Here is a 275,000-nt window from a genome sequence, read left to right as displayed (position 1 = left end):
CAGGCTGCGGACGGATACTTCAACTATACGCGCCAGCAAGCTGAAGAAAGAGAGAAATATTACAAAGTAACAAGTGGGGTAACGTCACAAACGCTCCGACAGATATTAAATATCACTTCAATCAATATAGCGACTACACAAATGCCTCGATGTTGAATACGTCGCGAAGAGTTTAGCGGCGCCGTGAACAGCACTCCTACACGGAGCGGTAGTTCGGCAATACCCGCAACAAAGACCAGCAGACGAGCGCAACCTCCGTCTCCTCGGCGGGCTCCATTTTAACTTCTTGCCCAGCCTGTACCTCACGTGTCCTGGACTGTCTTTCTCACATGACCCGTGTGTTTGTCCCCGTGATCAGCACTTCCATCTCCGTATTTCAGTGTCGCTGAATATCACGTTTTTAAATCTTTACCTTCATGGATATGCTTGAACAGAGCTTGGACACTCCGACGAGGTGAGAATGCGTCACTTGCTCGTCGCCCTAGTTAATGGCTCCCGGGCCCAGACACCATCTTATAGCGGAGCATTTACTATCATTTAACATGCAAGTTTAATTTACAACTATTATCAAGTTTGCTGCACGCCTTACTTAAGTGCAACGGATGGTGGATGTTTTTAATTATTAGCGTAGCACCTAGCTGTTGCGCTTAATACTGCAGGTTGCGGTTAAAGTCGATGCATTTATCTTGATTTTCGCTAGCTGGCTAACGCTAACTAGTTAATTTTGTCCCCTGCCCTGCCCTCGCTTGCATCAGAAAAGCTCCTTGGGCTTGCTGGCTATTCCGGAGATTGTGGTTTGTTCTGCTAATTTTTGCTGTGCTGCTCCATAAAGCGTTTACAAGCACATTTTATCGTTGTTCGTCGTGGATGTGTTTTATAGGCTTACGAACCTTAAAGCTCAGTTAATCAGCTAAAATGAGTACAGTTGGTAGCTTCTTTAGGTGCTAGCTGACTAAGGTTTGGATGAATGTGTTTCAGTCCATTTAGGAAGTGTCTTGAAGCTGCTCAGGCAGGTGCTAGTCAAATAAAAAAAATAAAATAAAATATATATATATATATATATATATATATATAAATATAAATTTTTTATTATTATTATTTTCATTTCTCGGTTAACGCGGGTCTGGTTTGTGTGTGTGTGTTTGCAGGAGGGAGGGTTACTGTTCTAATGCAGATACTGAAATGCCTTCCTATATGGGGATTTTACAGATGAAAGTCACACAAAACTCTCGAAGAAGGCAAGGGGTTAAGATATATTGGGGGGGGGGGGTATTTTGCAATATTTGTTTAATTTGCAAACGGCAGTATTTTACATTTTCCTTTGAAAAACATGCTATGCCAGTTAACCTGTTACTGAAGGGAATGTTTGAGATGGGTAGAAATGCTTTTAAATATGTATTTCACATTATTTTGACACTTGTAACAAGAACTACACTAAAAATATTCTGACAGCCGAGAACACTTGGAAATGACCATCTGGTAATATTCAGTCGTTAATGACCGATCAGAGTTGTGTTGCCTGGTCTCATATGTCCAGTTGTGTCAGAAGAACCGTGCTAAACTGAGATGTAGATTGAGATCGCTCTATTCAAAGGTAAAAACTGTCCTTGAACTATAATCATGAACATCAGTGATAGTATTAGGTATGCAAAGTTGCTTCTGTCTAATTTTAGATGTTAGACTGCATGTTATTATATTGCACAGCTCTGATGTCATTTTTCTGACAGTTCTTTAATCTTTAGCAGTTTAATGTTTAATCTGTACCTGTTCTTTAATCTTTAATCTCTCTCTTGCATATTCTGATCCAGTCACGACAAACAGGAAACTGAGGAAGTTGTTCAGTTGCAGGAAGGTAAGTTTTATTTTGTCCTTTTGCAGGAATTACATTTTGTTTTTGTTTTGTTGGGTTTTTTTATTTTAAAAAATGTCTGTGTGTGTTTGTGAGACTGGAAGAAAGAAAAAGGAAGAAGAGAGTGTGTGTTCACATGTTGGGTATGCAAATCTAAAGTCTGTTTAGCTGCGTACAGAATATGGTGCTACACAGGCAGTTGTCAGATTAATGCAGTGGTTACAAATAGGTGTTTCAGTTCCTTTACACAGCAGGATTAAAAACACACATTCATCTGGCCTGTTTGAATCATCATGTATTTTTCCCCCTCATTTACACAGTCGTATTGATGACTGCTGTAGAGACTGGTCTCATGTTTGTTTAACTACAGAACTGTATGTCTGTCTGAATGTGTGCTCGTTCCTTAGGAGAGAGAGTGGGGGCAGAGGAGCAGGCTGCTGTTACCATTGCAAGTGCCCAGCAGGCCGCAGTGTTCACTGACCACAATGTCCAGTACCAGTTCCGCACAGAGAACAGCGGTGGGCAGGTCAGCGCAGTGTGTGGACATTGTCCACTTCTCTAAAGCTCCTGTCTGGATGTTGTAGAAACTGAATCTGTTTAAAGATGTGTCTGGTTTGTTTGGTCTTGGCTTCAGATTTTTATTTCCCACAGTGTACCTGTTTTATTGGCGTATGGATGAGATTATTTGACTGATCAGTTTACATCTAAAGTAGTAAAAAAAGACCTACAAGATCTTTAATTACATGTTCGGTAGTGATACTCAAAGATCTAATCTCAAAGGCCCAGGGCTGTTTATTTTTTAATGAAGGACTGATTCAAGAAGTGATATGGAAATATGCACAGCTTTGCTTTTTTTGTCTGACATATACTGTTGCACAACTCATAAAAAGATAATGTAATGGCCAAAAGAGAAAGAACCAATTACTGGAGTTTACTGAGATTGCATACTTCTCTGGTTGAAACATATTTGCAGAATTTATGAAAAAAACGTATTCCCTAAAGCACTGAAAATAAACATTGTGTCTGACATAAGACCATGTAAGTTTGTGATGTGCTGCACATATTTTATATTTTAATTTTTTTGTGTTTTAAATGATAAATGCTTATTTATTTATTTATTTGTTTGTTTATTTAAATAATTCAGGTGACATATCGTGTTGTCCAAGTGACAGAAGACCAGTTGGAGGCAGCAGGAGATGGAGGAGCTGCAGTCAGTGTAGTGTCCACAGCTGCCTTCACGGGGGCCCCACAGGTTGTGTGTGTGTGTGTGTGTGTGTGTGTGTGTGTGTGTGTGTGGGTATGTATGTATGTATGTGTGTGTAGTGTCCGCTGGTGCCCCACAGGGGTGTGTGTGTGTGTGTGTGTGTGTGTGTGTGTGTGTGTGTGTGTGTGTGTGCTATTCTGTGATTTTACCCTTATGCATAATACTTTGCTTGTTGTTCTATGTAACCAGTGATTTATTCTCTCTCTCTCTCTTTTTTTTTTGGTTTAGGCTGTTATTCAGAACCCTTTCAGTAATGGCGGCAGTCCCGCAGGGGAGACGGTGGGTGGAGAGACACGCTTCGCTTACTTCCCTGCTGCTACTGTCAGTGACGGCACGGCCACCGCTGTTTCAGTGCAGGCAGCTGCCGACACCACGCTCACGCCAGCTGCAGGTCTTTTTCTGTGCCGCCATCAGTTATGCACCAGTTACACACCAGTTAGCTTCTCAGTTAGGCTAACACTGCTTTCAGTAAATCAGCAACCACAATAGTGTAAAATAATACTGTACTGGTGTGATGGGTGTGGCTGCCTGTTATCTAAACCCTTTCCCTAGTCATTTAAATCCTTATCCAATGGTCATTCATTGAGCTGTGCTTCTTCTGTAGGACAACTATTTCTGCCTATGAAAGAAAAAAAGATAAGAACAGATATATAGAAAATTACTTTCACTGTACTGTGTTCAGTGGGAGAGTATGTTGTAGTTTCTTGTATCATACAATGTTAACCATTGTTTAGAATATTAATAAATGCAGTTGGGATGATCATGGTCACAATCGCATGTTTTTCAATCGCACACTTGAAATAAAAATTCTCGCATCTATATTGTTGAAGGTTTTGAAGCATTATCTGGTTGCTTTAGTGTCAAACCAGAAAGGATGTATTATGGGCCTTCATGTCAGTAAATATCTGTCCTGGTGGAAATGGTATTGATGCAATTGATGCATTTATTTGAAAATCTGCCATGCTAAGTCAGTCCCCACTGCAACACGTGTCTGGCTTGTATCTAATACAGTCCTCTTTTTCTGTCTGTACCCAGGTCAGTTTTATGTAATGATGAGTCCCCCGGACGTGTTGCAGACTGGCACGCCTCGCACTATTGCCCCACGCACACACACTTACTCCACGTAAGTATGAGCCATGGGTTTACACGCACCTCTCCCCTCTAACATGTCTACTTCTTGCGTCCGTCCGTCCCCTTACTGGACACCTAAGTAGTTCGTTCCATGTCTCACACTACCAAAGTGAATAGAATTACAACCGCATAAACATTCACGTGTGGAATTTTAACAAAGATTATAGTGACAACTGGCATATAGAGTTTTATTTCTGACATTCTGCCCATCAAATTGAGTGCTAAAAATATTTACAAACCTTACAAAAAATAGAGGGGAAAAAATGTGTCCTACTTACCTACCTGCCGTTCCCAGAGACTTTGGCGAAAACAAGATGCTTCAACATGGCAGTTCGAACTGGTGAGGAACACCTCCTGCTTCCCCTCCCCCATCCCCCACAACCCCCCCCCCCCCCCAAAAAAAAGTAGTTACCGAGCCTTAACTTCTACTGCACTAGCCTGTAGCTGCTGCTTCGGGCCTTTTGATCGTAACCCGTCGACCATGTCGATGTTAACACTTGGGTCTTTTTTTCCTAGGGTGGCTGGTACTTGTGTTTGGTTTCAGGTTGACCAGTGTGCAGAGTGCAGGGTTGATTTTTTTTTTTTTTAATCCAGCTTGAATAAACAGTCAAAGATAAGTCTTTGATTTAATGTTTGAGTGAATGTTAAACCCAAAACGCCCTGTCTTACTAAAATTGGATCTGCAACCTTTGTAGAATGATAGATTTAGTGTGTGTTTTGTAACAAGACTTTGTAGAACTATAGATTGTTTAGTATGTAGGTTTTGTTACAAGACTTTAGCAGGCAAGGTTCTGCATTCGTGTTCAATTTTAGCATTATGACTAACAGCACCTGCTCACCATTTCCTGTATATCTTGGCTTCAACAGGAAGGTGGACGGCCCGAGAGCACCACGTGATGAGCGAAGAAGAGCACAACACAACGAAGGTAAAACTGCAATGATGAAAGTAAACTCACCCTATAGAATACACTTCAAACTTTTGTTTACCTAGTATACATTACTAATAGATACAATATTAATACTACAGATGCATTTTCAGATGAGTAGGCTGCCAAGATTTTATTTATCTTAAATAAGATAAATAACAAAATATAATTACGTACGGAACATGACAGCTAAAGTTGTCAAATTTTCCTAGAATTTGGCAGCAGCTGAAATCTTGTTCAGTTTTTGCCCTTAGATGTCAGTATTGTATACCTAATATAGCTATATAATCATCTTGCACTGCTCTTTGATAATCTGAATTCATAATATTGTTGAAAAGTGGACTTTTTACATAGTCTGGTTTTTCTGTGCAGTGGAAAGAAGAAGAAGAGACAAGATCAATAACTGGATCGTCACACTGTCCAAAATCATCCCAGACTGCAACATGGACAACACCAAAACTGGAGCGGTGTGTACACACACATACTATTTCTTCTGGATGATTGTTAACAGAACATATTCTAGGCCACAAAACATGGTATTTTCCATATGTTTAGTCAAATGTAATTATTTACATATATTACATATATTTTCTCTGTGTCTCCTCATTACATGTGTATACACACACACACACACACACACACACACACACAGAGCAAAGGGGGAATACTTTCTAAGGCGTGTGACTACATTAGAGAACTCAGACAGAGTAACCAAAGGCTGCAAGAGAGTTTCAAAGAGGTGGAGAGAGTGCAGGTGGACAACGAGCTCCTAAGACAACAGGTACCCATCACCCTTCATCACAGGAGGCCTTTGTCCTAGCCGAATTCCTGCATGGCATTGTGGGGACATGCTAAAGTTAGATCTGCATGTCACTTTGCTCCAGATTGAGGACCTTAAGAATGACAACGCACTGCTCCGAGCCCAACTCCAGCAGCACGGCCTTGAAATCAGCGGAGAAACTACGACACAGTGATAGATGTAATGGAACAGTCTGGCAACACGACCTGTCAGTAAGACAGCCTCATCGGACTTCAGATGTTTGGTAACTTGGGTAGAATAAGAATGCTTGTTTGATATTAACACACGTCACCAGAGAGAGACTGGACAAAAACTCAGTATAAAAAAAAAAGAAAAGAAGGAAAGATAAAAAGCACACCTCTGTCTTCATCTCATCTTCCTTTTGGCTTGCGAGAGCTCGACCAGCCGGACTTGGCAGCATTCTGTGTGTCTCCCCTCTACCAGAACATGCCTGCCTGGATGTTTATGTAATTTGAGTTTTCAAATTATGAACCATGTAATGGGTGAACAATTCCTAATGATCATCTTTTGTTTGAACCAGTGGGGTTCACTTTTTGGTTTGTTTTGTTTAATTTCCTTGTAAATGTTACTACTGTCTCCATCGTAATGGATATTTTTTTCTGAATTATTTATTAGTTTGCAGGAAAAAATAGAAGGAAAACACCAGGAATGAAAAACTTTGGTTGTGAGGCTTGAATGTCACAAGTTTGATTGCCTTTCTCCTCAAAAATACTTTAAAATCAAATTAGGGTAAATGTTTTTTTGTTCCTGAGCATAGTAGACATGTACTTTTAGCAATTTTTCTTTTTAAATAACAACTCTCAGCTCGGGATTGTAGCATTTGGTGTTTATATGTTTGCAGAATGACCATGGTTATAATGTAACCAAATTACTTCTTAGTTGGATATACAGTATATAGGATCTAGATAGCAAAAAAAACAGTACCTTTTAAAAGCTACAAGTCTAAATTTGGTTCAGGTCTACTTATAGTTCAGAATATAATGAAATTAAGTAAAGAATATGTAAATAGCTCAGGGTCTGGAAAGGCAAAGAAGTAAAGTGGTATGTTGAATCTGTTGCCACCACTTATTTTTAACCCATATGTCTTTTCATATTACTTTATTTTTTTAGTTACAAGGCTGTCCCTTTTTTGCTGATTTTTTCCAAATAAGTCTTCCTCCATGTATTCACACATCAAGACGAAACTTCACAGGGAGACCGGCTCTTGGAGTGCACGTGGCATGAGCAAATTTGGGAATTCGGTCTGTGCCAGTGACGGGTCCTGGATTACGTCCAAATCCCCAGGCCAAATATCGTACTAATTACATTAGCGTGTTAGAGGCTGCCATAGACCGCACAGAAATGCTTTCTGATGACCCTACTCTCCCCCTCTCTCCACCTGCCTTAAACAAGAATGCAAAATTACTTTGGCATGGTAACAAAAGAATACATTTGCTAGAAACCTTAAATGACATCGGGATGCAACTGAATGTGTTTTCAAACACTGACCGTTCATGTTCTCGATACCCACATTTTATGTCTCATCTCTGTACTAAAGGCATTTTTCTCATGCTCTTCATGTTTACAGGAGTAGGCTTGAAATATTGGCTAAATTTCTCGAATATAACAAGTTTGCATATTATATTTGGAATTAGTATGGAAAAACCCATATGAAGGCCTGTGCCTCAAAACAAGTCTGACTGCCAGAGTTCATCAATCTAACATAAACTAACAAACTTTGCAAACAGGAATGAAAAATGACACTCAACTAAATCGCAGAGGTTCATGTTTTAAAAATGTTCAAAATACCTTTAAGTGTCAAAACAATCAAACCAAAAATGACAACAAAACTAATCTTTAATTCATGCATAAAAGAAAAAAACATGGGTGCCAACAGTTGAAAAGTTATGATTTTTCTTGTTCTCTGTCTGTTGTATTTCAGTTTTATAAAGCATCATAAGGATCGTGCTGTTTCCAGTGTAATTGCACAAACGTAACCCAGTTGCATAAAACACTTGCAAATCATTTTCTAAAAAATTTCAATTTACTAAAATTATTTTTTATTTTAAACTTGGTGTCCAAAGTGTGTTCTGTGGGATCTTTGGACAATGAATCTAATGAAAGCAGTCCTCATAGATGATGTTGGGTTATTTTTTTTTCTAATTTTCTGTCTGTTTTTATATTCATTACATTATCTTTCCCTGCTCTGAAATATCTCTTCTCTAAAAAAAAAAAAAAAGGACCGAACACAGATGACCTAGAAAAATAATCCATACGTTGGCGGTCAGGGCTTTGTCCATCTTCAGTCCTGGGATGCTTTGTGATATTCTTTGCATTGTGTTTTTCCATATTCAACACACCCAATTCGACCTACAAATGGATAATTACGAAATTAGTTTTTATAGTGAGAAGTGACTTAGCCGTCCGGATCAGTAAAACATTTTACTTTTTTTTAAAAATGAGAGGATAAGCAAGCTTATGAAAAGTGTCATGTGAGTTATCACAAATACAACAGACAAGTAATAGCCTCTCCTACAATTCATTCACTTCAAAATTGTATATAAACTTTGCTCAAAAGACTTGTGGTCTTCCTAGAAGGGTAAATTCTCATGTAAGGAAGATCTTCAGCAAGAGGGCTGTTAAGCCAACTAAGAGGTTAACTCAGAGGTTATGGCCATTTCATTAGCATGTTTTCTACCAATTGTACAATAAAATTGTTATATTTATACTGTACAGAGGGTGCATTACTTTTTTAGCACATGACTGAAATAGTAATGTGCAGTTTGTGTTTACTTAATTTTTAACAATGGATTATGCAAACAGTGTAAGGACAAGTCTACGTAGAAATGTTTCAGAGACCTAACTAGTTTTCAAATGTAGGGTTGCATATTAACAAGTGTTGGTCCTTAACTTGTTAAATCATGTACACTCACTGCATTCTAAAACATTTTTTGACTTTCTTTAAGGCCTTCAGCATTACTGAACACAACTATCTTGATAAATCTCAAATTATTTGGTTTATGTGATTTTTTGTTAATACAGTTGATATGTTTTATAAAGGAATCAACAGCTGTTATTGTTAACTTTCCAAAGATTTGATGCATGATTTGGTGGTAGCCAGGGTTGCCCGGTCTCCCTGTATTGTATTCATATTAATCACTAAATTATTGTCATTAAGCATTATAAATGATAAGTTGGAAGAGATTTTGGTTTTTGGTAGAACATTTAAAATATCTCAATTGGCAGATGCCAAGTATATTTTTAAAAGACAATTACTGAATGCTGCAAATTGAGTCAAGCAGTTTTCTTGTGCTTTAAAATGAAACCAGAGGTGAGATAATACTTCAATAGGCACATCAGAAATGTGATTTGGCCTCTCTCTCTCTCTCTCTCTCTCTTTCTCTCTCACCCCCCCCCCCCCAGAAATCTATCTAGTGTAATAATTGTCATCTGAAATATTTTCATACTTCAGTGAGACAAGAAACCAACGACTTCTGTGAATTACACAACATATAATTACATGCATCACATTTTCTCATCTCGTGCTCAGAGTTCTTAGGAATTGATACTCAAGAAAGAGAAGAAAGTGAAACTTGGAAATAAGTGTAGTGTGTGTTTGGTTTATTGAAACAAAAATATAAGCATTGCTAAAGTTTTGCAGTATACGTCACTGAATACATCACTATATAGCAGAGCTATATAAGGTGAACCAAATGAAAGACTTCCCTAGACAGTTTCTGTTCTTAAACCTGGTAAGTGCTTGTTAAAATATCCTGTTTACTGTTTCTTTGTTGTTTTTTGTTTTATTATTATTATTATTATTAACAATGACAGATTTATGCACATGGACTGGCTATTTTCATGTTGTTGCCATAGTCTTTTCATAGTGTGTAATTAGATGTATTCTTGGCTCTGATATGACTTAATTTGATTAAGTCTTGCTGGAATGTCAGCACTGAGTTCTTTTCTTACTTGGATCTTTTTGGTTGATTGTTTTATTCATAGAAACGGTTAAGGATGTGGGGGAAGTTATTAAATGCAGTTATCACCAAACATCTCCTTAAAGCAGTTTTCTCAACCCCAAAGACTAGGACAGAGTCATAGTCCGGGCAAGTCCCGGTTCTATAACCACCTGTTAGAATTTCTGCATTGTAGATCAGTCAAATATGTTGAAAGAAAAGGATCAGCACCATGACAAAAAGATGTCTGCGTCAATAAACAAGTTTATAAATGCGTAAATGTTATAAATAAAGGCTACTCATTTAACATGTACCTGGCTAAACTAAATATGTAATTCATTAGTTATTTCACTGGTTTCTGCCCTCTTAAATATGTTTTTATTTAAACAGCCTAAAAAGTAGCCTAAAGTAAATTTAGTCTTTAAAAAAGAATACAATATTGAGTTTCACAATATTAATTGATGTATATGAAAATAAAATTACAGATAAAATACAGCAAGTACTTAAAATACAGAAAGGCTGATTCACAGGTTTGACTAATTGTTCCTCTGGGTCACTATCAGAACAATCCCACCGCATCAGAGCTTTGAATGACATTTGTCACTGGGTAATACTAACTTTAATACAAGCTCCAATACACTATGTGCTTTGCAATAGTGAAACAAACTCCAACGCTTTAACTCTACTGTCCCATCATCTGCAATGAGACAGTGCTCTACTGAAAAGAATGAATGTAAATGTAAATTTCAAACTCTTGACATTGAGCCTTTGGTTTTGATAAATAATGAAGCAATTTGTTCACTTCTGTTTTTTAATTATATTTAATTTAATTATGTAAGGTTATGTATGGTGTTACTAATTGTGGTCAATGGAACAGCTGGTTAAAGGTTATATACAGGAATAGACACAATAATGTTTGAGATCTGACAAAGATCCCATCAAAATGTTATCTTTTATGTCTTATAAAGCACAGTGTATGAGCATATATTTGACCTACATTATAAAAATCTGATCTCTGTCTTTTTTTGAACAGAAAGCACGACAAGAAATGAATGAGTCTACATCGCCACAAGAAAATGATGCTGACCTTATGGTATTTTCACACAGCTTACATTAGTTTTAACATATACCACTAGTGTATTGCATTTGTAAATCCACTTTTTTCTTGTAAATTATGTAAATAATGTCAAAGTGCATTCTGAAAGTGGTCAGGCTTGTTCCACACTTTACTGTGTTGTGGAACTTTGAATGGATGCGATTACCACAAGGGGTGTAGCAGGAGTGCAGTCATTTTCCAGTTATCATTTGTGTAAAATGATGTTTTTTACTGCTTGTGACAGTTGACTAAAGTAATTGAGAGAGATTTTATGCAGTTATGATATGTATGAAAAAAATATGTACATACAAAGCATGCAGAAGCTTTTAGTACTGTAACCACCCCAAAGGTAGTGACTTGCTGATTTTGCAAAAGAGTAACACTTTTAATAACTTAAAAAGTAGTGGTAGTACTATTCACTTTTAATAACTTAGTAAATGTGCTTGTTGAATGATCATTAGCATTTATATGTAGTGCAGTTGGAGTGCATGGAGAGTATATTTTTAAACAAATTGCAAGTATAAAAGTTGAATTTATAGCTACTAACAAGAGTTATGCTATTTTATGTTTATTTAAATACTGATAGAAATTATAACTGACATATATGTACATATGTATATACATTTTATGGTGTTACATCCATGAAACCTATGCAGGCTGGTCCCAGTGGGCCAGTTCTAGGTCAGTGGTTAATGTACTTGGCTAGTAATCAAAAGGTTGCCAGTTCAAACCCCACTGTTGCCAATTTTACCACTATCGGGCACCTTAACAAGGCCCCTAACCCTCAGTTGCTCGAATTGTACTCAGTCAAAATTATAAGTCACCTGCTAAATGCCATAAATATAAATGATCCAAGTACATACAACTAAAAGAATTTTAGTTAACCAGTGAACCTGGTTATGTTTGTGTAGTGTCCTCTACCTCTTAAATACTGCCTTGTAGGTAAGGTGAGTTTGTTTTCCTCTGCACAACTATTTATAACAATTATGAAGGCTAGGCGCTCCTGTCTACTCGAGATAATGTGGTTCTACAATAGTCCACTAGTGATTAGGCCTACTATCTTATTATTATCTTGTTTTCCTCACACTCCAAACTTTAGTAATGAAACATTAATGAAAACATTAAACAGACATCCAGCAAGCTGTCCCACCTCATGAAATCAAAAGAGAAATGGATTAGTACTTTTTTCACCAATGAACCTATTTACTGCTTTTACTGTATAAAAGCATTCATTAGAACTCAAATTTCAACAAAGGAAAAAGGAAAGAAAAAATCAGCCCTAGGCACACACATTCACCGAGTGCATCTCACAAAATTAGATAAACATTCAAATCATATATGTCTATATGTCTACATTATATTTCCACATTATAGCTGCAAACTTTGTCTACCTGCTCTCCTTTTTTGTCTCCTCTCCTTTCCTTTGTTTCTTTCCATTTCTTTTTTTTCTTCCTGCCCCAATCCCCTGATTGGTTCATCCTACCATTCAGTGACAAAGTAACAGACCAATCAATAATGCTCATAAATCAAGTATACAAATGAAAAACTGTAAACAATTTCACCTTCAATTTCTCCTTCAAACAACAAGAAGAAAGGAAAGAAAGATATATATATACTTACACATATATCATATACACATTCCTTTCCCCACAGGGCTACATTTGGATGAATCTTGCTATGTTTGTGTTATGTACATAAATCCTACTTGTTGTTGAGTTTTAGCTTCTCAACATAGGTGCAGGCTCAACAGTCATTTAAATATTCCACAAATAGATGGGTCTTCAGTCTGCATTTGTAGACTGCAAAAAGTAGAAGTTTGTTCCACCATCTAGGAGCCAGGACAGAGAATAGTCTCCATGCTTGTCTTCCATGAGACCCGAAGCATGGTATTTCAAACTGAGCCGTACTTGAGGTTTGGATCAGGTTTTGACCATTGACATCATGTATGGAGGTGCTGGTCCAGTTTTGGCTTTGTAGGCAAGCATCAAGGTTTTAAATCTGATGCAGCAGCTACTGGAAACCAATGAAGGGAGCGCAGCAGCAGAGTGACATGTGAACTTTGGAAGATTGAAGAAAATTCAGGACCATCCTGCATTCGGGATGAGTTTTTGAGGTCCGAAGACCAGCAGGTAGCGAGTTGCAGTAGTCTAGTTTTAAGATGAGTCTAGTTTTGAGAGACTGTACAAGCACTTGGTTAGCTTCCCATGAGAGAAAGGGCCAAATCCTTCTTATGTTACAAAGGAGAAATCTGCAAGACTGGGTCAGGTTTGAAACATGAGTTAAGAATGACAACTGGTTGTCCAAAGTTATGTTAGGCTGTGAGCAGCTTGAGACAGCAATACCAGGGAGTTCTCAAAAGAAACTGTGAGGTCATGGTGAGGATTGGCAGTTCCTGGGATGTACAGAAGCTTGGTTTTGCTGGAGTTGAGCTTCAAGTGGTGGGCTGTCATCCATGATGCAATGTCACTCAAGCAAGCTGAGATTCGGCTGGAAACCAGAAGGTGGGAATGAAAAATATTTATTGGGTTTCAAAATTAAAAATTATTGGAGCAGCAGTAGAACAAGCCATGAGAAGATATTACATCACCAAGAGAGTTAGTATACAAAGAGAAAAGTAGAAAGCCTAGCTCTGGGCCCTGGGGAGACACCGGTGTACTGGAGTTTCCCCAGGTGTACGATTTATTTGAATATGCTGTTTAATTAATATGCACAAGAGATGTTTATGTAACACCGGGAAGGTCAAGGAGGAACACGTGCGAAGTACCATCGCCTCGGAAGTGAGAGCAAGCAGAATTCAAAGGAGGGAAGCCATAAAGAAAATGATAGACAAATCAGTGTTAATGAATGACAAATTTAATAATGGAAACACCAGGAGAATACAACCCAGGAACTAACAAAATGATGATAGGCTAACTAGGGTGAGGATGAGCACTAGATAAATAAGAGAACTAAATATTAGGGGAAAACATATGGGAACACAATGAAGCATGAAACAAGTATAAACAGGACAGGAAAACAAGGAAAGGGAGTACAAAGACTACTTAACTAGGTAAACAATCACCAAGACTAAAATACAGGTAACAGATTTAAAAGGAAAACCAAACAACACTTGCATGACTAAACAAGGGGATAGGAACCTAAAAGGGAGCGAAATGAGGAAAAAGATGACTAAAACTGGTGATTACGGATCAGGAAAACAATGTAGATGAGAGCACCGAGATGATATACAGCGGACAGGAGAACAGAAAAAAACTTAATGAATATGAACTGGGAAGGCAATACAGACAGAGAGGGCAACATAAACTGGAGTACCAATAGAAAGCATGTAGGAACTAAACGAGATATAACTAAACAAAGCAAGTGTTAGAAACTGGTTCAAAGTGACCAGTCCTTCAGGTTCGATCTCCTCTAAGTTACTCTTTGCCCTCCATCCTCTGTAGCCGGATCAATCCGGGCAAGTCAAGAAACACTGACACCAAGGTAGTGAATTAAGAGAGTCCCACTTTATTGAGGAAAGCACAGAGTATATATGTGTCCTATATCTACTATCTAAATCTACAGGATGACAGGGAAAAGTGAGGCATGTTCTAAGGGTCTACGTAGAAAGGAAAGAGAAAAGCTAGTAAAGATTAGATGTTCTCTGCAACGAGCCACTAGCTGTTCCCATGCCCACCATGAGCCACTTCTGTGCTTAGAGAGAGAGAGACAGAGAGAGAGAGAAAGAGAAAGGGAGGGGTAAAGGAGACAAGAAGAGGGAGTGGATGACCTCGGGTCACCAGCTCGCAGTCAAGCTGCCAAGTCATAGCTGATAAGCAGGGACCTTGTGTTGGGTACCTGAAGACAGAGAGGCTCCAGTGTCTAACAGCAGGTAACTTAACTTAGGATATAGAGAACAAGAACAGCATAATGAGAAGCGAGCGAGGCAGAGGCAGAGTCAGAAAATGGCATAGACATCGACATATACAATGACCAGCGAACATGAAACATAAGAACAAGGTTTAAATAGGACCACAATTACGGACAAACTAGGAACATTTTGAGATAAAGGGGATGAGACAGGGAACCATGGAAACAGAAGAAAGCAGACAGATCAGAAACAAGAGCTAAACACCAGATGCAATGAGGAGCAGACACCAGAACAGAAGACCCAACAGAAGCAGACAAGGGAACAGACACAGAAATCAGGGCAACAGGAGCAGACAGAGAAGTTGAGACAGGTCTGGGGGTAGGCTTGGGGCTAGACTGCTGACAGGCACAGGGGCAGAATGCAGGACCGAAGCACGACAGGGAAAAGGAGTGGGACTGGAAACATGGTTGGGACAGCAGACGGGCACAGAGACAAGACAGGAAAGGAGAGGAGAAGTGTCAGTCTCGGGCATAGCTAATACGGAAGGGGCAGAAGCAAAGACAGAGGAGATTATACTAACTACAACCAACACAGACACAGGAACAAAATGCACAACAAGCAGGGTACAGAGGCAGGGACGGGCAGGGTAACAGAGGCAGGGACAGGCAGGGTAACAGAGGCAGGGACAGGCAGGGTAACAGAGGCAGGGACGGGCAGGGTAACAGAGGCAGGGACAGGCAGGGTAACAGAGGCAGGGACGGGCAGGGTAATAGAGGCACGGACGGGCAGGGTAACAGAGGCATGGACGGGCAGGGTAACAGAGGCAGGGACGGGCAGGGTAACAGAGGCAGGGACGGGCAGGGTAACAGAGGCAGGGACAGGCAGGGTAACAGAGGCTGGGACAGGCAGGGTAACAGAGGCAGGGACAGGCAGGGTAGCAGGTTGTACGGAGTTCACATATACTGGCACGGACACTTGGACAGGTACAAGGACAAAAGCAGGAAAAGGAGCTGGCAAAGCAGGAGCTGAGGACACTGATGAAGCAGTCATTGGGGCAGAGGAGTCACATGAGACCGAGAGGTTGTAAGAGTCACTGGCAGACTGCAAGGTGTGGCCAAAGGAGTCCTAAGCGTCTCAGGGAGCACATCTGTAGCAGCTTTCTTGGGCACGAGAGAGTCATAAGGAGCAACCCCAGGTATAGGTCTGGCACAAAGCACAGGAACAGGCCTGGCTACTTACACTCCAGGAACAAGCTGTGAGGTGTCCTTAGCACCAGGTTCAGGACCTGGCTGCTCTGGGGGCATGGCTGTGGTGTTCAGTGGCGGGTCCAGAGGCATGGCGATGATGGTCAGCAGTGGGTCCAGGAGGTCTCGAGGCGTGGTCGTGCCAGTCAGCAGAGGGTCTGGGAGATCCGTTGGCACAGCTACAGGAACAGGCCGGATACAGGAAACAGGAACAGGTTGAGTGATATCTTGGGCAACGAGAACAGGCCGAGGAGCCTCCACTAGGCCGGGAAAAGGAGCAGGTGTGGGATGGGTGGCATCTCCCACACTAGGAACAGGAACCGGATCCGGCAGAGCAGCATCTCCCATGTTGGGAACAAGAACTGGACCAGGCTGGGGGTCTCCACACTGGAGACAGGGACTGGCTGGGGAGTTGTGATGATGGGTAATAGTGTACTGAGCTTGTCAGTGCTGACAGGGGATTTTCGGGGTCTTGAGCCTGATAACCTAGCCCTTAACAGTCAAAAAAATCCCTCTAAAGTACCCATTTCCTCAGTTATCTGAGTGATAACAAGGTCTGCCCATTGTAAAGCTTCTCCTTCTAAAAACTGCAACAAAAAACAAACCTTCAGACTGTCAGGAGGATCAGGACAGAGGAGATACTGGAAGTACAGCCAGCTCTGTAGTATAAACCCCTCTACGAAACCCTCCCTGTTGACCTCACAAGGGAGACATCTTGCAGAGGGGAGAGACCAGGGCTTACTAGTTTTAAGATGGTCTAATAAGTCCAGAAAATAATGCCCTAGGATCCATAGCCCCTATGGCCCCATCAATGCCAAAAACTTGAATAATGCCAGAGACATCTGCAGGACACGCGTTACCAAGCCCTTCTCAGTCCTGCCCTACAAGTTGCGCATCCCTGACAATTGCATCGTGATGCGTAGGGTGTGGGCACTTACCAGGAGTCTTGACTACCTTGGTCTTCTTAGACTTGTGTCAAGAACTCCTTGTCTCCACAGTGCCAGAGGAGTTAGTCTGCCCGGTGTGGTCTTGCTCACTGTGTTCTTAGTTGGCTGGTCATTCTGTAATGCGGGGAAGGTTGAGGGCGAACACACATGTGTAGTACCACTGCCTCGAACATGAGAGCAAGCAGAATCCAAAGCAGGGGAAGCCATAAAGAAGACGATAGACAGGACAGTGTAAATGAATGACAAGTTTAATAATGGAAACACCAGGAGAATATAACCCAGGAACTAACAAAAAGATAATAGGCTAACTAGGGTAAGGATGAGCACTAGATAAATAAGAGAACTAAATATTAAGGGAAAACATATGGGAACACAACGAAGCATGAACAGAGTATAAACAGAGCAGAAAAACAAGGAAAGGGAGTACAAAGAACTGGGCTACTTAACTAGGTAAACAATCACTAAGACTAAAATACAGATTTAAAAGGAAAACCAAACAACACTTGTATGACTGAACAAGGGGATAGCAACCTAAAAGGGAGCGAAATGAGGAAAAAGATGACTAAAACTGGTGATTACGGATCAGGAAAATAATGTAGACGAGAGCACCAAGGAAATGTATGGAGGACAGGAGAACAGAAAACTTAATGAACATGAACTGGGAAGGCAATACAGACAGAGAGGGCAATGTAAACTGGAGTACCAATAGAAAGCGTGAGATATAACTATACCACAGGAGAATGGCAAGAGTAAACAGAGCAAGTAACTTAACTTGGGACATAGAGAACAAGAACAGCATAACCAGACGCAAGTGAGGCAGAGGCAGAATCAGAAAATGACATCGACATAAACAATGACCAGCAAACATGAAACACAGGAATAAGGTTTAAATCACAATTAGGAACAAACTAGGAATATTTGGAGATAAAGGGGGGGAGACAGGGAACTATGGAAACAGACAAAAGTGATCAGGAAGCCAGGGAAATGGGAGATGCTCCGGTCTGTGAGCATGACAGTTCATGTCTACTTCTAGTTTTTGTTAGTACACAAACAGCTTAAATATTTAATAAGCTCAACATAGAAGCTGTGTTAGCTACCATATCTAAATGGGCATTTAACTATATTCCACTGAGGGTGTACCTGCTTGAGTCCGTCGACCTTTGGAATGACTTTTAATAAAAAATTACCCAAACTAGAGCCATCTCCATAAAGCTGACAACAGAAAAAACTTAAAAACTAGCTTTTGCTATGTTCATAGAGTTTACAAGAACCTACCTATTATGTTTGCAATAGGTAGCTATTTTCCATACCATTGTATAATTATGCATCAGTTAAAGGAACCAAAATGAGTGATGCGTTGTTTAGTTGATAGTGTCTTTGTTCCTCTGTGGATCCATTTAACTAGAAAAGTGCATTTACTGAAAAACATGCAGTGAGTATGCAGCTTATGCAATTTCCATGTAGTTTTAGGTGGTTACTATTGTATCCAAGGTGCTTGCTAGGAAGTTAGCAAGTCATTGCTATGGAGTCTCTGGTGCTTGCTAGGGTGTTACCAAGTGGTTGCTATGGTACCTCAATTGGTTGCTATGGCCTTGCTAAGTGGTTAAGTGGAATGTGTGTAAGCAGTTACTGTGTAACCAGTTAGAGTGGGCATGGCTGTGTGTGAGTGGGTGTGGCTGTGTCATTTTGAGCATTCCTCCAACAAAAATGGTTGCTGCACATAAACTGGTAAAGTGCACGTTTTGGGTTTCTGTCTGTGTTGATATGAAGTGTCTATAAAGAAAAAAACCTTTGAGAAAAATTGTGTGAAAGCATGAAAAATAGTTTTGTAGGATTATGAACTTGACACAAAAAAAGTCAAAGGCCTATTTTTATCCTGTCATTCAATTAATCATCCTGCATTTACATCAATATTTGTGGTTTTTGAAGTTACATGTATGGTTGACCTAAGAAACAAAACACAACAACCCATGACCATAAATAATAAAATACAAAGCATAAATTAAATTTAATGAAATGATACAAGTAATCCATGCATTAATGATATTTTGACCATATCATCATATCTATGCATATTTTCCAACTCCAAGCTATATAAACGTGAATGCTTATTGGATTTAAGCATCAGATTATGTGTATTTGTGTACTGAGTGAGGGTGTGGCCTATGGACATCAACACCCTATATCAATGTTTGCATAATTATTAGGCAGCTTCTTTTCCTCAGGCCAAATGGGCCAAAAAAGAGATTTAACTGACTGTGAAAAGTCATAAATTGTAAAAAGTCTTTCAAAGGGATGCAGCACTCTTAAAATTGCTAAAATATCGGGACGTGATCACAGAACCATCAAAGGTTTTGTTGCAAATAGTCAACAGGGTCACAAGAAACGTGTTGAGAAAAAAGATGCAAATTAAGTGCCAAAGATTTGAAAATAATCAAAACACTATTCTTTGGTAGGATTCACAATCCAAGAGAATCCTGGATACTCAGAACCCCACAGCTGATGGCAAGAGTGGCAAAAATCCCATTCATGATAACTCCTACAGCACAACAAAAGGTGTGATAAATCTCTTCTGTGTAATCGTTTTCAGCATTATTATAATATATTCTCAACACTAATCCTTTCTTAAATAGGTACTATGAGCATTAGAAGGCTTATTTGAATTCCATGTTGAAGGGAACATAAAGACATTTACGTAATTGCATTACTATCTTGTAGTCATACTGAAATGTAGTCTAAGTGGGCTTATATGTGAGCCAAAAACATGCAAATATGATGTTATATGCACTGTCATACACTGAATCTAATTTTTAAAAATTTGTTTTTACTAGGTCAAATGCAATCAAGTATGAAAAAGGTGTGCCATCACCCAGAAGATGAAGACCAATAAAAGCAATTGCCTTCCCAAGATATAAAGGACACCCTAAAGTCAACCAAGAGAGGTTTGTCATGTCAGATAGAGTTCCTGTTGTCCAATCACAGCTTGCTGCTTCCATCACCAAGGAAAGTCTGAGAACTTTCTTCTCATCAACTGTGTGTTCTCCACAGTATAACATTGGTGTATGGGGACAACATTGCTTCTTTCTTGCTTTGAAACATAATCATACGGTCCTAAATTTCCATTTGAGAGCTTTCAATGGTGGTAAGCTGAAACTGGGTTTGACTGAATTCCATTTTCTGTGAGAATATGCGTTTCATTCGCCAAAACTGCGAGGAGTCTGAGACTTGTCTTACTTTTCAAAACACTGCAAAGATTTTTTTATTTGCCGAGATTAGACTATATGACAGCCTCCACATATGCTTCCGCCTTGCTTTTTCTGTCTTCCTTTTCATTAGCAAATCTGAAGAACTCTGTTCAATCAAATCATATGTAGGAAAAAAGGCCACTCAAGATGTTTTTTATTCTCCACACCAACTCCTCTATGGTCTTGCAGCAGTGCTGGTCAGAAAGAAGACCACCACAAGTTCACCTCCATGAGGGAGAAGGAATGTATCACAGTAAGTTCCGTGTCTAGTTTTCAGCAAGTGAAACCATGTTCACTGTGATGTGTGGTTCCAAGCCTTCAGGATCCTCATAGCACTCTAACTTTCAAGTCTCTCTTTCTCTGACAATCAGTCTACAGGTTGAAGTAGCAGAAGCTCACCTCAGCACATACAATAGCCGTTTCCTAAAATTATACGAATATAACTTGCACTTTTAATAGCCTTGAACCTTTTTGGATAATAGGGATGACATTTTTTTGGAATCAGGACAGAGTACTTCAACAATGAGGATTATGATTATGGTCGTAACACTGAATGAACAGAGGTAGGACACAAATGATGAGCAGAGTGGCTTTTTTCATGAGCAAATCCAGAATCAGAGTTCAAGCTGTGGTCGAGGGTCAAAAACCATCATGGCCCGACACAGAAACAAAACCAGATACCATAATATCAGAGGACAGAGAATAGAAATAAACACAGAAACAGATAATGGAGCATGAAGGATACAACCAACAAGAGAACTGTTACTTCAACAAATGGTCAACTACAAGACAGGGATGACAGGAGGTTTAACCACCAGGGTAATGGCAAAAAAACTAGTTACACTAGACAACAACAAAAGGAGAAACAATGAGCAAAATCAAAACAAGGAAGCATGAGGAAGCTGTCACCATGGGAACAGAAAAAGCAAGAACAACAGGCACAGGGACAGAGAGTTCAACATGGACCAAGTCAGAACCATAAATGGGTGGAAGGAACAACATAGGAGAGGACAGGAAGACAGACAAAGGAGTCACAAGAGGGTTAAAGGCCAAGAGGATGGCCACAGGAGCTCTTCAGTGCATCGCCCCCTAACTGCATTCTTCATACTACCCTCATACCAGTACATCTCCCTCTTACTGCGTCCTTCATACCAGTCACATACCAGCATGTCGCCCTCTCACTGCATCTTTCGTTAAATGGTCATTATTTATTGCTGAATGAGCAGAGACAGGACACAAGCACTGAGCAAAGTGACTTTTACTGAGTGCAAATCTGGAATCAGTCATAGGACCATTCAGGTTCAAAAAACCAAAAGAACTGGTATAAACACAGAACTGGATAATGAATTAGAAGGAATACCGAATAAAAACAGCAGCAAGGAAACATGACAAGAGGACTAGTACATAAAACAATGACCAATGACAAGACAGGGAAAACACAGGATTTAAACACATGATTGAGTGTCAAGATGAGGAACTCCTGAAAACAATAAAGAGCAGAACAAGGAACCAAAGTGAAACAAGGGCCAGAACCAGGAGCCATAATCCCTGTGGAGTGAACCGAGACTCCCTGTGCACATGTTTAATCCCATCCAGGACCTAATCCAATGAATCAGGTCACAAAGGCTTCTCAGACTACAGAAACAGAATGACAGTCTGATCACCACCAAAGATAAAAAGAACTTTACTTTAGCAATAAAGCCATGATTGTTACATTGAAACCTACTGGATGTGAAACTTAAATGGTCATGGATAATCTTAAGGGCAGAGTGATTGATACTCTTTTCTTCTATATCATGTCTTCTACATTTATTTCTTAACCTGGTTCAGTGACTGTGTTCGTTCTGGTCTCTTGTCGAATTTGAACAGTATGCATTTTCTTCACTTTTTCTTGAAATATGACTCCATTGTTTGGTTTGTGAGTACTGGATTGATTACACACTTTCCATCAAAAAAGTATCATTGTCAGTATGTGTTGTCAGTGCTGCTCAGAACTCTGCGTCGCCCTCTAGTGATAGGAGCCTTCAAGTGAGTTTTACTGCCATTACTGTCGAAAGTACTGTAGACAGGAGGTCATCATCTAGTATGATTATATTCCTGTTCGAGAATAATGCATCATTTGTTTGCAAAGAAGCATTTTCTAATGAAATAAAGTTACATCTTTCATCTTTAAGGATATTGTTTTGCTTATTATAAGAAATTGCAATTGTTAGAAAATAATATTTAAATTGTTAGAAAAAAGTGATTTCTTGAAGCAGAATTTAAAATATTTTTGTTGCATCTTTATTACACTGAGTTAAGATATTACACATAAAATGCATAAAAGAAATAGGATACCACTTTATATGAAGTGACTTTAATATGCTGTGGTTATATTTAAACAATAAATATCGCTATATCTAAACTACTAAGTAGGTATTGAATGCTATCATTGGATTACAGCAGTACACTGTATGCAAATACATATAGTTTTCTTTGAAATTATTGGAACAGCAAGAACACTTCTTTTTATTTTTCCATACACTGAAGACATATGGGTTTGAGATCATAAAATGAGTATGGGATAATATATCACAATTCCAGCTTTCATTAACTGATATTTACATGTAGATGTGTAAAATGATATAGAACATGACACTTGAGGAGACAGACCACCCAATGGTGATGTGAGTAAAATGATAGGAACAGATAATATTCTGTTAATACAACTAAAAATAATGCAACTAACATTTGCTTGCAGTAACTGCATCAAAGCAGTGATGCACTGATATCACCAATCTGTTGTATTAGTTTTATTGCTTTTCAAGGTTTTTACCACAATTTCTTTCACCCCTTATTTGTTCTGGGGGCTTGCATGGTTTGGTTGTGTAATGGTAGCTCAGTGGTTTAGGTGCTTGACTTATAACCAGAAGGTTGCCAGTTCAAGCCCCCACTAAGTTGTCATTATTGGTCTACTGAGCAAGACCCATAACTCTCAATTGTTTTTTGTATTTAGTCAGCATTGTAAGTTGCTTTGGATAGTGTCAGCTAAATGCTGTAAATGGTTACAGCATTACACTTTTCCCCTTGGTAAAGTAATTTGTTGTGTTATGTAATTGACATTGTTGTGTTTTGGGTAATTGACATTGGGATGTTGAAGTTTCTCATGATTACTCTGGATGCATTTGTGTGTAAATTAGCAGACAGAATGTTTCTGAAGACTTCTGAGTTCATTCATTTTCTGAAGACTTCTGTGTTCATCATGAGTTAATTCATAAACAAAGATTAGTGAACCCATTCCAGAAGCAACCATGCAAGCCGAAGCCATGTAGCTACCTGCGTTGTGTCTGACATATGAACTCATATTTTGACATTTGAACTCATATTTGGACATTTGAACTCATATGTTAGATCATGAGCAGACCTCTTTTCTCCACACCTTGATGGAGCTTAATATGGATCTCATCAGTCCATAAAAAGTGTTCTATAATGTCTGTGGTCTGTCTTTTTTTGTAAATTCAAATCTGGCATTTCAGTTCTTATTGTTGATAAATGATTTGTAATTTGTGGTATGGCCTCTATATTTCTGCCCCTAAAGTTTTCTTTTAGCTGTAAAATTCTGATCTTTCATCTCCTATTTTGTGAAATTTCAATCTATATTGTTATATTTATCTTTTGGTCTCAAACCCAATGTCTTCAATCTGACATGTCATATTTGTATGACCTGACTTTATGACAAAGGTACAAGAAATTTAAGATGATACAAAAATGTTTTTTTCATGATACCCACTGTATTAGAAATGCTTGATATAAAGTGTGACCAAAAAGGTAACAAACAATACATGGTAAACTGCAAATTATAAGTACTCTTTTTTTTTAAATAAGGTGTAAAACATTCAGATTAATTCTAACATTACAAATCAACTTGTTCCTATTTGTAAATATAAATCCTGTGTTAATTGACCACATATAGGTGCAAATTCCAGTACAGCATGTGGACCTGGGAGACAGTAATCTTCTTCAGCCCTGTCAGAACAGAGCAGAAAACCAGGTAAATAGAAAATACATTTTTAAAGGACAGATAATGTATATTATTGTTATCATTATTATTTTAAAATACATGGCCAAGGAGGTTTGTAGATTGTACATTTAACTTTACAGCTCTTATTATGTTTATTGCTCCTTTGGGGAAGGGTAAAGTTTACCTAATAAGTCAAATATTCTGCAGTGACGACCATGACCGTTGAGACCCAAATGGTGTGCAGAAAATTGTTGGAGATGAAGAACCTGTATTATTCGAGGTGAGAAGGAAAAAATATGGCACACAAATTGATAAAAGGTATCGAATAAAATTGTTGTATATTTATGTCTATCTATGGGTCATATCTTTTATTTGTTGGTCCACAGACCGGTCTAGAGAAGAATGGAAATAAAGAAGTATATATATCATTCAGTGACTCTAATTTGAAGCAGAGGAATTTTTGGTGTCCTGACCCAAAAGACACTTTCAAAGTTTCAACAAAATCGGTCTGTCTCTGTCTTGATACCGTGAATGACAAAACTGAAGTGCACACTTCATGGGAGAATGACCAGGCCATTACAGAAATCAAACAAATTGCTGCTCCTGGGCACTCTGAATGTGCTACAAAAACTGTAATTCTATCTTTGGACTTATGTTTAGCCCTTAAAAATGGAGATTTTCAGCAGTATGCTCAAAATATACTTTTCCTTATAAGAAAAAAGTCAGCATATACAAATGAAAAAAAAGATGACATTTTTTTAGAAATAGGAAATTATGTCCTGAAATTACAATGTAATGATCTCTATGTTGTCCCCCAGTACAAATGCCCAGATGGGCATTATAAATTCATAAATATTAAGGTAAAGGGTTTGTGTTACGTTAAATTAAGTACAACCAAAAAATTCAATAAAATATATTGTGAAACACTGTATAATTACTTAATAAGGAACCATGACAAAGTTCGCTCCTCTGTACAGTCCCCGGAGGACGCCATTGCAGTTGGTGCTGTTCTGTTCTCAGAGGTCATCAGATACCCTGAGATGTTTTTTCACAACATTTTCTTGATTCACTTCCTCAAATCGTGGGATGAATTCTATAACTATCATCTCATGGTTACAGGTGGATCCTGGAAAGACCAAAACATACCTAAAAAGGTTGTGGAGAAACAAAAACAAAACCTTAGGAAATTCAGCCAGAAAATCCACAGTTCACCAAATGCTTTTATTTATGTTTCTGGTTGATTGATGTGTGCCAGCATCTGATATTTTTAATGTTTTAAATCTGTTTTTATGTATTTATTATTTTGGTTGTATTTATTTATGTATTAAGATTATTGTTTCCAACAAATTCTGTATTAGGAATGGAAAATATTGTTTAACATTATGCTATTTATATTGTTTTTGTATTATTAAATAAGTGTTGTATGTATTATTGTGTTAAACATTTTTATTGTGTTAGTAACATTGTCACTGGCCCGAGTGCCGGTGGGCGTGGAACAGGATGCACAGACTCCCTCAAAGTGAAACATTTATTAACATAAAACATGTAGAACAATGGCACTCACACACAACACTAACGACAGACATGATGTTTTAACTAAACACAGACTACACTCACATCTAACAAATGACTATATACATACTAACATACATCAGCAAACAAACAATGACCAACGGTGAGGCACACACTGACGGGGGTTTGAATAGACAAACACACATTAACACGTAACACCCCATACAGGCGCGTGCCTTCACGGGGGTGTGGCTACAAACATGGGTGAACCCCCCTGCACGCGGCAGGCCGTACCACGTGACTTGGGGGGGGGGGGTAGCATCTTGTGACAGTGTTTATATCAGTGATTGTCATCATCGGGGTCCCTGAAGAGTTGTGTGTGAATTGATAAAATAGCTCAGTGGTTAATTTACTTGACTAGTAATCAGAAGGTTGCCTGTTCCAATCCCATTGCTTTGAGCCCCTAGACAAGACAATTATGCCTCAAGTTGTACTCAGACATAATTTTAAGTTGCTTTGGATAAAACTGAAAATGTCACTGAAGATTTTAAGCCAAATCACAAGAAAAGCAAAATCCAATATAGAGGCAAAGGCCAAATCAGAGTAACCAAAATGGATGGTCTGATCAGAGGAAAAGGGAAAAGAAACATGCGACAGGCTAGAGTAAACATGACCAGCAAACCATTAGAACGGGCTTAGAAATGCACTTAAATACACAAATGAGAATTTGCAAAGAGTGATGATGGCAACAGGTTTTAAATATGCAGGCCAGTATGCAGAACAGGTGATGTTAATAAGCGGGAGAACTGGAGGGTATGACAGGGTTGGTTTGCCATGGTTTGCAGCATGGTCTCAGTGGTCTGGGTGACCAGGCCTGATTTAGGTATATTTTGTTTTCTTTCTTTTTAAGTAATTTATTATTTATAATTTTAGTTATTTATTTTGGCCTTGTCCTTAACCTAAAGGATGGAAGTTTTTGCCATTCTGAAATCTAAATTAAACTGTAGCTTCATCAACTTTACATCCATGTCATATTCAATAGCTGTTCATGGATTGCTTTTTTAACCAATTTAGGGAGTGTGAACACATAGCTATCTTGTTTTAATAATCATTGAAATCCTTTTATTTGTTGTGCAATAATTTGTTAGAAAACATATAAAACATTTACCTTTACGGACATAAAAACTAATTAACAAAAATACACATGCATTTATACATGTTAAAGTGAGTCAACTATATACAAGTCCGACTGCATTATGAAAGACCTAAATGAATCTCCAAAGAGCTTCAGTGACCATTGCAAGACTTTTTTAATTCATACTGTGAAAGAATTGTTTTTTAGGGCATAATAAATGGGTTCTAAACCTTTTGGTTGTGCCAACAGGATGGCAGATCCTCAGACTCCCTTTGTAGGGAATGACAAGGACAGTGAATGACCACGACAGTTGAATGATCAGGACAATGAATGACCAGGACAGTGGGGAATAGCACTGGGTTTCTCTACCTCATGCCCCACCCTTATAACTTTACTGACTGAGGCCACCAAACAAAACAACTATACAAAAAGTTCAATCTGATTTAATTCAACTTTTATTTAAATAGTACATACCATATATTTTTTAACCCTACAATTTTCCAATGAAAATATATCCATTGCTGCAACATTTTAAAATGTATACGTCGGCTTTCAATTTTAATGTACTATTCAAAATTTACATTTACGGCATTTAGCAGACACTCTTATCCAGAGCGGCTTACAAATGTGCTTTGTCATTGTCACGGGATGCCCCCACCCCACCCCCCCCAACAAGTCACGTGATACGGCCTGCCGCATGCAGGGGGGTTCACCGTCATTTGTAGCCACGCCCTCTGTGATTGCACTTACCTGCACGGGGTTACCACCGTGTGTCTATTTAACCTTCTGCTAGTGTGTGCATCGTGTTGGTCATTGTTTGCTGAAGTCTGTTAAAACGTTTTTGTAGCTATTGTAAAATGTTGTGTAGCCTGTGTCCAGTTAAATGTATAGTCATGTCTGTCGTTAATGTTGTGTGTGAGTGCCATTGTTATAGTATGTGTTCTATGTTAATAAATGTATGTCACTGTCGAGGGAGTCTGTGCGTCCTGCTCTACCTTCATCGGCACTTGGGCCAGCAGCAACGTGACAGTCATTTCCTGATAGAATACATCCTAGCCAGTACAGCAGGTTAGAGTCCAATATACCAATGATCTAGAATACTGTAGAAATACAGGGATCACTGCTGATGACTAGAAGTAGTCTATCTTAAACAATAAGTGCAATAAACAATAAGTACTAGAGTTTGTTAGACAACATCAGTGTAATAAACAATACCCTACAATAAATATTAGTTTAGTCAGTCAATATAGGAGCAGGGTCAGTTGTCATTTAAATATTCCATGAATAGATGGGTCTTCAGTCTGTGCTTGAAGACTGCAAGGGTCCCTGCTGAAGTTGGAAAGGAGAGATTGGTATGAGCTGAGGTCTGGATCTAGGTGAGATTTCCTCCACTACCTCTCTGCAGTCCTTAGTTCTCTCCTGTGGCAGCGAAGTGTTTCTGTTAGCCAGGGGACAGGTGGGGAGGACTTAGCAGGTCTAGAGGAGAGAGGGCACAGAAGATTCATTGATGAGGTGTGTAGAAATGAAAGTATTTGTAACTGTATCCAAAGAGAGAGAGGATAGAGAGTCAGGGTGAGGAAGGGTGGACAAAATAGTAGAAGGGAAGAGGGAGTTATGGAGTACGGATTGTGATGGAAGGAGGAGGAACACATTGGGGAGGACTGGATAGAAAGAAAAGGAAGGGAGAGAGAGAAGGATAGAAAGTGATAGTCCGAGAGGTGGAGGGGGGTGATTGCGATGTCCACTGTTGTGGTGGTACAGGTGAAGATCAGGTCCAGAACATTGCCAGCTTTATGAGTCGGAGGAGAGTGGTTGAGGGTGAGGTTAAATGCTGTCAACAGCAGAAGGATGTAGAAGGAATGCAGCTTGTTTGATGGAAGGTTGATGTCACCAAGGATAATCAGTGGATTTCCTTCAATGGGGAAATGACTCAGGAGGATGTCGAGCTCATCAGTGAAGTGATCTAGGGAACCTGGAGGGAGGTAGATGACAATGATAAGAAGTTTGGTGGGGAAAGACACTGTAATGGCATGAAATTCAAAAGAGGAGATGGAAAGTGTAGAGAAGGAAAGAGGAGTGAAACGCCAACTCAAGACAATAGTAAACCTATGCCACCTCCCCGGCTGAGAGGCCTCAGAGAATGTATGAATGAAAAGGCAGAGTCGCCGAGTTCTCAGGGGTGATCCATGTTTCTGTTAGAGCCAGGAAGTGTAGGAAGTGGAGGGATGCTAATGCTGAGATGAAGTCAGCCTTCTGCACAGCAGATTGGCAGTTCCAGAGCCCTCCTGCCACCACGATATGTGATGGTGTGAAGCGTTGTGAATCAGTGAGGTTGCTGAGATTGCGACGTCTGATGATATGATGATAGTGTTGAGGAGTTATTGATGATGCCCAGTTATTGATAACTATCTACTATTTCAATGTCAGTGTTCCTTGCTATGTGAACAAGCAATAAACCACCTTCTGAAATCAGTTAGCATGCCTTTTGTTTTGTAATTGCAAAAAAAGGTCCTCATCAACAGGGCCATACACTTCCTCCTCATTCAGTAAGAGACACACAATAACAGTCATCTGCAAATTTAATCAGATGTATATATTTCTGATGACTAATGCAATCATTCCTATTCATAATACAGAGGAGAGGAGACAGCCCTACAAGGAGAAACTGTACAGAAAGAAAGGTACATGCTACAGCCTGTCCAGGTTCATATGCAGTCTACAATTTGTATCTAAACTTGGAGAGTAATTTCTCAGCAAGCAAATGAATGAACGTGAGTCTTTGGACTTTTAAGGTACTAGTACTGGATTTATTATAGTTAAAACCATATTGTCTACACCCTAGTCTGTTCTGCATGCAAACTGATACTTATGCACATATTCATTCATAGAAATCATGAATAGAAATGTTTTAAGTAATACAGTAATACAAAAGAGTGTTTCAAAAACAAAAACACATCTCTGTTTGTTTCTGTTCTTTTATAGCTAGATAGACAATTAAAGCAAATTTAATCTTTACAGATTTGGTATTAAATAAAGTATACTACTGCATAGTACTATCTTTCATCTTTGCGCTTCTAAATTGCATCTATTAAAATTGTGATTATTTATGAACATGGCACATGAGAATTGAAGAAACAATCCTTTAACAGGATGGCACACATACTGACAAATCTCAACAGCAGAGTACAGAAACCATCATTATTTAGTGGAGCAATTACCACTATAAACATTGTACGGGGTTATGAATTATCAAGTGTGGGAGATAGACCATGCCTAATCTTTTCTCCTCCCTGTTTATACTGCCTGACTTTGCTCTGCATAACAAATCTGACACTTGTCCTCCTCCCTGTCTTCTGCCTACTAACCCCCCCCCCCCCACAACCTCCCACCCGCTGAATTCGGTAATCACAACCATCTCAACCATTATTGAAGGCATGGTCTACGCACAATAAATATCATATAATTTAATGATAATCAAACTGAAACAATTTGAAATGTTTTTATCAGTTCCATTTCAATGAACCTTAATTTCAAAATAATATTACAGGAAGCATCACTTTCTGATAGGATATTTGGTAGAACACAATAATAATAATAATAATAATAATAATAATAATAATAATAATAATAATAGTTTCTGCCTTCACTTCTCTGCTGTGGATAGAGGGGCATGTTATTTGGCTAATGTTATGCAAGGTTGTATAATTTCTCTACATTTGCTTTTCTGATATCCCAGGCCAGTCATAAGGAACAAGGAACAGGTCTGAGGTCACACAACAGCTGAAGGTTTCTGTCCAAATATAAACATCTTGGACAGGTCCAGAATATTATCTCACACTGTGTGGAAAGCATAGAGCAGACTGTTTGATAATAACAAAATATGTCCCACAAAAGAAACTTAACATAGTTTTGTGGTGGGTGTTAGATGTATGTTAGATCAGCACTTACATTATTGTTTAGGCCGAGCCAAATCTTGAACTGTTCCTTACAGAAGCCTTCAGTCAGGTAAACAAGCATACAGTACCATGGGTCTTCCAGTTAAATCATCCACAACTAATCATACATATCAAATGTATACAAATTCCAGCGATGCTAAGTGCATCTTAAGTTGTCAGGTGGATATGTTTCTCTGTATTTCTCAGTAGTGGGGACCAGAAAGGTGCAACACTGAAACTTCTTGCATCTTAAGACGTGAACTTTCTCCCTGACTCCTTTTATAAAACCACTGATCGTGCTCCTTACTGCTGCTGAGGAGAAGTAGAAAATTATGGGGTCCAGACAAGTGTTTAGGGTGCTGGAGATCAAAGCCAGCTCACGCCAGTCCTCGTCCTCCTTAAGGACAAAACCGACTGCGTGGGAGACATTGTATGGTCCAAAGCATACAGCAAACACTACTAGCGTCCCCATGGCAAGTCCGATAGCCCTCAGCTTGCGACGTCGGCCAATATGCGGTAACCTCGACAGGATCCGAATGAAGTTGATGTAGCAGAAACAGCAGATGAGGAATGGGACGCAGAAGAGCACCAGGAAGAGCTCCAGGCGGACCGGGAGCAGAATGTCCAACTGCTCCATGGTGAAGTTGCTGTAGCACTTTTGTCCCGAGGGCTGATGCACGGTGTCGTTTGTTTCAAGGCTGCGGTCATCCCCGCTGCTCGAAGGGATCAACGGGACGATATAGACAATGCTCAGGTTCATGGTGCCCACAAGCCAGAAGAACATGCTAGCTATCACAGCATAGCGTGGCCGGCGGTTCAACGAGTATCGGAACGGGAAAGCAACTCCCAGGTAGCGCTCCACGCTTACTGCCGTCAGAAAAAAGGTGCTGGTATATATTGTAGAGAAGAACATGAAACTGCTGAGGGGACACAAGAAGTCGGGTAAAGTCCATATCATGTTGTCAAAAGCCTCCTTCATCTTGAAAGGTAAGAAGGCGAGGAAGATGAGGTCGGAGATCGTAAGGTTGAGCAGAAGGATGTCGATGGGAGCAGGTTTACGGCGGACCTTGCGACAGAAAGTGCAGAAGGCGAGGACGTTGGCAGGAAGTCCGAGGAGGAATGTAAAGATGTAGACGAGCAGGAGCAGCTGGCTGACCAACATGGTGATGCGTCTGTCTTTCACATAGCATTTGGGGATGGCATTAAATCCATGAAAAAGAAGAATGAACTTGTTTGGAAAGGATGGAAAATATCCCTTAAGGACAAACTGCAACATATCAAAGAGTTAATTGATTTTAGTGGAGGACAATCAATTATGTTTGCATTTACATTTACAATATTTAGCAGATACTTTTGTTCAGAGTGACTTAAACAACCAAACTAACCAACTAACTAGTAAACTAATTTAATATCTTATACTATAGTATAGATTATTTATTAACTTATGTAGAGGTGTAAAGTGATTTGTTGTTGCCTTTGAAACTTATAAGTAGGAAAGAGTTTAAAGATATCTGCAAACTAAAAAATAGTCAATGCAGGAAAATAAAATTAAAATAACATCATATTAATAACAAAAATGTCATCATAAAATAGTAACAATAAAAATAGCATCAAAGCCCATCAGACTCCCATGACGTTGTACTGTACTTCAAGTATGCTTTGTTGAGTGAATTTATGAAAGGAAAAGCAAATAAATTATGCATTTTGAACAATTTGGTTAAAACTCACCCTGTAAAATAATCAGCAATATCATATTGTAGATGTCCCACCAGAGCTGTATATGTGAGCGATGTACCTTTGTCTTGTACAATCTACTTTATTATTACCTTATTATAACATGAAGGGGTGCAGCATCTCTCCCTGTGGAAATTTAATTAGCTCCTGACACAATCTACATGCCTGAAGCTCACCAAACATTGTTGCATAGCAACACCCTAAAACAGTCTGTTCGAGGAACACAGGAAGATGACATAACCATTGTTAATGTAAGATGCATCCGTTAACAGAAAATATATCTCTAAGATTACAGGTGTGTGATTGTTCTTTGGTGTGTGAACTTCTGTGTGTGGTGGGGGGGTTAGAGAGAGTTAATTAAATGAGTTTGTGATATTAGTGTATACAAACTCTGGGGTTAATCAGTAGTGATATCAGGATGGCTATTTTGGACAAAGGCAACACATTTGTATACAGAGCAAATTTTAGCAATTTAAATATTTTTGTTTTAGTTTCATAAACATATTTGCAGATGCTTTTGATTATCATAATCAAAATGAGATAAAACTTGGAAGTGACCCAGTTAACTTTAGTCACCCAAAAAATAGCCCACTGTTGTTTCTGTTAGTAACTTTACATTACAAAGACCTGTCATTACATTGTGTTAGAAGACTGTATTACAAAGACTGTTCTGGGAACAGTTCCAGTGTGAATTGACATTACAATGGGAAAATTGAGTGATCTCAATGACTTTGAATAAGGCATGGTGAACGGAGTTAGACTAGCCATGTTATGGTCATTGGTGTCAGATTAGCCAGGGCCATAATTTCAAAAACTGCCAATTTCCTGGGGTTTTCTTGTGCAACGGTGTCAAGAGTATAACAAGAGCAGTGTGATCAAGGAAAAACATCCCGCGAAAGGGGATCCTGTGGACATAAACAACTCACTGATGAAAGGGGTCCGAGAAGGATATCAAGAATCATTTTGAGGAATAGGCGGTGTACAGTCAAGCACATAGCAGACGAATGCAATGCTGATGTTCCCACTTGTGTGTCCAAACACACAAGCTGATGTTCCTTAGCACAGATCGGCTACCAAAAAACAGTTTCAGTGATGTTGCTGTCTAAGGGGAACAAAAAAACAAGACTTCAGTGGATAAAAGAGCATAAAAACTGGATCAGTGAGCAATGGAGAAACATCACCTGGTCAGATGAATGCAGATTTTTGTCAAACCATTCTGATGGAAAGGTCAGAATTTGGCACCAGCAACATGAATCGATTAGCCTTTCCCATCAGGTGTCAACAGTTCAGGTTGGTGGAGGTGGAGTAATGGTGTGGGAATATTTTCTTGGCACACACTGGGTCCTCGGATACCTGTAGATGGTTGTTTGGACAGTAGGGTGTGCCTAAGCAAAGTGGCAGAATGAGTTTATCCTTTCATGGCAGCTGGACAGAAAGAAAGACACTTTCAGCAGAACTGTGCAAAGTCCACAGGGGTTGTATAGTCATGGATATAGTCCTCGCTTCCCTAGCCTTCAATGATGTAATTTCACAGTACTTCCACAGTACCTGTATCTAATTTGTGGCAACTGTGGATGTTCTGTCCTCATGGACCAAGATTCCTGTAGAACAAAATCAGGAGTCTACACCATGACAAAGTTTTGCAGTTCTGAAGGTCTAAGGAGATGCAATGTGCTACTCTGAGTGTCTCTAATAAAGTGTGTGTGTGTGTGTGTGTGTGTGTGTGTGTGTGTGTGTGTGTGTGTGTGTGTGTGTGTGTGTGTGTGTGTGTGTGTGTAGAGTACCAGTATACTGGTACTATATATATATATATATATATATATATATATGCCGGACTTAGGTGATTATGAATCTGGTTACCAAGAACATGCAAACATGCAAATTTGTTTAAACAATAACAATGTGTTTAACAGAGCATAGTTTTTATACCTTTACTCTTTTGTAAAATGTAGAAAACTGTGAGAATATACAAAGAGTAGGTTTGTCTGAACTTTTGACTGGTGTGTGTATGTATACACACACACACACACACACACACATATACAGCATCAAAAACTTAATAAGCATGTGCTTAATATATTTGCTTGGAAATCCCCTAGAATAGCTTTATAACCTCTGTCAATGTCACACTGAACAGGTTCACTAAAGTTTTAGTAAATAACAGATGTGTGCTTTTCCTGTTTTGTTAGAGTGAATTTTAATGTGTGTGTTTGTGTGTGCTTGTGTGTGTGTGTGTGTGTGTGTGTGTGTGTGTGTGTGTGTGTGTGTGTGTGTGTGTGTGTGTGTGTGTGTGTGTGTGTGTGTACATGTCAATAACCAGATTTTCTTATCATATTGGCAAATATTGACCATCTTAATGGACAGTGTCTAGCATATAGAGATGCTATCAACTGAGCTGAAATTATGGTTGTAGAGTCTGGTTTGTGTCAGAGGATTCCTTTTCACCCAGTTCAGGCAATAAATAAAGCTATGTGTGACTGCACTGTTTGTATGACACTGAATGTATGATCAAGTCAGTATTGTATTTTGCAAGAGAAGTTTCACTATTTTCAAACTGATGACAGAGACTTTTTTGTTTGTTTGTTTTTGTTTTTTGGTTACAAACCTGCAAAAGGAGAAAATATGAGTCTTCATCAATTAAATCAATTAAATTTTAATCAACACAGTTATTTATCATCTTAAAGAAAGTGTTTACCTCAGTATCAGCTGACATACTTCAGACAGAAAACACCTCTTTTTTTGTAACTGTCACGGGTGGCTGGCCTCCCAACAAGAGGACCATGCCCACTCGCTGGGAGGACCACAGCACACACCTACCCCACTCCCAATCACCAGCCTACTAACCATGTGCACCTGTCCCTTGTTTCTCCCTTCCACTATTTCAACCCGCATGTCAGCAGGAACGCTGCTGCGCATTAGTGTATTATCTGTTGGGGAACCGACATGGAAAGCTATGACAAGCTCAGTTACCTTTTGTTTCATTTTGTTGCTATATGCTTGTGTCTTTAGTTATGGACAATAAAGAGCACCTTCTAGCAACCACGCCTCTTGCGCCCTCTGTGCCGCCAGCATCACAGTAACTCACTAAAAACTCACAAAAACTCTTTTAACTAATTACTGATCCAGGTCAAATCTACCATTCATAGGGAAAATCATTGAGAAAATTATCTTCAAGCAAATTCTGGTTTTCTACTCTTAAATTGCTGTCTAGACAGGATTTCAAGATTTCATCCAACTCATAGTACAGAGAGTGCTCCAATTAAAGTAACTAATGACATTTCTGATTGGTTACCTTGCCCACTCTGTTCTGACAAGTCAACTGCCAGACTTAAACACTGCTTGACATCTAGTGATAAAAAAAACATTTCCATATTTCCATATTTCACAACTTTAGATAAAAGTGCACCTGTAGCTGATTAGCAAAACCATTTTATCTAGCACACTGGCTATGCCTGAAATGGTTTACTTCTTTACTCATTCACTAATCCCCACATAGACAATTATACATAGAACTCTACATAAGCTGCCCATCAAAGAGAAAACAGACACAGTTCAGAAAACATTGGATTGCACTGGAAATATATCATGACTTTTCGTCACATAAACTATCTGGAACATCACCTAATAGACTAGCCATACTACCACAACAAACTAAGAAATAAACTGACCACTGAGTCTAAGTTCAGTGTAGGTTATCCTAACAAAGTTGTCTGTGGTCACCATAACTTTCCCTTATAAACAATATGTACCATCTCATTTGACTGACGGTAGGTTGCATGGTAATTCTCAATTTGATCTGTTACAGTTTTAGGTGAATTTTAAGGTAACATTCTAATACTTTTTTGATGGAAAAAAAGCATAGTGCCATGGTACGCCAGGCAGCCAGCTCGAGGGACACACCCACACACAGATACACACTAACACTCATACACACGCCATGCACCTTCCCTACTCCCAATCTTCCAATTATTTGGATGGCTGCTTTTTAATAAAGTAGAAATAGATAGATTACCTCATTTGTATTTTGCAGCCTCCTCCCATCAACCTTATCTAGGATATGTGGAAGATGTTGCCTAGAGTTACTTTTGAAATAAACCGTTTAGAGTTTTTACATTTACAGCATTTATCTGACACTTTTATCTAAAGCAACTTACAATTCTGACCAAACACAGCTTGAGGGTTAAGGGTCTTGCTCAAGGGCCCAAAAGTGACAACATGTCAATGGTGGGACTTGAACTGGTAACCTTCTGTTTAGTAGTTAAGTACCTTAACCACTGAGACACCACTGCAAGGATGCTGACATGATTTGTTTCCAAGTCCCAACTGCTGTATTATTATTATTATTATTATTATTATTATTATTATTATTATTATTATTATTATTATTATTATTATTATTATTATTATTATTATTATTATTAGTAGTAGTAGTAGTAGTAGTAGTAGTAGTAGTAGTAGTAGTAGTAGTTGTTGTTGTTGTTGTTGTTGTTGTTGTTACATGTATATAGCGCCTTTCACACACTCACGCTCTCACAATGTTTGATGGTCACCTTGTCCATACATCATTGGCTGTAACCCTGTAACCAATACTAGACCCATCAGCCTTCCACCTTACTGCACATCACCAGCTAAAAAAGAAATAATTGAGGACAAAATACGAAAGATACTTAAAATGGAAATTATAGAGCTGGACTACTGCCCTGGTTGTCACTGTGAAAAAGTTTGTTCTGAACTATGGTTCTGTGTGGACTACAGAGGACTGAAATGGCTCACTGACTGAACTAGTTCAAAGATTCCTACCTTTTCAAGAGGGTCAATGAGTCACTTGATTTCTTAGCCAGAGAAAACTTTCTCTCCACTGTTGACCTTGCATATGGACCTTGCATACTTGCAAGCTCACAGCCCAAACAACCATCATCTCATACTGTAGCCTGTACCAGTTCAGGGTGCTTCCCTTTGGTTTGAAGAATGCACTGGCAACTTTTCAGAGGCTTATGAACATACTCCTCACTGGTCCTGGCTTTTCTTACTACAAAAATTGTATCGTGAAGGCATTGTTATTGCTTTCCTCAACCTTCAAATGGCATTTGAGAAACCTCAGCAAAGTCCTTGCTCCAGTGTGCTGGATTGTCCTTAAAACTGAGCAAATGTCAGTTTTGCCTGGTTATCTGGCTTGGCTTCCACATCAGACCTGATGGCATCCTGCTGGACCCATCGAGTGCGGGATGTGACAGAATTAATAATGCCAGGGAATGTGAAGGAGGTCAGACAGTTCTTAGGCTTCACCAGTTACTGCCATATCCCAGGCTATGCTCAACATGCCAACCATTGTTTGTGTTCATGAGGTGTTCTGTGCCTTTCACTTGGGACAGCAGCTGCCAGCCTGCCATGGATGTGCTGAGGAGCTATACAACATCTGTGCCAGTCTGCCATTTTCCTGAATTCAGTCTGTTATTTTACAACCACAGAAGTGCTTGTGATGGGCACTGGAGCATTGCAGACCACACATATAGGGCCTCCAGTGATGATTTTTACCAACTGCAGTAACCTGAGGTGGTTAATTTCTGATCCTAACCCCTCTGGCTGACTTGAGAGACAGTCAACTTTGATTTGATCACTGTCCATAAGAATGGATTTCGCAATAAGATTATATTGGAGTGAGGAACAGGTGCTTCAGGGTAACCACAATGCACGGATTTAGCATGGAGTGACACAGATGCCGGTGTGGATACTCTGAAGGGCTCATTTATTCTCTACCCTGACCACACCAAGCCAGATCACATGACTACCTGACCACATGACTACTATCGTACTACATAAATGGAACAGTATAAGGAATCATACAGCATTCCCAAAAAAGTAATACAGAGAAAGTTAGCAGAAGGGTAATGGTTTTCCTACAAATTCTTGCCACTCTTCTCAACTGAATTCAAGTCAAACTAGCTATCTCTTAAAGGCACAGCATAACTGTGTCTGTTGCAATGAGCAACCAATAAAATACATCAAAATATTTACAGGGAGTTACACTAATCCCCCAACTCTATGCTCTGAACACAAACTGTTCCTAGCTTGTATTATAAAACCAATATATCAAACATATTGGTACACACACACACACACACACACACACACACACACACACACATATATATATATATATATATATATATATATATATATATATATATATATATATATATATATAATTTACCAGTATGTCTCGATGTGCTCCCCTTCCCACTGATCATGTAGTACATCCCACTGCGTGATGTGGGAGTTCATTGTCTTGCTTAAAGCCACGCCCATGTTTGCACACACTTGCACATAGTTTAGCGTGACTTTGTATATTTAAACCGCTGTGGGAGTGTACATGTTTGTCAGTCATTGCCTTTTGTTCATGGTCTTGTTCACATTGTTCATGTTGGCTGTGTTTATATTCATGTTCACTGTTTATTTTATATGTGAGTGCCATTGTCTCTTTCATGTCTGTCTCCCTCGAGGGAGTCTGTATGTCCTGCTCCTTGCCCAGCAGCAACCAGGCCGCTACAGAATGACCGACCACCACAAGACACCTACACCCTCTATATTAAACGGACTTCCCATGGGGATGCTCTCAGGGACATCCCAAGCTGCTGCCTGGATCCCTGGATGTTGGGGAGAGGACTGCAACTGGTGTTTGTGGTCACACTGGAGGAGGAGGAGAGGAACACCCCCTGGAATTTCTTGGGGAGGGCCTAGGGATACCGAGCCCAGACCATGGAAGGTCAAAGGGCTCCACGGGGACCGCAGTGTGGGTGGTCTGGTGTAGCCGACTAGGTCCCTGTCTAGTGTGGATGTAGCCTGTGTTCTCCCCCTTCCTCATACAGGCTTTGATTACTGGCCTGGTCCACCCAAAGCCCTGGGGGAGGACTGCCTCAGGGTCTCAGGGCGGATGTGCCCCTCTGCATGTCCTGTAGGGCTAAGGACACACCTTCAGCACCTACACTTCCAGCGGGCACTGCGTCTATGCACCTTCTGTATGTGTCTACAGGTGCCTATATTTGTTGTGTGTACCTGCACCTTCAGTGTGTCTACAGGTGCATCTAATCATTGTTGTGTGCACCCATGATGCAGGTGGGTGCGATATGTTGTATGTCCAGGCTGGGTCCCTTTGAGGAAGTTGTCACCACTGAATGATATAGCTGCGCCTCTAGTCCTGCCACTGAATGTTGTGCCCATACCTTCAGAACTGGTGGACCTGCCACAGAGCACAAGCAGACTACCCTGCAGGACTGGACTGCCCTGTTATAGGCAGTACAGGACTGCCCTGTTATAGGCACGGACTTTGCCTTTCCACCACATATACTGAGAGTCCTGCATGCTGTGGGAGTTCGTTGTTGTTTGCACACACCTGTACATGGTTTATTGTGTAATATCTTTGTGTATTTAAACCGCTGTGGGAGTGTACATGTTTGTCAGTCTTTGCCTTTGTTCATGGTCTTGTTCACATTGTTCATATTGGCCACATTTGTATTCATGTTCACCATTTATTTTATGTGCCATTGTCTTTTTCGTGTATTAATAAATGTCTGTCTCCATCGAGGAAGTCTGTATGTCCTGCTCCTTGCCCTGCGGCATTCAAGCTGTTACACCATTTTTTTTCTTTTGATTTATTAGTTTTATGATACAACCTAGGAACAGTTTGTGTGTGTGTGTGTGTGTAAAAAAAACCATTCAATCAAACTAAAGAGAAATCCCCCAAATAAATCATGGAACCAGCTATTTTCCTGTGCGTCATCCTTACTCGCTCACTGTCATGTTCACGGTCACTTTACCCCACTCAGCTGTGCATGGCTGAGAACAGTCTTTGTCTCTCCAGAGTTGAACATATGGCCATAGCAAATAAACAAGCCATTTTGGGAAATGGGAACATACCAGACACAGCAGCGTCTGTGGGCTGCCCTTGTGCCCCACCTCACACCAGTGTCTGTGGGCTGCCCGTGTGCCCCACCTCACACCACACACACACTGAGCCCTTCATCACAGGTACTGAGCACTTCTGTTTGGAATATGTATAGTGTCTCATATTCACTCTGTTTGGAACAGGAAGCACCTTAAAAAGACTACTGTCCATGCAACATGGTGGATTTACTCTTTTGAAGGGACCCACTATATGGGAGGTATTGAATGGCAAGAGGCAAACAGCAAACACCAGCAGGGTGTCCAGAACATGTCAGCAAACACCAGCAGGCTGCCCAGAACACCTCAGCAAACACCAGCAGGGTGCCCAGGACGAGTCGGATGGCCCTCAGTCTGCAACGGCGACACCAAATCCAGAGGAAGTTGAAGTAGCAGAAGGAGCAGAAGAGGAATCGGATGGAGAAAAGCACCACTACAGTATTCACACCATAAGATCTCTGGAAGATCTCACACTTTTTAGTGATGTCATTGTTGCATTTCTGAGGCCCCATCACCAGAGGGAGCTGGTTCATCGTGTTGCATTTTTTATGAGAGATAAGGTAGCTAGGTGGCAGTAACAACTGCAGCTGCAGTAATAGCAGTAATAATAGCAGTAATAGCAGTAAATTACATTACACCAAAATTATAGTCACACTGCTAAAGCCACCACAAATTTTACTCCACAGAATTCACACATATAATGTCTTTATTTACAGAAAAAAAATATTGGGTCATTTTGATAAATTCAGGTTCTAAATACAGCTTCAAAGGGTATTTTAATAAATACTGGATCATTATGTTTTAAAAAAAATAGAGAACTGAATTACATAACATACCTTAATTTATGTATTTTATGCACAGTTTCTAAGTGTTAATTAACTGATAAGGTGAAATCAGGTTTGAGCAGGAAAGTCACCAGACTGCACTGGATTCTTGTAGTTGTGTACCCCTCCTCTTTCAAAGATGGCTTACACTGTATATTCCAAATGTCTGCTCTGATCAGGGAAGTCAGTTGTCTGGTTGGTTCAGACTGAGTGTAACCTTCCCCCATAAAATCATCATCCAACAAGTTACCATTATCGGAGTAGTTTACTTTATTCTGGAGGCAAATATTCTTGACTGTGTGTGTGTTATTTGTTAATCATGTATGTGTGTTATGTTAGACATGTCTGTGTGTCACATGTTAGACATGTATGTGTGTTATGTTAGACATGTATGTTATGTTAGACGTATTTGTGTTACATTTGTGGACATTGCATCACCCTTACCACAAAAGAAGTGGGCAATACATCACCCTTACCACAAGGGAAGTGGACATTACATTACCCTCACCACAAAAGAAGTGGACATTACATCACCTTTACTACAAAAAAGTGGACATTACATCGCCATTACCACAAAAGAAGTGGGCATTACATCACCCTTACCACAAGGGAAGTGGACATTACATTACCCTCACCACAAAGGAAGTTGACATTACATCACCCTTACTACAAAAGAAGTGGACATTACATCACCCTTACCACAAAAAAAGTGGACATTACATCGCCATTACCACAAAAGAAGTGGGCATTACATCACCATTATCACAAAGGAAGTGGACATTACATCACCCTTACCACAAGGGAAGTGGAGATTACATCACCCTTAACACAAGGGAAGAAGGTATGTGTGCAGTAGCCTCGGCTGTGAATTGTAACGGTGCGCTCCCCTTCCCACTTATCACGCGGTTCACTTGACTGCCTTCGTGTTTCTAACTACGCCCTCTTGTTGTCGCTTCAATCCAGCGCACCTGCCCCTTGTTACACGTATCGTTTGTGTATGTATTTAATAAACCCCTGTGTCACGGTAGTTAGTTGTCGGCCATTGTTCATGTTCGTGCTGGAGTTCAGTTCTGTACCCGTGCACCGTATGTACCGTATGTAGTTCACAGCTTTGTTATGTGTGTCGTCGTTGTTGTTTATCGTTTGTGTCTCGTGTTAAATAAATGTCTAACATCGTCGAGAGACGTCTGTGCGTCTTGATTTATAAAAATGCCACACAGTGGCACTCATTATCTAGTCTAACTACATACTTCCCGATATTAAGTGCACCTTTCACACAATGTGTACAAGGTGTCACAATTTCTCTGACCCTACAGGAAAATCTTTTTTTTTAAGCATTAATTTGTCATAACAAAATAACAAAAAAAAAACAGAGAAGTAGACATTTTAAAATTTAGCAATATATGATCCATGAGCAAAAGGAAAATACATTTGTCAGGAAGGAAATCTATATAATTTATTACTTTGATGTTGTATAACTAATATATATATATATATATATATATATATATATATATATATATATATATATATATATATATATATATGTTTACAGATATATTGTATGAAGACAAACAAAAATGTATGTTATGCATGTTTCTTAGGTTCTCCACTGTTTTCGTACTCCCAAACATTTATAATATATCCCTAGACTTTCTTTTCACATCTGTCTGTGCAGCGTCTCTGTGATCTGTCTCTCATGAACTGGCAGGTCTCCTGCGATGTTGCACACCTGCCATTTGCCACCAGTTTTACCTTAACTCCCATTCGTTCTTTGAGTCATCCGTGGGTCCACTCAGATGTTTCTATCTTATTAAGTCTCTCTCGCTGACGAGGCTTCTGTATTTTTGTCGGCTTTGCCAGACTGACAGCCCATCTGCGGGTCCTTTGCAGATACTACGGCCGTGCGCCGGTGCTGCGGTGCTCGCTTCCTACACAGCCATCCCACCAGACCCCCGGTCACCGGCGGCGACAGCATCAGCGTCATGATGGGATCCAGGAAGACGTTGCAGGAGCTGGGGATGAGAGCCACGCGCTTCCACTCCACGTTGCCGTTCTGTACGAAGCCCGCTACGTGCGAGGCGTTATACGGCGCGTAGCACACCACGAACGCTGCGAGCGCCAAGAGCTCGGCGGCCAGCACGCGCCGCTTGCCGCCGGCTGGCAGGCGCGAGCGCCGCACAAGCGCCAGGCAGCGCAGCGTGCACATTGCCGACAGCAGCAGTGGCACCGCGAACAGCAGCAGTGCCATCTCTAGTCGGAGTGGCACCAGCACGTCCAACTGCTCCTGCGTGAAGTTCTCGTAGCACCTGGATGTGTTGCGCTGGTCCAGACACACAACATAGCCGCCTTTCTCTGCCATGAAGGTGAAGCTCTGATGCAAGAGCACGATGGTCCACAAGAGGGCGCAAACAAGGCAGGAGGCACGAGCCCGGCGGTAAAGTTTGTAGGTGATGGGGAAGGCAATGCTCAGGTAGCGTCCGACTGCCACGGCGGTGAGCAGGAGCCCCCCGCCATAGAGCGAGGCGAACAGAAAAAAGTTGTAGATAGGGCAGAGCAATTCTGGAAGCATCCAGCTCTGGAGAAGCATCTCAACAACCTTTACAGGCATCCAGGCAACCAAAACCAGGTTGGATAAGCACAAGTTGATCCCATAGACGACATTTGGAGTGCCGCCACGTCTGTTAGCCTTGTGAATGTACATGAAGAAAACCAGGAGGTTGGCAGGGAGTCCGAGCAAGAAGGTGAAAGAGCACACAGTCAAGGAGATGCAGTCAAAAACAGAAAATAAGCCCATCCTTTCTGTTGTTGCAGAGCATAAGAAAATCTTGTAAAAGGCCTTATTCTAAAGACACTTCTGTTATGTGTTTTAGTGGACTGAAATCCTCAGGTGAATAACAGATTTTTTCGAAGTAATCCAATGTAACGTTGAAAGTGAGAGAGCCAAAAACATCCAGAGATAAGGTGAAAACAGCGTGATGATGTCCATCTAGTGTAGCTAAGGGTGTGCGCCACATGTCTGGTTTTAAAGGTGTCTGGTTAGTGCATTTGGAGGGATTGGCTTGATGTGGACAGAGTGAGTACCCAGGCGTCATTAATGGAGCAGGATAGGTCCCGATTTAATTGCCTTCAGTGCAAACGACAGAAGGGAAGGCTGTATCTGACCCCTTTAGTGAAATGGTTCAGAATAATTGAGCTTTTCAGGAAGCTGTGCCCATCCAGGTCCAGCTTAATCTCCTTAAATGAAATGAGGTTTAAATCATAAAACCATAAAAGCAGTTGGTTGATGGTAATGCCTGGGGCTGACTCAAAAAAGCAGGTGATGGGACGATACTGGTTTACTGGGTAAACTTTATGCCTTTATAGATGGGGAAGAATTTAATGTATTCAGTCTGCAGGTTTTTAAAATCTGTTTATGCCTGCATGTGGTGTGTAAAGCGTGTGAGCGTATGTGAGCGTGTATGTGTGGGTGATATGAGCACACAAGAAAATCTGCACTCATCGCTTTTGCTGGTCTATAGCCAGATCTGATATGCAAAGGACTATGTGCAGAGTGGTTTGTACATATTACAGGTAACAGCAAGTTAGCAGTGGTAGTGGTCATGTTTCCTGGTTTGAATATGGAATGAAACCACAAATAAATTGCATGCTGTACTTGATGGAGAGGTGCATAACCCAAATGTTTGACCAGTCACTAACAGAAAAATCTCTTCAATGACTCTTCAAAAGCTCTGTGGTGTACAAATTTTGCCTGCATTTTCTGATGAGCCATTTCTCCGTACCGTATAACCATGATTTTGTTTTGTGTTCCACAATGCACTGTTCACTACATAATTATAAATAATGAGAGCTGTATCAACCACTTGAACAGTTTGTGCAGTAAGTTAGGATGTTACAGGAACTTCCTCTTGTCTATCTGACCCACCCAGGTTCTTGATACTGGTGCTGGGAAGATAGGAGATCCTTTTTCTCACTGCTTTAGATGAACAGTATAAAGGTGGTCTGAGAAAGTGGGGCAGTCGCCCTCTCCCTTACAGACGCCCTTTCCCTTGCTTATGAGTCAATTCATTGCACAGCAATTGCTGCAATCATTATATTGTTTCTCCAGCCTGTGCAGGAAGATTTCCATCACACTGTGTTTCTATCCTGTAACAAGAGATCACATATAAAAAGATGGAACTGATATATCATTTTGTGTTTGGACACTCATTTCTGTTCATTACTGCACACAGATTGCTTAGGCATGAATGGATGGAAGATGGAAGTTCTTATCACATTTGTTGCTGGTGAAAGGCAAAACTTTAGTAGCAACCAAAAGCCATGGTATTGATGCTACATCACATGGTCATTGCTCAGAACCTTACAGGCATTATACACAATGATAACTACTTAGCGTACACAATCAATGTACAGTGCATAAAACAGGTATTCTTTCTGCACTGACACCCCCTCCCCCCCCCAAAAAAAACCAAACAAAAACCCAAACACTGTTTGTCAATATACATAACAGGTAACACATGACCTTATATTGTAAGGATTTCAGAATACAGCTCAGCAGTGCTCAGAATGCGACTACAGTGAACAGAACAGAAATAATTGCATTTAGCTGCTCTGCTAACTCCACACCAGAGTGCCACAGGACTCAACTTATCTGTCTTATTTCCTGAAGCCTCATTGTAGATGTAACACATTGTCCTGCCAAGACAGACTGTGGCATTTGCATTCTTTATGTTCCGTTTGTAACACCCTGTTTAGAGTTTACTGAGGAGGGGTAGACAGCTACTCACTTAACACCCCTCCCAACTCCAAAAGGAAAATCACAGATTTTATTGGTCAGGTTTACAGTCATCTTGATAATATATTTACATTACAGAGCCCTTCAAATATCATCAGCTTGGGCATGTGCATAGCAGTGGATCCCTGAAGCCACACTAATCAGCAGTTTTGATTGGCTAGTATCTCACTTTTCTACTGTTGGTCAGACTATAGTCTTGTACCAACCAAGAATAAACAAAATAGACTATTTGGTCAATGTACTTTATTTTAATTTATGAAACTTTTGATTACATGTTTATCCATCATTTTTACCCCTTCTCTGATTGAACGCTAGTATAACACATTATGTTATTTAAAAACTAATAAAAGTCCAGAGAAGTTTAGTTCATTCATTTCATCACATTATTTAGGTTTAATAGTGAACATCATACAATATCCATGTGCCACATCACAGAAACACACAAATCACTTATGAATAAAGGAAAATCCTTATACAGGTTCAGAGTTAGAAAGAAATTGTTACCAGTGTTCAGCATTTGAAACTGTACTAGAACTATTCATTTACATAAAATTGTTATGCAATTACATAATACAGTACAGTGTTTCTTGAAGGTTTGTGAACCCATATATATATATATATATATATATATATATATATATATATATATATATACACACACACACACACACACACACACACACACACACACACTGCGAATTGTTGCTATGGCAGCAATGACATTAGGAGAAAATTTTTTATATATATATAGTTAATCTGGTAATTTGTTTTCCAACTAAAAAGTCTTCTACATAACACTAAGAAGAATACAGATAGACCTGAAACAAAACCACATCAATATATGTAAAACATGTAAAATTCCTGCAAGACAAATCTTTTATTCTGTGTTATAAGGGTAAGACTAGGAAGACTTGTTTTGAAATATAATAAGCCTAGTTTAGGAAAATACATGTGCTACCCAGTGCACTTGATTGATACTTCATGATGCATGGAAAGGTTAGACTGTCAGGCCAGGACATGGGGTTGAGTGAGTAGATTACACCAGGACATGGGGCTGACTGGGTAGTTTTAAACAGGAGATGGGGCTGAGTGCGTCGGTTATGCCAGCTCTAGTTTGTGCCTGTTGCTGGAGTTGGTGAGGGGCACCACCGCTGAGACTGAGGTGTCAGTTTGATTAGCAAAGGTCAGGCGCTGACGGGTCTGGGTGCTACGTTGCTCCAGGGATATGGCCTCCTGTTTACGAGAGAGATCCTCCAGCATCCAAGCTTCATGTTGACGCAGGGACTGCAAGGAATCCCTAGCAAAAAGACACAGAAACCAGACACTTGATTTCTGAATCAATTCCAATCTTAAAGACTATTTTAAGACTCATATGTTCAAAGCTGGGAAGCAGCCTTTTATATAGACAAATTAGCAATTAACTTTCTTTAGATATATGCAGTCAAATTTGCAGTTTTTCACTTAGTAGGCAATGATAATCATAATATAATTACTGCATTATACATATTGTGTTAATTCAAATAAGATTTTTATTTTTACATCTTGATTCCTCTACTTCAACACAACTTAATACATTGACAATAATGCAGCACCCACATTCATACACTACTTTAACTTTTGTACTGAGGATGGTTTGCCACTAAAGTAACATCCAGTCAGCAGTGATCATGTAGTCAAAAACTGACCAGTGATTAATGGGGTAAAGAGAGACTGACACACTCACCTACTGGTTAGGTAGTAATTAACCTAATTATCCAAACTAAGCTAATTACCTAATTAAGTTGGCAGTGAATGTAAGTGCAAAGTAGATATTTCTATTAGTGTGTGGTTAGTGTATGTTGTTCATCCCCAAAATGTTGACTTAATGGACCTAGAAAGCAGTGTGATGTCTTGAATGTAGTTTAAAAGAAATGGCTTTAAATAAGTATTGTAGATTATTGTTATGCAATATTACTTCTTAAAGTATTAGTTTGAACTGAATAATCAACGCGTAAGCATTACCGAAGACAAACTGGGAAAGAAAGATGAAAACAGGATTGACTCACTGAGCCTTAGCCAGTTTCTGTTTCAGAGCCAAAATGGTCGAATCCAGCTGTTTGACCTCCTCGACCAGCCCATACTGTACCTGAGTAGAGGGCATGAGAGCCAATCAGAACACTTCACACATTAAGAAATAAAGCAAATCAGGATTATACTTGAAACTTTGCAAAGGATTTGCTGAAAGAAGAGATTAACTACTTGGGTTTTGAGGCTTACATGGTCTCTGCACAGATCCATGCCTGGCCTTTTGGTTCTGTTCTCCAAGCGCGTGTGCACCAGCTTCAAAGGAGCCATTTTAGCTTGCAAGTCCTTCTCCAGTCCATGGACATCTTCCTCCAGCTCACTAATCTCATCCTGTGTCTGACAAAATTCAGGATGCAAACAAATCGAAAAAGAATATACTTCCCAACCTTCCCTACCAATCTACTTTGAGGAAGATTATTTTTTTTAAAGTTTACAGTTTTTAGCTGCCACAGGAGTTCCTGGTGAGCCTGTTCCACATGATGAGTGCGCTTACGTAATGCAAACTCTGTAGCTATGCGTTGAGCATCCAATTCATTTTGCACCTGAAGTAGAAGAAATACGTGTTTTAATACAGTAATTTCTCTCACACACTTTCAATGTGTGTGTGTCTATTTATCTGTTTATCTATATGAAATTAAAATAGACATAGACTGATTTTAGATTTAGCAAGAGATGAGGTAAACATTCTCAGAGGTAAACAACCAAACACCCATGTACACATCGCCTCTCTCACCTGAGCTTTACCGAGGCTGATATTCTCTCTCAGCTGCAGAGAATTCTGCATCTCCGCTTTGGCTCGAGATATATTGTAGTGGCTGAACTGCTCCCACTGCTGGGGAGTTGTGGAACTACAACCGCAATTTCAGGCAGAATGTAAGAAATACGCCAGAAGCACTTTACTGCGACACCCTCGTTGCCAGCTTTAATGGCTTAACACCGTCCCTTCCTGTATGGGATTAGTGGATTACGCCTATAGCATTAATTGAGATCAGAATATTAAAAACAGTTTTCATCCAGAATATGAAAAGCTAGCACACTAACTGGCTACCTTACCCAGTTGGAACTCTAGTGGGATCGTGTTTCAGTGAGATCTCGGGTGAGGCTACATTGAGCGACAGGCAGGACATGTCTACATCCAACGCTTCCATCTTGTGCTGAAGGTCGTGGGTCAGTTGGTGACGGGCTTCCTGTAGCAAACTAAACACGTCTGTCACCATTAGAGACTATAAGGCGGGGCATATATGCGTGGATTATGTGAAGTTGGTCATGATTTGTGCGTCTCACCACAGCTGTTCGAAGGCCTGCCCAATTCCCTGCTGCAGGACACGCTGCGCCCCGTCAATCACCTCCACCTCCTTCTTCAGCTCGGCCTCCACCGAGTCGATCACCAGTTCGTTTCCCCGCCGACCGTCCCTCAAAGTCAAGCACTCAGCAGTGACCTCTAGTGGCAGCGCCGTCGCTACAAGAGCACGCTCGAGTTCTTCCTTTGCCTTAAGAGAGACATCTGTTTCAGTCAAAATTTGCACACGATTCAAAGGTTTCTTGTTGGGCTATTTAGCTAATAGACTCATGCTTAGCTAGTTGACACTTTTTAAGATGTTACTATTTCTACGGCTTCATCTAAACATTCATAATTACGAGTGACTAACGATGTCAATGTGTCTATATTTCTGTGTAGAGATTATTATTATTATTATTATTATTTACATGGATATAGTGCCTTTCTCAGACTCAAGGACACTATACAGACAGATATCAGCTTTTTTTGTAGTTGTTACAATCACACACAGTTCTGTGTTACAGACTCACTAGAGTGAGAGCATCCATTTCCACGTCCACTTTCTGCGCATAGTCCTCCAGGATCTTCTTCCAGCGCACGACGTCAGAAATCCTGTCACTCAGCCGACAGCTGTTATCATACTCATCCCAGATCGTCTGAAGGTGAAAGAGTGAACTCAGAAGCTTTGTAGTGTTGTTCAGGTTTTCTTATGTTCATCTATCTAGCTTTCATCTGTAACATTTTTGGTATGCTCAAGTTTAGTCTCTGTGGTAAACCTTCTTGGTGTCACAACTGAGATCCAGCTCCATCCCTAGTGGATTTCCTAGTGGATTTGTTACCTTATTGGTCGTTTCATCCCGCAGAGCTCTCCCCTCCTGTCGTATCTCATGAGATGTGTGTCTCATGTGCTCAGCAGTGTGTGAGATCTGTTTGTTGCTGTTCTCCCAGTCCGAGACGCCACAGCGGAGACCTGGCTTCATGCTTAGGGTGGCCATGTGTGGTGGTCTGTGTCAAGGATAACTGTGGATAACGAATAAATGTGTTTGAATTACTGGTCATAGGAGTAGCCTCTCTTATTTAAGTAGGCTTTGAAGAGTGTTTACGCAAGAATATTTTCTCCTTTTCACTGTGTATAGGTACTATAAAAATTATAATTAATTTCATAACACAGAGTAGGCAACAATAACAGCAACAAAAAAGCGCGACTGCGAATGTAATTCCCAAACCTGTTAACTTACCCGAAGTGCTGGAATTTGCGGGTGCGCCTTTTGTGTGCGCGTCTAACAGCAAAGCGTTTACAAGCGTCCTGTCTCCTGGCAACAGGCAGACGCAACCGCTTCTTAACCGAAATCCCGTAGCAACGGTAAACAGATCGCCGTTTGGACGACAGTATTATTAGTAGATATCAAATTATTGAAATAAAAATCAAATTAAAGATATGCAGATATAATTGTCTACTATAACGAAAAGGACATTAACGTGCAAATAAGAGAAGATCCCAATGCTACTGAATTTTTAAATGTTTTAAGTTGATCTTTCTCTAGGGATCTCCTGAATAAGGTTCTAAAAACACCTCTTATGAAAGATCATAAATCTTCCTAAACGACAACAACAAACAACCCAATTTATAATTCAACAACAGGGATGACTTAAAACCTTCTTAGACGATTCAAAACCTGATTCTCAACAACCCAAACAATAGATTTCAGCAAAAGCTGAAACTTGAGCATAGCCTCATGACATGGTCTCTGGCAGACCTTAACTAATTATCTCTACAATATTAGAAAAATAAGCTACCCTGTCTAAGAACATTAGGATATTTAATATAAGCAGGTTTCAAAATGTAGAAGACTTCAAAATTAAACAACTGTGTGAGATATTTCTTATCCAGCCAGTACCTGGACAGAATCAACCATACCACCCCCCCCCCCCCCCCCCCCACACACACACACACCCCAAAAAAACCCCAACAAAAAAACAAAACAAAATAAAAAAACTTCCAACTTGATCAGGACTCAAAAAGGAGTCTGGACCTTTGGGAATACTTTACCTTCTACTATGAATACATTATCCAAACTGAGCAGTTGGGTCAGGAGGAAACTCACAGAGAAAGCCAGGGCCACAAGGAATTCCAGATGTCAATCACAGAAGACATGTGCATCAGCCAATTTCCAAAAATAAAAAAGCTGTTAGCCTCTACATCATACATTATACCCCCAGGTTTAATCACCCAAGGTCAGTTTCCCCACTTCTACACTTTTTTCCTATGATTTAATGTCCCTTGCCACTGATATCAGATACTTTGTTTTTGTCATATACACCATGTTACCCACATCCGTAGTTTGCAAAGTCTTCCATGTTGTTTTGCAGTTCAGAACTTGCTGCCTGTCTTACAAACTGCTGTCTGTAAGCACTACCTGAGGAACTTGTACACTAAATCAGTGCAATGCTGTTATTTCTTTGCTTGTACTAATGCTTATCCTACTGTTTAACAGTACACGGTGTACACACACGTCACAGAGGAAACCATTTACTCATGAGACTTTTTCCCTTTCAGAAAAGTAGTGTCTGCCAACTATTTCTCAGTAATTGCACATTAATATATCAGGTACACAAGATCTCTTTACTTAGATAGAAGACCAGTTACCTAAAAAGGAGAAACATCTCAAAGTGAACCAGGGCCAACATATATTTCAAGTTCATTTACATCTATTATTTTAAAATTATTTACAACTGTGTGAAATGGTGTCACGTTTTAAAATAATAAAATTTCATTATCTGGCCAGGTGTTTCATTTAATTAAAATACCATCAGAACTAAGGCAAATTATTAAATAACAAAATCAATGTAGTAATGCCTTGCTCACTATAGTCTGTGGATGTCACAAAGTCAGTTTGCAAGCCTTTTCAATCATATTCCATTTGCAAAAGTAGCAGGTAGAGTTGAATCCTTGATGGGACCATTTAAGTCTACTCTACAAATAGTCCATCTCAGATGTCTCTAGGTGCTTTGTGATGTAGTCCAGTATGACTTTCTCATTTGCTGCATCTTTCAGATAGAAATGTGATCCACAAAGCATCTGCACAGTGAAATCACCAGTTGTCATACACTTCCATGCTGTAAAATAAGACATAGATATGTTATAAGGATCATATATTAATTGTTCAGACAAGAGCTAGACTTGAACCCAGATGTTTTAACTAATGCAATATTACGATAAAACTTTTAGGTGTATGTGGTATATAATGAACTTCTGACACTTTAGATAGCAAAAGACTTGATAACATGGTTAAATATGCAATATACAGAGGTTTGAGTCCTAAAGTACAAGTGAAAACCCAAAACTGCATGAAACTATTCTAAAGTTTGCTCATAATTTTCCAAAGTGTCTATGTGCATTGTTAACGGACATCTCCACACTGTGGTGATAAAGTGGATACCAATGTAGCAAACCGTCCTTGGTGACGGACCACCATGAAAGGCTCTGATGCTTACCTTGCAGGTCATGTGGCACGTCCTCCTTGCCATCAAAGCACGAGACTGGGCAAGACAGGAAAGAATGCGTTGGCCTGCTGCACCTGCGTCACACACACACATACACATACACACATACACACACATGTATACACACAGCTTCTGGGTACAGTGTCCAAACCAGTGATGGGTACCTTCAAAAATTAACACCACCCACCTGTAGTTCTCAACTACACTAAGGTCGGCTTTCAAAGCAGGCAGGAATAGCTTCAGCACTTCGTTATTGGCCAAAATTTCAGGAGGCGTTCCTCCAATAGAGGTCATCCACTGGAGGAATTCTTCATCAGACAGCTGGCTCCTTCGTGGGGCCTGTAGTCTAGTTTCAGACTGGGAGAGATGGTGATTAAACTGTAATAGCCAAAGTGTTACATTGTGGAGCACAATCCTAAAGTGATGTACCAGAAGATAATTTTATGCTACTTTTAAAGGGAAAGCTCAACCAAACTATCTAACAGTAGCCATCTTTTGGTTGCTTGTTGACCCTTCCCTTCAAGACATATAATGCCTGGTACTGGACTTGAATATGTGCCACTTTTAAATTATACGATGCTCCCTCCTTCCTTTGAAATCACCACCATACTGCAAAATCATTTGCCAAGAACACTTACATAAGGTGCAGATGTTCCGGAGAGAAATACATGCACTGGTTCAAGGTTGTGAACTTTCTTCACATACTCAGCAAAGGCATAAGTAGTAATAGCCCCAAAACTGATGACAAAGAGCCACAGTGAGTAGACAGACAGACTACTTGGTCATTACAAATAAGGGCCAACATTCTGATAAATCTTCAGATAATCTGCCTGAACTAAACTTCTGCATCACCCACTCAACACATTGACTTAATTGTGTGCAATATACACACACACACACACACAATATACAATATATACACAATATATACAATAAGTATCAGCTCCCATTAAGCCCTTTCTGTTAACAGCTACACTTGCACTTTTCAACATCTACTTATGAATTAATATGCACACCTTTTAGATCCTACATTGTCCATTTCTCTTTCTGTTTTTAAAAGACTACACAATATTATTCTAATTTCGTTTATTCGATGCGCATTTGACACTATGAGATTTCAAATTTCATTGTGTCTGTATAATGACAAAGTATGGTGACACAACTATAGAATCTGTGTCAAGGCAATGCAGAAAAACAGGTAAAAAAGATAAAGCTCTGAAAATCTAGATGAAAATGCTGCCAACAAACATTCTAGACTGTGTCTGGAAAGAGGTTTCTTATTCATTTTACTTCACCTATTTACCTCATTAAAACGATGTCTTCATCTGCATCTACATAATAGTACCTAACCTGTGTCCAAACAGGGCGAATGGTTTCTCCTTGAGTTCTGGCAGCAGCACGTCGATGACCTCATCAAGAATCTCCTGCATGTGCTGAAAGAAGGGCTCTTTGGTTCGTCCTTCCCTACCCCGTAGTCGGACCGAGTACACTGCAGTCGGGACACGAAGCAACAGGGCCGGGCATTAAGATGCAGCAACGAGGCAAAGTCTTTAATACAAATATAGGCAACACCAAACGGTCTTTAATATATCAGGAAATTAAAGGAATTAGTCTTCTAATTCATCTCCGAGGGGTGGTGCAGCAACACATCAACAGTACAACACAGTATACATGGAAAAAATGAGAATCTATAATTCAAAATATGAACTTGATAAAGCAAATATACTACCTTCTACAGAGCTGTTAAGAAGCTGACCCCAGCGCGCATAGTGCGTCGACCCTCCACCGGCCCAAGGGAAGCAGATCAGCCTGACTACAGCGTCTGGACGCTTGCTGAAGCAATTAATTACTTTATCCATTCCTTTAAAAAGGATGAAATGACATTAAGTTTTAATATTACACCGTCATGGAAGCAGAAGACCGAGAGTAATTAACAACATTCACTTGCCAGATAGAGACTGTTAAGCGCTCGAGACTGTTAGGCGCTCGCAAGACACTTGGAACAGTGTGAGTGAAAAAAGTCCCAGGAGCCTGTGGTACCGTAGAAAATGTGGAAGTATTTCTAAACAGCGTGTTGTTAAAACAAACAAACAAAAAATACTTTGGTATATAAACCATAAATATTGGGGATTTAGATGTGTAAAATAAACATTTACATTACTTTCGTTTTTACATAATAGAATGTCTGTAACAACGTACCCTAAACAGCGGCAGAATTACAGAAGTTTATAAATACGCGACTTGCTAAGGATGCTGAAGGAGGCCTGGTTTATCTTCTTCTTCGGTAAACACGGTTAAGAAAATATGCAATGTCGCCATCTCCAGACCATAAGCTATAATCAAGTAATATGGTCTGTACGAAAACGTGTAATATTGCGGACACTGTTAAACACCAAGTTGAGCATATCTAATTTCGCCTATGACTTATTGTGACTGAAACCACTTTTTTGAGTTACTGTAGACGTCTTTTTCTTGAGTTACCTCCACATCTACACTAGCCTATTATAATCCCCAGAAGATATATATTATATCTGAAAGGAAAAGGCCTACTGATTTCAGTGAGAAGTTAGGCGTATATGTTCATTTCTCGGTTATATTTCCTAATGCTGATCATGATTTAACCATCAAAACCAGATCAAAGGTATGATACCATTCTCGGAAGTGACGTTGTTTCCTGCCGTTGGTATTTCCTGTAGGGTCCCCGACTGTAGTGAGATGGTGAACCGGTAACAGCACCGAAAGGGAGTTAGAGAGTAACCGGCAAAGAAGGACGAATAGCTTTACCGTCTGTCCAGCAACATACGTTTTGTAGTCATAGAAAAAATTATAGTAATTTAGGTATAAAATGCCGCTTTGACTGTGATATTGTGAACGATTCTAGGTGCACTTGAGTCGTACAAAAACTCCGTGGTAGTAGCTAAAAAAAATCTGACTCTTGGACTCTCTTTTTTTCCCAATTTTTCCAAGAGTTTGGTTACTTTTCATCTGGGAGCTATTACAGAGGTCCGCCAAACGTCAAAGGACAACCGAATGAAGCGCAGTGCAAGCTGACCCTAACTGGCCTACGTTATCAGCCCAAGTAGGAGAGGGCGAGGAGCAGACTGGAGCCGGCTAGATCCGGGCAGAGACCTCATGAATGGAAATCGGCACTTCAGGTGCGTGTTGTGTCCAGATACAATAATACATATATCATTTGTTTTGCTTATGAGCTACGAAGTATGGACTGGCTAGTACTTTGTTAGTATGTACTGCAGTGCCAGTACTTTCACGGTCGACCATATGTTTACTGTAGTTGTGCAAAAAAAAATAAAAAATGAATGGAATCCACATACACACAGCCCAGATTAGTCTTGTTTTAAAGTATCGGGATTCTAAGGACTTTGAACTAATAGATGTTTTGTGCTAGTCCATCTAATTTGTGTGGCGGCGATGACTTTTGGTTTCGCCGGGTTGTCATCACCATGTGTGGAGTATCCTGACGCACTTGTTCTTCCGACGTCACTGCATTGTGGCTCGGTTGTCGATCTCAGGTGGTGTCACTCAGGTGCGGCCACTGGTCGAGCTACCGGTATGGCCACCCTGGAGAAAGGGGGAGCCTTCTAAGCGGTTGTTGTCATAGCGACTGATTTGCCGACTGCTGTGTCAATCAACTACCACCCATACAAATGAAGTTTTAAATATTTAAATGTTAAAATACTGATTAAATCCATGTTTTTAAGAGAGGAGTTATTAAAATGAACATAAGAATAATTTATTAATAAGTATTAACCTAACAATACTACTACTATTCCTGCTGCTGCTACAAATTGTGTACAGATGCATTGTTATATCCCATTGTAAGACACTCTGCTAAACCCAAGTTCTCACATGTAAACCTCTTCTGCCGACCCCATACTGTATCTGAGCATGAGCTATAATTAGAGTCTCCTTTCAGGAATTACAGGCAAAATTTAAAAATGTATTAACTTGACCATGTGTAGGTGGGTGTGTATGTATATGTACGGGGATTTGGGGGGGGGGGGGGGTTACGCATTTTAACCTACTTAGATATGATATCAGCTGTGTGTATAGAGTGTCTGCATTTGCATGAGTTTGTGACTTGGTGTATGAGTGAATATATGTGGAAGCACCTGTTTTCCACTTATTGCTTGTTAGTGGGGGGTGTTGGTTGCCATGGATAGTGGGCGTCACATGGGTGTGGTCGGCATGGAGATGGCACACTGGGAGCTATAAGTCAGACGGAGCGGCAGAGTTCCTTTTGGTTCTCAGTCCCTTACCATCTCGGCCCTTACTGTGGAAATCAGTAAATCACCCTCTCTTATCCTGTTACCTTAGTCAGTCCTTCAGCGCGTGCTGGGTTTGTCCTGGGTCATTTATGACTTGCATGTTATCAGTTTTTAGAATCTTAAGATGAAGTCGGTGTGGCTTATGTTTGTCCAGACTTCTGCGTCTCAGTACATTATGAGGACACCACGCGCAATCAAGGTTTCAACTGAACCCTTAAAGTGACTTTCTAATGGTCTGCAGTATATGCTATACAGCCGACATATAAAGCTATTTTGGTGATTAGAGTCCTTCTTTAAGAGGGAAAGATGTGCATTTTTAAAGGGGGAAGACTAAAAAAAACAGATGACTTAAACCTTTGACATCACTGTGTCTCAATTTTGGTTCAAGGATATTTTGCTGCCCAAACTTTTAGCGGAATATTTTGGGTTTTACTTTCACACGCTGATGGGGACGTGTGACAGTAAGGTGTGGGTTGCAGGTGTCTGGTTAGTCTTTGATGTCAGTCACCCTGGTGTTTCCATTGAGTAGGCTTTTGGAGGAAATGATTGAGGTCAGGTACCCGTCTTTGTTAAATAAACGTTTGGTTTCTTAGCACGTCGGTCTCACTTGTGCAAGTTTTCACCTTGATTCCTCCTGCATCAGTGGTCGAAGTTGATTGCTAATTGTTACTGCTGTTGTGCTGGTCAACATTTTTATGGTGACAGGGTTGCGTAAATATCACCCATTCATCTTCTACATAATGTATGTGTATAAATAGTATATGCATACCAAAAATGATTTATGATTAGATTTAAATTTGCTTAGTCATTTTCTCTTGGTAAAGTATTATATGTATAAATATCTTGTGGGTGGTTAGATTATAAACTTCAGATTGGCACTGTGTCCTGATTGAGAGTAGTTTTAAGCAGTTAAACTGATTATGGTGATTATTAGAAGAATTACTAATATCCTGCTTCTGCTAGTTCAGAGGTGAGCCACACAGATTTAGCCCTGGTCCTGTACTGTCCTAAACCTTTCAATCAAATCTTTCAAATAAAATAATTCTTTCACCTTTTGTAGGGGAATGTGTATAACAGTGTTTGATGTAGAATTAGCAACGAACAGGTTGAAGCAGATTTTTTTTTAATGTTATTTAGACCAAAGTGTCTGGCATTTATAAATCATATTATTAATAGTCTAAAATTAGTTTGATTTAGATAACAGTAAGATATTTTTACTTTGTTTTTTACTTTTAAGTATTAGCACTTTATACTTAACTCATGAAGGGTGTTTTTTCTAAAGCAATTTCGATGAGCCTCTCCATGGTTTATTTTCCTCATGTAAATGCGTGCAGGAGCCGTTGGGGCTGTGCCCCTCTTCCCTGTGCCCCGGAGACCTGGCTGCGGCACCATGGGGAAACCTATCAAACTGCTGGCCAACTGCTTCCAAGTGGACATCCCCAAGATGGACGTCTACCTGTACGAAGTGGACATCAGGCCTGAGCGATGCCCACGCCGCGTCAACAGGTGCCAAATATGCACACTTCAGATATTTTGCTCTTGTTGAGCACTGTCAGGCACTCTGTGTAGCGCAAAACACACCACTGTTGGCGTTTGAGGAAAAGCCGGTGACCCCTGAGATCTGGAACCTAAGTCAGCAAACAGTTGAATTGGTTTTTGTCTTTATATGCAAATACATGTCAGAATATGTCAGCTTTAACTAGAAGGGTCTTAGATCATATCAGAATTATAAAGTGTGCCTTAAAATGGTCATCTGATGACCAGACTCGCCCAAAACACTTCCCTAACCCGCCCGTGGGTTTTGCCTTGTCTGTCTCACTGGCCCCTGCAGGGAGGTTGTGGACTCCATGGTACAGCATTTTAAGGTGACCATCTTTGGGGACATAAAACCGGTGTATGATGGCAAAAGAAGTCTCTACACTGCACACCCTCTCCCAGTGGCTGCAGGAGGGGTAAAGCAGGCACACACACACACACACAAATACAAAAATAATAAAACAGCAAAATAAACAATAGTGATGTACACAGAGTTTCCAGTTCGTGTTGTAAACATACTCTAAAGTTGTACCAATATGTGAATTTTTTTTTTGGTCATTTGCGTGAACGCAGTAGTTAGCTGACTTGTCTTGTTCCCTGTGCAGCTGTGCCACGTTTCTAGAGGCATCTTTACTGAATTATGTTTTTTTTTTTTTTTTTTTTAAGGTCAGGTGATGTCTGGATATTACACTGTATTCATATGTGTTTGCATAAATAGTATTTAGAAATTCATTTACAGTAAACATGAATGTTAGAAGCATCTAACAAACATCTGCCATTTGGTCAAAACCAAACCAAGGTCACTCATGAAACTCAGTTTCAGTGTGGAAGAGTAATGGCAGGAGTGCTTAGAATGGTAAAATGTATGGTAGCCCATGAGGTTCAGATTTAGATTAGCCGTATATAAAAAGTGATCACTCGGTGCACATTCATTCAGTGCTGCTGTAGTAGGGAACTGTACTACATATATCCTGCAAACCTAGAGCCACACCCAGTGCCCTTTTGCTTTAGGTGGACCTCGATGTGACGTTACCTGGCGAGGGCGGCAAAGACCGACCCTTCAAAGTCTCTATCAAGTTTGTGTCACCGGTCAGCTGGCACATGTTACACGAGGTGCTCACAGGCCGGAGTGTGCCTGAGCCCATGGAGCTAGATAAGCCCATCAGTACCAACCCTGTCCACGCTGTGGACGTGGTCCTGAGGCACCTCCCTTCCATGAGGTAAGCGTCATCTTGTTTTTGCAGGTCAGCGAGAACTTGTGAAGCTATGGGGTAAAATTATCCTCAGTTAGCCATCTTTACATCTCTGACATATGATGGGGACTAAGTCACAATGGTGGGCTTCCTCTCAAATGATTTAGACGTAGTGCTTTAAACAGATTAGTATAATTTGTTGATTGCCAGATTTGATTTGTGTTTAGACAGCGTTTGCCAAAATGACTGCATCCCGGTCGGCGGTGCTTCCAGTTGTTAGGTTTTGCTCCCTGCATCTTTTGTCAGGTACACCCCTGTAGGACGATCCTTCTTCTCCTCCCCAGAGGGCTATGACCACCCACTCGGTGGGGGCAGGGAGGTGTGGTTCGGTTTCCACCAGTCAGTGCGACCAGCTATGTGGAAAATGATCCTCAATATAGACGGTTAGTGCTGTATTGCTAAAAACCAAGGTAGAGGACATTGAGCAGTTTTACAACCGTCAAATGGCTGAAAAGTTGTAGGTATTCAGAATAGGACATGAACAAAACCAGAAAATTGGGTGGTCATCAGCAAATTATTATAGTAAATTATGCAAATTATGGTGCTCCATCTTATGCTCTGTAAGGTAACCCCTCTGTTTCCATTTGGGTCGGTTGCTGTAGTGTCCGCTACGGCGTTCTACAAAGCCCAGCCTGTAATTCAGTTCATGTGTGAGGTTCTGGACATCCACAACATCGACGAACAGCCGCGCCCTCTCACGGACTCCCACCGAGTCAAATTCACCAAAGAAATCAAAGGTGCGTTATGGCCGTTCAGCACCACCCCGCAGCACCCTTGATCAGCTAGAGCCCAGTTTTCAAGATGTACAGTGAAGGCCACATTACTGACACCAACGTTCTAATAACACTTGTACTAATATCTTTAACCGGTTGTGTAAGAATTGTAACATTTGTACAGAAAACAATTGTACAGAAATACAAGACCATATGAAAATTCTTCACATGTGAGCAGAAGTTTTTGAGGTGGCTACCTTGCAGTGGCCTTTCCAGCTGGTGCACTGGGATTTTCTTCACAGCTCGGCGTCTCATCACAAAACATTCAATCTTATCACCAATTACAGTTGAAATGACACCTATAGACCTGCTCCTGGAACCTATTCAATTGTTCACTTTCTGCAGTTCTTTGTGACGTCTTCAGACGATGGCAGATTAAGAAAGAGAGCTCAAGACGATAACGGCATTTGTTGTAGTTTCGTGTTGTCCTGGCTAGCAAAATGCACTTTAGAATGTCTGCTCCATCCCACAGGTCTGAAAGTGGAGGTGACCCACTGTGGTACCATGAGGAGGAAATACAGGGTCTGTAACGTCACCCGCCGGCCTGCCAGCCACCAGACGTAAGAACGGTGGATTTAATTTTAGCTGTTCTTTTTTTTTTTTTTTTTTTTGGTATTTTGATGTTTAAACTAAAGCAACTCAGAATTTGACAATTTTAATTCAGTGGCATATATAAATCTCCATATGTAACTGTTCTGTTTTGTTTCATGCATTCATTAAGTTCGTCTTTCAAAGTAAACTGTTGCTGGATCCGATGATATCTGAAAAGAGCTCCAGGGCGACCCCTCTCTCTTAGCAGATTTTCACTGCCTGTGTTAACCCCCAGGTTCCCACTGCAATTGGAAAATGGCCAGACCGTGGAGAGGACGGTGGCACAATACTTCCGAGAGAAATACAACCTTCAGCTCAAATATCCCCATCTGCCATGCCTGCAGGTGGGCCAAGAGCAGAAGCACACTTACCTTCCCTTGGAGGTGAGTGACTCTCGCGCAGTCCCATTAATCTTTAACAGCTGAGGCGGATCACTCTGCGTCCCAGTGGGAAAAGACAGCGCCCGGCTTAATGTCCTCTCAAGCTCTTTAAAGATGCCTGTTTAGGTGCAGATCTTGTCACACTGAACTGCTTTAGTCTTAGAGGGACAGCAACGGGGACGGGGACAGTCATACTAACAGAGCCCCCATTGGCTGAAGTGGGACGGGGACAGTCATCCTAACAGAGCCCCCATTAGCTGAAGTGGGACGGGGACAGTCAGCCTATTTGAGTCCTTCACAGACTGAAGCGAGACTGGGACAGTGGCTTTGGGGAGCCCCCCATAGACTGAAAGGGGAACGGGGAGACTGAAGGGGATAGGGACATGCTGATGACCTTATATATATTATAAGCGCTTTGTAATGACTCATAATTAATTTGTTTAGATCTCTAATTACATTAGTCTGAATTAGAATTGTCTTCTTACAGGTGTGTAATGTTGTAGCTGGTCAACGTTGCATTAAGAAGCTGACCGACAACCAGACGTCCACCATGATCAAAGCCACAGCTCGCTCGGCACCGGACAGGCAGGAAGAGATCAGCAGATTGGTGAGCATCCCGTCGCCCCCTAGTGGACGGAAGAGGTAGCCCCGTCCGCGAAAACTAAAAAAAAGAAACGTTAAAAAAAAAAAGTCTCCAGTACTGTGCATTCACACTGTGAAGCGTCAAAGCGACATCCAACCCGTTGATTTCTTATACGAGTAGGCGATTTGGCGACAGGACTGCAATTGACTAATCAAAGTGGGACTTTCTCAGCTGTATGCAAAGTAGGTATTTGCAGTCGCACTCACGTGAACTCCTTCAAACAATCGTATGACACGCGTACCTCGAGGCCTACACAGATCTCACTCGGATTCCTGTTGTACTGCTTCTCAAAATCTTTCATTTTATCCGGTATAATGTGCTGGATCTATATTTACATCTGCGGGAATACGTACCCTGAAAGTAACAGCCAGTTAGTGGCGCTGATGAATGTAGGAAGGCAATTTCATAGCTAGTGGGTTGGATTACCAGCTAAATTGATAACTTGCCGAGCCTAATTGCTTTTATTAGGTTGAGAAGTTTAATTAATGCATTTAAAACTCGCCAAATGTTGAGATTTTAACGGGAGAGTGTAGGCCAGGCCGTCTTTTCGCCAACTAATGTGAACGTACAGTGCAAAGGAAGCACTATATTATCCGAACGTCCCTTCAACCCTAGTTTGAACTCAACCCTGACGATCACACTCTCTCTCTTTGTCTCGTCTCTCTTTTTTCTCACCTGGACTGCTCCGTAATAATAGGTGCGCGGCGCGAGCTACGAGGCAGATCCGTTCGTGCAGGAGTTCCAGTTCCGCGTGCGAGATGAAATGGCCGAGGTGACGGGCCGCGTGCTGCCCGCGCCCATGCTGCAGTACGGCGGCAGGGTGAGCTCTGAAAACTTCCTGGTACCTTCCTCCCATTTAAATCACATCTGTGTTTTTGCTTCTGGGTGCATTCGAAAAGGCATGGGGATGTGTATTGTTGAGTTTAGGGCTTTCCTACGCATTTTAAAATTTTGACTGCAACTCTTCGTTAGTGTGCGTGTAACTGGATGCTATCGAAAGGTTTGTCCCGTGCCCTGATTTTTCTTCTTTCTTTGGCCACTCCCGCTCTCACCTGCACGGTTTGCAGATTATTTGGTTCTGGGAATTTTAAAGATGGTTCAGGAATTTAGACATTTTGACTTACGTGGAACTTACGTTTTATAATAAATTAAAATGTGCACTTTTCTGGTCATTTATAATGTCATGTCTTCTGAGGTGGTGACCACCCTCATGTCTTGGTGAAGTTCAACGGCTGTAGATACAGGGTGCCCTCATTAGAAACTGTCCATTTTTCATACATTGTTTTTGTAGTGTAGTATGTGTTCCTCCGATGCTATTCCTCAGCTTTTCCATTATATCACCTGTATTTTATTTTGCTAAATACAGTCTCATAATTACCTGAAAGTTTTATGTTGTACAGGAACTGGTGGTTAAAGCAAGAGAGTGTTTGTAATGCAGACTACATTTCTTTTGTGTGGCTGTGCATTTTGCGTGTGCGGGCACACGCTCATGTGTAGAATCGTACAGTAGCAACTCCAAGCCATGGCGTCTGGGACATGAGAGGGAAGCAATTCCACACTGGCATCGAGATCAAAATGTGGGCCATCGCCTGCTTTGCAACCCAGAGACAGTGTCGAGAGGAGATCCTCAAGTACGCATCCTCTCCTCTCGTGTAGTAGTTTTGATATTTTATAAGCAGGATTTAATACTTAATTTTTTTTACCATGTACTGAATCTTTGGCAATGTGTTCAGCTAATCTCATTTGTCGCGGCTGGACAGGATTTTTCACATTTGTTTGGTTTTTGCCGGAGCTTACCTGTTTCCCATCTTGTCGCATGCAGGAGCTTCACTGACCAGCTGAGGAAGATCTCGAAGGATGCGGGCATGCCCATCCAGGGCCAGCCATGCTTCTGCAAGTACGCACAGGGAGCCGACAGTGTGGAGCCCATGTTCCGACACCTGAAGAACACCTACGCTGGCCTGCAGCTTGTCATCGTCATCCTGCCTGGGAAAACACCCGTCTATGGTAGAGATATATACACATATGCACTTGCATTCTCCCATGCTCACGCACAAGGATGTTTTTGCCCCCCACTCATTCGGTCCGTCATGTAGTATTTTGATTCGTGCATAAAATAGATGAAATAAGAAAAGTCAGCAGTGTTTAGGTCTGTGTTTACACAGCGGAGGTGAAGCGTGTAGGAGACACCCTCCTGGGGATGGCCACGCAGTGTGTGCAGGTGAAGAACGTGGTGAAGACCTCGCCGCAGACCCTCTCCAACCTCTGCCTCAAAATCAACGTCAAACTGGGCGGTATCAACAATGTCCTTGTCCCTCACCAACGGTATGGCTGGCTCAGCCTTTCCCCTTCGCAGCTTGTGTGCGGCGGACAGGTTCCAGCAACGCGACTCATTTTGTATTTCTGCCTTTCCAGTCCATCTGTTTTCCAGCAGCCAGTCATCTTCCTGGGAGCTGATGTCACTCACCCTCCTGCTGGAGATGGCAAGAAGCCTTCGATAGCTGCAGTGAGTGTCTGTCTCGCTCTATCCCTCCAAGTGGTCTTTTTTCTAGGATCTTAGCTGTTCCCAGGACTGCACTCTTCTGGATGGAAATCTTTGTTGTTCCTTGGATCTGTTGGAGCCATTCTCCCAGTTTGGTGATCACAGCCCCTAGTACTCCAATTATCACGAGAACCACAGTTGCCTTCACCTTTCACATCTTTTCTAGCTCTTCTCTCAGCCCTTGGTATTTCTCACGCTGTTTTCCTTATGTTGGTATCAAACAGGATAAATACGGCCCTCTTCTGCTGTTTGTCCATCGCTACTATTTACTGGTTAGCCATTACCATTGTTTGTCTGTATCTTGAAGTCCCACAAGATCTTATCACGGTCATTCTCCACCAACTTTGGGCCATTTACCACACTTTAAGTGTATGTATCCATACACTATGCCTATGCTCTACCTACTAGCATCTTGCATCTCGCTGTTATGTGCTGGATTGTCTCAGGGGTATCTTTGAATAGCCTGCATCTGGGGTCCTGCCTGTACATTGTGAGGAGTTTCCTTGTCTTGATGTAGGTGGTGATTATGCCAGCGGGGTATGATGACTGGTAGGTGATGATAGCTCAGATCTTGTTTCTCCCATTCAGCTGACTTCTCAGGACTTGTCTCAGTCTTTGAAGTTATTTAGTTGTGGATGCTTTTCATGAATCCTATTTGCCTGTGGGATTCCAAGGTACTTGTAGCTGCCCTCAACATCTGTTATGGTGCACTCTGGTAGTGTGATCTCATGTGTTCTAGCCACCTTCCCTCTCCTTGTAACATTTACATTTATGGCATTTAACTGATGCTTTTACCCAAAGCAACGTACAATTAAGAGTACAACTTGAGCAATTGAGGGTTAAGGGTCTTGTTCGGGGGCCCAACAGTGGCAACTTGGCAGTGGTGGGACTTGAACTGGTAACCTTCTGTTTTCTAGTCAAATACCTTAGCCACTGAGACACCACTGCAAGGATGATTACATGATTTGTTTCCAAGTCCCAATTACATCTCTCAACAACAGGGTTAAGGAAGCCTCCTGGAGCAAAAAGTGAAGCTGCTCAGACTATTGGAAGACCTTAGTGAACTGTTTGATGGTCACTGAATAAAGTATGATGTCATCTATGTTCAGGAGATGGCAGATGGTTCTGTAATCAGTATCTGTAGCCACTTGGTGATCTCCTTGTTGGGGGTTGGGACTGTGCAGAACAGCAGTAGGGACAGGGCATCTCCCTGGTAAATCCCACACTTGATGGTGATTCTTGCTTGAACTTGGCCTCTAGGGTTGATGGATGTTGAGGTTTGAAGCATCCATACTACCCACATCCTCTGTATATGCCCTCTCACACTGGCGTTGTTTGTGTAGTAGCATTTAATTACTTGTATGTGTGTTTGTCTAGGTTGTAGGCAGTATGGATGGCCACCCGAGTCGGTACTGTGCTACGGTGCGGGTTCAGAGGCCCAGACAGGAGATCATCCAGGACCTGGCTTCCATGGTTCGAGAGCTACTCATCCAGTTCTACAAGTCCACCCGCTACAAACCCACCCGCCTCATCTTCTACAGGGACGGTGTCTCCGAGGGACAGTTCCGCCAGGTCAGACCTGCCCGTGTGTGTCCCAGTAGGACACGGACAGCATTTGCTGAGTTGGATCAAAATGACCTGTAGATATTTAGTTTTTTCTCAAGAGCTGGAAAATGACAAAGCCAAATTAGAGAGCACTAAAGGCAAAATGAGCCCACGGCTTGCATTGTATGAAGTCTAGTATGGACCTGCTGTAAAGTTAATTGGACTCCACACGTTGTTGCATCTTTAGTGTTTTGGGCGAACAGCTCCCTGACACTGTATATGGTGTCCCTCTAGGTGCTGTACTATGAGCTGCTGGCAATCCGTGAGGCATGTATTAGTCTGGAGAGAGAGTACCAGCCTGGAATCACCTTCATCGTTGTCCAGAAACGCCACCACACGCGCCTCTTCTGTGCCGACCGCAATGAGAGGGTGAGGGTTCGCCTCGGTTGTCTGCCCCCACCGAGGAGTGTCACCAGGCTTAAATGTACCTTACTGTGCTGTACTGCACTCTGTCTTTGTGCCTTGCTTTTGAAACTTTCAGTTTCAGACTTTCTGACCCCGTATGTTGTCAGGTTGGACGGAGCGGTAACATTCCTGCTGGTACCACTGTGGACACCGACATCACCCATCCCTATGAGTTTGACTTTTACCTCTGCAGCCATGCTGGAATTCAGGTACATTAGTGCATACAAAGGTGTGTGTGTGTGTGTGTGCGCACATTTTTCCACCTCATACTGTATAACCTCATTGTCTACAAGTAATATATACAGTCATCTGCCATATCATTTACTAACCTATTGCAGTTGGGAAATAATTTGTAATTTTAAATAGTTAATGGTGAATATGGAATAATAGCAAAATAATTCATTTGCCTCAGCCTCAAGATTACACCAAGGTCTTTATTTTAGGAGACACGGGTTTTGACCGTTGTCATAACAGCAAGCAGCGTCATTTACATTCGTGAAGACACCAATGAGAGTTCAGACATGGAAGAATCATTCTGTTTGTATTGTCTTGAAGTTCATCTCATCACTAAAATGGAGAACACGTGCATGAATTTGGCCTGTTACCTGGTAACCTGTCTGTGAGGCTGCACTGAACTGAGCTCTCCCCGTGATGCTGTCCTCGCAGGGTACGAGCCGGCCGTCCCACTACCACGTGCTGTGGGACGACAACTGCTTCACGGCAGACGAGTTCCAGCTTCTCACCTACCAGCTGTGCCACACATACGTGCGCTGCACCCGCTCCGTCTCCATCCCAGCGCCCGCCTACTACGCCCACCTGGTGGCCTTCCGCGCCCGCTACCACCTGGTGGACAAGGAGCACGATAGGTGGGAGCATTCGCCGCCACCTTTTGATACAGTGCTTGTTTGTTTTTGTTTTTCCCAGCCCAATATGTTGTTTGCTAGTGGGGTTTTTTTTTCTTCTTGGGGGCGGGGTAGTTTGCCTATCAAATCAGAGCCACAAAAGGAAGCAACTGGGGGGAAAAAACAAACTGAGTTGATCTCAGTTTTTGGTACAGTCTTTGGTAAACAGTGTGCACGAGAGACAAGTGGTCTGGGTAAAGGGTAGAATTTCTCCTGAGAGGGCAGACCTGAACAGCTTGAGTCTTCAGAATTTGTGTTTGTATGCAGATCCCAATGAATCCCAATTAATTCCCAATTCAGCAAATGAAGTACCTTAAACCATACTTTATAAACAAAGGCCTTTAGTGCTGGTATTGTTAATGTGGAATATATGTAAATTTACATTTATGGCATTTAGCTCATGCCTTTATCCAAAAAAACTTATAATTATGACTGAGTACAACTTGAGTAATTTAAGGGTTAAGGGCCTTGCTCAGGGGCCAAACAGTGGCAACTTGGCAGTGGTGGGGCTTGAACCAGCAGCCTTCCCATTACAAATCAAGTACCTTAACCACTGAGTTACCATTGCCCATAAATCCATGTAACAATAGTAGTGTAGTCGCAGAATGTGCAGTAGTTCATTAGAGGTTCAGTGGATGTACAGTAGCTGTTTAGTGGTTCAGAAGAAGTGCAGTGGTATAGATGTTCAGTGGTTGAATATGTAATAGTATTTATTGTAAAGCCTTTCCAATCTTCCTTTTCCTTATTTGCAGAGTTTGGGGAAATGAGTTTTAAGTAATTAGCTGCCCTGCTATTACACATTTTGTTGTCTTACTCCCCCCTTCTTATCTCTCTCGCTCCCCCCCCCCCCTCCTCCTCCAGTGCTGAGGGAAGTCATGTGTCTGGGCAGAGCAATGGCAGGGACCCACAGGCTCTGGCCAAAGCCGTGCAGATTCACCACGACACCATGAGGACCATGTACTTCGCCTGATCCCTCCCCTGCTGTCACTCTCACGCACTGAGCTGGGGAAGACTCCTCCCAATCACACTGGCAAACTGCCCTGCTGCTAAAACCAACCAAAAGTAACTAAATACCATGGGAGGGACAGGATTAATATCGTTATGCAGTTTAGAAGAAAAAGGCAGTCTTTAAATATCCCACTCCTTCCCCTTTCAGCTGGTTCTTGTTTTGATGAGTGAATCCTTAGAAAGCAGTTATGTACTGTTACTTATTAGCACTGAGTTTGTTTCGGTCTGTCTCTTTAACGTCATGGAGCCTGTCTTAATGCTAAGTAAGATGAAACTAGGTAATTAAAGTAATTAGTCTGCCCAAGGATGAATGCTATAATTTAAGGTTATGTGGTTTCAGAGTAGTTGGCTTGTCAAGCTCACTGGAAGAACACCACTAGAGGGCAGTATTGCACATTGGCGCACGACCTGTACCTGCTTACAAACATAGCCCTTTTAGATAACGCTGGTCTCAGTAATGATGATGTGATTTAAACTCAGATTGCTCGGTTTTTGCCAAAGGATATCACTGCACTTTGCTGTGGCCAACGAGAAACATCATGCTGGCCTTTTGACATGCAGTATGTCTTGTTCTCTGACCCCGTTTGGCACTGCACAGTGGGATTGTTTTTAACATCAGGCATCGTGGGGACCCGATCCTTGATCTTTGAGCCTGTGCTCTGAGACACCTGATATGGGTAATGCTTAGAGACTTTGTGTCTCAGCGTTTCTACCCACACACATCATGAAATTAGGCCTGGAGGTCACCCTGACACCCTGTGTCGGGGTGTATGTGCACGTGTGGGTGGTGCCTGGAGAATATTTTTGTTGCCATTTTGTTTTGTTTTTTCCTTCTTTCTCCCTCCATTTTTGAGCATGCAGAGAGTTACACATTAGCTAAGAACTGCAGACTCACCTAATGAACAACCTGAGAACATCCGTTAAACTCAACCCAAGGTCAGTGAAAGATTTTTCACGTGTGTGCGCGTGCATGTGTGTTGACCATGTCACTGTCCTGCACCTCTCTGTGTCAGTGTGTGGTCGGGTCTGCCATTTGGTACTGAATAACTGAACTGACACACAATTATTGAATTGACCATTGAATGGTCTACATCTTTGCATACTCATTTTACACCAAGAGTATATTTAATGCACATGTTAATGCACATGTCCCTTTTTATTGTGTTTATGGCAAATATAGATACTCTATAAATTATCCAAATTAACTTGTTTTCTCACTTTTTTTTTTGCTTTACTCTCAACATAAAATAACTTAGTTCAAAAATGTTTTGAGTGCAGTAAGCCAACCGTCGTTGGCTGTGGTATATTGTCCTTTGCCACTGTACTCTCTTGCTTCTGCTGTGAGATTTTAGCAGAAAGCGCTGCAATGTGGTGTTTTAGAAAATGGAGGAATTTATTGGGAAGGCCAGCTTATGGAGACTGGAGTGTTGTATTTCCTTGTTAAGAATGGGTAAAGAAGCTTCTTTTTGGGGTATGACTTATGTGAGGGTGTTAGTCACGCGTTGTGGGGGTTTTGAGACAAAGTGCCTGGAAACACCTTCTAAAGAAATCCACGCCCGTATGGAGGGGTTTACGTTTCCGTGCCATTTAACCTTATACTGCATTTGTTGGACCGAATTTATTCTTTAAAGCACCAAGCTAAGTTGATCCTTCTGGCATCTATGGTGAAAGAGCCCTGTGCTCTTATGAACTGGCCTTCACTTTTTAGTTGACCTGGGAAACCAAATGCATTTTTTGTCTTTTTTTTCTCTCTCGGTCCTTATTTCTCTGTCTTGCACTTTTGTTTTTCTTTTGCAGTGACAGTGGGTGGAAGCAAATGCTGACAAGTGCACTAATGTTCTTCAGATGCACCTTTTACGTACATTACAGTTGGACCAAAAATGTTAACACAAATTCATGAAAGTTAGCAGCCACCAGTTAACATTATGCAAATTATATCTTGCTGTGTGGTAGCCTTTATCCATTATACCATGTCTTTTGTCGGTCTTGGTTGAAGTACACCTCTCCTGACTACTTTTCAAAAATAAAATTAGGCATTTTCATTCTGTATTAAAACGCCACCAGCAAACAAAGTGGGCGTAAGGAATATTACACTAAAATTACATATTTGTTCTCGTTGAGCTTTGGAAGACTACAAGCTTTCGACCCGCAAGCTCTTTCGAAAGGCCTCATTATAAGCAAGGCCATGAGCAGGTTCTCCTGCTGCCTACGCAAATTAAACCAACGTGCCTGAGTGGCTGAGGCTGACCATATGCCTTAGCTCCAAGCCACAGTCCCACCAGGCCAGAGAGAGCCCTGTTCGCAGAGAGACTGATATTACTGCACTTAATCAATGTGAACCACTGTAAGGTCTAAGTGTGGGCTCGACGCCCAAGGTGCTAACAGGTGTGGTGCTCTACTTTAAGGGTTTGGTGTGTCTAAACCACCGTACCCTGTTTTGTCCACAGTGTATCATTTCCCCTTGTTCTGGGTTTCCCATCAGGACAGTAAATGGGTGGAGTTCTTGGGTGCAGAGCTACAGCTTTAAATCCCAAAGTGTGGAACTGTTGGGATATTGTATCAAGAAAGGGTACAACATGGTATCTTGTTAAATATGATTATATTACCTGTTAAAAGAATGGTTTGAAGAAAAATATAGGCTATATAGAATATACAGTTTTCACTTTACCCTGAATTCAGTTGATGAACCAAGACATTTCGATTATGAATTTATTTATTTATTTATCCCCCCCCCCCCCCCCCCCTTTTAGTTTTGCACTGGAGCCGTGAGGCTAATGTACTTAACAAATAATGAAACTCTTACTAACAAGCTTTTTCATAAATGCCCAAATCTTCATACACCTGCCTAAAACTGTTATGGTTGTCTCTTTTTGAAATATTCAGTTTTGTATTGTAAAATATCAGGAATAGTGTGTATTACATGGAATTGTGTATCATCTGTAAGGTCCAGTAGGGCTCCAGCTTCAGATTTTGGAAGACTGGGATGAAGTATATATTTGTTAAGGAAAAGGTGAATCTCATTGCCCAAGATAGCAATGATCTTTTGACTATGTTGTGAAGTTTTGTTAATTTTTATAGAATACTGTAAGTCAGTTTTGTTCTAAACCACAGATAGTTTGAGGCACGAATTGCATAGAAGAGATTTCTGCAGCCAGTTTTTCCAGACCCAGATTAAGCCTAAACTGACACAAAACAGAAATATCTAATGATTTAATTTACATTGCATTGCTAAGATTGGACTTAAACCAAGTCTGGATAGCTACCTCCTGGTAAGAAAGACTAGCATTACTTGTTTGTTAGCTTCAGTTCAAAACTAAAGGAATTATGAAATGTTATTTTTGTGTGAACAATTGTTGTATTCAAAGGGCCAGGTGCTCAAAACCATTTAATGTAAATTAGAATCCTAGATAAAAATATCTTAGTTTACTTGACTGTAATCGTAACAGAGAAATCACTAAATCAGATTTAGTTAGTCACATTTGGCAGGGATTAGAAACGTATTAGAAGCTATTGGGTAAATTCTTACCTCAACTAACTGTATAGCCTGGCTGGGTATCAGATATCAGTATAGCCTGGCTAGCAATTGCAGAATAAAAATAAAGTGTAAAACTCATCACACCTTACTAGTCAGTTACAGCAAGCCATGTAGCAATTCACGTGATTGATCCCAAGTAAATGCAAACTATTCTACAATACAGTGAAATAACCTTTGTCCATGTAGGGTTTATTAAATCCAAGTGGCTTAAGTTAGAAAAATATCAAAGTCAAAATAACATGTCTGTCAGAGTACTTTCTATGCTCAGACCCTGATGGTACGACTTTTGAACAGCTGGGCCCCTTGCACACAATAATTGGAATTTCCTGCAGGTGTGTAATTGTGATTCAATCCTTCACTACACTCAACCTGCAGCATTCCTCATTTATCACTACTCATTCTGGTGTGGCACAGAATTGCACGGCCCCAGATGATCCGATATTTCACCAGAATATAACAGTGGCTCAAAACAGTAGAATTCTGATGTAAACCACAGTGTGAAAGGGCCCTGACTCCACGGGAAAGGGGTGGGGGTGGGGCAAATATCAATTCAGTCTTTAAGCACTTCTGCAACTGCAGTTTGTGAAGAGCCTGTATGACTGATGGTGAAAAGCACTGTGAGATCTGATGTTTCTGTGCATTTGAGCATAACTGCTACTTCTCTAGGACTACCAGCGTTTAATTTTACTTGAAAAATGTGACTCAGGGCATGCGCCCATGCGTGTATGACAGGAGTCTTGGGGGGGGTTTTTTTGTTCGTAATTGATCGAGCATTCTGTACTACAGAGATTCTGTCTTCTCAAGTTGCCACGGAAATAGTTGCTAGAGCCCCATGAATCGGGCGTTATACATCAGGCTGGAGTAGTAATTATTGTCAGGGTGGAGCAGAAACTGATGAAACGCACTCCTCCCTTCTGCTAAAAGTTGGACTAACAAATGTCTTGGCTCAAAGCATTTTTAATTCAGAGAAGAAGTATATTTGTATATTTAAAGAAAGGCTCTGTATAATGCACACCACTTATATTTTGTTAACAAAGCCTATGAGAGATGCACAATGATAATATAACATTAATATTAATAATGAAAGTGTCTAATAATAATTGGGATAACTTGCAATAGACTGACAATGTAGATTTATTTTGTCTTGTTTGTAAAATGAAATATTGTTTGAGGGTAACCACATTTCTGTGGTATTGGAATTGTTTTATGGAGCAGAACCTTCAGTTCGTCCCCCTCTTTGTCCCTTGTACTTCTTTCTTGAACATAACAGGCATCACTTTTTAATTTTTTATTATTTTTTTGAAACATAAACACAACTGCCCTACCACTCTTTAAAATCAATATTTAAATTTATTTTTATTTTTTTTACATTTATATGGTAAGGTTTTGTAAACAATATAACACCCCTCCAACACACACGATTTGTTTTGTTTTTTGTTGTTTTCCATCAGAAATAATGGAGGGAAAGGTGCACCCTAAGGGGATATATGTTAGTAGAACGTGCCTTTTATGATGGTGCTGATCACAAACTACTAAATAAAGGACAAAAAAAAACTTTTACAATGTTCAAAGGGCACAACAAATCTCTGTCCACATTGAAAAGAAGTATATATCGATACATGATCTACTGTAATGTGTGTATGTGTTGTAATGTGTGTAGATGTACTTCTGTTTGCCAAGGAATATGAATGTCTATACTAGGTTTGCCAGTTACGTCATGTCAGGACCAAACTTCACAAAAGTGTCTGTGGTTTGAGCATAGGGTACTTGGCGTGTCATGAGCAATTGTTTGGGCACTGACTAACCTGGCTGTGCCATGAGATGCACAGGCTTCCTCTCGTTTCTCTTCACCGTTTCAGTTTGCCTTGTCAATGTCCTATTATTGCATTTATTTAGTCTTGCACACAATAGCAATAACCAAAGTGGTTTTTCTGCAGAATTAAAGTTTTCAACACATGTTTGAAAGGCAAATTGTTTTAAGCACAAGCTGATTGTACATAGTCATTGTAACACCAGTTTTCTTTCTTTTCTTTTTTTTTGCATTTATTTAAACTCATTCGAAAGGGTCTCAGTCTTTAGGTCTTACATTGGCTTTACCCTGTGCTAACCCCAAGTTTAATTAATTAAAAGTAATATTGGGATCAAAGTCATGACTTTGATCCAGTTACTTCAGGATTTGTGTGTGTCTTCCCCCCCCCCCCAATCATGAATTTGGCCTTCGGACATGTTTGGAGGAGCCTTTTATTTATTTAAACTTTGGTCTGGATTAGATATTGGCAAAGCTTTATGGGTCAGTGCTCAAGCTCTGCAGTGCCATGCCAGTTCCCTTGTATCCTGAAGGGATTTTGTGGAATGATCAGAAACTAGCACCCCTGCAGTATGGTGCACTCTTCATATTGACAAACCCATTTCATATTGACAAACCCAACGTTCTTGCGCTTGTCTTGTTGTTTTGAAATACGACTGATTTTGTCTTAACATGTATCTGATTTTGTTTTGTCAATTAAATATTCAATAAATTCTTTTTTATTTATATATATTTATATATATATATATAGAGAGAGAGAGAGAGAGAGAGAACGAGAGAGAACCCACAAATATTTTCATGAACAAAAAAAAAACAGTGTTTTGTTTCTTATTTTAATTTTGGCTCATAACACATTCAATACAACATTTATTACCAAGACTGTCTGGTTAAGTTGTTAGTCACCATTTGTTTGCATGACCTAAAAATTATTATCAAAATGTGGAAAGTCACAGGGTTCTTAGTCAACGTGTAATTAGCATATTCAAAGGTTATGTTTAGGCACAAAGGTGCAATTTTTTTATTATGGCTAAAAAAATAAATAAATTAACAGTTTACTTCAACCACTGTTAACCAACCAGACACAGCTGACAAAGAACTTAAGGCACTTTGTTCATTATGCAGTAACACACAAACCACATGGGTGGTTTAATAATATCAGAAATAATACACCACCTTTTGCTCTGGCAGCAGAGTCCATCATAATTCATCTTTCACTGCATTAGACTTTATTTGCAGTGTTTCATCACAGATCCCAGTGAAATAAACTAAATTAAAATCAAGTATTATGCAAGAATTCTAACAAAGTGAAAGTGCTATTAAAAGAAAAATGATTATAAAGTTTAAATTAAAAACATGCACTGTGAAATGCCTATATTTTGGTAACACTTTATAATGACAATCATCATCTATTAATAAATGCTGCAATTTGAATAACTGATTAGTAAATCAAGAGGCTTGGAGTCAAGCTCATAATGAAAATAGAAAGATAAAAGTCTAGAGCATAGATTTCTTAAAATGTTGACATCTAAACTACAACTAAAGACAGAATGCTAGGATTACTTGTAAGGAAAAACTACAGTAGTTTCCCCCCTAATTCTCTGTGTATTTAAATCTGTCTGTCTTGGATTATCTTTGGCAAGTCTTGCTCAGCGTTTGTATAGCATTTCCGAACCATTGTTCTTTGTACTTACCTCTGTCTTTTGGAACTGCCAGGTTACTCTGTTTTTGCCCTTTCATCTCCCTTGTTGATTTAGTCTGCCTGATGGTTTGTCTGTACTTGTGTTGAACTTTGCCTGTTTATTGACTGTTTGTTTGTTTTTGGGGGTTTTTTTTTTATTGTGATCCGATTGATTAAACCCGTTTCATTCATCCTGTGTTCGCCTCCACTTCTGCCCAACAAACCTGACAGAAGATGTCGCCACCTTAGGGAGTCGATGGGATCTAGTTCAGTACCAGACACCCTTGTAGCCCAGGGCCAGTTACTGGGTCAACACCACCTGTGCCTCGGTTCATTGTAAAATTGAGGTTGAGAAACTGTCAAGGCAAACCATTCAAGCGGTGGCTTGTATGATGCTGCTTTAGTTGCATATCAGCAGGGCTCAAGTTGTCCTGAATTGTTTACCGAACTCACTTGTTGAGATCATTCTCATACTTTGGAAAAGCTCATGTCACACTCTATTTGTTTGGACCACCTCCTTCAAGAGAGGAAGGGGATGACACTGTTCCACAATTGTTCCAACAATGATTGACTCTGAAACTGCGGGCAACTTCATTACGCCATTTCTTTTCTTTTGAAGAGCATCAACATCTCCATGGTCCCCATGTTACCAGTTCTCCATCAGGTCACCCTTCTTACCTCTCCATAATTTCAGATGCAGTGCCACGCGTGTGGAGAACTTCCTTGTTTTTAGTCACCAGAATTTAATTGTTTTATGGTCACCATGGCTCATCACCCCATAGTTTTAGGCTGCCCATGGTTACAGGAACATGGCCCCCAAATCTCCTATGACAAACCAGATATTTTACTCTAGTCCAGTTTCTGCTTGAAAAGTTGTTATTGTGGTTCCTGCTTAGTTCAGCCTCCATTTCTTCTGTGAAAAAGCCCAGAATCTGCAGACAGCTTTACAATACCTGAAGATTATATGGACTAAGGTTTGGCTGAGGTTTTTAGCAAGGTGAAGATCGCAGTACTACCGCCCCTCTGTCCCTATGACTGTGCTATTGTCCTGGTGGAGGGTGCTGTGCCTCTGAGGACATGCTCTTACCCCCTCTCTATCACTTAAAACAAGGCTAAGGAGGACTGTGTGGCTTAGCTCGAAGTTATGTCAGGGTTATTACAGGGTTATGGCAGGCATTTCAAGTGCCCTGCTGCTGGTGGTTTCCATTTTATCACCAAGAACGATGGTGGGCTCTGCATGGTTAAAGAAGGGGGATGAGTGGAATATTGCTTGTATTACTGTGTCTGCACACTATTATTAACCAGGTTATGCCATCTGGCCTGCCAACCCCCACTCCTCCCACACCTTCCGTTTTCCAGGCCATTATAATCGACATCCTTCAGGACATGGGGAGGTTTGCTGTGGCCTACATGGATGACATTCTGATTTATTCTCCCACTCCCGGTTACGTGTTGTCTGAGCACGCAAGTCATGTGAGCGCCATTCTACAAAGGGTTCCGCAGAAGACATGTATGTAAAAGCGGAGAAATGTGCATACTTTTTAGGATATGTCATCAGCTCCATGGATGTCACTGTGGAGAATAAAATGGTTGATGCAGTGCTTACTTGTCCAGTGCCACAACTCCCGAGGACCTACAGAGGATTCTGGAATTTGCAAACTTTTGCTAGTGCTTCAGTGCTATTGCTGCTCCATTCAGTGAGACTTTTATGAGGAACTAAAGAGAGAGCTACATAATGCAGATTCCTGCCTCCTGTCCCAAGGGCAGATTGTACGTGCTGGCGACCGTTCATGACAGACGTTACCTGGGCATAATCCACGCTCTCCTAACGTCACACAGGTAAAGTCAAATCTTGCCAATGGTGGGAGTCTGTGGTAAAGGACATGTATACTTTTGTAGCTTCCTTCTTAGACTATGCTCAGTCAAGACTCCTCACACACTGCCAGCCAGTAAACATGTTCTCCTACCAATACCAGAAAGACCCTGGTCCCACATCAGCTTTTGAAACTGTGGTGGTCTTATTCAAACAGTTTTTCAGGTTTTAAGGCATACCTGAAGACATCCTGTCCGAGAGAGGACCTCAGGTTACTTCCCAAGTATTGGAGTCCTTCATGGAGAGATTGGGTGTGAACATTAGCCTGACCTTTAGGTTACCATCCCCAGAGTCAGTTTGAGTGGGCAAACCCCACTTGGGCTGAAATGGCACAAAATTCCCTAGTGCACGCTGACACTGGCCTAACTCCTTTCCAGTGGGTGAAGTTTCCAGCCACCCTTTGTTCCATGCAATCCCATGGCTACCTCCACTCTGGCTGTGGATTCATGGATGAAGATGAGCAAGCACGTTTGGGTGAACCAGCATCTGGGGATGGCCATCAGCTGACTGAAGCTGTATGCTAGTCGTAGGCATGGTTGTGGTCCCACTGCCCAGGGGATCAGTTTTGGCTGTGCACTTGGGACCCTCACCTCAGGGGGAGTGGTAAGATGAAGCCTCATTACCTAGACCTCTTCCTGGTAGAGAAACATACCAATGACAGCATTTACAGGTCAAAGCTGCCAGATACATGCCATGCCTCTCCTTCCTTCCATATGTCTCTCCTTAAGATGAATGTTGCAGGTTCACTGTGCAATCTGGGTGCTAAGGAGGCTCCCCTGGTGACTGACAGCTCCCCATCTTAAACTGTACACAAGATACTGGACTCTAGGCATCCTGGTGGTGAGATCAGTACCATATGCATAGGGAAGGTTACGGTACAGAGGAGTGGTCAGGTCTGAAGCCTGCAGACTGCCTTCAATGGACTACATTGCCCATAGTCCCCCTGTTCGTTCCCAATCCACTGTTTATTAAGTTAATCTGTGTCTAGTTTTCCCTAATGTCTGTGTATTTAAACCCACCTGTTTTAGACTATCTTTGGGAAGTCTCGCTCTCCATTTGTCTAACGTTTCCAAGCCATTGTTCTTTGTATTTACCTCTTTGTCTTTTGGATCTATGCCAGGTTAGTTCATCTGTCACTTTTCGGTTAAGCCTACCTAGTCATTTGTCTCTACTGGTACTGAACTTTGCCTGTTTATTGACTTTGGTTTTGGATTACCCTGCAATTGGTTTCATTAAACCTTTTTCAATCAACCTGAGTTCACCTCCACTTCTGCCCAATGAACCTGATGATTTGAGCATCTGAGTGGCACCAATAGCCCACCAAAAAGTATTGGACTCATCTTCTATGCAGGCTACTGAAAGATAAAGTAATAATGTATAAGTAAATTATTCAAATTTCAGCATTTATTGATGTGTCCAAAATGTTTATATAATTATGAACAGCCATTAACAAACTAAGTTAATGATTAAAATCCTGTTTATTGTGTTATGTTAATATAATGTTTTATCAATATTTTTTATAGTGTGTTCAAGTAAAAGGACTTTGGTGTGGGCATGATTTTTCACTTACATGTAGATCTGATATCGCCATGCACAAATGAAATATATATTTAGTACAGGGTAACTAACTATAGGCATATGATCTGCAGCTGAATCTACAGCAGACACTATGGAAAAATACAGTATCATGAAAAATAACATTTTCAACATTTGCTGGATTGTTGAAGGATTGTTTTAGGGATTTAGAGGTTCACAGTAAAATGTGCAGCAGCAACCTGTAGCTATCCCAGCAAAACTGCAGGAGTGCTCAGGGTAACGTGACTGTCAGGGTAATATGACTGCAGTAGTGCTCAAGATAATGTGAATGTCAGGGTAACATTGCTGTTTATAGTGCTTAGGGTAACTTGACTGTCATTATGAATTATTCTCTGGCCTGCTATAACTGTGATAAAGTGCTATTAAAAATAATTTCACGAGATGGTAAAAAAAAACAATAAAAAAAAAAAAACCTGAAAATTTAAACTTCCATGGTAATATTTTATATGCTTAAAAGGCAGTTATGAATCTCTGAACTAGCAAACCTGATCAGATGCTTTGGTAGTTAATGGTATATAATAAAGCTTCAGTACTATGAGAGTATGTTGAAAGCATGGATGCTACATGTGCGTACCATCCCTTTGGGACGGTTGCTGAGGAGACTCTTCGGATGACTCCTCAGTGGCAGGAGCATCAGCCATCAGAAAGGAGTCTGTGGAGCGGTCACTGATCCTCAAGGGTGCTAAGCGATGGAGATTTCTGGGGCTCCAGGGGAGGTACCTTTGCGCTCCCTGGGACGGCGCCACGCTTGTATCAGCCTCTGCTTCTGTTACCCAGGGAGGAGGAGGGGTGTCCATTTCTGGCATGAATGCTGGGTTCTCTACACCTGCTACAGAGAGGGTAAGCTTGAATCTCCTTGGTCCTCAGAAATAGATGATGACAATTTCACATGCAAGGTTCCCCTTAGAAGCGTGTATACCCTGTACTAAAATAAAAGTGACATCGTTGAAGTACTGGTCCTATTCACTTATAATTTGATGCTCACCTCCCATTGTATACGTGCCTCTCCTTTGAGAACTGCCACCTGTAGCCCCACCATCACCACTGTATGCACTGTCTGCTTCTGAAAACTCAAAATCTGCACAAGAGATTCAACAATAAAGATAGTTAATGTCACATAGTTATAATGGTTATAATAGTTATAATGTCACATAATGTCACATAGTTAATGTCGCACTCAACATGTAAAGAATAGCAATCAAAGATGCTACCTTCATCTCCATATGGATGCTTTTTGCTTTTATCTGTTGTCTTGCCATTAGACATCTGGAAACAAGCAAAATTGTTAAGTTTGGCCTCTCTAACAATTCAGACATGATGTTCTTACAGAAGGATTATGCAATCTCTTCATTTCTGAAAGAATTCTTACTTTATGGTTTGGGTCTTTCTTTGGATGCTTTGTGATTTTCTTGGCAGGGGTAACACCCATCTTGGCTGATTTGAAAGACTCCAGCCGGCTCCTCATGGTCCTCTGGAAGATCTCCTGCACCTCGTCCTCGCTCTGGTTGATGCTGAAGTTACTTCGGCTGTACTTGTGACGGTGCTGTGGAGAGAGACCAGCTTAATGCTTTATGGAATTGTGATTTCTAGGGACCCAAACTTTTTTCAGTTGATAGATTGAACCTTGCATGTGTGAGCAAAAGAGAGTTCATACATTTTTCCTGCTCCTATAAAGATGTTGCTGCAGTAGGTGGTGAGCATTGAAGTCTTCATTCATTCTCTTCATCTCATGTTCATGAATGTTCAGAGACACTGAAGGAACAGTGTCCTGTCTGTATGAACAAAAAACAAAATATAAAAAAACAAACACTTTCATCACCTTCAGGGTCATTAACAGTTTGACCTCGTGAAGACAACAGTGATAATTATATAGCGGTGTGTCTCTCATAAACATTCTATATTTATTCTCCCTTCTGAGCTCACTTTCATAATTGTATCTAAAGAACACAATGGTGTATGTTTACACTCTGTGCAGTACACATCAGGTCCAAAACTTTAATGTCAGAGATGTTGGATTTTTCTCCTAATGTCATACAAGAGTAAGTAAAAACCCAGCACATATATTCCCATGTAAAATGCAATTCTGTTGTTTCAACTACATCATGCATTGTTGATGTGATTAATACTTACATGACAGAGGTTGGCTGAACATTGTTGTTGCCAAAGTCTAGCTCAGACATGATGTCAGGCATCACTCCAGAAAATCTCAGTTTCTTCTCAAAATTGACAATAGTGCCATCGGTCTGATTCAGGAATGCCAGAGATCCACGTTTTTCTGCCTGATTTAAGAGACCAATGAAATTTCTGAATTTTTGGCATAAAGCTGTAGAGTGTAGTATCATATCCAGAATATTCAAAAAGGCAAAAGAGCACTTCTGAAGCATGTTGTCATAGCATTTACCTCAGTAACATAATTAATGGCATCCTCTAAGTTCAGTTTGTGGAAGATGCTGAAAAGGTAGTCTCTGTTCTTTCTGGCTTCTGGCTTCATCAAAAACCAGGTGATGTATGTGTCTTCAAAGCGCTTCCAGCTGAAACAGATGGACAGTAAACAGAAGTAAGAAACTAATTGACTTTCCAGAAAGGGTAAAGGTCAAAATGGAATTCAGATCTCCTGTGCCCACCCTCTGGTCCACCAGTTGTCCCCTATTCGTCCTGAAATGTCTTCCATTGCTGCCAAAATGTGCTCAAATGCCTGTAGCACAAATACATACAATCGAATTCATGCATTGTGGTCCTCTCAGTTCCAAAACTGTTTCTTTGTAGTCAGTCTCTATTTCATAAAATAAATCATTTAATTATAGTTTACCCTGTTATTCACTTTCTCAATCAGTTTCAGTTCAGTTGGAGATACCCTTTTCACTTTTAGCCATTTGACAAGGGGCTTCATTGTGAGACCCTGGGGAAGGGAAAAATGCTATGACGTTAAATCAAAAGGACAGGGACTTCATATTTTATCTCTTTGTTATCTGTTGTTCTTAGTTTTGAGTACCTGGAAAATTACCATAAAGTAGACCACAATGAGACAATAGTACCTGGAGTATGACTGTAAAGTACACCACAATGAGCGTGGTGGTGATCATCAGGTTCTTCTCCTTGATCCTGGTCTCATCTAATGAGGCTGCCAGACCATACGCCACCGCCCCTCGCAAACCACCAAAACTCATCACTATCTGATCAATGAGCTCGATAGGAACCAGTCTGTACCGGTTCAGGATCCAAGTAAGGAAAAAGACCCCTGTAGGTCCAACAAACAAATGCATGCACAGATGGAGACAGACATATTAGATGCAGAAGAAAAAGCACAATTAACAAAGAGGTATTGATAACATTCAGAGTTTGAACTGAGGGAACTTGGAAATCCTTTGAGCTAGATGCTAATGTTATCCACAGGAATTTCTCCACAAATGAACCCATTACTAAAATTTCATGACACACAACCATGCAAACGTCAACAAACTCACCCATGAACCTGTAGACTAGAACAAACAGTAGTGTGAGCAGTATGAAGCCAGTATTCCACACCCAGATGTCAGTATCAATGGCTGTGACACCCAGGAAGACAAAGATCATGGTCTCTGAGCCATTCGCAAACACCTTCATAGCATAGCGCACAGCAGTGACGGATTTTTCATCCATGTTTGCATTCACATATTTCTGACAGCAGACACCGCAGAAAGTGACTCTGTTTCAGAAAAAAAAAGATTGTCAAAGGCTTTGAGACAGTACAGATATGAGTCTGTCATGAATTTAAGCTTGCAATGGCATGCAGCAATAAATACAATGCCAGCTCATAGAAACCATTGCTCTAATTTTGATGTTGAAACTCTCTCACAACTGCCTAAAATATCACGCCACATTAGGGATGGGATGGAATGAAAATGTCTGTCATGATATCAATGACCAAAGTTACAGTATTATGACTGTTAAATAACTGTTTATAAGGCATTATCACAGATGGAAATAATTTCACCACATTTTTAAAAATTATATCTACTTGACCTTTTCAGATTCAGTTTATCAGTAATGTGAACACAGCCATCTCACTAAACAGTCATAAGTTGTTTGTAATAAGCATACAAATTGTATCAGGTGTAAAGCTTAAATTGTTGATTCTTTTAAAAGTGTTGAGCAGGTTCTTACGAAAGGATGGCAGAGAGAGAAAGCATCTCGGCAGTGAGGTAGGACAGATAGCCCAGTACGAAGATGAAACCCGCCTCAATGATTTGCACTTTCCCTGTGTACTTGGTCAACAGCGAGATCAGGATGGCAAACACAACACCTATCAATGAACCTCCAAATGCAACTACAAAAAATGAGACTGAGGAGATGCAAACCAAAAAAGAAAGAGATGAAGAAAGGGTTAAATGGTTGTATGAATGAAGGGAAATATATAAAGTACTGTACATATGACAAATGTTTACATTAAAGGCATTTAGCTGACTCTTTTGTCCATAGCAATTTACAATTATGACTGAGTACAAGTTGAGCGATTAAGTGTTAAGGGCTTTGCTCAGGGGCCCAACAGTGGCAGGGTTTGAATTAACAACCTTCAAATTACAAGTCAAGTACCTTAACCACTGAGCTACCACTACTATAAATATTACTATACTATAACCTTTGATACATATTACTATACTATAACCTATGATACATATGACCACAACATTCAAGCGTAATGAAAACATTTTCAGATTTTCTAACAGTAAAATCATTTCATGTCTGAAGACTCTTACCTATGCCTTTTATGATTTCTCCTGCATTGATTTTTTCCCCTCCTAAAGACACGAAGGCATCAAAAACGTTGTAGAGTACCTGTGTGAGAAAAACTGTCTTGAATTAATAGCAAAAAAATCATAAAGATTATTCCTCTAGACTGCTGCCTATTAAGCCACTGTAACTTGGGCACGTGGCACAAATGAGACTAACCACCGTGACTCCATCGTTGAGCAGCGACTCTCCAAACACCCAGATGAAGAGTACTTCATTCACGTGCACCTCCTCAAACACAGCAATCACAGCCACGGGGTCTACGGCTGCAAGCAGGCTGCCAAACAGCAGGAACTGCAGCAGCCCTATCTGCAGGTTACCTGCCGGGCACATGCATACTGTCCAAGCCATTCGTACCCAGAGCTACTGAATAAATGAATGGGGGTGTAGGAAACTGCTCAGACATACCCATCGCTCCTCCTAAATAGCAGCCCCAAAGCGAAATGCCCACTGCGGCTGCGTTCCAGCACGTCCCAATCACAGCATGCACCAGGATGGCGCCCAGGTTGCTGAAGAAAAGCTTGTTTGGCATAAAGTAGCCTGTGTCCAGGATGATCTGCGGAAGCAGGAAGTAGAAGAAATTCCTCGGCACAAGCTTGAACGTCTGCGCCTTATCCGCACCCCAGACGATCCCTCCCAGTATAAAACCACTTATTATGAGGAGGGCGCTCTCAGGGAAGAAGCTCTTGAGCTTGGAATTCAGCTGGGCCACTGCAAACAGACACAGGTTCACTTTTGTTAACAAGTGGAAACATTTTATGTAAATAACTTTTTCTGTCCATGTGTATTTCTATGTGCAGAATTTCCTGTTGCAAGGACATCACAACATTTACAAGTAACAGACAATAGCCAGCTATTTTGACAGAGCAGGCCAAAAAAGTGCCATTTTTCACTGGCCGAGTGATCAGCTGAGTCCCACTGAAGTGCTGCATCTTTGTGTCACAAGTATGCCCTCTGAATATGAGCAAAAATATCAAATATTTTGCTGCACATATTCAGTTGCCATTTGCACCTTTATCTTGATAAATTCTTTATAAATCCATTATAAAATCTTCTATGAAATAAATAATAGTACAGAAATTGTATTATTTTTATTTCACATTTAAGTTCTGTTTTGGAATCTTGGACATTTGCCACCACAGTGTGGTTTTGCCATGACATTCTGCCTGTTAGGCCTAACAGACTGTGTGAATGATATGAACTAATTCAATTACTGAAAATAATATTACCCTTCTTGAACCAACTGGGTAGCTCAGTAGCTCACTTTATTTCAAAGCCACATACCAGACATTTTTGCCACTCCAGCCACAAGGATCCACAGTGCTACAAGGTAAGACGTCTCAACATGATGCCATTTTACTGTTACTACAGGAACATGTGTTACGTTTATCTCTGCAGGACGGCTTTGGCTTGCATTTGCACCCCCTCCAGCGGCCAGTGGCAAGGTCACACACACGAGAAGCGACGCCCCCAAAAAACAAGGGCAGGTAGGTAATAATCGCATTGTGGAGGCTGGAACGAGTCGGTTAATTCTGGCACTTCCACCCCTGCGTGCACGGTTCTTGGTGGCTAACCGACTGTCTGTAGTCCATATGATCAAGGAATCAGCCTGTTGTGGTTTCTCCACCTTTCCAGGTTAATGAGAATGGTGTTGTTCTTCAGCTTGTTGCATCCTTAATGTCCTGGACACTTTTTACCTACATGGCTCAGTTTGTTGTTTGCAGAACTGTTCTTTCTTTCTTTCTCTCTCTCTCTCTCTCTCTCTCTCTCTCTCTCTCTCTCTCTCTCTCTCTCTCTCTCTCTCTCAGTCCTTAAATGTCTTTGTCCCTGGTCAGTGAAGGGGCACTGTTGCGTGATGAGGGTAGAGTTTTGCCGAAACACTCAGCCTTTTAAGCTATCTACATTGTAGCAGAGGGGGGGCTAAGAACCTCCTTCTTGCACACAAAGTTAGTGTGTCACGTTTAGCAAAGAAAGATTTTAAGTGCATGAGTGTCTTACAACACTTTTTTACTTAGGTAAATTTGTAATATTTTAGGAATAAGCAAGTAAATGTCTTTTTGTTTTAGAATCTAACATTAAGAATGGAAACTATATTTTGTGAGTAAATGTGGAGGTGGGCCATTTGGGCACCTGGCAGAGTATTTATCAATCTGGCAACAAGACCAACAAAAACCCCACAAAAGCTGCCTGAAAAAGAGCATCACAAACATTCTGACATACAGTGATTAACATCCTCCAGTGACTCTATCATCCAGTGACTCTAACAGCATCCAGTGATTCTAACATTGTCCAGTGACTCTAACAGCATCCAGTGACTCAGTGACAATCACATCCTTAAGCATTGATTAGGTTTTGAGCACTACTTAGTGTTTTATAAACTAAAGAGGGTTTATAGTTTGCTTGTCAGTTCAACGGTTCATTTCATCTAAATACCACAATGTGAAAGGAGACTATAAGATAATCAATTTATGCCTGGATTAATAACATTTTCCCATAAATAAAGGTTGAACATCTTGTACAGACTGTACTGAAAGGTTGCTACATTGAAGTTGGTATTTTAGCATGTCATTTTGTGTTGCCATTTCTCTTAATGGATACATCGCTGACTCTAGGGTTCCCTTCTTGTCAAATGCAACAGGGTTTGTTTTTCCATAAAAAAAACACATGAACAGATGACATTGGCCTTTTCTTTAAGACTGATGCCTTTATACGCTGTGTTTCATTCCATGTACATATCGTATGATACAAATGCAAACCCACATGGCACGAAAGGTCACTGCTCTCCGGTGTCAAGGATGACCTTGGGCGGGATAACGATGTGACCTGGCCAAAATGACTCAACCAACTTTCAATGAAAGCTTAACTCTCTCTTTCTCTGCAGTATGTTCATTTTAATGATTGACGTGATCCTTCCCCAATGTCTGTTAGTTATCTTTCCGGTGCAAAAAGGATCACAGATTGTGGAACGACACATTTATGGTATGTCCTTTCATTTAGGGATGTGTTCACATAAGGTTGGGTTTCCAAACATTGATTTTAAGCCGAGAACTATACTGCAAAAGATTCAAAATGTCAGTCCCTGCTGATGTGAAACTTGCTGGGTCTAATCTGGGTCTGCAGGACTATTCTGCTACACAGCATTCTGCTTCTGTATCCTCATTCAAGCTCTCTTTCTCTCTCCAAAGATGAAAGAGCATTGACCAGCCATTCACAGCTTACACAATATGAAGTTTTTTCACTTTTTTTTTTTTAACAATGAAAATACATGGCATCACATCCTTATAAATGTTTGTGTGGGTTCACATATTTTAACAAAGGTATATTTCTCTTAAAAACATCAGCTAGCAAGTTTGATTAATGCAACAATAATCATACCTTTTACAGTGTGCTGTACAAATGAATTTTCTTTCTTTCCTATATCTTTATGTATGACTGTGTTTGACTCACTCCCTGCCAGTGAAACCACACAAATATATGAACAAAAGATACTGGGGGCAGAGCTACTGAAGCCAACTTAATGTCACATTTGGTGCTTCAAGGACAGGCAAGTCTCACAAATGAGACTTTAATGTCATCTAACATTAACTCAGGAGATTTCCATAATCTGGCATACTTCCTGGTGGCAAGAAGCTTCTAACAGCTCCATTGGTGACCTCACTCCCATATGGAGTGATGTTTCCTGAACAGTTCAGTGAGCTTTGGGAACGCTGAGTTTTTAAACATACAAAGGACATCCAGAACGTTGGAAGGGGAAAAAAAATGCACGCAGAGCCTTTAAGTCTGTGGATGTAACCTGCACAAGTGTCACAGTCACACAGAATCTGCAGAACTTGTTATCAGCGCAAACACACTCTCACCATACTTTAATTAAATGATCAGTCACAACCCCTAGGTCATTCAAATGACATGTACAGATTTTAACTTTTGTTTTTATCTAATTCACAAAGATGACCATCAGTGTCCCAATGATCATTACTTCACTAATCATTCGTTCCTGATGCAAGGTCCTGCTTGCTGAGTTCCTGTGGTCTGGAATGCCACACTGCCGTATCAGTATCTGCCCTAACATTGGCTGCCCTAAAGGTGAAATTCTATCAAAGTCTGGCCAAGTAAAAGTGAAGTAATGAGGAACATGACTCCACATCTTAAATTATGCATTGTGAGGCCTCCTTAGTGCTAAAGTGCATAACATTGACTTCAGAAACTCAAGCTTCTTCAAACTGCAATACATGAAAGTGGCCTGCAGGTGGCACAAGTAGTTGTGGGGCTGAACAGGAAACATCTGCCCTACAATTGGTATTTATCTTATGTCAGATGACTTGTTTAGATGATCATGTGGATTCTTCTTCAAGAGTTTTGAAATTTACTTTTTTTCTGAGATAAAGATACAGTCCCATGCATCCTTGGCTCTGGCCTTTTCTGAAAGATCTTGAAATCTGATTCCAATATAATAAACGCCAGGGAACTTCCTGGAGAACTGCAGCCGTGCAGAATTGCTTTGTTGTCTACAAAAGCTGTAACTGATCTGGATTTGATGTATTTAATGCATGTTGACATTATCAAGTTGAAAAGTCTCATTACAATCCCCACAATGCTTCTCATTGTCTTCTGATAATGAAAAGCGTTTCAGGTTTTTTCTTCTGGAAACATTAATTGCAGTTGACACGGTAGATTTTTCTGGCAGGGTGTAATGATTGTGTGCAAATCTGGAATGGTTTGCTGTTTCACAGACACACCCCATCTGACATCATTGGGAATAATGCATCACTGGAAAAGTGCATTACTCTGTAGAATTTTGTTGGATGTATTTTTACATTTTAAATGGCATTTATCTGACACTTTTATCCAAAGCAACGTACAGTTCTGACTGAAAACAACTTAATTAATTGAGGGCTAAGGATCTTGTACAGGGACCACAACATTGGTACCTTGGTGGTAGTGGTGGAGCTTGAACTAACAACCATCTGATTACCAGTCCATTTTAGTTCAGTTCATTTTATGGCATAAGTCAAATGATATGTGCCTCTTTGAAAATAAGTTTCTAATAATAATAATATTATAGAAGTAATAATATAGAATAATAATAATAATAATATAGAAGATTTTCTAATAATAATAGTCAGTAACATTATAGTAATTTGTAGTAATCCCAACAGACCTCATCACTGTTCATATAAATTACAATTTGAGGGTATTTTCCAAGATTTACTGTTTTTTTTATTATTATTATTATTACTACATTTACTACAAATTACATTTACTTTTTAAAAATTCTATGTACACACTCTCCTTTTATGTCAGATATATTTATATATTATATTCATATTTTATTCATATAAATGACAAAATTATGATAATTAGAACACAAAAATAAAATTACATTAAAATAATACCTAAGTCAAAACTAAATAATACCTAAGTCTAAGTAATAAAATCTATATTTTCACTAGTTGATCAGTGTGGATGTAGTGTGTCAGTTCTGTCACATTACTCACTGAAACAGACTCGTCACTACCAGTGACTTACTCAGTTTACAAAGCCAGCAGACCAGGATCCATAAGGCCACCAGGTATGGCGTTTCCACATGATGCCACTTCCAAGTGACGATGGGTACCGTCGTGATGGACGCAGAAGAGTTGCTGGTGCTCTCACCAGTCGATCCTGTGTTGCTGGAGGCTGACTGTCTTTCACTGCTGCTCTGAATCTGTACTTTGCTGGTCACGCATAATGCCCCAAAGATCAACAGTACGGTGAGGAGAAAGCTGAGCTGGGAGTAAGGCGCCATGTGTGGAAGGTTAAAGGCTTGTTTTAATTGTTGTAGTCTCCTTGGTCCTCCGTCCCGTCTCTTACTTTCTGTCACTTGTGTCCTACCACCATTTGCTTGTCCTGTATGACCTAGTAAGTCTCTCTCACCCAGGCAAACTTCAGATTACTCTCACCCTACCATTTCTTTTTAATTACACCCTCTCTCTTTCTATGTCACTCTCTCACACACACCTTTTCTCAGTGTGTGGCATGTATATACCACCTGTGTCCATGCCTTCTCTATCTATAGCTCCTCCTCTTTATCTATAGGCTCCTCCTCTTTATCTGTAGCTCCTCTTCTTGCCCAGTAGAGATTGTCTAAGGATGAGGTTCCCCTCCCTCCTGACTCTCACTTGCAGCATTACAGGTGCAACACCAGTTTGTCTCATTAGAGGAACCACAAAACCAGATCCTGTACATTTCTGGACATCTTGAATAAAGATCGAGTTGTGCTCTGATCAAGAGTCATTAGATGAGCCCTTTAAGATTATCATGTTCTTGTTTGTTTAGACTACTCTGTGCTTGTTTATTTAAATTATCCTGTGCTTGTTTATGTTTCACAGCTCAGTTCTAGTGTGAAAAAAATCATCTTTCTTTTGTTATTCAACTTATATTGACACACTGTGTTTTTTCTCATATTGGTCATATCAAAATCATTAATATTCCTCAACATAGATTTCCAATTTGCCAATCAAAGATTCTAATTAGACATGTCTAATGATTCTACTAGTTGATCTGTGTGGATGTAGTGTGTCAGTTCTGTCACATTACTCACTGAAACAGACTCGTCACTACCAGTGGCTTACTCAGTTTACAAGTGTGCCCAGTGTGTTAGATATTTTCTAGCCCTTTATAAATTGTCATGGTGGTCCACTCTTATTTCAGCACTGACACATGTAAAGAACCCAACAACACTGTTACTAGGTCTGCTCCCTTGATAAGAGACTTCAATCAGGATGTACAACACTTTTTCATTTTAGTATTATAAAGACAAAATGAACATGTGTTTGTGTTTTTTTTCTGATGTTATTTGTTTCTTTAATGCTCTTTAATGGGGGCTGACAAACAGACAGGTTATAATCTGAAATAGCGTGCTTACAAAATGCATGTTTATTTATTAGAATTATTTTATATATAATAATACAGTGGTCAGCAAGTGAAGTTATAAGCTAAGTGTTATTAATAAAGTGACTATTGAGAATGTATTTACATATATGAAGTCTTGTCATGCATGGTGTCACGCTGCCCCCAACCCTGATGCGCAGGACTCAACTCCCCACAAGGCACGTAGAACCTACCAGAGAGCAGCATCTGCAGAGTGCAAATCAATTTCACCTGTGTCTAGTTCACCACTGTGTATACAAGTATGTTCAGACCACCTCCTCTTTACGAGGTATTGTCTATGAGCTTCACACATTCTGAGCATAATCTCAAAACTTCTTTCCCTGTGATTTTTTTGGATTTTGCCTTGTTGGTTTTGCCACTGTGTTACATTGAACATTTCCGGCCTATCTGTCTGTCCCTGTTTACTCCTTGAAACATCCTGTGTGACTTTGTTCACTGTGTACTGGTTTTGATCATTGCCTGTCTACTTTTTACGTTTTTGTATCTGTTCTTACATCCGTAAACCCATATCGCTAAACTTTATCCAAGAGCATCTATGTATTTCTGTCACATTACAAAAGATTAAATTACATTTAGAAATTACCTTGTTAATTTTGTGTAGTTTTTAATATCACTACTCCTACTAATAATAACTATTATTATTGTTGTTGTTGTTGTTGCTGTTGCTGTAGTTGTTATAAACAATTGTTATATTTGTTATAAAAATTTGTTCATTCATAACATCGTTTAAGATTTCTCCTTTACATTTATAAAAAGTGCCTGGTCATGCGTTACCTGACACACACGACAATGTTCCAAAATGTTCTTTACTCCAGCTGAAAAAATTAAAACCTGCAATTACTGTTTAAAAGGAAGACTTTGACTGAATTCTATGGATTAAGATCCGTATATCAAGTAACAGTCAGAGCAAACATGGCTGATTCTCTTCAGGTGCTTCTGTCAGATACACCCTGGCCGCACATGAGAACATGAATATTTATTTATAATTTATTCACAGTCCTTAAAACTTACACTTCAAAAGGTATCATGTCGAGAAGTCTGTAGGACAAGGAGGTAAGCTAATGAGCATAATTTAATACAGATAGAGATGCCTCTTTTTTCATATGAGCATGTGGAGACAACTGGGTTATGCTGGGATTTTTTGGCAGGCTTGGTATGTGCTTAAACTGCTGTCCTCTGCTTATCAATACTGATAAAAGAAACCTGTATCACAAAACAGCACACTTGGTATCAACTGAGCTCCTATCAATGTTTTATGCAAGAATTTACAATTGGCATGAAGGATGTTATAAAAGAGTTCAGCAGGACTTTGAGTCGCATTTTATTTGGATTTCAACCACAAGAAAAAAGGATTCTGGGTTTTTGAAACAAAATGGAGACTGTGATAAACTGTGGTTCAGATCTTTTTGATATCGTGTTCTTTAATAATACTATATGTGTGAGTCTTTGTGTGACAAAAGACAACTAATTCGCAAAACTGGGCATAAAAAAATGTCTTCATCAGAAAAAGTCATTACAAAACTTATTTTTAAAAACTTCCTTAATTGCTTTAAACTTGCTCAATTTAACCCTTAAATTAAGAGAGAAGTTTTGGATTATGCAAGGTAACTGCCAGAAATGCATGGACCAACTTTCCAGGTAACATTAATACCTTAACACATAGCACAATGGCAGGTGAATCACTGTTACCTTTATGAGGGAAGGAGGGTGTGTTTTAAACAACCTGGTTGTTTCCTTCGAGTGGTTCAAGTAACCACAGACATGAGGAAACTGAATTTAATGCCTTCTTCTTTCGCACGTGCACACAATGCACATACAATGCGCATGCATCATATTAGACTTGCTGTAGTTCCACAGGGAATTACACTCCAGACGTCATTGCAGAACACATAATTGCTGGACTTGTCAATAGGGGAGGTGAAGAACTAAAGCTTGTGCTATAAGCAAGCTCTGCTCCAAGTTAGATCTACTCAAGTTAGATTTTGTTTTCATTAACACATTTACCATTTTCTGGTGGAAAAAAAACACTCACAACTTTCACCTAATAAAACATACTTAGCAAAAAATTGAAAAAAAAATTTTTGTGAATTAATAAGGTTAGTATTTCTGATTGCTTAACTTGGTGTCAAGCCATCTTATAACATAACACTGCATTTAATACTTCAGATGTTAGATTAGCTTTCATTCTCCAGCACAGATTAGCTGTGTCATTCGTATCATTTTATGTTGAAAGGGAAGACTAATGGTGAAGATTGTCATGGTTAAATGGGACATAGTTATTCTAGTTATTCACCAGTGTGTTGACTGAATTTAAAAGCTGTGTGTTGATTGTAAAGTTTCCTTGGGCTCTGAGAAAGGAACTATATAAATGTCCCCTCATCAGTCATCGTAGTCTTTGTACAATTCCAGTAAAACTGTCATGACATTACAGCAAGGCACTGGTAGAAAAAATAATTGAATGAGTAATAAAAACAAATATGAATCCAGTTACAGCTGTCGTCTACATCAAGAGCAAAGCTTCATTCATACAGAGCTCTTAATAACTTAGACTTTTTAAAAGAAATATATCTCTTAGGCCTAAGCTGTAAAAAAAAAAAAAAAAAAAAACCCAACACATTTCCAGACTTTTCAAAATATATCCAATAAGTGCAGTTCACTGAGTGCAGAGACTGACAGTGGAGAGCAAAGTTCATTATCATGAAGGTATAGTCTTCATCTATGTATTTTAATAGTAAAACATGTTGTAATTTCCCTTTTGAAACTGCAGGCAACAAAATGATGTTTAATCATACCACTCCCATATCATACTTGTTATATGAACTTTATACTCGCTTTAAAATTTTGGTATGCATTTGTTTATGAGAATCTTTATTCCTTTTTTCATATGTATAATCAAAGGTGTAGACCTCCGCCCTTCACTAAAAACAGAAAATAGGGTAAAGGAGAATAGACCTTATGGGAACCATGATACATTGGCAGGAATTCTTTTGAAGTCACAGAAGAGATAAAATGCTTTAGAAAAAGTATAGCTGCATTGGTATAGCATCTTTGCTCATAAGTCAAAATATGAATGTGACATTGCAAAATCCTGCTCTATGTATCTCATCTAAAATTAGGAATTAACTCTAAGAATCAGTGTTTAACATGTACAAGATAATTTGCACGACAAAATCATATTATTCTTATTATTCTAGAGGCAAGTTACAATGTTATGTGAGCCTTCTGCATTTTGCTTCTATTTCAAATTGCACAAAAATATCAACAAGTGAACACAGACATTTCAGAGAGAAAACAGGTAAATAGCATCAGAGTAATGTGAAAAGAATTAACTTTAAACAACACTTATAATCTGCACTTTCTAGAATAGTCCATTCAGTTTAGAGATTTACACAGTAGACATAACTGTACTGAGTTATGTTATAAAATGCCTATAAAAGAACATTGAAAATGTATTCCTTTTATCTCACATCCCATTTCACCTTCTCATGTGATTAATCCATTTCAGAGTCGCAGTGGCAATAGGATGAACAAAAAATTTATGAAATGAATGACTGGATAAAAAATTCATGTTGTAGAGGTGTGTCAGACAAGACAACCACCAACAAAAAGGGTCTTCAACAATTCGGGGTGAAGACCACCTCAGTGCCTTGCCAGTGTGGACCTTTCCAGTTGCCTTAGAGATTTCAGCTAGGGAAATATGACCCCCCAGTAGTCTACTGTCCTCCTCCTGAATGGGAGACAGACAAAGTCTTCTGCCAGTCTTTGCCAGCAGACCCCCACTACACATTGTCTGTTTGGCGGTTTTCTGGCCATCTGATCCAACTCACCACCAGACAGCTAAGTGCTGAGCTCTTCAACTATATGCCCAAAATGTATGACCTCAAGTAAGATAGCACAACTGCAAAGTCAATCAAAGTCAACCACCTTTGTCAAAAGGTGTTCTGATATGCTTATGAGCAACCTTTTCTTCGAACATAGTGTTCATTGTTGTGAAACCATGGCTAGCACACATGTCCAATAAGATTCCATCACCCAGGTTCAAATCAGGCATGTGATTCTCCTCACACCTCCCTAGCGGGTTGTCCTCTGGGGTTCTCCTGACTAGAAGATCATCCTTTCTCACCAGCAACAGCACCTTCCCCTTATGTTCCATATATTAAGTGCCAGTTCCCACTGCCAAGCTCTGTAACACCAAGGTCCCTTCTGCCCATCCTCTTTGCTTGATAAGCATTGCACTGCAACCTTTCTGGATAGTGGTCCTCTTCAGGATGAACCCAACTGGGTTACATGGTCTGTCTGACCACCAGGTACTCCCTAAAGAATTCTATCAGACCTAACTCCAAGGGTAGGTCCCAGTAACCATCATCCATGCAAGTATCCAGAGTTTTGCTCCTCTTCTTCATAAGGGTGTTTTTATAAACCATGTTTGTTCGGATTTACCTGGGGGTGTACTATAAAGTGAGATTATTGGGTTAGTGAGCTAAGGTAGTGCTAACTTGGTGTTCAAATTCAGACTTATTAACGTCACAATGCTGACTAAGCTGCAAGTGAGTTGTATCACCATAGTGGTATATCCCCTGAAGCTAACCTGTTCAGATTTCAAATCAAGAGATTAAATATAATCCTGCCTCCAAACCAATCCTATCTTTCCAAGAAATGCCATTTCCCTTCTTAGATGGCCCCCATGTATACTGGTCTTGCAGTAGATAATGAGGGCATTATCTTTTTGTTGAAGCTTCTTGAGCTTTCTGTAAGCAGTTCCACCCTCTACAGCTGTGAGCCACATGCAGTTTGTATAGAGCTGGGGAATTTTGCCACTGGCTTGTATACTGAGCACCTCAGCAACAACGCTGTATGTTGGGCTATATGGAGGGTTTACTTTGGACTAATAGAGCTAATAGTTTAGAGCTTGCAGGATACCTTCCAGGGCAAAATATAAATAATGGCTTTTTATCAGATTGCAAGTAGTTATTCCTGCTAGTGCTTATCTTCATTTAATAGTCTTCCAGTAGCTGTAGATAATATTTGGGCCAATTTTTCTAGGATTCCCCTAAAAAAAAACAACGCCATTGATTGCACCAACACCCAATTATGACAGTCTTGAGAGACTATGAGGTTGATTATTTAAACAGAAAGTTTTAGATAATAAACTTTCCAGAGCATCACTGTACCGGTGCAAATCATAAACTATCAATGAAGTTAGCAATGAAACAACATGGGTTTAGAAGACTGACTCCAATACATTATTGAAAGCCATAACAGTATTCTTGTCCATATCGATATGTGATGTTTTGAACACATCTGCTATTTCAGATGACTTGTGATCATCAGTACTGATAACAGCAATTGGTGCTCAATGGGTTGGTTCAATACATGACTCTCAGATCCTCAAGGAGTCCACATTGTACCAATTATGTAAAACACTCATTTTCATGCTTACAGTTAAACAACTGTGATGCGTATCACATTCTCACATTATTTTGCTGCACATCTGCATTACAGTGGTTTGCTGGTTGGGACTCACATCCTAGCCCAGAAACCCACTTTAATGTGGCATCACGGATAGAACAGAGATGAGTTTTGGTATCCTGAGGTCACCACTCTGCTGTCTTCATGGGCTCAGATGTGTCCTAAATAGAGTATGTGATATCACTATTGCTTGTGTAGTGCTGAATAAAATAGCCATACTAAGGAAAGTGAGAGCACCTTCCATGGAATCACCTCTCCCTGACATTGTAGATCCCATCACCACAAATCACAATGATGGAAGTGTGGTGAGATAGCTCATTAGAGTTTTTTAATTAATTATTTTTTTCTTATGTTCTGAATACATTTGCACACTATACTCCTCGATTTTTCATTCTTGTTGGTTTTATTTGATTACAATAAAACAAACCAGTGACATACAAAAACAGTGTCATGTGTTTATTGGTTTCTTGTATGAAGAGATAAGATATGACAATAATGAGTATTATGTGGACAAAGTGAAGTGCGGTATAGTGCACTACTATATTCTTCTTGTATTGGAGTTCCTCTATCTCCATCTTTACTTTTTTATTTGCCATGTCTTTGACTCAATGTCAAGTTCAAGCATTTTTTTTTTTTTTTTTGCAAAGTCTTCAGATGATGTCTGCTGAGGGCAATCACACTTACAGGGGTTAATTTAGGCACATACAGGGCAACACATGGTTCAAGACTTCTGGGGACAGAACAACAGATTGGCCTTGATGGAGATGCTACAGGCTCAGAGGGTGGGAGCAGAGAAATGGTGTCCTTCAATCACTTATAGATGACAAACACACTGCTGTGAAGAAACAGTAAATACCTCAACTGATATTAAAAGGCTCCAAATATAGTTGAAATGTAAGTATAGCCCCTTTACGTCAGTAAGACAAAGGAGCTGATCGTGGATTGCAGCAAGAAGCAGGAGCAGCACTACCAACCAGTGAGGATCAGTGGAACCACAGTGGAGAGAGTAGATAGTTTCAAGTACCTTGGTGTTCACATCTCGCAGGACCTGTCCTGGTCCCGCCATACCAACTCCCTGGCAAAGAAGGCTCGTCAGCGTCTTTACCACCTCAGACGCCTAAGAGACTTCAGACTGCCCTCCAAGGTACTGCGGAACCTCTACACCTGCACTATCGAGAGCATCCTCACGGGGAACATCACAGTCTGGTTTGGGAATAGCACCAAGCAGGACAGACAAGCACTCCAAAGGGTAGTGCGTTCAGCAGAGCGCATCACTCATACAGAACTTCCTGACCTGCAGACCATCTACTACAAGCGGTACCAGACCAAGGCCAGGAGGATTGTGAAGGACCCCACCCATCCCAACAATAGGCCCTTCTCTCTGTTGAGGTCAGGGAAGTGCTTTCACTCCCTGAAGACCAAGACAGAGAGACTGAAGAGGAGCTTCTTCCCACAGGCCATTCGGGCCCTGAATCAGGGAAACTGATAAACTGTGGGGACCACCACTACCATGTAGCATAACTGTATATATATATATAGATATTCTATTACCACCATGTAACATAAAAACTGTAAATATGCCATTTTACAAAATGGATCTGTACATTGTGTACATATATATACACACAACCATATACATTGTACATTGTGTATATAAACATAATATACATATATTGTACTTACATTGTTAATATATTTTTGTACATATATAGAACATATATTTCTCTATGCACCCGTTTTCTTTTTCCTCAGTTTGAACAGAGCACTCTCAACCATTTCACTGTGAGTTATACTGTGTATGACTATGTATGTGACAAATAAACCAAACTTGAACTTGAACTTGAACTTTATGCATACTAATGAAATATGCAAGCATCCATTAAAAAAACTGTCAATTTATTTTAGCTGCTTAACGCTCCACCTATTGAAGTAGGTTGGTCCCTCAACGTCAGGAAATCATTTCATACTGTAACAATAAAGGCTATATCACTACAGAACAAGCTATATACTCAGATTTTGTTCCTACATTTAACAAAAATGGGTCCCATCTCTGCTGTTCCCAGGGTTATAAGAGCTGCCCCACTCCCACAATACCATCTAGCCCCCCCCCCCCCCCTTCTTTTGTCTTGTGTTTTTTTTTTGTGGTTGGATAATAGAAGTGTGAACAACCTTTAATAAAAGCCATGAAGTTGCTCTTCTTTAACATAATGCATAAGGCAAAAGAACACAGACAATCAAACGTGAGCAGTTACACTTTGATGTTCTTATATTTTACTTTAACCTGTTGCCAAGACTGCTTTGGGTCATCCAGATTGCCCTATAAGTACAGAATGATTAGGAGGTTTTACATAATACCTTGCTCAAACGTTTGGTCTTCCTGAGGTGAAGTAAGAGACTCTACTCTTCTCCAATATGCTGAGCGTTCAAGAGATTGAACTCACCACAGCTTCTTATATTGTTTACCCACCCACTTAAGTGGATTGCAAAAACATGACTTTACTTAGCTTCATGGATTACACTGAAAACCATCTTTGTGATGACAATGAACCCTAATTGGCATTGTTTGGCATTCTTCAGCAAATACTGAGCATTCTTGATACGTAGTTTACCCCTCCCCCCTACCACCACCACAATTACAAGACACCAGTCCAGGAAGGAATATATTCCTATACATTTCTTAGAATAGATCTCTGAATTTTGCATGGTCACTCGAGTGCTATTCTTCAAAACAATTTGTCTGGACTATGAATAAATGTGGCTGTGATTCACCCATCTAGATGTAAACATCCTCAAATGAAATCTGACATACTTTAACCCTGTACTTATTGTTAATGTATCATTTTAAATCTAACACAGAGAAGTACACTGCCAAAACAATGAATGTTGTTTAGATTTATAATTTATTATGCTGTGCATTGTCTCTCTCAATTATAATATGTCCTATGTGATGAGATTACTTAATTTGCTTGCATATAACAATATTACAGCCTCTGGCTGTAATGGAATAGAGAAAGCAATGCATTTATTTTCCAAAGAGCCATTTGCATTTGGAAGCATAAAGGAAACTATTAACAGATGACAATAAACCCATGCATATAACAAAATCAAGCAAGTAACATTATTAAACATTTTTATGAATATTGATGACTGTATTGTCTGAATAACAGTACTATAAACCATCCTAAACCATGCTAAACAGGTTCTGTACAGGTGAGAATTTTCACTTTTCAACCCATCTAGCCGAGAAACACTACATTATTTAATGTACATATATTATTGTCAAGACTTAAATGTAAAATGTATACTTACATAACACAATTTAGCAAAACCACAAAATAGTAGTTGAACAACTTTATTGTTTGCATTTATTATTCCTGGGAAGTATCTGCCATGATACCAGACAAGAAACACATTTTGTTAACTGTAACGTTTAGTAGGGAAGGTCTCTATAAACAAGTCAAGAATTTCACAATGTTGCATCAGACAAAGGCATCGCAGTGGTTGAAATTCAAGAAGACACTAAGTCCTGGAGTAAGACTGCACTGTACACTGCATTTCTCCTGCTGTAACATGTACAGTTTTAAAGTTGCCACGGATTTGTTACTTAGCTGATGAAATGAGTAAGATATGGTAGAACAAGTGAAAAGACACAAGAAGAAACGTAATAAAAGAGTAATCCAAGGTCAAGAAATGCACTAGAATAAAGATTCTGTTGTCGTCTGACATTTTCAAAAGGCCTGTTTATTGTTGCCAGATCCAGGATCGGCCTTCATTTAGTGACACGTGGGAGTTTTGTGAAAGTGACATAAATAAGGTTGCAAGGAGTCTGTGCTACTGACAGCTCAGTGGTGAAGACGACTATGTCTGACTCAACGAGACTACGTGACTCGGATTACAGTTTGGTCTGAAAGATCTGGGCACACCTGCTATGGGGTGTGTTCGGTTCAGACAAATGCAGATCTAAGTGGATCAATAAAAATAGCCACAAAACCCAAATACACACGTTTTTTATACTACCCGTAGAAATTGCATTTAACCTGACATTCTACAGTGCATTGGCAATGCTTAAGCAAATAAAAAAAATCTTTGCCAATATAATTTTAGTCTAAGTATCAACACCCGTCTGGTTATGCCTCATATTTATACACGTAACAGCCACTTTATTAGCACCTCTACACTCATTATATAATTATCCAATTATGCTGCAGAATCATTATTCATAATATCATACAGTTGACATGCAGTTAATGTTGACAAAACATCGGAATCTGGAAAAAGGTGACTCGAGTGACCCTGGACACGGTAGAGCACCGTAGTCAGTCAAGCATTGTTTGAATGCCGCAGCCTTAGTGCAGTTGCTGATCACGTTATAGCTTTATGACAATTTACAGATCTTACAATGGCTTCTTCAAACATGATAACCCATCGTGTGACAAAGGACAGCTCATCTTAAATCGGTTCAATGACCAGACTTGTGACAGAGCACCATGTGGCTGTGGGAGAACAGTGCCGTGAATTTAGCTACAAAGTAGAAATACCAAATGGCAGTGTATATTCCACAATTCATTTGTGTGAGCAGTTGACATGAACGACAGACATCATTAACAGAAAACATTCATCTTAAAACATATTCTGAAAATACATTCGGTATTTTCTTCTCGAGGTAAACAACGGAAGAACTTCATACAAATAACGCAAGAGGACGTTAAGCGGCTTGCGTGTTTACTCTTGTAGTGAGGCATGGCTTGCTGTGCGTAACGTTAGAAAATCAGCAAATGACTTCTTTTAAACATCAAATGATAAAATATACACTGTATATCAAAACAATATAGAGAACTTTATGGATAAGCTATCTAGGAAAACAATTTTGGCAGTTCGACCAAATTTAGTTAAAGTTCACTAACTAGCTAACATTAATTTCATTTTGTAAAACAGAGAAATAACCAGCCATGAGAATTGTTAAGTGCCAATTCATTCACAACCTTTGTTTTTAGTCTATACCTTCCCCCTCAAACTAAAATCCTGGGGTTTAAAGAAACAGTTACAAACCATATCAGCAAATCTTTGATGGTGAACCCATGATTCACGAGGACTTACAGGACGTAGCCTTACTAGTGAGGCTACACACGCACGCACATACTCACACAGCAGATGCGCACACACCAACACATGAAATTATTTGAAAGTGGTCATTTTATAAACATAAAAATTCATCACAAAACATAAAACGATACTAAAACCATAGGGTATATTATTACGACTAATTGACATAATTTATATAGGCAATAAACTACATTCAGTTTTAAATATGGTTGTTATTTTCTTATACAGTGGTTATTTTTAATGAACATTGTCATTTTTACAAAATTATTAAAATGATTGTAATTGCAATATTTATAGCTAGTCATCAGTGATTGGTATGCATCAGTTGTTCTAAGTACAGCATGTACACATCATGGATATGTATAGATAAACATAGGATCTGACCATAGGATCTAATCATAGGATCTGATCAGGAGGCACCAGGATCATAGGATCAGATCATTGGATCTGATCAGGAGTTAGCCTGCTGAATAGGGGCAGTGGTAGTTCAGTTGTTAAGGTACTTTCCATGTAATTGGGTGGTTACTAGTTCAAGCCCCACCACTGCCAAGAGCAAGACTCTTAACCCTCATTTGCTTAACTTGTGCTCAGTTATAATTGTAAATTGCATTGGGTTAAAGTGTCAGGTAAATGTAACTTGCTGTCTTGGAAGGTTAGCTCTATGTAGGATGGGAAAGATATTAGCTTTTTTTGTGACTTTGGTTAAATTTATGGTGAATACTTTGTGATACATATTGCCATGCCTGGAGGGATCAGGTGCAGTAAGTGGACTAAGGTTAAACGAAGAAGGCAATCTACGTCACAAAAATCTCTCGTGAGAGAAAAGGAGGGATCCCCAATGATGTTAACAAAGTTGTTGTAATCACTTACCAATGCTAAGTCCAAAGGCAATTATTTCTTCTTATGGTCCTTTGTACAAGGTATTCGTCACCGTTTGCTTTGGGGTTACATTGAGCGCTGCCTTCTTCTAGAGTCAACAAACCCACCTAGAGATTGGGAGTAAAATAAAAAACTAAAATTATGTCTGTATCCAAAAGTCAATTCAGTGGAGGTTTAGTGCATTCTGCTAATGGAGATACTTACTGAGCATGTGTGTGATAGCGTGTGAGAGTTCTTCAGTGTGGCCTGACTCATCAATGGGAGTTGGTTTAGAAGCTCAAAGGCAAATAAGACTAAGGTGATACCTGCTAGTCACCTTCTTTGTGCATACACCTCACTTCAACAAAGTCCAATGATTTCAAAATATGACAAGTTAGGAACAGAATGAGACATAAATCTAGGTTCCTTTGAATGATGAGATTATGAGCTTAATGATATTACAGGCATTTCAAAACATGGCTGTTTTGAGTTATCATTAACTGACTGGACAGGATTGTATTTGGCTTCATATTTGTATTTGGTCTCTTCTTTATGGACATTTGTATTATTCTGAAATATGTATTATTCGGTATCTACCTCTGAGAACAGAACAGTGAGACAGACAGAGGACGGACAATCAAGGAAAGAAAGCCCACATCTAAAGTTACATTCAAATTTTACATCCTGCCCACATCTGCAACAAGAATGTTGCCACAACATGCAATATTGTGTAAACAGTTCTAGGAATGCTAGTTTTGCCAGGAGCTACAAGTATCATTATTGGCTGAACAAAAATAAACGATGTCACAGACAACCTTGTGACGAAGACGATGGCTGTGTGTGGGTGAATACATCCATATCTGTATGTGTGTAGATAAAGTACAATAACGGGATTTTGGTATGTAGTGGTTTTGCAGAAATGAAAGTCATGACTGCAAATGGGTCCATTTAAAATTTGTAACATTTATAACTGGAAATGATAGCATGATTAATTAATAGATATATTACCTGTGATGCACTGAAAAGTAGGTAGGTAAGTAAGCAGATTTTAAATGAATATGAAGAGATTTGATTTATTAATACATTTCTATGCAATTTATAGTAACTTTCATTGGAGCACTGCAAATGTAGAGTAAGTGGGCATACCTGTTCTGTCAAATTTATAGAATATGAATCCATGAACACAATATTATACATCTATCTTTATGCAAAGAAACAAGATGAGAAAAAGGGAGATCAGGGAAATGCTCTGTGTGTGTGTGTGTGTGTGTGTGTGTGTGTGTGTGTGTGTGTGTGTGTGTGTGTGTGTATGTGCGCGTGGATGTGTGTGTGCGTGTGTGTGTGCATGTGTGTGTGTGTCTGTTTCTGTGTGTGTATAAATACCGGTATGAACATATATTCAGTCATGCCCAATTATCTTCTCCACTTAGCTGTAAAACATGTTTTTGTCAAGCAAAGAGCAGTAGTGTTTTCCCTCAATTATTACTGTAAATATCAAGTCATTGAATGGATCATTTCTGGGTTTCTGTGAAGGCAAAACACTAAGTGCATGAATCCACCTTGAACAGACCAGCTAACATGACATTAGGTCATATGAAAGAAGAAAAGTTAATGAGAAGACAAGCTGAGGAAGGAAAGGTGGACACTTTACCAAGCTTGGAAGAATTTGTAACTGAAAATCAACTTGGCTGGGATGTTACAAAGAAGGAAATTCTATAACCTCTAATAGTTTTCTTTTTATTTTAGGAAGTACTTTCCTGTGCATCAAATATAGAACCAGTACATCTGGGTTCATAATCCCTTCATCACCAGTGCAGGGTGCTAATACCTTCATCACCAGTGCAGGGTTCGTAATATCTTCTTCACCAGTGCAGGGTGCTTATCCATTCATCACCAGTGCAGGGTGCTAACGTTAACTATTTTCTAACAAGCAAGATGCTCTTCTGGACCTTTCAAGTGACCAATCATTGAAGACAGTCTTTGATTCCACCCCACGTTTAATGTTGCAATCTGATTTTCTGGACTCACCTTTATAAAACGCAAGCACCACTCATACTTATTCATAGTGGAAGATGAATTATGACTAGCTATGTCTGGTACTGGCCAAATAATTCCTATGATGTGCTCACAGAAACTGGCTAATCTGTTGCACTGAATAAGGTAGACCTATGTTGTCTATATTAGTCAAATTAAATCTACTGACTTACACTTGTGTATAACTTGCACAAAAATACCTTGCTCTTTGATCTTTTCAGTTGTAATATTTTCATGCACAATGATTTTTTTTTTGAGGGGGGGGGGCAGGAGTTGGCTTGGGCTCTAACTAAATGAACAGGGGAGCTATTCATTGAGTACTTGAGTCAAACAGTTGGATTGCTGCAGTCCTGTTTTGCTCCCCCAGACTGTGACTTATCTAACAACAGAGAGCATACCTTAAATATCTTTAATTGAGTTATAAGCAACACCCTGGTTGGGCTGCTAGTCCATTTTAGATCTGTTCCATGATTCTATGGTCTAGTCACTGATTCTATGATCTATTCACTGACTCTATGGTCTAGATTATTAGGCATGTCCAGGTATGAGGGTGTGAAAATTGGAGAACTATAATGTGTAGTGATGGACTCCTGTGGTAGATTTTCTTTTTCTTAGTACTAGTACAGAGCCTGCACCTTTTGATCTAAGCAGACATGGTGGATCGTCATGTTCTCTAAGGTTCTGTGGGGCAAGACCATTCAGTGCTTTATAGGTTATTAGAAATATTTTATAATCAATATGAAATTTTACTGGGAGCCAATGTAAAGTAGGTAAGATAGGAGTGATGTGATCAAATTTTCTAGTTCTAGTAAGAATTCTGGCTGCTGCATTTTGAACTAGCTGGAGCTTGTTTAGGCACTTAATTGTACATCCAGGTAGTAAGGCATTACAGTAGTTCAATCTTGAAGTAATAAATACATGGATTATCTTTTCTGCATCATGTGAGGAGAGCATGTTCCTAATCTTTGAAATGTTCCTGAGTTGGAGAAAGGCGGTTCTAGAAATATTATTTACATGAGCTTTAAACGAGAGACTGGGATCCATAATAACTCCAAGATCTTTAACTGTTAGAGAAGATGTGATTGCGAGACCACTGAGGTTCATTGAGTAATTAGATAGCAAGGACCTAAATGTCTCTGAGCCTAACAGATTAAGTGAGACAACGTTCCTCAACATCCAGTGTCTGACATCCTTTATCTATTCATCAATAATACTATGCTGATATAAGTTCTGTGGTTTGGCTGAGACATATAGCTGAGTATCATCAGGGTATCAGTGGAGGGCGCATATATAAAGAAAAAAGCAAAGGTGCTAGAACAGACCCTTGTGGGACACCATAGCTAACCTTGTTGTATGCTGAGAAGTCTCCATTTATGTGGTAATGGCCAGTGGGAGCTCAGTGGTTAAGGTACTTTATTTGTATGTGGATGGTTGCTGGGTCAAGCCCCACCACTTTGAAGTTGCCACTTTTGGGCCCCTGAGCAAGACCCTTAACACTCAATTACTCAAGTCTGACTCAGTCATAATTGTAAGTGTCAGCTGAATGCCATAAATGTTAACAAACTGGTAGTAACCTGCTAAATAAGATTTAAACCAGGAAAGGGCTAATCCCAACAACATTTTATCTAGTAAAATGTTGTGATCTATATTGTCAAATTCTGCACTCAGATCAAGCAATATAAGCAAAGAGACATAATCCTAGTCAGAAGCCAACAACAGGTCATTAACTATTTTAATTAGTGCTGTTTCCATACTGTGATTAGGCCTAAACCCTGACTGAAAGGATTCATGTATCTGTTTCTGATTCAGATATGAGCTTAGCTGCTGAGCTACAGCTTTTTCTAGGATCTTGGAAATAAATTGAAGGTTTGAGATCAGCCTGTAGTTTGACAGCTGACATGGGTTGAGGTTAGATTTTTTGATAGATTTTGAAGATTCATTGTAAAGTTGAAGAAATTCTCTGCCACACCTAGAAGGATGTATACTTCCATCCATCCAGCTCAGACAAGATAAATTTTCTGTCATGGCTTCACTGAAGCTGTAATTGCTGTTGCTTACTTGAAACTTGGTCACAGTGAGGTAGGCTCCTTTTGTGGTAAAGCAAGGCTTGATCTAGTGTAGATATCACCATTCCCATGATTGCAACACATGTCCTAGAGTGACTGTTATGGTTGGATAAATGAAACAGACATCCTGAACAAGAGCAACTGAGGCCAAACTCACAGTTAATCATAGTGTCCAGACACAGGTGTACAGTTATATAGGTGTACAGGTGTACAGGTTTACACAGATAAGTTTAGACACCTAAGAAGAGGCCAGCTAGTAAACAGCTGTCCATTCATCAACACAAATGGGCTTCTCAGGATTGGAAGGCAACTGACAAAAGCTGGATCCAATCGGATGAAGCATCAGATGAGCAGTTGAGCTGTGTTCATTCCTGGCAAACACCACCGTGTTGCTGATCAGACACTTCTATGAAAGGTGTGTGTGCCATCAAGGTAGGCCCTTTACGGAGCGAGTGGATAGGGACTCTGGATCATGGATTATTGAGGGAAAAAGATCATTCAGCAGAGCTGGCTTCTTTGTGGCTTGTGCTTTGGGCATGCAGGAAGTTGTTCTTGTCTTTCCTGGCTTCTCTTTGGAAGACAGCATCGAGACACATCGCCTCGTCCTGCCTGCCTTTAGCCTTAGCCTCACTTCTCTTATCAGCGATATGGAGGGTGGCTGCAGTTAAATCACGGCTGACTGCACACTCATCCTCCCTTTACATATGTGGAACTGGACATTTTTTGCACTTGCTACAAAAACCTTTCTCAGCAAAGATGAGAAGGTTAAAAAGGCTGAAGTAAAAATTATCAAGAAAGGTGATCAAAGGCTCTTTCTATGACCTGGGACTGAGAACATCCTTCTGGTTTACAAGGACACTTCTCAAATGTACTGGCACACCTACCTCACATGGTCACTTAATACTAACATTTTATTGTGTTTGTTTTATTCTACAGAAGTGTAGTTAATATCTTTTCAGTGTCAGGCGAGAAGAATTCTGGCCTCAGTTGTCATATAAAACACTGCCCCCTTGTGGTAAAAATAAATACATTTACGTGGTAAAGTGGTCATTCTGGGTTTTGTTTTTACTGGAAGGTGCTGAAGTATATCCACAGCCAGCCTTTGTGTTTATACCCTTGATTCCAAATAATTTATAAGCATTGTACTTTGTGGGATTTTAATTATATTTGAAAGTATTAAGCTTTTTTTCATAAGTGTATTACTTGCCACAAAGCTTAGATGTGAACCTAGTTCTAAACTGAATTACATTGCTACACCTTTGTCTTACATTTACATGATTTATCTGACACTTTTATCCAAAGCAACTTACAATAATGGCTGAGTACAACTTTGAGCAATTGAGGGTTAAGGGTCTTGTTCAGGGACCCAACAGTGGTAAATTGGCAGTGGTGTGACTTGAACCGGCAACCATCTGATCACTAGGGCAGTGGTAGCTTAGTGGTTAAGGTACTTGCCTTCTAATTGGATTGTTGCTGGTTCAAGCCCATTTTTTTTACTGAAGAGAGTAAACAACAATAGGAGAAGGGTGCATTAATGGGGGAAAACGGGGAAAGTTTAAGTGAAGCACCGACACATCACCAGGACTGTAAGTATCTAAACATGCTAATCTAACAAAGTGAGATGATTAGACTAAACAGACACATACAAAACAGATCAACAATTAAACATTAAATATAAATACGTTTAGCAGAGAGGCACACACTGGGTCCTCACCCCCACCCCAGACATATTTCCTGAGATCTGTGAGCATGTACCACTAACCACTGGTGCCCATTTTTCAGCAGTGAGCGCCCACTACTCTGTTCAATCACCTGGCTGATCAGTCTTCTGTTTACAGGGTCAACAGGGGGCAACAACAGTCTAACACCCATCTGGACCCAATATACTAGCTTGCCTAAACACTGGGCATCGCCCCTATCTGCCTTGTGGGATCTTTAGCCATACTCACATCCCTGCCAGCATGAGTGTGTGGTAGAAATGTGTATTTTTTAGCTCTGTGTATAACCAAATATGCAGTATGAACTACTGAAACCAAGAACAAATTATTTGTATGTGCATACTTGGCAAATAAAGGAATAAACCTGTAGACTCCTGCTTAGACCAGGGCTGAGTGCCATTCCTAGTACCTATGGTGCTGAGCGGACATGATGACTAGCTGACTGGTGAGCATCTGGTTGAAACATTTTGAGGCCGTCACTCTGCAGGGTGGAGCAGTATCTTAAATATTTTCACTCTGCCAGCATGGACCAGGACCATATACATTTACACCATTTAGCTGACACTTTTATCGAAAGCGACTTACAATTATTAGTACAACGTCAGCAATAGAGGGTTAAGGGCCTTGCTCAGGGGCCCAACAGTGGCAACTTGGCACCATTGGGGCTAGAACCAGCAACCGTTCAATTACAAGTCAAGTACCTTCACCACTGAGAAAGGGGCCCATAACGTCTACAGTGTCCCTCTACATTGGTACCTCATAGTAGAGGAATTGGCTCTGGGTGTATGTGTGCTGTGACAGTCCTTTTTAGCCTTGTACCCAATGCAGAAATGAACAGATAGCTCCACTTCCACCAGGAGAACCTTTCTTAAGCATCTTTTTACACTGAAGTGCCCCCACGCCAGCTTGGCAATGCTCTGCACCCAGCTCGGTCCTCCTTGGACCATGAGCAGCTAACACCTGCTACACACACTACTCAGGCACCAGTCCACCATACAAATGGGTCATGTGGTTGAATGTATATATGTATCTCAGCACCTCAGTACTTTGTCTTGTCTGTACTTATCTCACACTACACATACTTTACATGCTGTTGTTTGTACACTTGTCTTTATGTTTATTGGCTGTAAACCTACAGTCCACTGTTGGAGGCCTAACATCAGTGATTTGGGATAAGAAAAAATACTGAAACCACAAGATAAGATCAACCTGGAGACATGATATAATAGAGAGCATATGGAAGTAATTGATTTCATGTATTTTTTGGTCAGTGGAAGAAAAACTGTGGAAAAGGATAACTACAGTAGTATAAATGCAGGAAAAAAAAAAAACCCTGAAAAAGTCTTCACACAAATTTGCTAAAGCAGACAGTTTGGAAGTTGCAAGCTGGAGAAGCTTTTTTGCAAAGGACACTGGGTTTATTTCTCCCTTCTTGTGTGATGTTAGGCAGACAGGCTAACATGATGGAGTTAGACAATAATTTATTATTTCTTTATTATTTTTTATTAATTTTTAACATTCATGCAGTTTATACACTTTGTATCAATATTGAATAATCTTTGTTTTAGGTTTTTCTATATCTGAACATTTGTTTCTGCAGTTATTTCTTATTGTTACACCCCATTTTACAACACCACATGTGTTATGAATGTCAGACATGCTCATGGTTTCTCCTAAATTGCCCACGAACCCTTCATGAGCCCATGGAAATGTACCAGTTCTTGATCTCATTATGAAACTTAAATTGTAATGAGAAGTACACCACTGTAACCTCACCAACATCCTTCAGTCTATATATGTCAGTGTAATTTTTCTCGTTGCGCAATCATGTTGGGGAAAACAACAAAAAAGACGAGTCGACTGAACTAAATGTACCAATGTTGGAAACAATATTGTTAAACAAGTGATTTGCCTGTTTTAATTAGAGGAACGCACTGCCAAGTGGAGTAAATGGTAGGTGTTTTCAAAGTAACCGTTGGAATACTGGAATTAGCCAACTTGGTACCCAGCTAGCACATACAGCCAAAGTTGGCTCATATATATCAAGAAGTAGCTCGGATATAGGCAGTTGCCTCAGATATAGCCAGATTTAGCTGGGCAATATGCCAACATCTTATCAGGTCACGACTCTTGATAAATTGTCGCTGTTTGGTAGCAATAGCTAACGGTAGGTAGCTAGCTGGTGAAGTTCATTTTCATCGATATCTAATTGGTAGCTAACTGGGCTACTTTCCGAATGAGAAATTATTACCTAAACCAACTGGTGTTCTATACCTAGTCAGTTAATATAACCACTAGCTAACGTATCTTAGCTGGCTAAGAACACTGGCAAGCTACCAATTTCGCGCATTGCATCTAGCTAGAAGTCTGTGCACTTGTTTGCTTGTATAAGCTTGCCTAACACTAACTATCCCACTACAGCGGGTAGAAGTCAGTCAATGTCTCATTGGATCCTAATAAACCAATGTTAAACCGAAGAATAACTTGTATGGTTGTGGCAACTATTGTGCATAATTTGTATTGGGAATATTAGTTTTGCACATTCGATGAGTTACTGTGATAGGAGTACAGGACATATTTACAAATATTTTACAGTTCTGTTCCTCTCAATTATTGTGCTCACATAGTGGTAGTTTTCTTAATAGACAGATCATTGTGGTTTACCAGTTACACTTGTAATTAGCCATTATTTTCAATTAAGACCAGTGATTGTTCTCAGTTTTCCTTACAAATGTAGGTCATATTGCAAGAGGAGAATACATGCCAGTCAGCCACAACATTAAATCCACTGACAAATTAAGATAATAATTAATGTTATCTTGTTACAGTTGCACCTGTCAAGGAGTGGGATATTTTAGGCAGCAAGTGGTTAGTCAGTTCATGAATTTGATGTGTTGGAAGCAAGAAAAATGAGCAAGTGTAAGGATCTGACTCACTTTGATGAGGGCCAAATTGTGATGGCTAGACGACTGGGTCAGAGCATCTCCAAAACTGCAGGTCTTGTGGGGTGTTCCTGATTTGCAGTGATTAGTACCTACCAAAAGTGGTCCAAGGAAGGACAACCAGTGAACAGGCGACAGGGTCATGGACACCTAAGGCTCATCGATGCAGGTAGCGAGCGAAAGTTAACCAGTCTGGTCCAGTCCCACAGAAGCGCTACTGTAGCAAAAATTGCTGAAAAAGTTAAGGCTGACTATAATAGAAAGCTGTCAGAACACACAGTCCATCGCAGCTTTCTGTGTATGGGACTGCGAAGACGCAGAATGGTCAAGACAGCCTCTCAGACTGGACCCAGGTGAGAGTGGTCAGCCTGGAAAGATTCCTGCTATAGCCCAAAACCCTGCTGGGGAGTCAAGAAGGACCTGGAATCAGGTGGGCCAACATTTTTTTTTTTTTTTTTGAAGAATTAAATTGAAAGACCTGGATTCCTAAAAAGCTGATTTTATTGTTGTTAAAAGTGCTGTATAAATAAAAATGAATTTACATGTAAAATCTATTCGAGATTCTTTCTACTCTGACCAATTGAGACTGCTATTATAGTTGCCTGTAATACTTGTGAATGTTGTTGTGCTATATGCTTAGTTGAGAACAGATTCCCTGAAGCCAAAATGCCCAATCTACTCTTCTGAAGAAGATGAGATGCACCCTGAATTGTCAGACCTAGAGTTGTGAAAGCTCATGTACATTTGCATTTTTAAAGACAAGGGTTCTACATGCACCCCAGGACCAAGAGAAGAACTAGATAGCTTTCTGATGCTTAGAATTTTGACTTCCAAAACCTGGAGATAATGCGTGAACTGCAAAAGACCATAGCATGTGACAGAGGATTGTCTGTTAGTGGGACTGTTCTGTGCGGCTCATGGAGCCAAATGGAGAATTGGTCTATTTGTCTAGCCAAACTGGTCACAATGGTCACTTCAAGTTGAGTCAGGAGGCTATACTGGGAAGCTAAATGACATAACACAATGTACGAATACAGTATTTATTAAATCCAGTAGAAGGAGACTTTGAAAGGGTACAAATGTGTGTGAGATTCAGTGTTATGTTAATTCAGTATTCGGATACTGTGTGTGTTGATAGATGTGAGGGAGTGTCAGGTCAGTTTCTGGGAGTTGAGGAGACTGAGGGCTTTGGGGTAGAAAGTGTTGCATATTCTGGCCATGGTACTACAGGACTACAGGACCCTCCGGACTGATGAGTGCGGATGAGTCTCTGGCGAACGAGCTGAACACATTCTTCGCTCGCTTCGAGGCTATATCTAGTAGCGCTAATGCTAGCAGCGCTAATGCTAACAGCGCTAGTGCTAATGGTACTATCGGCGCAGCCAATGCGCAGAGCCCACCATAGAACAGCGCCCTCTCATCATCACGGAGAGTGACGTGAGGAGAGTGTTTAAAAGGGTGAATACCAGGAAGGCGGCGGGACCAGACGGTATTTGCGGGACCAGACGGTATCTGCGGGAGAGTCCTCAAAGCCTGCGCAGATCAGCTAGCACCGGTATTCACCGACATCTTCAATCTCTACCTGACGCTCGGTATCGTCCGTCCAGCTTCAAGCGGTCCACCATCGTCCCCGTCCCGAAGAAACCTCGACCCTCCGGCCTCAATGACTACCGCCCTGTTGCCCTCACATCAGTCGTGATGAAGTGCTTTGAAAAGCTAGTCAGAGATTTCGTCACATCTTCACTGCCAGCCTCCATGGACCCACTGCAGTTTGCATACCGCCACAACTGCTCCACTGATGATGCAATTGTCCCTCTGCTCCACACCACACTGACCCACCTGGACAAAGGGAGGGGTAATTATGTTAAAATGCTGTTTGTTGACTACAGTTCAGCATTTAACACTATCATCCCCTCCCTACTCACTACTAAGTTGGAGGATCTAGGACTGCATACATCCCTGTGCAACTGGATCTCCAACTTCCTAACTACCTGCACTATCGAGAGCATCCTCACGGGGAACATCACAGTCTGGTTTGGGAACAGCACCAAGCAGGACAGACAAGCACTCCAAAGGGTGGTGCGGTCAGCAGAGTGCATCACTCATACGGAACGTCCTGACCTGCAGGACCTGCCAGACCAAGGCCAGGAGGATTGTGAAGGACCCCACCCATCCCAACAATAGGCTCTTCTCTCTGTTGAGGTCAGGGAAGTGCTTTCACTCCCTGAAGACCAAGACAGAGAGACTGAAGAGGAGCTTCTTCCCACAGGCCATTCGGGCCCTGAATCAGGGAAACTGATAAACTGTGGGGACCACCACCACCATGTAACATGTATCTGTAAATATGTTCAACTGCAAGATGGAACTGTACATTGTGTACATACATATATACATATCCAAATATACATTGTACATTGTGTATATAAACATAATATACATATATTGTTAATATATTTTGTGTATGTGGATAGATAGATAGATAGATAGATAGATAGATAGATAGATAGATAGATAGATAGATAGATAGATAGATAGATAGATTGATTGATTGATTGATTGATTGATTGATTGATTGATTGATTGATTGATTTCTCTATGCACCCCTGGTGTTTTTTTCCTCAGTTTGGACAGAGCACTCCCAAGCCATTTCACAGCAAGTTATACTATGTATGACTATGTATATGACAAATAAACCTAACTTCAAACCTGAAACTTGGTACCTTTTCACATACAGCAGGAGAGAGAAGAGTTTGTGGGTGGGATCAGCCACATTTCTGGTGGCTTTACGGATGCAGCGTGTAGAGTAAATCTCTGTGATGAAAGGGAGAGAGACCCTGATGATGCCGGATGTCCTCTCTATTCGCTGCAGGGTCTTGTGGTCTGAGAAGGAGCAAGTCCCAAACCAGGAAGTGATGTAGCTGTTCAGGACGCTCTCTACTGCCACGTATAGAACATGAGGATGCACTCTACTTCCTCCTGTAGAACATGGTGAAGATAGTGGTGGGGGGTGAGCTTTCTTCAGCCTCTTCTGAAAGTTGTGTAGAATCACTGCTTGACTTTCTTGGCTATGGAGCTGGTGTTGAGGGTCCAGGTGAGGTTCTCCACTAGGTGAATACTAATGAACTTGGTGCTCATGATCTCCACAGAGCACCATGTTCTTTGGTGTTAACTTTGATGCCACCCCAAAACCAATGGTCAGTCGTTATTCAAGACTGTAAATCAGTGTCATACCAGATGTAACTTCCTGTGGCCTGTCCTATGGTGTGAAAACAGTATGTGGTAACCTTTGATTGGTCAGTGGACTCAGGAGTTAGGTTTGATGAAATCTCTCTCTGGGGCATGCTCTCTCTTTCTCTTCCCCCCTCTCTCCCTCATACTCTGTATACACTGTATAATTTATAAGTGTCCCGTATTTGTAGGGTAGAACAGAGCTATAGTCTATTGGTCTATTAGGTACCATTTAGGTCATATTTTCTATGCTGTATTTCTGTTTTTTAAAGTATGTTCTCATTACAGTATCTAACACATTGTAATGTGTATCTAATTGACTTATATTACGCTAATAAATCCTATTTTACCTTGACCTTGTGTGAAGCACATCTTTATATAGGATTATATCATTTAAATGCTTAACCTTTCACTAACTAGACTGAAGAGATCCAGCCATAGATTTATATTGCTAACACCAATTTTCCTGTCAATTATCCAACCTAGCCGCATAGTAAACCTTTGACAAAGGAGGCTGTTCGGCTGTTTTGAGACATATTCTCAAAACTTACACTGGGCTATGCAATCGAATTATGATTTGATGTTAGATATATTTAGGTTCTAACAGTGGCTAATGCATGCAACATTTACCCCTCCTGTAGAAGTGTGCCCGCTAAATTGTGTGACATTACATTTTTGTTTGGATTCCAAAAGGTAGCTACTAAGTCCTCAAAACAAAGTTGGTGTGTATGCTGTAGGCAATTGTTAGCCTGGCATATTTCTCACAGTTTGTCTTAAATGATGTACTTCCATTTTGTCTTAAATGTATTGATGGAGTTTGCCAACATCACTGAATTATTATATGAATTTTCATTGAAGTGTAGCCTTCAGAGGTTTTTCAGTTGGGTATTCCACAATATCTGTCTCACTTGTAGTTGTATTTGAGGTTGGCTGACTAGGGTAGCATATACAGAAACATTTTACTAATAATGCTGTAGTCCCCTTTTCAGAACGCTGAGAATGTACAGGCATTTATAGGCCAGCCCCTGTAGTGAAAATCATGAAATTCTTTGGTCATTTCTTTCATATTATCTTGCTAATACACTTATTTTACAGAATCCTTCAACATATCCCCAGATGCACATATGGTCCATTCAGCTTCACATGCATAGGTTCATGGTTTTTCTTTTTTTTAATTTATGAAATATATTTATGATTTTCTGCATTCACTTTTGCCATCCCTTCTTGGAAGGGTTAGGAGTTGACTGCATGCTTAGCCTTTATAACACATTAAACCTTCACCTGCACCTATTTCCAACATTGGTTATAGTCAGTTGGTAAATTGGTAAGGAAATGCATTGGCAGACACCTACAAACAATTCTACAGCATAAGTAAGGTAAGTAGCTGGAGGTTTCAGACATCCTCGCAGAACACCCCCACCCAGCAGTAACTGGAAATTACACAGCTGAGGACGCCTCTATGACTGAAAGCAGTCATAGAGGCCTGGCCCATGTCTGCCACTAAACTGGAATTTGCGAAGGAAATGATTGAAAAGGATAAAGAGCAAAACATTGTGCAACAACCAGGAGTGACTAAGAAGTGGACCATAAGAATGGAATAAATAAAAGGTATGTCTGCAATGTATGTGTCACGGTTAGTCCCTCCCAGCTTCCATAATCCATGTTTTCCCTGTTTTTCTAGCTTGTTATAGCCTGCTTCCCTTGTTTGCCTTATTGTGTTTGTTTGTTTATCATGTATCCCCGTACTCTCCATGTTGGCTCTATGACCCTGGACTACCCTAACAACTATGACTCTGGATCTGCCCCAATAAATCTCTCTCTTCTCTGCACATGCGTCTGCCTCCTTACTGCTCACTGTTACAGTATGAAAGGACCAGTCCATTCAGAACATTAAAAACAAATAAAATCTTGTGCTGAGGTCAATGAAGAGTGTCAGAGCCAGAGTGATATTATTTACATTTATATAGTGCCTTTCTCATACTCAAGGATGCTTTACAGACAAATATCATCTTTTACATCACTTACACAGCTATGATCCCTCCACCAACCAACAGTCGAGGTGCAGCATTGTGAACTAGCAGCAAGCAAGCATGATATGACTGGCTGATCCCAAAAAATAATAAAAATCCCAAAATAATTACAATAATCCAGATGGGGTGTAATAAAAACATGAATTACTGCACAGCTCAAAAAATTAAAGCAGAGTATTGGAAATGGTGTGCTAAACAGTATCCACCAAAGAGGATAAATCCTCAGATATAATCACTTCTTCAGTGTTTTCTGTGATTTCCCATGAACTATTGTATACAGCCCCACCTATTTTGACACCCATTTTAACCTTTTTGTCATACTTGTTTACATTGACAGATTTTAAAAACAAAATTGGTCAGTGTCAGCATTCAGTATTTAAATATTCAAGATTTTTAGTCATTCATCAGCACACAAGTGTACAGTAATTACTCAGTAATGAAGATATATGAATACTGGAATTAATATGTACAAATTTAAATAGGTATAAAAGTAAAAATATATATAAATATAGGTTTAAAAGGAATTTTAAATCTAAGTAAATAAAAGTAAAGTCAAAGGAAAGCCAGAGTCTGCATAACAGTGGTCATTAGTTAAACATAAAATAGCAGTTTGTGTACTGTAATGTGATAGAAAGTCTAACCGAAAAGCCCCAAAACGTTGATTAACATAGTATTTGTAATTGGAAAGCTATTTCCTCCAGAAGGTAGGGGTGATAGTAATTACTTAGGTTACTTAGGTTGTTAAGAGTCTAGAATGGGTTTTTTAAGACTTGTGATAATGGCAGTTTTTGGAGGAAGATTAACCTAACAAGAAGAAAGTAAACAGTTATCTATATGGGAGATAGAAGGAACAGAAAGCAGAAGGACAGAAAGTAGTTCTGAGATATGATGTAAGTGTTGGATAGAGAGCAATCGGTGATATTTGATTTCATGATGAATTTATATGTGTATTGTGGGTCAATGGAAGGAAAACGAACAGGATAACTTCAGTAGTATAAATACAGCTGGGTGGAGTATTGGGAAAAGAATAGGAAGTTTTCACAGATGCTTGCAAAATTAATTTTTGAAAAAAATTGGGTTTATTTCTCCCTTCTTGTGTGATGTCAGACAGGCAGGCAGGCCTGATGGCGTTAGACAATTATTTACTTAATGTGATCCATATAGGCAAGAGGGTAAACTGTAGGTACATTTTCTTATACAAATAACAAACAACTCTCATGGCCCTGAGCTCAGGGCTGTAGAGATAAACAGCTGGAGGAAACAACTATCTGCAGGTCAAGTTATAACATTATTAGTTTCAAGTTTCAAGTTTGGTTTATTTGTCACATACATAGTCATACACAGTATAACTCACAGTGAAATGGTTTATTATGCCTCATAACAGCATATTTGACAAAATAATTAACATTCATGCAGCTTATACACTTTTGAACGAATATAACAAATACTTAATAGTTATGTTTTATGCAGTCATTTGTTGTTATTACAATATTATACTCATATGTTACTCACATGCGTTATAAATGTATTGTCAGACATGCTAATACTGTTTGTTAAATTGCACATGAGCCCATGGAATGTAGTCTGTGGTAGTATACATATACTAAATTAACGCTACATTCTTTGTTAAGAAATTTATGAACGCATTTTGCAACTTAGAGTTAATGAGGCGTGAAAAGGTTTTAATCTATATTCACACTCCCTCATATTGTCTATAAACCTGACGAACAACTCCAGCCTTTAGATGGCAGTACAGTGTCTTCATTTTAACGAATACGGCAAAGTGGAACGACTAAGAGAGGCCGACCATGTTAAAAAAACACAACAAAAGAGACGACTTTGTTGAAGTAAACATACCAGTTTTGCAAACAGTATTGTTAAACAAGTGATTTACCTGCTATATTTAGAAGAATACATCGAGTGGAGCAAAGGGTACGTGTTTTCAAAATAATCGTTGGAATAATGGAGTATTATGTGCCATCTTATCTGTTACCCCAGACAACTTGGAACCCAGCTAGCAGATAGCTAGTTACCTCAGATACAGCTCGAACTCGCCAACATGTCAACGGCTTGATAAAATGTCGAGGTTTGATAGCTAGTTGGCTAGCTAGTAAAGTTAACATTCTCCATTGTCTAATTGTCTGGTAACTTCGTTTCCAAATTTGAAAATAACTATTACCTAAAACAGCTAGCATTTTATAGCTTCCTTGTCAGTTAACAGGATCACTTTTTTATTTCCATTTGTGAAAATCGGAAGCTAGCTGGCTACCGTAGCTAAGAATGCTAGCTAGCACAACTAGCTAGATAGCAGTTTCGCTCATTGCGTGAAGCTTGAGAGCTGGCTAATGTTTGGCGCTCTCGTTTAGGTGTATTAGCTTGGCTAACGCTAGCTAAGATACTACAGCAGGTAGAAGTCAGTTAGCGTTAGCTAATGTCTAATTGGACTCAAAATATATAGCAAGATGTGCTGAAAGCAACAATTTGTTACCATTCATCATTTTGACGAGACCAATTAAATCTTGTTTGTAGGAACTAGGTAAGTTGACCAGCGTTGATGGCTTGCTAACTAGTTATCTTAGCTAAGAATGACCTTAATGCTGCAAACTCCTGATATGACTGAATTGATAAACCAACGTTTTAATTTGTATTGTTGTGCCAGCTGTTATACATCAGTGGGTAGCCGAATTATTTTTGTTTTTCACACACGATGCGTTATTGTGATATGAGTGCAGGACATTACAAAAACATTATTTTTCTCAATAGACGGTTAATTTGGTTTGCCAATTACACAAGCCATCATTTCCAATTAAGACCAGTAATGATTGTTCTCAATTTTCCTTAGGTGGCACAAGTGTATGTCTTATTGCCAGACTACACTTAGGAGAATACATGACTACATTTGCAGTTTAGCATTGATACAAGGACAGCTGACCTAGTCCTGGAAGATGAACTAGGCCGTTTGAATGATATAAGGGAAACATAAAGCTTTGGACTCCTGACACACTGAAGTTTTGTTTTGTCCACAAACTATAGATTTTGAACATAAAAGACTTTTTTTTTTTTTTTTTTTTTTTTTTTTTTTTTTTTTTTTCAAATATTCTGCAGAAGTGGATACCCAAGGATTACATTTTGCAAGTTCTGGGGGGAAAAAACTTGGTGACAAAGTGGAACATAAATAACCAATAATCCAGCATACATAAATAAATAAGAATTTAAAGAAAAAAGATGCAGAATTAGAATAGAATCAGTTTGGCAATACTCTGCATAGTTCATTTTGCCTTAGCTGTTCCATTCCAGGATTTGAACTTTCTAAAACCTGCTCATGTAGTATAATTTTATATACTCTGTGCAGGTGTACTATATTTATGCATATAAATGTTTATTTCTTCATTTGGAAGAGCTCCATGTTAAACCTAATCTTGTGATGTCAGTTGCTCTTATTTAAAGAGGTCATACTGTACATGTATATAAATGCATTTGTAAATATATATAGTCTTTATTGATTCATTTAGAATGAGACATTGAGAACACTGTATATACATTATTAGAATTTTTATAAACTAGTGTTGTACAAAAGAAAGTGGAAAAACAAGCAACTTATTAAGACAAAGGTTAAACTTAGAACCTTTGGTAAATATAAAAGTGAAGAAGATACTGGATGGCTACTGCAAGGATGGAGAGTGTAGGCCCTGTGATAATGGGGATCAGCAAGCAGAATGGCCAGTTTAGAGGACATACCAAGCCATCCTCTCAAACTGGACCCACAGGTGAGAGTAGTCAGCCTGGAAAGATTCCTGCTGTAGCCCAAAACCCTGCTGGGGGCTCTCAAGAAGGACCTGGAATCAGGTGAGCCAACATTTTTGTTGATAGATTAAAACCAGGATTCCTAAAAGCTGCTTTGACAATAATGTCTATTATGAAGAATGGTATATAAATAAAATAATTGATATGAAAATAATGGGGGGTACCTATGTTGTATTGTAATATATTTCTCTCTCCTGGGCACATTGTTTCTCTCTCCAAGGTTTGGTGATGACTGGAAAAAAAGACTTCAGCTCCCACCCAAAGACAACAGAATCAAAACATCAGTAAGTTTGACACAATCTACATTTTCATCTCTTAATATTCTGAAAATAGTTGCGATGTTGATATACGATATTCCACCCAAAACATCTTTAATACAAATAATCAGGTACATGTGTGTATTTCATAAAAGATATTTAGTTTGGTTAAGCATTTCCGCTTGTTTATTTTATCTCAAAATGTCAGTGTACACCTATTAAACAGTGATAAACTGGATTCCCTTATTAAGCATGAATTACAATTTTCCTTTTAAATGTTCCTTTTTAAATACAGAATCTTCAGAAATATTTTTGCTTATTGAGAAAAAAAACAAATGACTTATGGTTATGTCTATTTATACACTCACCGGACACTTTATTGGATACACCTTGCTAGTACTGGGTTGGACCCCCGTTTGTCTTTCAGAACTGACTTAATTCTTCATGGCATTGATTCATTAAGGTGCCGGAAACATTTCTCAGAGACTTTGGTCCATATTCACATGTCAGCATCACACAGTTGCTGTAGATTTGTCAGCTGCACATCCATGATGCGAATTTTGGATTGAAATCTAATGACTGTAGAGGCTATTTGAGTGTAGTGAATTCAGTGTCATGTTCAAGAAACCAGATAGAGATTATTTGAGATTTGTGACATGGCATGTTATCCTGCTGGGAGTCTCCATCAGAAGATGGGTACTCTGTGGTCATAAAGGGATGTACATGGTCAGCAACAATAATCAGGTAGGCTATAGTGTTTAAACAATGCTCACTTGATATTAAGGGTCCCAAAGTGTGCCGAAACTGTTGATACATGGCTGTAACCCATCTGCTTCAAGGTTTGCCGTGTTGTGTATTCAGAGATGCACTTCTGCATACCTCGGTTGTAACAAGTGGTTATTTGAGTTACTGTTGCCTTTCTATCAGCTTGAACCAGTCTGACCATTCTTTTCTGACCTCTGGAAACAATAAAGTATTTTTGCCCAGAGAGCTGCTGCTCACTGGATATTTTCTCTTTTGGACAATTCTTTGTAAACCCTAGAGATGATTGTGCATGTAAATCCTAGTACCTCAACAGTTTGTGAAATATACAGACCAGCCTATCTAGCTTGAACCATGTACAGATCCAACCATGCCATGGTAGCTCAATGGTTAAAATACTTGTAATTGGGAGGTTGCTGGTTCAAGCCCCACCACTGCCAAGTTGCCACTGTTGGGCCCCTGAGCAAGACCCTTAACCCTCAATTGCTCAAGTTGTACTCAATCATGATTGTAAGTTGCTTTGGATAAAAGCATCAGCTAAGTGTTATAAATAATAAAGTTACTTAAATCACCTTTCTTCTCCATTTTGATGTTGTCAGCAGGTCGTCTTGACTGTCTACATGTATAAATGCATTGAGTCTCTAACATGTGATTGGCTGATTAGATATTTGTGTTAACGAGCAGTTGAACTGGTGTACAAGGGCCTGTTTGTGTTTTTCCAGAGAAACGAGTTGTTTCAGACAGAGGTCCTTCATCGGCTGTACAAGTGAAGGACCTCTGTCCAAAAAATCCTGGAAAAACAGCTTTTACACTACACCGCAGTTACTCGTGTGTGTGTGTGTGTGTGTGTGTGTGTGTGTGTGTGTGTGTGTCTCTGTATCTGTGTCTGTCTGTGTGTGCCACATGCCATTCTAGGCCACCATGGATGTTCTTGGGGGAAAGTATGTGAAAACGTCTATTAAATTCTTCATAGCTTAACTCCAAATACTATTTTAATTATGACTTAGAATTCAGCCCTCTGACCTGTATGTAATAACTGTTCCAATTATTGTGTGTATTCTAAGCAACGATTCATTTTTAATTAGTTTTTAATAAGTTTTAAAATGTGGCCCTCTGCGCTAAATTTAATCAATTTTCCAGTTTTTATTCTTCACCAATTGCCCATTTTTCACTGTATTGAAACTGAACGTTGAGCATCCAATAAATTGTAAGAATATTTTACAAAGTGTATTTATTGCCAAATGATTTATAGCAATCAGATTAATGAGCATAAATCATTTTTACCCAAATGAGGAATCTTTCATTATCAGGAACTGTGTCCATTTGTTTTCACGTGCTTCCTTACTTAGCCCAGAGGGCCTCATTTTAAAAATTACTTTAAAAAAATACTAAAAGTAACTGTGAAGTATTTGGAGTAGAGCTGTAGGATTTTGCAAGGTCGCATGAATTTAATAGTTTTCACATGATTTTTCTTCAAGAAAATCCATGACATGAACTGGTAAGCCTAGGTGAGTTGGCATGGAATGACCTCTCTCATACTACCAGTGAAGCTGTATTGTTGTATATGAAGCAAGGGCTTTTCTTTCTGCTTTTTAAAGGATGTAACAGCCACCAAGGGGAATGAGTTTGAGGACTACTGCTTGAAGAGGGAGCTATTGATGGGCATCTTTGAAATGGGCTGGGAGAAACCTTCCCCCATTCAGGTAATTGAATGACCTCTGTTAGAAATCAGTCTAGACTCAAGCCATAACTGAATGGGTGGGTGAATAAATAACAGGTTTATACATATATGGGATCATTTTAAAGGGCAGAATGAAAACACAGAAGTAAAAGCAACTGGTATATGTTGTCAACATTTGGTGATTATTTACCGTTACTCACACGTGGGTCTCATCTTCAGATGCAACCAAGGCCAAAACAAAAAAAAACAAACTGTCTGAAAGAACTAAACGCAACACTAATTCCCAATACCCTACACCCAAATACATCCTGACTAACCCCAAAACCAGGAAAAAACTCACCCCCAAACAAAGTGGTGGTTACATCCTACAACCAAATCTAGACACAAGAAAGAAATATACAAATGGTCAACCAAACTCAAAAGAGTTAAAAGTTGAAAACAAACCAAGGGTTCAGAAATAAGGATCAAAGTAACAACAGGACACAGCAATAAAAGCTCTAAATATATTGAGCATGAAGATGTTGAGTGTTTCATGATGTGCCTTTATATAGGAGTGATATCAGCAGAGTAGCACAACACAGGAGAGAATGGTCTGAACAATGCAGAGCAGACAAACCACGCAAAACACAGGCGTACACATCTCGTTACTAATTCATTTATGTCATAATGATAAAGACATTGTTATTTAACATATGGCACATATGGCAGTAATAGGTGGTAGCCTAGTGGTTAAGGTACTTGACTAGTAATGGAAAGGTGCTGGTTCCCACCATTGACCCTCAAGTTGTGTAAGGTAAATGTAAGTTGCTTTGATGTAAAATGATTCAAAATCATTAAAAAAAAATATGCAAAATTTATTTATTTATTTATTTATAACGACTACACACGCTTTCTGTATTTGCTGATCAGTCCTATGCACTGGTATTTACATTTGCGACATTTAGCTGACACTTTTATCCAAAGTGACTTCTGCCTGAACACTACTTGAGTAGTTTAGGCTTAAGGGTCTTGCTGACAGGTCCAACAGTGGCAACTTGAACTGGCAACCTTCTAATTACTAGTCAGGTTACTTAACCACTGAGCTATATTCTGTATATGTAGTAATGCAGCTAATACTTATTCTAGAATGAACCAGCTTGTATAATTTAATTCTGTATGTTTTTATTCATTTATTTTTGTTTAATTTTTTATAGTGTTAAGTGAATGTCATCCATAATTTGCTGTCTTAGTGAGTTTTAGCACTAATTTGCAAATTAGAATATGGCTGACTATAGACTGGGTGAGACTTAGTATTTTCCCTTCTAGTGGATGGTGGTGTTTTTCCTTTGAGAGTACATCACAGTATTATTGCTGCTCCTCATCTGGAAAGGAATTGATGTCATTCCTGGGGTTTGTTGAAACAATCCTCTAGTTCAAGGGTAACAGCTTGGACATTTTTCTGTATGTGATCCCTGATTGTGTCCTTCAGTGTATACCTGGTTGTGTCCTTCATTTTCACCTTTTTCTTATGGGTAGTATAACCTCTTTGGATTTTGGGTGTAGTACTGGAATGCATTGTGAGGAATTGTAGGTTTCCAGTTCTTCGGTATTAGTGACTGTGCTCCAGGTCAGGTACATGGCCTTGTTGTGGTTCAGTTCCTTCTGTCCTGATCCCTTTTACATTTTTACTATGAACCGATGACATTTCACCAGTCCAGATGGTGTCCCAGTGTTCTTACTGTAGAGTCTGAGCGTGTCGATCAGTGAATCGGTATCTTTCCGTTGACATAAAGCTTGATTCATTAATGTACAGGATGTGTCTGATGATAGTTCTGCTATTGAGTCCTGTCAGTACCCACTCTAATGATCTGACTGAGGGTTTTCAGGCCTATGCTTGTGCTACAGATCAGCCTATGCAGAAGTGCTATGGATAGAGCCTCAATATGGTGTATATATGATATTTTATGCTCACTTGGGCATTCTTCGAGTTGGCATCCAGTCCTCCAATGTGCCATTGACTTCTGAGTACTTTCTTTTTTAAAGAGGTATTTTTCCCAGAGGTTCACTGACCTTGCTTGTTTTCTGTGCAAAGGTCTGCATGTTATAGTTTTTTACAAAACAGTATGTTGTAGGCAAAAGTGTAATTACAACACACCTCTCCCAACCGTTGTGAACAATTCTAAGTAAGACTATGTAGAATTTTGCATTTCTCAGGACAATTTGTATCTTTCCTAACAAGCAGATTAGATGTTTTGAAAAAACCTTGCAATTCACTTTACCACACAGCAGTTTCAAGGTTAGACCAGTTTACCTTGGCTGACAGTTTTAAGTCATAGAAGTCATTTCATGTCTTCAGGAAGAGAGTATACCCATTGCACTGTCTGGTCGTGACATCCTGGCTCGTGCCAAAAACGGGACAGGAAAGAGTGGGGCATACCTGATACCCATGTTGGAGAGGATCGACCTAAAGAAAGACCACATCCAGGGTAGTCTTTTTTCCACTTTGACATTTGTTTTGCTTTTCAAACATTTGTTTATGTAAAACTCCGTTTCATTTTTGAATGCAGAATACATTTATATTCATAACTAGCTTGACAAGGTTGTTGGACTGATTTGGGATTGTCTGTCTCTCTGTTTGTAGCCATAGTGATGGTGCCCACCCGTGAGCTTGCCCTGCAGGTCAGCCAGATCACCATCCAGCTTAGTAAGCATCTGGGTGGAGTCAAAGTCATGGCAACCACAGGGGGGACCAACCTACGGGATGACATCATGCGTCTGGATGAGACAGGTAAAAGAATCGATGTGTAAATCGATGGACTGCATTTATATCACAGACGTGTGCTCTGCAGATTTTAGTTGGTAAGACCCAGTTGACCTGTTCATAATGGTGGTCTTAAATGATGCTCAGGGGAGATTTTTCCACAGCAAATTAAACACTGTAGACACATCATTCAGTATGTTTGTAGTATATGTTCCATAGAATATCAAAGAGGTTTTATTGTCATTTGAGCTATATACAAGTACACAACAAAAACGAGACAGTGTTCCTCCAGGACCATGGTGCAACACAAAACAACAGTGCAACAGACAACATGAATATAATAGTTTCCTTGTGAAATCCACTACAACCCTTTTAGAGTTATAGCAGTTTACAGCAGAATAGCAGTTTATCACTACTTCCTGACTATGAGGAATGTGTTGTACCACAATATGGGTTTTTCTTATTGTGTGTGTGTGTGTGTGTGTGTGTGTGTGTGTGTGTGTATGCAGTGCATGTTGTCATAGCTACACCAGGGAGGATTCTGGACTTAATCAAGAAGGGAGTAGCCAAAGTGGACAAAGTTCAAATGATGATAATGGATGAGGTAATTTTTATAGGTTTATGGGGTGTGGCTTTTTTATTATTATTATTATTATTATTATTATTAAATATTTTTTTTGCACTGATTGTTAGCAGGATTCAAACATCCTATAGTCCTTATTTTTTTCTTATTGGACTAAGAGGAAGCAGCTAATACAAAGTGAGCAAAAGGTATAGTTAACAAACCTTTAACAGAAGTAATTACGCTGGTAGACTTTATCCCCTCCTCTCCCCGCATGCTGACCTGTGGTATCACTGGGCTGAATACTGACAGATGGGTCCAGAAACTAAATTGCAAAGAAAAAAAATTCCTTCCATTTGTTTCTTTTCCTCAAAATTATTCTCAGATGAACTACATTAATGTTTGTATTGAAAACGAAAAATCAGGCTACAAGACAGTATTAAGCTGACACCCAAGTCAGTGGCTCCTGAATCGATGCTGGCGCACTGCATAAATATCCTGCATTCAGAAGCCAACAGTGTTATAAACGTTATTGTAAAAGTCGTTTGAACACCAATAACAGAAGAAGAAAACAAACGCTAGCGGCTATTAGCTAATCTTAAACAGAATAAAGGTGGTAATTCTGTGTGTCATTATATCATAGATATAATTAGACATAATTGCTATCTTGTCCACTGGGGATGCTTGCAGCCTAGTTAACCCCATTATTTCTGTGGCACCATCTCCCCAAGGTTGTTTAAGTGTTTACTTCCAATGCATGGCCTGGAACCTCCATATCAAACTAAACAACATCAGTATCGTAGGTTTTCGTTATTTTGCTTGAACTGCTTTCTCTTTCCCTCTTGCAGGCTGATAAGCTGCTGTCTCAGGATTTTGTGGTGCTAATTGAGGACATTATTAGCTTCCTGGCCAAGAACAGGCAGATTTTGCTCTATTCTGCTACCTTTCCAATCAGCGTACAAAAATTTATGGTAATACGGAGTAAGAGTGATGCTATCTGATCAGCTCATGTTACAGGTAATAAAAAACCCACATATTTATAGCCAGCCTGTATTCCCTGTGTATGTCTTTCTTTAGGTGAAACACCTGCAGAAGCCCTATGAGATTAACCTGATGGAGGAATTAACCCTGAAGGGCATCACACAGTTCTATGCTTATGTCACTGAGAGGCAAAAAGTGCACTGCCTCAATACACTCTTCTCAAGGGTAAATACACAAACACACATACACACTTTGATTTTAACAGGTGGATTGATTTGCTGTAATGTAAACGTGAACAGTCGGCAGACCCCCATGCCTTTCTCATTCCCTCAGCTGCAGATCAATCAGTCCATTATCTTCTGCAACTCCACTCAGAGAGTGGAACTCCTTGCCAAGAAGATAACCCAACTGGGCTACTCTTGTTTCTACATTCATGCCAAAATGATGCAGGTATGTTAACAGGAGTGACTCTTCCTGTCTCACTTGAGCTAAGTGGGAGAATATTCCTTATGGGATGTAAGTTTATTCAGGAAGCCAGCCTGCCTCATTTGTGTTAAGTGTTTATTTGTTTACTTTGCAGTGTGTTCAGATCTTAATGTGCCCTTTCTTTTGAGTCTCTCAGGAGTATCGAAACCGTGTTTTCCATGACTTCAGAAATGGACTGTGCAGAAATCTGGTCTGCACAGGTAAATTTGCCTTCATAAATTACTTTATTAATGTGTTAGTGTAGTTGGTGCCTCAACACATCAGAAAAACATTTACAACTTTAACACAGCTTTTTAAAAATCTTATTTTCCTTACAGATCTTACCTATACCTACAGCTATACAACTGTAATACATTTAGAGAAATCAATTTATTAAAATCTAAATTGGATTAGCGTATCCTTCTTTGCGTTTTTATTTATTCTTTTCACTTTGAAAGTGTAAATGTCTCATTCTGTGCTTGTTTTTCCAGATTTATTCACCCGAGGCATAGACATCCAGGCAGTAAATGTGGTTATCAACTTTGACTTTCCCAAGAATGCAGAGACCTATCTGCATCGTATTGGACGCTCAGGTAAAATAATAATAATTATGGATAAATTGTTATAATGGATAATAATTTATGCATAATTTGCATATAATGTATGAATTGTTGGTTATGATTTTATATTTAGATGAGACGTCTTTAAAGTGGCACAGGCGTAGTGTAGGCAGTGGCAAGCATATCCATGGTTAATTAAGGAGCCCCAGTGAGAGGATGGTGGGAAGCCCAGTGTGAAGTTCTCATGTGGGGTTATGGATGTGGCTCTGGTGTGTGGGGGGTGTGGGTGTGGGTGTGGTCCTGGCTGAAGGGTATGAGGGAAACATGGAATGGACCTGGGATAACAGAGTACAGAGCTGGTTGCTCCCATATGTGCTTTCACTACAAGAGGTTCAGCAAACTCCTGGCTTCAATTCCCAACAAGGAAAGATAATCTTTTGAAGCAAGTTAATCATCATTTTGTTAGTATCTAAGAAACCAAAACAGGGCTATACAGTTCCCTGGTCATGAATCACCTGTCAGTATCATCAGTGTGGTGTTTGATTTAATAGAGCCACACCACCATCTTTTTAATTTTTTAATTTTCTTTAGGGAGGTTTGGTCACCTGGGTCTGGCCATTAACCTGATCACAGCAGAGGATCGCTTTAACCTGAAGGTCGTTGAGGATCAGCTGGTGACTGAAATTAAACCCATCCCTGGCAACATTGACAAAAGCCTATATGTAGCGGAGTTCCACTCAGCCAGCCTCAACTCTGAGGCAGAGACACAGGAGCAGGAGACCCTGCCCCTTGCAGTGAAGCCTCAAGCTCTCTAAGTACCACCACAACCAGCCAGGTCAGTACCTTACACAGTACCTTACAGAAGATACTTTGAATGGAAAAGTTGTGAGTGGATATATTAAGTGCATAATTAGACTAGTTTAAAGGCATATCAAGGAACTGTGTATGTGTACGCATTGCATAGTAAATAATGTTGTTCCATAGTGAAGCAGTCTGTGAAGTCTTATAATTAGCCAATGAAATCTTTTGATTGTAATGATCTGTTCTGCTTTCCTTTCGGCACAGCTTTTTCACACCAGAATTTGGCATTGTTCTACTCTCTCTTCACATTCACCTTTTTTTTTTTTTCCCCTCTATTCAGTTCAGAAATCTTTGGCAGGAACTGTCAGCTACACATGTATTATGCTTTGCACCAGAACTTGAGGTTGGCTTAGGGAATGAACCTATACATTCCAGAGTCCATTTAAAAATAAAAAGGTCTAGTGAGAATAAAGATTTCACAATCTGTGAAAGATTTGCAAGTACCTCTGGCAAAAAGTGAATGGCTTAAGTTTTAAAGCATCAATGCTTCTTCTTGTTTACTTGGCAACATTTAACAGCAGAAAAAAAAGGAATCCAAAGACAAGAGTCTCTGTATTTTCTAATGCAGAATGTTTGTCCTTTAAAGCTTGTAGATATAACCGTAATCAGTAGCTTCAGGAATACAAGCAGTACCAGATACGCAGACACATTTCACACAAGCACATTTCACACATTTAACACCATCGGTGCCGAATACACAGACACATTTCGCATGTTTAACACAAATGGTGCCGTATGCGCAAACACATTTCTTCACTCCCGGAAGTGCCTTAACATGTCTGGTCAGCTGCAAACTTTCAGATGGCTTTCTATGTCTTTTATCTAAAATTCTAAAGTATGAACTGACATGAGAATTTATTGCAGTAGTGTGAAAGGCTAAGCATATGTTTAAAATCTTTATAGTGGTGCTATTCAGCAGTGAAAGAGTATGTTTAAGGGCTTGATTACAAGAACATTTGAGTCTCTCAACAAGTTCTTTTTACTTGTGAGGTATGTGAAGGAATGAAAATATGCCAAGCTGCCAAGCGCCGAGTACCTCTTTGCAAGCTGTAAAAATACTTTAGTGAACCAGTCTCATATAATGAGACCGAACCATAACCTGCATCTCGCTTGTTTTGATAGGTGCTTTTGACCTCTTTCATCACTGAAATGATTGTTGGCAGTACTGTATGGCAGTAAATGATTGATTCATAGGCTCAGAAGGAGACTTAAAGTTCATACTACCTGACATTTTCAGGCATAATATTCCAATCTACAGATATATTGCAATAAGACATGGCAGCTAAAGAGCTTTTTTTTATATTGTTAAAGATTTGTTAGTATTGCTAAGTCATCTTTTTAATGTTCCTAATGCTGGAATTAACAGTCCTATCTTAAGCAGGGTCACCAGCAATTTCTCAGACATCTTGGTGCAGATCACGTTTTAATACTAAACATAGCATACCTTTAATACAATGAGTCATGTGAAAGTCTAGGATGCAGTAAATGGCAAGGGTCTGAGAACCATCCAGACAAATTACTCAGCTGAGTGCTCGCAAAGGAGTGTTTAGAGATAAAGTTATGTATGCCCCAGCAAAGATCTGTGTGCAAAGCATAAAAATTTTCTTCTTTTAAATTTTTATTAGATTAAAACGCTGGCTTAACTTTTTTTTTTTACTAGTCTTTCATATGAGTACTTGGAAGAAAACATTCTGGTAGCCTAATTAAATCAACAATTTTATGTGGGATTTTGTTTGTTTTTGTTTTGGTTTTTCCATTGCAAAACTGGAAATCATTTGCATGAAAGTGTCGTATTTTTGCTTTACATTTGGTGGGAACATTGATCTTTTGGAATTATTATATAATGGATTTTGTCATGTATATTGAATTATAAATTGGGAATGAATTTGAATTGAATCTTAATTTAATTTGAAAGCAAAACTGTAGCATTCTCTAACTGGCAGCTTCCCCCACATACTTAAAAAATACACTTACTGCAAACGGTGAATACAAAAAACTTAGGCTACTTCATTTTCAAGAGTGAATTGTCTTTATTTTGTTTAACATTGATTTTAAGCAGGGGTAGGTAGTGTCTAACTCTGTGTCTTAGAGCAGAAATCTCAGCTTGCTTTTGTTTGCTTTTAATAGACCCAGCATAGTCAATGAGGCTTAGTGTTTAACTTTTGGGAATAACCGACATCACATCACCAGTGCTGTGGTGTTATACTCAAGGCAGTAACAGTGCAACCAAAGAATGACCAGTAGCATAATTCTGCCCTTCACCTTATGTAAGTGTACATTTTCAGAACCTTGTGAATTTGAATGCAGTCTGACTCAGCTGTTCAAGTTGGTGCACATTAACTTTAAAAGCCGCCTTTAAGAGCAGAATTATCCTTAAGGTCATTTTAGTCTCTGTGCAACCTGTTACTTCAACATAACCTATGATGTTATAGGTTGAGCTATTATTTCCTTAGTAAAACTTTTCAGAAAGTTTGTGAATGATTTATTCTGAATGTAAACATACAGTTTACAGAAAAAAAATGAGTGTACGGTCTTGAGATCTTTGGTTTTCTAACAGGTGGGTGATAATACTGATTTTCAGGACTCAAACTGAAGCATAACCAAAAAGTGTGTTCAAATGTGGCGTGTTCGCAAGCATAGGTGTGTGTGTGCCTCTGTGTGTTTGCCTGTGTCTGCGCACGTGTGCCTGCATGTGTCTCCTGTGTATGTTGTGTGCCTGTGTGAATGCCCCTCTGTGTATGTGTTTGCAGCTGCCTCTGTGGAGTTTTTCGTGTGTGTGTGTGCTTGCCTGCCTGTGTGCATGTGTGTGCTAGCGTGTGTGAGATTGCTTTGTACATCCATTGAAAATTGCTGCATTTGTGGACCTGTATGTTAATGTATTTACAGATACGGGTGTGTTCACGCATGTGTGCTTGTATGTGTGTTGGAACAAGACCTCCAGCTCCAAAGTCCGCTATGTTAGTATCAGTAATCACAACTGGGGCTTTACTTAAGGGAGATGGTAAAACTGAGTCAGCATCCTTGCGGAGATATATTTTAGTTGATGCAAAGTAGTTAAAATATCCACAGTGATGTAACTGATGGTGTTTTGAAAGTTTTATCTGCTGAGGCAGTTCTTAATTTTGTATCGCTGTGTAGCAGAAGGCACTGTGTACAAATGCCTAACCTACAGACTTGAGCTAATCTGGGCTCACTGGTGGGGAAAACAGCACTGTTTTATGTTCAGAATTCATTAATTTACCCCAATGTCCTAAAAAAGAATTTTTAGACTGGGTTGTGTTTTGTTTTTTTGTTTTTTTTCCTTTCTAAACCATTGTTTTTCTAAACCAACACACTGTTCCCTGCCATCTTGATTGGCTTTTTTTGTTTAGGCTAAACTTTTGGGGTGGTGGGAGTGGTAGAAAGGTGTGATGAACGTTGTTGGTAGTGTCTTAATAAGGGTGCAACAATTTTTGTTTATGAGCTGAGCAGTAAACTTTATAATGCAGGTAATTTGAAAAAATGGCCAGTCTTCACCACAGGAAAAACAAAAGTTTAGACTGAAGACAAAAACAAACCCTCAGCACTGTGCCCTGTGTTTGTAGTTGTTATATGTTGAATTGTACACATCCCTGATTGTCCAACCAAAATCTGTTACTTTTTTCCTTTTTATGTTTTCATGTTTATTTTTGGCTCAGCAAAGAGTGGGAGAGGAAGAACATCACTGAAAACATGCCTGTGCAGGGGTTTACTATGGTGATTAGTTTAAGCAGTTGAATGAGAAAATTCAGTCAAATGACTGATAAAACATTTACAAATGTTTTTGCTTTATGGTGCGCATTAGGTCTCTGACATTTTGTCACTGATCTAGTGCAAAATCTCACAGGATAGCATTCAGGTAAACTGTCCCAGAGAAACAAATTGGCAGATATTTATAAGGGGAAATCGTATGTCCTTGATAAACCTATTTATTATATCTGATTTGAAAAGTATTTAATGAAACTATTAATTGCACAGTCATGTCCCTAATACCTGTAATAAGTCAAAGGTTTTTATGTCTTATTACCTATACAAGATGAATAAACTGGGTTTGAATGTTAGAATCTGCACATCCATCGCATGGCTGACATTTGCTTACCAGTTGATTAGATTAACCATTAACATGTCCTGTATCAAAGCACGTTTCTTGTGAACCTCTCTCGCTCTCTGACTGACTCTCTCTTGGCCATGTTTTAAAAGTAAGTGAAACTAATGCAGGGGAATTGTTTGGATGAAATAAAATTACCTGCATTTCAGATTCTGTTTGCTTATTTTATACCTTCATATTTTCTCATGTCTGTCATGATGCCATACATGTAATTTGACATTTTGAATCCTAGGAGGATAACTGAGGAATTGACAATTGACTTTCTTTCACATAGTATGGTGGAAATTTGTCAAAACCGTATTTGTAATGAGTTACTTTTGAGGATGGGATGTTCAGAAAAAAAGTATAATTTTTAAATAAATTATGTGAACCATATTTAGGTTCACAGACTGGCTCAGGTCGCTTGTATTAGTATGACATATTGATGGCAAAATTATTGCTTTCATGCTTTCAGATTGTCTAGACTTTCAGACATAAAAGAACTGAGCAAGAGAAAGGAATATACAGAGCATACAGATATCTTAAAGAAAGTCATACATATTCCATAGCGAAATTTCTATAGGGGTGTATTTATAATGATGACAAACCTCACTTTTGAGATACCTGCTTCAAATTTTGTTTTCGTTTTTATTTGCCCCATGAGCCTATTGGCGGATTTTGTCTCTAGCTATTGTTGCTGATGATTAAAAAAAATAGATTACTCTAATAATAATCATAATCATAATAATGTAACAATTCCCGTGGCTGTAGCCCGGTCGGGACACTGAAGCGCCTCACATGACTCTCATTCCCAGCATGCTACGGGGTGCACTTCTGACAGCTCCGGAAGACGATACGGATAGACAGTTTTAATTCGAGAAAACATTGGTACTTTAAACCACGAAAGAAACCGCGTAGTTTTTTTTTAATCGTCGGTACTTTCGTCTGTCGTATGTGTTCTGCGGTCACGGTTCGAGCTCAGTTTCCTTGTTTTAACAACTTGGAAACAGCCTCGGAGTTCTGTCGATGGACGGCAGGTAAGCCAACGACGGTAAGGAGAAAAATAAGCCCCGGCACTGGAAAGTCCTCTGCTGTGCGCCCCACACCTTATCACGGAAGACACACTATCACCTGGAGTGCTTGTGCAGGTCTAGCCTAACGCATGATTTTCACGGATCCGAGTTAGTTCATTGATCTGTAAAGTAAATAGTTTTCCGGTAAATGGTTCGTGTGGGTGCTGGACTATGGTGTGTAGATCACAGGGGTGCTACAGCGACATTGCCACTCCCAGGTGCCAGGTGCTGCACCGCAGGGGGTGATTTGACTGAGCACTGCAAGTGCAGCATCGTCGTCAGGTAGGGTATTTATTTCGTCGCTTAGAGACACCGGTGGACGGAAGAGTCTGTTGGGTGAGAACGATAAGTTAAGATAACTTGGCTAAACGGGGCCGAAATGGGAATCGATCCGTATAGTTTCCAGTCCTAAAGGTCGAGATAATATTCTGCTTGTGAAGATCCGAGTTATTCCGTGTCTTCGTTTTATTTGATGATTTTGCTTTAACTGTGTGTGGGTCGTGTTGCTTTTCAAGACATTAAAAAACTGCAGTTAGCTGTTCTATTATGCGATTCACTGAGTCAAGTAGAAATGCACTGACGCTTCCTAGACAGGTTGAAAAGACGTCGGTTAGGAGGGCTAAAATATTTTAATCCCAAAAGATACATTATTGGAAGTTTTAACGGCACAAGTCACACTGTTGTCATTTTTCTCCATTATTAATAGGGCTGAACACCAGTTCAATTCATTTGATTCCTTTCATTGTGCAAGTAGTCGACAGTGAAATTAAGTAGCACAGCTTTCTTTTAGCAATACATCGGGAGAAAAGGGAAAAGTTCTTTATAAAATATATTGGTGTATTAATAATAATAATAACGATATTATTATTATTATTATTATTATGTCAATAATGAGTTATTATATTTATTATAATAGTTCTTCTTTTAATGTTGTTATTATTTTTATTTGGGATCAGAGGTTTAACCTCCATTTAACAATTTATGAGTTGTTTGTGATAGAAGTGCAAGTCCTGGGTATTATAATCTTTTGGGGTCTGTCACCAACAGTAATGTAAGATCTTTGGGCATGATGAGGGCCTTCCCAGACAGAAGACATTTTATATATTCTCAGTGGTGGTAGTAGGGACCAAGATGTTTTAATTCTCCATTCAGTAACAGGCTGGCAGTAGGTAAAGGATGTTGTCAGTACTACACCAGAAGCTGTTGCAGCAGGTAAACTCCATTCCGATTAGCCACTCTTGTGCTTTCTTCACCAAAGATGAGACTTTGAGAGCTCGTAAAGGGTCTTGAGTACAGATGTTGCAGGTCCTGACAGTGAAGAATCACCCTACTATATCATAATTGGCGTGGATTAGGGAATTCTTTTTTTTTTAGTGTCCACAGGCTGTTATTTTCCAATATCCAATATCTAATTATATAGTGCTAAGGTCTAAGCTGACTTTTTGGAAGCGACCTCTTTGGAAACCATGGCATCGAATGCGGAGCTAAAGTACTGTGAATGGGTGGGGGGCATGTAAAGCAGTTGACCTGGTGACACTATAGGAAGGAAATATTCATGGCTGAGTCACAGCAGGTCTTTCAAATTATATCAGGTTAGTGGATCTGAGTCTACCTGGGCAGGTGGCATAGGTTGCAGGTGTTTGTCACATGCATTTAATGAAGAGAGGTGACGTTAATGCAGGTATAGTTCATGATGGTGTTATTGTCTACCCCAAGAGTAGCCTCTATATTGTTAAAGTGGTTCTCCGTTTTCTCAACAAAAAATCACAAAGTTTGAGCAGAACTGCTAGTATAACTGATATACTAGTATAGTATAACTGCAAACTTTCAGTTATAGCAATGATTACAGGACTAAGACCAAATTCAACAAGCGGTGAATACATTCAACACCCTGGTGAAATTGCAGCTTTGAAAGTGATATGGAGCAGAGAGGTATTGAATGCAAGGTGAGATACGTAACCACTGTAACTGATAGAGAATAGGAGTGTTACGTATTGAGTAAGTCAGAGGTTACACTGGGCTTCCAATGGTGTGAAAGGCATAGGTTCCAGACTAGAACATACGAGCTCAGGAATGGTTGAAGCCAGTTAAATGAGATCCTTAGAGAAATTTGGATTTACCCATGCACAATATAATCCACCCAATAATGTTAAAACTATAACTGGCTAGACTTACGGTTCTGACCTAATTTGCAATGGCTCCACATTGTATCGTTGTACCAGGTGGCCATAGACTTCAACACGGACTGCTTTTGCTAGCCTTTGTCTGCTGTAACACTCATGTAGTTTACACTCATTACTCGTTTCTTTGTTTTGTCCTTATTCGAGTTGTTTGGCTTTGGGTCTGTGCTTTCATTTTGTCTGAAGGTCACAGCTGACACCCCTCCTCTTTCTTTCTTTCTCAGTCGACAACACATGGATCATCGGACTGTTTACTCCACGTTGGAGGCTGTGTGCGTGGAAACCATCGCAGCACTCACGAGGCTTGAGAGTTTGCGGTGCAGTGATGCCACCGCTCGACTCTTAGTGACGATGACACATATTCAGGAACATGGCCGTGCTGTTGAGGGCCTGGTCACTGGCTTTGCTGCTGTTTACCACCACTTTGATTTTGACCCCCAGACACCTGGAAACGGCTACCGTACCTTAGTCAAGGTAGACTAAAACTAGCAGAATAGCGCACTAGCAAACTATTAGACTAGAAGGAGGTTGATGTATTTTTCATAAGCTTGTGGCATAAAGCGTTTGTTTTTTAATTTAATTTATTTATTAATTTACTTGCACCAGTTGTGTCCGTCACATGCTGTTCTAATTTGCACAGTTCTGAGAACTGGAAACTGGTAATTGCTGGGTACATCAATGATAAAGAAGAAAGAATGAATGACCAAACATCATTGATCTCAGGGGGATTGCAGCGTTAACCTGAGCATCCATAAGAAGACTTAGATGGGCCGTCCAAGCGGAAGTGTTTCAGCACTGACCCCTTTTTGCCTACAGGTGGTACATTCTTGCATTCTCCATATAATCCAAAAGGGACGCTACATTGCCACAAACTGCGGGGGGGTCTTCTTCCGTGTGGAGCACAATGCTGGCGAGATGCAGACGTACTGTGTGGCCCTGTGCCAGCTGCGAGCATTGCTCTATTTGGCCCAGCGGTTGCTCGGTGAGAATCAGCATGGTCAGCTTTACTCACAGGACAGAGAACTGAGTAAGCGGTTCGTAAAGGAATACACATCCATGCACAAGGCCTGTTTTTACGGGCGATGCCTGGGCTTCCAGGTGAGTGGTGTTAGCATGTAACTGGGCTTTAGCTATAGTTAAGCTAAACTTTAATGTTATACTTTTATAAAAAGTTATGTATGTTTAAATACCTCCATGTTTTACCACAGTTATTGAAGTGATTGAAGCTCTGTCTGTCCCTTCTGTCCAGTTCTCCCCCTCTCTCAGACCCTTTCTGCAGACAGTGGTCATCAGTATGGTATCATTTGGAGATAACTACAAGAAACATCAGACTAGGTTAGGTCAGTGCAATGCAGGTTATCATTAAAGTTAAGCATCATAAGGTTTTGAAGATAAAGGCACAATTAATGGCCCTGTAATTTGTGTAGTATTCATACATTGATTTATTTCACTTGTCTGTATATGTGCATTTGGAGGGTTTTCAGATTTGAAAAAAAAAATGCTTGGAAAAAGTGTTACATTAAGGAAAGTTTGAACGCATAAGGCATTCTGTCTACAGGGAGAGCAGCTCTCTCATTCTTCACGTCTGGGAAGTATGTTGTGGACCCTGAGCTGAGGGGGGCCGAGTTTGAACGCATTACTCAAAACCTGGATATGCACTTCTGGAAGACCTTCTGGAACATCACCGAGACAGAGCTGATATCCGTCAGTTAGAATATGTGTGACTCGTTTCTTTCATTAGGACAAATCTTACTGTCCTACTATCTTACTGTGTCTTAATGCAGACGAAGTGCCCGTCTCTTTGTGTCTTTTCAGAGTTTGGCGAGTATCACGTCTAACATTGTGCAGGTGAACCTGATGCTGACAGTCCCTGGAGAGCCCCTAGTTTTGCCACTGTCCTCAGACCCCAACCTCTCAGTCACCGTGTCACCACCACTTGCCCACTGGGGGCCAGGACCTGTACACATGCGGCTGATTTCCCACTCCCTCCGCCAGGGACAGGTGTGGTGTCAGGGTCCTTGTGTGGTCGTATGATGGCCTATATGTGATATCATGGTAGTTATGAGAGTGTTGGTCAGCATTGCTGTTCTGCAACTGAGAGCTGGCTATGGGAGAAATATTAATATGTGAAAAATGTGTTGGGAGAGTCACGTCGTTTCTCCTGAAAGAAATATTAATATGTTGCCTAATCCCAAGGAATCACCCTTCCTTTGGTTTACAGGACAGTGCAGAACTGCTGGTATTCTCTGGGCCCGAAACCCCTCTGCGCTCTCTCACTGTGGGCCCCAGGCTCCAGAGAGCCTGTCTCTCTCCGTGGCTTCTCGTCCATTTCCATGGGGGGGGATTTGTTGCCCAGACCTCCAAGTCTCATGAAGTATCCCAAATATCTTTGTTTTCTTTTGCAATATATATTGTATATGTACAGCAGCAACATAATAATCTGCATTAATTCGCCATGCGCATTCTCAAGTAAATTAAAGTGCTCCCATGCGATTAATTGATTATGGACTTCATTTGTTTTTCAGAGTTATCTGAAGAGCTGGTCAAGGGATTTGAATGTACCTATTCTTTCTGTGGATTACTCACTGGCCCCTGAAGCCCCCTTCCCCCGTGCTCTGGAGGAGTGTTTCTATGCTTACTGCTGGGCCTTAAAGAACTGCAACTTACTGGGTTGGTGCTATGATGTGCACAAACTCAGGAAAATAAAGTTCTCCACAGTGCTGGCTTTGCAGGGTGCCAGTGACTTAGATATTTGTCTCCAACTATTTTGGCAGGCTCAACAGCGGAACGTGTGTGTCTGGCAGGGGACAGTGCAGGGGGGAATCTGTGCATCACTGTCTCCATGAAGGCCATGTCCCATGGAGTGAGGGCCCCAGATGGCATCATGGCCGCATACCCCGCAACGCTTCTGACGACAGATGCCTCACCCTCCCGGCTCCTGACTCTCATCGACCCTGTGCTGCCTCTGAGTGTGCTTTATAAGTGCATCACTGCCTACACAGGTAACACCCCCATCAGTGCCTATACAGGTAACACCCCTTATCAGTGCCTACACAGGTAACACCCCCATCAGATGCGAGTTACAACAGAAGACAGCAGTGACAATAAACAGGGGCCACAAACAAGAATGAACACAATAATCAGGATTACGGGAGAACATATGTTTATGAGCCAAGATCCCCAAGGGCCGACAAGGTCAGTTAACCAACTGAACCAAGAATCATCAGCAGTAGCCTCCCAAATGAGGTTGGGCAGAGAGCAGACAGAATAACCACAGGAAAATTTGGAATCAGACAGTTTAAAACATGAGCTATCTACAAAAATGTGATAGCCGCCTTCAAGCGGTGTGCTAGAGAGAGCAGAGCGCATGCTCGAGGACTCAAGGATAGCCTCCATGCATTCGTGGGGCACAGAGTCATCATAATGATTTAGTGATGTCAAACGCGATCGTCACAGGCTAGCGGGTGAACTCAGGGTCGTGTGTGATTTAATGGTTAAGTTCTGAGTGGCGCAAAGGATGGCCTCATGGCCCAAACGTCACTGTGCCATCATGTGCTGTGTTTGAATGTTATTCAGGATGGTAATAACTTGATGTGAAGTGTGAAGAAACATGGGATGAGCCAGTGCCAATTTGTCTGCATCAGTAACCAGCCACGGCGCGTAAGAAGGCCGATTACTTTACTCACATAATCTGTAATGGGATTACTCTACTCACATAATCTGTAATGGGATTACTTTACTCACATAATATGTAACGGGATTACTCTGCTCATGTAATCTGATGACTCATCACTTTACCTTTCTGAAATACACACAAATCTGTGCATATCGGAAAATATAATGATGACTTCCAGTTGTCCATTTTGTGGTTTATTAAATTTAAACTAGAAAATTTCAGAATACATAATTTTAAAAGAAAGATGTTTTTTTTTTTTTAAAAAGCCATACCTTTTGAAGCATTGTCGTCAGATTATATGTTTTTACAGATAGCTTGTTGAATCTACATGGATGATACTTTTATACACTCGATATAGTTTCAAATGATGGTAGTGTACATGCAGTGCATTCAAAACAATCAAAAGGTCTCCACTTCTCCCCTTCATTTTCATCTGGAAAAATCTGGAAAAATATCTTTACACTCCTATTACACCGGCCACGTTGACAGTTCATGCCTCGCAATTCAGCTGTAGCAGGTTGTGCTCAAATTGCGTAAACAGTAAAGCAATGTACTATATATCAAACCAACATTTTATATTTAAACGTAATGTGATTACTAGAATTTTAAATGTAATGTATCCTTTGTAACAGTGAGAAGTAAGACCATGGTGATGCATCACAACCAGCACTGGTTGGGCATACACTCTGTTCTTGTATATTTCTTGTATATAGTCAGGTACTCAAAAGGAGTGATATGGCACATTTGTATAGGGAAATAGGTCTCTTTTCTCTTCTTCACTTCCTTTATGTTTGTCCTAATTTCTTATCCAAAGTCTCTGCTCATTCACTCCATTCCTCATAACTGCATTGCATTTGTATAGTGCTTTCACTTTCTCCATCTGTCCATCCCTATATCTGCTCGTTCTCTCTCAGGTGCAGACAGTGGGTCAGTGCAGCAGGTCCAGCAACTGGACACACTGAGCGCTCTTGGGCAGGACACGGCGCTGCTGTTCAGGGACATCACGCAAGGTGCTTCCAGCTGGCTGCAGTCGCTACTCCAGGAAAAGCCTGCTGCACAAGCCTCGACCAGCAGGGCAACCAACGGACTGCGGGACCCCACACCTCACTCCGAGGATGTACAAGAAGGCCCCAGGGAATTCCCAGAGGGCTTCGAGCCCCTCCGATCGGGTTGTCTCGCGGAAATTCGGACCCCTTGCACCCCAGTTATGAATAACCCATTTGTGTCTCCTCTGCTTGCACCTGACAGTCTCCTCAAGGGACTGCCACCAGTTCATCTAGTGGTAAGCTGGTAATTGTGGGGTGATTTCAAAATCTTTACAGTCAGAAGGGTTTCTAAAATGCTGAAGGACTGAATTAGAGAACAGGGAACACTAACGTGTATAGTTCTGTGAGTTTCCAAGACTGGAGTTTTTATCAGATGATGCTATTTTTGAGTTTCTGGCAACTAGTCAAAAATAATGAAATAATTACAGCTAGTTGTTTGTATTCACTATATTAAAAACTATGCATATTGTATTGACAGAGACAGATTTTGATAAGATCATTAAAATAAGCTCTGCCTTTTACTTTGCATGACAGACATTAAAATTTGTAAAGATTATTAAAAAATGATAAGGAAAAATGTTTATTTTCTGTCTAAACCCTTATTATCTGAAAATGTTTTTTTTCAGAATTTAATTTAGATGAAAATATCAGTTTCACCATATTAAAGGGTTACCATACAAGTCCCAGGGAGGCAGAAGTGGTAAAGTGTAAAGGTCAAAGAGGCACACACTGTATGACTGAACTGTGTAGAGGAGGTGACACAGTCAATCAAGATGCAACATGAACGAAAATACACTTTTTTAGAAAGTTAAAGAATATGTGAAGCACGTGAGGAAAAGTAACAACAATTAGAATCACAGCAAAAACCATGAATACCACAAATAAATTATTAATCTATATTAAATTGTTAATAAATTGTCAATCTATATTAATATAAGTAATTAATCTATACACATTGAAATGACTAACAGTTCTTTTCCGAACCTTTGCTTTAGGCTTCAGCTTTGGATGCCCTATTGGATGACTCTGTGATGTTTGCCAAAAAGTTGAGAAGCATTGGCCAACCAGTGACCTTGACAGTGATCGAGGACCTCCCACATGGCTTTCTCAGCCTATCGCAGCTCTCCAAAGAGACACAGGAAGCATCAAACCTCTGTGTGGGACGAATCAGGGAGGTCTTTGTGCATGAACCAGCTACTGCTACTCGCGGGCAACCAATTCTCAGTTAGAACGAGGACTCTCTGGATGGGTAAGGTAAATTGGACTACCAGGAACTATCAGGGCTCTTCCAAAAAGGTATTTGTTTGTTTGTTTGTTTGTTTGTTTGTTTAAAAACACAATTTCCCAAACTAGATATAATAAACTTTTATTAACCATTGTTGAGAATCAAGTCACCCTTTTATACACTTCCATGTTTAAACTTGAAATACCAAAGGTCAAAGGTCTCCACCACTGTGAAAGCACGGTGAAGCAAGAGAGAAGCGGACTTTAACAGTGTATTGCCTTTACTATGTGAACCAGCCATATTGCCACTGTGTCTTTAACACAGCTCTAAGATCCATCTAAAGCTTATGTCCATACCTTCTAATGACATTTTGTACTTGAAATCGCTGTGAATCACCATGGTGATGTTAAAGGTACGTTTACTTTATAGGAGTCTTTCACATGTACAGTCTTTACATGCACTGTGGGTGATCAGGTGATGGTTTAGAAAAATGCTGTTGCATCTGAGTCTTTATCAGGGCTTTGTTTTTAAGATGAAGTACAGAGAGATGTCTAGAGAGAGAGCCAATGTTGTGCTAATGTTGTCGTTGGGCTTCACAACATTGTGCCCCACTGCCTGTCTTCACATACAAAATAAATCTGTAATCAGGTCCAAACAGTTTAGGGCATGGCTGATATAATGGATAATTTTCATCCACCATGCACTGTTTATCATTTCAAATGATTTTAATAAAGAATGAATGCAGTGTTTGTAATTGCACCTTAACAAACTTTTAATGGCCTATAAATATACCTCCTTACTTATACCTCATCATCTTTTTTGAAATATGTGTAATATATACAGAAATGCTTATTGGTTCTTCTTTGTAACTGCCGCTGATTAGTTGCTTTGAAAATATTAAAACAAACTGGCTGTTTGTTTGTTTGTTTGTTTGTTTTTTACATTTTTGGTTCAGTTTGGTGATGGAGGGCATATAACAACAGTGTTTCTTATCTGAGTCTTTAGGACACACCAATGGTCTGTTTTATTGTCCCACCTAGTGCACCTGAATTGAACTGTTAAGAACAACAAAACAAGGACTGTCAAGAACTTGTTTTGAAAAGCACAGATATTTATTTTTTTACTCCTCCACCCTTATATATTATGGTTTGTACAGATAACTTAGGTATGATGAAAACACTATGTAAAGATAGCAGATAGCAGATGTTAAGTTATCTTAGCTCTCCCAGGCAACTGAATACAACCTTCTGCACTTCACTTACCTGTGCTCTTCCTTTAGATTCTATGTGGTCATAGTCTTTGTGTTTTGGAGAGAGAGAGCTATAAAAAAGTAAAAAAAAAAAAAAAAAAAAAAAAGCAGATTCATCCTATTTTTGGATTGTGGATTGCCACAAAGCGAGTATCAGTCAGTGTGATGTGTAGTTGTCTCCTCCTACCTGTGCTCTTCCTATCACTCTCCTGTTGAGCAGTAATGAGTCTGTTCATGAGTCAGCCTCCTTGTCTACCAGCTGTGAATGTATATGCCCCAGTGCCTTTTCCAGTATAAAGGCCAAAGTAACAAAAGAGACTAAAGAGTATTTATCCCCTTTTAACTATCCCTGTGTACTGAAAATGTCTTAGTTTGACATGTGTGATTGTTTTGCTGTATGCCGTCTTCTTTTTGCAAACAAAATTAATCATGACAATGATTACTTATTAAATTAAGACTTTTATATGTTGCTGACTATTAGTACTCTTTATTGTTATAAAATCAGGGTTTGGATGTATTAGCTTTTACAGTATGTTCATTTGAACTATTTGTACACATTTATTTGAAGTAGGAAGTGGTTTATAATATATCAAATATCTGGGCTATTTTTAAAATCTGCACAATTCTTTATCAAGCCACTATTAATGTCATCAGCTCTTCCTGGAGTGACACATATATTTTGTTCTTATCAAATTACATGTACCTGCAGCATATTTTGCAGATTCATGTAGACAAGTATATGTTAACATTCAGAACATTGTTTTGGTCGACATAATTATAACAAGGCTTGCCATCATATTTTTGAGATTTATAACAACAATAAGTTGTAATAGTTGCTGTAGTTCTGAGGGCTTGTAATGAATACGTTCCTGCGCCGGAAACCCCTTAAATATCCTCCACCCTGTAGACGGCAGCGTGGAGTCCTCACATCGAATCAGCACTAAGGCACAATGAAGAAAACTCGACCATATTGGAAAAACACACAATAAAACAGAACGGCTGAACGAAATATAAAAAACAAAAAAAAGTAGTTAATGTAAGCCAGTTGATTTAGGCATCTGATGTACACAGAATAAATCAACAGGAGTAAATGGTATGTGGTTTCAAAGTAACGTTTACTGTCGAAATGATCTTGCTTATCTAATTACATGCTTAGTTATCTAGCAAGGAAGCAAACGCAGACTGCGATAAAAATCATCTTATCATGCCCACAGATAGACAACCAGCCAGATAACCCTAACTGTTTATTCAGTTTACAGTTATTTACGTTAGACATTATTTATTTCCTAAGTTTATATAAACTAATATATGTATATATGTTTGTTAGCTAGTGGCAGCCACTTGTCGTTATGAAGATGCCCTGCCGTCACAAATTTACATTTGTCACCAGACCTGCTGGTGTCAAAGTGTCAGTGGACATCTACAGTTAGCTCATTTGTTTAGTAGCTGCTGTTATTTCACAATACAGCTCGGTCGAGTTTTAGTCCCGGAGTGGAGAGAAATGACGTTAGACGGCTGAATCAGTGTGGTGAGGTCTTGAATATAATATTTTTGTCTCGTGTTTCAATAATAATTAGATTGAGTGGTATTGACTTCATTGCCAGTTACACATTGCTTTACACAATGTAAATAATTTATTATTCTTATTCAGATTAGTACTGATTGTCTCAATCTTTCCTAGGTAGCACAAGTGCAAGTCTACTTGGAAGACTAGATGGATAAAATGGTATATGCCAGGCTTCACCTGCCTGGACTATCACACACTTATGTTAATCCTAGGATTGTAATCCTAGATCTGGACTAGGCCATCTGGATGTTGTAAGGGAAAAGTAAAGATGGTTGTTTTGGATTTCTGACTCCCTGAACTGTTGCTTTGTCTACAAACGCTACGGATGTTGAACATTAAAAAACAACAACAACAAAACAAACAAAAAAACAACTGCTGTCTGACCATTAAACAAAGCTATGTTTTGAAAAAGACAGGTACATGCAACCGCAATTCCACTTTCACACATACTTTGAATGTAAACGGATTATAGAGAATGGGCCTAAAGCGTGATCTGACTGATTTTGAAAAGGGTATGATCGTGGGTGCCCGGAGGTCGGGACTGAGTGTTGCCAAAACTGTAAAGCTGTTTGGCTTCTCGAAGGCAGCGATCTCAAGAGTGTACAACGAATGGGCCAGAACACAGAATACTTCATCCAAACGCATGCTGTGTGGCAGGCGCCCCCTGGTGGATGAAAGGGGTAGACTTTGGGTGGCTCAAGCTTTAACAATAAATCGCCAATTCACAGTAGAACAGTTAACATCAGAATACAATTGCGAGGTACAACGACCGATTTCACTGAACACAATGCGTCGAACTCTTGCATGTATGGGGTATAACAGCAGACGACCGCGTCGAGTACCTCTCTTATCCATAGTAAATCGCCAGAGGCGTTTGCAGTGGGCTAAGACACATCAGCAGTGGACAGTTGATGACTGGAAAAAAGTAGTCTGGTCTGATGAATCTCAGTTCCAACTGCACCACCACAACGGTAGAGCCAGGGTGTGGCGCAAGCAACATGAGGCCATGGACCCATCTTTCATGGTTAAAAATGTGGAGATGGATGAAGGATGTGTGAAAATTTGGGGGATGTTGAGTTGGCATGCACTAGGTTCATTAATACCTGTAGATGAAAATCTTGAGGCCCCAGCATATCTTAACATTCTAGGAGACCAGGTTCATCCATTCATGACCATTATGTATCCCAAAGGGGATGGATACTTTCAACAAGATAACACTTCCTGTCATGGGGCAACAAGTGTCTGTGAGTGGTTTGAGGAGCATTCGAGTGAAATGAGTATAATGACATGGCCACCACAATCTCCTGACATCAGTCCTGTTGAACATCTTTGGGATGAACTTGAACACAGCATGTGCAGAAGAGAGTGTCCACCCAGTAACCTTGAACAGTTAAGAGAAGCACTGATATCAGCATGGTCATCTTTAACACCAGAACATTACAGGAACCATATTGAATCATTGCCACGACAAGTGGCAGCTATTATCAGAGCCAAAGGTGGTCCAACATGGTACTGAACCAGAAAGTCACTGGGTTTTCATCTTGTGATTGCTGGATACATTTCAGTTAATTCATAGTAGTTGCTATAGCACACTGATGTAGAAGGTTTTGTTTTTCTGAGTTATTTGCTTGGGCAGTTCTTGGTTCTGTGAGTGTTCATGAAGGCAGTATCTACAAATTTACAATACAGTAAATGTTTAACTTTGGACTTCCTGGCAAAATATGTCATTTTTAGGTCACTAATTTATGTCAAAAAGAATTTGCAATGTTTTTCTAAACCAAAACACTTTGTTCCCACAATATGGTTGGCCCCAGGGGAATCAAAAGGGGAAAATATCACAGCATCACTTTGTGCCCATTTAATTGTAGACCATTGTGCTTGTCAAATTAAGAATATTTTGCCCAAAGTCAGGCCAGTACAAGGGAGTCATGTGGATAACCTTAACACAGAAAGAAAATGGTGGAAATAGTCACAGTACCACATCACCTGGACTTCTATGATTGCCCTGATCAAAGATAGTTTCCTGTAATCCCTGCTTAGCTATGAAATGCAGCGAGTTGTTTAAACGAAATAAAACCATTTCCTGCAACAGTTCGTGTTTTCTAATTTTATACGACCAGATATTCGTGTCAATTATGATGCCATTTAAACGATCTGTTTTGAAATAGAAGGACGAGATTCTTGGATTTATGTTTTTGTTAGCTGGCTATAGCTAGTGAATATGAGCTGCACTGTTCAAGTTACATACGCGAACTGCATGCGTCGGGAATCTTTTCGTTTCTAACAGGGTCACCTGGTAATGAATAATGTTTTTAAAGCAGTATCGGCCCATTAGAGGAGTTCTTAGTTTTGCGGATTATTACCAAACATTTTAATCTAATGTAGGATCAGAAGCTGTCTTCTGGTTCAAAACATTTTAAAATTGTCTACTAAGTTTCACAAAACCAGCAATTACTTTGAAGGACATCTTCACAAGGTTTGACTATTAGTTTTGCTGTCTCCAAGCTAAACTAACCCAGATAAGATAACTTGCCCTAGATAACGCGGAAGAGCAACCGCAACTCTCCTCTCAAATAATCAACCAGAAACCAGTTACCCAAAAACAGTTTACATTTATGTTTAGTATAAAATTAAGACTGGTCACAACGCTATTTTCTGGTAGTATCAAGCTACTTATTAAGGTCTGTTTGCAATCGTGTAGAAAATGAACGCTGTCCTACCCGGGAAGTAGCTATGCGTATTTTACGTAAGGAGATTGACAGGTACCAAACCCTGTATTGTCCAATTACACTGCGTTATTACAAAAGTAGGTGGCGCACAAGGGTTCTATGTGCCATTTACTACCGGGTGAAGCGTTGTCCTCTGTGTGAAGCAACGTGAGTAGTTACCAATTTAATATAACATGGGATCAGCTATATTGCATATAGTAACTTCTTTAGGAAGCAGTCGAAGATAAACGGCATGTTCATTCTCATATTTTAATGGCCATTGGTATCACTGCCTGCACGAGCATTGACCGCATGTCACTTCAATGGCACAGTCAGCTAGGTCAGCTGTCCTATCTACAGTCATTGTCAACCTCTACTGCTCGAATAATCATCTGACTAAGTGGTTCCTAATATCATTGTTGTGCAATTCTGAACACCTTTTAACTTTTTGCTGTTGTTGATTTAAATCTTTTTAAATCTGATCCTCTCATCCAAGCATTTTCTTGCACCTCCCTTACCCATTTTTTTTTTTTTTAACACTCTCTGCCTTCATCCTCCTACAGTATGGGTAGTGTGCTGGCTGCCAGTTCACCTAGCCCACCCGCATCAGTACCAGCTGGGTCAGGACTGGTATCTGTGCCCCCTGGGTTCACTCTGCCTACTGTCTCAACTATCTCGCCAAGTGGCAGTTCCGCCTCCGGACAGCAGGAGGCAGAGCTGCCGCTTCCCAACCCAGGCACCTTTGAGGAATGCCATCGAAAGTGTAAAGGTGAGCAGGACCGAGTCCATTTCTTTGTTTCTGTTTTGTTTCTCTATAGTCAACTATAGGCCACAGTCATTAAAGACTTATTTTGTGTTATTTCTAATTAGGTTAATGTTTCTCTTTTGTTCTCACAATGTACACATACAAAGTGTGTCCAATGAATATTGTTTTAAAGTCAAGTAAATTAGTAATTTATTTCAAACAGAATTTCTGATGAAAAATGGATTGTTCTTAAGTTTTGTAAAGAAAAATTTAACTAGTGATCAAAAAGTGTTAATATACTAACATAGCTAACAGTATCTCAAAGGCTCCCAGTCCAGCAGACTCCAAAGCTCACCCTTTTCTTCAGAGGACATATATATGTATGGGGCTGTGCTGTCAGAATTAAGTTTATTGTAATGTTTATACATGTGGATACGTTTACCATAGTGACTGTCTTCTAGGTACAGACTAAACATATTAAAATAGATGCTAGATTAGTCTACACATGCACTATAGGGAACTATGGAAACTCAAAAGTGTTCATTGATATGATAAGGTATTTTGCAGCAAAGTAAATGCTTTTTAAAAGTTTTTCAGCATTCACAGGGCTACCTGCTTGTGTCTGAGCTTATGGTTTTATTTTGTCCTGATAGCAAACACACACCTTCTATTAGCATGCTTAAACAAAGTTTATCTGTTGTCTGAGGTTCAGAATTACTTGCACTGATATTCTGCTCATTAGATTTATATGTATTCTGTTGTATTACTATGATTCTTTGTTTTTTGTGGTATTCAGCTTTGATTATGTTGTATGGCAGCCTGCGGACCTTTTACAATGGGCTGTCAATCAAGCATGCTCAATGCCATGTTCTGTATCTTTTTAAAAATGTGTTAAACAGAAATGTATAAGTCTGTGAATCTAAGTACAATGCTCTGCAGAAATATTGTAGACCTTGGAGGAAAAAAATGAGTCAGTTGGATGAACACATTTGCAGTTTTCATACTGCATGTACCATAAATTCTGGTTTATGTAGTTTTTTTTTGGTTTATGGTCTTGCATACATTTTCCCCTTTAGAGGTTTTTCCCATGCAGACAGAGGGAGTAAGAATAACAGTCAACAAGGGCCTCAGCAACTACTTTCAGGTCAGCGTATTGTGTTTTTGTTAATTATCAGTGTCTTTGACCTTTGTAATTTAGCCTCAGGTATTCCATGTATTCCATTCCTGACCATGTCTAAACACAGAGTCCTGACCTTCCCTCTTAGTTATTGCAGATCAAGGTGTTGTAATGTTTTTCTCCACTATAAAACAAGATTTAATACTGTGGTTAACAGTCTCCATTATTTCTGATTATTATTTTGGTATGAAATTCCTCATTTTTCACTGTATCTTAAAGTGAAATAAAATGTCTTGTCTAATAATGGGTCTCTTTGCAGGTTAATCACACTGTTACACTTAGCACCCTGGGAGATTCCAATTACCGATTTGGTGCTACTTATGTAGGCACCAAGCAGACAGGACCTGCAGAGGTAAAAGGATATGTAGTGCAAAATTGTTTTTAAAATGTGTGTTTTGATTTTAATTGGGAGTGGGGGGTATTGGTTATCCCAATTTTCTTATTCGGCTATATTCTGCACTATATATTCTAGTATTTTCCATGGTCCCAACATACCTACTAAGACTCATGCCTTTCAAATGGGAGTGTTCAATCATGGAAAACACTGTAATGTGCATTGCCCCTTGGAACTAAGTTAAAAGGGGCGGGGGGTGAAATTTTCCCCTACAAATCCATTCAAGACATCTGGATAGGTCATCAGTAGTCATTGATGACTTATCCTGCCCTCATCTGTGGTGAGCTCTTGCTCTCTTGCGTAGGGTGTAGTCAGCCTTTTGCCATTGTCAGTCACAACTTTAATTTCATGCAGCAGTGAGTCACCAAATAAAAAAACAAAACAACCACCTCTTCATTACTAGGCTGATAGCAGTGCTCTGTAGGCAACCCTGACAGTCTGCACTAATATTAGAGGAGTGGTAGAGATCAGCAACTTCACTGGTAGGCCTAGGTGGTAGGGTGATGGGGCTGGGGGGTTGGGTGGTAGGGTTAGGTGGTAGGGGCAAGGGGTGAAATGGGACTGGGCCTATGATTCTTACCAAGGGATAAAATAAATTGACAGGCAATATGTAATAATTATGCAATAATTAATGTAAATAATAATTTTGAATTTGTAAATAAGTGTGTTTGTCGGTTAGTCTTTTCCAGTCATGGTTGGTGACATGGACAATACCGGGAGCCTCAATGCACAGATAATTCATCAAATAACTGGGCAAGTGCGCTCAAAACTGGCCTTCCAAGTAAGTGTTTGATAACATATACTGGATTAGTACCATCTTTTATTGCTTTTTGCCATTTTTTTTGTCCAATCATTTTGGCTCTCAATTAATGTGAAATTTTCGTCCAATTAGACACAACAACAGAAGTTTGTCAACTGGCAAGGAGATGCTGAGTTTAGGGGGGAGGATTTTACAGCTACCATGACTGTTGGCAATCCAGACATCCTAATGGGATCTGGTAAACCTGTGCTTTGTTTTTGTGTGGATGAATGTATTCTTGCAGGTGGGTACAAGGGACGGGCTTAGTCTCTGATTGTGGGTATGAGGGAGGGGCTTAGTCTCTGATTGTGGGTATGAGGGAGGGTCTTGGTCTTTGTTTGTGGGTATGAGGGAGGGGCTTCGTCTCTACAAGTATGATTGAGTTTGCTTTCTGTGGAGTCCATCGCGTGTATGTTTGGTAACTTTCACCTAACAACTTTTTTAAAATATGCCAAGCGATCAGCATTCATAATACAGCAGAATGCCATGTCCACATCAGTAGAAGATGAAGATGGACCTCTCGCTCTCTCTCTCCCACAGGCATTGTCGTAGCTCACTATCTCCAGTCAATCACTCCATCCTTGGCATTAGGAGGTGAGCTGGTTTACCATCGCAGGCCAGGAGAGGAGGGCACAGTCATGTCTTTGGCAGGAAGATATACAGGTAAGGGGAGAAAAGAAATTGCCTTCGAATTCTCAAAACCTCAGCTCTGCTAGGCCTACCTCAGATTATGCCATTATTGTACATTTATTTGCTGTAACCTGAAGACTCAGTGGTCATATATGGTTTTAATTACCCCTGAAATAATAATTTTTTTTGTCTTATTTAAATTTGTATTATTCCTTCATTCAGGCTCCAACTTTATTGCCACACTGACACTAGGTGGCGCTGGTGTGCATGCTTCATATTATCACAAAGCCAACGAACAGGTAAAGGTCCTTCTGTGGTGTGTGTGTGTGTGTGTGTGTGTCGTTTTATCTGAGCATGCCAATCGCTATAGTACGATTTCAGCTTTTTGCATTGCTGACATAATTCTCTTTCATTATAAGCTCTATTTGTAAGATTGGAGCTAGTGGAGTATGCACGTTAACATTTAGTGTCTGCTGTACTGTAGTGGTGCAGTGGTAGTGCAGTGGTTAAGGTACTTGACTAGTAATCAGAAGGTTACCAGTTCAAGCACCACCATTGCCAAGTTGCCACTGTTGGGCCCCTGAGCAAGACCCTTAACCCTCAATTACTCAATTTGTATTCAGCCATGATTATAAGTTGCTTTGTCAGCTAAATACTGTAAATGTAAAAATGTAGTTGCAGGTTGGTGCAGAGTTTGAGGCCAGCACCCGAATGCAGGACACCAGTGTAACACTTGGTTACCAGCTAGACATCCCCAAAGCCAATTTACTCTTCAAAGGTTCGGTGAACACAGACAAATTCACATATAATGAACAAAACTCAACCCTAATTTGAGTAGTAAATTGCTTCAGAAGTAAATTGCTTCAGAATTTACTGTCGATATTTCTCTTTCTCTGCAGGTTCTGTAGACAGTAACTGGGTAGTAGGAGCCACTCTGGAAAAAAAGCTGCTCCCTCTGCCCCTGTCTCTTGCACTTTCCTCCTTCCTCAACCATCGTAAGAACAAGTTCCAGTGTGGATTTGGAGTGACCATTGGTTGACCCATCCCAGCAACACCGTCAGCTATCAGAAGAGTAACGTGAACACACAAGCACTCTCATAAAGCAGGAGGTCAAAGTGTATCATGTCACAATGCCTGTGGCCCCCAACACACACAGCTCCCATGTCTATCAATGCCTAATCAGAAATTGATGTGTGGTTTAAAAAGCAGATATGCAATTGTTTACAGCTTTCTTTGACCTTTATTCTTTTAATGTAAATCTTATCTAAAAGACTCTTATTTAAAAATGTTTAAAATGTTAATATAAACTAGTCATCATCTAAAAGCATATTGACCCCATGGACAGTTTTGTCAGGAATTAACCAATAACAGTGCTTCAGTAGTTTACATAATTGGAATGTAATTCTTTTTTCTTTTACTTTTTGATGGAGATGTTTTCTTCCATTCTCTTTTTTTTTTTTTTTTTTTTTTTTACTGTAATCTTTCAGAAATGTTGATGTTTAAATTGATTTAAAGTTTTATTTCTTTCATTGTTAGGTCATCTGTTTTCAGTCAGTTTTTTCATGCTTTTTTTGTACTTTATCAAAGTACATATACATTAAATGTATAACTTGTATCATGAAATATTGTTTCCTTTATACAACATGCAAGTGTCATTTATTCATATTTATGAGTTTCTGGAGTTTGCAATGAGTGAATATTAAAGTGAGTGGAAACCAGTTGAACAGCTAAATTAAATTAAAAGCTATTAAACACTCTGATGCTTATGAGTAAGAGGAAAAACATTCATAAGTGATGGTAGAAATGACAAACTGGAAGAAAATGTACTAGCAGTCAGGGTTACTATAATCACTATAATTGTAATCTTCATTGCAAGCACTGGAGCACTTTCAGGGACTGAAAATATCAAAGGTGTAAGTGATGAGCATGTTCCAGAAAGAGCAGTGATATGTTCTGGGTAATTACGTCTGCCATTGTTACTTAAAGTGCTCTGTTAAATTAAACCGCAGTCATTCCAGCTCATAATTTCGTTGTACTCAAATATAACAAAGGTACTGAAGTAAAATCTGTTTCTCTAAGATTTAAGTTATTTTATGGCTGAGTTGCGTGGACTTTGGAATCTGTGATGTAATGCAAGTTTTAAAAACACCTGTAAAATCAAAACCTGTCTACTCCAGGGGATGCAGAAAGCCCTCACCCACCTTATATGCACTGGAGAAGCTGAGGCAACTACACACACATTGAACTGACTGTGGACTATATATAGCATGGACTGTCCAAGAAGGATAGGGTTCTCCCTTGATCCTTAATTCTCCAGTGGAGTTTTTCCTCACCACTGTTGCTACAGGTTTGTTTATTAGGGATCTGGACCCAAACATCTCTAAATGCTTTGTGATAAAAAGAACCACATTATAAAAAGAACCATATAAATAAATTTGACTTTGAATTTGAAATGCGGGTCTTTTATTTGAGTACTTTGTACAAATAATCGATTTGCAGATTGTTTAAAGGACAACTGATACTGCTCCCATATTGACTGACTAAATTAGTACTTATTGTAGGGCATTATTTATGTTGTTTAACAAACTCTAGCACTTATTGTTTGTTGCACTTATCGTTTAAGATAGACCTTATGCATTTTGTACTTCTAGGTATCAGCATTCATCCCTGCATTCTACAGTATTCTAATTCATTGGTATGTTTGATTCTAACCTACTGTACTAGGATATATTCTATGAGTAAATGACAAAGCACTTTTGTAAGTCACTCTGGATAAGCGCGTCTGCTAAATGCCGTAAATGTAAATTTTTGTCAAACTAATTTTCCAAGATCATTTATTAGAAGTCAATTATTTGCTTTTGAAGTCTGCAAGATTGAGCAAAAATCTGATACTTGGAAACAGTGCAACAAAATTTTCTTCAGGTTTTAAACATAAAACTGAACATATTTGCATTCATTTTGATCTCTCTGCAAATATAAAAGGAAACATTTTAAGAACATCCCAAAGACTAAATGTGCCTTTAAATGTTAAAAATGTTAAATGTTAAAACGTATTATATTAAAAAAAAAACCCTGGTATATGGATTTTTCTTTCAAGTATGTGAAGAAGGAATGAGATACTTTGGAACTTAGTCATTAAAGAATCTGGGTTTGTCACAATTTCTTCAGCCATGGATCACTGTCAGCTAAGCACATTACAATTTCCCACAAATCTCCTATAGCAAGTTTCTTTTTTTGATTGATTTAATGTCTTGATGCTTACATCCATGCAGCCTTACATCCTCATGTGTAGAATGGCTACATGTGTTCAGCCTTAATCTATTCCAGTGTAAGAGATTTGATCATTTTCTGTGGTCCAAAAATATTTCAGCATTTCATCCTTTGCTTTACTAACACAATGCTGATATCTTCTGGTTCTCTTTCACCACATTTCATCTGGTTTGCACCTGCTTGGCACCACAAGTGCAGTGACAGACATTTTGACTCTTTTCCAGTTTGCCATTTACTTGTTTATACAGTACCTTATGAAATACAGCATACACTGTACAATACAGTTCAAGTTCAAGTTCAAGTTCAAGTTTGGTTTATTTGTCACATACATAGTCATACACAGTATAACTCGCAGTGAAATGGTTGAGAGTGCTCTGTCCAAACTGAGGAAAAAGAAAACAGGGGTGCATAGAGAAATATATATTATATATTGGTTTATATACCCAATGTACAATGTATATATGGTTATGTATATATGTATGTACACAATGTACAGAACGTACAGTTCCATCTTGTAAATGACATATTTACAGTTTTATGTTACATGGTGGTAATTGAACATATTTAAAGTTATGTTACATGGTGGTGGTGGTCCCCACAGTTTATCAGTTTCCCTGATTCAGGGCCCAAATGGCCTGTGGGAAGAAGCTCCTCTTCAGTCTCTCTGTCTTGGTCTTCAGGGAGCAAAAGCGCCTCCCTGACCTCAACAGAGAGAAGAGCCTATTGTTGGGATAGGTGGGGTACTTCACAATCCTCCTGGCCTTGGTCTGGCACCGCTTGTAGTAGATGGTCTGCAGGTCAGGAAGTTCCGAGTGAGTGATGCGCTCTGCTGAACACACTACCCTTTGGAGTGCTTGTCTGTCCTGCTTGGTGCTATTCCCAAACCAGACTGTGATGTTCCCTGTGAGGATGCTCTCGATAGTGCAGGTGTAGAAGTTCCACAGTACCTTGGAGGGCAGTCTGAAGTCCCTTAGGCGTCTGAGGTGGTAAAGACGCTGACGAGCCTTCTTTGCCAGGGAGCTGGTATGGCGGGACCAGGACAGGTCCTGCGAGATGTGAACACCAAGGTACCTGAAACTATCTACTCTCTCCACCGTGGTTCCACTGATCCTCACTGGTTGGTAGTGCTGCTCCTGCTTCTTGCTGCAATCCACGATCAGCTCCTTTGTCTTACTGACGTTTAGGAGGAGATTATTTTCCTGGCACCAGTTTTCCAGGTGTTTAATCTCCTCCAGATAGGCCCTCTCATCATTGTCCGAGATCAGGCCCATGACAACGGTGTCGTCAGCAAACTTGACAATGATGGTGGAGCTGGAAGTGGCTGTGCAGTCGTAGGTGTACAGTGAGTAGAGCAGGGGGCTTAGGACACAACCCTGAGGAGCTCCAGTGCTGAGGGTGAGGGTGGATGAGATACAGTTGCCCACCTGTACTGATTGTGGTCTGTCTGTTAGGAAGTTGGAGATCCAGTCGCACAGGGATGTATGCAGTCCTAGATCCTCCAACTTAGTAGTGAGTAGGGAGGGAATGATAGTGTTAAATGTTAAATGTTAAGTGTTAAATGCTGAACTGTAGTACAACAGTATATACTTTTATAAACATATGGCAGTGCTTTTTTTTATGCAAAAATGAGTCTGTGGATCACGAGTGCTTACTGTGTGCTCTTTGCAAAAGACTCCCAGAGAGCCATCAGTCGGGCCTTCAGGTCCTGGCCGTAGGGGTCCAGTTTCTGCTGAATATCCAGGCTGCTCTGGGCCAGCTGGGTTTGGAAGTTCTGGGCCAACAGAGCCATCTGATTCTGAAAGTCCTGCACATGCTGTTCCAGTGTCTGCATCAGCTCCTCCATCTGGGGACCCAGCTGGGTGTGCAGCTCACCCAGGCTCTTCTCTAGATTCCCCCTCAGCTTCTCACTCTTCTGGAGCAGTATGGATCTCAGAGCCTCGGTGTGCACAGCATCCACGTAGGGAGTCAGATCCTTGTTCATCTGCTCTACCTGCTGCTGGATGTCAGTCACCAGCTCGTTGACGTAAGGCTGCAGCTGGGACTGTGCAGAGCTCAGGTGTACTGCTGGAGATGTACTTTTAGCCGCTCGGCCTCCTGGGAAAGCTTTTCTAGCAGCTCCTGAGTCAGAGGAGTCACCTGACTTTGAACAGCCACTACATATTGACCGATGGCATCTGTACTCTCAGAGATCCTGGCACTGAACAGAAAAAGAAACTTATATCTTTAATGTGAATGACAGCTACAGTAAACTAATACAAAAGTGCCAATTCATGTATGTTATCTGTTATTTGACCTGTCATTATATTTGATCACTTACTTGACTTCTTGTCCCATTTCCGACTCTCTGATCTTCTGCAGTACATTTTCAGTTTTTAGAGTTGCCTTGGCAATATAATCCCGGAATGCATCTTGCATTGTTTCCATGCTGGATTTGGGATGATTCTGCCACATGTTGGCATGGCAACCTTTTGTCATAAAAATGAAATAAGAAAATTGATTTGTTATTGATTTCGTTATTTTATTTTCCCCCCATTTAGTAATAAACAAAATAAATATGCTCACCAGTAAAAATAGCAATCGCAAGAATCACAAGGACCTTCATGTCTAGGTGTCTTAAGATCTCTGAAAAGAAAAACAAAATCCATACAAAGACAAATTTAGCATGTTTATGTAAAACATACCAGTATTCAAAATTATATTATGTATGTGTTTATACCTTTATGGCAGAATTATCCAGTCTCTTTCTTCTTACTTCAGGTGTCTCATGTCTTTTTTCTTAAGTGAGTTGTGTGTTGGGAAGGTATCAAGTCTGTATATATACAGACTGGAGAACCATGATGAAGGAGGCAAAGTCCAACATTTCAGCACCTTGCTGTCATCAGTTACAGTGCTGTCACCGATGCTACATCACGCTGAGCTGAGCTGAACTATAACCCTTGAATACTCTATTCCAATTTTCTATTGCTACATTCAATTGCTGCTTAGAAAAACAGTATAATGTGCTGCTCACCTCAAATTGGTAGAGTCCTTTTTTTTTCAGTTATTCATGGAGGTGTGAATATTTTAGTATGTTAGCATAATACAAGAGTACTGGTTCAAATTGCTGATTTTTACTTCCATTTTATGAAAGAAAAGCACTTTGAAGAATTTGATTCCAGTTTGTACTAATTTTTCTAAACTTTGTCATAAAATAAATATCACATTTTACGAAATGACCCAAAACTCAAGTGTTTACTAGGTATTCTTCTATGAGGAAAACACTACAGGAAACAAAGGCATAATGTGATTTTAGTAGTGCAGTCTAAGTGCAGTCTATGTGCAGTCTAAGTGCAGTCTACGAAAACATAATGATTCACATTACTTTAAATCTGCTTTGCTTTCACAGACTGACGTCCCTGCACAAGATGACATATCCTCTAACCTGGATCTGGCGTGAAATTCTGCACACCAATGAGGTATGCACTGGACCCACTATATTAGCATGCAAATAATATATAATATAAGAATAACCTCAGATCTTGTATTTTATCTTTACAGCATATGACTGGCTTCTGGAAGACCTGGTCTCAATCCTGGTACCGATCAGTGTTTTTAAAGCTGTGCTGAGAATTCCAACACAGTCAAAGCCAAAATAATTCAGGCCCCACCTGACATGACCCTAAATTGCTTTCTGAAGACCTGTGAGACAAATCTCTTTTTAGGGACCAATTTTAATATTAGGGACCCTAGTGTACATCTAGCTGTTCATCTTTCAGCTCATTAATGTTTTGCTATGTACTGTGAATCATTTAAGGTCTAGGTTAACAATGATAACACTGCTGCAATGAAATTTTAATTAATTTAATTATATATTTTAAATTATATACTTCAGTCTTAGGCAATTATCATGCTAATTACCACATTTATTATTTTGTATGTTCCTTATATCAATTGCAAAAGTAAATTAATTGTAATATTTACATACTGGTAAAAGCCATATACTACCAAAACTAAAATGATATCAAGCATTTTCACTGGATTAGTTTGAGGACCAGTGATCAGGTATTTTGTGAACAGGTATGATGACAATCTGTATGTATGCAAGTCTTTCCCATTCGTTTCAGTTTGTGTGAGTTGGACAGTATGACATGGGGGGTGGGGGGCACAGAGCAGGATCGCTAGTGACAGCACAGCACTGAGTCCTGGACTTTGATTCCTCCATCATGGCTACCTAATCTGTATTTACATAAACAGCTGAAACCCACTCCAAATGTACTGACACTAAGACATGGGTACAAGGGACATCTAAGAGGTGAGAGACTGGCTAAATCTAGTATATTTTTTATACAGTAAGAAAATGGATAAATAAAAATGAAAATACAGATAAAAATGTGAATATACATTATATAAATGTAAAAAATATGTATAAACTGTATGTGTAAATATACCTAATCTTCTGCTTATACTTTTTGTGTTTTGCAGAATTACTAAGACATACAGATATGAAGGCCGTTATAATTTTTGCCTTTTTTTTCTTTGTAAATATTTTTAGACTTTTTATTTATTGAGTAGAGAATAACAATCTGTTTCAATATTATGGTTACAACGATAACATGTTCAACAACACAACAATAATTCAGGTTGTAATGTAAACAGGTTGCCAATACAATGTGGCAGGACCAGGTGAAGGCCAGTGTGGAGATAGTTAAAGATGCATTCTGGGATTATGTTGCCAAAGCAACTCTAATAACAGAAGATGTACTGCTGACAATCAGAGACTGAAATGGGACAAGAAGTCAACTGAGTGCCAAACCATGAGAATTAAAGTCAAATTTTACATGATTCAAGAAGTAGCTTGCTTTGTCTTGTTGTATTACTCTTGGCTTGGTTTACAAAAAGCATCATAATAAAGCATCATCGTTAGATGTTAAAAGAATCACACTGAACACTCTTTCTTGACCACACTCTCTCTCTCTCTCTCTCTCTCTTTATTCTTAACACTACGATGCTTTTGGGAAACGGGACCGTTCTTTACACTGGGGTCTTATAATTCAACAACTGTGGTCACAAATCATTGGTATTCAAGTGTGATAATCTGCACTCCCACACAAAGATAGAAAACACTATAGAAACTAGTTTGTAGTTACTTTCTAAAAAGGTTCTATCAATTGTAACTTAATATATCTCTCTTTCATTACAGTGCCAGGATCTCTGAGAGTACAGATGCCATCAGTCAATATGTAGTGGCTGTTCAAAGTCAGGTGACTCTCCTGACTCAAGAGCTGCTAGAAAAGCTTTCTCAGGAGGCCGAGCAGCTGAAGATACGTCTCCAGCAAGACCTGAGCTCCGCGTAGTCCCAGCTGCAGCCTTACGTTGACGAGCTGGTGACTGACATCCAGCAGGAGGTACAGCAGATGAACAAGGATCTGACTGCCTACGCGGATGCTGTGGACATCGAGGCTCTGAGATCCATACTGCTCCAGAAGAGTGAGAAGCTGAGGGGGAATCTAGAGAAGAGCCTGGGTGAGCTGCACACCCAGCTGGGTCCCCAGATGGAGGAGCTGATGCAGACACTGGAACAGCATGAGCAGAACTTCCAGAATCAGATGGCTCCGTTGGCCCAGAACTTCCAAACCCAGCTGGCCCAGAGCAGCCTGGATATTCAGCAGAAACTGGACCCCTACAGCCAGGACCTGAAGGCCCGACTGATGGCTCTCTGGGAGTCTTTTGCAAAGAGCACACAGTAATCAGACATTTGCTCTGTACAGACTGTTTAATTTATTTTATGAATAAATTTATGTTTAATTTATTATGAATAAAAAGATCAGTCTATAACTGATATTCTGGCTTGATAAATGAAGTTTGCATATTTTTTATTTTCTCTTGCAATTATTTGAACATTCCTTATTAGTTTTTAAAATACAATAATAATAAAAAAATAAAAACTGCCTTCTTCAAAAACAGTGTTCTTACAAATCTTTATTATTTGTTATGTTATTGTTATGTTATCTGTTATGTTATTATTTTGTAAAAACATAAAATATTATTTAAATTCATATCTCAAGAACACTAAACCTCTAATCACTATTCTTGATACCCAGCCAGTAAGACTGCACCATCAAAATGGATGCTAAAACACTCTGTGCTTTTACATTCTGGAAAATTCCAACATTATTTAAATTCAAGTCAGTTATGATCATGGAGTGGTTCGAATGACTGCAAAAACATGAAGGGCAGGACTTATAGCCCACAGCTTGATTGAATACTGCTATTAACCTTGATTTGTACCAGATCCAGGCATGGCTGTAACAGCTAGAACCTGTAGACGATGGAGTTATTATACAACATACCTGGACCATGTTATATGTTAGCAAAAATAATTTACAATGCTTGAAAGTACCATCAGATACAGATACAGAGGTCTATGAAGGAAAGCAATTCTTGATATGATTTTGTCATACCTAACCTTCATTATGGGGTTGGAATGAAGTCTCATGCATTTGGCAAATCACTTAAGTTAGGCAATCTAAATTAAACTGCTTACAAATACACAGAAAGTCTTTAGACTAAAGCTCCTGTAATCAATGTTACAGTGTAGCTATTATGATATAAAAATAGATTATCCATAGTGTTCTTAAATAACCTGCTTACATCAGTTCTAACTCAAGTAAATGATTGGTGTGATTTTGGATAAGGGGTGTTTGACCTAAACTAGTCAACTACTTAACATAAAAAACAATGTCACCCCCCCCCCCCCACAAAAAAAAGATTAAGAAACACTATGACATCACTTGTTAAGAACCAATCAATTGCATCATTGCAAGCATTTTCACATTAAGTCAGGTTGTTGGGATAAGTAAAGGTTTGCCATCAAACCTAGACCAGCTATCCATTGTGATAATATTGTTGTGAATTTGATTATATATTATTATAATTATCCTTTATAACAATACCTTGAGATGCATCTGAGTATATACATGAGTATATTCATCATTAAGGATTCCTCCCAGGACGGTTGACACCTGGCAAGTGATTTTGAGAGACATGGAACATCTGACCAATTTCTTTGTCTACATGGACAGATAAGAGAACATTAACTCTATTCACAGTGGAATGAAGTGGTGAGAAGGTCATCTCATTTTCACTCATATAATAGACTTTAAAGATTACTATCTAAATTGAAAACATGCAAGACAACAAATCCATATTAAAAGAGTATTTTATGTCCTAGCATAACTGGCATGTTAGGGAACACAGCGTGATCTGGAACATAGTATGCTCTTCAGTTTATATTACTTAAAACAAATAGTATCTTATTGAAACTATGTTACCATTCCACTTGTAATTAAAAATCCATTTTATTTCCAGAAAGGGTAGAAATATGAATGAATAATATGGCATGAGTCTTTTGGGTTATAAACTCTTCTTAAACATCATTTCAATTTTGCTGTCTAGGTCAGAATTAGGTTATTGCCCAGTTTATTACATAAAATATGTGCAGTTAAAGGTGCTTCAGCCCCGGTGAGTTGATAAAAATGTGCTGACAACCTGTAACTGATATTTAAAAAGTTCCCTTTCAAACTCATATATCACAGTCCACGTTTTTTTTTTACTTAGTGTTCTTTTCCTGTTACATCTACTAATAAATAAATAATTTAAGCATATATATTAATTAAATCCAAGTATAATTAGAAGTTTAACATACTTTAACATATGTAACGTACTTTTGGAACTGTGTTGCAACGTGGAATGGAATATAACAATAAAAGAATCTGGTAGTGAGAACTTCGGACGGGGGCTGCCACTTCAGCTCATTATTATGATTAACTAGGTCACCTGACTAGATCCAGGTCACATAAATACCAGCAATTTCCAAAAGCCTACTGCAGTCATCCAAGTCACAACCAAGTGAGGTGAGTTATTATCACTTTGGGGTCCTAGTTATCACGACATTTTGCATCACATTTAGATTGGATATTATGTGGAATCTCTGCTGACTTTCATCTCCTCCACAATTTTAAGACTCTGCAGATACTCTGGTGGAAAACAATGAAGCTTTGTGCTGTAATCCTTGCTCTTTTTATCATCTCAGGTGAGATTCTTTGTGTGGATTAATTATTTTAACTATGTGAAGGTATTTAAATATTATTAACCAGCCAGAAAGGCTCCCTAGCTTACACACAATTTAGTGAATAAATAAATTATTTTCTGGGGGCTTCTGTCTATTTTGGGCAGTTCTTTTTGGCTACTTTGCCTGACAATTTTTATTACTGCCCAAAAGCAGATGTTTTTGATCTTGCCATTTAAAGCATGTGGTAACATCAGCTCTTGTACATCTCTCATTCACTAGAGAGAATAGAGACAATATTTTCCCTTTGCTTTCCTTATTTTGTAGGCTGCCAGGGCCGTTTCCTGTTTCAGGATGAACCCAAAGCCCGCTGGGAGGAGATGGTGGATCAGTTCTGGAGGTACGTGGATGACCTGAGCTCCAAGGCTGAGGAGATGAAAGAGAGTGTGAAGACCTCCCAGCTTGGCAGAGAACTTGAGTATGGCAAAAATTCTCATTGCACCACACATCAACTTATTACCAACTGTGAATTTAAAAAAAAAATTGAAAATGGATCAAAAATGTGCACTATATATATCAAAGATGTGCTGCTCACTACCAGAGAAGCTTACATCAAGTCAGTTATTGTCCGTGATTCAGACAAAATCCTTCTTCAATGCTCCAGCTCACTGATCAGTGACAGCATGTCAGACCTGCAGATGTACTACAACGATGTGCAGACCAAGCTGGCACCTTATGCCCAGGACACCACTCAGAGAATGCATGAAGACCTGCAGCTGCTGTCTGATAAACTCCGCATGCATATGGAGGAGGCCAAGGAGCGCATCACCGAGTACAGCCAGGAGCTCCAAACCATGGTGGAGCAGAACGCAGATGAAGTCAAAAACAGGGCCAACACTTATGTCCGCAAACTAAAGAAGCGTCTGAACAAGGACACCCAGGAGATCAACAAGTGAGCTCAGTAAAGACACACACTTTTACAGGTTCAAGATAATTCTGTAGGACAATTAACTTAATGCAATAACTTTAATTTACTTTTAGTTCATGGTGTGGTATCTTTATAATAGACCTTTGCTTCACCAGAGCCAAAGACATGTATAAAATAATTCAATTAAATCACATACCTCACATGCAGGTGAGATATTTCTGACAAGGCTGCTACTGCGGGCCAGCTCTTACATGTCTGGAGGGTAGTGTCCCATCTTAACAGATTCTTGCAGTTTTAAGAAACAGAAAAGAGAGGCTCTTTCTGTTCACAGCTGTTGACAATAACTGAAATATTATGTTGCTAAATTTATCAAAGTCATTTTAAACAATTTCTGAATTTCCCCTAAGGAAAGTGGCCACATACCTCGAGGAGGTTCAGACTCGTGCTACTGACCGTGTAGAGAACATGAGGGAGCGCCTTGTTCCCTACGTTGATGCAATCCGGCAAAACGCTGAAGACAAGTTTTCTACTATTGGTGAAATGCTGAAGGCTCAAACTGAAGAAGTGAGCAAGAAACTGGAATCTCACTTTGAGGGTCTACGAGAGCAGGCAGAGAAGACCAAAGCACATGTGCATGCCACACTCCAGGACCAAGTGGAGGAGCTGCAAAGCTGGTTCCACAAATTTACGACCCAGGTTGAGGAGAAGCTGCAGACCATCATGGAAACCTTTAACCCAAATGTCTAAACTGACTAAAGGGGAAGGTGGACAGGACCATATTAATGACAGAACCATATTAATCTTTAAAATAAACATGTATGTTCAGTAAAAAAAAAATAAAATAAAAAATTCAGCTAAATCTGAAGAACCGGGAATTAGACCTAGGGAAGCATTTCTTATGTTTGGTGGTGGTAGCTCAGTGGTTAAGGTACTTGGCTAGTAATCATCAGATTGCTGGTTCAAGTCCTACCACTACCAAGTAGCCAATGTTGGGCCACTGAGTAAGACAAACCCTTAACTCTCAGTTGCTTAAGTTGTATTCAGACATAATTGTAAGTCACTTTGATTAAAAGTGTCAGGTAAATGTAAACATTTAAAAAATGTGAAATTGGCTATGCTAAGAACAGTTTGGCCTGATGTTTATTGTTAGTTTTGCCTTATGTCAATGGCCAAAAAATTACACCTCAAACGCATTTACCAAAACCAAGAGAAGAAGGAAGAAAACTAATAAAACCGACTGTGCTTAAAGTGAGCTCTACAGAAAGTTTTTTTTAAATAGGTTAACAGAATTGCTAGACCAGTGAAATTGTGGCATGTTATGCTGAGACTCTTACCTGTTTAAACTGACCACTGATAATATTTTCTATCGTAATATTATCTATCGTGGCCAAATTTAAGTATTGAAGTAATCGTAATGTTTCCAAGTGCTTTGTATTTTTAAATGTAGATGATTCACCTTTGACCGAGTTTATGAACTTTAGATGTTCACTCATTCCATGAATGAAAATGAATATCCCTAGCTACGTGTGATTCTGGTTGTAAAGCCCGCGCTTCTAACACATGGGCAGAGAGACGCGAGAACAACATTACACGCAACATCCAGAGCTTCCGGTCTTTGCGGATGATGTGTTTGGGTGCAACAGCAGTGGAAAATACAGCGCCACGGGGGTAATCAGCGCTTGCATATCACAACATAAAGATAAGAACCAATAGTGCATAGAAAGCCTCGGTGTCGAGTTGCATTTTGGACGTGGATGAAAATGACCACTCGAAAACCAAGAACTTCTACCGCCAGCTGCAGCGGTGAATGCACGAGTCCGGGTTACGCGTGCTGGGCAGCTAGCTAGCTAGCTAGCCTAGCTAACTTAGCTAAACCAGCTAGCCTGCTAACCTAGCGAAACCAAGCTAACTAAACTAAATGTTTTCTTTTTAACGAGGTCGTCTTTAAAAACACGCTCAGCGGAAGTCGCTCTCCAGACGGTATCGGTAGCCCTACTCTTTACGATCCGTGTTGTGTAAGGTATCGCTCATATTGTGTACAAAGACAGAATGCACCTTGAGAATAGCTGACCTAACCGTACTGCTGGCGTGATAGCTAACGCTAGCTGGCTAGCCGATAGTTTACTGGCATGTGAAGGAAAAGTATCGCCAATTAGACAAATGACTGGTAGTTACTGAATACATTATATAGCATATTGCACTGAAATATAGCCTACGTGGTCTTGGGGAAAATATATTACTTCCACCTCAGAGCTCTATTAGTTAGTTTTGTAGCATGCGTTATTTGGGTGTTTAGCTAAGTTACTGGTTTTACGGTATTGGATAAGTACATGTAGCCGTGTTCCCTTCTAGATAGTTGAATAGTTTTGACTGTTCAGTTAAAGCATTTTAGCAAGTTAGATAGCTAGCTAATAAAAGGGACTGGGATTTAATCTGTTGTCGCTGTAGTTTAAACAGTACTAATCTTATCCCCGCTGCAGGAGTAGCTGCTGTTTTGATTTACTCTAGGGGTGTCAAATTCGGATCTTGGACAGCCAAGGCGTTGCGGAGTTTAGTTTGCAGGCGACCTACTCCATCCCTTGATAGGCTTGATAAGATTCAGCTCAACGCCCAGTTGTTTGTTAACGCCAGCTATATCACAGAAAACACTGACGTCAGTATTGCTTTGCCTATCCAAGACGTCAGTCTGACACCATTTATTCACATAATGTGGAGTACTAGAGAACTATAGCAGCCAGCAGGTATTTTCCTAATTGCTTTTGCATATGACTAAAATCTGTGATAAACCAATCCACATCCAGGAAACCACTTACAGTACTAGACAGTAGATGAACTTGCTCCGGAAGTGCTGTATTTATTTAATTTCACAGCACTTTCACAAAACTAACACAACTGAGATGGCAAGGGTGGCCAACATTTGGTTTATAGTGGTCTACATGCAAGAAATGTTAGTTTTAATAAATGTTAAAGCTAAAAATGTTTGTTTAAAGGCTAAATGTAGCTATTATGAAATGATCAAAAATTGAACTGAGAGTGTAAGATATGTACTGTCTTGAAATCTTTGAACAGTCAGACAGCTTCAGTGGCCCAAAGTGAATTTACAAATAGTTAAACTATAGGTTTGGCATGCACAAAACATTGTGTCCATACAGTTTGACATCAGAGTGCTTATCACAATAATATCAAACAAAAGTGTAATTTCACCTTTCACCTGGGGCTGCGTCTGTGTCTTATGTGATTTTTATGGCTGGTAGGTCAAGTCTGTACTTCACATAAAGTGACTGTTTAGTTTTACTTGAAGGGAAATGTTTTGCAGTAATGTGAAGGTTTTGCATCTGTTTGCTTTTTGTTTTTATGGTGGTTGTTTAATTGTGCAGTACAAAATTATGCCGTATAAAATGATTTATTAGTTCAGTCACCTTGATTGTGTGTGTTATGCGTGTTTTGTCTTGTGTGTGACACATTCTTATTTTGAATTTAAGGTGATACTTTAACCTGGGCTTGAGCTTCTCAGTAATGGCAAATCTCAGCACTAGTCTTAAGTGTTTTTGTGGACCTTCCCCCTTCTGCTTTTACAAAGTAGGCCTAAAGGTCTCCTTTAACAAAGCCTAACAACATTAACACTTCATAAGGTGATATGGAGTTGCCGCTCCCTCCAGTGGCAAATGTTGGCACAAATTAACATGCCAATCGTTAAATTACTGCCATGATGGTTATCTAATCTGGTTTATGCATGAAGTTCGCAATTTCCAATTTTTCTTTGACATTGTGGTACAATTATTCTAATCACTAACCAGTAAAACAAGATTATATTTGAGCTGTTTATTCCTACAGAACATGCATGTCATAAATGTATTGGAAATGTTTTAAGTTCTTAGAAATTCTCTTGCTCTACATTTTTGTCTGCTGATACACTTGACTTAGTTAATTACTTAGTTTGAGTTCATTAATACAGTGATTTGTGTAAGAGCAGTCAAAACACACTGTCCTTATTCAATACTAGAATCAACTTATGAAGTAAGATTATATATCAGGTCTTTTTAAAAAATTATTTTCTTGAACAGCTTTGCTAGCTGCATGTGTACATATGTGTGCGTTTCAGGCTGTTTTAAAATAGAACTGTATTTTTCTCTCTTTTTTTTGGCCTGCGGATAGAAATTAGGAGATAAGTCATACTCTCCGGATTCATACAAGTATGGATGGCAAGTTCCCTCTATGGAATGCCCAGTGCAGACATAATGATGAAGTGTCCTATAATACATCACAGGAATGCCAAGGATTGGATAATACTAATAATATTCCTGCAAATAATGGAGAAGTAACAGTGGCTGGGAATTATAGGGAAAGCATGTTTCCTCATACTCTATGGCCAGAAAGACATCAGAACAAGGTATGTGAAGTATTTTGTTATATTGTATACCTTAAATCTGAGGCAGAATTGAATCCTTCTAAAGCTTTAAATATTGTTTGCTACATTTCTAGGAGGCAGATCTGATAAGAGGCATGCTGTCTGTTGAAGCTGAATCATCCTCCACACACAGTGACTTCTCTTCTGATTGTTTGGGAATTCTGCCAGGAACAGCAGCTGATTCTGGGAAATATTTGTATTTCCCAGTTAATCAGTGTTCTATTAGGTCCAATATTGGAGAAGTGGCAGAGAGTTATGGAGAAACGGCAGCAACAGAGAGGAGAGGGAGATGTATCTTAATCAATAATGGTTTACCTGCTGGATCAATCAGTGATGTACATATATCAGCTCAAGTAAACGTAAATCATTATTAATCATTTTGATTATTCCTAATCAAAAGGTAGCTGACTTTCTTTAAAGAACAGTATGTGCTGTTTTTTGATTTTACAGAACCAGGATCTGAAAGGGGGCAGTTCTTCCCACTGGACATCTGTTATCAAAGAAGCTTTAGAAATGAGCAATGGTATGGAACTGGAGCAAGATCTATCAGTGGACATGTGCGGAACTGCACTAATGTATGAGGAACTAGAGACAAGAGTATTGGATCCAGTGAAGGACCACTTTCATTCTATAGATTACATGTCCAGTTTTCAAGAGAGGGATAAGAGAACAGGATTTAACAGGGATTGCAATTCATCTGTTAGTGTTTTATCAGATGGTACAAATATGTCACCTGTTAAATCAAATCAGGATGTCCGACAGAGGGTAGGTTGTGTTTTCTAAACACATTTTTATATAAACTAATATTTTGATTCAGTTATAGTAAAATAAAGTATCCGTTTGTTTTCACACTTTTTGTCTTTTCATACTTCCAGAGAATAATTCAGGAGCTGTTCTCGACCGATGGCTCATCTTTGAATGACAGGAGTATTAAAGGGACTGAATGTAGCACACTTGAGAAATGCCCATTACTGGGATTCCAGAATGCCACAGAGGTTTGCTCTCTGGAACAGCCTACAGCTATGGGGGTTTGCCCTCTGGAACAGCCTACAGCTATGGGGGTTTGCCCTCTGGAACCGCCTACAGCTACGGGGCTTTGCGCTCTGGAACCGCCTGCAACTACGGGGGTTTGCGCTCTGGAACCGCCTGCAGCTACGGGGGTTTGCGCTCTGGAACCGCCTGCAGCTACGGGGGTTTGCGCTCTGGAACCGCCTGCAGCTACGGGGGTTTGCGCTCTGGAAAAGACAGAAGTTTCTTCTCTTACTAAGAAACCTTGCGTTTCAGAGAGGTTAGGTGTGATGAGATTTAACATGGAGGAGCAGTCTAAAAATCTACATGAACTTGCATCTGAGGCTCCTTCTCTCCTTTCGGAGAGTAGTGGGAATGAAAATCGCACACTTCCATCAGCTGCTACAGTACTGGTGCTAACTGCTGAACATGGCTCTTACAACATTGGACATGCTCAGTCTTGTAAAGGTGACAGCACTGGAAAATGTGCAATCAGTCATACTGAGTTTTCTGAAGAGAAGGTCTCTAAAGGTGACAATGCAACAGTTCCTACACATTTTGGTATACCTGATGAAAATGTAAAGGTCCAAGTTGCCCAAATAACAAAACTTGAATGTGATAGCCAGAATCTAATGTATAACATTGATCAAATGGGACAACATGGTTGTACTCAGTCAGAAATTAACATAAACCTTAACAATACAGAACTGCAAAATGAGAAGCCAGCTTTGCCACTGATACATGTGGAAGAAAACCGGTACTCAAACATAACAGATGAAACGAATATAAGCAATTACCAACACTGTCCTTCAAAAACTAAAGTTCATAATGAGAAGGTTGGTGCCCTTTGGCCATGTGTCTTCAACAGTAATTCTGCTGAACCAAATTGTGTATGTTCATCTACCTCTGTCAGTAAACTTCAGGACCTTGTACGTAACCTATGCAAGATAATTACTCCTACCACTGCACTCAAATTTACAGAGCCCTATCACACTCGTACAGACAGTACAAATGAGGTCAAAACTGAGAAAAATGGTTCCAATCTACCTCCTGCAAAAGAGGTATATCTAAGTTACCTGTCAAATGCTGAATCCAGACTAGCAAAAGAATCAGTATTCACCACTGAAGCGTTCTCTGCTGTTCACGGATCTCACAAGGTGAAAAAAAAGAAGCCAGTCAAAAGGAAAACAGGTGATTTATATGCTCACGGTAAAAAAAAAGATAACGGCTGTGGTGCAAAGCAACCTCACAATGTGGAAACTCAGGAACCTTCTCTGCCTTCTCTATGTGTCTTAACAGTTGACTTGAAACACTCCGATGAAGCACAGGACACACTGGAAACCAGAAATACTGCAAAGTTGTCTTTAAGCACACCAAATAAACAAGACTTTGCAGCATGCCAAATTACAGAAGATTCAGCAAAAATATTCAAAATACTTAGATGTCCAAGGAAAACATTGGTCTCCAGCAATATACCAGAATTTCCCGAACCGTATGCTTTTGAAAATGTACAGGAGGCTTCACCCACATCTGGCTCTGAAAATGTCTTTTCCCCTCAAAACCCACAAAATGCTCTAAAAAGGCAGAAAATGCCAAGAAAAAGAAACACAATAAGGTGTGAGACATTAGCTGGTCAGGGCCAAAAAATAGGTGAACTGACTTCTGACTCTGAGGCATTGACCTGTGACGGCACTGAAATGCAGTTCACCCATAAAAGTGGTGATCTCCATCCCAAGAGGAACTTTGAGCTCTTGTCAATAAAAAAAGATGAGACTGAATATGAGAGGGTCAGCTTCACTACTGATGTCCCACAGAGCACAAAGAGAAAGCAAAGGATACCAAAGAAAATTAAAATACTGCCGGAGGAAAATAATAAAATCCTGGTCACGTCTTACAGTTCATCAGTTGGAGGATGTGAGTCACCAACCAAAAAGTTACACCTGCAAGAGGAGACATTATTTAGCCCATCTAAGAAGACAGAGATACAAAACACAATACCAAAAACAAAACTCTGCAATGCTGTTGCTTTTATTAAACAAGAGCCGATTAATATGAAGGATAATAATGAAATGCCAAGTCACATCAGTTGTAAAACACCTCCATATAATGCTGTTCCTGATAGTGAGGATAAGGAAAGCTTGCTGACTAAGAGGCAAAGGAGCAAGAGGGCACTGAGAATTGATGGCATGCTTACCCTTACTCAGAATCATTCCCCATATGAAGATTCATCACCACATACAGACAGTACTTCAATAATGGGAAGTAATAGAAGTACCAACATTAAAAAGACAAAAAAAATTGCCAAAAAAAGGAAACAGGAAACTAGGAATGCTGCAACAGTTGAACACCACGCTGTTGATTGTAGTGCTTCTCATAGCCAGTTGCAGTCTTCAGCTGTTACCCCAGTGCCTCAGACTAGGATCACTGGTATAGTTAGTTCAAAAGTCATTCCAAAGAAGCCAAGAAAAAAGAGTGCTTCTGAAGTCAAAAATAACAGCGCACAAACACCCACAACCTGCCAAGCTGTGTCCCAGCAAGAAAATTCCATTCTTCCATTAGTTTTAGAGACTTTGGAAAGTAGAGTAACTTTCAGAGCGGAGAGTTCAGTAAAAGCAAAAAGACGATTAAAAAAATCCTGTAAAAAGGAAAGAAATACTGACATAACTAATCATTTGACAGAGGGTCCTGCCTTCTGTGAAGCATCTGATTCGGCAGATTCCCTTTCAGTGTCTGAGATTAGTTGTTTAAATTTGGGCACACAGAACACCAAGAAATCTAAGAAAAGGAGCTCAAAACTGCAAAATGAAACAGAAAAGTTGTTTGCATCAAGCAATTCTTTATTGGAGCAAAGTAACCCAGCTCCCTATTTCAAAAGCCAGAGCTCAATGAAGTTTATCAAATCATGCTCCAACAAAAATGTTGAATGTGTCAAGTCAGAAAGTAATGTTAAAACTCCTACAACCCCACAGGAAACCATGGATTCAGAGAATGCTTTTGCTCTATGTGGTTTTTCAAGCACACCGAAAGAGAATGGCCAGAAAGCACAAGATCATAGTGACACTCAGACAGATTCCAAACAGAACATGGCTCAGAGATTGGACAACACACCAGATTTGCAGCTCGATTTCTGTATTATGAAAACTTCTGAAGAACTTCTGAAATGTGATCAGAATAAAAATGTAGTGAAAAAGAAAGCAAAAAAATCCCAGAAAAACACAAAAACTCCTGGAACAGTTGATCCTTATTTGTTTACAGAAACAGTGTCTCCAGTACAATTGGAAAATAGAGTTCAGCCTTTGCCAGAGATTAAAGTCGAACCAGAGAAGCCAACAAAGGAAGTCAAAAACAATTTAAACAAGCCAAGGCAACAACAATCTAGCCCTAAGAAACACCCTTTTGTTTGGAAGACTAGTACCAAAAATGTGAATCTGGACCCCGAAGGGCATCATGAAATGCCTGTTACTCAACAGCAAGTGTCGGATTCCCTTGACAAGGAAATGGTTTCAATTAAAGTGGATTGTTCCACTGAGCTAGAGGAACGGGATTATCTCAAAAGAATTCAAAGATCTCTTCAAAGGAAAGGAGTTGGCCGTCCCTATAAAAAGAAGACGCTAATTAAAATGGCTAAACTACTGTCAGCTATTCAGGAGACTTCAGGAAATATAACTAACCAAGATCTACAGAAAGTCCCTCAAAGTGTTGTTTTTAAAGACTTAATTAAGTCAAAAGAAACACGGACAGATTCACTTATGAACACCTCTAGAAAATCATGCCGTTCATTGAAAAATTGCTCCTATTTGCCTGAAAACACAGGCAACTGTTCTAGTAATATGTCATCTGATCCCTGTGAGGGTCTTAGTAATCTTGAGGAGTCAGATCCCTTTCATTCACAAACCACCACTGATAGAGGAACTCTTACCCATAACTGTATTATTTTTAGTGGAGAAAGGAAAAAATCAGCAGGTCGTGGAAGACCATCAAAGAAGCAGAGAAAAGATACAGCATTAAGGGCTCAAATAACACAAACAGCTGCTTTAGATGAAGCTCAAAAAGGAGAGCAGGTCTCATCAGAACAACCATCAAAGACAAAAAACAAATCAAGAAAATCTTCTGTAACAATGAAACATGATCCAAAATGCAAGAAAAACATGTCCATACCTCCTATGGAATGTGTTGTCTCACCCTGTCAAAACTCAAATGTTGCCAGTGAAGAAATTAAATCTACAGCACCTGAAAGTTTGGTGACACAGAAGATTGGCCGGCCTAAAAGAAAAAGAGTGTTATTAAAAAATGCCATGAGCAGTAACTTAGAAAAACCACTTGAAGAATGGAATATTTCCAGTCCATCTGACACAGTAACTTTGCCACAGACTGTTCCCAGTCATTCAAAGAGACAAGGCAAAAAGTCCAACATGAAGTCAGCAAGCTTGCAGCTGTCAAATTTAAGGCATTCTAAAAGACTGGCAAAAGTCAAAGGGGTTCAAAAACCTGATGTTAGCGCAGCAAACAACAATATCTCATCACATAGTCAAGCTGTGTGCCAAAGGGATATGAAGAAAGCCAAAAAATCCACTAAGAGGCAAGGTGCCCCAAACCAATCTAACTGCCATGAACCTCTGCCTAATCAGAGTAGCTGTGATGTTACTGATGAAAAACATCAAAATACAGACAGAGATGGCATAGGGGTTTCTGGAACATCTCCTGGTCATTATCTAAAAATATCAGAGAACAAAGAAATGCAGCTAGTGGCTCGTATTCCTTCTGTAAAGAGGAAGCAAAAATTCAACAGTGGGATTAGTTCAAGCGCAGAGTCCCTGAGTAACCATGCAAAAAAGAAAAAGAAATGTGACCAGAAAAAAGCAATAAAGCAACCATCAAATGTAGTCGCTGAGTGTGGAGAGAAAAGGGGTGTGAAGACAGGATCCAGAAGTAAGATCACAAAATTTCAAACAGATATTGGCCAGGTAACAAGTAGAAAAACACTGGGTGAACAATTGCAGCAGAAACCTACTGAACGTGACAAACTGTTAGATCTTTCCGAAGGCTCACTTGAGACTGAAATACAAAAAGACATTCTTTTAAGAGATGATGAAAAGAGTTCAATAAAAGATTTTCATGCTGATGCTAGTAAGATGCTACCGGAATCACAGAATGAAGGGGCTCACTTTGCTCTATTGACAAACACTGTTACCAAGTTAAACAATAAGAATATGAAAGGTATAGCACACCGAAAAAAGTCAAGTTATGATCAGAGGAAGAAGGAGAAAGTTCTCAGCATTAAGCCAAATGATGGTGATGCTTTTGAAACGTCTCAGCAATCTTCTGGTCTTAACACTCGATTTCATTCTGGCAAGATTGACGATGTATGTTGTGACAAAAAAATAAAGGAACAAGAATTAGGAAAACTAAGTAATGCGAGTCTCAAAGTGTCTGATGAACACAAACACATGTCAAATGTAGAAGATTTAGGGAGGGACATTACACTGGAAGACTCACCTGGAGCAAAGATTGTTAGCGAGGCTGTTTCACATCAACGCTCTCAAGTTCTGACAGCTGATGGATTTACTCAGTACTGTGATGAAGATTACATGGCAACACTAAACAAAGCTGATGAGACTGCAAAGAGGGGATCCTTAAAACAAATAGCCAAAAAAACTATCACTTGTAAATACTGTGGTCGGATCTTCCATCATATCTCGGCATACATTGCTCATAGACGTATTCATACAGGTGAAAAACCTTATGGATGTAAACACTGTGGAAAGAACTTTGCTCACCTCTCCAAATTTAAATCCCATAAAAACGTTCATGTGCAGCCAACGTCTCTGAAATGTCCTTGCTGTGCTAAAAAATTCTCTCAAAAATATGATTTGGTATCACACTTTAAGGTTCACTTACAGGAGTCCAGTAATAAACCAAGCAAAATTACCCAGTGTAAACCCAGTGTCCCATCAGACAATAACGACAGCCTTACTTCCAAAATTTGTAACAACTATCCCAACAAATTTATGTTGAAAAGCCATATGAATGGCAGAGAGAACCTCCTGTCTTGTAAAGCCTGTGGAAAAACATTTCGGAAGCTTTCGCACCTTGTAGCCCATGAGAAAACACACTGGCCTGTTAAACCATATGCCTGCTCCATTTGTGGTAAAGGGTTTATTCGGCTCAAGGCACTGAAAAATCACTCCCGGAAGCACACTGGTGAGACCCCTTTCTCCTGTTGTCACTGCAGTCATGCTTTCTCTGACCTCTCTGCTCTGCGAGCACATCAAGCATCCAAATTATGTATTGGTAAGCAGCAATTAAATGGGACCCACAGTGACATTGAAGGCTTTCTAGTGAATCAGGGAGTTGATGGCCAAGTAAATACACCAGTTTTCTTCAAATGTCAGATATGCAAGCAACTCTATCAGAAATGGTGCCAGTATACTCTCCACCTTCAGACCCACACCAAGTCTCCACCATATCTCTGTTTTTCTTGTGGGCAGAGTTATGATAAGGATTCTGAAGTTAGTATTCATTGTAAGGTGTGCTGTCACTCAAGTGGGGAGGAGGTGTCATGTGGTGCTTCTCTTACTGATTTTCTGAATGGTGACACCCAGAAATGTACTTACTCTCAGTATAATTCACAGATTAATAGCTGTTCTTTACAGACTTCTATAATCAAAAACGGTTCTCAGTCAAGTGTCCTGCAGTCTGAGGAGAAGTCCCAGACGGATGATAATTATCTGCTAAGGACAGAACATATTACTTCTCAGCCTTGTCCTGCCCTGAAGGATTCTTCTTTGCCTGAAACTCTACACCTGCCTGATGATGATCAGTTCATTAATTCCAGTCCTCCATCACCCTCACCGTCTGTGATGAGCTGTGCGTCATCAAACAACTCTTTGGAATGCATAGAAATCTCACCAAGTCTCTGGAAATTTGAGTGCCCACGTTGTGGTCAGAGATATGAGCGATACAGGACTTTATGTGCTCACATGCAGACACATGCACCTAGTTTTAGATACGTTTGTGGACACTGTGGCCAGTCTTTTGAAAGGTGGAACAGACTTTGGTTGCACCAGCGTATTCATCGTGCGAAAAGTCGTTGCTATTCTTGTTCTCAGTGTAACCTCCAGTTTATGTTCTTCAGTTCATACAAAGACCATATGATTAGCCATGCAGGAGAACGACCTTTTGCTTGCCCCCTCTGCCCCCAAACTTTTGTCCATGAAGATGCTCTTCATGCTCACCAGTGTGCACTTCATCAGCCATCATATAGCTTACAGTGTGATGTCTGTGCAAAGAGCTTTAGTAGTTTGAGAAACTTGGTTAAGCATAGTCACCTCCACAATGGTACTGTTTCACACCAGTGTCTCAAATGCAATCTCTCATTTACAAATAAAAAAGCCCTACAGGAACATTTAAACATGCACAATAATTCTCTTGGCCTCCCCCTCCCTGATATTCCATCAGAGCCCTTTTCCTTTCCATACACCTGCAAAAGATGTAAGGCTAGCTTCTCCACTGGGGATCTGCTCTATGCTCATCAGATATGTCATTCCTCAGGTTCAAGGAGTCACGGTCGTTCTGCCCATTCAAATGGATCTACCTCATTATTAGATGGGAGCCTTCATCCTTGCACAGAATGTACAACTCCTCCTACACGCAGGTCTTTGATATCTAGTCTGAACCTTGATACCATTCCAAGTGATGAAAGTATTTACACGTACCCCCACCCTGACAAGCTCTATGTGATACCCAGTCTATCAACTGTATGTCTCCAGGTCATTAATTTGGATTCTGAGGATGAAACACTGCAACAGACATCAAGCAATGGCCATGTTTCTCCCAGCATCATGTCTAGAAGTGGTCTTCCAGGACAAAGCATACCACACAGCACTGAAATCTGTACAGAAACTGACACAACAGACCTACCTCAGGCTTCGGAAAGGCAAGAACCTTCTCCGAATCCATCTCTTCCCACTGAATGTTTGCTAGCACTTGACACACAAACAATAACCGATAATATCCAGGCCAAAGCTCTTCTTAATGATCTTACTTGGACAGATAAGTTTGTGCAAATGAGTGTGTTTTTGGAGGGACCAACCACCTGTGTGAACACAGATGAAAAGGGGGAGCAAGAAGAAAGCTTTGAATGTGCAGACTGCTCCGAACGATTCAGCCGACTTGAAGAGTTACATGAACACTACTTTTTACATGCATTAGGGAATAAATGTCTAAACATAAATGAAAAAATACTCAGAGAAAGGAGAATGAATATATGAGAATGCATGTTTCATCAGGATAAGCAACCTACTGTTTCAGACACTTTTTCAAAACACAGGTCAGACATTTTTATATTTTTATGAATGGTGCAGTATTATGAATGTTGAAATTTATTATGACATGTTAAATTAATGTTTCAAACTGCATCTGTTAGTTTGACAATGCCATATGCGTTAGGTAAATAAAGGTTTTATTCTTATTTGTGGAATTATTTAAATGTTATCAGATATCACTACAGACCTTTTATTGTGATACTGGAAATGTTTGTTATCCACAATCTAAAAAATGTCCAGATGATTGGAGTTTTATGTCCTTCATTGATGTCTAATACCAGAATGTAAAAAAAACAAAAAGCCCTGTTCATTATCTGATTGAATGCTATATGGTCTGAACTTGTGCCTTCAACACTTCAGCTTTAGTGCCAACCTGATTTTAAACTTGGTACTGAAGAACTGGTCTACACAGATGAACTGATGTATACATTCAAACTGATATTACAGTATACATGGACCTGTAAATATTCTTACAAACCTGCACTGGAACTCTTTTCCTAAGAGTTCCTGTATTAGATTAGCTTTTCCCTTTACTTTGTTTATTATGGTTAAATACTGTATCAGTAAAAAGGTAACGATAGCCATTTATAGAGAATCGAAGAGTAGCAAATGGTTTCTCCTGAGGTTATGAGGGAAACTGGACACTAACTGCTTATTAGTTTTTCTGTTTGTGTGTACTGTACATCAAAGCTCTGACACTTTGACATCTTCCCTTGAAAATTCTTTAGATTTATTTTCTAAAACAAACTTTTTTTGAAAAGTTTATTTTAAAAGTGCTTAATAAAAACGTAGGAGTTACTTGGACCATTTTGTTAATTCAATGGAAAGTCAAATAGTGGTTTTTATATAATACGAACCATAAGAATATAAAGACTTTTCCCTCTGAACCAATAGTTTTTTTTTTTATTAGCAGATGCTTTCTCAACAGAAAAGCAGTAATACCAGTATTTTAAATAATAAATACCAGTATTGTATTTTAACCAAATCTTTAATGGCAATAGAAAAGAAAAAAATTCAGCAGTAAACAGGAAGCAACCACTACAGGGGAAAGAAAGAGAGAGAGAGCATGATGTGTATATCTGAGCTATAGACTGCCAATATCTCAGTTAAATTGAATGCATCCAGAGTTTAAAAATGTTTAGGGCATCCATTCTTTATAAAGCCTGTAACTAAACTTGTTCTCTGGGACATTTATGGGAAGGTCTCACTGCCCAGTTTATTTGTTGGGCTTCTTTTTTTTCCTCCTTCACCCACCCAAAATGTCTCATCTAAGCAATACCAGGTGGATACATCACTTTCTAGTGACATTATTTATTTCTTCTTGTCCTCATCTTTTTTGCCATCTGGTTTGTTCCCACTCTGAGAAGCCAGAGAGCCCATGGCATTACGAATAGCCTCATTGTTGGGGTCCACACCAGGCAGGTTCTCCAACACACTTTGGAGAAACTCTGGATCTTGCATTACATCATAGTCATCCTCTTCCTTTTGGCAATAAAAAAGATGATGGGAAGATATTTAGCAGACAGGCACAAGATGAATGATCACAAGAATGAAAATCATATCCATCAGTAAGGTAATCTATCTGGGCGCAGTACCGTACCTTAGCAGATTCAGCTGTATCCATTGGCGCTCCTGTATCCATCGATTCACCAAATTCTGGAAAAAGAAACACACATACGTATGTACAGGCTCTAGGCTGCTATCAATTACAGGTGTGCAAGTTATACACTAAGTGTAGAACTGCATAATTTATCCAAAAACCCCACAACTGAATATATGGTTTAATATTAATCAGGTGTGTTAGATTAAGGTTGGAACTAAACTCTGCAAAAGGAAGATCTCCAGGGATGGGCTCTAACAATACAAAACATCTGAAAATTAAGGCAGAGAACGTGCCACAAGAATTGAGGACAACTGACCTCCCCCAGCCAGGGACATTTGCATGGCATAAGCAATCTGCTCCTCCTCAGTCATGCTGCTGAAATCTGGTAGTGATGGCACACCTGTCTCAGGCTGAGACACAGACATCTTCAGGAGAGCCTCCTCCGATTCTAAAAAGATTTAAAGACTCAGGTGTGTGTGCGCTTGTTTTGATTATGGATTCGAGGAAAAGTCAGACGGAACAGAGCCTACAACTGTGTTAAATACTTTAGCAACCTCAGCATGTAATGATCAGGCAAGGTTAACATCAGATATGTCTGATGTCCAAAGTTTGTTTCTTTAAATTTTGCACTGAAAACAAGGTACATTTGCATCAAACAATACCCAATCATAAGTAAAGTTGCAACCTTTGTTAAGGACAGAGTATGTCCTCCTGTAATCTATAAAACTGAACAAAAGTAGTGCACAGCTGAACAACTAACATTCGCAGCCCCCCCCCCATCAATCACCTTTCCTCAACACATCTATTATCCAGCACCCAAGTACAACAAATCTTAAAGTTGTGAGAATGATACTACATCTACAATTTACATTTTGTAAATTTACCGTTTTAAAAATCACCATTTAAAATTTATTCTGTATCTTGACAAGGTTGCTTGAACCACGTACATGAACATTTGAGCATTTATTTGCAGAACAGATTTTGGGTAAAGCAAAAGGTCAGACCAAAAAATACACAGGCTAATTAATCTTTGCTTAATTTTTCCCTTTAAATGGTAAACGCCGCCGCAGTGCCCCCCCGATGCATCAGTACCATCGGCAGTAGGGGTGGGAATGCCTGCTTCTGCTGCCGACTGCGCGGCCGCTCTGCGAGCCTCCTCTTCTTGCCGCTGCCTCTGTTCCTCCATAGACACACGGAGGGCCTGACGGAGAAGAATGAATAGTGGTTTGAACCGACATGTTCAAACGTGTTCGGGTCCACGTGCGTATCTCTTAGGCAAGACCAAATAACCCGGGCGCACTTTAGACGTGATCTAAACAGTATGTTGTACGTGAGGTGTAAGGTTTGTAAGGTTAAATGTGCTGTGCTATTTTGACATTGTGTTGGTATTATGAAGTTTTGGATACAACCACAGAAATGCTGCACACTCCTTCCACTGTACGTACAATGTATGGTTGTATATGAAAAACAGCAAATGTTCAAATGCAAATTAGTTTCAAAATATATTCTTGTGAGGCTAAAGGAAATTCATAGGCTCAGTTAGATTACCTCCCATATAACTGCTAATTATCTAGATCTGTGTATGATCTTGTCAAAGAGAATGATACAACCTAACTCTCATATAGGTAATGATTGGAGTTTAGTAAGAGTACAGAAACATTTTTCTGATGTTTTCTTAAAAGATTATGTTGCTCCTGTTGTGTGTCCTCAGCTCAAAAAAGATCAAAGTGGCAGCGCGAGTGCTGCTTTGAAAATCCTCGATCTGAACAGCCGCGAGGGTTGCAAAAACAGGTCCACATCACAGCAGCGACCATTTTCCTTGCTCACTTGTGCCATCCTTACCAGGGCAAGTTCTGGATCAGCGCTCGGGTCCACCCCGAACTCAAAGTCACTGGCGCCCAAGCCCATCATAGTCCCGCCCTCGCCTGCCAGGATGGGTGAGGAGAGCAGAGCGTCCGCCAGGCTGGGGCCAGGGGGCACCGTGACCAGGTGGGAGCCTGTGCCCTCCTTCCCATTCAGAGTGTTGACAAATGCAGTCAGCTTCTCGGTGTTCACTTCCTGTAGTGCGAGTACAGATGAGTAAGGCAGTGCAACTCATGCATCATGGGGAAAACGAAAGCGCAAAATCCTGGTGTAGCAAAGTAGAATAAACAGTTGCCTACAAAAAGCACCAGTCCTGGTTAAGACATTTCTTTGGCAGCTTGCTGTGCTACCTAACTTAGAAGTTATTACTTATTCTTAACTATCAGATAGAGCAGTCAAAATTTAAGTGCTCGCCTTTGCTCCTAAGAATTGATGCACTAATAACTATAATAAAAACGACTTGCTGGGCATTTATTTCTGAGTGTGCAAAACCATGACTGAGGTCTGGGATAATGTTAACAGTGTAACATTTGTCAACATGCCATTTTCCAAAATAAAAAGTTTTAATACTGCAAGTTACCTCATCTCCAAAATAAAAGTTTTAATGCTGTAAAACAGTTACCTCCTCTCCAAAATTGATCACATCCACATTGACCTTTTCTTTCTTCAACCGTTTTGCCAGTTTCACCAGCTGTGAAAAACAGAGGAACTGTTGACAGAACAGTCTGAGCAACACATTTTATCCATATGCAGTTCTGCGAGAAACAAAAGACAACATGCATACACAAATCTTACATCTTTCTCGTTGTCCTCTACTGGGCTTCCCACAAAAGCCACGATTCTCATCTTGTGGTTTTTACCCTGTCTGTGCTTCAGTGCCAGCTACACACACACACACACACACACAAAATGGCCATAAATTAATCCAACACTTTTAAAACTAAATTCAGTGAAGTGAACAGTACACGCTAACTTACATGGGCTACCCTAATGCCAGTGCAGAAGCTGATCTTTCCACGAGGCTGAACAGCGTGCAATTTGGACAGGATGCGACCAGTGTCCGGTGTAAGTGTGGTCAGGACCTCACAATTACTGCGCAAACAAATTCACACATACATCAACCCCAAATCAAATCAACCCGCTATACCAGCACGTCAAATAACAGTCCAACTGATACGAATCGCCGAGAACAAACGACGCTAGCAGATATATTCGTTAAAAGATGCCTAAAATCAGATCCAAGCTGAAAACGCACTCACTTGGCCATGGTGATGAGCCCCACGTTATTTTCTGGATTGCTGCGCGTTTTTGAATGACACACGATGTTGACAGCGTCCTGCTGCGCTTGTAGTCGGGTGGGCATGAAATCGCCATTTCTCATGTATTCACTGTTGTCCACACTGCAAAATGTAAAGATAATGTGGACGAGGTAGCGACGTGTGTCCTGCAGCCCTCTGTGTTTATATTTTTCTTAAATCGTGCTAGAAAGTGAACCAGAAAGACTGTACTTTGTCAAATGTTTGTGAACATAAACGTCCAAGGCCTTCGTCATTTCTAATTGACCGACTCCTAACTGTTGTCTGGCCAGAATGCCAGAAACCACATACGGACAAATCATCTAACACGCAGCTTGTAAAAGTAAGGTTGCTCAGTGGTTAAGGTACTTGACTAGTAATCAGGTTAATGGTTCAATCCCCACCACTGCAAAGTTGTCACTGTTGGGCCCCTGAGCAAAACCCTTAACCCTCAAGTTCGATGGTTTAGTCAGCTAAATGCCATAAATGTAAAATAATCACTAGCATAGCTAATTTGCAAGCTACTGCTTTGTTGGCTACCTCAACCCAACCAGCTAGATAGCATAACCCAACGCGATAGCTACAACAGCATTAGCTAGGAGAGCTCTCGCATAAAATGTTTTTAATTCATTATGATCATACCACGTATAATGGGTCGGAACCGCGTCTCAGTCAAATGCCGAAATAATTCCGACAATTTTGAACAACTATTCCAACGTACTCCTGGACGCTGGTTAGCCCGGACAGCTAACTAGCTACAGGTCAAGTAGCGAACCCAACCAGTTATATCAGGAACGTTATGAGAGAGCAGAAGGCTAAACTTCAGCGCTGCTTTGGTTTTATGAGTCGTGTTGACCGTTTTCGTTCCCTCGGATCTTATTCAGCGTTATAAGAGTTAGCCTTAGCATTAGCGTTAGCTCATGACTCAGGATAATCCAGCCGGCGTTTGGGTTCTCGATTGTCCTCTTTTTCGTTGATTACGACCCATACGTCAAACACAGATCTTAAACACATTTTTTTTCGAAACAGTAAACGTAAGCGATGTGTTAGGTATAAAACAGTAAACGTTAGCTATGTGTAAACGTGTATAACGAGTTTGTTTATTTCTTACCAGACCATAGTGCTTTCAAGCACCATCTTGGAAACGTTCTATTCAGGAACAACACCGCGTCTGATTGGCCCAAATAAGGATCTTCATAATAACGGCGTTGATTGGGTACTAAAAATGTTTCTTCGTCTAGCAGGACTGCTCAGTGCACATACCCAACTGTTGCGACCAAGTGGTAAGAGACTGCATTGTTAGCACAATTGTTAGCACAATTCATAATGTAATATTTTTAATGCAGTCGATAAATTATTGGACAGTGACTTAATTGTTGTTGTTTTGTTGCTTTGTACATAATGTCTCAAGACCTAAAGAAACTCATGCACACTTCTATCTCCAAATGGGTCGACTACTGTAATGGTCTCCAAACTAGACTTCCCAAAAAGACCATCCAAGAGCTCAAAGATAGCTGCTGTGAGAGTTTTACTCAGGACAAAACAGAGCACATTACTCCATTTCTAAAATCTCTACAATGAATTCTAGTTAGTTACAGAACTGATTTTAAAGCTCCACTAGTCTATAAATTACAGAAGGGATCAGGCCCAGAATAAATTTCTGATGTGCTCAGCATATAAACCCAGTAGGTCTCATAGATCCATGGATACAGGCCAAACTATATAGCCAAAAATTAAAACAGTAACAACAACAAAAAATACATGATGAAGCGTTTAGATTTTATGTTATACACAACTGTAACTAGTTCCCAGAGGAACACAGATTTATGCCAAATGTAGTTATTTTAAAACAATTTCTATTCTCTCATGCTTATATATCGAGTTCTTTGCAGCATTATCATTTCCCTTTCAGTTTTTGGGGTGTAATTTGCTTTAATAAACTATGTAATTATTTTATTTCTTTGTTTTTAATATATTTGTGTGAAGCACTTTGAAATGACACTGTTTATCATGTATATCATTTCTATAGGAATACTTGCCTTACTCTGGCATGTTTGGGTTCTGGATTTGAAATGAGAAAAAAAGTGACAAAGTACAGACTGTTGACTTTAATTTGCAGATATGTACGTATTGAATGAACTACGAAGAAATTACAGACCAAGCCTAGGCCAGGTTATAGTGTTCAAATTAAAGACATTTGACAAGTCCAACTGGCTTTTAATTGTGTTGATGATGTGAGTATTGATATGAATTCTGAAGTATAAATCAGCATGATCATAAAGAAGCAAGCAGTTGTGCCCCTAGGGAGGAAAGGATAACTGCTTCCATGTCACTGTTAGTACATGGACAGATCCTCCTGAACTGGAAACTGCTCAGTCCACCCAGAGCAGTGCAATGGTTACAAGATCTTATACTGTTCAGAATCTGGGGAAAATAAAAAGGCATTTATTATAGACGTTTATCTTTGTTATTTTATTAGTGTTTTATTAGTGTTATTAGTGTTTTATTAAGACTTTTATTATATCTGGGAACTCTTTCCTGACTAATTTCTCACATTTTCAAACTGGTGCACTGGTCTCAATATACCTAAATGCCTGACACTCGGATACTTCATGCTACAAAATATTTTACCATGCACATTTTAAGAATATGAATTTGTGTATGAATGTGTATATATTGTCATGTTTGTGTCATCCCAATTCAAAGCCAATATCAGCATCTTCAACTACTTGCTCATCCTTAATTAATAAAAACTACTGAGAAAAAATAAACAATTCTATAGGTCCAACCAAATGCCAGTGGACAGAGCCTTACCTTTGAACAGAAAAAAACATGTTCTACTAAAGCAACCAAGGTGTTACTCAGGATCAAAAAGCATATTGTTCTTGCCTAATTTAGCATGCCTTTCACTTGCTGAACACAGAAACCCCCAATAAATGACAATTTTAAATTTGACAATAACTATGAACGAGAAGAACAAAACTTTTTTGAGGATATTTGTATTATGTGAAGAAATGGTGATGATAATCTGAGCCCAATTACACATAGTTCCCCTAAATAGCATATGTGAGCTACTTTAATGTTAATGCCCTTACAGGCCTGAAATCCAATGTGCTGGAATACAGATAGAACAGCAAAAACTGTCTTGTTGCTTAAGTTCTCATAGTGATAACAATCCAGGTTATAAAAATTGTTCTTAGCTGCAGTGTTGGGCATTTTTCTTAAGGCCCTGGACCAGCCACACAGATGTTTTTCTGGAAATGGTTGGATTTTCTGGTTGAATGATGTTATTTCTAAGATACTATAAGTGTACTAAGCATTCTCTCAATTTTCATAAGATTCAGTTATGACATGAAGCCAATAAACTTTTCCTCTTTTCTTTAATGAATTCTTCTGAATACATGGAAAAACAGCCAGTTCAAAAAAGTAACACAAAAAAGAAAAATCCATACAAGTTGTAGCTATACAAAAGTAACATTTGATACAATCTCTATTATAGAAGGCAAAATTATGCATCCGACAGTCTGATTCAAAGGATGGACGGCAGTAATTACACAAGCCCCTTAATCTGTGGTGTAATGAGTGTTGCAAACACAGGACTACCTGAGCTCTTTCAGCGCAGCAATATCAGAGTGTCTTGAAACTTAAATCTATTAATGGAATACTTTGAGATATTGGTGGTGCTATCCACCTTTACAAAGTCCTGTAGCCCATGGCATCACTCATTTTTTAAAACTTTCGCACGTCACCAGGAAACAATGATATTGCATAAACCCCTGGGCATAACACAAACATTTAGAATTTAAGAAATAAATTACATATATAGCTCAATAAATAGTCATTTGGACAAGCTAGGTTCCAGTATCCGTCTTAATCACAGATGAAACAATGAGCTCTTTTGACCCGGAAAGCTAGTAGCTGCATACATTTGTTGTAAAACACTGGTGGTCTTTTATATTTTAATTTGCAAAATATTTTTCTACTTCGCTGTTAATGCATTTTAATTGAGAGATTAACATATTACATAAGGCACTGGAAGTTTAAACTTTAGAAATTTACAGTCTAACTTTAGTGATGTTATTCCAAGGTGGAAATCTTGTCATCTGGGGACATGTCATAATTCACACAAAATTAAAACATTATTATAACCCAAATTGTACAGCTGTTAATAGCTGGGTTTGAATCTTTTTTTGTCTTGTGCTTACTTGCATCAAAAGGCTGTAATGTGTATTGCCAAATACTGCCAACTTTAGTGTTTATACAGATTTCCATTATATTATACGGTTGTCTCATCTCAGCAGATAAACGCTTTACACCAGCCGTTTCATCACATCACCCATGAAAATTGCTCAGTGTAGCTTTAGTGAAGTGAAATATGAAATGCTGAGTTACCATAATCTGAAAAGACCATTAAAGTTTAAAAAAACAAAAACCACTTCCCCTTTCATCTTTGTCAAAAAATCAAGAACCACGTCCTTTTTGGTCTTGCGTAACCTTAACCGGTTCATAAATACAGAGTGTAAGCAGAACGTAATCAAAGCATTAAACTCCAGAGTTTAATCATACACATACGGTTTTATCTGCAGTAATAAGTTGACAGGCATTGGAATGAGACATGTGACATTATGACTGAGAGGACATCCACGGTTTGTACTCGTCACACCGTATACTTCAATCTTTACATATCGCAACATGTCTGGGAATGATTAGAGCTCTCTCTGCAAGTCTCGTGCACTTAAAATACCCATAAAACTGCTACTCAGATCTTACTGAGCTAGGTAAATTAAGGTCACTTACATTTAGCGCTATAGGAACTAGTCAGCTGCTAATCCATGCAAATTTGCATCAGGCATTGCAATCAAGTTTAATACTAAATGAAATATGCTAAAATAAGACTTTCTTTGACTTCTCACATGTCTGGAACGTATCTGCAGCAAAAGTGCACAGACAAAATCACAGAGTTTACTTAAACTGTTACAGAGAATTGTCTGCAGCGATTAACCTCCCTCCTCGGTCCTCACCTGCTCAGACGAGTTCCAAGCATTGCTGTGTGTCGCGTGAAATGTTTTCAGCATTGATTTGTTTGGCTCAGAGGTAAACAAGAAATAGTTCTTTAAAAAAAGGATTAAGGTTCATGTAAATATTTCGTTTTACTAAAGGATCGTATCTAGGACCAAAAAATAAATAAATCATATTTGCGTTTTTGGGAGCTGCTGTTCTGGGTTCAGGAAGGCAGGCACTGTTTTAAGGCTGTATGAAGGCAGTTTTGGAGCGGCTGACACACGAGACAAAAGCCCCTTCAGCAGTGACTCTGGAGTAGTCATGCATGAATCTGTCTTTTGTGTGGTTCACCCTTCTGAAGTCTCTTCTCTGGACTTTCTGTCTTCCATATCTGCAGGGGGAAATGCTCTCTGGGTCCACCTTTCTTTGGCTTTTTTTCCCCACTTCCTACTTGTTCGACTTCCCTCCCTGGCTTTCGCCTGTCTTTCCTCACTGCACCAGACAAAGGGGAAAAAACAGAACAAATGAAAAATAGCTCAGAGGTTAAGGTAGTTGCTTGTAATCAGAAGGTTGCCAGTTCAAGTCCCACCACTTCCAAGTTACCACTGTTGGGCCCCTGAGCAAGACCCTTAGCCCTCAATTACACCATAGTAAATTGCTTTGGATAAATTCCGTAAAAGTAACTAGTTAGCAGGTGAGCACTGGTGACCTGTGGCAAGCATCTATAACTCTTACCGGTCACGTTCTTTATAATGTATCTCCTTTGTTTCCTAAACAGGCAATACAACCACACTGAAGCCAACACAGCAACCCGCGAGCGAGGCTAAAATATTGCTGGTTAAAAGAACACTTCGGACCTTATATTCATGTAGGTTACTATTAATGGGAATTGGTACTGCTCAATTCTGCAGTTCTGTTCCCTGCAGTGGAGTTGAACCTTGAACCTTCCAACCGCTAGCTGTTCACATTTACTCTGAAGAAGGGAACTACATAGCTGATAAAACGATCATTTGTTACGTAACGAAATGTCAGTGCTGGACATGTAAAACAAAATATCTGATTACTTACTGGACATGGAAAAAACTAAACAAACAAACCAAAATGAAACCAAGCACAAAATCAAACAAACAAACAAAAAAACATCTTCATTTTTAATTGTACTTACATAACAGTTGTCAGCCTGGGCCATGACATCACTGAGGGAGATGAAGTTTGGGCTCTCCTCCAATGGCCCAGCAGACCCGGTGCTGGGAAGGAAAGATGTGCAAGCTAGTTGTCACGGGCAGTGATGGCATGTGTGGAGTAGGGAGGTTTGTGAAGCGGCGGTCTTTCTGCCTGTGCCCCTCACCTGTTTAGAATTTCAGACTCCAATCTTTGGCTCTGATCCATGTCGGGGGGTTTCTGCTCCTGCACTCTGGAAAAAAACAGCAAGAGATGCAACATGCAGGCTTGTTTCAGATAGCCATGGGATGGACGAACGGATGCATGCGCACACCTTGGGGCCCGAGCAGCAGACGCAGAGCTCACAGGCGTGGTCTCGAATGAGCTGCTCATCACATCGTCATGTGGGAGCAAGTCGGGACGGGGCTGTACATCTGGAGGGGCAAGCAGAGAGACAGTTAGTCTCGCTGTTTAGGACCGGACGTCCGCTCCTTGTGTGAGCGGTTCCTAAGTCGGTAATGAGAAAAATTACGCACTACTCAGCAACAAACTGAGCAATTTTATGCACGAGGTACATGAACAGTGCTAACATCATAATTTTTCAGCTTTCCTCACTGTGAAGGCCAACAACGCTCATTAATGACAGCTATGGAAGGGAAGTTTACCACAGCGTCATTCAATTTCATTTAAATTTTCAGCTGCATTAGCTGACCTTGGTCATCAGACACCTCCACCTCAAAGCTGAGGGCGACAGCAATGCTGCTGGGGACATGTCCTGGGTCCTGTCCCCGTGGTTGCCCAGTTCCCCTAGTCTCTGCCTGGCTTGGCTCTGCGGTGACTACTACATGGGCCTGGTCGGACCCTGTGGCATTGGCCTTGCGCATGTTGCTGACTGTGCCTCCGCGAGTCTTCTTCAAGGGAGATGTCCTCACTAGCCAGGTGTGGGGCACAGTGTACGATCATGTCATTTTCTCTTTCAGCTGAAGCCTCAAATTGCCATTTTAATGCTACAGGTAAACAGTGTATGTATTACTGTTATATGGCACCTACTTACACAATGCCTTCTTGAAGACAGTGTTGCACATGAACTTCTGGAAGCGGTCAGCATAGAAGCTGGGCCGGTGCACTGACACAGTGTCCTGAAGCACAGGAATAATTCACAACAGGTCATGCATTTTCTGATTTTAACAGGTCACTGAGGAGGGAAAGAACCAAGGGAAAGAGGTTTGGCTGCACTGCTGTTCAGGGCTTTCCATGTTACTTTGAGAAGAGTGTATGGATGTAACCAAAAAAAGGTCTGACAAATTTAATATTGATGATTTATTGATGATTTTTAAACTGCATATTAATGTTGCTTTCTGACCTTTGTATAAATTGAGAAAAGTGAGGAAGCTTGATGTGGTTTTAATGCACACCTACCAGCTACTCAAATATGAGTATGCAGTAAGATGTAGGTTTCATGTAGATATTCAGTAGAGATTAAACTCCAGAAAACTAAATGATATAAATCTAAAAAGCACTTAAAATTTTATGGAAGCTAAAGCATGGAATTATTTCACATTACACTGACTGAAGTATCAAAAATAAAAAAGGTTATCCACTTGCAAACCAGTAAGACTCACCCCATCATACACCAAGGCCTTCCATGAGTGCTCCAGTTTCTTCACAAATCTAAAAACACAAAATAACCAGGACTCCTTAACAGGCCTTATGAAATGAACTTTAGGCTACTTGGTTATTAAATGAAGATCAAAACCACAGCATTCCCAGAAGTCTAGTACCTGTAGGACTGCAGGATGTCAATGATGCCAATAAAGATTAGTAACCTCTCACCCTTCGAGTTGCGTGCAGGAATACCTCCCATGCTGTGATTACACACACACACACACACACACACACACACACACACACACACACACACACACACACACACACACACACACACACACACACACACACACACACACACACACACACACACACACGTCACAAAAAACGCATTCATGTTTACAATGTTGACCAGTGAGCAACAAATGCTATTTGAGGGATACTTCAATAAATAACCACAAGCACACTAAAAAATTAAACAAAGAAAAAGACTGAAAGAAGGAAACTAGACATAAGAAAAAATACCAAACACGAAATGACACAATGTAAGAGAATAACAAGAACCATTCTGAACTTGGGGCTATAAATTAAACAGCTAATAGACTGGACAATATGAGAGACACCACAGTGTATCTTTTGTTATACGTGTGTCTACAAACGTCTCTGGTTCTAATACCAACCTCTCACTGGGCTGTGGTGGAGTCTTGCCCTTGGCCTCCCCCTGGATCGCCTCCATGGCCGTACAGTAGAGGGGCTTCTGGCCCTGAGCCCTCTTCTGATCAGGCATGGCTGTGGATGCCTCTTCACCTGCCTGGTCTATGTTGTGGATCCCCGCCAGCAGACTGTAGTCCATGATCTTGAAGCTCTGCAGCAACTGCAGTGTACACACACACGGCTCACAGAGCAGCTCACAACATGGAGTGTGCTGGCAGTTAACACACATCCACATCCTGATGAGATGTGTGAAGCCCACCAGACAATTCAGTGTTACTCTACAACTACTGAAACTGAGGTTAAAACTCTCTCTCCCTCTCTCTCTCTCTCTCTCTCTCTCTCCTTCTCCTTCTCTCCCCCTCCCCCCTCACCAGACAGTCTCTTTGGATGGTTTTGCAGAGGGCATTGTAGTGGTCATTCTCCAGCATCAGACCTTCAGGAACATCCTCCATGAAGTCAAGGTCTTTGTAGGTGGGCATGCTCTTAGTTCGCTCCTTGGGCGAGGCTCGCCGCTTGTACGTCGAGCCCTTCAGGTCGTACTTGAGGTGCATGGGGACAGCACGGGGGAGCAAGTTGTTCATTACCGCGATGCGGATGTTCTTCCCGCCGGCCTGAACGCAGTAGAGGCCGTAGAACTTGGGCAGCAACGTGCGCTTGTTCTGGTTCAGGTTCTGGAAAGAAGGAACAAGACCAGAAATATTTTTATTTAAAAGAAATGAAGACAATAATAAGAAACTTCTTGATGAAATGGACATAGTCGAAGTGCATGTTCCTCACCATAAAGTAGCCGGGCAGCAGCTTCTGCAGAAACTCTGCCTCTTTGTGCTGGACCGTTTTGATGATGAACTCATCATCACTGGAGACGTAGAAGAGAGACCCGCTTGCCCCGGAGTTCGACAGCTCTATCAGTGGTTCGTTGCAAAGAGAGTACTACAGGAAACATGAGCACATTAACACATAAATGAATCTGTTTAGGACCAACAACAATAACCTTTTTCTCAACAGAAACAGCTCTATGCTGAGGTTGCATACAAAATATGTAATGGAATGTGCACACAAACATTTAATTGTATTTTGTAGGGCTGCAATACAAAATGGACAAGCTCTTTATGGTGCAAAACCTCAAAGGTCTATGTCTTCATGCTAACTGTATTATAATACCAGAACTACAATGTTGCTTGCTAAAATACATTGCTTATCATGCAGACCAAACTTTGGATGAAGGTGGCAAAGAGCCGAGCCAAGGCCAAAGACTTTCCAAGATGTAAGGGGTACGTTATTCCAGCCAAAACCTGCCAATCTCGTACTTTACCATAGTACAAGCCGATATTACACAAAGGGAGATTTACATTTACGGCATTTAGTTCACGCCATTGGTGGTGTATAACTGCAACTAGCTTGTTAGCCTTTGTGCTACAACACAAGGCTTCAGGGAAGAGGCCAGATACTTTGGTTAGATAGTAAGGCAATAATATATCGTATTAGTTTAGCAATTACATAGTTTAGCTTGTTTAATTTTTTTCCTGCTTAGATTATGTAAACTAACAATTCAATACAGTTTAACTTCCTGACAAACCGACGCTTTGCAGTCCTAAAAACCTCTGCTCAGATCACAGGGTTTATAAAGCTGCAGCCAAAGCTCCATGTCGGGTTTAAGATGCATTTGAACCAGTAGTGGTCAAAGTGGCATCTCAATTACCAGCAGTCTTGAAAACAGTTACAGCTTTTTATTAAATTACTTTCTGCAAGTCCATATACTGTGCTGGGCAGACATGACGCATTTAGGTCTAGTGAGGACCTGATGTGGCTAGGGTCAGCAGAAAAGAGCTTTCAAACTTTTATTATTTTACATTTTTTTGGTAAAGTGGCCTTGATTACACTTACACTTTTATAATAATAATAATAATAATAATAATAATTATTATTATTATTAGGTTTCCTAATCAAACAATTAACAGAGGTTAAGCCAAACAAGTTTGTTATCTCATAGTCCTACACTGTCTCTCTCAACATTAAACAGGCTAGTTTCCATGTAATTTTTAAAAAATGTATTTTTAACATTTTTTAACATTAACATACAATAGGTAATCAACTATTTATTGCATTTTTACAGATACCTTTGAATGGAAATACAGAATGACTGACTTCTGCGCCATGTAAACAATGTGCAGTCACTGTGGCTGAGGTAATAACTTCAACATCTAGCAGACTGTTTATTGAGACAGCCAAATAAACATTTCTCACACTGTGCTCTCAAGTTCTAACAAACAATAATTGACCTAAAAAGGCATTGTGTCATTCTTAAATGAAGGAAGCGTCGATTAGGAGACACTGACTAATTGATTAAGACCTAAACCATATAACCGAGGAGTTGGATCAGTTTTATATTTACACTTAAAAACAGCAGGTTGTAGTATGGTGGCCAGAGTAACACAAAAATACATTTACAGCATGATGCTTTTATCCAAAGCAAAGTTACAATTATGACTGAGTACAATTTGAGTAAGTGAGGGTTAAGGGTTTTGCTCAGGGGGAATTTAGAAGTGGTGGGGCTTGAACTGGCGACCTTCTGATCATTAGTCAAGTACCTATACCATCGAGTTACCACGGCCCCTTGAATAAAGGAATAAAGGAAATAAATGAAGCGGGTTACCAGGTAGTCATCAGGCCGGATCCCAAACATCTCCCTGAAGTAGCGGAAGGCAATCGGAGCATAGGTTTTAAACCTAAAGTCGCCATGGTGGTGTCCTGGGGTCAAATTACTGCCTTCACTTAGATTAAGAAAGAAAACTAAGTCTTTAAGAGAGAAAACCCAAACGATAAAAGAGAAAGTGGAAATTACTTAAGTTTAAACAGTTATTCTTTATAATACACCTTCAGTTGAAGGACTTTTACTCACACACTCACACACACACACACACACACACACACACACACACACACACACACACACACACACACACACACACACACACACACACACACACACACACACACACACACCTGGGAAAGAATATGCTCTCCACCACTTCAAAGTCCTGCATGAGCACATCTCTCTCTGGCTTCTGGCTCAGACTGCCAACCGTGTATGTAATGCCCAGCTGGATGGCACCTTTCAGAGCAGATGATGTGGTCTAATTGGGCAAGACAAAAGGAATGTAGAAGTTGGAATTTATGGAAGTACAGCAACCCCTAATATTAAAATAAGTTCTATGTTTTATAGTTTAAAATAATACAGCGTGCATGTCTTTTAGACAACTCTTAAATATGAAATTAATAGTGGTGATGTGTTTGTATGTAAGTGAGTGCAAGTTCACAAACTATTGAGTCCATTCTTTCAAACTGTGGTCATATACTATTATACTGTTTTGACTGCTGGAGTAGATATGAATCAAGGTCTGTGGATCATATCAGCAGTGGAAGCTTCCTGCGACCTTCAACCATCCAGTGTCATATGCCTCAGTTGACTTCACGTTTAGGTTTGGGCCAATGGACAATGACATCATCTGTTGTCGACGGCTGACAGACATCACAATGTTGTCCCTACCTGACTTACCTTACTTCATTCAGCGCAGGTATTTAAAGATAAGACATTATTGTAAGTATTATTGTTTTATTTTGCAGAATGTACACTTTTATAACTGATTCATGACAGCAGAGATAAATGTTTTTTCCATGTCAGTATACGTTTAAATTTGAAAATATTGCATAATAAACAGAAAAAATGCTTTACCGAGTGATTTATTTTAAATAAAGAACATCAAGCTTGGTAATTTTTACAAAAGAAAAAGTAACATGCATGTATTTTCATTGCAAGGGCTCAATTAATAGCAATTATTTATTCAATTAATGCATCATTAATAAAAAGTATGAAAGTATATAAACATTTATAGTGCCTTTGCAATACTACTGAAAACTAACACTTGGATTGTCTTGCCTGGTGCCATAGACACAAAGTTTTCTATAATGTGTATGTGTCCACCTGGTCAACAATATTCCTTGCCTTTTTGTATGTAGTCTCCCCTGTGGGGTCAATCCCACGATGACCGATGGTTCTCTTATTGGTCTGGGATGAACTTGGAGAACCCAGACCCTGGGTAATTGCAAGGTTATAACAACATGATTTTGGTCATTAACTAAAAACAGTTTGAGCTTGGTTACAAGAAAATATGGCTTCATAGGTTATGACGACCTAATATTTCACATAAAAAAAAAATGTATGTGAAAGTACTACAATACTACAACTGTAAAAAAATAAAACTACAGCTAAAAGATAAAAGTATTCTTACTTCGAAAGAAGTCATCCTATGATTTTCAGAGGTTCCTGCATGAATGAAGAAAGAGGAAGAACTGTTATTCCTGGCAAACATTCTGTAAGGGCTAAATCCAAGATCAGGTTACGAGTCTCAAATCTGGATGCGTAATTTCAAGTCTTCATGGTGGAATAAGTCCCTCCACTATCATTTTGAAAGTATTATTAAAAAAAAATAAGGTGCTATTCCAATTCAAAATTAACTCAGAATTTACACATAACCTTTCATTGTCAATGGAGACCATGTACTGAAGACACTGCTCAAAGAAAGGACCCAATTCATTGTACTGAGTATCTGTCACCCAAGGATGCAGAGACCCTCTTAAAGGAAAACTTTAGTATCTCCAACAGTCTCTTTGGGTACTTATGCCATATTAAGTACTGCTATATGTGAAAATATTTCTGGGTTCAATAAGACATAAGGAGAAAGTGGAGGCAATGTAGAATACTTTTGAAACGCAAAGGCTTCATGCACATTGGGCAAGGTTAAGCGTGATCTGCATTAATACCAAATACTTGGGAAAAAACCCCACAAGTGCTGCGTGAGCTGACAGCATACATTCCTCTGCATCTAAGACTGGCTCCTTTTTACTAGATAACATGCCTAGTGAGTGCTACCTAACAGAAATGGCTCTACCATATCTTAACAAGCAAGTCTACAAACATGAGGACACCTTCAAAGACATTCCCATGGTTTAAATCAAGAGTGTTTCATGGATGGATAATCTGAATAGTGCAAATACCACAGAGGCCAATATGGCTTTGATGTTTTTTAAGACATGCTTAAAGAATGGAATATTCCAAAAACACACACACCCATGTAATTCTGAAAGCCAATGCAAAAAAACAAAAAACAAAAACATGATCAAAGCCATGAAGGAGTTGTAGCTAGCTGGTTTAGGGCCTGTAACCCACTCACTAAGCCTCACACTTTCAGCAGGACAAAGGAAGTGAGCCATTTTAAACAATCCCACTTACCATATTCATGCCTGGAGAATTTTCAGGTTGATTTGAAAATGGATGCTACATGACTGCAACAGGATATACAAACCATACAGAAAAGTGCATTTTCCCTGGTCATAAGTGTGCTTGAACAGGTGACCATGTGCTGTCAGCCACATTAACAACAAAGAAAGGAGAAAATGCTTGCTGTAGAGTCCTTTGAGGGTTTAACCCACGAGATCAGCCCTTCATCTGCCTCCGCTGCCAATGTGATGCCCACAACCACTGTCCTCACACCTTCTCCATAAAGAAATGTAGAACGATCAGAACAAAACACAATGGAAAGTACTGTACTAGTTGTGGTGAGTACAAGATTTATCATAGCCCGGTTAAAGCTTCAGTACTCAACTGCTATGCTACTAGATCCAAACTCAGCTAGACTATGATTATTAAATATAATATATAAAAACATACAGTCATCCCATAACATCCCATACCAAAGGTTAGGGGCGGAGTAGGACGGACTAAAGTAGGACAGAGATTGAAAGTACAGAGAAAAAAAAGGTCTGTTAGGTTCAACATTAAAGCAGGAGAGGTAAGATCAGAGATGGAGACATTTGGGTAGTGTTTTCCAAAGTCTCAGGGCCATGACACTGAAAGATCTGCCCCCTGCCCCCAGAGATCTGAATTTAGGAATGGAGAGAAGACCAGTGCCAGAGGAACTAAATATACAGGCAGGGCAGTTTGGTCATTTTCCTTATTGTTGGTTTACGTGTCATCTGTGAGTTTCTTTCAGCAAGCTCCAAAAACATTCCTATTTAATTATTCACAGCCAACTCACAAGTAACAAACCTAAAATCTGGAGGGGAGACAATATATACCTACATTAATTAACCAATCAATCAATCTGTCTTGTAATTTATATTTGACAGAACAGTCTTTACCAAAATAAAATAGCCAAAAAATGCAAATGTGTAAATATGTGCATTATTAGGTACATATAGAGTAGTTATGATAGAAAATAAAATTAAAATCGATATTATACGATCAAGTATCGATATTGGAGAATCAGGTATCGTTATCAGTAGGGATGTCCCGATCAAGTTTTTTTGGCCCGATACCGTTCCAAGTCATTTCATATTGAGTATAGTCTCAATCCGATACATTTCTAGATAATACTGTTGCACAGTACACACTTCAAGTACATTACAGTTATTAAAATCAATCCAGTGTATATGCTTCACAATCATCCATTGTTTTTTCTATATTTCTTGCATTGTCACGCAAAATGACATGGACCTGCCGCTTGTCTATTCCCCAAATGTTCAACATTTCCTCACCTGCGTGTTTTACATGTCCTGCAATACTGCATGCCTTAAATCAAAAGTGGAGACAATCCAGTATGCCATGAGGCTAAGGAATGACAGGGAAACATAAGAACTCCAAATATCTGTGGTAGATCCAATAGCAGTCACATCTGATAAAAGACCTCATATGTGGTAGTGAACCATTTGTAAAGATTCAGTATAGTCGAGTCTGAAATGTAGCACTGAGAGGGTAGGACGTACCATGGCTCCAAAAGCTCCAAAGATGATGAAAACCTGAATTTTCTACCACAGCAATAGACTGGTCATCTAATGTGATGAATTCAATCACCTTCTATGTAAGCTTTTCAGCCATGTCGCTGTATGGAGAAAATTTCTCTCTTCTTTTAAAAAGTTTCCTCTAGTGTGTGTCACTTCAGTGCAGCCTTTGCCTGGCTAACCTGAGTAAACTCACTGTATTCTGCCGAGTGTTTATTTTTTAAGTGGTGTATCAAATTGGTAGTATTGAACATAGCTCTGTTACTACTGCCTCTCGAAATGCTTGCATTGCAGACATTACACATGGCTGATGGACTTGTTTCATTCTCAAGTTTAAAATATTTCCACACTGCGGACAGTTTCGGTGCAGTCTGTTCTCCATTTATGACACCCGTATGATGGCAAAGGATCGCAAACAAAGGATTGGGCTTAGGTTTGTTCTCAATAAAGCCGACACCAATCAGTTTAAAAAAATGCTTTGATCGGCCCCGATATCTATCTTTGAGATCGGATTGGGACATCCATAGTTATCAGTAATAGTAATTTAAAAAAAGAGGTATCGGTACATCCTTAAAACAAAGGAGAAAATCTTGTCCAACCTGTTGCTTTTGCTAAATGTTCCAGTTTGTTTGCTTTTGCAGTTCAATTCAGTGCTTCATGTGAGTAGACATGGGTTTTTAATTGGGAGACATTATTCGTTAAGCCGGTTTTCAACTTGCACAGCATCTGTATATGCAATACCCTTTCCTTATGAATGTCATTCTCATTACAGAAACAAGGTGGCAACTGATCAAAACAATGAGGTCATCAGGTCAGTATTTCCCTTTCTCCAACAATGAGCAGACGTTTGGCCAGTCTTCATGAATGAAACTCACGGAAAGACATGTGACAGAAATTGTCTGTGGCCTGAGCTACCATGGTGACATTAGGAGAAAAACTAAGCACACATGAGTAGCATGCTAAATTTCACCTCCTGTGAGGGGAGAAAAAAAACAAAAACAACTTTCCTTCCTAAGTGACAAATTGAACAGACCAGGAAAAGGGTTTTGAAATATGTATAAAATGGTTTATGTCTAACACAATTTGAAGTCTACCTCTAGAAGCCAAATCAATTGTTATAGTATCTATAGAGATCCTGAACTGAAAGATTAACTATTGCAACCACTGCTGTACAAACTATGGTGACAGAACAATCAATGAAAAACCATAAAAATGTCTAACTTATTACCTCACTTCTTACCCACAAGCTCTGTCAAGAGACATTACAGCAAACTATAAAGTAAAGTAAACATGCTGGTATGAAATATATGAAGACAAGCAAGCTTTCTGTGGAAGAGGAACACCCACACCCACAGAACATACTGTGGTCTGCGGCAACATGCAAAGTGTTTTCACTTTGGCCAAGTGTGATATCAACAGCAAATACACAGGCATAAACACCTGACACACACAGGCTTAGATTTTCTAACACCCCCCCGCCCCCCCCACAACCACATCACACACAAAAAAGCAACAGTAACACTATGAGACTGAAGCTCCCATAGCATAATAAAACCTTATTAATAAAACCGACAGAGTTCATTCATAGACACAACTCAAACATGTAAGCAAGTACACGTGCATGTACCTCTCTTAGGAAATTAAACATCCTTGTCCAAAACATAGTAAACGTACCTGAAGGCCATCAGACCAGTCATAATTACATCCCTAGCAGTCATACACACATTACTATAAAGTAAAGAATGTATAAAGGCTGGGAAGCAACTGACTAGATGTGGCTTCCACATGTCCCTTTTAACTAACTAAATACAACGCTACTGTGAAAAACAATACTGTACGCTAGCAAAGTATAAATGTCTTAATTAAACAATTCAGTACTTGACTGAATGGTTGATTTAACTTTGACACTCAGTGCACAAACGTTTAGGAAAAGTATTTTAAAAAGGCATGAAAACCGATAGCTTTAGTTGTTGCTTCAAAAATATGCATACTTCACAGAAAAAAATTCGTTCGGTGTGTTTCTGCGTTTCAGTTCGTTAACGTACCAGTCGAGATCACCCTTTCCATGGACACTGGACCAGCCGTAGCCATCGGATGGCTGAAGTTTCATAGATTCGGGTCACGTTCACTTTACAACGTCTAGAATTAAGTACAACAAGAAGACTTTTTGAAATCAGCGTCACTATCATAGCTAGCAAGCTAACATAACCTAGCTAATATTTCTAATCCGAAACCCATTTTCACTGGTTTTGTGCCTTTGCCAGTCGACAACCTGCATAATATACGCAAAAGATGATATAAACCTGTAGCAAATCAGACGATGGCTAACACGCTTGCTAAGTAAATGTAGCTAAGCTAGGTTAGCTAGCTAGCTAGCTAACGCTCGTTGACTTGGTCTGTGAGACATCTGGCGATAACTAGCCAGCGTTAAGTTATCGGATACTGTTGGCCGGTTAAAACACTTTCTAGTATTATAGCCGGCATTGTTACCTGACTGATAAAGTATTAATGAGGATAGTGCAAACTGTCACTAAGTAACATTAGCTAGCTAGATACCCTAGCTACATAACTAGCTAACGAGTGTACCTAGCTAGCCTTTAGATAACTAAAACACCGAAAATACAGCCAGCTATCGTAGCTATGTAGCGGAGTAGGCTAACGCTATCTTCCCAATCGAGTGTCCTAACGTTAGCGGTCTAGCTGCTCAAAGATGTATTTATATATATTTAGCTACATATGCTTTGCCAGTATGTTCTGCGCACGGATGTTAGTTAGTTAGCCAGCTTGTTACGCACTGAAGTGTGTTTGCCAGCAATTGACTGAAACTCATATCTGACTGAAACATTTAATAGCTAGCGGACTCTGTCGCTCTCTAACCTTTTACTGTGTTCACTGTTGATTTGAAAAACGAGTCAAGTAGCCACAGTCCAAGCTGAATTCTTCTTTGTAGCGAGGTGTTATCAGATCAGCAGTGCTGTCGCATACATTTTCTACACGATATTATAAGAGTTAGCCAAGCATCAACATAAACCTCAGAAACTCTCTTCTGCTCGTCTTTCCTCTAGCTCTGGTACCTCTACGGAAGTGACGAGGTTGTGGAGAGTGGTAATGATTTTTTTTATTGGCCCTGGTGATAAAATTTCAGATGGAATAAATTGACTCGGGTCCCGGGTCTTCTTCTACATATAACCCCTTTTTAAGTCCCGATCTGCCATATCTGTGTTTACTCCCTCCTTATCTGAAAAAAAAAAGCCGAATTACCTAGTTGTTTTCACGTAATTCCGCGTTCAGCTGATGATTTTAGTCCCGTCCGGATATAAGTCTCCGTGATTTTCTGGAGTTTCTTTAGCTGCTTATAGCCGTATTTAGTTTCCTGACACCCGGACCCACCAGAGCCTCTTGTATAGCGAAACCTTATGTCAAGCATGAGAGCATTATCCGGAGGAAAAACAAACTAAAATGCTCTGCTGCCCTGGTTTTGGTGAGCCACAACTGCCTGCTGCCATGCCCAGACGGGATACATCACCTAGGAGCTCAGTCACATCGAAGGGGCCATCCCATGGTGAACTGAGCCTCTGGTCTCTGGTTGGGGTAAGCACGGACTGTTCTTGCTGTTACAACATTGTCTATGCATTTTTTGATGAATCCTATGAATAAAGCTCTACACTTGATGTTGTTTGAGGCTATATTGAACCTCACAATTTTGAGGCATGGAGACTGATTGGTCTGATCGGCATTGGACCTCCTAGATGATGAGTGCCTCACACATCAGCTTCTGCAGGAGCAGGAGAGATTGCTCCAGACAGAGTCAGTGGCAACACCCAGAGAGCCGCTTTGACACTTAAGGACGCTGTTGTTGGCCAAGTGTGCTCACAACATTGGCTTGATCTCCCTCTTAGGAGTGGAACGAGGCATGTCCATGTCATAAAGGTCAGCTATTAAAAAGCAAATCATCCTTACGACCTCTATCAAACTGTTCAACATGGGGACAAAGAGTAAACTCAGCCACGTCAAAAGTTGACATGACCAACGATCACAGAAACAAGGCGCCCCACCCAAAAAAAAAAAAAAAGACCAAACTAACCAAACTGAACACAGAGAACAGCAAAACCCACAACAAAAAAAGGAGAAAACAAAACCAAATCTAGAACGAGCCCCCAATTCTGTTGTGACCCTGTCTAGGTGGTGAGGCTGCAACAGCGATGTAATGATAAGAACTGTAGAGGAATGGGATGTGGAATGACCAGTGGGTGAGGTGGATCTTGTTGTATTAAATAAAGAATTGTGAACACATATACAGAGTAGAACATCAGGAGTGGTTTGAACATAAACCAAACCCACACTACAAAAGAAAGACCACATCTAACTACACTCCACAAGACAAAAATAAAATACAATCCTACATCAACCATCTGACAATAAACAGACAATAACCTCGATCCGAAACAAACAGCCACAACCACAATCAATAACTACACACACACACACACACACACACGCAATTATAGACTGACACTAAAAGAGTATACAGAATAAAGAGGTATAACACAAGTGAGACCAAGAGTATGATTACATAAAAATCCAGATATACACAAGCTTACTAACTACATACATCAAGATCCAAGGTATGCACAGCTAAGAGACTGCAAAACCAAACTAAATGTATGTTAAGGGAAGCGAGGGGGCACCTTCATCTTCTTCAAGCAGGGTGCTTATATAGGCCACAGCTCCTGTGTTCAGTGTGCAAGTGGACAATGTGTAGTTCCCTACCCTGATGTTCAATAAAAGTATAGTGTTTAAAAATTAATGGTACTGGGTAGTTTATCCAGTTTTTCATTCTGGAAATGGAAAAATATATATCCACCATCTTTTGTGGAAGCTATAACCTATAGACAAACCTACAGACAAAAGAATTACAAATTTTAAATATCTATCTAAAGTAATCTCATCACTTGACATATTATGACTACTTAGTCGTCATAGATGGTGACTTCATTTTGGAAGTTTCTCAGCACCTGATGGCCACCATAAACCCTTCTACATGCTTGGAGAGGGATGAGAGAGAGCATTCAGTAGGTTGCACTCTGCAACTTCACCACTGGATGTCACTACTCTTACACGCATTACAGAAGGACGGATAGGGACGTGAATGAGTTAAGTTGGTGTCAGCTACTGGTGCAGGGTGGGCGGGTTTTTAATATCACAAAATTAGGTCAGGAGGTAGAATTAGAATGATTGACATCCTTAGTAAAAAGTAATCAAAAACAGTGGTATTTTTTACTGATTAATACGTTTTATACATAAAGTATACATTTAATGTCCATTATGTTTACCAAATAATATTTTTCTCATAGTTGTTAAAATTATTGTTACTAATAAACATTATTGTTTAGTGGTTAAAGTACTTGACTAGTAATCAGAGGGTTGCCAGTTCAAGCCCCACCACTGACAAGTTGCCACTGTTGAACCCCTGAGCAAGATGCTTAACGCTCAATTGCTCAAGTTGTATTCAGTCAAAATTGTAAGACGCTTTGCATAAAAGCATCAGCTAAATGCTGTAAATAAGTCAGCAAACCATCAATTTTGCTCTACACCATGTAGCATAACTGTATATATATAGATATTCTATTACCACCATATAACATAAAAACTGTAAATATGCCATTTTACAAAATGGATCTGTACATTCTGTACATTGTGTACATATATATATATACACACAACCATATACATTGTACATTGTGTATATAAACATATATTGTATATAAATTGTTAATATATTTTTGTACATATATAGAATATATATTCCTCTATGCACCCCTGTTTTCTTTTTCCTCAGTTTGGACAGAGCGCTCTCAACCATTTCACTGCGAGTTATACTGTGTATGACTATGTATGTGACAAATAAACCAAACTTGAAACTTGAAACTTGAAATTTGTAACTTGAAACTTGAAACACATTGCATGATAAAACTATTAATCCTCTGTGAGCTTAGTCTTCAAAATGTAATTCTCTGTAAACTTAAATGCCTTTGCTATGAATAAATCACTTTGTAAGTGACAGCTGTATGTTTTGAAGGGTTTTGCATTGTACATTTCCAGATGTTCATCCATGTTATTATATTATACTATTATGTTATATTATTATATTATATTTTTATTGGAATTGAAAACAGGCAAGGTAAGAGCTCCCTGCAACCACATACCAAAACAGTATTCAAATATAAGCAAAAAACTGTGTATGTGTGTGTGTGTGTGTGTATACATTTGTGTGTGTGCATGCATGTGCAGTGAGTTGAAATGAAATGGGCAAATCGAGAGATAAATTTGATTCTTTTGCTTGTTGATTTGGGTAATGCTTCTATTCTAAGTGTCACAGATGAGGGAACCTGTTTTGTGTTTCTAAATAACGTACCATTCAGCCATGAACTCTACTAGCAGCATGTATTTCAGACTTCATTACTGTGCTTATTCAGTCCTCATTACTCTGTATTTATTCAGTCTTCATTACTTTGTGTTTATTCAGTCTTCATTACTGTGTTTATTCAATCAGCATATGAATATGAATAAACATATAAGAATATAAATATGAATAAGCATATAACCATATTAATACGAATCAGCAAATAATCATATGAATATGAATATTCATATAAGCATATTCATATGAATAAGAAAATGAATATGAATGTAAATCTATATTAATATGAATCAGCAAATGATTAAGCAAATAATGGCATCAACTGCATTGTAAACTGCAGCGCTGGCAGGCATTCACACAACACCTTTTTCAGACGTTCAGAAGCGTTTATTTACGCACTTATCAGTGGAGCGATCAGCACCGTTACTGGAGCGCGCTCCTCTAGCCTGCTGTACACTCGAGGCGTCTGAGCGCTTCCAAAGAATCTCAACTTTATGCAAATTAGTTCGCCGCCGTATTACGTCTAGCCAGTCTGGGAAGATTGGAATGATGGACGTCGTGACGGCCACACGCTGCCAGGCAGTAGAGCTTTTAAAGAGTTTTATTAAGTTTTCATATTACAAAACAAACCATGAAGATATTACATATGAAGGACATCATAGAGACAATATCTCCTAGGAAGATATCCAGATTTTACACATCACAAACATCACCTTATACAGTACAAAACCATACTACAAACATTTTAACATTTCCCATTAAAATAATTATTTTCATCTTCCAATTCTCATAGTATTACTATTAAAAACAAACGAGAGGGTTACATATGAATTAAGTCACAGATAAACATCTCACAGGTAAACATCCACAATTTACACTTCAGGCACATGACCTTATACGTACAAATCCATATTACAAACATTTAAAGATTTTTCTTAATCAATTTTCATCTTCTCATACTTTTGTCTCTTTTTTAAACTTCACTATACATTGTTTCACTACTTGTCCACTTTACACAAAGGTCTTTTCCATGCTCATTTTAGCTCTTGTAGTAGCGGTGACAACCACTCACACAAAGCGGAAGAAATTGGAAAAAGGACATGAGTTCTTCTGAACAGAAACTGCTAGAATTTTTGACAGAGTCCAGTACTCCACCACTTTTTTTTGAAAGCCCAATTTCCAGTTCTAAAGAAACTCTTAGCTTTAACAAAAGCACTACTAAAATTAAATTTAAAAAAACGTCAGTTGTTGAAGATGTAGAGGAGACAAAAGTGCTCCAATCATTTATTAAATTGGTTTGCTTTCTGTCCGCACAGCAGAGTCTCTTGCAGTCTTCAAACACAGATAGATCTATTTGACCAATATATAAATGACCACTGAACCTGCTCCTATGTTATGTATCTGAAAATCTAGTACTTATTGTAGGGTATTGTTTATTGCACTGATGTTGACTGAGATAAAGCTTATGTGTATTTTGCACTTCTAGGCATCAGCATTGATCCCTGTATTTCTACAGTATTTTAGTTCAATGGTATCTCAAACTTTAAGCTACTGTACTGGATAGGATGTATTCTGAGTAAATGAAAAAGCACATTTGTAAGTCTCTCTGGATAAGAGCATCCGGCAATTTCCATAAATGTAAATTAAATAGTCTGTTTCAGCTTTTATTGATATTTTAAATGACCAATTTTTCAATTTAATGATCTTTTCATATTCATTCCATAGCGCACAATGCACCAAGTCATTATTTGTTACATATTGACATTAGACTCTCTTGATTTGTTTTAGTGTTTGCACTAGCTGAAGTGAAGTATGGGACTGCTAGCAATAATTACTAAATTATTAAATATTTTATCATTAAATATTTATTACATTTAGTATGAGGGAAAGTCCCACAAAACTGGTTCTGCTTGGTTTAGAATTATAACCATTTTCATATATTTACATGAGTTGTAGCAGCATTTATTTCTTTATGTTTTCATGCGGATATGGGGCATTTTTTAAAATGTCAGATCTGAATATTAATGTTTTAAAGTTGTGCTTGAAGAAATGCTCTTTAACAGGAGTGAAGGTGGCTCTTAAAAGAGACTTTGGGTTGGGCAGACTATACCAAATAGTGTTGCAATGGAACAGTGATTTATTGACGTAAGTAATCTGTGAAAGTCTACCTGAAGGAAATGCCCTCCCTCTTGGCACTGCTGGATCCCACCCTATCTAGGCCTAAAACAAAACACTGCATCTTCTTCTTCTGCCTTCGCCTCCTTTAGGATTGTTACTCTGATGATGTAGAGGATGTGGTTAGCCTTTACACACAGCTCAGCCATTGTGGGGTGGACTCCAATCAAATGCCACTGGGAGGAGAGAATGCCAAACCCCTGTGCTAGCGATAGGAAGTTGCAGCAGAGACAGACAGGCTGAAAGCCACCTCATCTCACCCAGAGACAATAGGCTGTGGTCCATGGTGCTGTGGTCAGTGATGCTGTGGTCCATGATGCTGTGGTCCATTAGCTTGTTCTGTGGTTTATGATGCTCTGGACCATGATGCTGAGGTCAATGATGCTGAGGTCCATGGTGCTGTGGTCCATTAGCTTGTTCTGTGGTTCATGATGCTGTGGTCAATGATGCTGACGTCCATGGTGCTGTGGGCCATTAGCTTGTTCTGTGGTCCTTGATGCTTTGGTCCATTAGCTTGTTCTGTGGTCTATGATGCTGTGGTCCATGATGCTGAGGTCAATGATGCTGAGGTCCATGGTGCTGTGGTCCATTAGCTTGTTCTGTGGTTCATGATGCTGTGGTCCATAATGCTGTGGTCCATTAGCTTGTGCTGTGGTCCATGATGCTTTGGTCCATTAGCTTGTTCTGTGGTCCATGATGCTGTGGTCCATGATACTATGGTCCATGGTGCTGTGGTCCATGGTGCTGTGGTCAGTGGCGCTGTGGTCCATGGTACTGTGGTCCATGGTGCTGTGGTCCATGATGCTGTGGTCAGTGATGCTGTGGTCCATGATGCTGTGGTCCATGGTGCTGTGGACAGTGGTGCTGTGGACCATGATGCGGTGGTCAGTGATGCTGAGGTCCATGATGCTGTGGTCCATGATGCTGAGGTCAATGGTGCTGTGGTCCATGATACTATGGTCCATGGTGCTGTGGTCCATGGTGCTGTGGTCAGTGGCGCTGTGGTCCATGGTACTGTGGTCCATGGTGCTGTGGTCCATGATGCTGTGGTCAATGATGCTGTGGTCCATGATGCTGTGGTCCATGGTGCTGTGGTCAGTGGTGCTGTGGCCCATGATGCGGTGGTCAGTGATGCTGAGGTTCATGATGCTGTGGTCCATGATGCTGACGTCAATGCTGCTGTGGTCAGTGGTGCTGTGGTCCATGGTGCTGTGCTCCTGGAATCACTGATTCTGGGATCTCTGCATCACTGAGGCCTTCATGGAGGTGTGAATTGCGCAGTGTGCACAACTTGTTCTGCCATCCCCACCACTGTCACAGTGATTAAGAGAGTTCCATTGATTAAGAAATAACTGCAAAAGCAAAATATGATCAATGTAAATAAGTACTGAAGATTAAACCATTACTAACATTTTACAACTCTGGTAATGGTCAGTTTTTTGTCTTTTCTTTGTTGTATGAAAAAACAAATCTATCAACCAATGAGCAGGTAAATAGAGCACATAACCACAGTTTCATTGCATTTTCAATACAAAAAATATTGTATTTCTACAGATGAAATCCAAAGACAAACCTGTATCATGCTAACTCTTCAAAGAATGCTAATGCAGGACTAAATACCTTCACTTTGATTGTGTGCACCTTGATTACTTTCTGTAATCATATAAATCATATAAATTCATATATGCAGGTTGTGAATACACACACACACACACACACACACACACACACACATACACTATAACAGTAGGAAAAGTGGAATTCACAAAAATCATACTGTCTGGCATATGCTATCAAAGGATTAATAGCTATCCTCTGCTATCCTATGTAGGCATATTGTTTGGCTAGCAAACAAGCTAGCTTCATTATGAAAAGTTTAATAATTTCTTTCCATTTATTATTGTTTTTTATTAAGGACAGCATAAAGAGTCATTGGGCAGTTAATGGAAGAAGCAAATATGAACTCACTTTGTTAAGAGGTCCAGTTGTACTCATTTAGTCATTGAAACTGGAAGGAGAAAAACAAACAAATCTGTGATTATAATATGAAATTGCAAGATTAAATGCTGAAAGTTAAATGCATCTTGGGGAAACAGTTATTCTTATCTTAAAAGGTCCAGTGTATCTGCAGATATTTCTTACAACCAAGAAGCAGTTTCCACTTGTTTAATCAGTTTTGCTCTTGAAGTAACTGATTAGTTATATCGCATGTACTCCATCTTGGTTGAAATTAAAACATGAAGTCACACTGACATTTTTCAGATAAGATTCTTATACCTTACTATACAAAAAAGTTGATTGTTCCATTATTATTACTAATCTGGACAACTGGGAGATTCCTAGTGTAGCATTATATAAGTGTGGGATTTTTTAAAAGGTTGTTTTGTACTCCTAAAAGTCTCTTAGGTAAGGCAATCTTTGCATTAGGCAAACTTAGACAGTCACCCAGGGCCCCATGAACTAAAGGACAAATTCAAATGAGATGTGAAATAGTTTATTCTTAAATACATTACAGCATTAAAGGTTTTGCTTAGGGGCCCAACAGTAGTAATTTAGCAGTGGTGGGAGTTGAACCTTTTAATTACTAGTCCAGCACCATAACTTTTATTGCTTCTGTAGCATTTATGTGTGATAATCATATTGCAGTAACACCCTTGATTCTGGTTGTAATAGCCCATTCCATGTTTTTATGTAACTGTGTGAATGCAGACAGGTAGAAGGAAGCAGTGCTGAATTTTGAGAAAAAAAAAACATTTTCTGGAAAAAGTTCTCTGAGTGGAGTAGAGACATGCAAAAAGAGGGAGGTTGTCACTTATCTTCTGGATATGTGCCAACTACATTCAAAACTGGCAGGGTGTTACCAATCCTCAAGAAAGCCACACTTAACGGCTCCAACATTACCAACTACAGACCAGTATCATGTCTCTCTTTCCTCTCAAAAGCCCTTGAACAAGCAGTTTACAATCAATTGTCTCTTTTCCTCACCCAGAACCAGCTGCATGATCCCAATCCATCTGGCTACAAACCATCACATTCTACAGAAACAGCCCTCATAGCAGTGATGGAGAAACTTCATGCTGCTAAAGCTGCCAAACTGTCATCTGTTTTTGTCTAGACCTTTTGGCAGCCTTTGACACAGTGAACCACAACATTCTTCTCTCGGTTCTCTTCAGGCTTGGTGTGACTGGCTTTGCTAGGAGATGGTTTCACTCCTATCTGGAGGGATGGTGCTATCAGGTGACATGGAAAGGATCCACATCCAAACTGTGTAGACTCTCCACTGGTGTTCCACAGAGCTCAGTATTGGGCCCCCTTCTCTTCTCTTTGTATACTCGTTCTCTTGGTGATTTAATATCTTCTCATGGTTTCTCCTACCACTGCTATGCCGATGACACAATTATTTCTTTCATTTCCGCCCTTTGACACGCAAGTATCCAGACGTATCTCAGCATGCTTGACTGACATTGCATCATGGATGACAGCCCACCACTTGAAGTTCAACCCCATTAAAACCAAGATTCTGTTCATCCAAGGTAATCCCAACCCTTACCATGACCTCACAGTTTCCTTCGAGAACACCCTGGTATCACCATTCGAAGCCGCGCATAACTTTGGACAACCAGTTCTCGTTCTCAAGTCATGTTTCAAATCTAACCCGGTCTTGCAGATTCCTCCTTTGTAACATACAAAGGATTCGGCCCTTTCTCTAACAGAAAGCTGCCCAGGTGCTTGTGCAGTCTCTTGTGATCACAAAGCTAGACTACTGCAACTCGCTACTTGCTGATCTTCCTCTAAAAGCCATCAAAATTCTACAACTTGTCCAGAATGCAGCAGCACGACTGTTCACACATTACTAAACTGCTGTGCTCCCTTCATTTGCTTCCAGTAGTCACATGCAGCAGATTTAAAACCTTGATCCTTGCCTACAAAGTCAAAAATGGACCAGCCCCTTCATACATGAGGTCAATGGTCAAAGCATGATCCATACCTCAAGTACTTCGAGCCTCATTATGGCTCAGCTTGAAATACCTTGCTTCAGGTCTCATGGAAGACAAATATTGAGACTATTTTCTGTCCTGGCTCCAAGATGGTGGAATGAACTTCCACTTGCTGTCCGGACTAGCAGTCTTCAAACGCAAACTGAAGACCCATCTATTTGTGGAATATTTAAAGGACAACTGACTCCACTCCCATATTGACTGACTAAATTAATACTTATTGTAGGGTACTGTTTATTACACAAATGTTGTTTAACAAACTCTAGCACTTATTGTTTATTGCATTTATCGTTGTTTAAGATAGACCTTATTTATTTTTGTATTTCTAGGTATTAGCATTCATCCCTGTATTCTACAGTATTCTAGTTCATTGGTATGTTTAATTCTAACCCACTGTACTGTACTTGGATATATTCTATGAGTAAATGACAAAGCACTTTTGTAAGTCGCTCTGGATAAGATCATCCACTAAATGCCGTAAATGTAAATGTAAATGTAAATGTCACTGCAGTCCTAAAGTGAACTAATATTTTTCATTTCTCTCTTTGTAGAGAATCATATCAAATGGTCCCTCTTGCCAATAAGAGTTGGCTCAGTCTGTTTCCAAATGAATCATTTACTTGCAGTGAGCCAGCATTAACTTACAACATGGCCGATTCAATACTGAGAGTTAAAACAAATGTTTTAGTATTATTCTAACTTTTGAATGTATATGGCTATGAAGTTTCTTCTGTGGTTCTGGCTGGGTAAGGGGGTGTGGGGGGGCATATCACTAAATCCAGGCAGGGGTAACTCAGTGGTTAAGGTACTTGCTAATCGGAAGGTTGCCAGTTTAAGCACCACCGTTGCCAAGTTGCCACTGTTGGGCCCCTGAGCAAGACCCTTAACCCTCAATTACTCAAATTGTCTTCAGTCATAAATGTAAGTTGTAAGTTGCTTTGGATAAACGCATCAGATAAATGTCATAAATGTGATGTAATGTAAATCCATCCCTGCACTAAGAATCAATAAGGGAATGAAGAAGAACAAACTCTGAGGTGTATCTAAATCACATCTGAGATTATAATTTCAGTAGGAGAGAATCATGAGTGAAACTCATGAATACTAAAAGAAAGCATAGTACCTTTTACGTCTAGAACATTCTAAAGGGCAAACAATGAGAATACACTGAAATATCCAAAATTCACTAGATAAACCAGGCAGATAAACCATACAAGAAACATTTCAGAAATAGGAGGAACAGGATCCACAGGAAATATTATTATTACTATTATATGTTAATAATAAAAGGAGCTTTAACTCATGTTATAACATGATACATTCACCTGACAGTATTCTACAGAGAAAACAAAAAACCAAACCATTCACATGCTAATCATAACCGTCTTGTTTATTGTGTTACCCATTTGAGATGATTTGGGCTGTAGATCATGTCAACACATCTCAGGCTGGAGATGTCCACTGGGGGTCATGTCAGCAGTTTTGAATTCCAATCAAGAAACTCATCTGTTCCACTTCTCCAAAATATTGGTCTGTTTTCCACCAAACATTTAGTTGTACAAGTACTTCTTTTCATGTTTTCATGATGTTTTAATGAGCTTTTGCTTTGCTAAAGATTTCCTGAACACCCTGGTGAGACACCAAATGTGTAACCTGGGAAAGATGTAACTTGTTTACACCATAAATGTTTGAGATAGGTGGGCTGTGAAAATAAACACTAGCAGACCTGTGGTTGCTGTAGGCTACGTGAAAGTATATTACAATATTGTAGGTCAGGGACAACTGTGAAGGTTTCAGTAGATGATATTAAGTCCAGCTATTTAAATGGTTGATATGGTACAGTTTCTCTGTCAGCTGCCTCTTTTTTTGGCTAGGATGCTTGTCAGGTAGGCAGGAATTTACAGATAGCCCACCTTGTTATATGACGTGTGGCTGAAAGAGGAGACTGCAGGCGTATGCTCTGTTTATTTAATCCTGACAACAGTCTGCTATAATATTCTAAACAATAGTCATTGAGTGTGATATACCAACTTATTTGTGCTGTAATTCGCTAGCATTACTCTAGGCAATTTAAATGTCTTTTTTTGCCCCATAAACTAAAACAGGTGGACCCTGTAGTTCTGTTTTTATCCTGAACTCGAATTTGTCCAAAAATACTCTGGCAGCATAGAAGTGCTCAGCTTTACTTGGTACCACTTTCCCACACTATATGTAATGATACGTGTGTATTTTGAACAAAAAACTATAGGTAAGAAATTCTGGAAAAAAAATAATGATTTTATGCAGTGTTGCATTGAGCAAAATGTTTGTTCACCAGTGTTATCGGTGTGTGATTTAAATGTCAACTCGTAATGAGTAGTGGTTACATTCTTAATTGCAGACTTATGTTCTGCAATTTGCAATGTTCAATTTTTAAAAATTGCTGACTTCTATGTGTGTGATTTGTACTTTAAAGATAAAGCATAGAATGACATCAGTATTTTTCAACAAGATATTTACCTACAGTATGTGATGTTCACTGATATGATTGTCTGATATATATTAAAAAAAACCACTATCTATAGATCACTGTATAAAATAGGCACATTTTTGGTTAATTAAATGTAGCTGCACATCTGGAAATGACGAATTATAGCTAGGGCTAAGTGCCTAAATAATATTGACAAAGCAAAGCTCAAGTGGAAATTAAATATTATGAAAATTGCATTATCAGTGTTAAATGATTGCATTTAGGTGTTCTATGTACATTTAAATATTTTGCAATACACAAGTACCTACAGAGGGAAAAACTCTTATCATATTTAATAATTTCTAGCAACTAGTATGTGGTCTCTCATGGGAGGCTAAAGTTTATTCTGTGTATAAGTCAACAGGGTGTTCTCAAACATAAGGTAGCTGCTGAAAGACTGCCAGGCTTGTTATCTATAAAAGTCACACCTGGCCAAACTTTCAATGTAATCTCTGTTTAACGTGTACTTGTCACGACACGGATGTTGAGAGTTTTATACACACACATATGCACAGACACATACACACACACACACACACACACACAGTACAATTAATATATACACCTATAGTGTTCATATATACCTGACCTTGAATACAGCATTCCAAGCGATCCTCAACAGCTACAAGAAAAATAAATTGGGTAGAAGCTAACTGAAATGTAACAGACAGGTAGAAGCTAACTGAAATGTAACAGACAGGTAGAAGCTGACTCAAATGTAACAGACAGGTAGAAGCTAACTGAAATGTAACAGACAAGTAGAAGCTAACTCAAATATAACAGACAGGTAGAAGCTAACTCAAATATAACAGATTTGCAGACTTCTCTTGCTGCATCTCACGTAACTATGCATGCTCCAAACATAAGAACCGTAAAATGAAATGGCATTTGTGAGGAAGAATCCTCTGCTGTTAAAAAAAAGAACCTGACTACCTGCCTTAATTTTCCCAGAGAACACCCGAGCAAACCTAAATGTCTCTGGTAGTCTGTGAAGACTGTCGACTGAACCTTCATCCTATCTTAGTAGCGCTGGCCATGGTGCTGAACCCACATCGACACCATGAGTTCAGCTCCAGCCAAACCCACGCTGGGAGGTGGTCGTTCCTTCCCTCCACCTCAACCATGCACAGATGGCCAGCACTGACTCTGAATAGCAGCCCTGAACATGCTCCTTTTATAAGGGATCCTCAACACGAATCTCTTTTCCTCTCCCCTGCAGTATAAAGGCACAGAGACACTATATCTATAACAGACGCTGGTTCCCTACCTCTGGCCTCACCAGCCACCTGCACCCCTCAGCCTTTCAGCTGCGGCACATCCACGGCTATTACCGAATCATGACCTGGCCCTTCCTTCCTGGATGTATTTGCTTTCTGTCTGTCACTGACCACCAGGTTATACCTGCCTAGGCTTAAAGCCCCTAATAAAACAGAGTATTTTGCTCCATCTTCCTTTTGTTTGAAATTGATGTGCTATTTTCAGATTTATCGGTATGGCAAGAACATTTGGTACAGTAGACCTCTGTTAGTGTAAGATTGGATATACAGACTGCTGGAAGTGTATTGGATACAAAGTATTGTTGTCAATAGCAAGCAAGATAAAAACAATAAAGATCTTTAACTTACTATAAAAATTTTAAAAAGACAACTTGTTCTGGAGTCAAAGTTTTTCAATATTTTTCCCCTCCAAAAATTTTTTTTTTTGCATTCTATCTTTTTAAATGTTATTTGAGTCATGTCATGAGCTTGTTCACAGTTGATAATTCTGAAGCCAAACAGAAACCATTAAATGGGATAACTCTTTAAATGCTCATCTATTACAAAGACGCGGTGTCCACGAGCCATCTTCCCAGTCACTACAACTGTGATGTTACTTTGTAAGTCGTTAATACCAAATGCAGAAAAACCACTGGTGCTGATGACTACTGAGCCTACTTAACCAAAAGAAGTGCTTTGGCTAGCTATTATGCATGATCTCCTACTGTCATTGTCCTCCAGGCTCAACAAAGGTAATGACTCCATCCATTAAATCCCTGTTAAAATCAATTTAAGTAAAAAAATGAGCAACTAAACAATTTTGAACAGCTTTAATTTTTCATTGAGTCCATTGATCTTACAAGACCTCCTTGAGGTCAAAGCTAACTGTTATCCATTAGCTACCCTTTATTTTTTTCTTATATTGTCATGGAAGAGAACGGGTTAAAAATCATTTTCACAGAGGAGCTAATGGCTAACAGTTTTCATGCTGTTTTCAAGTTGTATTTAATGTTACCCTTCAAGGCAGCTAGAATATAAAAAAGAATAAATGTTATGTGAAAGAAAATAATTGCTGGACAACTTTCCAGAACACAATTTTCTTTTTTTCGTTACCCTTCAGGGCTTCCGTAGTGTTATATATAATAAATATATTAAATATATAAATATATAAAATGTATAAAACCATTCTAGTTTCGCCTTTTTAAAATGCTTTGGAATGAAGGTAGATAGCTTTTCCTGGTAATACTGCCGATATACCTGCATGCATTAATTAAGACAGGTGAGCTACTTTTCCACAGACTTGCAGGTCCCAGGCTCTTCACATTGGCCTCACACATTGACCTCAGACATTTTTAAATAACAGTTGCTGGAAGTCATCCAGACCAGCAGGACAATTCTTGAGTTTGTTTACATCAATCAATTCCCTTAATGTTACTGGTTATTTGAAAGCATCAAGTATTGAGTGAGGGAATAGTCATGATAGCAGAATATTCAGTTTATTGTTAGCAATAGAACACCCAACCTTAACCTTATTGATTTAATTTGCAGTTTCATTATGGTTAATGATGACTATATTGTGCATAAGAGATTTAAATTTTGATATATGTAGTTTGGGTGCCCTTAGTTGTGAGCACATTAATAATTTCCATGTGTGCTTCATCTTGTTTTGGGTTCTATGGAATTTTCTCTGGTTATGTTCATTTGCTGTAATTTATTTTGGATTGTGGCATACTTTCTCTCCATTATTGGGGAGGAGTTTGTTAAATAATTTCTATAGTTTGTGTTTCTGGTTGCTTTCTTATGAGCATTAGTGATGTGTATAGATTATTAAACTGCTTCTTTATGAATGGACAATACTGATTTATCATTTGTGTAATCACAAAACAATAAATAAGCCTTTTGGCATTGTTTTGTGTTATAATGTCATTCCATGTAAAATTTGAAATATAATCAGTAAATATGTGTATTAGTGTTTTTATTGTTATGGTTTCTTGCAAAAATACAGATACATATACATATAGTACATCATTGGTGCTGAATTCTGAAGTTAATATGGTCAATTGATGTTTTAGTATTCAATTTTTTTCTTTAATTAACTTTTTTTTTTAACTAAATGGATGGGAGGTCTGTAGATACTATGTATTATAAAATCTTTACCAAATAAAATTTTTTCAGTGACCTTTCTGCATGTGCTGCTGATAGCTGTTTAGAGTCAGTGTGTCAATGCACCATGTGTGCACTCTGAATTATTCTGAGACAATATTCTAACATTCACTGCTCATTTAGAAGGTGAATCCGGTGCAAGCAAATAATTTTTCTTTGTCACATTTCTGTCTAAAATTTAATCAGCTGAAGAATGTTTGGTAGTTTTCACATTCTCAAAGAGCTTACTGAGTGTTTGCAGCGATCCGTCTGTTACAGTACGAGCATAAAGAACCTTATGAGGACATTTTCATACACATAAAAGTTACCAGAGGGCTAGTAGCACCCACTTGTGGAGAGGTTTTGCTTAATAATAGTGAATGAGCATGTATGTAAGACCACAAGGTGCTCTGCATCTAATAAGGACTGAAATACATTGTTCACTGCATGAAATACATTGTTCACTGCATGAAATACATGGTTCACTGCAAGAAATACATGGTTCACTGAATATTAATCTGTTTTTGTTTTATCTAAAATCCAATACAGAGCCTAAATGACAAAAAAAAATATATCGCTTGGTGGATATTGACAGACTGACCTGTCGAACGTTTAAGCAAGTGTTTGGGCTTGGTGGATTATTTAAAAGTCTGTGAACAAATAAAAAATTAAGGCCTATGTTTCTTTTAGATCTCCAAGTCAATTGTGACGTGCAGTCATCCTGTTACATTGCTGTTTAAAGATTTTTAATTAAACATGACATTTTGAGAAACAGTACTGTGCCTCTGCTTGACAGCTGAGTGCATTGAAGAGGAATTGAAAAGAAAACTTTGCAAACTTTAAACCTACAGCTAACATTTATTCAGTCATTAAGCATTCATTAAAGTAAACTTTGTTTACAATATATGTTTATCCACCTCAAAATTTCCATTTTTCTTTTTTTGAAATCCACCTCACCTACATCCACACACACACTGTAAGTACACAGCCAGGTTTGAAACAAATTAATTAAACTTAAATAAGTATAAATAAATATGCCTTATGATTCGTCCAAATTACAATTCACATTTATGCCTTATGATTCATTAAAATCACAAAAACTTGAACTTAAACTCAACTATATGTAACTAAAAATGACTCAACTAGTTTTATGTACCAAGGTGATTAGCCTCTATCTTTGGGACAGGCCCATGGACAGTTTTAATGTTATACCATGGTATAATCCCCAGTGATAATCATACCTTTACAAATTTTAATAGATCTAAAAAACCTTTTCTGTTATTTTTAAACATCACAGCACAGTCTTTATAAGTGCAGTGTTTTTGGAATAGGTGTGTCATGAATATTCTCCTGTTGTGTATCTAGACGGCTGACAAGTTCCCAAAACAATTAAATTATCAACAGTCAAAAGACGATACATAAAACCAGTACTATAGTACAGAATCCACGTGTGCAACATATGTAACTGTGCAACATCCAGTGTTGAAGTTACTTACATTTCACTTGTGGCCACACTAGATTTAGCCAAAATAATCTGTACGAAGTACAAATTAATGCAAAGGTGTATGCTAAACTGACACCCTGTATTTCACACTGTAGGAGTTCACTTAAAACATGAACTGTGGAGGCACTACCCATTAAAATAACAGCAGGAATATTAACTTTAGATAAGGCTTCAGATATTAACAAAATGCATAAGAAAGACAATGCAATGCAAAGTCCAGAAACATGACACTTGTTAACAAAGATTTTATCCCATGCAAAAAATACCTGTTTTTTAATGTATTTTTCATGCTGAATTCAAAAGTTTTGAATGAATATGAACCATAATTTTTTGTTGAAGTATAATAATAATACCTAATACCTTAATACCTAATATCTGTAGTATGGAAAAGCAGTACCAAGGTGCGTGAACCCCCTCTATGTCGACAGACTATTGATGGACACTAAAGAGGGATGCTCCTGAAGACAAATATAGGTGAAAATCACACACCTTACATTTTAGAGGTATATTTTTAAGTGTAACAACAAACCTATTCTTAAATAAGTAATATATACTTATAATACATACTCCCTAATTTAGTTTGTGGGCCAAAAAACAAAGGAAAAAAAAGACAAATGTGTTCATCAAATATTTCCACCTCTGCAGTGTTTTTTTGCCTCCAATGCATGGTCTGTCCCTGGCTGTACATGCACCAGTGTCAATGATGTTTCCACGTCCATCTGACGGACTCCAACTGCCTGGTGTACCTCTGAGTGAGTGACTCTGTGTCCCTAAAACTGACAGGCATTCGAGAGGATGTAATCTGGATGATGCCTTCTGTTTTTGTTTGTTTATCTTTGTGTCCCATTCCTCTGTCCTTTTATGCAGGGTCACTGGTTCTGCTTGTCCCCCACGCCAGTGTCCTGTGCTCATATTGGAGGTTTTGTGGTAAGATGCTGGTTCCACTGTCACTTAACCCATGAACCTGTCCTGGGTCCAGTACTCTCTTGGCCCCTTCTCTTAGACCTAGCCCTGACCTCTGTTCCCCTTGCTCTCTGTCTTCTTGCTTTTGCTGCTGACGTTCTGGCATTTTCTGGGGGCCATTGTAATGAAGTCTCCTTCACACCATTTCCTCTGCTTCAGACTGTTCCAGACATCCCTGGTTCTCCTGGACATGTACAAGCACATACAGTTAATGTTTAAGTTTGTACTGTCCTTCTTTCCTTTGGTTTTGACATTGTGTTGTGTGTTCTTGTGCTAGTTCCTTGTCTCTTGCGTTTTCAGCTCACTTCTGCTCTCCGCCCAGAGTTTAGTGATCATCACACACATCTAAATCCTCTTCACCTATTTATCCCCAAGTCCATTAAAAGGCCTTCCTTTCTCTACTTTTGTCACATGACAAGTTGAAGCAATAGTGAGTCAAAAGTGGAGAAAGCAAGGACTTGTGATCTAATAGAGAAAACATGCAACATAACTATAACATTTCTCAGCATTTTTTATTGGTTAAAATATAACTGTTTTGTAAATTGTGTTTTTCTAAAAAAATTGTTTTGTATTATCAGAATTAATATGATGGTAATATGTATGCAGGAAGTGTCTAGAAAAAAAAGGAAAGCGTCGCACAGAGTCAAGAAGTGTCAAGACCTCCCAAAGAAACCCCAGTACACCTTGGAGCCCTGCAGTCAAATACTTTAAGTGTCTAAGCATCAGTGTATTTCTCTGTGTATTGAAAAAACAATATTAGTATATTTTTCTATTACTAGAGTATAGTCCCTCTAACCAAAGTGGCTTTGGAATAAAACATCTATATGGGAGACAAGTTCAAAGTTACTATGTATAATTTGCCTATATCATAGACAAAACATCAACAACAGCTGGATACCAGTGTTCAGTTAGAAAAACAAATCAAAATGAACTCTCTCTTCATTGTGGTGGTAAGCAGAAGATAACGTGGGTGTGACCAGTCTATCCATTGTACGTTCTACAAACATTCCAGTAACTGAATTAGCCTTATATGGCACAATGTGGAATTCCTTTAACAATACCTCACCAGCTGTGATTGGCTGCTACTGGGACAGAGAAGAGAATTTAAGACACCGAATCCTGGTCAACTTCACACTTAGTGTCACTCTTCTGACTTCAGGTAAGGGAGGAAGCTGTTAAGTTTCTAGTCTTTTGAAGCATATTGTGAATTATTCAATAACTACTTTGAAATTAATATGAACAAGAATGAAACTGCATATAGTTAAAAGAGAATGAAAGAGAATGAAATTCTTAACTCACTGATGGAGTTTCAAGACTAAAAAAGTGATTTTGGCTGGCTTTATCAAAAGCATTATAGAACAATGAGCATATTACACAGACCACTCTCTCTCTCTTGTTTAAGATGATCTTAATGCTAAAATTAATTTGGGAAATAGGGCCCTGAAGAGGACAAAGATGTCACTACTGCATTCTGAGATGCTGTTACATTTTAATATGGAAACAGTTTACAAATAAATAATTTTGCTGATATATTTTGTGGAAACTAACTGATTGCTATTTATCTGTAGCTATGGAGTTGAGAAGAATCTTAGCTGTTGCCATGCTCTGTGGTAAGACTTCCTGTCTTCATATTTAGAAATAACATCCAAAGGTTCAAGGGTAATTGGTTAACATTTTCAGCCATCTTAATTGCCACAAGATTGATAACTAATTTGTTTAGAAGTGATCATAGTCTACTACTTTTTGTTTACTACTTTAGGTGACTCCAGTTGTAAATGAAATATAAGAGACTTTAATGGATTAAGCTCAATTCTTAGCAGTTTATGACTGAATTGATAGCACTTTGAAGATAATGATAAAATGTATTATTTAATTAAGGAATGTTACAGACATGAATAAAACAGTTTAGTCTTTGACTAAACTGCAGTGTCAATGGTGAATCATTGGTGGAAATTATTTTTAGGCTAGTCTTAGGATTAATCTGTGTTTCAGAAACTGGCCCAAAATGTAATTTCTGTTAAAATTCCCTCAATGATCTTCTTAAAACATTTCAGGGCTTTGCAGTGCTGGGCCAGCAGGGAAAGAGTTTGCGCTATCTTTCATGCAGAATTACAAACCAGGAAACAATGCTGGAGAGACACGTTTGATGGTGGAGGTGTCTAGTCCTCCAGGTGCCATATTAAGCACCAAGGTAAAGGTGACTGCCCTGGGAAAGGTGTTTGAAAAGACTCTTCAGCCAGGAGCTGGAGAGTCATTCCAGCTTCCCAATGAGGTGGAGATGACTGGAAGCATAAAAAGCAAGCAGACTGTCCGGGTAGAGGCTGACCAAGAAATTCTGGTGTTGTCTCTAAACTTCAAGACCTATTCAGCTGACACCTCAGTGATCTACCCTGTCAAAGACTGGGGGACAGAGTATTACATCTACACTCCAAAGATGGGTCCACCTGACACCTTCAAAGAGTTCTCTGTCACCAATCAAGGCATCCAAAATACTGTGGAGATTCAATTAATGGGAGCAGTGAAATTTCAAGGGCAGCAGTACCAAAAAGGAAGCAAATTTACCATTGATTTGGAGCCCTTTGAGAGTGTGCAGATACAAAGCAACGAAGACCTAACTGGCTCCAAAATATCCGCTAAGCAACCAGTGGCAGTTTTCACAGGACACAGTTGTACCTGGTACTTTTCAGATTGCAATCATGTGTATGAACAACTACTTCCTGTCAGTAGCTGGGGGACAGCTTTCTCAGTTGCAACTCTTGCCTATTTACAACCACCATTCAGATTTGACACAGTGATCATTCAGGCATCACAGAAAACTCAAGTAAAAATCATTAATCAAGATGGCCCTGGCTCACCCATGCCAATGGTGCCTGGAGAAACCCTTTCCATCAACATTCCATATCCAAATTCTTTGCAAATCACTGCGGATAAAGGGATACAGGTGCTTTATGAGTTCAATGGAGGAGCCAATCAAAATGGAGTGTTGAATGACCCCTTTCTAATTACCATCCTCTCAACAGACCGCTGGGCCACGTCGTACACAATGGATGGGCAAGCCAGCTTCACAAATGAAGCCATTATAATTGCTCGCACCAAGGATGTGGGCAAACTGACTTTAGATGAAAGCCCAATATCAAAAGACCTTCAATGGACACAAGTTGCGAAAAGTGAATACTCATGGTCACAGTTCATGTATGGTGACGGGTCGGGTTTCAATCAAGTTGCCCATCCAGACTCACCTTTCGCCCTCTATAGCTTTGGTGTGTCTAGCGAAAATGGATATGGATCTCCAGCCCTTGGCAATCCTTCTGGTAAGAAAAAGTAATTATAAATATTATTACAGAAACAAAAATAATGGTACAAATAAGAACTGCAGAACACAGAAAAAATAGCGTAGTATTATGTAATTATTGAATTAAAGTCATCTAACAGTACATTTACATTGCATTATTTGGATGAATCCACTGTCAAAGTCTAATAGAACTATCAAACGCTACTCTCAACTACTATAGTTAGCAAAGCTGTAATACACTCATATTCATGATGTTCAACACAGGTTAAAGGTTAAAGGTGAAGGATAAACAGTGCCAGGTGAATAACACTGAATTAACCAAATTTTCATAATTTTCTACAGCTTCAGTGGGTACCTGCTGGGTTATGGGTGACCCACACTACCGCACATTTGATGGCACTTACTACAACTTCATGGGAAACTGCACCTATATCATGGCCAAAAACTGTCATACAGACACTGTACATCCAGCCTTTGAAATCCAGGCTGAGAATGAACACCTTGGCAGTACAAAAGCTATATCTGTTAGCAAAGTCATCATTAATGTCTATGACACAACCATCACCATTGTCCGGCATGAAACTGGCCTTGTTCGGGTAAGTGAATGTAATGTATTAGTACATGACAAGATATAATTAGGTCATAGAGCTCTCAGTCTTTTTCAAAAGTAAAAGCCCAACACCAATCAAATTATAGTTAAATATTTAAAACTTAAAATCAATACAGTGTTTTCTCCATTCATGTCAAGACATATCTGTTCTCACATATTTCAGATTAGTGATTCACTCTGGTACCTTCCAATTTCCTTGGCCAATGGCAGAGTCACTCTCCAGCAGAGTGGTTTTTCGGTTGTTATGGAGACAGACTTTGGTCTGTCAGTGCAGTATGACTGGGAGCAATACATGGTGGTGAAGGTACCAGCCAGCTTCATGGGAAGGATGTGTGGCATGTGTGGGAACTTCAATGGGAAGAAGGATGATGACCTCACCACTCCCAGTGGCTCTTTAGCAGCCAGTATTCCAGCACTGGGAAAGAGCTGGAGGGTTCCCGGTTTACCAGGAGAGGCCTATTGTACTGATGATTGTACTGGGCAGTGTAACGTTTGTAATGGGGAATCATGGATTGAACGTTTGGAAGCAGAGAGCTTCTGTCAATTGGTCACCCTTCTCACTGATGGTCCATTACGTGACTGCAAGTCTCTCATTGATCCCAAGGTTTTCTATGAAAATTGCCTTTTTGACTACTGCATGGGAAAGGGGTACAAGAAATTTCTATGTAAGACAGCGCAAATCTACACAGATGCTTGTCAGCGAGCTGGTATTCATGTGCATGACTGGAGAAATCTTATTGGTTGCCGTGAGTATTATAAATAAATATAGACTATTTGATCCAATGCGTTCGGGTGCTACTTGTCAGTGTTTGTCTTATACTGTTTAATGGAATGGTATCAGTTGTTAATCTATAACAATTGAAATGTATATGAATAATTTTCTATATATTATAATCCTGGCTACAATGTTTGTATTTTAATAGAAATATGTACTCTCAACTGTATTCATCACCCATTCAAATAATACAATTACCATTTAGGGAAAGTTATTTACAAACTGCCAAGAAAACAGAAGGCTTAGTGCAAATTTATGATACATCCATTCAGCTGCTAGAATAGTAATTTGATTTGAACCAACCAACTTTTATTTTATCTTGAATTGTAATTATGGCACACCGATTTTAATCTAAAAATGTATTCTGACTTAATTTTATTGACTCACATTTTCATCCCTTCACAGCTGAGCCAAAATGCCCTGCAAACAGTAACTTTGATTCCTGTGCCTGTCCTGCTACCTGCGAGAACCCCTCTCCACCCGCTGACTGCAAAACCAAGTGTGTGGCATCTTGTACCTGCAATGACGGGTTCCTGTGGAGTGGGAACACGTGTGTCCCTAAGAATCAGTGCGGTTGCATATACAGCAACGGAGGGCAGAAACGCTACCTACGGGCTGGAGAATCCATCTGGGCTGATACAACTTGCAGCACAAAATGCACCTGTAATAGTGGTCAAGTTGTGTGTGAAAAAGCCAGCTGCCCAGATGGATCAGAATGCAGTATAGTAGAAGGGATCAGAGGCTGCCATCCAGTCTCTCATGCAATTTGCAACATCTACGGTGACCCCCACTACAACACTTTTGACAACAGCACCTACAACTTCCAGGGCACCTGCACCTACACTGTAGCTCAGGGCTGCCATCTGGAGGGAACACACCTCACTCCATTTGCAGTTATAGTGGAGAACGAGAAGTGGACAGAAATCCACGTCAACCCAAGTGTCTCTGCAGCCAAGGTGGTTGTTGTGGAAGTGTATGGAATGATCTTAGTCCTGCGAAGAAACCAGCTACATCAAGTAATGGTTAGTACAATCTAGTTAAGAAGACTTGTGATATCAACTGAAAAGAAAAAACACACACCCCAACATTCATATTCTCTGTAGCTGTTTTAAAAGCTTCAAAAAAGTAAACATGCTTTAAAAAAGAACGTTTAAATAAACATATATATTTTTTATTCTCTCCAGTAAAGCGAGACATAATTTCTGTGTTAATACAGTTAACAGAAGCTCTTGTGAAACTAAATCACTTATCTATACTGGCGGGTGTACAGTGGCCTGGAACTCTTTATTAGTGTCAGTTCCTGTCCAAAAATAAATTCCTAAAAACAACACACTGACTCCAAACCACAAAAGAACTGTCCATTTTATTCCACAATATTGAGATCTTTCTTATAACCACCATCTTTTCATTGTGCCTTCTTGATTGGTGTGTCTCGTCTCTTGTTTGTAAAGTTATGATTTAGTGATAAAATGATATCTTAGGAAAAGGAAAAAATAGTGGTGCTTTGTCACCATTGGTGACTGTTGTCCTGACTGGACATTCAAGCTAGCGTTGATTTTCAGATAATTATAACATCTGTAACAGAATCAGCCTTTGCATTTGAAGAAACCATGTAAACAAAATCTAATCAGCTTTCTAGGGGAAATTATACTCTATCCAGAATTGTCAGCTAGAACTGTTGCTGCAGGTAACTAAGGTAGGGAATAGGTGTCAAGTGAAAACTTTGTAGTTAAATGTTGAATGTCTCCATGATTTTACAATGGAATTTTTATGTCACACTTTAAGGTTAACGGGATCTTGGCAAACATCCCTGTAAGTCTGGATGATGGAAAAGTGAAGGTCCAGCAGGAAGGTGTTGAAAATGTAATCTTAACAGATTTCGGCCTGATAGTCACCTACGATATGGTTTATCACGTCACCATCACTGTCCCGAGCAGCTATCATGGCAAGACTTGTGGCTTGTGTGGAAACTTTAATGGCAACAAGAACGATGACTTTCTGCTGCCAGATGGTAAAGAAACCAAAGATGTAAAAACATTCGGAGCTGCTTGGAAAGTGCCTGTTCCTGGCGTTGTTTGTGATGATGGCTGCAGTGGTGACGTGTGTCCAAAGTGCCCTGAAAACAAGAAACTTGTGTTTGAAAAGGACTGCAGTACCATCATCAACCCTCTCGGTCCATTTGCTGCATGTCACAATGTAATTAATCCTGAGTCCTACTTCAGAGATTGTGTCTATGACATCTGCATGAGCGATGGAGATAATAATACGATCTGCAACAGCATTGCTGCATACATGACTGACTGTCAGAACTTTGGAGTTACTGTTAAACACTGGAGAACACCAACATTTTGCCGTAAGTGCAGTCACTTTGTAGAAATCGTTTAAGATAATTATAGGTAATATTTTAGTTATTTAACTAATAATCTCTACCATTTTCCTTGTAGCTTTGAAATGTCCTGCTAACAGTCACTATGAAATCTGTGCGGGATCATGTGACACACCCTGTCCTGGCCTCACTGAGATCATCAAATGTAATATTCAGACGTGTTTTGAAGGCTGCATGTGTGATTCTGGATTCTTCAACAATGGGACGGGCTGTGTTAAAGCAGATCAGTGCAGCTGTTATGAGAATGGACACACCTACAAGGTAGGTTACATCTGTATTATTCTGTATGAAAGGTTGGAAAGTATTTTGCCTTTAAAATTAATGACTATATTATAACAGAGTTACTTTGATTCTTATTAAAACAAAATTAGAATAGCACTTTTATAAAGTGCCATTAATTAGTTTTTAATTATCCTAATGATGATGATGATGATGATGATGATGATGATGATGATGATGATAACTCTTATTATTAGTTACATTTATATGGCACCTTTCTCAAGCTCAAGGACACTTTATAGACAGATTATTCTCCCTCATATGTAACTGATTTGATTCTGCCTTATGACACAGTACCCTGGTAACCAGGAGGATTTCAGATCAGTTCTTTTTCACTGTTCCATGGTCTTGGCTAAACCTTGAGGTCAACTGTATTCTTATGGTAGTTGTGCCAAGGCTGTAGAACAGCTTGACACTGAACCTAAAGCATGCTCCTTTTATTGCTGCATTTAAATCAATACATAACAAACCTATTTGCATTAGCACATTTCAATATTTTAGGTGTGTATGTAGGATTGCCATGGTTCTGTGTCATAATTTATTTTGTCCCATGTATGTGATTTAATATATATTATTTTATTTCCTATTTATGTATATCACTGTGGTCAACATTTTAAAGATGTTCTTTATAAAGAAAATTGACTTAATTAGTGGTGTTTGCTATTGGTATACCTATCGCAAACAAACAAACAAATACATAAATAAATACATTTCAAGACAATAAATACAATTCAAAAAGAACACAAAAATAGCATTAATCATTTTGGTTCATTTTGGTTCATTTTGGTTCTTAAACTGATTTTCCATGCCATTGTGATTGTTAAGTACATTTTGGCTTTTACCTTTTGGGAAAACAGCCACAATCAGATCAGACCAAGATAATATGTCAGATTACACCAAGGTAGGTAATCATGTAAACAAATACTCAAAGAAAGTTGTATCTCAGTAATATCACACTTATTAACCCCTCTGGCAGATTGGCGAGTCTGTCATCACAAAAGACTGTCAAGAACGTTTGACCTGTCTTGCCTCTGGGGTAATCAAACATGACACCATGACTTGCGGTAATAATGAAGACTGTGTGAATAAGAATGGTGTTTTGGGCTGCTACCCAAAACCTAATGGTTAGTAACTTATAATTTATGGAATAATACATATTTTTGTTTGATCACTTGTAAAACCGATTAGGAATCAGCATAGAAATGAAAAAAAAAGTAAATAAAATGCTATATTAGGCAACCCAAAGGAAACATTTAATGAGATAATAAAATGGGGCCCAAAATGAACCCTTGCAGCACCCCTCAACTGAGAGCTATAGTAGAGGACATCAAGTCAATAACAATTCTTCTTCTAGCTTCCCCAGGTACCTGTTGGGTCATGGGTGACCCACACTATCGCACATTCGATGGTGATTACTACAACTTCATGGGAAACTGCACCTACATCGTGGCCAAGAATTGCCATCCAGACAAAGAACACCCTGAGTTTGAAGTCCAGGCAATGAATGAACGTTTTGGCAGCACAAAAGGCACATATGTTAGTGAGGTCATTATTAAGGTCTATGGACAAACCATCACCATTGTCCAACATGAGACTGGACTTGTGAGGGTAAGAGATGTTTGAATTACTCCTGTATTGGTGGCACAATTGTCAATCCGTCTAAATCAGTTCTCACTCTTACTCTCAATCTTTCCTCTTACTTCAGATTAGTAATTCACTCTGGTACCTTCCGATCTCATTGGCCAATGGCAGAGCCACTCTCTGGCAGAGTGGTCTCTCGCTTGTTATGGAGACAGACTTTGGTCTATTGGTGCAGTATGACTGGGAACAGTATTTGTTGGTGAAGGTACCAGCCAGCTTCATGGGAAAGATGTGTGGCATGTGTGGGAACTTCAATGGGAAGAAGGATGATGACCTCACCACTCCCAGTGGCTCTTTAGCAACCAGTATTCCAGCACTGGGAAAGAGCTGGAGGGTTCCCGGTTTACCAGGAGAGGCCTATTGTACTGATGATTGTACTGGGCAGTGTAACGTTTGTAATGGGGAATCATGGATTGAACGTTTGGAAGCAGAGAGCTTCTGTCAATTGGTCACCCTTCTCACTGATGGTCCATTACGTGACTGCAAGTCTCTCATTGATCCCAAGGTTTTCTATGAAAATTGCCTTTTTGACTACTGCATGGGAAAGGGGTACAAGAAATTTCTATGTAAGACAGCGCAAATCTACACAGATGCTTGTCAGCGAGCTGGTATTCATGTGCATGACTGGAGAAATCTTATTGGTTGCCGTGAGTATTATAAATAAATATAGACTATTTGAGCCAATGCGTTCGGGTGCTACTTGTCAGTGTTTGTCTTATACTGTTTAATGGAATGGTATCAGTTGTTAATCTATAACAATTGAAATGTATATGAATAATTTTCTATATATTATAATCCTGGCTACAATGTTTGTATTTTAATAGAAATATGTACTCTCAACTGTATTCATCACCCATTCATATAATACAATTACCATTTAGGGAAAGTTATTTACAAACTGCCAAGAAAACAGAAGGCTTAGTGCAAATTTGTGATACGTCCATTCAGCTACTACAATAGTAATTTGATTTGAACCAACCAACTTTTATTTTATCTTGAATTGTAATTATGGCACACCGATTTTAATCTAAAAATGTATTCTGACTTAATTTTATTGACTCACATTTTCATCCCTTCACAGCTGAGCCAAAATGCCCTGCAAACAGTCACTTTGATTCCTGTGCCTGTCCTGCTACCTGCGAGAACCCCTCTCCACCCGCTGACTGCAAAACCAAGTGTGTGGCATCTTGTACCTGCAATGACGGGTTCCTGTGGAGTGGGAACACGTGTGTCCCTAAGAATCAGTGCGGTTGCATATACAGCAACGGAGGGCAGAAACGCTACCTACGGGCTGGAGAATCCATCTGGGCTGATACAACTTGCAGCACAAAATGCACCTGTAATAGTGGTCAAGTTGTGTGTGAAAAAGCCAGCTGCCCAGATGGATCAGAATGCAGTATAGTAGAAGGGATCAGAGGCTGCCATCCAGTCTCTCATGCAATTTGCAACATCTACGGTGACCCCCACTACAACACTTTTGACAACAGCACCTACAACTTCCAGGGCACCTGCACCTACACTGTAGCTCAGGGCTGCCATCTGGAGGGAACACACCTCACTCCATTTGCAGTTATAGTGGAGAACGAGAAGTGGACAGAAATCCACGTCAACCCAAGTGTCTCTGCAGCCAAGGTGGTTGTTGTGGAAGTGTATGGAATGATCTTAGTCCTGCGAAGAAACCAGCTACATCAAGTAATGGTTAGTACAATCTAGTTAAGAAGACTTGTGATATCAACTGAAAAGAAAAAACACACACCCCAACATTCATATTCTCTGTAGCTGTTTTAAAAGCTTCAAAAAAGTAAACATGCTTTAAAAAAGAACGTTTAAATAAACATATATATTTTTTATTCTCTCCAGTAAAGCGAGACATAATTTCTGTGTTAATACAGTTAACAGAAGCTCTTGTGAAACTAAATCACTTATCTATACTGGCGGGTGTACAGTGGCCTGGAACTCTTTATTAGTGTCAGTTCCTGTCCAAAAATAAATTCCTAAAAACAACACACTGACTCCAAACCACAAAAGAACTGTCCATTTTATTCCACAATATTGAGATCTTTCTTATAACCACCATCTTTTCATTGTGCCTTCTTGATTGGTGTGTCTCGTCTCTTGTTTGTAAAGTTATGATTTAGTGATAAAATGATATCTTAGGAAAAGGAAAAAATAGTGGTGCTTTGTCACCATTGGTGACTGTTGTCCTGACTGGACATTCAAGCTAGCGTTGATTTTCAGATAATTATAACATCTGTAACAGAATCAGCCTTTGCATTTGAAGAAACCATGTAAACAAAATCTAATCAGCTTTCTAGGGGAAATTATACTCTATCCAGAATTGTCAGCTAGAACTGTTGCTGCAGGTAACTAAGGTAGGGAATAGGTGTCAAGTGAAAACTTTGTAGTTAAATGTTGAATGTCTCCATGATTTTACAATGGAATTTTTATGTCACACTTTAAGGTTAACGGGATCTTGGCAAACATCCCTGTAAGTCTGGATGATGGAAAAGTGAAGGTCCAGCAGGAAGGTGTTGAAAATGTAATCTTAACAGATTTCGGCCTGATAGTCACCTACGATATGGTTTATCACGTCACCATCACTGTCCCGAGCAGCTATCATGGCAAGACTTGTGGCTTGTGTGGAAACTTTAATGGCAACAAGAACGATGACTTTCTGCTGCCAGATGGTAAAGAAACCAAAGATGTAAAAACATTCGGAGCTGCTTGGAAAGTGCCTGTTCCTGGCGTTGTTTGTGATGATGGCTGCAGTGGTGACGTGTGTCCAAAGTGCCCTGAAAACAAGAAACTTGTGTTTGAAAAGGACTGCAGTACCATCATCAACCCTCTCGGTCCATTTGCTGCATGTCACAATGTAATTAATCCTGAGTCCTACTTCAGAGATTGTGTCTATGACATCTGCATGAGCGATGGAGATAATAATACGATCTGCAACAGCATTGCTGCATACATGACTGACTGTCAGAACTTTGGAGTTACTGTTAAACACTGGAGAACACCAACATTTTGCCGTAAGTGCAGTCACTTTGTAGAAATCGTTTAAGATAATTATAGGTAATATTTTAGTTATTTAACTAATAATCTCTACCATTTTCCTTGTAGCTTTGAAATGTCCTGCTAACAGTCACTATGAAATCTGTGCGGGATCATGTGACACACCCTGTCCTGGCCTCACTGAGATCATCAAATGTAATATTCAGACGTGTTTTGAAGGCTGCATGTGTGATTCTGGATTCTTCAACAATGGGACGGGCTGTGTTAAAGCAGATCAGTGCAGCTGTTATGAGAATGGACACACCTACAAGGTAGGTTACATCTGTATTATTCTGTATGAAAGGTTGGAAAGTATTTTGCCTTTAAAATTAATGACTATATTATAACAGAGTTACTTTGATTCTTATTAAAACAAAATTAGAATAGCACTTTTATAAAGTGCCATTAATTAGTTTTTAATTATCCTAATGATGATGATGATGATGATGATGATGATGATGATGATAACTCTTATTATTAGTTACATTTATATGGCACCTTTCTCAAGCTCAAGGACACTTTATAGACAGATTATTCTCCCTCATATGTAACTGATTTGATTCTGCCTTATGACACAGTACCCTGGTAACCAGGAGGATTTCAGATCAGTTCTTTTTCACTGTTCCATGGTCTTGGCTAAACCTTGAGGTCAACTGTATTCTTATGGTAGTTGTGCCAAGGCTGTAGAACAGCTTGACACTGAACCTAAAGCATGCTCCTTTTATTGCTGCATTTAAATCAATACATAACAAACCTATTTGCATTAGCACATTTCAATATTTTAGGTGTGTATGTAGGATTGCCATGGTTCTGTGTCATAATTTATTTTGTCCCATGTATGTGATTTAATATATATTATTTTATTTCCTATTTATGTATATCACTGTGGTCAACATTTTAAAGATGTTCTTTATAAAGAAAATTGACTTAATTAGTGGTGTTTGCTATTGGTATACCTATCGCAAACAAACAAACAAATACATAAATAAATACATTTCAAGACAATAAATACAATTCAAAAAGAACACAAAAATAGCATTAATCATTTTGGTTCATTTTGGTTCATTTTGGTTCTTAAACTGATTTTCCATGCCATTGTGATTGTTAAGTACATTTTGGCTTTTACCTTTTGGGAAAACAGCCACAATCAGATCAGACCAAGATAATATGTCAGATTACACCAAGGTAGGTAATCATGTAAACAAATACTCAAAGAAAGTTGTATCTCAGTAATATCACACTTATTAACCCCTCTGGCAGATTGGCGAGTCTGTCATCACAAAAGACTGTCAAGAACGTTTGACCTGTCTTGCCTCTGGGGTAATCAAACATGACACCATGACTTGCGGTAATAATGAAGACTGTGTGAATAAGAATGGTGTTTTGGGCTGCTACCCAAAACCTAATGGTTAGTAACTTATAATTTATGGAATAATACATATTTTTGTTTGATCACTTGTAAAACCGATTAGGAATCAGCATAGAAATGAAAAAAAAGTAAATAAAATGCTATATTAGGCAACCCAAAGGAAACATTTAATGAGATAAAAAAATGGGGCCCAAAATGAACCCTTGCAGCACCCCTCAACTGAGAGCTATAGTAGAGGACATCAAGTCAATAACAATTCTTCTTCTAGCTTCCCCAGGTACCTGTTGGGTCATGGGTGACCCACACTATCGCACATTCGATGGTGATTACTACAACTTCATGGGAAACTGCACCTACATCGTGGCCAAGAATTGCCATCCAGACAAAGAACACCCTGAGTTTGAAGTCCAGGCAATGAATGAACGTTTTGGCAGCACAAAAGGCACATATGTTAGTGAGGTCATTATTAAGGTCTATGGACAAACCATCACCATTGTCCAACATGAGACTGGACTTGTGAGGGTAAGAGATGTTTGAATTACTCCTGTATTGGTGGCACAATTGTCAATCCGTCTAAATCAGTTCTCACTCTTACTCTCAATCTTTCCTCTTACTTCAGATTAGTAATTCACTCTGGTACCTTCCGATCTCATTGGCCAATGGCAGAGCCACTCTCTGGCAGAGTGGTCTCTCGCTTGTTATGGAGACAGACTTTGGTCTATTGGTGCAGTATGACTGGGAACAGTATTTGTTGGTGAAGGTACCAGCCAGCTTCATGGGAAAGATGTGTGGCATGTGTGGGAACTTCAATGGGAAGAAGGATGATGACCTCACCACTCCCAGTGGCTCTTTAGCAACCAGTATTCCAGCACTGGGAAAGAGCTGGAGGGTTCCCGGTTTACCAGGAGAGGCCTATTGTACTGATGATTGTACTGGGCAGTGTAACGTTTGTAATGGGGAATCATGGATTGAACGTTTGGAAGCAGAGAGCTTCTGTCAATTGGTCACCCTTCTCACTGATGGTCCATTACGTGACTGCAAGTCTCTCATTGATCCCAAGGTTTTCTATGAAAATTGCCTTTTTGACTACTGCATGGGAAAGGGGTACAAGAAATTTCTATGTAAGACAGCGCAAATCTACACAGATGCTTGTCAGCAAGCTGGTATTCATGTGCATGACTGGAGAAACATCATTGGCTGTCGTAAGTATTAGTAATAAGGGAGAAACAAGATATGTACTGTATATATAAAAGTATGTTTCATGAAAGTTACAAAGAGACATTTAATCTAAAGACTCAACAGACTTTGCTGACTCATGTTATACACCTGTGAGTTTATCTAAATAGAACTTATTGGTGGAAAACTTTGGCAAAATATTTTGAATAGGGATGTATGGTTCTGCTGATGTTCACATAATCCTGTCTTCACAGCTGCACCAAAATGCCCTGCAAACAGTCACTTTGATTCCTGTGCCTGTCCTGCCACCTGTGAGAGTCCCAATGCACCCGCTGACTGCAAAACCAACTGTGTAGAGGCCTGTACCTGCAATGACGGGTTCCTGTGGAGTGGGAACAAATGTGTCCCTAAGAATCAGTGTGGCTGCATATACAGCAACGGAGGGCAGAAACGCTACCTACAGGCTGGAGAATCCATCTGGGATGGTGACAACTGTAGCAAAAAATGCACCTGCAACCCAACCAATGGTCATGTTATATGTAACAGTGTGAGCTGTCCAAGTGGTACCACATGCATGGTTGCTAATGGGATCAGAGAGTGCCATGCAGTCTCCCAGGCAACCTGCACCATCTATGGTGACCCCCATTACATCACTTTTGACAACAGCACCTACGATTTCCAGGGCACCTGCACATACACTGTAGCTCAGGGCTGCCATCTGGAGGGAACACACCTCACTCCATTTGCAGTTATAGTGGAGAATGAGAAGTGGACAGAGATCAAAGAAAACCCAAATGTCTCTGCGGCCAAGGTGGTTGTTGTGGAAGTGTATGGAATGATCTTAGTGCTGCGAAGAAACCAGCTACATCAGATAACGGTTAGTACAGTCTTAGTTAAAGCAGACTAGGAACTCCTAAAGATATGCTGAAATGAGAATACCTTTAACTACAGATATAAGTGGTTTAACCTTGACAAAGTGTAATCACACACAATTTTAAATTTTAAATTGTTTATTTTTAAATTGAGTTCTTTCTGAGAAACTGAATAGATGATGAATGGTATTTCAGTTTTTATTCCTCCTGTGAAGTACATTAAGATTGAATCATGGAGGTGTCATAGGTGGGATAAGAATTTTGGTAGTTTGCTATCCTGTCCTTTGTTAACATTTGGGCAAAACACATAATGAAAAATGAAATTTTACAAGTGAAAATATAACATAGAAATATGATTCAAACTTGACAAATGCTTGAGTTGTTTATAATCAACTGAGACTGTAATTCTTTCACTTGACCAACCATGCCACTGCTGCCTTGTGGAGAAAGGGAACAAGCTACTTGGTTTAAACCCTGTGTAAGATAGAAAAATAAAAAAGCTAATGAAATGTGACACTGATAAGGTTTGCTATGTGAGCAGCTCATGAAATCCTTTTATTTCAGGTTAATGGTGTTATAGTCAACATCCCTATAAGTCTGGATGATGGAAAAATAACTGTCCAGCAAGTGGGCTTTCAAAATGTAATCACTACAGACTTTGGCCTGATCATCTCCTATGATATGATTTATCACGTCACCATTACAGTCCCAAGCAGTTACCTGGGAAAGACCTGCGGCATGTGCGGATATTACAACGGTAACAAGAACGATGAGTTTCTGTTGCCAGATGGTAAAGAAACCAAAGATGTAAAAACATTCGGAGCTGCTTGGAAAGTGCCTGTTCCTGGCGTTGTTTGTGATGATGGCTGCAGTGGTGACGTGTGTCCAAAGTGCCCTGAAAACAAGAAACTTGTGTTTGAAAAGGACTGCAGTACCATCATCAACCCTCTCGGTCCATTTGCTGCATGTCACAATGTAATTAATCCTGAGTCCTACTTCAGAGATTGTGTCTTTGACGTCTGCATGGGTGACAGAGATCATGACATGCTCTGCCACATTATTACTACATACATGACTAATTGTCAGAACCTTGGAGTTACTGTTGAAAATTGGAGAACACCAACATTTTGCCGTAAGTATAAATAAGTCAGTAGAGATAATGTATTTATTTATTTGTTTAAAATATTTCTTGAATTATATTTCTTTGTTCTTGGTAGCTTTGAAATGTCCTGCTAACAGTCACTATGAAATCTGTGCGGGATCATGTGACACACCCTGTCCTGGCCTCCGTGAGATCGTCAGCTGTAATATTCAGACGTGTTTTGAAGGCTGCATGTGTAATGCTGGATTCTTTACCAATGGATCAGGCTGTGTTAAAGCAGATCAGTGTAGTTGTTATGAAAATGGACTCACCTATAAGGTCAGTTATATCTGTGTATTTATAGTACTGTTCAAAAGTCTGTGTGATTTACAGTTGTTTTTACTTCTTCACAAAGGAAATTATAAATCACTAACAAAGGAAAACATTAAGTTCAATGTTAAAATCAATATCAAACTGTTTGGCCAATGATGTTTTAGCGAAGGACTTCAAGGCCTTATACTGGAATTTGAAATCCTAATCCTGAGGTCTCAGTACTGAGAAATTTAGGTTTTAAGATTGGAAACCTAAAGTCCTGGGTGAAAACCAAAAACAGAGTATATCAGTGATGCTTCTTCTGTTAAATGCTTTCACAGATTGGCGAGTCTATCATCACAGAAGACTGTCAAGTGCGCTTAACATGTCTCAGTTCTGGTATAGTAAAACACGAAAGCATGAGATGTAACAGTGATGAAATCTGCCAGGTTAAGAATGGTGTTCATGGGTGTTACCCAAGGCAGTGTCAGTTAGATACTGGAGGCTCATTTACCCTTTTCAATGGAACAACTTGGACTATTGCATCTCTGGGAGCCTTTGACTTTGTGCAAGTATGTGACAGCACTCTTGCAGTGAACTGGTTCCGTGTAGTGGTGGAGCTACAAACCACAAGTTCTGGAGTTTATAAAGCTATGGCTGTTTATGTCTTCTTTGAAGATGGGCTTGTCACCGTTAACAGCCAACAGGAGATTTGGGTGAGCAATATTTATTTTTATTTTTATTTATGCTTACACATCTCTAAAACTTAACCCATGCCAACTAAAATTAGACATTAAGATTTTATAAAAATGTGTTTTCTTAACAATGCTGATATTCTCTTTTTTTTTTATATATATATGCAGCTCAATGGTAGAAAGATGTCTATGGCTACTCTAGGAACAAATCAGAAATTTATTAAGATCATTGATCATGCAGTCGTTGTTGAAATGTCTGCGTTCAGTTTGATCTACAGTCAGTCACAAGAGATCACAATCACTGTCAGTGAAGAGATGGTTGATAAAGTTTGTGGTGCTTGTGGAAAATTACATGGGCCTATTACTGGTGAAAGCATACAGATGTACATGAATCAAAACAGAGCTCCTGACTTTCCCAGCTGGTAAGTATGATGAAAAACAACAAAACTATAACTACATTTATCTGATGCTTTTATTCAAATGACTGAACACAACTTGAGGGTTAAGGGTCTTGTTCAGGGGCCCAATAGGGGTAACTTGGTGTTGGTGCTTGAAACAGCAACCATCTGATTACTAGTCAAGTAACTTAGCCACTGAGCTCCTTATGAACGATGAATAGAAGAAGTACTATAAATTAAGCAACCATAAACTATAAATGCGTTAACATTTATGTGAAGATTTAATAATGACAAGTTTCATCCTGTTTCAGTGGGTTATGTATGTTTAATAAAGCAAGTGTTTATGTATGAATGGATTAATTAAGATTTAAGACATTAGTTTGTAACTTGGTATTTTTAAAATTGCATGAAAGACAAATTTCAATGTCTGTCTGTATTTTTTATTCCAGCACCTGATAGCTGCATTTTGCTTTTGTTAAGTTGGCTGGAGGCATCTACCAGAATACATACATTTTTGTTGATATATGATTCTCTACATTATGATTCTCTGAACAATGATAAAATAATTAATCAATAAAGCACTTGCAATGAAACATCATTTTCAGTCCTGTTGTTTAAAAATAAAATTTATATAATTTGATGTCAGATGATAAACATCAACTATTGATTGTACAGGTTTCATAACCTGTACACCACTTGCCTGCAAAGGTTAAATTCCAAATTAAGAAAGTTTTTACTGAAATGATTTGCTCTATTTTACAGCCCACCAAATGCTATGAGAATAAATGAAACCAACTTTGCTTTGCCTGAATATTTTTCAAGGAATATATGTAATCTATACAATCTTTAAATCTATAATACACTACCTGGTTCTTAAACATTAACTTATTATGATGTTTGCATTTAGATGTCTCCCTATGTTGCACTAAAAAGCTGAGCTTTTCAGGTGTTCAAAATTATGTAGCTAATATTTAAGAAACATAATTACCAGAGTGAGCGGTGAGATTGAGATAATCCTGGAAATGTAAGGGCCTAAGATCAAAAGACATATGCACATTACTTCATTACTGTTTTTAATATGATTTTGAGATTTTGAAATGGACAAAATGGTCAGCGACACTTATTCCAAAACATATAAAAGTACAAGATGACTTTACTCAGAAGTCCACAAATGAAAATGAAAAGTCACTGGTCAGGGAAGAGTCCAGAAAATTATCTATTAGGCTACTACAGACACAATCAGCTTTGTAAAAGTTGTAAAAAACACTTTAATGGTCCTGCACAGAGGAAAAACACATCGATTGAAATGCTTTCTACATTCATTCTGTTCCATTTAAAAATTATTTTAATACAACACACATTTAATTTTGTTCAACTTCTGGGGTCATCATGACCTGAACTGTCACGTGTGGGACGTTTACTGAGATCCCTAAAGATGACCCCTGAGTATCACCGCTTTGCTTCAGTACGTTAACTAGGTAACAGGACGTAGCACAATGTAACAAAACAGCGAGCAGGCAAGGTTTCCTGGATAGGATGAAAGGAAAGCCCTCTGCTATATGTCATGCCACCTGTTTCCCCAGTTCACTACAACTCCCAGCATTCTGATTACCACCCATTGTAAAACTCAGCCAATCAGCAACAAGTCACACGATCCTCATCACCGAACTATTAACTGCATCTGTTACTCATATACTCTATTTAAACATGTCATTTCCACAATTAGTTTGTAAAGTATTGCAGAGCGTTATTCCCAATTGTCTTTCTGTATTGCCGCTCTACTTCCAATTGCTTACCTGTATTTTTTGCCTGTCCCATTGGATTTGTCTGCTTAGTTATTCTGCTTTTTCTGGCTTTCGACCTGTGCTGTTTATCCCTCTGTTTCGGATGCTCCCTGACTATATTAGTCCTTTAGTACTGTCTCTGACCCTTGCCTGTTTTATGACTACTGTGTTGGATTGTCCTTTTCTGTTTAAAATTTGATTGTTTATGTCATATGGTGCTCAATAAAGAGTATGAAGAGGAGCTATTATCCTTTTATTTAAGAATTGCATATCTGCACATGAAATCTCCTAATTTGAATTATTAATATGAAAGTGGTGTTTTGTAATCCAAGGACATCATGGATATTCCGATAGCAAAACAATGGCATGCTAGCTACAGATACACTAACTACATGCCACAGGAAAAACTAAGAAACGTGCTAAAATATAGCATCCAGAAATGCACCCTGCATGTGGGATATTGATTCCACCAAAGTTGCATGCAGGTTCCATCCAGTTCAGAGAAACAAGGACCTTACTTCCACTTTGACTAGGGTAAAAATCCAGAGCTAAGAGCAAATCAATTTTAAACAGTGTGGTCATAACCACTTCCAGTTCCTTCAAACATTATTTATGTTGTATTAATTTAATTAAAAGTAACTTAAGTGAAGAGATGGTACACCATTTAAAGTTGGCATTCAGAAGCAGGAAGTGGTGCAGGCTCAGGAGCAGTGAATGTTGTATTCTAAAGAGCAGCTCGCTGGGAACTTCCAGCAAACACTCCATCATCTGAAATATGACCTTTATAATCAACATCTAGATATGGGAGTTTCTAACTGCAGTCATCGAATGTCATTAGAACTACTGGTTTCCTTGTAGTTGTAGAATGTCAATCCAGTTGTCAGTGGGAGCAGAATGCAGATGTGCTTACAAACCAGAGCACTTAAGAAGACTCCAAAAATGTGCTACTTGCTAGCACCTTTCCACAGTGTCTAGATACTGAGAAAAAACAAGAAAACACAATAAACAAACACTGGAGGCTAATTTCATACATCAGATAAACAAACACTGGAGGCTGATATCATACATCAGCTACAGGCATCTCACTGTCCTATTATTTACTACTCAATCGATGGTTGCCAGTTTGGTGATTTTCCTTCTGCCAATTAAACGTGAGTTGAGCCAGATGTGATTTTTTATCAGAAAAACTGTACTGGACACCAATTTACTATGTGAATGAATATACCCTGTACAATTGGTACAATAAACATTTAAATGAAAAACAAAAACAACAACAAAACATAGTTTAAAGTATTTTTGTTTTAAAACCTGGTACGTTTCTTACAGGCTTTGGAAGCAAACAGCCCCATTCCAAAGTGGTAAAAGAGTCTTGAAGCTTTTTCCTGTAAAATATTAAGAAGTGCACTAAACATTTCCACTAAAAGCAAAACACTGAGAAAACTAATTGTAAAATCATTAATTACCCAGTAGTTCCAAAAACACTAAGTTTTTGTTAGGCTATGTTGCCCCTGTAAGACAAGGTTATTTAAGTATTAATTCATAGATTTACTACAATTATTATTATACTTATATAATAATAATAATAATAATAATAATAATAATAATAATAATGCTATGAGTAAGACCGTTAAAAACAGAAAATATACATTACTAAAGACCGTTTGCCAAGAATTGCAGTGTAGCCATCCGACTTTCCCCAACTACAGTTACGATTGTTGATATTCTGTTTCTGGTTGAATGAGTTGTTTTATCTTGTGGAACCGCAGAGGAAATTCTTAAAATTACACGTCTTTACATTCTAGCACTAGACACGGGTTTTGAAAACCCTCGTTCACACTGAATCACATGAGCGCAAGCTAGGTTTATTTTGTCTTGCGGCAACACCAGTGCTTTTGGCTTGCCTTTGAGTGTACTAAACAAGCGGAGTTTGCACTCCATTTCTGCTTATTGTTATACTTAGTTTTTCGGCAATTTTGGAAGTGTTGTCTGGATTCTCAGTGGATAATTCAGATTCCCTATATTGTTATCCATAGTGCCGCATAAAGGTAGTGAACACCCGATGATGTATTTCGTAAGCAACGGGTTGGCAAATATCCAGGTGAACACGTTTCAAGCGTGCTGTTGTTTATATTTGTGAACATGTAGGTCCTCTACCTTCCACTAGGGAGAGCCACAGCCTTAAAGACCCAAAAGCAATGGTCACGGAAGGCTCAAGAAATAAGCATTACAGCATCTCACTCAGTAGATTGTCTTGATTTGATCAAATTGGAACACATACGTGGTTGGAGAGCTAGGATTTATTAAAATCAAGATATAACACATTTGAAACTAAAACATCGCTATACTGCCTTACTTAAGTGTATTGTGATTGTACTGGTAGTCTACTTACTGCTGATTTTCCGGATAGTTTATGCGACAGAAGGTCACAGTGATGTATTACTGGTGCACGTTAGTGTTGTCTGAATTCTGTCGCGGTCACAAGTACCCTGTGTAGTGTTTTACTGACAGATAACTGCTCGCCTTCTCTCTGCGACGATCCTGCGCCTCGAGTTCTGTTTTTGTTTGCTTTCGCTAGCTCTTCCTGCCACCATCACGGATACATTGAAAACCATACCATATATGTCATTGTCACAATATCTCTATTAACAAAAGCAGAAGCATACTTGCTCCAACATGAATAAAGAATACAGAAGCATGCATGCTCTAACTACGAACACACTGCGAGTATGTTTCTAAAGTATTGGCCGTGTTACACTAGTAAACTTAATAGCTGGCTGTATTCTGTTTGATGGGTCTGTGTATATATATACACAATGACATCGCGGGGTGACAGTGAGCTGGAAGGTGATAGTTAGAATTCTCCCTTTTCCGTAAACATTATGACCTTGACTCAGTGCTGCTTCTACCTTATTCGCTTTCATGTCATGCTGTCCTATTCTGTTTACTTAGATAGGTTCAATGCTACGGCTAATGGTTTGAGGTTACTGTCTCATTCTAGACACGTCACATCATTTTATGTCCGAACACATTACACCTGCTGTGTCGTTTACATGTTTCTGCTCACTCATCTGCTTTGCTTTGTCATCTATATATTCTCTCACATCACAGAATAAAGTGTGCATGCTTTTCAGCATCTCTGACACTGTTATTCATTCTGAGAAACATGTCCCAGGGCCCTGAGGAGCAACATCCAGACCCAGGCAAGGCAGACGGTGTGACCAGAGGGACAGGGTTAAGGAAAATAGTAAGATTTTCCTTACAGTGATCATCACTCATTTGTGGAATGTGATCAACATTTGCTACCCAAAGAGGGCAAACAGGCAGATGATTGGGCAACTTTAGCCCAGCCATGTGGACATCACTCTCAGAGAACTGGAGTGAAACAAGGTCCACAGGATGTGAGAGGTTTGCTAGAAATGAGGAACAGATTGGAAGTGGACTTCAGGAGTGATGTGGTAAACTCTACCATCCAATCCGTTGAGGATGGCTTTCAGTCCATGGGTGAAGTAATTGACAAGGCTGGACTGCCAGTCATGTCGTATGTCTTATGAAAAAGTCATAAATGACTTTGCTTCAAGACGAGGAAAGTAATGTGCTATTTTTATTTAAAATATTTGAATTTTTTACAAAGCTAAAAACTAGGAAGGTGGTTTTATTTTAAAACATCAGAATTGCTTCTTTTTTCAATATAATTTTGTTGGATTGTTACTTTTGCAGTAGCTCCTCCAGAAAGGCAAGGTAAGGAATGTTCTAAATCCCAAGATCACTTTAGAAAAAAACAAAAGAAAGCTGAATAATGACCACCATTTCTATATAAAATATTTACATTGCTTATTTATAAAACTGGATGTTTTGTGTTGTTTAAAAACATTTGATACTTTTTCAAGTTTTTAATATGGGAATTTAATTAATTTATTTAGAAATTTGTATTATACTGTTAATTTGTGATATAAAATTATAAGTTAACAGTACAACAAAATACATTTTCTCTGTATGTGTAGGTCTCAGAGAGGGCCTGGGTGTGTGTTTGAGTGGTAACAGGTGGTAGAGGGTAGTGTAAGGGTTAGGGTTTGAGGTAGGGTTAGGGTTTAAGGTTGTGTTAGGGTTAGGGTTTAAGATAGGGTTAGGGTAAGGGTTAGCGTTTATGGTAGGGTTAGACTTACAGTTTTAGTTAGGGTTAGGGTTTATGGTATGGTTAGGGTTAGGGTTATGGCTTAAGGTAGGGTTATGCTTATGGTTTAAGGTAGGGTTAGACTTAGGGTTTGGGTTTCGGGTAGGGTTAGGGTTAGGGATAGGGTAAGGGTTAGAAAGCACCCATTATGCCTGTTGTAAGATCATGCCCATTTGAACTAGTGAAAATGAATTTCCTGTATCTGGAAATGTATAAGCATGGCTTTAGGTATATTCTTGTGGTAATGCATCACATACTTTGCCCAAACCTATGCTACAAAGCATTAATCAGCTAAGACTGTCATAAGATCTTTACTGAATTTACCTTCCAATAGAACTGGTAAAACAGAATACACAGTGATGGAGGCAGAGGAGGAGAGTTGATGAGAACAAATAGGAATGGACCTCCAAGGGTCATTAGAGGCTCAGAGGTTGGAGAGTCAGATCTACAAACCAACAAGCTGTAAGCACTTTTCCGAGGAGAGAACAATACCTGATTTATGGATAATTGCGTAAACCTTTGGGGGTAGACGTTGACATGGGTGGTCTTCAGAGGAACTTTCGTCTTCCACTCCTTCAAAGACTAATGTGATGTGAAGCACTGTACAGCCATTATCCACTCTAATCTGTATTTTCATGTATTTTGCAGGTATTATGTCCCTTCAATAAACATGCGGCTTCAGAATTACCTAAATTCTTGTTTTTGAGTCCTAAAACACTTTAAAAAAAAAGAAACATTTCAAAAATAAGGACTTCACATTTTCACACATACAGATCAAAGGATGAATAAGAGAGCTGATTTTTGTTTTAGTATTGTTTTCCTTTCTTCTAGCTGAAAGGAAATATGATCCTTTTGTGCTTGTCAGTTTTGCACTGTTTAGCTGTAAAATGTCACAGACTGAGGAGGAGAAAACAAACTAGATGCCATCACAGGAAGAAAACTAAATAAACACCACAATGCAAACAGGGTAAAACAGAAATGAAACAGAAAGTGAAACTGGATAGACAAACCCAATCCGAGAGTAATTGGAGTAATAATAGATAGTAAGTAGACACATGCAGAGAACGGGGGTGGGGGGTTAAATAGGAAGATTAGTGGAAAACAAGCCATATGTGAAAATGTTAATGGGAAGGTTTTCACTAAACACAAGACACAGAAGGAACTAACAAACAATACAAAACCACATGGCAAATGATGCAATGGAAATAAAACAGGAACAAAAACATTTGGAATGTCCATCATCCCCCCACCCCCACCCCCATCAAGTTGTTTCTTTGTTTAGATATAATTTTCAATGTTTAGATGCAATTCTCTATTTTGTCTTGCAGAATAGTTGAAGATATGTCAACAGATAGCCTGCTGTTGACCCTACCAGTTAACCCTACCTTAATCACCATTAGATGTGCTAGACCATTAGCAGTTGTTCTAGACCGTTAGTAGATGTACTAGATAATTTGTAGATATACTAGACAATTATTAGTTGTTATAGCTCATTAGTATATGTAATAGATAATTAGTAGATATTCTACCATGCAGATGATGATAGGGTGTCCTCATTGCTGCCTGTGTTAGTTGCATGAGTGGCATTAGATAATGTGCCCTCTATTTAGTCAAGGCCATTAAGAGAATCTAGCAACAAATCTGTCAGTCAATTCATCTTTGACATTTCTGCAAGGAAAAATAGTTAGAGGAGGGTCACATCATTAAAACTTGAATGTACCAAGAGATGAATTTCAGCAATCTGTGATCAATTAGGAGTTTGTTGAGGTCTATGTGGCCACACCCCAAATTTGACAGCAGGCTGTGATTGGACAGTGATTATATTGTATTGCGGCATGAATACTGCAATGTTCCAGACTGAAATGTAAAGATGTGTATTGTGGTTTTTTTTTGGCACGTTCACAGTAGCACACAGTACAATGCAATTTATAATGCAATTTACTTGTGAGTTGACTGCATTTCAATGTGGTTTACATTTGGTTTTGACATTAATTCCACCTGTCATTCAGTACATTCAGATTCACATATATTGTTTTTGTGAGGAAGTGGCCTTACATCAGTATAATAGCCATTACCTTTCACTTTTTTTTAAACGCAATCTAATTTGCATTTCACTATGTGCACTATAATAATTACATTGCAGTGAAACATATATATTTGAAATGGAAAGCTATATAGTTGTGCTTTGATTACAACTCAAGGTGAACTCTATTCAGTTCTGACAGAATTCACAGAATGTTTTTTTTAATGGTCAAACAACATGAAAACAATATAAAAGTGCCTTTGCTTTTAATTTTGTAATGCTGACATGAATTTCATAGCAACTTTATAGGACTAAAAAGGTCCCTTTGTGACTGTATGATTAGGCTTATATAGGTCAATAGCACCTTATATATGGGTTTCTATAGGTAAATATCACTTTATTTGTGGGTCCCTGTAGGTAAATATCACCTTATATGTGGGTTTTTATAGGTAAATATAAACTTACATGCTGGTTTCAAGAGGTAAATATTACCTTCTGTGTGGGTTTCTATAGATAGATATCACCTTGTGAATTTGAAAAGAGGAGAGAATATGTCTCACATAATAAGTGGAAAAAAACATCATTACGTTTTATTAAGTAGCTATTACAACAAAAACAAACAAACAAAAAAAACCTCTCAATAGAGGTGGAGACCAGTCAGAGTGCTAAATGTAAATGTAAAGTAGATATGTACAATGGTAGCTCAGTGCTTAAGGTACTTGACTTGTAATTGGATGGTTGCTGGTTCAAGATCCAACACTGCCAATTTGTCACTGTTGAGCCCTGTGCAAGACTTTTAACCCTCAAGTTGTAGTCAATCATAATTATAAGCTGCTTTGGGTAAAAGTGTCAAATGAATGTATTGTCCTATTTATATGATGGTTACTCAGACAATTAGTATAATGATGTGACAGATCAATTCTGTGTGACTGGATCCCTGTGCACAATCCCTGTGCGACTGGATCTCCAACTTTCTAATAGACAGACCACAATCAGTACGGGTGGGCAACTGCGCCTCATCCACCCTCACCCTCAGCACTGGAGCTCCTCAGGGTTGTGTCCTAAGCCCCCTGCTCTACTCACTGTACACCTACGACTACACAGCCACTTCCAGCTCCACCATCATTGTCAAGTTTGCTGACGACACCGTTGTTGTGGGTCTGATCTCGGACAACGACGAGAGGGCCTACCTGGAGGAGATTAAACACCTGGAAAATTGGTGCCAGGAAAATAATCTCCTCCTAAACGTCAGTAAGACAAAGGAGCTGATCGTGGATTGCAGCAAGAAGCAGGAGCGGCACTACCAACCTGTGAAGATCAGTGGAACCACGGTGGAGAGAGTAGATAGTTTCAAGTACCTTGGTGTTCACATCTCGCAGGACCTGTCCTGGTCCCGCCATACCAACTCCCTGGCAAAGAAGGCTCGTCAGCGTCTTTACCACCTCAGACGCCTAAGAGACTTCAGACTGCCCTCCAAGGTACTGCGGAACTTCTACACCTGCACTATCGAGAGCATCCTCATGGGGAACATCACAGTCTGGTTTGGGAATAGCACCAAGCAGGACAGACAAGCACTCCAAAGGGTAGTGCGTTCAGCAGAGCGCATCACTCACACGGAACTTCCTGACCTGCAGACCATCTACTACAAACGGTGCCAGACCAAGGCCAAGAGGATTGTGAAGGACCCCTTGAACTTGAACTTGAAACTTGAATTCATTTGCAAGCACATTTTAGACTAAATGTATCTTAACAATAAACCTAATTAATTGACCCTAATGGAATTTTAGCTTTGTGAGAACATTACATTTTTTTTTACATTGAGCTGACACTTTTATCAAAAGCAACTTTCAATTATGACTGAGTCCAACTTCAGCAGTTGAGAGTTAAGGGTCATGCTCAAGGGCCCAACAGTGGCAGGGCTGGAATTGGCAATCTTCCAATTACTAGTCAAGCACTTTAAGCACACTGAGCTACCACTGCCCATGGTATATAACTCCTATAGCCCTGTGCTCCATATAAATTATTGCTTATAGGAAGTCCCTTAACTCACGTGTCACGTGAATTAATTCAAAACCAGAGTTCACTGAAAGCAGCTAAGGTGTACAAAACTACATTTGTAAATTGAAGTCAGTCAAACCTGATGTTGAGCATATATATTGTCAGAGGATGTCTAACGTAGACAATGGTCAAAGAAAGATGTGTGTATGCACTTTGTAATTGCATCCTGTAAATAGTTTGGCTTGAATTTACGTTTACACTCCACAACACTAGATGGCAACATAATATTTTAGCAATGCCACGTAGAGGACACGTCTGCATACGAAAGAAGTCAACTGCGCATGTGTCGTATTGCCTTCACAACTTGCGGACTCGCAACTGGAAGAAGGTACAGTAGTTTATCTGTGTAAAATTTAACACACACCAGTGCATATAGGTGCTTTATTCATTGGCACTTTTCCGGCTACGTTTGTGTACAGTTATAGTTTGATAGTATACATCTTATTATACTAACACGGAGAATATTAATAAGATTAATTCGTACAGGGCTATCAAATATGTGACGTACACGTAAGCGCACTAGCCAGCTAGGGTTAGCTAGCTAACTGCCTGGTTTTGTTCTCCACAGATCTCTGGTATCTATCTCGCTATCGTCCATTTCTTGGATAACAGTTGAGTGTTTTGTGCAGGTTATTCATTCGGTGTTAGTGCTGTAGCTAACTAGCGTTAGCTAGCATAGCTAACCGCTAGCTAGTTATCAGGGATAATTCTTGATAATAAGAGGTCTTTTTAAAATTTGAATATTAAAAAGAAGAATATTTATCAATTGCAATATCTTCGCTATCTGTGACATATGGTAGACATATGAAATATGGCTAGCTAGCTACAATATCTGATAATCTATTAAATCTAGCTAGGGTCATCTAGGGTATCTTCTTGCTATCCAGCTCTCTAGTTAGACTAGCTATAGTTATGTCTTCTGAAGGGCGATAACTATCTAACTGCAGTCTTCGTAAAGTTTACTTTGGTAGAATGGTAACAAAATAGTTGCATTGACTCGGTTTTAAAAGACTTGTCTTGGCTAAGATGGCTTGGCGTAAAGGATTCATTTAGATTAGCTATAAGGTCTTAGGGAGTTCTGTTGGTGTACTGTGGCTGGAGGGGTATTACACTTATGTGTCCAGAGGCAACAGTGTGTGTTAAAATGTGCTTGTAATGTAACGTTTTTTAAAGAAACGGTTTTATTCAGTTATCGTAGACCGCTTGCTTTGTCCATATTAATGATTAAGATGTCCTTACATCTGCCCACAGATGAGGGCGCTGTGGTTATTTGCTCTGGTTACTGTGCTGGGTCTGGTGGCAGGGGAGGAAGGGGCTCGTGTGCTGGCCTCCAAGTCCCTGCTGAACCGCTACGCTGTAGAGGGGAGAGATCTCACCTTACAGTACAACATCTACAATGTGGGCACAAGGTACTGTTTGCCTCCTCTGTAGCACAGTTCAGAACATGCTGTTTCTGTTCAAGCTCATAATGGGTGTATTTTTATTTTGGCATGCTGATTTTCTAAATATTTAGCCTCATTTTACCCAAAACCTGAAAATCTCAGAAGAGATTTATCCCTTCATTTTGATCCATTCCATGATGTATTTATATTTATATATTTATACTACACACACACACACACACACACACACACATATATATATATATATATATATATATATATATATTTATATATATATATTTATACTACATGTTTTTAGTTTGGTGCTGTTACCTGTTTGTTTGGATGTAGTTTCTTGCCTGGCATGTATAAGGCTTTTTTTGGTGTGGCTCTGTTGGGTGTAAAATGGATGTTACTGCCATTGATGGCACAAAGCAATAGTTGTTTAATATGTTCAAGCATTGGGATGTGCCATCTCTTTGTAAGAAAATGTTTAAGGATAATAAATTTTCTTGTTTTCTTATTTATGCTACCTCTTTATCTCTCTTTTCTCCTCCGTCTCCAGTGCAGCATTAGAGGTGGAGCTCTCTGACGACTCCTTCCCTCCTGAAGATTTTGGCATCGTCTCTGGAATGCTGAATGTCAAATGGGACCGCATTGCCCCGTATCCTTCAAGCATGATCACACATCTCTTAGATCACCAGTCACTCTGGTGACTGTTACATGTTTTGTCTTGATTCGACTTTGTCATGAATGGTGATTGATGGTGATTAGTACCAACTCTGGCATGTCACTGTAATCTGTATTCAGTCCATCAGTGATTGGCCTGCCCCTTAACTCCTCTCTCAGCGCCAGTAATGTTTCTCATACCGTGGTGCTGCGCCCCCTTAAGGCAGGCTACTTTAACTTTACCTCGGCCACTGTCAGCTACCTGGCCCAAGAGGGAGGGCAGGTCGTGGTAAGTGTTGCCTCCAAACAGCAAACCTGAAGACCAGCATATCTTTTTAGACCAAGCACGGATACATTTTAGTTATACTAAAACCAGCTTGGTGAGTTTTACTGCAGTGTTTTGCATTTGCAGATAGGCAAAAAAAGGCTGTGTAGTGTGTCAGACTAGTATTGTCTAGTATGACGGTGGAGCATTAGTGACTGGGTTGAACACTTTATTCTCTCGTTTTCTCAGGTTGGCTATACCAGTGCTCCTGGTCAGGGAGGTATTCTGGCCCAGAGGGAGTTTGACAGGCGCTTCTCTCCACATTATGTAAGTTTATACAGTACCCTGTCATAGGGAGAATGTTGTTTTTACCCCCCGCGTCACGTATCTTTCCATTGTCGGAAACCGGCTCCATCTATCTAGCACAAAAGTTCCGTTCATTAAGTCACACATAAAGTGTGAAAGCCTAATCCACATCTTATTCCTACTTTTAAGATTTAAAAAATTGGTATTTTCTACATATAAACCACTTGAAAAGAATAATGTCATAAAAGGATAGTTCCTCGGGTTTGAGAAGTAAACGATGATGCTATCTTTGTTAATCATAGATTACACATGCAGACCAGAAAAACAAAAAACATTTTACATGCTATAGAAAATGAATTCCAGTTTGAGCGACAGGTCGTGTGTGTGTGCTTCTCTGCAGCTGGACTGGGCTGCGTTTGGTGTGATGACTCTCCCTTCTATCGGCATTCCCCTGCTCCTGTGGTACTCCAGCAAGAGGAAATACGACTCGCCCAAGAGCAAGAAGAACTAACGAGGGCTTAAGCTCAGGATAGGTTAAGGGACATAAAACGCACCAAGAAAAACAGCGGGGGTGTTTGACAGGATGTGAATATTACAGTAATTTTATTACCCATATTGGGGGTAAAATGGCCAATGATACAAGTTATGGGCATGTCTGGTAGGACGCTGTTTCCTTGATGGGGGTGTGTGTTTATTTTTGTTGAAGAAACAGGACTGATGCATTATGGGATGGTAGTATTAACAATAAAGGTCTTGTAATCTTCATGACTAGCTGAACAATGACCAAGGAGACCATTTTTGTATAAGGAAATGTTAAAAGGAAAATTGGATACGGTGACTTATGCACCCCCTTAATGACTGGTCTGAGGGTAACCAGTGAAAATAAACAAGTTTTTTTTACCCACACACACAAAAAAAAACCACTCGGTCATGTTATTTCTGTTTTCTGAAGTGTGACCTTTTAATTATATCTTATTATTTTACCAGTGGTGTCCAAATAATTCCTTCTACTTACTGCTGAAACAATGCACTCAATTATTTTGACAGATTGATAAGTCATAGATCAAGTTCCCCATCTCTTCTATATAATATTGTTTCAAAGAGAGCACTACATAAGCTCAGCTAGCTTGGGGAAAAAACACTTTGGAGACCATCTGTGTAGGTTTATTAGGTCTCAACTTGTGTACATTTTGATCACATACCTGTGCCAGTTCATTTGGGTTCTTCCAAGTTTAGTCGTCCACGTTTGGTTAAGATGAAAGACTATTCAGGGTGATCATCTAGAACTGCACTAGGAGGCTTAAGGTCAATATCAAGTACAAAAAGCTAAGATGTACTGTATGTGCTGTGGATTGATTAGACAAAGTTGAGACATCAAGTTCACAGCAGATCTAATCAGTTCACAGTCAAGGTGTCATGGATGGAAGATCTGGGCTTAGCGTTTGGGGTTGTTAGGTGGTAGAGGAGGTCTAGAGTTGGATGGCCTCTCCGGAATCTGCTCGTATATGGAGAAGTTGGAGCTTGTGGGCAGCCGCTGCTCCGAGTGGATAAGGCTGGAGTATGGGGGTGCGGTCAACCCTGCTGCACCACCAAAACTCTGGGGATGGGTGGGGTAGAAATTGTGCGATATCTTCAGCCAAGTTTACATTTTTTAAAGTGTCCATAAACTAATAAACTTTAGCTCAGACCTCCTAGTCCTTCTGCTGATTGGTGCTGCTATAGTCCCTGAAGATGTTTGTTTTAAAAATAGCAGTTACATATAGTCATACCTGTATGCTGTTCTCAGGTCGCGGGGAAGCATGCACAGGTCTGAGAGGTGGTCTTTGTGGAAGGACAGGTTTGGACCTTGAGGACGAAGTAGTTGAGTTGTACATTGAGGCCCTCCTGATTGGTGGAGGAGCTTGCATGGGCAGAATGTCATCTCTGGTCCCCTTAATGTTGACCTCCGAGTACAGGTGATGAACAGAGACTTCTCCTGGACACCGTGCACACACATAAATTTTTTTAAAAACCCGATAGATTCAAATAAACTACCAGAAATAAGAAAATTAAACTGCTATAGTTCAACTTTACTGATGTATTACTTATCTTACACCAAACTGGGGCATTTACCTTAGAAGCAGGAGCCCATCAAAAATTGTTATTCTTTTCTCACCCGCAATCTCTCGTCGCCTGCCCACAGCGTAGAAATCAATCTCCTCGTGACCGCGGCGTGTGTGCAGGGTCTCTTCGTAAGTATGTAGGGGTTCGAGTTCCCAGTACTTCTGCTCTGCCATGCTTGCAGCACTGGCCAATGACTGAGGAGCAATGGCCGCCACTGCCCCTTGGGAGCTCGGGTCAGTGGCGCTGACGGACAGGTTTTGTGGGATCTGTCGCGGAGGTTTGTTAACCCGGGCATAGGGGACGTCCACCGGCCAGGTTAGGTCAGCCAGGGTGGCACTGCCAACAACAGGCTCTTGCGTGGCATTCTGGAGAGAGGGCAGAGTGATTTGTAATCTTTGGACAATCAACTTCGCAGACATGGGGTACTGGATTTGTTATATGATCTATCTATGACACGTTTATCAACACCACAGAATATATACTAGCAACAAAAGTTTAAAAGTGGCACCTCAGTTTTAGCTGCACTGTATTTATTCACCTCTTTGACAGGAAGTGCCGAGCCAATTCCGATTTTGCACTCGGGCAGAGAGTGAGTCTTCCTTAGCGCCTTGCAGACCACAGCGTACTGCGCCAACCCAGTTGTATTGTAGACAGAGTCTGCGGCAGAACTATTTCCGTTGGGCTGTGTAGAGATTTCTGTTTTCTCTGGCCTTCTGTCCCTTGTTCCGATGTCATCCACTCCCAGCTTTGCCTCATCTTCGCAGCTGCCGTTGGCCTGGGAGGGCAGTGAGGGCACGAGGCTGAGAACATTCCACTTCTCACACCACGCTTCCTAAGCCAATGCGTACCGACTGTGCTCTAACATTAGGTGCGGCGACATTGCGACTCGTGCGTATTTGGCATTTGTGTGGATGGTACCTGCACGCAGGGCATTGTGAGCATTTCGCTGAAGGGCCCCACTGGATTGTGGGTGTAGTAGTCTATCAGCTCCTCCAGACTGTCGTGCCTGCTTTGCTCGCCAGCTATGACGTACTGTCCATTCATTCCAGACACTTTGCTTTCTTCTTCTATGATGAAGTGACGACATCTGTCTCCTCCTCTGGAATCAGAGTGTTTTATTCCATGCAGGTGTACACATGTGTTGGTGCATGGTGCTGCAGGGTTGCTCATCTGAGTGCGTACCTGTACGACAGCACAAAGCCGACTTTTGACTCGCTGAGCCTCAACAGGAAACAGCCTGGCTCTTTCTCCTGCAGCAGCTGCTCTGCCTCCCTGAGAGAGAGACAGAGAGAGAGAGAGAGAGAGAGAGAGAGAGAGACAGAGAGAGAGACAGAGAGAGAGAGAGAGAGAGAGAGACCAGTAGTCACTTTCCACAGAATTACCTTTTTTGCTACTTTTCCAGCACCTGTGTGCAAATGCGGTCATAAACCTGTGAAAATGACAGCACTGTTGCTTTAAGAGCATCTCTGTGTGTGAGAGAGATAGAAAACCTGCGTGTGGCGAAGCCGTGAAGCCAGGATGGTAGAGGACTCCCTGGCGTGTGCAGTCGAGGTAGCTGTGTTTTCTGAAACCACAACAGGATGTGAGCCCGCAGAGATGGAGTCTGAGCCTCCAGGGGCCCATGAGGGTAGAGGACCTGAGAGGGAACTATCCGTTTCACTTCCACCTGAGCGACAGATACACCACAACTTTATTGGACCGGGAATGTTAAAACTTCAGTGTGAATACCCACGTACATTCTTGATACATGTTGTGAAACTGATTTTATTTTATTTTTTTATTTGAAGAGTGGGCTAAACAAAACTAATTTTAAGTAAAAATGGGGAGCTCTCATGTTTGCACCTAGCAAAAAAACATACGACCCTAACTCAAATTTGTCTCGTCTTTGGAGAGTCTTACAGAACTCTGGAAAAATGTTCCATTGACGGAACTTTAAAAACAGGCATTTTGAGTTTAAGTGTGCAAAAGCCAAATCCTCAGAACATCATAGTAAGAGGCGAGCATAGTATGTCAGTTTTGAACATTCTGATAGACCAAGACTTGACCGAATTTAATGTTGCTGGGATTCTTCTTATTAGTGGAGAATTACCGGGAATCGTACGTTATGAGGTTACGTCATGCACCACAGGCAGCGTAAGCAACGGTTCAAAGCACACCAATATCCATTTCCACATTCAAATATTTTAAATCTTATAAAACTCTGTCCGGTTTAGGTGCAAAGTGTAGAACTACTAACATGCATCTTTATTAGTGGAAAATAATCTATCTTATTCGTCCTCCATTTTAAAATCCTCTATCTGCTAACATAAACACACCCTTGGTTACGCACGCTTTGTCTTTTAAATTGCGGATGTCTCTATCGGCCAGTGGTTACCTCATTTTCCTTTTGATTGGCCTGGCTGTTTGACTGTCCCGCGTCTCCTTGCGTGGTAGGGCGGATTTTTACGCTGCGCCTGGGCTTGATGGGTGGCTTCTTACTGGTGCACTGGGATTCTGGAGCGACAGACGGACGAGGCATGGGTCTCGGTTGGACTGGCGGACAACACAGTAGCCTCTCCCTCTCATGAGATTCCGCGTCTACACATAAACCAGAACAGTTGAGTGAAAATATCGGATAGGCATAAAATCGTGACATGTAGTTTTATGTATGGGTAATAAAAGGTTGGAGTACGCGAGGTTTCAGAAGAAGAACAGGATGACAGGATGTTTCAAAGTTCCTTCATCAGCTGTGTACGTCCTGTTTCTATATCTGGAAACGTTTTTGCTACGCTGAAATTACCGCCCGCATCTACATCTTTAATTACAGTACGCTGCAGTTTTTAGAAGGGGGAAGTTAGGGGATATATCTCTGAATGTCTAATTGCATTGTAAATAATAATATTTATTATAAATATTGGTATTTATGATATGTTGAGCCCTCTTTCTCAACATTTGAATAGCCATTTCTTAATATTAAGCCTTAAAATGAAACTAAAATTTGCATCAGTAAATCTTTGCAAACCTGTGTTTATTTATTGTTATATGTTTGGCTCCCAATTTATGCATGTCTAAAACTTTGTCAGCTGTAGAAACTTGTGAATATTTCTTGTGAGCACTGAGATAAAAGCAGTAATATAGATAGCAATGACCTCAACAAATTAGTTAAAACAGTTGAAGAATGTCGAGAAGCGAAAGGTACTCAGCTTGCTGGACGTCTTGGTGAAAGGTGATTATGGAAACATAATGTTGTGTGTTTCTGAAGCAATTATGCAAAAGTTAAATGTAATAACCCTGCCTTCACACTTATGTTTAAACTTAAAAAAAAATTGAAATAATTTGATATCAGAAAAGTCTATATTTTGATTTACAAGGTTCCTTTAAATACTGAATTTAAAACACAACATGGTTGGTTGGGCCTACATCAGGCAATACTCAACATTAACCCTGCTTTTATACCGACACACAGAAGTCAGTTTTCTAAAAATGTCTTGTGGAGAGGATGTGCTACACTTGTCTTTAACCAAGGTGTTAACATGTCCGGAGAAAACCACACGTCAAGATTAACCATAATCCCATTAAAGTCGATGGCAAATTCATTTATATAGCGCTTTTTACAACACATGCGGTCACAAAGCAGCTTTACCCATGTTTGGGTCCAGATCCCTAATAAACAAACCAGAGCCAACAGTGGCAAGCAAATTCAGATATATATCCTATATCAATGATGCTCAGAATAAGTTGTGAAGCACTTTATAACTATATAGAACAATTCGAAGCATATTGCAATTCTTTCTGACTCTCTTTTGTGTATTGAAATGATACAATATAGCATAATTGAGCTACGGTGCAGTAACACAGCTTTACCAAAGTGTCAGTTAAACTTTATACAGACTATTTGCCTACCTGCAACAAGCAAGACCCAACGTGTTACCCAGTTTATGAAATCAAAGGTAAAATATCTAAAACATCTAAGCACACAGCGGTAGAAAATACAACACTGAACACTACTGAAAAGCTACCAGATACTTTGTCTGTCTGACAGTTTTGTAAGCACCATGGAAGATAGTGAGTGTGTAAAAGCTGTAGGACAATAACTTAGTTATGTTAAGGTACTGAAAGAAATGAGAAAGAGCTGACCTTTCATTGTTTGATAGTCAATATCCATCTTCACAGACAGGATGTTGGAGTACAGCAGCTCTTCAACTGTTCTTGACTGCATCTGCGTCACTGTATATATATATATATATTGTGTGTGTGTGTGTGTGTGTGTGTGTGTGTGTGTGTGTGTGTATGTGTGAGAAAGAGAGAGAGATAGAGACGTGCATACAATGAATTGTCAACCAGAGTATCTATAATGATATGCACTTGGTTAGCTCTATATTCACTGACGCATGTGTCAAGAAATTGTTGTTGAAAAGATTAGAAGATGAAAAACTATTGTTCATTTTACACCAATTACATTCTGTGACTCTATAAATCTATCCATTTTTATGAATATGTGATGTTTGTGATTACTCTGTTTATCATTTTAAGAGAGAATGACAGTTTGTGTCTTGCTAACCACACAGGAAGAGAAAGATGGCGACCGCAGAAAACAATGAGAGAGAAGAGGGAAGACGAGCCGAGCATTCTCCAGGACCTGCACGAGTCCTTCAATCCTCTCGCTTAACATCACTCAGGGGACGCAAAAAAAAAACAAAACCGATCAAAGTTAATTTGAGTGTGAAGTATTTAACTATCATCCCTGATTAAAGCAACTGTTTAGTCAGTTTACAACATTCACAAACCCCAGGACTGGGTTTAGATAGAAGGTCCAGATTTGAATACCACTGCTGTAGAATATGAGGTTTACTAGCAGAATTTTGGCTACTGCTTAGAGTTGAACTGAAAAATTGAAATGTCAGTGTTCTCGTGTAAATTGAAGTGATACCATACATTTAAACTTGCTGGTCATTTAAGATGATGTTTCTTTTTCAGTATTCATGCGCTGTGATTTTTTTAGACCAGGATATTTCTGATAGTCCTCATTCCCAGACAGATCATATTTTTGATGCGTTCCCATTTCCTACCTTACCTGAACAAGATAACCAGCACTCTTCAATCTCCTGACTGTGGTGTGTTTGGAGCTGGAACGTAATAAAAAATGTGAATAGGCTGAGGGGCAATGGTGACAAGATTTAAAATCCCTATATTGAACCTTTATCTTTGAGGTCTACCTTTATACAAACTCGAACTCTCCATTTGGCCACTAGAAGGCACAAAACTGCTGAAAATGCAGTTCTAGTACTTAGCGGAGAAGCAATTTTACGGTACAACTGAGGCCCAACCGTGAGGTACAACCGTGACATTAGCCCAGTATGACAAAACTTGAGGGTTTGCAGGAGGGATGTCTAAAAAGAAAAAAAGAAGATCCGTTAATATCTGTCTTAATGAAGAAACTAACCAATTGCGAATAAATACGAGTGGATGCGCATCTGGAAGCTTTTGAAACCTGTGGAAATGAATGTGTGTAGTTCGGTGTTTAAGAGTAATTGCATTATTTAATCCATCTTCAGTCCTATTGTTGTGCTTTTATGTATTCTGTGTCTTTTAAATAAACCGTGATATTATAGCCATGTTTGATTTGTGATTTTATTTCTTACTCGGTGAAAGAGCACCGGTCATTTCCTACCGTAAAGTAACTCCTGTGGCAAGTGTCCGGAGAGCGTGTGCACTCGGTCAAAACAAACAAAAAATGCGTTTCCTGATTTTAGGGAACGCGAGCTGCAGCGATGTCCAGGACGAGGAGCCATTATTGAAACTAAAATCCATAGACGTTTACTAAACCTACATGACATCGGAACGGATCACAAAGCCACGGTCAGACTCCATAGGTAGGCGTTTTGAGTTCACTATCTTTTGAAGTTATTTGAAATGTGATTTTGGCGTAGAAGAAGGCGCAGGTGCTGTAACGCTATATGGGCAACAAACAATCGGCATAGAAATGTAACGAGAAAAGACAATGTACTAAATCTTCCTGCCGTCCATGTAACTGAGTAAAATAAAGGAGAAAAGCTTTTGCTCAAGCAGTGGATTAGGTAACCACCACGTTTTAAGACATCTCTGGAATGAGATTTTTTGTCAACGGGATTGCAGGACAGAACAAGTTTCCACGTGTTTTGCGAGATCCCTGCGGACGTCGCACGGAGCTCGGGCGTCACTGCAGTCCTTTTATTCGCTCGTCTCGCGCCCCAGTCACGGTGGTTCAGTCGTGACCCTGCAGTACACTGATAAATCCGCGAAACGGAGGCGCGTCACGAAACACACACACGGGGTTGACACGGGGGTGAGCGGCCCGAACCACGAACCAGTAGCGTGGACCTGCTCGAGCACACCCGACGACGTGCGTGAAACCGGGCTGGACACTACGGGGTGTCCTGGGTCGACATTTGTATGTTCTGTTTGGACTTTGCTTGTTTTATAACGGTGAGATATTACGTTTTAATGTTAAGTCAGCAAGAGCAAACGTTTAATTTTTTATCAGTTTGTCTGGTTATACTTCGTTGGTTCTGCGTGTTAATTCTGACATTTGGCCTATATGCTTCTTTAATTGTTTTCATTTCTATGTCGAAACGGTTTTGGACATACATGGAGTTTCTACATGTTTTGTAAATGGCTACATGTTAGGAATTTACAATGCTGAAATCTGTGCTGTGTGCTACTACTTACTCCCTGATACCAACGAGGCGACCAGGGTTTAGTTAGACAGCCCTTTACTCAGTTGGCTCGTTGGTCTAGGGGTATGATTCTCGCTTTGGGTGCGAGAGGTCCCGGGTTCAAATCCCGGACGAGCCCAGGTTTTGCCCGAACGGACATTTAATTGCAGTTTCATTATCCGCTAGATTAATGCCGAAAGAGTCTAAAAAACAAGCAATTTTATCGAGATCGTGACTCAAGCTGTGATTTCAGATGCCGCGTATTCACTTCCATCTGAACACTGTTGCATTAGTGGCCGTGGGTAAAGTACCAAGTAATCTTCCAAAACTGAAGGTCTTGTCACGTAGTATTAAATAATATTATTTGTGTTGTGTTTGCTAATTGTATTAAACAAGTTTACAGAGTGGCTGAACTGTCTTAAATGCAGTACAAAGAATGTCGTGGTAATGGCCCTCTCTGCCGTCCCGTCTGTTGTATTTGCATTGTGTTGGTTTTGGCCATTGCCCGGTCCACAAGACCTTAACCTTATAAAAGCTTTGCCCTGGTTTCATGACCCATCCCACCTACTGACCTCTGACACTTTATTCTCCTCACTACTGCATATAGTCTGGCTATCACTCAATCTCCCTCAGCAAGACTAACAGTTTTCTTGGGTGTTTGTGGCATTTAATGCTGGCAGCGAACAAACGTTCATTTCAAAGTCCTTCCTGTTTTTTTTTAAGTCATCTGATTGGAGAGAGTTGTCACAGTGAGGTCCTTGAGAGATGAAGACGGTTCTGCGTTGTGTATTTTAAAGTCCCTACATATGTGTCGAGTAGCGTAGCGTCTGATAACTAATGAAACTAACTAGCGGCAACTACAGGCAGTTTAGTTCGTGCTGTCGGAAGGGGCGGTTTGTTTAATTTCAAATTCCTCCAGTGGTGATGCATGCTGTAATGATGTAAAGGTGAATTAGTGCTCACGCAGTGAAGGGCGTCCTATGCTAAAGGTCCCATGTAGGCACTTTAATTTCCACGTGAACATTTTAACTTTTTTAACATCAGCATTCAATCAAAAGACATCCTTCAGATGGGTGCATCAAGTAACTATTAGATATTCCGCTCGACTGCCAAGAAGTAAGATTGTTTTTCGAAATGTTGGAAACTTTTCGTAATGTTGGACATTGGTTGGCATGCGTAACGCACAGCCCTGCAGAACTTTCAATGAGAAACAGAATTTGCAAATTGATCAACAAAACAATATGCTTTAATGTTTCCACTATAACTGAGCGATTAGCAATGACTTGGTACTTTCACTAGATTTAAATTTAAGGCATTTATATACATAGCCTATATTTATATAAAGTTTACATATAATATAATCTATAAACTATAAAATTCGCCAGGTTTCGGATATTTCAGTAGCTCCAGAAGCATTCTCCAGAGCGGCTCCTCGTTAAGGCTCTCGTCAGCTCTTCCTGCTAACAGTGGAATGTGTGTATATGACCATCCGGATCTGCCTTTACAAAAGCTATTCTTGGAAAACAGGAAATTCGTCTCCCTGTTGGAGAAGTTGCATGTGAGGTAAAAGGGAGGGGAGCTAAACTGTATTCAGCAGTACCAGCAGTGCTCAGTGAAAGAGCACTCAAATGTGTATGTTATTAATATGACAGAACATAATATGCCAAAACTTTTTTTTTTCAGCATACACATAATTAATTGTTTATACACAGGCTTTTATAGGTTTTGAATAACCTTGAAGAATCAAGAGTTAAAGGCAGCCTTAATAGGGAGATTTCAGCACAGAACAGTCTTGATGTGTAACATGATGAAACAGCTTGGCCGCGATCGTTGTCCAAAAACGACTAAGTTCAGGGGAATTTCAGCAGTATCGACCCTGTCGAACTACGGAGCACGAAGGCTATTGTTCGGCTTTGGCTTAAGTATCCACTGTGTCTTGTTGAATGAACTTTATTGTTTTGTCCTGGTATGGCAACGAAGGAAGTCAGTGGGAGAGGAGAGATGGGGACAGTCTCTGGTGGGGAAAATGTCTGAACCACTATTAGCATGCAACAAAAAACAAGTCTGTCTGTCTGTCTGTCTATTCTGTTGTTTCATTTGGAATTTTCTGCCTGTTTGCTTTGTGTAGATCTGCTTATTTGACACTTTTTTATCCCTCTGACTAGACTGCTCCACCTGTCTCTCTGTGTGTAGATTTTCAGCTCCACCTGTCTCTCTGTGTGAAGATTTTCAGTAGCAACACCATGTTCTGGTCCACTACAGTCAATGATTTAGGAACTTAAAAAAATACACTGCAGGACGTTTATAACTGTGTCCCTATAATGTAAAGAGAAACCACAACGAAATTCCTACATTTATAAGTATAAATGTGCAAAGGGAACACAACTGCCTAAACATAATAATGTGTAGGTAAAACAAAGTACACATATCATACACTATAATTAATACACTTCAGGTTTTATGCACTGATGTATTTTGAACACAGCTTTTGTGTGTTTGCTTATGAGACCTACAGAATAACAACCATAACTACTCTTACAATAAAATTATTATTGATGGAGTCTTTACTACAGACACTATGATAGTAGCTAAAAGATTTGCTATCACTCGATGGCTATAAGCGCTAGCTGTAAGGGTAGTTCAGTGGTTAAGGTACTTGCTTAGTAAGCAGAAGCTTGCCTCTTCAAACCCCACCACTGCCCAGTTGTCACTGTTGGACCCCTAAGCAACGCTCAAGTTGTGTTCAGTCATTATTGTCAGTTGCTTTGAACAAAAGTTTCAGATAAGTGCTGTAGATGTACTTTATAAATAATGTTGCCATAAAGACTGTATAGCACTGATATTGTATAGTGTTCATTACTAAGCCCTCATTATGAACTCTTATCGAATACATAAAGAGAGAACTTCTCATTTATTTACAATCCAGCAGTTTTCTGTGTTTCATCATTGTTTAGCTCTGTGCCTTTTCTCTTGTCAAGCATCAGCTCACACACCCTCTCTCTCTCTCTCTCTCTCTCTCTCTCTCTCTCTCTTTTCTCTACTTGTTTATTTGTCTTTTTTGTGTAGTTGTTTTGAAAGCTTTTTAGTCATTTGAAAACTCTTTACAGAAGTATGCTTGTATCTGAGGAATGGGTGTGTTACGTATGCATGAGCTAATGCCACGTATGGTATGGGAATCTAACTGTCCTGAATCTCACTAAGGTTTTTTGTGTCATTTTCTCTATTTTATGCACTGTTTCACTTTGCAATGATGTGACTTGAGCCAAATATTGCCAGATACATAATAATATGTCTTGGTTTATTGGTTCTGTTTCTAAGCTATGACTTGTCAAGACTTGTCCAGGACACAAACCATTACAATCTTTGTTTTAAGAAAGATGGCAAGCAAATCCATCTCATGTGAACTCAGAGATACACACAGTTTCTTATAGTTTGCATTTGCCCCAATTTTTGGGTAAACACCAACATAAATTATGATCTTATAAAAGTGTAAAAAAAAAACCTCCAAAACTTGTCAGTTTATTTCTGTAAAATAAGGAACTCCCCCACATAGCTGAAGAAGTAGTAAAACCCGCCTGTTTTTGCCCTGAAGGCGTTTTGCATCAACAAAAATAAGACGAGAAACTGAAGCTTCTTTCTGCGTTTTAGCTCTGGACCCAAAGCCCTGCAGGATTAATTTCAGGAATAATGCAGTAGCCATAGGTGAGATTACAGAATCCTAAGAATAAAAGGGCGGACAGAAGTGGCAGGATGGCGGTTTTCAAACTGGATAACGTGGAGGATCTCTATGAAATCGGAGATGTCCTAGGAAGGTCAGTACATTTTTTTGGTGGTATATTCTTGTTTCCATTCAGGCAAAAAGTTACGTGTAATGTTACATTTATATTAGAAAAGAGCGGCTGTGTCGGCATCATGTGCATATTTAAAGATGACGGAACTGTTGTCTTTATTTGTAATGACATGAACGAGGAATTTCAGAAATGTAATCTGATTTCTTCGACACCAAGCCTATATCTACACAAGTGCGTTACATGAGGTACGAGGGGACTTATAAATGATTTAACTCATTGACTATTATAAACTAACAGAAAGACTTGTAGTATGAAGTACCATATTTTCTATTATTATTTTTGCCTACACTGAGACCCACAGTACGGGTGACGTGTGAAAAAGATTAAAATTAACCTTTGCTTAAAGCTTTCTGCCCCTGCACCTCCATGTTCTTGTGTTGCCCCCCCCCCCCCCCCAGTGGTCACTTCGGGCAGGTGCGGGAGGTGCGAGAGCGGCTCACTGGCACCTTATGGGCGGGGAAGTTTTTAAAACTGCAGCGGAGTGTGGGAAGCCGATTTGGGCTGGAGAGGAAGAGTGTGGAGCAGGAGGTGGAGATCCTTCAGAGTCTCCAGCACCAAAACGTCATGGCCCTCAAAGATGTGTTTGAGAGCAGGGCTGAGGTGGTTCTAATAGTAGAGCTGTAAGTTTGTGTGTGTGCTCATGTAGATATGAATAAAACTGCATGCGTGCATATGTCTGTCTGTGTGTGTGTGTCTGTGTGTGTGTGTGTGTGTGTGTGTGTGTGTGTGTGTGTGTGTCTATGCGGTGAGGTGAATAGACAGGAAGAAAAAAGCAAAGAGCATGACTTAAAGGGGTGTGGTTTACTGATAAGCAGGACAGAGGAAGGAAAGGAACTTTGAAAGGGCAAAGTGAAAACACTGCAAAGCAACACGGCACCTCGATCAAAACACAAGATTTACTCATCCTCACATATCCTCACTATTAGTGCTTAAACTATGTAGGCTGTATGTGACTTTAAGATGACATATGGCAGCATTCGATGAACTCTAGTATGATGACAGAAACCCCTAATTTGTAACAGCTGTGGTATGTTGCAGTGTCTTATTTTTAACCAACAAGTGAAAAACGTTCCAGAAGTTGTGCAACACTTTCACCCTTCAAAATCTAATTCTACCCTTTGCTGTCATGTGCATATACATAATATTACATTGCATTACAAAAAGGTACTTTAAAAATCTAATTTAATTAGAATATGCTTTGTTTGTGGGCCACTTAAAAAAAAATATAAAAAAAAATATATATAATAAAAAAAAAAATATATATATATATATATATATATACACACACACACACACACACACACACACACACACAGAGAGAGACACATTTTTTCAATGTGTAGGTATCTGTACAGTACCGTAATAAAGTACAGATTTATGTACACACTGTCCATGTCCTTGGTATCGTTTCATGTCTGTGTGGGTCACCTTCCTCCTGTGTCTGTACATGTAGCATTAGGGGAGGTGAACTCTTTGATTTCATCGCTGAGAAGGAGAATCTGATGGAGTCGGAGGCGATCGATTTCCTGAAGCAAATTCTGCAGGGTGTGTGTTACATGCACAGCAAACAAATCGGCCACTTTGACTTAAAGGTATGCCCTGATGAAGTTAACAGCAAAAAGATGTGTATGCTAATTTAGACTCAAATTTCTTTTAATTGTCTGGTATGGATTATCCCTGACACTAACCTTATTAAAAATGTGTTAATTTATTCATGTATTTTGCATTTTCTCCCCATGGCTCATTATTACGTCTATGTGCCAACCTGTTTGTTACAGATATTTATCTGTCTCATATAAAAGTGTAGCATATTGTAGCGTTCAATGCAAATTCAATTCAATTCAATTCATGGCTGAATCATCTCTATGCACAGATTAGTAGATTAGTAGACACACAGATTAGTAGATTAGTAGACACGCATATTAGTAGATTAGTAGACACACAGATTAGTACATTAGTAGACACACAGATTATGTTTGATTAGTAGGCAGATTAGTAGATTAGTAGACACACAGATTCTGTTTGATTAATAGATGCACAAATTAGTAGATTAGTAGACATGCATATTTATAGATTAGTAGACACACAGATTAGTAGATTAGTAGAAACAGATTCCATTTGATTTGTAGCAGCTCTTAGGCCAAGGCAAAGCACAAGACTTCTTTGTTTTTTAACTTTACTTACAGAAGGATTGTTGTCTATCATCAAATAGATATGAGCTGCACTAAATGACATTGTATGGGGCCACTGTGAAAAAACAAAATGGTCTCTACCTCCTTCCTCAGCCCGAGAACATCATGCTGTTGGTTAAACATGCTCCCAGTCCAGACATCAAGATCATCGATTTTGGCATGGCCCATCGCTTTATACAAGGAGTGGAGTACAGGAGCATGGGGGGTACTCCTCAGTACATTGGTAAATGGTGCAGGCCAGTAGAAAACATGGTTTTATTTAGGCTTAAGTGAGGAGAACATGTACAGAATCTTGCATGTGCACACGCATCCGATTTTCTGTGCTTTCGGTGCATAACAGGATTTTTAGGTTTGGCAGTCTCCATGGAGACTCCATGGAGTTCAAGAAGTGGCATGACACTTTTTGTCAGAGCGACAGCCGAGTGGAGAGAAGCAGAAACAGCCTCTGTTCTGTCTCTAGCGACGGTGTCGTGAAGTAGCGTGAACACGAACAGAAAATGACATTCGTGTTATCAAAGTTGGGGACTGCTGGTTTATAACTGGCAACAAAATGGACTCGTGAAAGCATTTAGACTTGTCATGTCTGACATGTAAATGACACACTCATGTAATTATGATTGTTCTTGGTAGACATACTAGCATTGTGAATTCTGTATATGTCTCTGTTTTTGTCATTCTGTTTGTCTCTCTCTTTGTCCTTTCTCCATCCATTCATCTCTCTCTCTCTCCCCCTCTGTCTCGTAGCTCCTGAGATTATCAATTTTGAGCCCCTCAGCACAGCAGCAGATATGTGGTGAGTATATTTAATGTAACACAAAACACACACACACACACAAACTGTGTACTGTAACCACCAGTGTAGCATTCATGAGAAAGTTCCTCCACCATAGTTACACTGAAATAACCATTCCGGTATGTTTAATATAGATCCACATGCATTTATGTTTCATATAGACCTGCATGTTCTTTGTAACATTCTGTGGAGGGAAGGTCCAGTACAGTAACTTTATGCCTAATGCTGATTTTCACTTTGTGAGAAATAATCACAATGTATTTGCCCAGTTTACCTATTGTATCACATACAAAGAAATTTGAAGTCATGAATCCCGAAGTCATGGTGCGTTATATTCAGAAATCACAACAAGAACTGACAATGAACCATCTGAATGCTGTGAGAAGTGAAGTCATGTTCCTCTGTGTGTGTTTCTCTTCTCAGGAGCATCGGTGTCATCACCTATATTCTGTAAGTGCAATTACTGGAAGTCCCTACAGGCAAATTACTCAAACTTTCACTCCCATTCCCATTGAAACAACCCCAATTATTCAAATATAGCTAATGATTTTGTGTGTGTGTGTGTGTGTGTGTGTGTGTGTGTGTGTGTGTGTGTGTGTGTGTGTGTGTGTGTGGTTTATTTGAGTATTCGGCTCTCCCAAACAAGTCATAGCTCTCATAGCATGTGGGTATAGCAGACCAAAGACTGTGATTTGTGCTTCACATGAATGGGACATTTATTTAGAGGCCTTATGAGTTAAAGAGTTAAAAAGAGCTAATAGTTAAACACTCTGCCCTTCCTGACAGCAGCAGACAGAAGTGCTGTTTGCTGCCTGTCATTACATGATCTGAATGAGGGGACATGGGGAAATATTCATTAAAAGTTTTGAGTCTATTTAACATATGACTGTGAATAAATTATGTGCTTTGGTTAATATACTTTTATATACTTTTTTGTACAATAATTTTATGAAGTGTTTATGTTCTGCTTTTGATGATGTGGAATTGCCTGAGTAGGTTTGTAGTGCTGAATGTTAGGCAAAAATGTATCTCTCCGTAGCAACCTTGTTTTTATTAAAGGAAAAGCAAACGAGTAGAGAACTGAGAGTATTATGCTAATGAGGCCATGATATTATGCTAATGAGACTGTGCTGTTGCGCCAATGAGACTGTGCTATGAAGCTAATGAGACTGTGCTAACTGTCACTATTGACTTTCATGTGTTTTTGGCTAGCCTAGCATTTTTGGGTGAAGTATTGCTTTAACCTGTCAGGCTGAGTGGCCTGTCCCCGTTTCAAGGAGAGACAGATGAGGAGACGCTGAAGAACATCGTGGCAATGAGCTATGTGTTTGAGCCTCACTATTTCAGCCAGACCTCCTCGATGGCGAAAGACTTTATCCAAAAACTACTCACCAAAGATCAGAGGTAACTGTATCTTTACCATAGCTACTGTGCTGTGACTCCCTTCCGTAAACAGGTTCTATGGTAGTTATTAATTTATAAGACCTGGCAAGTGTGTTGTTACTGTGAGGTGAGTTTTACATTTTGAGATATTCTATTAGACCTTTCATATGAACAAACAACACATTTTTATAAACGAAGCTTTACAGAACACGTCCCCTTCCAGTAAACATGATGTTATGATTCAAGTCCCACCATGTGATTCAAGTTCCACCATTGCCAAGTTGCCACTATTGTGCCCCTGAACAAGACCATTAACCTTCAATAACTCAAGTTATGCTCAGCCAAAATCTCTGGTGGGGGAGATGTTAATACTAGAACTGGAGGGTTAGTGGTGGTCTTAATAAAAACTTCTTTATCTACTAAATGCTCAGAGGACACTGCAGATTCTTAACATATACCTCTAAATAACTGTATTGTTGTACTAATCAATTATATGATCAAGCTTTATAACTCTCACATTTACCTTATAAGTCTGCTGATATTGCTGCATACAATGGAGATGTGTGTGTATGTGTGTGTGTGTGTGTGTGTGTGTGTGTGTGTGTGTGTGTGATATAAAAACTATGATACAATGACCACATATTTGCAGCAATGCAGTGATGGTTCTGGATGAAATTGTATTATATGGTATTGCAAACAGCTGTGTTTACAAGTGCCCATTTCTCTGTGTGTGTCTCTGTGTGTGTCTGCGTGTTTGCATGTGCAGAGAGAGGATGACTGCAGAAGACTGCCTGATTCATCCTTGGATCAAGGTCAAAGACACAGCTGAACCTTCTTTTCCCTGTCATGAACAGCTGTGTGAATGTGTGTTTTAGCAGGTACTGTTCATTTAGGAAGTGTTCTGATCTCACCACTTCTTTCAGCCTCTGACCAAGACACAGATGGCCAGGAGGAATCGCTCCTCCATCAACATGAAGTACTTTAAGAGGTTTAACGCTAAGAGGAAGTGGAAGGTTAGTTTGCTCTCTGCCCTGTTGGGCCTGGATCACAGCACATTCATTACCACTGTAGCTGCTTGTGAGAACACGAATGGGAAACCACTGGTCAAAGATAACTCACGACCTAACGCTCCTAACACACCTAACACTTCTAACACTCATAACACACCTAACACTCCCAACATTTATAACACTCCTAACACTTCTAAACTCCTAACACTCCTAACATTTATAACACTCCTAACACACCTAACACTCCTAAACTCCTAACACTTATAACACTCCTAACACACCTAGCTGCTTGCCGTAACTACTTTTAATATTATTTGTCTTCACTTTCCCCCTGTGTATAGTGTATGGGTCTGTGTATAGTGTTTGGGTCTGTATATAGAGTTTGTCCCTGTGCATAGTGTTTGGGTCTGTATATAGCATATCTACCTATGTATATTGTATGTCCCTGTGTATAGTGTATGGATCTGTGTATAGTGTATGGGTCTGTGTATAGAGTTTGTCCCTGTGTAGTGTATGTCCCTGTGTATAGTGTATGGGTCTGTGTATAGAGTTTGTCCCTGTGTATAGTGTATGGGTCTGCTGTTTTTCTAGGGTAAAACAAAAAGAGTACACTCCTCTCCTTCTCTCTCTCTCTCTCTCTCTCTCTCTCTCTCTCTCTCTCTCTCTCTCTCTCTCTCTCTCTACCTAATGAAAACAAGAGTGCTCTGGTATGGATATCGTGCTTTTGGTTCTAGCTTAAACTTCCTTTCTGCAGTTATGACTCATGCCATATGCCAGCTGTGAGACACCTGCTGTTCAGGCAAGAGTATTGCATTAATGCAGCCATCCAATTTGCTCGACTCCTTTAACATATGGGTCATTGTGTTATGAATACAGAGCTGTTAACTACATACAGGCAATTTTATACAGTACATGTAGTATCTCTGTGCTGTCTTTTTGGGGTTTGTACTGTGATCCCCTATTTGGCAAAGGTTTTGTTCACTTCTCGTGTTAACTCTACCCTCGCAGTTAGGGTTTTGTTTCATAAATGCAATGAAAATTGCATTCTCTAGCTTGCAATTATATGTTGAATTGGTATGTAAGCTTGTATGTAACATCTTTTTTTCATTTTTAGATGTCCTACAACATGGTGTCAGCCTGTAATAGACTGTATAAGCTCAAACTGGTGTGTAAGACTGGTGCTGTGGACAAGCAAGACTTGGTAAGGTGACAGAAAAATAAATGATCTGTGTAATGCCCCCAGCAAAGCTTTAAATGTAAACACTGTCTTATACTGAGACATCTCTTTAATTTATTTTTGTTTTGATCTTTCTGTACTGATCAGAGGGAATGTGAGAGTGACCAGGAGGACACTGAAACCAAAACCGTATCGCTTTTGCGTCGTCGACTCAGCAGTAGTTCCTAGAGACATCCACTTGGGGGAGACACAACATTAAATTCTTCCAGCAACGCTGAACGTGACCATTAAGCGTCACCTGGACTTTGACCTATAGGGGGCGACAGAGGCCGTGTTCACTGCTTTCAGCAGCAAATCAAATCGCATCATTAGGCTTCAAGTCCGAAAGTGTGTCATTTTCTGAACATGTACTCATGTCAGAAGACGTCAGTTCTGTGAAAGGGGATGGACTCATGACATAGTCACAGTATTCTCCAAACTAATATGCAAGTGTATTCACAAGTTTATTCTGCTACCTCTGAGATGTTGCATTATGGTCCTTCAGCCTTCAGCTAGAGGAATGGGGGTGATATAATCTTTCATGGATTTACATGTTCATAAAGTTTAAATGCTTCTAATGCTACAGAAAAAAAAATCTTGTGTTGGGATCCTACTGGGAATTTTAGGAACTTCTTCAATTTCTTGAGAAAATTCCTTGTGACCTCAAAGAATGGAAAGCTTCCTCATTTATGTGCCTTAATTGACATACCACACACAGGTTCTTGACATTTCAGCCCTCAGCCACCTTCACATCTAACTCACCCCTGGAGATTACGGCCTAGAATAACCTGGGCTGGACTGTACCTAAAAGCACATTTCTGTTGTACTTAAAGCCAGGCTGAAAGACCATATTAAATAAGAATGTCCAGTGTACTTGCGAATTTTAATCTTTTCACAGTGACCATTATGGTGGCCATAGTGGTAACGCGAATAGATGTTACCGCTTATTTTGAATTGGCACCTCATGCTCTGTCATGGACACCAGAGGTTGAATCATGTTGAACAATTCTGCTTATCCATCCCGGAGAAGTAGAAAAAGATATATGAACATTTTAATATTTTACCTCAGTCCAAGTCATGGACATGGCTTATCGACATGACAGAGCTCCCACAGCAGAAATAAAACCACTGTCAACTGTTCGCCAAGTTCGCCAAGTACCAACATGCATGAAACTTCACCAAAAGTTACTAAACACCATACTGATTTGTGAAATAGTGGCCTTTTGCCTTTTCATATTTAAGAATCAATATTAACAGAAAAAACAGTGCGAAGACTTTTCAGAGCTGTTATAGCAACTCTGGGACACTGGGTGACTTAGAATGTGCTAAAGCACAAAAGAAAAGATTTTAAGGTCATAAACTGTTTTATGCAGTTGACATAGGAATTGTAAATATATATTTTCTGAAGTGTTTTAGCCAGCTTCTAAGACTTAATCGTTGTTAAAAGAATAGGATCTTCCATTTTGAAAACACATTATATTGAGCCCCATCTCTGTTGAGAAATACACACAATGCTATTTTTGTATAGTTATTTAGCTTATTTTAATATATGCAATTTTAGATCTATTTAACATATAATAATCATAATAGTTAATAGTTATTACATGTCAACCATGACAATAGGTTTGAGTACAGTCAGTCCTGTAATATGTATATATAACGGCTCTAAACATAGTACGATTATATAAATGAATTATGTGGTTATAATTCACATTTGTGTTATTTGACCTGTAATGGTGCATAACACTGCCTGACTGGAGCTGTCATTATAAGCAGGTGTAACGTCTTTGGGTAAGAGAGATTGTGCGTTTACCTTTTTTTTTTGTTTTTTTGCGGTATTTGTGTTCTGAGTGATTTATCGTGTATTCTGGGGACGTCGTTTTACCACCTTTTACAGATTGTATTCGTCACATTTTATACATACATTTGCATCCCAACTGCACACACGTGAATGCTTGCATGCAAGTAGCTGACACTAGTTTTAATGCATGTAAAGCTGACTTATAATGTGACGCTAACGTTAAGGGCGTGTCATTTACGGAGCGAGCGGCGAGGAGGATCCGCCGGTCCAGGTGTTTGGTGCGCTGAATTGCCTGAAGCTTTTTTTTTTTTTTTTCGAAAGCCCCAATTACCTGTTTTGTTTTTTTAAATCTATTTTTGTTCCGAACTGCGAGGACTTTTAGGAAGTTTTCTCAGACGGACTTCGAACGAGGGAGGTCTTTTTATTCAGCCGGTGAACTTCCAATCAGACCATCGAGGGAGATTATATGCTACACGGACGTTGAAAGGTACACTTAAGAATGTGCTGGTACTTATTTATTAAATAGAACATTTAGTAAGTCATAAAAATTAAACTGAGTACAGCATTGTTGGCCAACCAGATTCGTTATAGGTGATGCGCAAATTGCTTGTTCTAGAGGATTTGGCAAGACTTGGTTTAGTACAGACTTTTTTTTTCGTAGATAAAACTATTAACATAAAATGTAAATATGTAAATCTCCACTTCAATATCTGAAAACCGGGGGGATTAAAACGGGGGTCCTGTGCCTTGGTTTCTTAATCAGAAAACTAGAACACATAATTAAAGACGTAATGAAAAAAGACGAACACCGTGTCTTCTGGAACTGGAGTTTCTTACTGTGTACCATGTAGGCCTGTACCTCATGAACCTCCTGTACAGTGTTATGCACAGTTTCACCACGGCTGAGGGTCAGGTAACATCGTTTGCGAACGCAGGTCCTTACGCGTGCCACGAGCAGGGGTGTGTGTGTGTGTGTCTGAGTATGAGTATGTGAAAGAGATATTTACATTATGCTGCGTTAATCTATGCTTTGTCTTCGTGCTTCTGTCTTTGTGTCAGTGGAAACCTTTTCAGATTTAAGATTAACTGAGTGAGAAAATGTGTAATTTAATGTGAGCGGAAGGGGTGTGTTGTGTTTGTCCCTGAAGTCACTGGAAGCCAGAATAGTGCTGTCCTTGTTTGTGTGTGGGTTTGTGTTGGGCTTTTGAGTGCATATATGGCTGGTAAGTGGTAGGGGTCTGTAAGTTTTTACTGCATATCTGTGCCATAAAAGAGAGCCGTAAAGGGCAGTGCAGGTGCTGTAGGGCAGAGAAGGTGTGTGGAGAGGCTGGACACAGCACAGCCACAGGAGGTTTATTGGTTGTGGGAGGGAATTATTACAACAGGGCAGAGCCTACAGGCATGGAAATTACATCACAGATCTGTACCAATTGTTTCTCTCAAGATTTTTAAATTGCTGAACATCCGATATATGTTTTATATGTATATGTTGATATACACATTTAAATACTGTTCTAAAAAGTGCGGGTACAGGAAGTGATAGTCTGGGGACAACACCTCTTTAGAATGATGTTATTATGTGATTAATGCAAGTCTCATGTCTCCAGGGGTTATAGCTTTTGCACTTGCAAAAGAACTACCACAGACTAGAGCAGCTATTAAAAAAACACGCATCTGTCCTCTCACGACCGGCTACTGCTGGTCGTCTGGTGTTCAGTCTGAGCAGGACTCCCTCCTCTTCTGCCAAACATGCTTGTACCCACACACCTCTTCTGTAAAAATGAAAGAAAAGAAAGAGAAGCGCATGAGATAAGCAGAGGCATGTTTATGGTCATGAGTGGAGTGACAGCACAGGAGGTAACCAGGGGACTGGATGAATTACTGGGGGGTGATGGGAACACACCTGGGAGTCTTCAGGGACAGGAAGGTCTTCCCCTTAGATTCTCTGACACTTACTTCTGTGGCGGAACTTCAAGAGGTTAGGAACTCAAGTTTATTTTATAGGACTTTTACTGTTTTGTGAAAACAACTTGTGGTTTTTTAAATTATTTGTTTGTTTTCATTTCATAGATAATTTGTCTTTATACTAAAGGTTTGTAGTCAAAGTAAAAGGTTATGACTTAACACCCTTTCTGTGTGAACAGCCATCAGTGAAAACATATACGGAGTCCTGGAGTCAATCACTGTCTTTTGTTTACTGTGGCTTAAATTAAAGCCTTCGATGAAAACACACTTGGCTGCCTCTGATGATAACTCGGTTGCTACAGAGACTCGGTGTATCCTGAGTGTCAAATCAAGCTCAGTGTCCCTACGATGTACCTGCAGCCTTATCTGACCCGAAATACATGCACATGTTCTGCAGTTGTGCATGCAGCGCTCTGTGACTCAATGTTTGTTCTTTGGGAGAGGGAGAGTGCGTGGAGCCTCGCATCGGAGTTATGCCAAGTGGACTCTACATGAGGTCAGGGTGCGGGTACATCACAGACAAGACGAAGATGGCAACATTGGCGCAAAGAAAACAGGGAAAAAACAGTCCCAGAAGCCTCATGGAATCTTTACATTTCTTGTGGACTTTTGCCAGAAGTTGTTTTGTTTTCTTAATTTATTTTTTACAGGTGCTCTAAAATGTCTTATTACAAATCTTTTAAAGAAATTGATCTACATTAGTACCTGTTTTTTACAGTAATATAAGATTTATTTAAATTTGGTAGAGTCCTGTTATACTTCTTATCACGCAGGCACAAGACATGAGGCATGTACACCTCATGTTTGGCAATGGAATTGAAATGCCAGAAAAGTGGATCCCTGAACCACCTATTTTGGAGTTCAGTATTGGTCTGTATGGTGAATCAGGATGGAGACAGAGTGAGAGAGGAAGAGGGGTAAAAGAGCACAGAAAAATAAGAACAAGTAAATGTTTGAGGGGGAGAAGGACCATAGACCACAGTGTGTGAAAGAAATAGAACAACAGAAAAAAAGAAAAGAGATGGAAAGAGAGAGAGAGATGGAGAGAGAGAGAGAGAGAGAGAGAAAGAGAGAGAGAGAGAGAGAGAGAGAGAGATGGAGGAACCTCGTCCATAAAAGAAAGAATTTGCTCTACTGGGAGGAGAAACCTGTCAGCTGCCTTCATGGTGAGCGAAATGTAAAGGCAGTGGTGGTCTAGTGATTAATGTGCTGAATTCCTAATCAGAAGGTTGCTAGTTCAAGCTCCATCACTACCAAGTTGCCACTCTTGGGATCCCTGAGCATGACTCTCCACTGCCCAACTTGTGTTTTGTTGGAATTGTAAGTCACTTTGGATAAAAGCTTCAGTTAAATCCCATAAACATTACAATATTAGAGTTGGTGCTGTGAAAGTTTGCCCTGTTTTTTTTAATGGTCAGAATAACAGTATATCGCTGATGTTATGACTTTTTTATTCAAGCAAATGATTCTGTGGTTCGAGTCCCTTGCTTTGTAGATGTCTTCAGATGTCGGTCCAAGAGTGTCTACAGCTAAGGCGTGTTTTCATGGGGAATGGTGAATAATATTTCATTATATTGTGAGTGTTTAACGAAATGGTTGTATAAAAATATAATTTGAAACACTCAATCTATATGTAGACATTTTCCTCCATACTTATCTCTCCCAGTGTGTGTGTGTGCATGTGTGTGTGTGTTACTGAGGTGTGGTATGGAGCTAATAATAGCTTTATCACTGCTCTGTTTGCTGGCAGTATATTTAAAAGGGTTTTGAGACTTTGCATACACACTGTGCCATATACAAATACTTATTACTAAGTACCTCACTTGAAATTGTAGCTTTAATATTGCTGTATGCATGTGTGGAAATGCTTTGCGCTGTGAAAGCATCAGCAATGGAAATCACATTATGTCATATCTAATACCTTTTGCACTTTGAGACGAGGAATAAGGACAGTAAAAATGAACTTTGGACTATTTTCAAATAAAAATGATTTGCACTATAGCAACGTGTGTCTTAAAATACAAAAGAATAGCAACTCTTGTGCATTTAAGTATTAGAATGTCACTGTAAAATATTGTCATACAGTATGTACAATGACACAATAAAATGTCATATCATATGCAATCACTTGTTATAATAAAGGGTCAAATTTTCTTTAATATAGAAACATTTGTTTCAGTTCCACCAGGTTTAATTTGTTACTTTTTTATGAACTATTTTTAGGTTGTCCAGTTTCAACAGAGAGGGTCACTGGGATGTCACATTTTTTTCCTTTTTGTACACTTTTCTTAAAAATTAGCTTTAATTCAATGATCTATGACAACACACCACATTATAACAGCTCTGATATCTCTCCAGTAACACACCACATTATAACAGCTCTGATATCTCTCCAGTAACACACCACATTATAACAGCTCTGATATCTCTCCAGTAACACTTCAACACTCCATTATAACAGCTTTGATATCTCTCCAATAACACTTCAACACTCCATTATAACAACTCTGATATCTCTCCAATAACACTTCAACACACCACATTATA

The 275,000-nt window shown here is 39.6% G+C and overlaps 18 protein-coding genes, 3 long non-coding RNA genes, 1 other non-coding gene and 2 pseudogenes across 62 annotated transcripts in view; 13 read left to right on the top strand and 11 right to left on the bottom strand.

Moving 5' to 3' along the window:
* LOC118241804 (uncharacterized) overlaps nucleotides 1-41 on the bottom strand; it is a 106,004-nt gene extending 105,963 nt beyond the window's left edge. The window contains exon 1 of the long non-coding RNA XR_004776365.2: nucleotides 1-41. This exon is cut by the window's left edge and continues 94 nt beyond it. This is a non-coding gene — a long non-coding RNA (uncharacterized LOC118241804).
* usf2 (upstream transcription factor 2, c-fos interacting) lies at nucleotides 21-8,702 on the top strand. 4 transcript variants are annotated; one of them, XM_035528922.2, is made up of 12 exons: nucleotides 21-454; nucleotides 1,149-1,238; nucleotides 1,809-1,852; nucleotides 2,257-2,375; nucleotides 2,994-3,101; nucleotides 3,342-3,504; nucleotides 4,149-4,236; nucleotides 4,540-4,584; nucleotides 5,112-5,170; nucleotides 5,543-5,637; nucleotides 5,823-5,951; nucleotides 6,055-8,702. In XM_035528922.2, the coding sequence occupies exons 1-12, from the start codon at nucleotides 417-419 to the stop codon at nucleotides 6,142-6,144; spliced, it is 1,068 nt and encodes a 355-aa protein (XP_035384815.1). In that variant the 5' UTR covers nucleotides 21-416; the 3' UTR covers nucleotides 6,145-8,702. The 4 variants fall into 4 exon arrangements, with proteins under 4 accessions (XP_035384815.1, XP_035384816.1, XP_026867336.1 ...); XM_081705910.1 differs by lacking the exon at nucleotides 21-454 and adding an exon at nucleotides 488-794; XM_035528923.2 differs by lacking the exon at nucleotides 1,149-1,238.
* Nucleotides 8,703-10,960: 2,258 nt separating this feature from the next.
* LOC145653162 (uncharacterized) lies at nucleotides 10,961-24,769 on the top strand. Its single transcript, XR_014119481.1, has 6 exons — nucleotides 10,961-11,021; nucleotides 19,519-19,618; nucleotides 19,894-20,004; nucleotides 24,260-24,337; nucleotides 24,515-24,587; nucleotides 24,694-24,769. It is a non-coding gene; the product is annotated as an uncharacterized LOC145653162 (long non-coding RNA).
* LOC113578365 (free fatty acid receptor 2-like) lies at nucleotides 23,360-32,745 on the bottom strand. 2 transcript variants are annotated; one of them, XR_014119479.1, is made up of 5 exons: nucleotides 32,618-32,737; nucleotides 28,350-28,430; nucleotides 25,246-25,453; nucleotides 24,492-24,573; nucleotides 23,360-24,312 (listed from the first exon to the last, which is right to left on the bottom strand). XR_014119479.1 is itself a non-coding variant. In XM_027011561.3 (2 exons), the coding sequence occupies exon 2, from the start codon at nucleotides 32,049-32,051 to the stop codon at nucleotides 31,047-31,049; it is 1,005 nt and encodes a 334-aa protein (XP_026867362.2). In that variant the 5' UTR covers nucleotides 32,052-32,156; nucleotides 32,618-32,745; the 3' UTR covers nucleotides 30,362-31,046. The 2 variants fall into 2 exon arrangements, 1 of the variants encoding a protein (XP_026867362.2); XM_027011561.3 differs by lacking the exons at nucleotides 23,360-24,312; nucleotides 24,492-24,573; nucleotides 25,246-25,453; nucleotides 28,350-28,430 and adding an exon at nucleotides 30,362-32,156 and having other exon boundaries at nucleotides 32,618-32,745.
* A 10,202-nt stretch (nucleotides 32,746-42,947) lies between these two features.
* LOC113578349 (free fatty acid receptor 3) lies at nucleotides 42,948-45,554 on the bottom strand. Its single transcript, XM_027011533.3, has one exon. The coding sequence runs from the start codon at nucleotides 44,180-44,182 to the stop codon at nucleotides 43,199-43,201; it is 984 nt and encodes a 327-aa protein (XP_026867334.1). The 5' UTR covers nucleotides 44,183-45,554; the 3' UTR covers nucleotides 42,948-43,198.
* Nucleotides 45,555-46,788: 1,234 nt separating this feature from the next.
* tekt2 (tektin 2 (testicular)) lies at nucleotides 46,789-52,004 on the bottom strand. Of its 2 annotated transcripts, XM_027011551.3 has the most exons (11): nucleotides 51,574-52,004; nucleotides 50,762-50,836; nucleotides 50,363-50,543; nucleotides 50,054-50,179; nucleotides 49,529-49,734; nucleotides 49,298-49,441; nucleotides 48,978-49,092; nucleotides 48,679-48,786; nucleotides 48,437-48,580; nucleotides 48,226-48,305; nucleotides 46,789-47,477 (listed from the first exon to the last, which is right to left on the bottom strand). In XM_027011551.3, the coding sequence occupies exons 3-11, from the start codon at nucleotides 50,516-50,518 to the stop codon at nucleotides 47,279-47,281; spliced, it is 1,278 nt and encodes a 425-aa protein (XP_026867352.1). In that variant the 5' UTR covers nucleotides 50,519-50,543; nucleotides 50,762-50,836; nucleotides 51,574-52,004; the 3' UTR covers nucleotides 46,789-47,278. The 2 variants fall into 2 exon arrangements, with proteins under 2 accessions (XP_026867352.1, XP_081561999.1); XM_081705873.1 differs by lacking the exon at nucleotides 51,574-52,004 and having other exon boundaries at nucleotides 48,437-48,574; nucleotides 50,762-51,398.
* A 190-nt stretch (nucleotides 52,005-52,194) lies between these two features.
* Nucleotides 52,195-55,484, bottom strand: olah (oleoyl-ACP hydrolase). Of its 3 annotated transcripts, none has more exons than XM_035529422.2 (8): nucleotides 55,227-55,481; nucleotides 54,976-55,089; nucleotides 54,757-54,888; nucleotides 54,378-54,516; nucleotides 53,666-53,765; nucleotides 53,215-53,384; nucleotides 53,019-53,101; nucleotides 52,195-52,640 (listed from the first exon to the last, which is right to left on the bottom strand). In XM_035529422.2, exons 3-8 carry the CDS (start codon nucleotides 54,884-54,886, stop codon nucleotides 52,498-52,500), a joined length of 765 nt encoding a protein of 254 aa, XP_035385315.1. In that variant the 5' UTR covers nucleotides 54,887-54,888; nucleotides 54,976-55,089; nucleotides 55,227-55,481; the 3' UTR covers nucleotides 52,195-52,497. The 3 variants fall into 3 exon arrangements, with proteins under 3 accessions (XP_035385315.1, XP_026867374.2, XP_026867375.2); XM_027011573.3 differs by having other exon boundaries at nucleotides 54,976-55,058; XM_027011574.3 differs by lacking the exon at nucleotides 54,976-55,089 and having other exon boundaries at nucleotides 55,227-55,484.
* Nucleotides 55,485-55,723: 239 nt separating this feature from the next.
* On the top strand, nucleotides 55,724-81,129 carry ago3b (argonaute RISC catalytic component 3b). Of its 7 annotated transcripts, none has more exons than XR_014119459.1 (21): nucleotides 55,724-56,182; nucleotides 58,648-58,819; nucleotides 59,145-59,265; nucleotides 59,861-60,069; nucleotides 60,349-60,485; nucleotides 60,705-60,839; nucleotides 61,348-61,435; nucleotides 61,702-61,849; nucleotides 62,334-62,453; nucleotides 63,187-63,309; nucleotides 63,987-64,120; nucleotides 64,312-64,496; nucleotides 64,655-64,814; nucleotides 64,905-64,995; nucleotides 66,409-66,603; nucleotides 66,871-67,005; nucleotides 67,149-67,250; nucleotides 67,708-67,907; nucleotides 68,805-69,887; nucleotides 80,218-80,280; nucleotides 80,857-81,129. XR_014119459.1 is itself a non-coding variant. In XM_081705835.1 (19 exons), exons 1-19 carry the CDS (start codon nucleotides 56,164-56,166, stop codon nucleotides 68,911-68,913), a joined length of 2,604 nt encoding a protein of 867 aa, XP_081561961.1. In that variant the 5' UTR covers nucleotides 55,724-56,163; the 3' UTR covers nucleotides 68,914-76,235. The 7 variants fall into 7 exon arrangements, 1 of the variants encoding a protein (XP_081561961.1); XR_014119453.1 differs by having other exon boundaries at nucleotides 63,187-63,330; XR_014119454.1 differs by having other exon boundaries at nucleotides 63,187-63,330; nucleotides 80,063-80,280.
* On the bottom strand, nucleotides 80,000-90,196 carry slc9a3.1 (solute carrier family 9 member A3, tandem duplicate 1). Of its 8 annotated transcripts, none has more exons than XM_081705844.1 (16): nucleotides 89,737-90,196; nucleotides 84,619-84,921; nucleotides 84,370-84,548; nucleotides 84,177-84,255; nucleotides 83,584-83,761; nucleotides 82,905-83,125; nucleotides 82,476-82,678; nucleotides 82,250-82,339; nucleotides 82,065-82,135; nucleotides 81,842-81,971; nucleotides 81,571-81,719; nucleotides 81,095-81,212; nucleotides 80,810-80,983; nucleotides 80,652-80,706; nucleotides 80,426-80,518; nucleotides 80,000-80,269 (listed from the first exon to the last, which is right to left on the bottom strand). In XM_081705844.1, exons 1-16 carry the CDS (start codon nucleotides 89,993-89,995, stop codon nucleotides 80,001-80,003), a joined length of 2,571 nt encoding a protein of 856 aa, XP_081561970.1. In that variant the 5' UTR covers nucleotides 89,996-90,196; the 3' UTR covers nucleotide 80,000. The 8 variants fall into 8 exon arrangements, with proteins under 8 accessions (XP_081561970.1, XP_081561979.1, XP_035384711.1 ...); XM_081705853.1 differs by having other exon boundaries at nucleotides 80,000-80,266; XM_035528818.2 differs by having other exon boundaries at nucleotides 84,370-84,530; nucleotides 89,737-90,195.
* Nucleotides 90,197-118,370: 28,174 nt separating this feature from the next.
* On the top strand, nucleotides 118,371-133,535 carry LOC113578360 (putative ATP-dependent RNA helicase ddx6). 3 transcript variants are annotated; one of them, XM_027011554.3, is made up of 14 exons: nucleotides 118,371-118,520; nucleotides 119,694-120,434; nucleotides 120,613-120,676; nucleotides 123,010-123,114; nucleotides 125,428-125,557; nucleotides 125,713-125,859; nucleotides 126,342-126,436; nucleotides 127,243-127,365; nucleotides 127,472-127,600; nucleotides 127,709-127,825; nucleotides 127,998-128,061; nucleotides 128,332-128,433; nucleotides 128,992-129,235; nucleotides 129,466-133,535. In XM_027011554.3, the coding sequence occupies exons 2-13, from the start codon at nucleotides 120,247-120,249 to the stop codon at nucleotides 129,213-129,215; spliced, it is 1,488 nt and encodes a 495-aa protein (XP_026867355.1). In that variant the 5' UTR covers nucleotides 118,371-118,520; nucleotides 119,694-120,246; the 3' UTR covers nucleotides 129,216-129,235; nucleotides 129,466-133,535. The 3 variants fall into 3 exon arrangements, with proteins under 3 accessions (XP_026867355.1, XP_026867354.1, XP_026867356.1); XM_027011553.3 differs by having other exon boundaries at nucleotides 128,992-133,535; XM_027011555.3 differs by lacking the exon at nucleotides 123,010-123,114 and having other exon boundaries at nucleotides 128,992-133,535.
* A 668-nt stretch (nucleotides 133,536-134,203) lies between these two features.
* Nucleotides 134,204-145,664, top strand: lipea (lipase, hormone-sensitive a). Of its 3 annotated transcripts, XM_081705801.1 has the most exons (13): nucleotides 134,204-134,403; nucleotides 136,844-137,093; nucleotides 137,436-137,717; nucleotides 137,869-137,959; nucleotides 138,178-138,323; nucleotides 138,435-138,620; nucleotides 138,841-138,993; nucleotides 139,145-139,289; nucleotides 139,394-139,621; nucleotides 141,210-141,577; nucleotides 142,337-144,908; nucleotides 145,284-145,343; nucleotides 145,497-145,664. In XM_081705801.1, the coding sequence occupies exons 1-11, from the start codon at nucleotides 134,393-134,395 to the stop codon at nucleotides 142,568-142,570; spliced, it is 2,094 nt and encodes a 697-aa protein (XP_081561927.1). In that variant the 5' UTR covers nucleotides 134,204-134,392; the 3' UTR covers nucleotides 142,571-144,908; nucleotides 145,284-145,343; nucleotides 145,497-145,664. The 3 variants fall into 3 exon arrangements, with proteins under 3 accessions (XP_081561927.1, XP_026867377.3, XP_081561932.1); XM_027011576.3 differs by lacking the exon at nucleotides 145,284-145,343; XM_081705806.1 differs by lacking the exons at nucleotides 134,204-134,403; nucleotides 145,284-145,343 and having other exon boundaries at nucleotides 136,954-137,093; nucleotides 137,260-137,717.
* A 2,449-nt stretch (nucleotides 145,665-148,113) lies between these two features.
* Nucleotides 148,114-153,915, top strand: tomm40l (translocase of outer mitochondrial membrane 40 homolog, like). Of its 2 annotated transcripts, none has more exons than XM_027011588.3 (10): nucleotides 148,114-148,258; nucleotides 148,654-148,859; nucleotides 149,912-149,979; nucleotides 150,272-150,364; nucleotides 151,086-151,187; nucleotides 151,299-151,404; nucleotides 151,746-151,868; nucleotides 152,058-152,134; nucleotides 152,511-152,613; nucleotides 152,735-153,915. In XM_027011588.3, exons 1-10 carry the CDS (start codon nucleotides 148,116-148,118, stop codon nucleotides 152,872-152,874), a joined length of 1,161 nt encoding a protein of 386 aa, XP_026867389.3. In that variant the 5' UTR covers nucleotides 148,114-148,115; the 3' UTR covers nucleotides 152,875-153,915. The 2 variants fall into 2 exon arrangements, with proteins under 2 accessions (XP_026867389.3, XP_026867388.2); XM_027011587.3 differs by lacking the exon at nucleotides 148,114-148,258 and adding an exon at nucleotides 148,281-148,430.
* A 2,553-nt stretch (nucleotides 153,916-156,468) lies between these two features.
* On the bottom strand, nucleotides 156,469-157,834 carry LOC113578345 (uncharacterized; annotated as a pseudogene). Its single transcript, XR_014126774.1, has 4 exons — nucleotides 157,668-157,834; nucleotides 157,423-157,570; nucleotides 156,758-157,302; nucleotides 156,469-156,607 (listed from the first exon to the last, which is right to left on the bottom strand). The product of XR_014126774.1 is annotated as an uncharacterized LOC113578345 (transcript).
* A 1,439-nt stretch (nucleotides 157,835-159,273) lies between these two features.
* LOC113578363 (uncharacterized) lies at nucleotides 159,274-161,009 on the top strand (annotated as a pseudogene). The gene is made up of 3 exons (XR_014126772.1): nucleotides 159,274-159,396; nucleotides 159,567-159,910; nucleotides 160,285-161,009. The product of XR_014126772.1 is annotated as an uncharacterized LOC113578363 (transcript).
* Nucleotides 161,010-162,975: 1,966 nt separating this feature from the next.
* apoea (apolipoprotein Ea) lies at nucleotides 162,976-165,322 on the top strand. The gene is made up of 5 exons (XM_027011567.3): nucleotides 162,976-162,997; nucleotides 163,107-163,176; nucleotides 163,480-163,630; nucleotides 163,817-164,104; nucleotides 164,488-165,322. Exons 2-5 carry the CDS (start codon nucleotides 163,134-163,136, stop codon nucleotides 164,825-164,827), a joined length of 822 nt encoding a protein of 273 aa, XP_026867368.2. The 5' UTR covers nucleotides 162,976-162,997; nucleotides 163,107-163,133; the 3' UTR covers nucleotides 164,828-165,322.
* Nucleotides 165,323-165,688: 366 nt separating this feature from the next.
* si:ch73-347e22.4 (uncharacterized) lies at nucleotides 165,689-177,966 on the top strand. Of its 8 annotated transcripts, XM_027011544.3 has the most exons (6): nucleotides 165,689-165,748; nucleotides 168,236-168,470; nucleotides 168,563-168,847; nucleotides 168,939-169,253; nucleotides 169,364-177,150; nucleotides 177,266-177,623. In XM_027011544.3, the coding sequence occupies exons 2-6, from the start codon at nucleotides 168,276-168,278 to the stop codon at nucleotides 177,477-177,479; spliced, it is 8,796 nt and encodes a 2,931-aa protein (XP_026867345.3). In that variant the 5' UTR covers nucleotides 165,689-165,748; nucleotides 168,236-168,275; the 3' UTR covers nucleotides 177,480-177,623. The 8 variants fall into 8 exon arrangements, with proteins under 8 accessions (XP_026867345.3, XP_026867344.3, XP_026867343.3 ...); XM_027011543.3 differs by having other exon boundaries at nucleotides 168,563-168,823; nucleotides 169,364-177,966; XM_027011542.3 differs by having other exon boundaries at nucleotides 168,563-168,841; nucleotides 169,364-177,966.
* Nucleotides 177,967-178,789: 823 nt separating this feature from the next.
* Nucleotides 178,790-183,813, bottom strand: psmd4a (proteasome 26S subunit ubiquitin receptor, non-ATPase 4a). The gene is made up of 10 exons (XM_027011545.3): nucleotides 183,693-183,813; nucleotides 182,546-182,686; nucleotides 182,264-182,378; nucleotides 182,082-182,168; nucleotides 181,909-181,977; nucleotides 181,266-181,481; nucleotides 180,516-180,624; nucleotides 179,740-179,871; nucleotides 179,421-179,476; nucleotides 178,790-179,302 (listed from the first exon to the last, which is right to left on the bottom strand). Exons 1-10 carry the CDS (start codon nucleotides 183,716-183,718, stop codon nucleotides 179,132-179,134), a joined length of 1,122 nt encoding a protein of 373 aa, XP_026867346.1. The 5' UTR covers nucleotides 183,719-183,813; the 3' UTR covers nucleotides 178,790-179,131.
* Nucleotides 183,814-185,944: 2,131 nt separating this feature from the next.
* pip5k1aa (phosphatidylinositol-4-phosphate 5-kinase, type I, alpha, a) lies at nucleotides 185,945-200,997 on the bottom strand. Of its 4 annotated transcripts, XM_027011556.3 has the most exons (17): nucleotides 200,780-200,997; nucleotides 199,948-200,041; nucleotides 195,355-195,389; nucleotides 195,069-195,158; nucleotides 194,069-194,199; nucleotides 193,719-193,836; nucleotides 191,843-191,995; nucleotides 191,437-191,736; nucleotides 191,032-191,225; nucleotides 190,525-190,608; nucleotides 190,366-190,414; nucleotides 189,798-189,882; nucleotides 189,456-189,674; nucleotides 189,078-189,177; nucleotides 188,931-188,996; nucleotides 188,748-188,829; nucleotides 185,945-188,074 (listed from the first exon to the last, which is right to left on the bottom strand). In XM_027011556.3, exons 2-17 carry the CDS (start codon nucleotides 199,991-199,993, stop codon nucleotides 188,072-188,074), a joined length of 1,755 nt encoding a protein of 584 aa, XP_026867357.2. In that variant the 5' UTR covers nucleotides 199,994-200,041; nucleotides 200,780-200,997; the 3' UTR covers nucleotides 185,945-188,071. The 4 variants fall into 4 exon arrangements, with proteins under 4 accessions (XP_026867357.2, XP_026867359.2, XP_081561890.1 ...); XM_027011558.3 differs by lacking the exon at nucleotides 189,456-189,674; XM_081705764.1 differs by lacking the exon at nucleotides 200,780-200,997 and having other exon boundaries at nucleotides 193,719-193,861; nucleotides 194,069-195,158; nucleotides 199,948-199,971.
* Nucleotides 200,998-223,184: 22,187 nt separating this feature from the next.
* On the top strand, nucleotides 223,185-237,387 carry LOC118241926 (IgGFc-binding protein-like). The gene is made up of 19 exons (XM_035529478.2): nucleotides 223,185-223,518; nucleotides 223,953-224,569; nucleotides 225,333-225,900; nucleotides 225,992-226,194; nucleotides 227,189-227,336; nucleotides 227,567-227,820; nucleotides 227,918-228,500; nucleotides 228,935-229,551; nucleotides 230,315-230,882; nucleotides 230,974-231,176; nucleotides 232,165-232,312; nucleotides 232,542-232,795; nucleotides 232,893-233,475; nucleotides 233,704-234,326; nucleotides 234,886-235,453; nucleotides 235,539-235,741; nucleotides 236,056-236,430; nucleotides 236,578-236,831; nucleotides 237,257-237,387. Exons 1-19 carry the CDS (start codon nucleotides 223,410-223,412, stop codon nucleotides 237,261-237,263), a joined length of 6,885 nt encoding a protein of 2,294 aa, XP_035385371.2. The 5' UTR covers nucleotides 223,185-223,409; the 3' UTR covers nucleotides 237,264-237,387.
* A 1,484-nt stretch (nucleotides 237,388-238,871) lies between these two features.
* Nucleotides 238,872-241,127, bottom strand: LOC118241911 (uncharacterized). The gene is made up of 3 exons (XR_004776421.1): nucleotides 240,981-241,127; nucleotides 239,916-239,973; nucleotides 238,872-239,569 (listed from the first exon to the last, which is right to left on the bottom strand). It is a non-coding gene; the product is annotated as an uncharacterized LOC118241911 (long non-coding RNA).
* Nucleotides 241,128-247,121: 5,994 nt separating this feature from the next.
* ssr2 (signal sequence receptor, beta) lies at nucleotides 247,122-250,448 on the top strand. Its single transcript, XM_027028599.3, has 6 exons — nucleotides 247,122-247,171; nucleotides 248,095-248,252; nucleotides 248,791-248,889; nucleotides 249,075-249,183; nucleotides 249,409-249,486; nucleotides 249,866-250,448. Exons 2-6 carry the CDS (start codon nucleotides 248,095-248,097, stop codon nucleotides 249,974-249,976), a joined length of 555 nt encoding a protein of 184 aa, XP_026884400.1. The 5' UTR covers nucleotides 247,122-247,171; the 3' UTR covers nucleotides 249,977-250,448.
* On the bottom strand, nucleotides 250,405-256,013 carry si:ch73-109i22.2 (uncharacterized). 2 transcript variants are annotated; one of them, XM_027028597.3, is made up of 9 exons: nucleotides 255,685-256,011; nucleotides 253,943-254,145; nucleotides 253,059-253,234; nucleotides 252,751-252,840; nucleotides 252,487-252,667; nucleotides 252,107-252,343; nucleotides 251,621-251,933; nucleotides 251,235-251,440; nucleotides 250,405-251,062 (listed from the first exon to the last, which is right to left on the bottom strand). In XM_027028597.3, exons 1-9 carry the CDS (start codon nucleotides 255,764-255,766, stop codon nucleotides 250,901-250,903), a joined length of 1,650 nt encoding a protein of 549 aa, XP_026884398.3. In that variant the 5' UTR covers nucleotides 255,767-256,011; the 3' UTR covers nucleotides 250,405-250,900. The 2 variants fall into 2 exon arrangements, with proteins under 2 accessions (XP_026884398.3, XP_026884399.3); XM_027028598.3 differs by having other exon boundaries at nucleotides 250,560-251,062; nucleotides 253,943-254,061; nucleotides 255,685-256,013.
* Nucleotides 256,014-257,271: 1,258 nt separating this feature from the next.
* On the top strand, nucleotides 257,272-269,560 carry LOC113589113 (death-associated protein kinase 2). 3 transcript variants are annotated; one of them, XM_035528841.2, is made up of 12 exons: nucleotides 257,272-257,420; nucleotides 261,891-262,054; nucleotides 262,492-262,713; nucleotides 263,547-263,685; nucleotides 264,379-264,508; nucleotides 265,030-265,078; nucleotides 265,502-265,528; nucleotides 266,330-266,482; nucleotides 267,228-267,273; nucleotides 267,385-267,474; nucleotides 268,586-268,672; nucleotides 268,796-269,560. In XM_035528841.2, exons 2-12 carry the CDS (start codon nucleotides 261,993-261,995, stop codon nucleotides 268,874-268,876), a joined length of 1,086 nt encoding a protein of 361 aa, XP_035384734.1. In that variant the 5' UTR covers nucleotides 257,272-257,420; nucleotides 261,891-261,992; the 3' UTR covers nucleotides 268,877-269,560. The 3 variants fall into 3 exon arrangements, with proteins under 3 accessions (XP_035384734.1, XP_035384736.1, XP_035384735.1); XM_035528842.2 differs by lacking the exon at nucleotides 257,272-257,420 and adding an exon at nucleotides 257,785-258,012; XM_035528843.2 differs by lacking the exon at nucleotides 262,492-262,713.
* trnap-ugg (transfer RNA proline (anticodon UGG)) lies at nucleotides 258,310-258,381 on the top strand. The gene has a single exon. It is a non-coding gene; the product is annotated as a tRNA-Pro (tRNA).
* Nucleotides 269,561-275,000: the final 5,440 nt, after the last annotated feature.

This window comes from Electrophorus electricus, chromosome 2, assembly GCF_041902795.1.
Source record: "Electrophorus electricus isolate QZ-2024a chromosome 2, ASM4190279v1, whole genome shotgun sequence".
Lineage (NCBI taxonomy): Eukaryota > Metazoa > Chordata > Actinopteri > Gymnotiformes > Gymnotidae > Electrophorus > Electrophorus electricus.
This window is presented reverse-complemented; position numbering and strand designations above follow the sequence as displayed.

What these genes read in the sequence shown, in the direction of transcription:
- LOC118241926 (XM_035529478.2), top strand. Translation starts at nt 223,410, where the DNA reads ATGGGAAAGGGGTACAAGAAATTTCTATGTAAGACAGCGCAAATCTAC. An exon ending in AGAATGGACACACCTACAAG is followed by an intron (nt 226,195 to 227,188) that starts GTAGGTTACATC and finishes CCCCTCTGGCAG; the next exon opens with ATTGGCGAGTCTGTCATCAC. An exon ending in ACAGCCAACAGGAGATTTGG is followed by an intron (nt 236,431 to 236,577) that starts GTGAGCAATATT and finishes ATATATATGCAG; the next exon opens with CTCAATGGTAGAAAGATGTC.
- LOC113578365 (XM_027011561.3), bottom strand. Translation starts at nt 32,051, where the DNA reads ATGTTGGTCAGCCAGCTGCTCCTGCTCGTCTACATCTTTACATTCCTC.
- pip5k1aa (XM_027011556.3), bottom strand. Translation starts at nt 199,993, where the DNA reads ATGGCTACGGCTGGTCCAGTGTCCATGGAAAGGGTGATCTCGACTG. An exon ending in ATAGGATGACTTCTTTCGAA is followed by an intron (nt 195,159 to 195,354) that starts GTAAGAATACTT and finishes GCAATTACCCAG; the next exon opens with GGTCTGGGTTCTCCAAGTTC. An exon ending in TCTGCTGCTCGGGCCCCAAG is followed by an intron (nt 188,997 to 189,077) that starts GTGTGCGCATGC and finishes GTTTTTTTCCAG; the next exon opens with AGTGCAGGAGCAGAAACCCC.
- olah (XM_027011574.3), bottom strand. Translation starts at nt 54,886, where the DNA reads ATGGATAAAGTAATTAATTGCTTCAGCAAGCGTCCAGACGCTGTAGTC. An exon ending in TCTTAACAGCTCTGTAGAAG is followed by an intron (nt 54,517 to 54,756) that starts GTAGTATATTTG and finishes TCCCGACTGCAG; the next exon opens with TGTACTCGGTCCGACTACGG. An exon ending in TTCGCCCTGTTTGGACACAG is followed by an intron (nt 53,766 to 54,377) that starts GTTAGGTACTAT and finishes CTTTGTCATCAG; the next exon opens with TTTTGGGGCTATTACTACTT.
- ago3b (XM_081705835.1), top strand. An exon ending in TGCCCACGCCGCGTCAACAG is followed by an intron (nt 58,820 to 59,144) that starts GTGCCAAATATG and finishes TGGCCCCTGCAG; the next exon opens with GGAGGTTGTGGACTCCATGG. An exon ending in CCGAGGGACAGTTCCGCCAG is followed by an intron (nt 66,604 to 66,870) that starts GTCAGACCTGCC and finishes GTGTCCCTCTAG; the next exon opens with GTGCTGTACTATGAGCTGCT.
- tekt2 (XM_027011551.3), bottom strand. Translation starts at nt 50,518, where the DNA reads ATGGCCACCCTAAGCATGAAGCCAGGTCTCCGCTGTGGCGTCTCGGAC. An exon ending in AAATGGATGCTCTCACTCTA is followed by an intron (nt 49,735 to 50,053) that starts GTGAGTCTGTAA and finishes GTCTCTCTTAAG; the next exon opens with GCAAAGGAAGAACTCGAGCG. An exon ending in TCCTGTGGCAGCTAAAAACT is followed by an intron (nt 48,581 to 48,678) that starts GTAAACTTTAAA and finishes GAATTTTGTCAG; the next exon opens with ACACAGGATGAGATTAGTGA.
- LOC113578360 (XM_027011554.3), top strand. Translation starts at nt 120,247, where the DNA reads ATGGCTACTGCAAGGATGGAGAGTGTAGGCCCTGTGATAATGGGGATC. An exon ending in AAATGATGATAATGGATGAG is followed by an intron (nt 126,437 to 127,242) that starts GTAATTTTTATA and finishes TCCCTCTTGCAG; the next exon opens with GCTGATAAGCTGCTGTCTCA. An exon ending in TCAATACACTCTTCTCAAGG is followed by an intron (nt 127,601 to 127,708) that starts GTAAATACACAA and finishes TCATTCCCTCAG; the next exon opens with CTGCAGATCAATCAGTCCAT.
- slc9a3.1 (XM_081705844.1), bottom strand. Translation starts at nt 89,995, where the DNA reads ATGGCGCCTTACTCCCAGCTCAGCTTTCTCCTCACCGTACTGTTGATC. An exon ending in AGAAATCATAAAAGGCATAG is followed by an intron (nt 83,762 to 84,176) that starts GTAAGAGTCTTC and finishes GCATCTCCTCAG; the next exon opens with TCTCATTTTTTGTAGTTGCA. An exon ending in AGGCACGTATACAATGGGAG is followed by an intron (nt 80,270 to 80,425) that starts GTGAGCATCAAA and finishes CCCTCTCTGTAG; the next exon opens with CAGGTGTAGAGAACCCAGCA.
- LOC113589113 (XM_035528841.2), top strand. Translation starts at nt 261,993, where the DNA reads ATGGCGGTTTTCAAACTGGATAACGTGGAGGATCTCTATGAAATCGGA. An exon ending in ACGCTAAGAGGAAGTGGAAG is followed by an intron (nt 267,475 to 268,585) that starts GTTAGTTTGCTC and finishes TTTCATTTTTAG; the next exon opens with ATGTCCTACAACATGGTGTC. An exon ending in CTGTGGACAAGCAAGACTTG is followed by an intron (nt 268,673 to 268,795) that starts GTAAGGTGACAG and finishes TGTACTGATCAG; the next exon opens with AGGGAATGTGAGAGTGACCA.
- tomm40l (XM_027011588.3), top strand. Translation starts at nt 148,116, where the DNA reads ATGCGTATTTTACGTAAGGAGATTGACAGGTACCAAACCCTGTATTGT. An exon ending in ATGCCATCGAAAGTGTAAAG is followed by an intron (nt 148,860 to 149,911) that starts GTGAGCAGGACC and finishes TTTCCCCTTTAG; the next exon opens with AGGTTTTTCCCATGCAGACA. An exon ending in GCTCAAAACTGGCCTTCCAA is followed by an intron (nt 151,188 to 151,298) that starts GTAAGTGTTTGA and finishes TCGTCCAATTAG; the next exon opens with ACACAACAACAGAAGTTTGT.
- si:ch73-347e22.4 (XM_027011540.3), top strand. Translation starts at nt 168,276, where the DNA reads ATGGATGGCAAGTTCCCTCTATGGAATGCCCAGTGCAGACATAATGAT. An exon ending in ATATATCAGCTCAAGTAAAC is followed by an intron (nt 168,848 to 168,938) that starts GTAAATCATTAT and finishes TTGATTTTACAG; the next exon opens with AACCAGGATCTGAAAGGGGG. An exon ending in ATCAGGATGTCCGACAGAGG is followed by an intron (nt 169,254 to 169,363) that starts GTAGGTTGTGTT and finishes TCATACTTCCAG; the next exon opens with AGAATAATTCAGGAGCTGTT.
- si:ch73-109i22.2 (XM_027028597.3), bottom strand. Translation starts at nt 255,766, where the DNA reads ATGCAGTCAAGAACAGTTGAAGAGCTGCTGTACTCCAACATCCTGTCT. An exon ending in CGGCACTTCCTGTCAAAGAG is followed by an intron (nt 251,934 to 252,106) that starts GTGAATAAATAC and finishes CCCTCTCTCCAG; the next exon opens with AATGCCACGCAAGAGCCTGT. An exon ending in GACCTGAGAACAGCATACAG is followed by an intron (nt 251,063 to 251,234) that starts GTATGACTATAT and finishes ACCCATCCCCAG; the next exon opens with AGTTTTGGTGGTGCAGCAGG.
- usf2 (XM_035528922.2), top strand. Translation starts at nt 417, where the DNA reads ATGGATATGCTTGAACAGAGCTTGGACACTCCGACGAG. An exon ending in AGCTTGGACACTCCGACGAG is followed by an intron (nt 455 to 1,148) that starts GTGAGAATGCGT and finishes GTGTGTTTGCAG; the next exon opens with GAGGGAGGGTTACTGTTCTA. An exon ending in CACGCTCACGCCAGCTGCAG is followed by an intron (nt 3,505 to 4,148) that starts GTCTTTTTCTGT and finishes GTCTGTACCCAG; the next exon opens with GTCAGTTTTATGTAATGATG.
- psmd4a (XM_027011545.3), bottom strand. Translation starts at nt 183,718, where the DNA reads ATGGTGCTTGAAAGCACTATGGTCTG. An exon ending in CTGGCATTAGGGTAGCCCAT is followed by an intron (nt 182,169 to 182,263) that starts GTAAGTTAGCGT and finishes GTGTGTGTGTAG; the next exon opens with CTGGCACTGAAGCACAGACA. An exon ending in TAGAGGACAACGAGAAAGAT is followed by an intron (nt 181,978 to 182,081) that starts GTAAGATTTGTG and finishes TGTTTTTCACAG; the next exon opens with CTGGTGAAACTGGCAAAACG.
- apoea (XM_027011567.3), top strand. Translation starts at nt 163,134, where the DNA reads ATGAAGCTTTGTGCTGTAATCCTTGCTCTTTTTATCATCTCAG. An exon ending in TGCTCTTTTTATCATCTCAG is followed by an intron (nt 163,177 to 163,479) that starts GTGAGATTCTTT and finishes CTTATTTTGTAG; the next exon opens with GCTGCCAGGGCCGTTTCCTG. An exon ending in CAGCTTGGCAGAGAACTTGA is followed by an intron (nt 163,631 to 163,816) that starts GTATGGCAAAAA and finishes TCAATGCTCCAG; the next exon opens with CTCACTGATCAGTGACAGCA.
- LOC113578349 (XM_027011533.3), bottom strand. Translation starts at nt 44,182, where the DNA reads ATGGGCTTATTTTCTGTTTTTGACTGCATCTCCTTGACTGTGTGCTCT.
- ssr2 (XM_027028599.3), top strand. Translation starts at nt 248,095, where the DNA reads ATGAGGGCGCTGTGGTTATTTGCTCTGGTTACTGTGCTGGGTCTGGTG. An exon ending in ATCTACAATGTGGGCACAAG is followed by an intron (nt 248,253 to 248,790) that starts GTACTGTTTGCC and finishes CTCCGTCTCCAG; the next exon opens with TGCAGCATTAGAGGTGGAGC. An exon ending in AAATGGGACCGCATTGCCCC is followed by an intron (nt 248,890 to 249,074) that starts GTATCCTTCAAG and finishes CTCCTCTCTCAG; the next exon opens with CGCCAGTAATGTTTCTCATA.
- lipea (XM_027011576.3), top strand. An exon ending in GGCGATGCCTGGGCTTCCAG is followed by an intron (nt 137,718 to 137,868) that starts GTGAGTGGTGTT and finishes CCTTCTGTCCAG; the next exon opens with TTCTCCCCCTCTCTCAGACC. An exon ending in AGACCTCCAAGTCTCATGAA is followed by an intron (nt 138,994 to 139,144) that starts GTATCCCAAATA and finishes TTTGTTTTTCAG; the next exon opens with AGTTATCTGAAGAGCTGGTC.